The following is a 229,747-nucleotide window of genomic DNA, read 5'->3' as shown; positions in this document are numbered from 1 at the left end:
CAGCCCCCACACCACTAGAGGGATATCTTCAACCACCAACTTACCATCCTGAGACAAGGCCGAGTATAGCCCACAAAGATCTCCGCCACGGCACAACCCAAGGGGGGACACCAACCCAAACAGGAAGACCACGTCAGTGACTCAACCCACTCAAGTGACGCACCCCTCCTAGGGACGGCATGGAAGAGCACCAGTAAACCAGTGACTCAGCAGAGAATCCCAGTGGAGAGAGGGGAACCGGCCAGGCAGAGACAGCAAGGGAGGTTCGTTGCTCCAGTGCCTTTCCGTCCACCTTCACACTCCTGGGCCAGACTACACTCAATCATAGGACCTACTAAAGAGATGAGTCTTCAGTAAAGACTTAAAGGTTGAGACCGAGTCTGCATCTCTCACATGGGTAGGCAGACCATTCCATAAAAATGGAGCTCTATTGGAGAAAGCCCTGCCTTCAGCTGTTTGCTTAGAAATTCTAGGGACAATTAGGAGGCCTGCGTCTTGTGACCGTAGCGTACGTGTAGGTATGTACGGCAGGACCTAATCGGAAAGATAGGTAGGAGCAAGCCCATGTAATGCTTTGTAGGTTAGCAGTAAAACCTTGAAATCAGCCCTTGCCTTAACAGGAAGCCAGTGTAGGGAGGCATGCTCTTCAACTGATTGCTGCCCGCACCCTCCCGCCCGACTAGCATCACTACTCTGGACGGTTCTGATTTAGAATATGTGGACAACTACAAATACCTAGGTGTCTGGTTAGACTGTAAACTCTCCTTCCAGACTCACATTAAGCATCTCCAATCCAAAATTAAATCTAGAATCGGCTTCCTATTTCGCAACAAAGCCTCCTTCACTCATGCCGCCAAACATATCCTCGTAAAACTGACTATCCTACCGATCCTTGACTTCGGCGATGTCATTTACAAAATAGCCCCCAACACTCTACTCAGCAAACTGGATGTAGTCTATCACAGTGCCATCCGTTTTGTCACCAAAGCCCCATATACTACCCACCACTGCGACCTGTATGCTCTCGTTGGCTGGCCCTTGCTACATATATGTCGCCAAACCCACTGGTTCCAGGTTATCTATAAGTATTTGCTAGGTAAAGCCCTGCCTTAACTCAGCTCACTGGTCACCATAGCAACACCCACTCGTAGCACGCGCTCCAACAGGTATATTGCACTGGTTTTACCCAAAGCCAACACTTCCTTTGGCCGCCTTTCCTTCCAATTCTCTGCTGCCAATGACTGGAACGAATTGCAAAAATCTCTGAAGCTGGAGTCTTATATCTCCCTCCCTAAATTTAAGCATCAGCTGTCTGAGCAGCTTACCGATCACTGTACCTGTACACAGCCAATCTGTAAATAGCACACCCGACTACCTCATTCCCATATTATTACTTACCCTCTTGCACCCCAGTATCTCTAGTTGCACATTCTTTATCTGCACATTCATCACTCCAGTATTAATGCTAAATTGTAATTATTTTCACCTCTAGGGCCTATTTATTGCCTACCTCCCTACATTTGCACACACTGTACATAGATGTCTCTATTTTTCTTTTCTTTTGTTATTGACTGTATGTTTATTTAGGTGTAACTCTGTGTTGTTGTTTTTGTCGCACTGCTTTGCTTTATCTTGGCCAGGTCGCAGTTGTAAATGAGAACTTGTTCTCAACTGGCCTACCTGATTAAATAAAAGGTAATATATATATATATATAAAATGTAATATATTACAGGTTATGGACAGGTGCAGTCAGGTGGCAGAAGGGGTGGAATGCATGACAGGCAGAGTCTTCCAGGATGAAGCTTTGAAATCAGTAACTAACTACAGAGAAGAGGTATTCGGAGTGGACTCCTAGTCCGAGTCAGGAGGCGCACACACTACCCACCGCTTCCGAGTATATTTCTCGCTAATGTTCAGTCTGGATAATAAAGCTGATAAGCTCAGGGCGAGATCTTCTTCCAGAGAGACATCAGGTATTGTAACGTACTCATATGTCTCTCTCCAGATATATTGTCTGAGTCCGTACAGCCAGTTGGGTTCTCAGTTCATGGTGCAGACAGGAATAAAGATCTCTCCAGGAAGAAGAGAGTATGTTTCAGGATTAACTACTCATCCATATATTTATATGTACATATTCTTATTCATTCCTTTACACTTGTGTGTATAAGGTAGTTGTTGTGAAATTGTTCGATTACTTGTTAGATATTACTGCACGGTTGGAACATTTCGCTACACTCACATTAACATCTGCTAACCATGTGTATGTGACCAATAACATTTGATTTGATTCACTATTATTCTACAATGTAAAAAATTCTTTAAAAAATAAAGAAAAACCCTGGAATGAGTAAGTGTGTCCAATGTTTTCACTGGTACTGTAAGTATTCAGACCCTTTGCTATGAAAATTGAGCTCAGGTGCATCCTGTTTCCACTGATTATCCTAGAGTTGTTTCTACAACTTGATTGGTGTCCACCTGTGGTAAATTCAATTGATTGGACATGATTTGAAAAGGCGTCACCTGTCTATATAAGTTCCCACAGTTGAAAGTCTGTGTCAGAGCAAAAACCAAGCAATGAGGTTGAAGGGATTGTCTAGAGAGCTCCAAGATAAGATCGCGTCGAGGCACAGATCTGGGGGAAGGGTGCCGGAGTTAACAGTGCATTTCAGAGCAAAGACCAAGCCATGAGGTTGAGAGTGACTAAGTACAGAATAGATTCAGGTCAGTGACGCTGACGCCATTACTATAAAACCAGCTGTGTAATGTTACGTTGCTGAATGCTGGCTGACACGTATTTATATCATGTTGTCTAAAAAGACTGGTACTCTGGGAAGACAAGTATCATCCTTAATTTTGAGGTCGTAGAAAATACACAGACTTTTATGAGAACAGGCTTGTTGTTTTATTACTAGTAGCAGATGAAGCCCCCGAACTAACCTCCCATAAAGGTAGAATGCTGCAAGGGCCGGAGATACCGACAGCAAGTGCTAATGCAAACAACATGCCTGTTTTCATAAAAATAGCTAGCTACATAACTTGCAAATCGGGGTTAGTTATCTATAACTTTGTCTGAGTTTAAATTAATTGGCTAGCTAGCTAACGTCAGTTAGCAGGGATCTAGCTAGCCAGTTTGAGTTGAGACATTATCCACAGCAAGCTGGTGTTAGGATTTATTTTTATGCACTATAGCCCGCTACCATATTGTTTGAAGATGAATATTGTTTTGTTACACACACAAACAATGCAGATGTGTGTGTGTGTGTGTATGTGTGTAAAGACTGACCAACAGAGTGACAGGCCATAAAAGCTGTGGTCAATCTGGAGAGGGGAGGGGTGCATATCTCTAGGCCAACCAGGGCGGGTAGGGCACTGGACAATACCAAATAAGGAACTGTTTGAGTGTAGAATCGGGGGGAGACACAAGACGGATCTAATCTACGCAACGACCAGATGCGGACATCTGAGAGAAGGGGACCAGTCTGTGTACCGGCGATAGGCTGAGCAAAAGTTTAAACCACGCTCAGCCTCTAGTGTGATAGGCCAACAGACGCGTTGGAACTACGTCATCACGGTATAAGAACAGCTGTTTACGTACTTCCTGCCAGTTCCCTGTTTTACCCTGCACGGTGATACAGCGAACCCGTATATACGAAAATTGCATTTGCCATTTATTGTTTGCGTTAATTAAACATAATTAAAGAAAGTTAGCAGACCTTGCTTTTTATTTATCCTGATACCGGAGTTGTTACACGCAGCGCTCACACTGGCTAATGTTACATCTTATCAAACCAAATATTCCTCTATGACATTACATATTAGGGAGAGGCTATGTATTTAGCTAGTTACATCAGTGTCATAGCTAGCTTGCTACTCCCCACACACCAGTCATAGCCATCATGTTGTACGTTTGTTGTATGTAATTCATTCCTTGCCATCTTGCGCAATATTGTCGAATGCAGTAGAAGTTTGCACCAACTTTATGGAAGCCCATTTGCACTCCTATGCCAAGCAAGTGATCGTGCATTGCAGACTTGACAACATGTCCACAACACACGGCAGCTGGGGGTAGACCACATCTTCTTGTCTCTGGGCAATTGTACATCATTGGCAAAAGTGGGCATGTAAGTAATCCATATGTAACAGTATAACTTTAAACCGTCCCCTCGCCCCGACACGGGCGCGAACCAGGGACCTTCTGCACACATCAACAACGGTCGCCCACGAAGCATCGTTACCCATCGCGCCACAAAGGCCGTGGCCCTTGCAGAGCAAGGGGAAACACTACTTCTAGGTTTCAGAGCAAGTGACGTAACTGATTGAAACGCTATTAGCGCGTACCCGCTAACTAGCTAGCCATTTCACATCCATTACACTCACCCCCCTTTCAACCTCCTCCTTTTCCGCAGCAACCAGTGATCCGGGTCACGGCACCAATGTAGCAGTATAACTTTAGACCGTCCCCTCGCCCATACCCGGGCGCGAACCAGGGACCTTCTGCACACATCAACAACAGTCACCCACTAAGCGTCGTTACCCATCGCTCCACAAAACCTGAGCCCTTGCAGAGCAAGGAGAAACACTACTTCTAGGTTTCAGAGCAAGTGACGTAACTGATTGAAACGCTATTAGCGCGTACCCGCTAACTAGCTAGCCATTTCACATCCGTTACACATACTCGTCGTGATGCACTCAATTCCAAATTTCGTTTTGGACGAGACTGACTTTATGGCCAAAATTCTCCTATTTACACGAGTACATTTTGATACTAGTATTAATGTTTCTGACTCATATCAATGCCACACAGGCCATTTATAACCAATTCCCCTTTAACTGATTGAACAAACTTTGTTTAACTTATGTTTGTATATATTTTTTGTGGTGTGGTTTTCATATAAGCACTTTTGGACTTCCAACCTGACATGCACAGCGTTTTTACCTGTAGCCTTCTGTCTTTCACTTTTTTCTTTTGGTGCGAATAAAAATAAATAAAAATAAAAACCTTCAGTACACTATACTTTGCTTTACTCTACTGTATTGTACTTTTCTTTCCTGTACTGCAATGAACTGTACTCTACTGTGCTCTACTGTACTGCGCCGTCCAAACTTGTGAAACATAGATTTGGTCCGGTCGGGACAATTATAGACGTCTATGTTTGGGCCAAATCACCGCCGGTCCGTACCAGACCAAATCTGAACCAATTATTGACGTCTATGTTTGGACCAAATAACGGCCAGTTTGAACGGGACCAAATCGAAACCAAACAGACGTCTATGATTGTTTCAGATTTGGTGACGTTGAAATCAAAGCCGGTCCAAAAGACGTTGCCAACGGTAAAATGCAGTGGGATGTGTATTCTACCACACATGAGTTTTGATATCTGCCACACCCCCTTTGGATCAGTTGTTTTGTCAGAGGAGAAAAGCATGCACATATTTAAAAACGATGTGCTACTTATCGTTTTATCTAGAAAATATCTTGCACAACTAACTTAATATGTTTTTATCACTTTACACATGTATTTATTTTGGAATACACCCCGTCAACGTAATTTGCTTGATGACGTGCGAGTGGAGCTCCTCATTTCATATGACCGCATTTTCATTCATGTTCACTCTCCCTGCTGCCCCTCCTTGATTAACTTTGACATTTTTTTAAAGGAGGAGAGAGAGAAGACGGAGGAGAGAGGAGTTGAGCAAATTGAATTGATAAAAGGCCCAGTAGGAGAGACAAATAGACCATTCCTGTTCCCTTTGCTATGATAATGTTATTGCAGTCTGGTGTCTCTTAAGTTTCTTACGTTTATCTAGTCAACTTGTGCTACAATAGCAGGAACGTAATACATACAAAAAGTCATAAACCTTAAAAACAGAGAGATGTACTTGATTTAACCCAGACCCACACATTCCCCAAGATAGGGTTAGCCAACCCTGGTTTTGGACAGCTATAGTGTGTCAAAGCTTAGTAAGTTACATATCAGCATTAATTAACACACCTGATACAGCTTATCAAAGTCTTGATGAGAGGTTGATATGTTAAATAAGATGTGTTAGTGCTGGTCTAGAACAAAAGACTGCCCATTGCAAATCACCTCCCATTCACAGACAGATCCTTTAGTATCAGGAGAATATATACCAACTCTGACATAAATATAAAACTACATATTATACGCTATACAGTACATATTGTGAATAAATACCAGTGACATCAGTGTCAAGAGGTGAGGAACTGGTTTGGAGTGCTGCTAAAGACTGAACTCTGACCTACACGGGGACAATTTCATCTCTTATTCTGCGTTTAGAGAACGAATGAGAGAAAGAAGAGGAGTAGACTTTCACCCAGGGTTTGGTGTCGCATAGGGTCGGAGGGGATGTGTTGCTGATGGACTGTAGTTTGGTCCAGCTGTGTATGTGTCTAGCTGACAGACTTTAGAATGACCCAGGGTTTGGGCCTGCGGATCAATGGAGAAGATGTGGTTACAGAGCTCGTCCAATGGCGGCTCAGGGTCAGAGATCGCAAACTGGGCCGCACCCTCAATCACTTTCCTGATCTCTATATCTATCTCCTGATTGGAGGAAGAACGTGTATATGTGTACATTGATCATCTCCACAGAAGCCATGTTGTTGGATAGATGTGAGTAACTCAATTGCATACTTCTTGTGTCCTCATTCCTCTTCTCCTCAAAACCCATTGGAGGAGGTCAGAGGGGCGGAACCGTCCAGCTACACCCAGGTCAATATAGCAGAGATACTGTACACTTTTATTTTTACCTTTATTTAACTAGGAAAGTCAGTTAAGAACAAATTCTTATTTACAATGACGGCCGAAGAACAGTGGGATACCTGCCTTGTTCAGGTGCAGAACAACAGATTTTTACCTTGTCAGCTCGGGGATTCAATCTAGCAACCTTTTCGGTTACTGGCTCAACGCTCTAACCACTAGATCTGGCCCTGATTGGGCAAGAGGAGGATAGTTGACAATTATGATGATGACTTCATGACTTCACTGTAACCGTTAGAAAGGTAGAACAAGTCTCACCTGGTTGGCTGCTCCGTCTCCTTACAGCGTCACACACACCTGGCTGTTGCCCTGGTACTGACAGGGTAGGGCCACACTTGCCCCCAATGGAACATGTAGACACACACACAGTGAGAATGTGTGCGTGTGACCTGTTCAGAGTGTTACCTGAGCTCCCATAATGCTGTTTCCTCCATGAAAGTGTTGGAATAGAACCACCTTTATCCTTGGCCTCTACGACTTGAGAGAGAAAGTTTGTTGAATTTAGAGAAGTGGGTGGGTGGTCGGAATTGACAGATCTAGGATTAGCTTATCTTCCCTAAATCTTAACCTTAAAGCTTGAGTCCTTAATTGAAGCTATAGCAAAGCGTCACCCCACCTCTGTTTTGGTAAAAAGCTGAGGGATGGGCCTGGAGAAATGCAACCACTCTCAAATTCATGGAGCTATGGATTCAAGGACTGACCACCCATGATATCAAAAGTATAGTTAACTATATTTTGAAACTATACAGTGTTTGTTTCCAATTATTGTTTACAAACAATGGAGTAAACAAGATTATATTTTGGGTTCTGATTAAGACAGATAAGCTAATGAAGCATTTATAAGTTACATTCTTCAGGCCATATATTAATACTTTTACAGTCCAGAAATTGATAGTACCCATCCCAGATTGTTCCTTTAAAATCAGGGGTTCCCAAACTTTTTAATCCCACGACAACATTTAACAACCCCACCATGTATATGTAAAAAAAAGTTGCGTAATCAATCTGTATCTCGACCTGAAGACAGTATGGTTTGAAGTGACTGAAATGCATCAGAAAGGCATTGGGAGATTCAGAAGATAAATCAGGAAATAATGTTGTATGTTCTTCTGTGAAGATTGTTGATGTTATTTTCCCCAGTCTGAATTAGTGCATGGTCTTGTCCATTCGGTTCCAACGGCTTGTGGGCATACAGTAGTAGAGGGAAACAGTACATACAGTTGAAGTCGGAACTTTACATACACCTTAGCCAAATACATTTTAGCTCAGTTTCACAATTCCTGACATTTAATCCTAGTAAAAATTCCCAGTCTTAGGTCATTTAGGATCACCACTTTTATTTTAAGAACGTGAAATGTCAGAATAATAGTTGAGAGAATGATTTATTTCAGCATGTATTTCTTTCATCACATTCCCAGTGGGTCAGAAGTTTACATACACTCAATTACTATTTGGTAGCATTGCCTTAAAATTGTTTAACTTGGGTCAAATGTTTCGGGTAGCCTTCCATAAGCTTCCCACAATAAGTTGGGTGAATGTTGGCCAATTCCTCCTGACAGAGCTGGTGTAACTGAGTCAGGTTTGTAGGCCTCCTTGCTCACACACGCTTTTTCAGTTCTGCCCACACATTTTCTATGGGATTGAGGTCAGGGCTTTGTCATGGCCACTCCAATACCTTGACTTTGTTGTCCTTAAGCCATTTTGCCACAACTTTGGAAGTATGCTTGGGGTCATTGTCCATTTGGAAGACCCATTTGCGACCAAGCTTTAACTTCCTGACTGATGTCTTGAGATGTTGCTTCAATATATCCACATAATTTTCCTACCTCATGATGCCATCTATTTTGTGAAGTGCACATGTCCCTCCTGCAGCAAACTCCCCACAACATGATGCTGCCACCCCCGTTGCTTCACGGTTGGGATGGTGTTCTTCGGCTTGCAAGCCTCCCCCCTTTTTCCTCCAAAAATAACGATGGTCACTATGGCGAAACAGTTCTATTTTTGTTTCAACAGACCAGAGGACATTTTTCCAAAAAGTACCATCTTTGTCTTCATGTGCAGTTGCAAACCGTAGTCTGGCTTTTTATGGCGATTTTGGAGCAGTGACTTCTTCCTTGCTGAGCGGCCTTTCAGGTTATGTCGATATAGGACTCGTTTTACTGTAGATACTTTTGTACCTGTTTCCTCCAGCATCTTCACAAGATCCTTTGCTGCTGTTCTGGGATTGATTTGCACTTTTCCCACTAAAGTACGTTCATCTCTAGGAGACAGAACGCGTCTCCTTCCTGAGCGGTATGATGGCTGCATGGTCCCATGGTGTTTATACTTGTGTACTATTGTTTGTACAGATGAATGTGGTACCTTCAGGTGTTTGGAAATTGCTCCCAAGGATGAACCAGACTTGTGGAGGTCTACAATTTTTTTTATGAGGTCTTGGCTAATTTCTGTTGAAGGTAGGCCTTGAAATACATCCACAGGTACACCTCCAATTGACTCAAAAGATGTCAATTAGCCTATCAGAAGCTTCTAAAGCCATGACATAATTTTCTGGAATTTTCCAAGCTGTTTAAAGGCACAGTCAACTTAGTGTATGTCAACTTCTGACCCACTGGAATTGTGATACAGTGAATTATAAGTGAAATAATCTGTAAACAATTTTGGGAAAAATGACTTGTGTCAATGCACAAAGTAGATATCCTAACCGACTTGACAAAACTATAGTTTGTTAACAAGAAATTTGTGGAGTTGTTGAAAAATGAGTTTTAATGACTCCAACCTAAGTGTATGTAAACTTCCGACTTCAACTGTATGTCAATGCTCTTCTCAGAGTCAACCCGGAAGATATCCCAGTCCACGTGATCAAAACAATCTTGCAAAGAATTCGATTGGTCAGCAGAAGGGAGCCGTGATCTGATTTGTCGAAGGGAGGGCGGGGGAGGGCAATAGTCAAGAGTTCTCGATGAGCGAGTAGCATAGATGTGTTGATAAAACTTTGGTAGCGTTTTCCTCAGATTTGCATTATTAAAGTCTCCAGCTAGAGTAAATACGGGCTCAGGAGACGCATTTTCTATTTTTCGCATGTCCAGTGTAGTTCCTTGAGAGCCCTCATGGTGTCGGCTTGAGGGGGAATATACACGGCTGTGACAATGACCGAAGACAATTATCTTGGGTGGTAATGTGGTCAGCATTTGATAGCGACGTATTCCAGATCGGGAGAAGAAAAGGACTTGAGTTCCCGTACATTACCACAATCACACCATAAGTAGTTAATCATGAAACATCCCCTTTCTTTTTCTCGCAGTTATTTCTTCCTGTCCGCATGATGTACGGAGAACACTGCTGGCTGTATGGATGGGGACAGTATGTCCGGAGAGAGCCATGATTCTGTGAAACAGAGTATGTTACCGTCCCTGACGTCTCTCTGGAAGGAGATTCTCACCCTGAGCACTTCTACTTTATTGTAACGATGCAAGAAACGTTCTTAGCAAATAATGTAAGAAATAACACCCAAAAAATATAATACTGCAAAGTTGGCTAAGAGGAACATGGCAACCATGTCTATCGGCACTATCTGCATGTTCATGCTGTGTATGTTTGTAGCTATACGATTATGTCAACAATTGGATATGGTAAAGTGTCTTATTGAACACGTTGAGAAGTACCAAAGATATTGCTTATGTGGAAGAACTTACCAACATTGTTGAAATCTATTCTAACTGCAGCTTTCTTCTTCGTTGATAAAAAGACATGCACTTTAAAGAAACAGCCACGGACCAATGGCAAGCATTAATGGGTATAACTTGATATAACTAAATGCCTATATCAGAAAGTGCACTCTACAATTACACCCTAACAAGGATGGTTGCGAATCCACCAGATTGAGTGATAGATCCAAGATGGATGCAGGAGTGAAAACTGCACTGAGTTTTAACAAAGATTGTCTATTATATTGACAAGACAGTCAAGTGACCGCTCTAACAATGGAATTATATATCTTCAAAGATGGAAGGCAGTCGGGAGGTGAGATCAGGTGGGACAATTCTAGCCAATGAGAGGGTAGATATGTGTATGACCAACAGGCCATAGAGATAGATAGAGGACTCATTTTTGTATCTGTGCCATTACAGTGTCCGAAACAGCATGGGCAGCGCCATTGAGGCTTTATCCATTTTAAAGTAGTACATTTTCTTCTTCATTGGCTGATTGCTCACAGCTCATAGGAATCCCCACCCAGTTGACTACTTTAAAATGGTGGAAAACCTAAATTTCACTTCCATGCTAAAAATGGGTTATATCCATGATGAGTCCTCTCTCTATGACAACAGGCTCTAATATAAAGTCATTCTTTTTTAAAGTTGCCAAAATGCCATATGCGTCCACATATATCAATGCATTCATAACAACATTAATTAACATTACTAAACTTACACTGAACAAAAATATAAACTCAACATGCAAGAAGAATATTTTACTGAGTTACAGTTCATATAAGAAAATCAGTCAATTGAACTAAATTCATCAGGCCCTAATCTATGGATTTCACATGACTGGGAATACAGATATGCATCTGTTGGTCACAGATACCTTTAAAAAAGTAGGGGTGTGGATCATAAAACCAGTCCGTATCTGGTGTGACCATCATTTGTCTCATGCAGTGAGACACATCTCCTTCGCATTGAGTTGATCAGGCTGTTGATTGTGGCCTGTGGAATGTTGTCCCACTCCTCTTCAATGGCTGGGAGAAGTTGCTGGATATTGCCAGGAACTGGAACACGCTGTCGTACACATCGATCCAGAGCATGCCAAACATGCTCAATGGGTGGTGACATGTCTAAACAAATATGTGCACAACATTTGAGACAAATAAGCTTTTTGTGTTTATGGAACATTTCTGGGATATTTTATTTCAGCTCATGAAATCAACACTTTACATGTTGCGTTTATGTTTTTGCTGAGTGTATATTGATCAAATAAGCTATTACATTTTTTGTTGACCAAATTCAACACTCTCTCATTGACCTCCATGCAAAAACTCTTCACTTCGTGGGCAGATTTTGGGCGGAGTAAAACCTCTCGCCTAGCCTCTTCCTCTCTGGCTTTAACAACTTCAGTGGAATAACGAAAGGACAAAGAGGATACGATCTAGATTCTAGACAAACCTTCTTTATAACCAGAAGAATCGTTAAACAGTTGGAAGGGCGAAGCCAGAATTATGAATCTTCCGGTAATGACAAAGACAATTGTTTGTTGACCTGTGAATAATCATTGGCTAGCTATGTAGCAAGCTAACTAATGTAGCAAGCTAACTTAGCTAGCTATTAGCTAAAATAATGTCATCTGGCTGCTCTCCACGTTTTATGATATTCACGGATGATGCAGGATGTGATGACTTGATAGTACTTCTCGAGAACCCAAGGCGGTATATCCATCGTACAGCCGGTCCCATTACCGTTTAGTATTGAATGGGCTAACTTGATAACAGACAAGCTGTTGGTGTATCTGGTGATATGTGTCAGCTAATAATGGTAATGTCAGCAGCCAGGAAGTCGTCGAACTGTCTATGCTTGCTAGCTAATTTGTGACGATTAGCCTCCTGTAACTAGTGGTTAGGACTAGCTAGCTAACGTTAGCTCGTTAACACGTTCGTTCGTTAATGTTAGTTAGCTAACGTTAGCCAACGTTAATTAGCTACTAGCTAGACAGCGAGCTAGCTAGCTAGTAAACAACTGGAAGTTGAATCATTTGAGTAACTTTCATGAAGAAAAAAACATGTTTTAGGCTTAGTTAAAGATAAACACGTAAATTCTGGTCTTTATTTTGAAGGTTCGTTGCAAAAGTGATACATTTTGGTATTTTAGTAGTAAATCGAACTCTTTTTGGCCCTAGCGGTTCAACTCTTAACATTGACTCTAACAAGGGAGGGGTTCGATTGTTGGTGCGTTCAAGAAAACTGGGAACTCGGGAAAGAAAACGATGTAAAACAATGACGTCGGGGATCTTCAGGTCGGAAAGTCTGATCTTTTAGAAAGAGTCAGAGTTTCCGATTTGGAATTCGGAGTCGGATGACCGTAAAAAAAGAATTATTCTCAATTCGTGATCGTTTTCCCCCCCGAGTTCCCAGTTGTCTTGAACGCATCATCTGGAATCTCGTTTCGGTCTTTGAGTGTCAGAAAGATACTTAACATAACACTATCTGAGGCGTTAAATAAGCTTGTTGACCAACGCCGATTGGGTCTTTGCGTGTAAAAAAAGTTACGTCAAATAACACTTTGACACGTCAAATAACAGACAAGCTGTTGGTGTATCTGGTGATGTGCCAGCTAATAATGGTAATGTCAGCAGCCAGGAAGTCGTCGAACTGTCTATGTTCGCCTATTGAAATTGAACTTCAGTTCATTAAAATAAATAGATAGCCAACTACTTAACCCTGTTGCCCAAAGCTAACGTTATAAGCAGCCAGTTAGTGAAGCTAGCCACAATAAGGATTAGGCACAATAGTGGAATTTGCTGTTTGCCTTCAAAATAAAAGTACCCATTTGAAAGTGATGCTGAAGGTTACAATTGGTGTAATCATGCCATATTTAGACTAGATCATGTTTAACAAGGTTGTAATGTGAAGCAATGAAATGGGGTATCAGTCCACTTGGTGACACCCACAGAACACAACTGTGAAGAGTTTACGCCAATATTAGCTTTGTAGTTCTTATCGCGGGACTGTGAAATCACCTCCCCAGTCAGCCTATTGTGTGTATTGACATTCATTTTGCACTGTACATCTTTACCGCAAGATTGGGGATCAATGAAATTGGGTATCAGTCTACTCAATACCCAATATAGTTTTTCCCAACGTCCCCCTCAGAGTTATCAGACTCCAAAACACACACGCAGTATTGTTTTTCCTCACGAATAGTGTTCAATACACATAAGTTGACAATAAATGTGGCTCAATTCAGTTGTTTCAGAGTCCCGCAATAAGAGCTACGACGCTAATGTTCTCTGGGTGTCATTGAGTAGACTGATACCCCATGTCATTGATCCACAATCCATAGGTAGGGCTGTACAGTGAAATAAGTATGTCCCCAATGCAATTCTAAAGTCTAATACATCCAGTGTGATTTCAACAGATTTTTGTCAAATTGACAAATTATTGTCTTTTGTTGATTTTTATATAACATTCCAACCTCGTTTAGCATGATCTATTCAATTATGGTATAATTCTACTATTTGTATACATTTGCATCACTGTTAATGACACCTTTATTTTGAAGGCTAACCGCAAAGTCCACTATTATGCTAATCCTTTCTTTACGCGAGACAACTTTACCAGCATCATAGCATACGTATGGATGAATCGTTTTGACATATGAAATATGAGTGATAGTCTAATCATTGTGTAATAACTACGTAAAAATGTTTAATACGCGTTAAATTATTATGTGACGTACAGTCATATTCAGGTCCTGATTGGTCAGCAAGCTTATTTGTCATGTCAAATAATGTTATTTGAGTGTATCTTTTTTGACATGCGAAGACCCAAACGGCGTTCCATAGTTGGCCAATGACGACGTGAAAATAACACTATCTGACGCGTTAAATAAGCTTGTTGACCAATGAAGACCTGAATATGACTGTACGTCACATAATAATTTTATTACGTAGTTATTACACATTGATTACACTTTATTTCATGTCACAGAGACTAACGATACCTATGCTTCAAATCAAACTTTATTTGTCACATGCGCCGAATACAACAGGTGTAAACCTTACCCTGAAATGCTTACTTACAAACCCTTAACCAACAATGCAGTTCAAGAAATAGAGTTAAGAAAATATTTAGAAAATAAAGTCAAACATAAAAGAAACACAATAAAATAACAATAACTAGGCTATATACACGGGGTACAGGTACCGAGTCAATGTTCGGGGGTACAGGTTAGTCAAGGTAATTTGTACATGTAGGTATGTGTGAAGTGACTATGCATAGATCATAGACAGTGCATGGCTGCAGTGAAAAAACAAATGGGGGGGTGGTGGTGTCAATGTAAATAGTCCGGTTGGCCATTTCATTATTTGTTCAGCAGTCTTATGACTTGGGGGTAGAAGCTGTTAAAGAGCCTTTTGGTCCGCATGCCGTGCGGTAGCAGAGAGAACAGTCTATGACTTGGGGGACTGGAGTCTTTGACATATTTTGGGGCCTTCCTCTGACACCGCCTAGTATATAAGTCCTGGATGGCAGGAAGCTTGGCCCCAGTGATGTACTGGGTCATTCGCACTACCCTCTGTAGTGCCTTACGGTCAGATGCCGAGCAGTTGCCATACCAGACGGTGATGCAAAGGGTCAGGAGGCTCTCGATGGTGCAGCTGTAGAACTTTTTGAGGATCTGGGGACCCATGCCAAATCTTTTCAGTCTCCTGAGGTGGAAAAGGTTTTGTTGTGCCCTCTTCACAACTTTCTTGTTGTGTTTGGACCATGATAGTTCATTGGTGATGTGGACACCAAGGAACTTGAAGCTCTCTACTCGCTCCACTACAGCCCTGGTTCACTGTTCGGCCCGCCTTTTCCTGTAGTCCACAATCAGCTCCTTTGTCTTGCTCACATTGAGAGAGAGGTTGTTGTTGTTATGGCACTACACTGCGAGGTCTCTGACCTCCCTATAGGCTGTCTTTTTCGGTGATCAGGCCTACAATTGTTGTGTCGTCAGCAAACTTAATGATGTTGTTGGATTCGTGTTTGGTCACGCAGTCGTGGGTGAACAGGGAATACAGGGGGGGACTGAGCACGCACCCCTGAGGAGCCCCTGTGTTGAGGATCAGCGTGGCAGATGTGTTGTTGCCTACCCTTACCACCTGGGGGCGGTCCGTCAGGAAGTCCAGGATCCAGTTGCAGAGGGAGGTGTTTAGACCCAGGGTTCTTAGCCTAGTGATGAGCTTTGTGGGCACTATGGTGTTGAACGCTGAGCTGTAGTTAATGAACAGCATTCTGTTGGGGCGGTATGCGAATTGTAGTGGGTCTAGGGTTTCTGGGATAATGATGTTGATGCGCGCCCTGACCAGCCTTTCAAAACACTTCATGGCTACCCACGTGAGTGGTATGGGGCGGTAATCATTTAGGCAGGTTACTTTGGCTTCCTTGGGCACAGGGACTATGATGGTCTGCTTGAAACATGTAGTTATTACAGACTTGGTCAGGGAGAAGTTGAAAATGTCAGTGAAGACACTTGCCAGTTGGTCCGCTCGCATCGCTACGGAGAGCGTGATCACACAGTCGCCTGGAACAGCTGTTGCTCTCATGCATGCATGCATTTAGCTCGTCTGGTAGGCTCGCGTCACTGGGCAGCTCGCTGCTAGGTTTCCCGTGATAGTTTGCAAGCCTTGCCACATCCGACGTGCATCAGAGCCGGTGTAGTAGGATTCAATCTTAATCCTGTATGGATGCTTTGCCTGTTTGATGGTTTGTCTGAGGGCATAGCGGGATTTATTATAAGCGTCCGGATTAGTGTCCCACTCCTTGAAAGCGACAGTTCTAGCCTTTAGCTCGATGCGGATGTTGCCTGTAATCCATGGCTTCTGGTTGGGCTATGTACGTACGGTCACTGTGGGGACGACATCGTCGATGCACTTATTGATGAATCTGGTGATTGAGGTGGTATACTCCTCAATGCCATTGGATGAATCCCTGAACATATTCCAGTCTGTGCTAGCAAAAGTCCTGTAGCATCCGCGTCATCTGACCACTTCCGTATTGAGCGAGTCACTGGTACTTCCTGCTTTAGTTTTTACTTGTCAGCAGGAATTGGGAGGATAGAATTATGATCAGATATGCCAAATGGGGTGCGAGGGAGAGCTTTACTCCAGTATAAGGAGTAAAGGTGGTCTAGATTTTAATTTTTTACATTTATTTATTTATTCTCTCCCTCTGGTGGCATGTTTATAGGATTTGTTTGCCTGCATTTAAGTCCCCGGCCACTAGGAGCGCCACTTCTGGATGAGCATATTCTTGTTTGTTTACAGCTCGTTGAGTGGGGTCTTAGTGCCAGCATCGGTTTGTGGTGGTAAATAGATGACTACGAATAATCTAGATGAGAACTCTCTTGGTAGATAGTGTGATCTACAGCTTATCATGAGGTACTCTACCTCAGGCGAGCAATACCTCAAGACTTCTTTAATATCAGACATTGTGCACCAGCTGTTATTGACAAATAGGCACACACCCCTGCCCCTCGTCTTAACGGACGTAGCTTCTCTGGCCTACCGATGCACAGTAAACCCAGCCAGCTCTATATTATCCATGTCGTTGTTCAGCCATGACTCTGCGAAACATAATATATTTGTTTTTAATGTCCCGTTGGTAGGATAGTCTTAATCGTAGATCATCCATTTTATTTTCCATGGATTGCACGTTGGCCAATAGAATGGATGGTAGTGGAAGTTTACTCACTCACTTACGAATTCTCAGTAGGCAGCCCGACCTCCGACCCCTTTTATCTCTGTCTTTTCTTCAAGTAAATGTCGGGGATTTTGGGTTGTTCTCGAGAAAGCAGTATATCCTTCGCGTTGAACTCGTTCAAGAAAAAATCTTTGTCCAGTTCGAGGTGAGTAATCGCTGTTCTGATGTCCAAAAGCTCTTTTCGGTCATAAGAGACGGTAGCAGCAACCTTATGTACAAAACAAGTTACAAACAACGTGAAAAAACTAACAAAATAGCAGAGTTGGTTAGGAGCCTGTAAAACGGCAGCCATCCCCTCCGGTGGGGGGGGGTGACAAGGTCAAATCATGACAACCGTGATCTTCAGGTTGGAAAGTCGGAGCTTTAGAAAGAGGCCCGAGTTCCTAACTTGGAATTCTGAGTTGGATGATATTTCAAAACTATTTTTCCCAGTCGGAGCTAGTTTTCTTTTTTCAAGAGTGCACAGTTGTCTTGAAGTCGGAGATTTCCGAGTTTCCAGGTGTTTTGAACATGGAATTGGGCACATTCAAAGTTTTGTGCTTTTACGTAAAGACAAAAAACATGTCGGCTTTGAGGATTATAGCTAGCTATATCATCGTAACAAGAAATAGATGACTTTGGTGGTCATGTCAACTTGTTGTATTATTTCTCAGCTGCTATGATTGGTTGCGAAGTCCGCGAAAACAGTTGGCTTGTAGCTCAATGGTTGTGAATTCTAATCCCACATGTGGCAGATCTGCAGCACCCTTCAAAAGTTTAGACACACCTACTCATTCCAGGGTTTTTCATTATTTTTGTAGAATAATAGTGAAGACATCAAAACTATGAAATAACAATTAAGTAATAATGTTGTAAACAAATCAAAATATATTTGAGATTCTTCAAAGTAGCCACCCTTTGCCTTGATGATAGCTTTCAACACTCTTGGCATTCTCTCATGAGGTAGTCACCTGGAATGCATTTCATATAACAGGTGTGCTTTGTTAAAAGTTAATTTGTGGAATTTATTTTATATTCCCTATTATGGCAAGAACAGCTCAAACAAGCAAAAAGAAACGACAGTCCATCATTACTTTAAGACATGAAGGTCAGTCAATCTGGAAAATGTCAAGAACTTTGAACGTTTCTTCAAGTGCAGTCACAAAAACCATCAAGCGCTATGATGAAACTGGCTCAGACACATCTCAACATCAACTGTTCAGAGGAGACTGCGTGAATCAGGCGTTCATGGTCGATTGCTGCAAATAAACCACTACTAAAGGACACCAATAAGAAGAAGAGACTCACTTGGGCCAAGAAACACGAGCAATTGACATTAGACCGGTGAAAATCAGTCCTTTGGTCTGATGAGTACAAATTTGAGATTTTTGGTTCCAACCGCCGTGTCTTTGTGAGACGCAGAGTAGGTGAACGGATGTGTGGTTCCCACCGTGAAGCATGGAGGAGGAGGTGAGATGGTCAACAGGTCAATGACCCAAACACACTCCAGGCTGTGTAAGGGCTATTTGACCAAGAAGGAGAGTGATGGACTGCTGCATCAGGTGACCTGGTCTCCACAGTCACCCGACTTCAACCCAATTGAGATGGTTTGGGATGAGTTGGACTGCAGAATGAAGGAAAAGCAGCCAACAAGTGCTCAGCGTATGTGGGAACTCCTTCAAGACTGTTGGAAAAGCATTCCAGGTGAAGCTGGTTGAGGGAATGCCAAGAGTGTGGAAAGCTGTCATCAAGGCAAAGGGTGGCTACTTTGAAGAATTTGAAATATTAAATATTTTGATTTAACACTTTTTTTGGTTACCACATTTTTACATATGTGTTATTTCATAGTTTTGATGTCTTCACTATTATTTTACAATGTAGGAAATAGTCAAAATAAAATAACCCTTGAATGAGGAGGTTTGCCAAACATTTGACTGGTAACTATATTTTTTCCCAAATCCTTTTATTTAGAATATTTAATCTGTTGCCACACACTTCTAATTCTAAAAAGTGAAAGCATACCTGTGAGAGGGGTCGCTCTGCTAGTAGTAGTTTTTCACAATTATGTGGTACATTTTCACAACTCTTAGTACAAAACTCCAAACAGGTCACACTTGTAACGCAGTCAGTCTTTCATTCAAAACCTGTCATTGTGTATTCATTTGGATTGTAAAACATCTCTCACCACACAACCATCGATTCAAAATATACGTTTATTGTGAACCCATCCCCTAACCTTAACCCTTTAGCCTAACTCCTAACCCTAAACGCTAGCCTAACTAGTAAAATTTGTCACGATCAGCATAAACTAGGCCCGTAGCTAGACGACCAGATTGATTTTATTGTATTATTCGCCCAGCTGCTAATACTGGCTCCTGGCAAGCTAGCTACCTAGCTGGGCCTGGTGTGGAGTCTTTAACCAATGCAAGGTGAGTTCAGGTCAGACAGGTGGAGTCTCACAATATAAATTGGGATGCCAGTTGACATGTCATAATAAAGTCCTTACACTGAATCTGGAGAAATTCTCTCTTGTAGATCTTTTGATTAGATTTCCCCACAGACATTGAGAGCAGGGGTCAGAGTCTGAAGTGCACAATCACGCATAGCTGGAGAAAGTTTGAGGTGCCCTGCTGACTGTTTGGTCAGCAATTGATATGTTATTCATTCTTCAACTTGTGTGGGGCCCAGGGTACTCCCCAATAGAGCCCTACGAGAGCAGTGTGGGGTTCATAGCCAAGAACTACAGCATTTTTAACACTGATGTGGGAACTGAAATGTCGATCAAAATGCATTCATCCTGTCCACATAGGACCAATCGATAAAGATAACGGACGATAATACTTCCTCTTGTTTCTCTTCTCCAGGAGGTGAAGGCGTGAGTGGAGCCGGTCTCCCACGGACAGCCCAGCATGGACAGCTTCTTTAAGGCTGCTGTGTGCGACCTGGACAAGCTGCTGGATGATTTTGAGCTCAATACAGGTTAGACACGGGTTACTACTGTCTGAAAAAATGTATTCGGGTAGCATGTTTTTCATTTCTGTATGTTGAGGGAAGGTCGGAGGGGTGTAGTGTTAAGTGAAAATAAATATATATATATATATATATATTTTTTTTTTAAATGAAACGTGGTGTAATTTAGTTGACAACTTGTCGCTCACTTGTTCTGCTGAGATATTAACAACAGAACTGATTAACGGATACTTTTCCCTTCCCCACAAGATGAGCATGAGTGCAGATCAGTCTCCCTGTCGCCTCCCTCATATCCCGGCCACTCTCTGGGCGCCCAGGGTTTCCTTCCGGAACCCTCCAAAGTTCCAGTTCCGCACTCTCTCCCTGACCTCAACTCCCTGCACTACGGCTCTGCTTCCAGCTCCCCCGACCATCCTAGCCCCAGTCCTGTGGAGCGCGAGACCAAGGCCCGGCCCCTCACTGGGGTGGACCTGCTCTCCTCTGTAGACGGCCGGGGGTCAGCTAAGAGCTCTGCACCGCCCTGCCCAGACCGGGCCCTGAAGCCTGTGTGTGATCTGGTCAGTGACACAGGCTCAGCCCACCTCCTCCGGGCCAACAGCCACAACGCCTTCAGTAAGCTGGATGTGGCAGAGAGCCGGCTGGAGGAGGAGCTGCTGGTGGACTTCACCAGCCCCGTGGTGGCTTTGCCTAGGGAAGCCTCAGCAGGCCTGGGTCTGGGTCCCGGACACGGGAGTACTGAGGGGAGGGAGGCTCTTGGCGGGGGAGGGGAGGTGCTGCTGGGGCTGGACTCTGGTGGTTATGCTGCCTCTCTCAGTCTGCTCGATGTGATTTTGCCTGCTGCTGTGGAGAGAGACTGTGAGCCCACGAATCCCCCCTCGCTGAGAAACTCTGAGTCTGGAGAGACGGAGGGAGAGGAGGCAGGCATAGAGGTGGCACTAATCAACTGTCAACTGGAGAACTCACCTGACCACCAGGACCAGCCTGTAGTCCTGCCTGTTGCCATGGACACCAAGACAGAGGACACTCCCACGTGTGATATCGCCACAGATGTCAGGGATGAGGGCGAGGGGTCTTTGGAGCGCTCTGAGCTGGCTGAAGCAGAGAGTTCTGTGAGCTGCACTGGACAGGAACCTAACTCTGAGGACTGCAGTGACTGTGTGTCTGAGAGCCCCTCAGCCCTGTCCTGCCTGCCCATGGCCGTGTCCATGTGCAGGGCCCTGGTGGCCTCCAAGAACCCTGAGGAGGCCATGGGAGGAGGGTTAGAGGTGGCTGAGGCTGTCCCAACTGAGACCTTAGAGGCAGAGTCCCTGTCTGCCTCTGAGGTGCAGGAGGAAGTCAGTCTCCCAGAGAACCCTGGGACTGTGGAGGACTGTACCAGCCCTGATTCTGCCCCTGAGGACCTCTCTGTCCAGTCCCCTAATACAGAGATCCCAGAGATGACAACTATGCCTTTCCACCTGGCTGTCTCAGCTCCCCCTGTCTCCCAGGTCAGCTTCTCTCAAGTGGGGGTCCAGCCGGCCCCCATGTCTCCAGAGCGACCTGCGTCCCCTCCCTCAGAGCCCAGCCTAAGCCCGGTGGACCCCCCTGAGTTTGGCTTTGAGTACCTGCCGGAGAGTGACCAGGCTGGGCTGCTGGTGACGGATGAGGAGCTGGATGCTTTCCTCCGTGGGGAGGCTCAAGGTGAGGAGGACCAGGGAGTCCCTCACTGCGAGAGGCCCGGGGAGAACCTCCAGGACGAGGGCTTCTCCGAGCTCAATGGGGACCTGGAGGAGCGGCTGGTGGAGGAGGAGCTGCAGAGCTACAGCCGGAGCCGAGGGGAGGGGTTGGCCTACCCGGATAGCGACAGGACCTTGTCTGCATTTGCAGAGGGGAGTGTGAGCCTATCCCCCTCCATGCCCTCCCAGGACCCCAGTAGTCCCAGTAACCTCCCACCACCCTACTTTGGAGGGGCCCGACCCAAACAGCTGCACTGCCAAGCAACCAGGGCACCTCCAGCAGTAGGGGAGGACCAGGGGCCCAGTAGCCCCACAGACAGCACCGACGCTGGGGAGGAGGTGGACCAGAGCCCCTCTCCTCCCAGCCCCAATCTTGCTCAGGACCCCTCTAAACTGGGTGTGCCCTGCCCAGGGTACTCCCCAACAGAGCCCTACGAGAGCAGTGTGGGGTACAACGAGCTGTCGGAGCCCCCACCCTACCCTGGTGAGCCTGCTGAGGAGGGGTCTGGGTCCTCAGAGGGGAGGGAGGTGGAGGTGGAGGATGAGAATGGGCTGGGGTGCAAGCAACCCCCCTGGGTGCCAGATTCGGAGGCTCCCAACTGTATGAACTGCTGGCAGAAGTTCACGTTCACCAGGAGGAGGCACCACTGCCGGGCCTGTGGGAAGGTACGTAGCTAGATCGGTCCTTGAAGGGACTTTCTTTTACCCTCATTTCTAGGGTCATATTTTGCCCTATTGATAGCATTTTTGGTGTTTTGACTATATCTTTTTTTATATTAGGTGCAAGTAAATATAAATAACTTTTACCTTGCAACACATAATAAAGAGCTCTAACTAAACTTAAATGAGTGACAGTCACAAAGACCTTGAATATGAATGAAAACTGAAGAAATGCAATCATAAGTGGCAATAACTTGCCTGCGTAATTGCATGTTCTGGGGACATTACCTGACTGTTACCCACTCAAATCAAATCAAATCAAATTTTATTAGTCACATACACATGGTTAGCAGATGTTAATGCGAGTGTAGCGAAATGCTTGTGCTTCTAGTTCCGACAATGCAGTAATAACCAACAAGTAATCTAACCTAACAATTCCACAACTACTACCTTACACACACACACAAGTGTAAAGGGATAAAGAATATGTACATAAAGATATATGAATGAGTGGTGGTACAGAACGGCATGGCAGATGCAGTAGATGGTATAGAGTACGGTATATACATATGAGATGAGTACTGTAGGGTATGTAAACATAAAGTGGCATAGTTTAAAGTGGCTAGTGGTACATGTATTACATAAAGATGGCAAGATGCAGTAGATGATATAGAGTACAGTATATACATATGAGATGGGTAATGTAGGGTATGTAAACATTATATTAAGTGGCATTGTTTAAAGTGGCTAGTGGTACATTTTTACATAATTTCCATTCACTTAGTGAACTTCAATAAAGCAGCCTTGCTGTGGTTTGCAATGCAGCACATTTCTGTATTTACTTAATCAGAGGATTCAATTGTACATGTGGATTAAAATGTGGCGCTGTGACCTAGCTGTGTTTCGGCTCATCCCCCGACTCTCATTTGACTTCCACCGATCGTTCTCCTTGTAGAGAACACTCCTTGTGTTCATATCTCCCGTTTACAAAGCAACAGAGAGCCCCCGCTCACACACAGTACCAGCCAAAACTTTGGACACACCTGCTCATTCAAGGGTTTTTCTTCATTTTTTACTATTTTCTACATTGTAGAATAATAGCGAAGACGTCAAAACGATGAAATAACACAAATGTAATAATGTTGTAACCAAAAAAGTGTTAAACAAATATATTTTATAATATATATATATAATATATTTTATATTTGAGATTCTTCAAAGTAGCCAGCCTTTGCCTTGATGACAGCTTTGGACACTCTTGGCATTCTCTCAACCATTTTCCAACTGCCGTGTCTTGGTGAACGGATGATCTCCGCATGTGTGGTTCCCACCGTGAAGCATGGAGGAGGAGGTGTGATGGTGTGGGGGTGCTTTGCTGGTGACACTTGTCTGTGATTTATTTAGAATTCAAGGCACACTTAACCAGCATGGCTACCACAGCATTCTGCAGCGATATGCCATCCCATCTGGTTTACGCTTAGTGGGACTGTCATTTGTTTTTCAGCAGGACAATGACCCAACACACCTCCAGGCTGTGTTTGGGCTACTTGCCCAAGAAGGAGAGTGATGGAGTGCTGCATCAGATTACCTGGCCTCCACAATCACCCGACCTCAACCCAATTGAGATGGTTTGGGATGAGTTGGACTGCAGAGTGAAAGAAAAGCAGCCATCAAGTGCTGAGCATATGTGGGAACTCCTTCAAGACTGTTGGAAAAGCATTCCAGGAGAAGCTGGTTGAGAGAATGCCAAAAGTATGCAAAGCTGTCATCGAGTCAAAGGGTGGCTACTTTGAAGAATCTAAAATATATTTACATTTTTGGTTACTACATGATTCCATATGGGTTATTTCATAGTTTTGATGTCTTCTATTGTTCTACAATGTAGAAAATAGTAAAAATAAAGAAAAACCCTTGAATGAGTACGTGTCCAACCTTTTGACTGGTACTGTACGTCATACTTGATCACGTAGTATGGCATGATATAGCCTATATGCTATACCCTCCCCCGCTGCTATATATATAACAAGGGCTATGAGTCAGCGATTCAGGTTCCAGCTCCTCTATAGATCTCCAACTCTCTGAAGTATGAGCCCGGGGCTAAAGCCAGAGCTAAGACCTTAACAGCCCAGTGATTAAAGCAGCATTACACAAGAGTCTCAGGGGCTTTGACTCCATAGGCTTCTTACTGGAGCCCAACGGGATACAGAAGAGTAGTATAATGTACTTTACAACCTGCTTTGATTTCTGCACAATTAATTGCGGCACAATTTCCACTGTAATTTACTGCTTTTCTTTATGGGTCAGGCACTTAACATGGGATGAGTAACTTCATGTATAGTGCATTCGGGAAAGTATTCCCGACCCCTTGACTTTTTCCACATTTTGTTACGTTAGACTTAGTCTAAAATGGATTCAATAGTTTTTCCCCCTCATCAATCTACACACAATACCGCATAAGGACAAAGCAAAAACAGTAAAAAAAAATAAAAAAATACCTGAAATATCACATTTACGTAAGTATTCAGAGACCCTTTACTCAGTACTTTGTTGAAGCACCTTTGGCAGCGATTACAGTCTCGAGTCTTCTTGGGTATGACGCTACAAACTTATCACACCTGTATTTTGGGAGTTTCTCCCATTTGTTCTCTGCAGATCCTCTCCATCTCTCAGGTTGGATGAGAAGCGTCCCCGAAGAGCTATTTTTCAGGTCTTTCCAGAGATGTTCGATCGGATTTAATCCCGGGCTCTGGCTGGGCCACTCAAGGACATTTAAGGGAATTGTCCCGAGGCCACTCCTGAGTTGTCTTGGCTGTGTGCTTAGGGTCGGTGTCCTGAGGGGCGACGGTTTACCTTCCAAGTCTGAGGTCCTGAGCGCTCTGGAGCAGATTTTGCTCTCTTCATCTTTCCCTTGATCCTGACTAGTCTCCTAGTCCCTGCCACTGTGTGCCTTTTCTAGAGGAGTGGCTTCCTTCTGACCACTACCATAAATACCTGCCTGGTGGTGTGCTGCAGAGATTGTTGCCCTTTTGGAAGGTTCTCCCATCTCCACAGAGGAACTCTGGAGCTCTGTCAGTGACCATTGGGTTCTTGGTTACCTCCCTGACCAAGGCCCTTCTCTCCTGATTGCTCAGTTTTGCCAGGCGGTCAGGTATAGGAAGAGTCTTGTGGGTTCCAAACTTCTTCCATTTAAGAATGATGGAGGCCACTGTGTTCTTGGGGACCTTAAATGCTGCAGAAATGTTTTGGTACCCTTCCCCAGATTTGTGCCTCGAAACAATCCTGTCTCGGAGCTCTACGGACAATTCCTTCGACCTCATGGCTTGGTTTTTGCTCTAAAATGTACTGTCAACTCTGGGACCTTATATAGACAGGTATGTGCCTTTCCAAATCATGTCCAATCAATTGAATTTACCACAGGTGGACTCCAATCAAGTTGTAGAAACATTTCAAGGAGGGTCAATGAAAACAGGATGCACCCGAGTTCAATTTGAGTCTCATAGCAAAGGGTCTGAATACTTATGTAAATAAGGTGTTTATTTTGTATTTTTCATATCTTTTGAAAAAATTACCTGTTTTTGCTTTGTGATTATGTGGTATTGTGTGTAGATGAGGTCAAACAAAAAAAGTGTTTATTTATTTTAGAATAAGGCTGTAACGTAACCAAATGTGCAAAAAAGGAAGGGGTCTGAATAGTTTCCCGAATGCACTGTAGATTGTCAACGTATGGTGTAGAGTGCCGTGTTGCACTATAGTGTTTTCCTCTTGCCTGACGGTTGTCTTTTCACCTGTGGCACAGGTGTACTGTGCCATGTGCTGCAACAGGAAATGCAAGCTGAAGTACCTGGACAAGGAGGCCCGGGTGTGTGTCATCTGCTTCGAGACCATACACAGAAGTAAGATCCGGGGGGGTGGGTGTGTGTGTGTGTGTCAGGGTTTCCGATAAATACCATTTCTGTCCAAATTGTCCTGGAGAAAAATAATCCCATTGCAAAATAAGGCTTATTATACATTGATGGAAATATTGTACCAGTCGATGTGCTCCATTTTCAAAATATATGATTTTCCCCGTTTCCAGTGTGCCCGCCAAGAGGCGATTCTCTCTCTAAAACAGAGTAAGGACCGCTTCAAGATCGCGCCTTCTTGACATTAGAAAAGCCTGGCCTCTACGTACTCCCCTTCGAGCCAAATACCAATGACACGTGTTCTGGTCATCAAAATTCTAACAGTCAAATAAATACAATATCATATATGCTATCGGAAGAAGAAGAATTTAGTTGTGTTTACGAAGGTCTTACGTAACATTAAAATACGAGAAAACAATTTCGAAGAACATACTGTAGCTATATGTGGGGAAAAAAGAAGACTAAAACCACCACAGTTTAAGTGTTAAATCCATCTCAAAGATATACATAATAATTTCATTTTGGCAAGTCTTAAGAATCATTATGGAACCAAGTTGTATTGTGTTACTAGTCTTTGTTTAGTGGCCTGAGCAATGCTGCTGTGAGTGCTCAGGCATTGTGCGCATGAAAAAGCATGGTTATTCTTGTAGAACATTTTGAAATCGAGCTCACCTCTTGACATCAAATGTCTGTATAGGAGAATTTGAAAAAGTGATGGTTCTTTCCCTGCCTCTGTGTCAATTCCAAGCTGCACCCATCTCTTCATGTACAATTTATAATATTGTCACCCAGACTATTGTCAATTTAGTCTGGTCTTTAGGCTAACTATTCTGAACAAAAATATAAACGCAACATGCAATAATTCAAAAGATTTTACTAAGTTACAGTAATTGAAATAAATTTGTTAGGTACTAATCTATGGATTTCACATGACTGGGCGAGGGCGCAGCAATGGGTGGGCCTGGGAGGGCATAATCCCAACCATTTGGGAGACAACAAAAGGGCTTTATTACAGACATACTCCTCAGTTTCATCAGCTGTCCAAGTGGCTGGTCTCAGACGATCGCGCAGGGGAAGAAGGCGGATGTGGAGGTCCTGGGCTGGCGTGGTTACACGTGGTCTGCGATTGTGAGGCCGTTTGGACGTACTGCCAAATTCTCTAAAACATTGGAGCCGGCTTATGGTAGAGAAATTAACATTCAATTCTCTGGCAACAGCTCTGTTGGAAATTCCTGCAGTCAGCATTCCAATTGCACACTCCCTCAACTTGAGACATCTGCGGCGTTGTGTTATGTATGAAATTAGTTTCGATATAGTTTAGGTGTGGTTTCGATGGGCCATCAGCTGTGATGGCTGACTAGCAGTGAATGAGGGGCACAAGAAAAAGAAAAACCTGTTTGTGATATTAAGATTCTAATTTCTATGAGTGTTTTCTTCCAAGATATCATACACCCATGTCACAGACGTAAGAGTATGTGAGCTGCTATTCTACAAGACCACCATCAGATGTGTGTAGCTCAGCTGACTGCTCTGTATGGCTCTGAACCACCATTGTCTGGCTCCTCCCAGAAGAACATGAAAGAAGCCTTTGATGTCTGAAGAACACACTAGAGTATTCACAGCCTGGTGTCACTGTTAGGCTGAGGCCTACCAACTACCCAACTCAGCCCTGGGGCATATGGAACTCTTATGGTGAATGATGCAAGGAAAGTATCCCAGTTTATGTTCACTCTGAACTTTAAGGTCACTTAGAAGTAATGTCAGACAAGGTCTCTCAACTATTTAAACTTGGAGTGCTTACTGAACCGAAGTAATATGCATTTCAAGAACAACTTGAAATCGCTACGGAAAAAATGTCAGGTCTGCTGAGCGCAAATTTGAATGTTGTGAAAATTCTGTGCAACTTTCTGGTCGCGTTTACTGTGAACACTGAGGCTGTACCCGCTTTAAGTTAGTTTTAGTAGGCTACTGTGGCTATTTGATCTAGAGGTCGACCGATACCGATTTATTGGAGGACCAATTTAAAAAAAATAATAATAATAATAATAAAAAATACAAAAATAATTTAAAAAATACAAAATAGTAATAAAAAAATAAAAACATTGGTGTGTTTTTTTTTCTTCTTTTTTTGTAGTGATGACAATTACAACAATACTGAATGAACAATGACCACTTTTATTTTAACTTAATATAATACATCAATAAAATTAATTTAGCCTCAAGTAAATAATTAAACATGTTCAATTTGGTTTAAATAATGCAAAAACAAAGTGTTGGAAAAGAACGTAAAAGTGCAATATGTGCCATGTAAAAAAAGCTAACGTTTAAGTTCCTTGCTCAGAACATGAGAACATGTGAAAGCTGGTGGTTCCTTTTAACATGAGTCTTCAATATTCCCAGGTAAGAAGTTTAATGTTGTAGTTATTATTGGAATTATAGGACTATTTCTCTCTAATACCATTTGTATTTCATATACCTTTGACTATTGGATGTTCTTATAGGCACTATAGTATTGCCAGTGTAACAGTATAGCTTCCGTTTCTCTTCTCGCCCCTACCTGGGCTCGAACCAGGAACACATCGACAATAGCCACCCTTGAAGCATTGTTACCCATCGCTCCACAAAAGCCGCGGCCCTTGCAGAGCAAGGGGAACAACTACTTCAAGGTCTCAGAGCGAGTGACGTCACCAATTGAAACTCTGTTAGCGCGCACCCCGCTAACTAGCTAGCCATTTCACATCGGTTACACCAGCCTAATCTCAGGAGTTGATAGGCTTGAAGTCATAAACAGCTCAATGCTCGAAGCACAGCGAAGAGCTGCTGGCAAACGCACAAAAGTGCCGTGAATGAATGCTTACGAGCCTGCTGCTGCCTACCACCGCTCAGTCAGACTGCTATATCAAATCATAGACTTAATTATAACATAATAACACACAGAAATGGGAGCCTTAGGTCATTAATATGGTCAAATCCGGAAACTATCATTTCGAAAACAAAACGTTTATTCTTTCAGTGAAATACGGAACCGTTCCGTATTTTATCGAATGGGTGGCATCCCTAAGTCTAAATATTGCTGTTACATTGCACAACCTTCACTGTTATGTCATAATTATGTACAATTCTGGCAAATTAATTACGGTCTTTGTTAGGAATAAATGGTCTTCACACAGTTCGCAACGAGCCAGGCGGCCCAAACTGCTGCATATACCCTGACTGCTTGCACGGAACGCAAGAGAAGTGACACAATTTCCCTAGTTATAAGAAATTCATGTTAGCAGGCAACATTAACTAAATATGTAGGTTTAAAAATATATGCTTGTGTATTGATTTTAAAGAAAGGCATTGATGTTTATGGTTAGGTACACATTGGTGCAACGGCAGTGCTTTTTTCACAAATGCGCTTTTGTTAAACCATCACCCGGTTGGCGAAGTAGGCTGTGATTCGATGAGAAATGCAAAGAGTGTGCAAAGCTGTCATCAAGGCAAAGGGTGGATACTTCGAAGAATCTAAAATATATTCTGATGTGTTTAACACTTTTTTGGTTACTACATGATTCCATATATTATTTCATAGTTTTGATGTCTTCGCTATTATTCTACAATATAGAAAAAATAAAGAAAAACCCTGGAATGAGTAGGTGTCCTAAAACTTTTGACTGGCACTGTATATACTGAACAAGAATATAAATGTAACATGCAACAGTTTAAAAGATTTTAATGAATAACAGCTTATATAATAAAGTCAGTGAATTTAAAGAAATTCATTAGGCCCTACTCTATGGATTTGCATCTGTTGGTCACAGATACTGTACCTTTAAAAAAAAAAGAAGTTGGGTGTGGGGATCAGAAAACCAGTCAGTATCTGGTGTGACCACCCATTTGCCTCATGCAGCGTGACACAGCTCCTTCGCATAGAGTTGATCAGGCTGTTTACAGTGGCCTGTGGAATGTTGTCCCACTCCTCTTCAATGGCTCTGCGAATATGCTGGATATTGGCGGGAACTGGAACACCCTGTTGTACACGTCGATCCAGATAGTCATAAACATGCTCAATGGGTGACATGTCTGACATTTTCAGCTACAAGGAATCGTGGACAGATCCTTGCGACATGGGGCCGTGCATTATCATGCTGAAACATGAGGTGATGGCGGCAGATGAATGGCACGACAATGAGCCTCAGGATCTCATCACAGAATCTCTCTAGTTGTCCATAGCTTATGCCTGCCCATACTATATCTCCGCCGCCACCATGCAGCACGCTGTTAATAAATTTGACTTCAGTAAACTGCTCGCCTCCACGTTGTCATACACGTGGTCTGCTGTTGTGCGGCCGGTTGGACGTACTGCCAAATTCTCTAAAACTACGTTGGTAGAGAAATTGACATGAAATTATCTGCCAACACCTCTGGTGGACATTTCTGCAGTCAGCATGCCAATTGCACGCTCCCTCAACTTGAGACATTTGTGGCATTGTGTTTTAGCGTGGCCTTTTGTTGTCCCTGGCTCAAGGTGCATCTGTGTAATGATCATGTTTTTAATCAGATTCTTGATATGCCACACCTGTCAGGTGGAATGATTATCTTTAGCAAAGGAGAAATACTAACAGGGATGTAAACACATTTGTACACTCAATTTGATAGAAATAAGGTTTTTGTGCGTATGGAACATTTCTGGTATCTTTTATTTCAACTCATGAAACATGGGACCAACCCTTTTACATGTTGTGTTTATATCTTTGTTCAGTGTAGATCTACTGCAGCTCTGATTGGTTATTCTGCACCGGTCTGTGTAGAATATGGGCTGAGTCATGCATGTCAATGCAATAGAATCCTACTCCGCTCCGTTCTGCCTACAACAAAATCTTTGCGTAGTTAGTTTTGGATAACAAGTCTTGCGTAGGTCATTTTTGTTTGGGTACGTTGCCTTGAAAGTGGCTAATATTGCGTTGATTCGAAACGTTGATAGTGTTAACTAACAGGGAAAACCGTATGAAGCTGAGTGAAGCTCAGCTTAGAAGGAACATTGGTTGCTGTTCTCTAGGCTGCATCCCAATGGGCCCTGGTCAAAAGTAGTGCACTATAGAGAATGGAGTGCCATTTGGGACAGAGCCTTAGACTATCTAGAGCAGCACATGACCGATGAATAGCACTTTGTTAACTGGTAGTTGTGCTTGTTTGTGGCTTGGTCACAGTGTAGGCTAATGAGTAGCATAAGGTTGTCTGAAAATGTCACTAGTTGTCAAATCCTTGTTTCCTCAATTTCCTCTCAAAGCTCTCATTGGAGGAGAGAATCCAATGTCCCTCCCTCGGACTTCATCTAATTGACCTTCCAAGGACGGAGGAAGCAAGGACTTGACAACTAGTGAAGTTTTTAGACACAGTCTAAGGGAGATCTGTGAATTAGCCAATTTATCCTTGAGATCTATCTTATGTTAGAGTTGAGTGCCTGAAGTGCTTTCTTTCACAGCCTGCGTGAACGTGTCTCCTTTGTTTCAGTGTGTGTGTGTGTGTGGGACTGTGTAAAAGCGTGAGACCAGCTTGTGTAACTGTGTTTCACCGGTCTCTATGCGTGTGCTTTTCCCCATGCTCCTGTCATTTTTCACCAGGCACGTACACAGATGGGGGTCTACCTGTGCCCGAGCACCTGCCCCTTTGCCCTCCCAGTTGCCAACTGCACTTTTGGATGGTGATGCATCATTTGTATTTTTTTTGTATCCAGTTTTTGCCATTGTTGTTCTAAACCCACTGCCCCCAAGTCGTCATCAAGTTCGTCACCCCCCCCCCCCGACCTCTCGTGGGCCCGGGTGTGCCTTCCCTGTACAGAGATTGCGGGTGCCCGGGATTCAAACATGCATGGCTTGAAATGCGGCCACTGGTTGAGTGTCTGTAGCAAGCTACCTAGTTTAAATGTCAACAGTACAACGCTTGATTTACATCAATATGTAGTCTGGTTGGCTGATCGCCTACGCATAGCAGCACTTCATCATTTATTTCCTGATAGAATCATAGGGAAGGGTGCTGGAGGTGCTGCAGCACTCCCTGGTAAATTGAAATACATTTGCTGAAGTTATTGAACAGGCAGCAGTAATTCTGTAATTCAAAATAGCCTACTACAACATAAGTAGGCCTATAATTTAGCCACAGAGGATCAATAGCTTCTTTAAGAAGTTGCCTAGCTGTGGATTGTGTGCAGCCCAATAACAAGGCATAGCCGACAGTGGGGAACGTGCGGCAAATCTGTCAGTGAACAGCATGGAGACAAAACAGGCCTTTCGCAATATTTCAAATACAATCATGGTAACACAGGTCTGTGCAAAGCCCTTCTGCTCTCCTGAACAACGACTTTGGCCTTCCACTGAGCTGCACATAGAAACACAATGACTAGAACATCCATCCCCATTGAAAATAATGCTTTCTTATTTACCCGCCGATGGTGGTGTTGCTAGGAGGCCAGGGTATCCTGTCTCGCGTAGTGCCACTCTAGCCAACTAACCAGTGATTTCTGTTGCTTTACAATGTTATTGGTGAGTGGTGATAAATCAGGTGGAAGAGAGATGCGATTCTGTTCTATGTATTCAATTTCTATGGTTCTGCTTCCCTGGTCAGGTGAATGACTTTCTCCTCTCCAGAAACAGAGCCGAGGTTACAGTCAGGACAATATGACTGGTGCAAAGAAAGGGGCGGAGATAGAGGTATGTAGTTATGGCTGGAAGGAGTCAGGATGTTAGTGTGTGTCCTTGACTGTGTGTGTGTGGGACGGGAGCCACCTGACGCAGTGAGCATGTGATGCGTGCGCACACACACACACTGCACATTGACGCCCTCTCTGGCACGGGCACACATGTCCAGGGACAGGCTGGCGTGACTATTTTTGTCCCCTTGTCTGCTGTGTGTGTGTGAGAGAAAGAGAAAGAAAAGGGGCCATCCACTTTGATTGGGACTGAGGGCAGGAGCAGAGTGACGCGAGTGACGCGATGCTCCACCCCCCCCCCCACCCCCCCATTACTCTCCCCATCGCTCTCATCAGTACGGGGAGCAGTCTGTGAGGCACACCTCCCCTGCCTGCCTGGAGTCTGCAGCGAACAGCCCAGCTGGGAGAACAGAGCTAGCTTCAGTCAAGTTAGCATAGGCTAGCATCTACTGTAATATGGCTAATATACTTTGCTTCAGTTAGGCTAGTACAGCCCATTTTACATTCAGCCAACAAGGGCTAACGTCGGTAAGGCTAAGTAGGTTAGCGTGACCAAGGGGACCGACAGAGCTCCGAGTTTGGAGGAGTGAAAGCAAGGTAAGATGGGACGGCCTATGACTTTTTAAAAGAGAAGAACAAGAAGCCTGGCGCTTCTAGCTCACACTGGTTCATCTGTTATGATCTGATTCTGTGCTCATGTTGTTGTGGTGCGTAACGCGCACACACACACACTGGATTAATTTCAGTTTATTTCTCTGTTGATCTGTATGGGCTTGTTGAGTGCTCCTAGAGGACACAGACTGCTGTGCTTTTTATGCCATGTCATTGTCTCCTCTCAGAAAGATCGAGGTGAAACACTTAAACTCTCTCCTCAGTCTCTCTCTTCTGTTGTGCTATTGATCTGTTGTTGTGAGTAGTGCTCTTAACCCATGCTTATAGCCTTACTAGTGTCTGTGCTTGTGTGGCTTCATTCACATGTGTTTGTATATTCCTCTGTGTGTGTGCGTATGTGTCGTGCAGGTAGTCTGACGGACTGTGTTAGCTCGGGCCTGTCCAACCAGGCCAATAAAGATGATATGATGTTTAATCAATATAATGAAGGCCAGAGCCCAGTCGGCACTTCTCACACTCTCTCTCTCTCTCTCTCACACACACACACACACACACACACACACACACACACACACACACACACACACACACACACACACACACACACACACACACACACACACACACACACACACACACACACACACACGGCAGCTAGCGGACGAAGCACGGCATCGGGTGTCCAGTTAGGTTAGGAGTGTCAAACTCATTTTGCCCCTTGGGCCACATTTGGTCTCCAGTGATGTCCGCAGGGCTGCATTGGAAATGTGTTATATTTCAATGCTGTCAAAATGTTCAAAAGAGGGTCCTCTATCCATTGTTTTGGGAATTTTCGATACTCCCTGACTGTCTAGCTTTAAAGGGATACTTCTGGATTTTGGCAATGAGGCCCTTTTATCTACTTCCCCAGAGTCAGATGAAGTCGCAGGTACCATTTTTATGAGACTGTGTCCCGTAGGAAGGAAGTTAGAGGGTTTCGCAAAGCCAATGCTAACTAGGGCAATGACTGGAAGTATATGTGTATCTGCTAGCATGCCTGGCCTGATCTGAGTTAGGCCACCACTCACTTTCCTGGTATCAACTCCGCCACTCTCTCTCGCTCTCTCCATCCGTATCCCACTCTCATTCTCTCACTCTCTCTCGCTCTCCATCCATATCCCACTCTCATTCTCTCACTCTCTCTCGCTCTCTCCATCCATATCCCACTCTCATTCTCTCGCTCTCTCCATCCATATCCCACTGTCATTCTCTCGCTCTCTCCATCCATATCCCACTCATTCTCTCGCTCTCTCGCTCTCTCCATCCATATCCCACTGTCATTCTCTCACTCTCTCTCGCTCTCTCATCCATATCCCTCTCTCTCTCGCTCTCTCATCCATATCCCACTCTCACTCTCTCGCTCTCTCCATCCATATCCCACTCTCATTCTCTCACTCTCTCTCATCCATATCCCACTCTCACTATCACTCTCTCGCTCTCTCCATCCATATCCCACTCTCATTCTCTCACTCTCTCTCGCTTTCTCCATCCATATCCCACTCTCATTCTCTCACTCTCTCTCGCTCTCTCCATCCATATCCCACTCATTCTCTCACTCTCTCCATCCATATCCCTCTCTCACTCTCTCGCTCTCTCTCGCTCTCTCATCCATATCCCACTCTCATTCTCTCACTCTCTCCATCCATATCTCACTCTCTCTCGCTCTCTCCATCCATATCCCTCTCTCACTCTCTCCCTCTCTCCATCCATATCCCACTCTCACTCTCTCTCGCTCTCTCCATCCATATCCCTCTCTCACTCTCTCCCTCTCTCCATCCATATCCCACTCTCACTCTCTCTCCCTCTCTCCATCCATATCCCACTCTCACTCTCTCTCTCGCTCTCTCCATCCATATCCCACTGTCATTCTCTCACTCTCTCTCGCTCTCTCCATCCATATCCCACACTCATTCTCTCACTCTCTCCATCCATATCCCTCTCTCACTCTCTCGCTCTCTCTCGCTCTCTCATCCATATCCCACTCTCATTCTCTCACTCTCTCCATCCATATCCCACACTCACACTCTCTCGCTCTCTCATCCATATCCCACTCTCACTCTCTCACTCTCTTGTTTTCTCCCGCCACTTCCTTTCTCACTCTTGCCTGATTTACAATAACAGAGCCAAACTGAACCATATTGCGCTGACGGTTTTAGTTTCACATCGTCTTTTCCAGCACAGTTCCTGTAACTATGGTGGACGCAGAACCAGGGCAGTACGGCTTGGCTTGGTTTGTCTCAGTCGCGTGAGAAGAATCGCTCACATTTCTAAATGGGACGCAGGGCTTCCACTGTCCACATTAGATTGCCGTGTAGATATTGGAGTGTCTGTTAAACGCGAGGCTTGGCCAAGAGAGGTGGTGGAACAGTTGTTTTGATTACTTTTCACCGTTATGTTTACTTGGGCTATATACAATAAATGCTGTTGGGACATGGCAAACATTCTGTGAAATAATGTTTATTCGCTTACAGCACAGAACATGCATATGTCCTGTCCAGATGTGTGTACAGCTGTTGAGTGCAATGTCTCAGTGTGTGTGTAATATTCTATCATATTTACTATAGCCTATTGTTTGTGCCTATTGTTTGTGTTGAAACTGTACACGTGACCTTAAACTTCTGTTATTAGGCCTACGGTAACAAAATTGGCTCCAACCGTTGAGCTACATTATTTTTTGTTGTTTTTACATTATTATTAATATTTTAAATTCTCCCCAATTTCGTGGTATCCAATTGGTAGTTAGTCTTGTCCCATCGCTGCAACTCCCGAAACAACCCAGCCAAGCCACACTGCTTCTTGACACAATGCCCGCTTAACCCGGAAGCCAGCCGCGCCAATGTGTCGGAGGAAACACCGTGCACATGGCGACTGTGTCGGCGTGCATTGCGCCCTGGCCCGCCACAGGAGTCACTAGTGCGCGATGGGACAAGGACATCCCTGCCGGCCAAACCCTCCCCTAAACCGGACGACGCTGGGCTAATTGTGCGCCCGCCAAGTGCAGAGAGGGGGCTTCAGCAAATGTTCAAAATTCACCTTCTGCTACCATTTCTGTCAAGCCGTCCACGCATACAGTTTGACGTATAGGTTAGATAAATCCAACGTGTGCACCACACAGAACGCACTACAACTGCCTCTCCAACGCAACGCTGCAAGGCAAACGCAGCGTTCCATTGGAAAGGAATGTGCTTCTTGTGTACTAAAATGCAATGACGTTGTGGTTTCATTTATATTATGCTATGGCTATATTTGTATACAGTGTAGGCTAGCCTATGTGTTTTTACCAGTAATTTATTTTGTGAAAAGCCAGATTTTTTTTATTGTCCTACTGTATATTGGCTATTGATTTTATTTATTTATTTAATTATCATAACATTCCTATGAATAGCCTATGTTAACAAAGAAGGCCTAGAGTGTACAGTGCCTTCGCAAAGTATTCCTTACCCGTCATAACCAAAACGATTGGAGGCAGTAATTGCTGCGAACAGGTGCTTCAACAAAGTACTGAGTAAAGGGTCTGAATATTTATGTAAATGTGAAATATAGGTTAGCAAACATTTCTAAAAACCTGTTTTTGCTTTGTCATCGGGGTATTGTGTGTAGATTGATGAGGATAAAAACAATTAAATCCATTTTAGAATAAGGCTGTAACTGTCAGGACCCGGTGAGAGAAACAGTCACTAATAGTCGGCAGAACCCAGAAGATGAGGCAGACTCAGCAGTACTAGATATGGTGGTTTAATAAAAGGACAAGATCTTCAGGCAAAGAATATAAATCCACCACGTCCAAAAATAAAGCCAAGAGGCACAAAATGGATATCCTCCAAAATACAAAGAAACTCCACAAAGTGGTAAAAACAGCAGGGAAAAACAAACCTCAAAAGACTACTCAAAAATACACAAGCACTAAACCAGAGAACCTCTGGAAAATCCAATAAGAGAAATATATGTTCACAACAAGGCTGGGGCTGGGTGCTAACATACAAACACTGAGCAAAGAACTGAGGAACACACAGGGTTTAAATACTAACAAGGGAACGACACACAGGTGCAAACAATAATTAGAGCAAGGAAAAAACAAAAGGTACAAAAAAGGTGCAATGGGGACATCTAGTGACCAAAACCTGAACAGTCCTGGCCAAAACCTGACAGTAACGTAACAAAATGTGGAAAAAGTCAAGGGGTCTGAATACTTTCCGAAGGCTCTGAATACTTTCCGAAGGCACTGTACCCTAAGTGGTTTGTTCATTTGAACCGGTTCTATTTTTGCCTCAGTTTTTCAGGCTGTTTCAAACCCCAATGACACAACTACACATTTTAAAACGAGACCTTGTGAGATGACTTTATATTGCTTTAGAGTTATTATATTTTTATGAGAATGAATGTAATAAGTAAATATTAAATGTTATGTGAAATACACCTTCGAAAGGCACATGATTCTGTCCTATGGTTTTAAATGCTTTATTATGAACTGGGTGGTTCGAGCCCTGAATGCTGATTGGCTGAAAGCCATGGTATATTAGACCGTATACCACGGGTATGACAACATGTATTTTTACTGCTCTAATTAATTACTTTGGTAACCAGTTTTAAATAGCAATAAGGCACCTCGGGGGTTTGTGGTTTATTGCCAATATACCACGGCTAAGCGCTGTATCTAGGCACTCTAGGTTGTGATGTGCTTAAGAACAGCCCTTAGCCGTGGTATATTGGCCATATACCACACCCCCTCGGGCCTTAATGCTTAAAAATTACACTTTAAAGAAATACCGGGTTACCCGGGGAAAAAGGTGATTTTATTCTAAGAGTGGAACATTTGTAAAATACCCATGTTTGTATGCCAACTCTCCTCCTCACTCACTCACTCTTTACCCGCCTCACCTCTCCCTCTATCTCTCTCTCTCTCTCCTCCCCCTCTAGCCCAGGCGCTGGAGCGTATGATGAGTCCGACAGGTCCGAGCCCCAACCCCAACGTCCCGTCAGAGTACTGCAGCACAATCCCGCCCCTGCAGCAGGCCCGGGCTGCAGGCACCCTCAACTCCCCTCCGCCCACCGTCATGGTGCCCGTCTCCGTGCTCAAAACCCCCGGCAGCGACGGTACTGATGCACCCCTTGAACTAGTATCAAGGGTTGCTGTTGTATAATGGTGTTCCCAAAAGTGATCAACATCCTCTTGCTCTCCATTGGATAGCTTAGCCAGCTACAGTTTGGCTATAATGAAAGATTTAGATTTTTGTTATCATTTCCATTTTTACCAGATTTCCTGTTTTATTTTCCCTTGTTTCTCATTTGTATTCAGTGTTTCCCCTAGCATTTTGCCATGGCTTACGCTGTCTTATGCTGTCTGAGTGACTCCAACGTTATAACAAAATCAATGGGGGCCCCATGCCATGACATTTTGGGAATTTTAGATTCTCCCAGACTAAGTCTTTATTTTGGTGATTGTTAGTTCTCAAAGATCTTATTTAAAAAATATATAGCTCTGTTATCTTTTCGACATACTTTATATTTGGTTTCATTTAACGCTGACAACGTTTTACCATCCCTAAAATGATTTCCTCCCAAAAATCGTATCATATATATTTTTCTATCATAGTTTTGGGGAGTGGCTGCAATGACTTAGCAGCGGCGGCTAAATTAATATAGGGAAACACTGGTATAAATTTAGCACTCTAAACAACACTTTAAATAGGGAAATGGGGAAAATGACAGAAGTCCCTGTCCCTGTGTGGTGGATGTGTCAGGTTGTCCTCGTGAGCAGAAGCGTGTGTGGTTTGCAGATGGCATCTTGCCCAACGGAGAGGTGGCCGACACCACCAGGCTATCTGTGACTTGCAGGAGGAGTTCCCAGGAGTCCAGCCCTGTCGCACCAGACGCCCCTACGGTAAGAGGGACTCTATATATACACACACACACACACACACACACCCACGGTAAGAGGCACCTACTCTTTCAAGGGTTTTTCTTTCTTTTTTAATTTTTTTCTACATTGTAGAATAATAGTGAAGACATAGACTATGCAATAACACATAGGGAATCATGTAGTAACCAAAAAAGTGTTAAACAAATTAAAATATATTTTATATTTGAGATTCTTCAAAGTAGCCACCCTTTGCCTTGATGACAGCTTTGCACACCCTTGGCATCTCAACCAGCTTCACCTGGAATGATTTTCCAACAGGCTTGAAGGAGTTCATATATATGTGGAGCACTTGTTGGCTGCTTTTCCTTCACTCTGCGGTCCAACTTATCCCAAACCATCTCAATTGGGTTGAGTTCGGTCGATTGTGAAGGCCAGGTCATCTGATAGAGCACTCAATCACTCTCCTTGGTCAAATAGCCCTTACACAGCCTGGAGGTGTGTTGGGTCATTGTCCTGTTGAAAAACAAATGATAGTCCCACTAAGCGCAAACCAGATGGGAGGGCATATCGCTGCAGAATGCTGTGGTAGCTATGCTGGTTAAGTGTGCCTTGTATTCTAAATAAATCACAGACAGTGTCACCAGCAACACACCCCCACACCATCACACCTCCTCCTCCATGCTTCACGGTGGGAACCACACATGCGGAGATCATTCGTTCACCTACTCTGAGTCTCACAAAGAAACTGCGGTTGGAACCAAAAATCTCAAATGTGTACTTATCAGACCAAAGGACAGATTTCCACCCGGTCTAATGTTCATTGCTCGTGTTTCTTGACCCAAGCAAGTCTCTTCTTCTTATTGGTGTCCTTTAGTAGTGGTTTCTTTGGAGCAATTTGACCACGAAGGCCTGATTCACGCAGTTTCCTCTCAACAGTTGACGTTGAGATGTCTTTTACTTTAACTCTGTGACACATTTATTTGGGCTGCAATTTCTGAGGCTGGTAACTTTAATGAACTTATCCTCTGCAGCAGAGGTAACTCTGGGTCGTCCTTTCCTGTGGCGGTCCTCATGAGAGTCAGTTTCATCATAGTGCTTGATGGTTTTTGCGACTGCACTTGAAGAAACTAAAAAGTTCTTAACATTTTCTGGATTGACTTACCTTCATGTCTTAAAGTAATGATGGACTGTCGTTTCTCTTTGCTTATTTGAGCTGTTCATGCCATAATATGGACTTGGTCTTTTACCAAATAGGGCTATCTTCTGTATACCACCACTACCTTGTCACAACACAACTGATTGGCTCAAACGCATTAAGAAAGAAATTCCACAAATTAACTTTGAAATGCATTCCAGGTGACTACCTCATGAAGCTGGTTGTGAGAATGCCAAGAGTGTATAAAGCTGTCAAGGCAAAAGGTGGCTACTTTTTTTTGGTTACTACATGATACCATATGTGTTATTTCATAGATTTGATGTCTTCACTATTATTCTACAAAAATAATGAAAAACCCTGGAATGAGTAGGTGTGTCCAAACTTTTGACTGGTACTGTACACACACACACACACACATTGTAAATCCCTAGACGCACACGTTTATTTATTTTCTCTTTCATCCCTACCATTTCTCATCCCTCCGTCTCCTCCAGGCTGGCAGCAGAGTATCCCCTGGCTTTGCAGCGGTGTCTGAGAGTGGTATGTCGGCCCCTGAGTTCCCAGCAAAGGTGGAGGTTGTGCGGCCCCCAGTGTCGGGGCCCTGGGACTACAGCCTGCTGTGTGGGCTAGGGAGCTGCGTAGAGAGGAGCCCCAGTCTGCTGCCAGAGGATGACGAGGGCCTGCCACCTCTACTCATCACCACCGGAGAAGAGGAGGGGGGAGGAGATCTATTGGTGGAGGAGCGACCTGCCCCCTGCCAGATCCTGCTCCTATTGGAGGAGGGAGGCCCGCGACCTTTAACCTTTGTCCTCAACGCCAACCTGCTGGTCAATGTCAAACTAGTCAGCTGTAAGTAGAACACCCATCTCTAACCTCCTGTAAAGTGGCTTCCTCACCTCTCCCTTCCTTCGCCTGCACTGATCTGAAAAGATGGGACTGTTGAAAGCAATATGGTGGATTCCTACTGGGTACATTCCCTGTCCACTTTCTTCAGATCAGTTCAGATGATGGGAAGGTGAAAAAGAGAGGGTGTTACCTTCAAGTTTTGAAATCGAACTCAAACCTCCTTATTCCTAGTCCCAGTCCCAAACTAATGTGTTTCCTCACTGTGTGTTTCTCTACTCTCCTGTAGACTGCAGTAGGAAGTGCTGGTGTCTGGGCTCCAGTGGTCTACAGACAGTAGGGCAGAGGGAGGTAGTGTTCATCCTGGAGTGTCTGCCTGAGGAGAGATCTCTGCCCAAAGACCTGTTCACGCTGTACCTCTCCATCTACCAGGACGCACAGCGGGGTAGATGCGCACGCACACACACACACACACACATAGCCTGTACCTCTCCATCTACCAGGACGCACAGCGGGGTAGATGTGCACGCACGCACGCACGCACGCACGCACGCGCACGCACACACACACACACACACACACACACACACACACACACACACACACACACACACACACACACACACACAGCCTGTTCCTCTCCATCTACCAGGACTCACAGAGGTAGACGGAAACACACACACACAGACAGACCTGCACACATTTTGCATACCATTCACGCAATTTTAGGTCCATGTACGCTGGTACGAAAGACGACCCTGTGGTTTCTGACTCAGACGTCTGCAATTGGAGCTGAGACAATCTGAGGACTTGGCTGAGGAGAAGGATTCTCTAGCTCTCTGCTCCGGCCAGCCCTCAATTTGATTTTGATGTGATATGAAAGTAGAGGACTGTATGTTTCTAGAACTGTACCGCAATTGAGAATCGATTCACGTTTAGATGGAGTATTTGGCTGTTTTGGTTTCCAGAGCGAATGCACCTTTTTAACAGAACATGTAAGGTCCTTGGACTAGAAGGAGTAACGTTAGGCTCCATTAGTCCATTATTGGGTTACATTACCCCTACGTTTTATGTGAAAGTGTCATTGAAGCCACCAGCAATATCCTTTGGATCAAACATAAGACTTCTGTGTTAGCTACATTGTTTGTAATCATTTAAGACTCAAGGGGCTCTATTTTAACTAACCTAACGAAATGGTTAATCTAAGCGCAGGCGGTAGCACTATAGGTTCAGGGGTGTGTCAGAAATATTTTGGCTATTTTCACTATCACAATTATCGCCGCACTTGCTGACGTTGCCGCGAAAGCGCTGGGTTTTGATGAGTAAACAAGTTGCGGCTTGGCCCCTCATTGGTGTTGAGGCTTGGCCACCTCATTGGCCAATATTTCGCTCCATGGCAAAATAATATGGTTGCTACAAGTAGTGTATTTACAATATTTTATGTAGTGCCTTGGAATCAACTCCAATTCCAATGTTAGTCTGTTTTATAGTTTGGTTAAAGGGCTTACAGAAATGAAATGACATAATGTAGACCTATCCTTGCTAAATACGTTAACTTGAACCCATTTGCAGTCCACATTGTTCTAAGTAAATGCGTGGCTTCAATAGCATTCACACTGATATAGGGTCTAGGCCTACTGTCATTTGCATTATGGCTGAGCATGGATATTTTAAACATTGTCAATAAGCAATATTAAATTCAATATTGATAAGGCCTTAAAAGAGAACAAATTATTTGATTCAAATTCTACACAAAACGAAACAACTTGTTTTAAATAGGCTATGACACACTAACAGGCACCATCATTTCTCCACGTGGGCATGTAATATTAAAACCACGCAGACTATGGAGGGTTTTACACACATCCAAACTTTTTCACAGTAGCGGGACAAAATTCAATATAAAGAGAGGGAGAATGTCCACTCACCGTTCTACTGCTCCCAAATAGGCCTGTATTTTATTAACATAATAAACCATTTTACAGATCACATTCACACATCTCCAGAAGTTGCATTGCAAGCGCGCAACGGGCGTGGTCCCAATAATACCAGGAAGGGGAATCATTCTAATACATGTGGTTGTAATAAAATTCAAACGAAAAACAAGCAATCATTTTTTTATTTTTTTTGCGACAACAATAAATAAATGTGTTATGTAATATCATAAAATCACCAGGATAAGAAAGACAATCATTGCTGTTGAACCAGCCTTCGTTATAGTAGGCCTAAGGGAGGGCTTGGGTTTTGATGAAACGGAAAACAAATACAGGTTAAAGATCACTTCTAAATACGATGTTCACCGTATTCAACGTGGTTGTCATCGCTCGTTTCATGATGGGCATGGACACAGCCTACATCATGGACGTTGTTTTACGCAGGTCCAGAACGGGACCTGCATGGTTAAAATAATGTGGGCCTGCCTACAATGCATAGATAAAAAGGGAATGTCAGCTCGCTATTTTACTCCTCTCAAACTTGATATTTTAATAAAGCTTTGGTGATTTAAGATTTATTTCCAATTGGATTCAGGAGCCAAAACCTGTATCGACAGTCTTGACTACTTCGGGATTGCATTGGCAGACAAAAGAAAAAGCCTTCATTTAGAGGAGCTATGCTTGGTTTTTAATAAAATAAAACGCAATGGGAAGTTTTTTTTAATGTTTCTAAATACGACGTATACAGGCACCAAAAGCCCATTAGGCTACTCTTGTTCCATGCGCATATGGGCAGTGTGAGTCATGGCTGGATAAGGCTGCGTTCCGTTTGTCAAAATTCATGCCATAACTAACTGCGTTAGCGCTAAAACCAGCTTTTGGTTGGTCTTAAATATCCTTATCAGCGGTGCCTGAAATTTGATCTTGTTTTTAAGGACACGCCTAAAATATTTCCACCCCGCCCATCTGAGCGCAAGCGAGTTGATATAAGACGGATAAATTGCCGAACCTGGCGTTAAGGGCTGTAAAATGCCAGTGCGCTAGTTTTTACATGATTAAATTGCTAACTAACGTGCGTTTGACACTCTCACCGCCTTAACGCCAGCCAAAAATAGAGCCCTAGGTTTCAGGAAATCGCAGTTACCGGTTCCTCAAAAATACAAAATGCTCCAGCTTCCTGATGGTGGAAGTTGACTGACCCCTTTGGGTCCTCCCCCCCTACCCAACCTAAGGCCTACTCAACCATCTTATCAGAAAAGCCTAGGGGGAGCCCTGATTGTACATTTAAACACATTTTTTGTTATCTACTGAATAGCAACCAGTTAAGAACCCATAACAGTCTACCATTTCTACTGAGGCGGTCTTCTGCCAACATCATTATTAGGCTAAAAAAGGTGCATTTGCCTATGATTTGAGCAGTGGGTGTTGCACAGCGTGTCGTCATGGGGGCCGGGGGTGCTGCCACCGCGCTGAAGTGGTACTCTGCACACACTGACCTCTGTCTCTCCCCCTCCCTTAGGAAAGTGTGTGGAGGAGCTGGGCAACGTGGCGTTCACAGGTAGTTTCCTGGGTAGTAAGGAGCACGGCGGGGTGCTGTTCTTCTCCCCTACCTTTCAGGCCCTGGAGGGCCTCTGTCTGCCTCCACAGCCCTTCCTCTGTGGCCTGCTCATCCAGAGGCTGGAGGTGCCCTGGGCCAAGGTCTTCCCCCTTAGACTGCTGCTACGGCTGGGAGCAGAACACAGTGGTGAGAACCCAACAGTTACTAGCCTTGTCTAGGTTTAGTGGTAATAAATGCATGGTAAATCGTTTCAGAAGGCTTTACACTTTGACTGGTTTTCAAAGAGGGTAGGTAGCATAAAGATATGGATTTGCATCAATATCTGCATCAGAAGTCCCAATGCAAAATTACAACACTGTTCTATTTTTCGAGTTATTACATAAAACCAATTACAATGCCAATGTCATGCCGGAAAATGTTTTTTCAGTGTGTGACGTTATATGAATGACCCGGCAAGCCAACCTATTCCATATAATGTAAACTCCAACAGAAATAACTTAAAATGTAGAACTTCAAATGAAACCAAATCAATTTGCACTCGTGACTACTGGTTTCAATGTAATTTTTAGCCAATTTCCGAACAAATACTCAATGAATTTATTGTTACAAATCAGCTTGCACGTTTGCTAGCCAACTAGCCTGCTAACGTTAGCCCTACCAGCCGGCTAATGTTACGTTAGCACTGCATGAGTCAGCCAGTTGCTATCAACACCAAACTTACAGCTACATTAAAGTAAACCAAAGTTTTGGAAATACATAGTGCCATCTAACCAGGTATCAAATAATGTTACCGGTATATGCAGTTATCTAAAGTAGAGAGCGGAGACTTACTGATTGACGGCTGAGTTAGCTACCAAAGAAGAGCCAAGGAGAGAGGTGCTTCAGAGGGAGAGGCCGTTTCACTAGCCGAGGGAGAGCCAGTTAATCCAATTGTGATATAGTGAGGTAAATCCAAAGTAGATCAATTCCAGAGTCAATAATCCAGAGGCGGCGTTGGGCACAGGAGACGAGGGGAAGAGTCAACAATAAGATGGCGATCGGAGGAAGGCTCCAAGCAGATGGAAATGATCACAACAGGACAGTCAGTCAGCTACTGTAGCACCCTAGTACTAAGCCCAGGTTGAAAAACTCTGGTAGCCCACTTCACAGAGATCATGCGGCCCCCACGTGTGGGGAATCTACAATTAAGTTACTAAGCCTTTGACCACATTGTTACTTTGAGTAAAAACGTACACTTCCTACCCCTTTTAAATCAGTTTTTCTGATAGAGGTTTCAAACTTTTGAACTTGGCCAAGAACTAGATATGTGCTGTAGGCTATTGAGATCCTCTTACTTTGATTCTACTTTACAAACGTGGCCATAGTTTACAGTAATGACCCAATGAAATAATAATGAAATGATTGCAACAAGTGTTTAGACGGATGTCGAGCCTGGTTCTAGTGACCTTTGACCCTCTGTGGGTTGTGTTGCAGTGTACCCCAGTACGCTGGTCAGCGTCCGCTTCAGAGAGACTGTGTTCAGAGAGACCGGACACACCATCATGAACCTGCTGGCTGTAAGTACACACACACACAAGTTATTTTACTGTACATTTCAGAGTATCTTTTTTTCTTTTTGCAATTTGATCAATCAAAACGTTGAATATAATAATTCACATCAAACCGAAGCTAAGCAGTAAAAGTAGGTCTCCAGCCCTGATTTAAAGCAGAGTTGAGAGATATCTCCCTGATCCTCTGTGATGATCACAGAGCCAACATATGCTGTGCAGTGCTGCTGAGTTCAGCTGAGGGCCAGCCGACAGAGGACCGAGATGACACACACAGAACTAGATCAGGACTCCTGTGGGAGAGACACTGCAGTAGTTTGTTTTCCTACCAACTGTTCACTGCTGGGAGAGAGGAGCCTGTGAGGGCAGGTCTGACTGGGTTATCATACACTGTCTGTTACAGCTCTGAAACCTCTAAGATACTGTGTGTGTTAGTCTTTGCAAAAATGATTGTCTACGAGGCATGTCATATGTCTGAGCGAATGTAGTAGGTCACATGCTGTTAATGCCCTCAAGTAAGTTCTGTGTTGCGTTTTTGTTTCCAGGACCTGAGGAACTACCAGTACAGTCTGCCTGCCGTGGAGGGCCTGAGGATCCACATGGAGATGGGCCACAGCTACATAGACATTCCCAAGAGTAGCTTTACTGAGGTAAGACACAGCATTGCAGGACTTTTGAGTTTGTTGGTATGTGTCTATTTTGTTTCTATCTGGTTTGAAGGACAAGTTAAAGTGTCAACTGTATTGTCCCAGAGGGTACATCAAGTCATAGGGCTGACAGCCATCAATACAAATATGCTGTGCCTTCAGAAAGTATTCATACCCCTTGATTTATTCCACATTTTGACGTTACAGCCTGAATTCAAAATGGATTAAATGCATATATTTGTCTCACCCATCTACACACAATTCCTCATAATGACAAAATTAAAAGCTCTTTTTAGAAATGTTTGCGCATTTCTGGAAAATGAAAAACTGAAATATCACATTTACATAAGCATCTACACCCCTGAGTCAATACTTTGTAGAAGCACCTTTGGCAGCGATTATAGCTGCCAAGTCTCTAAGAGCTTTCCACACCTGGATTGTGCAACATTTGCCCATTTTTATTCTTTTCAAAATTCTTCAAGCGCTGTCAATTGGTTGTTGATCATTGCTAGACAACATTTTTCAGGTCTTGCCATAGATTTTCAAGTAGATTTAAGTCAAAACTGTAACTCGGCCACTCAGGAACACTCACAGTCTTCTTGGTAAGCAACTCCAGTGTAGATTTGGCCTTGTATTTTAGGTTATTGTCCTGCTGAAAGGTATAAGCATACCCATTACATGATGCAGCCACCACTATGTGTGAAAATATGGAGCGTGGTACTCAGTAATGTGTTTTATTGGATTTGCCCCCAACATAACACTTTGTACTCAGGACACATTTTTTACAGTACTACTTTAATACCTTGTTGCAAACAGGATGTTTGTTTTGGAATTGTTTTATTCTGTACAGGCTTCCTTTTCACTCTGTCAATTAGGTTAGTATTGTGGAGTAACTACAATGTTGTTGATACATCCTCAGTTTTCTTCTATCATAGCCATTCAACTCTGTAATTATTTTAAAGTCACCATTGGCCTCATGGTGAAATCCCTGAGTGGTTTCCTTCCTCTCCAGCAACTGAGTTGCCTGGATGCCTGTATCTTTGTAGTGACTGAGTGTATTGATACACCATCCAAAGTTTAATAGCTTCACCATGCTCAAAGGGATATTCAATGTCCGATTATTTTATTTTGACCAATCTGGCCAATCTACCAATCAAGCATTCTTTGCGAGGCATTTAAAACCCTCCCTGGTCTTTGTGGTTGAATGTGTGTTTAAAATGTACTGCTCGACTGAGGGACCTTACAGATAATTGTATGTGTGGGTTAGAGGTCGACCGATTATGATTTTTCAACGCCGATACCGATTATTGGAGGACCAAAAAAAGCCGATACCGATTAATCGGTCGATTTTTAAATTGTTTTTTTATTTGTAATAATGACAATTACACCAATACTGAATGAACACTTATTTTAACTTAATATAATACATCAATAAAATCAATTTAGCCTCAAATAAATAATGAAACAAAAAAGTGTTGGAGAAGAAAGTAAAAGTGCAATATGTGCCATGTAAGAAAGCTAACGTTTAAGTTCCTTGCTCAGAACATGAGAACATATGAAAGCTGGTGGTTCCTTTTAACATGAGTCTTCAATATTCCCAGGTAAGAAGTTTTAGGTTGTAGTTATTATTGGAATTATAGGACTATTTCTCTCTCTACGATTTGTATTTCATATACCTTTGACTATTGTATGTTCTTATAGGCACTTTAGTATTGCCAGTGTAACAGTATAGCTTCCGTCCCTCTCCTCGCTCCTACCTGGGCTCGAACCAGGAACACAACGACAACAGCCACCCTCGAAGCAGCGTTACCCATGCAGAGCAAGGGGCACAACTACTCCAAGTCTCAGAGCGAGTGACGTTTGAAACGCTATTAGCGCGCACCCCGCTAACTAGCTAGCCATTTCACATCGGTTACACCAGCCTAATCTCGGGAGTTGATAGGCTTGAAGTCATAAACAGCGCAATGTTTTAAGCATTGCGAAGAGCTGCTGGCAAACGCACAAAAGTGCTGTTTGAATGAATGCTTACGAGTCTGCTGCTGCCTACCACCGCTCAGTCAGACTGCTCTATCAAATCATAGACTCAATTATAACATAATAACACACAGAAATACGAGCCTTAGGTCATTAATATGGTCGAATCCGGAAACTATCATCTCGAAAACAAAACGTTTATTCTTTCAGTGAAATACGGAACCGTTACGTATTTTATCGAACGGGTGGCATCCATAAGTCTAAATATTCCTGTTACATTGCACAACCTTCAATGTTATGTCATAATTACGTAGAATTCTGGCAAATTAGTTCGCAACGAGCCAGGCGGCCCAAACTGTTGCATGTACCCTGACTCTGCGTGCAATGAACGCAAGAGAAGTGACACAATTTCACCTGGTTAATATTGCCTGCTAACCTGGATTTCTTTTAGCTAAATATGCAGGTTTAAAAATATATACTTGTGTATTGATTTTAAGAAAGACATTGATGTTTATGGTTAGGTACACGTTGGAGCAATAACAGTCCTGTTTCGCGAATGCGCACCGCATCGATTATATGCAACGCAGGACACGCTAGATAAACTAGTAATATCATCAACCATGTGTAGTTAACTAGTGATTGATTGATTGTTTTTTATAAGATAAGTTTAATGGAAGCTAGCGACTTACCTTGGCTTCTTACTGCATTCGCGTAACAGGCTCCTCGTGGAGTGCAATGTAATCAGGTGGTTAGAGCGTTGGACTAGTTAACCGTAAGGTTGCAAGATTGAATCCCCGAGCTGACAAGGTAAAAATCTGTCGTTCTGCCCCTGAACAAGGCAGTTAATCCACCGTTCCTAGGCCGTCATTGAAAATAAGAATGTGTTCTTAAAGATACACTTCTCCTTAATGCAACCGCTGTGTCAGATTTCAAATTTTTTTTTACAGCGAATGCACACCATGGAATAATCTGAGTACAGCGCTCAGACACCAAAACAAGCCATACAGATACCCGCCATGTTGTGGAGTCAACAGAAGTCAGAAATAGCATTATAAATATTCACTTACCTTTGATGATCTTCATCGGAATGCACCCCCAGGAATCCCAGTTCCACAATAAATGTTTGTTTTGTTCGATAAAGTCCATCATTTATGTCCAAATACCTCTTGTTTTTGTTCACGCGTTTAGTTCACACATCCAAAGGTGCAGGCTCTAGGTCCAGACAAAGTCAAAAAAGTTATATTACAGTTCGTAGAAACATGTCAAACGATGTATATAATCAATCTTTAGAATGTTTTTATCATAAATCTTCAATAATATTCCAACCGGACAATTCCTTTGTCTTTAGAAAGGAAAAGAAACAGAGCTAGCTCTTACGGGCGCACGCGTGATTTAGCTCATGGCATTCTGCCAGACACCTGATTGAAACAGCTCTTATTCTCTCCCCCTTCACAGTAGAAGCCTGAAACAACATTCTAAAGACTGTTGACATCTAGTGGAAGCCTTAGGAAGTGCAATCGGACCAAATTTATACTGTATATTGGATAGGCAAAGACTGGTTGGATTTGGATTTTTGCCTCAGGTTTTTGCCTGCCATATGAGTTCTGTTATACTCACAGACATCATTCAAACAGTTTTAGAAACTGGATAGAAAACACTCTGAAATCTACTAATTATATGCATATTCTAGCTTTTGGGCCTGAGTAGCAGGCAGTTTACTCTGGGCACGTTATTCATCCAAGCTAATCAATGCTGCCCCTCAGTCCGAAATAAGTTAACTGACTTAGTTAAATAGTTAAATAAAGGTGTAAAAAAAAAAAGGGCCAAATCGGTGTCCAAAAATACCGACTTCCGATTGTTATGAAAAGTTGAAATCGGCCCTAATTAATCGGCCATTCCGATTAATCGGTCGACCTCTAGTGTGGGTACAGAGAAGAGGTGTTGCACACAGTGCGAGTCCATGCAATTTATTATGTGACTTGTTACTCAAATTGTTACTCCTGAACTTATTTAGGCTTGCCATAACAAAGGGTTTGAATATTTATTGACTTTTCTAATTAATAATTTTAAAAATACATCGAAAAACATAATTCCACTTTGACATTAGTAGGCCAGTGACAAAAACATCTCAATGTAATCCACTTTAAATTCAGGCTGTAACAACAAAATGTACAAAAGGTAAATGGGTGTGAATACTTCCTGAAGGCCTATGATCGACGACAGCAGCAGCACAAGTAAAGCAAGCCAAAGTTTCCTAATAACTAAAGTGCTGTGTGCATTCTTAGTTCATCTCGTCAACAACATATCAACAATGTGCTGACGAAAACATCAACATCCCCTTAATCATCAACAACATATGACCATCGTCATCCTCAACGTCATCATCCCTAGCCTACCACCACCTCTTCCCTGTATTCAAAAAGGGCAATGGCCATTGGGGTGAAGGAGAGCTTGTACCTGTTAGTCTTAACAATTGGTTAATCTAAACCGGGAAACCTGGAACTCATGGTGTAGAGAGGGCACAGTGAGACAGGATGGGTTCTGCCTTCCTCACCGCTTGTCTGCTGGACTCCTGTGATCCTACCGCCCACTTTCACTATTCTAGTTAGTGTATTTTTAGCTTTTACACCAAGGTTGCAGTACCAGCAAATCAAAGAAAACGGTAAAACAGACTATGTACGACTTGTCTACCTGGACAAGTCAGGAAACTCTGCCAGTTTCCCGAGACCAAAAAGGCATTGTTGGCCCTTCTTTCACGACATGTCAGTGTTACTAAAAGTTCAATTTATTATCAGTCATTGTGCCAAGATACTTGTAGTTGTCTACAGTGTCTACCACCTGGCCCTTGACGATAGTGTTCTGAGGGGTAGGGGTTTGACGCCTGAAATCCATACACAACATATCTTTGGTTCTTGTCATATTCATTCGTAAGAATTCACTGTCACACCAAAATGAACAAAATCATTAACAACAGGATCGTGGGCACTTTCATCAGCATGCAGGAGACTGACTATTAGTCGTCCGCAAACTTCAGGACCAGTAGCATTAGCGCTAACTAGCATGGTTATGCTAAGGCTTGGCTATGCTAATATGCTAAGCCAGGTTGCTATATGCAATTTGCTTTGGATTATGAAATCACTACCTGAATTTAGGGGTGGGTGTATAAAACCCCACCAACTTCCCATTAGTAGGGGAAGAGTGCCTTCTGCAGGTGTTAGAAAGAGCTGGAGTTATTTGTGTTTCGATGCGAGTATAACTTTTTGTGTGTTTTCTAGATGCTGAAGGTGGTGAACGCATCTAACGAGCATGTGATCAGTGTGGGCGCTGGCTTCAGCTCGGAGGCTGATTCCCACCTGGTCTGTTTCCAGAACGACGAGGGCAACTACCAGAGCCAGGCCAACAGCCAGCCTGGCAAGACACGCACTGGTCAGTACTAAACCAGATTGCCCACTAGAGGTCAGAAGACTGTTCTTTGAAAACAAAGAACAAGGTGGTATTTTTTTACAATTTGTTTAGCCTTTATTTAACTAGGCAAGTCAGTTAAGAACAAATTCTTATTTACAATGACGGCCTAACCCGGCCAAACCCGGAATACGCTGGGCCAATTGTGCACTGCCCTATGGGACTCCCAATCACGGCCGGATGTGATACAGCCTGGATTCGATCCAGGGACTGTGGTGACGCCTCTTGCACTGAGATGCAGTGCATTAGACCGCTGCGACACTTGGGAGCCCGAATTCAAGAGGGACGCAAAATGTTTAGTTGTGGACAAGTTCAGGTAGTTCCTTCCTGTTTCAGTCCATTTTCTTCCTTTTGGTGTGTAATGAATACGACTCCGATAAGAAGCAGGTGTGTCATGACCTTAGATCCTATAAGTCACAGGCCAGTGACTCGAGCCAGTGCCTCCATGTAACCTGAGTAGAACTGAACAGTTTATATACCTGCTGTGTTACTCAGTCTGTGACCTTATTGTCTAGTGACGGGGGCCAGCTTCGTGGTATTCAACGGTGCTCTGAAGGCGTCGTCGGGCTTCATCGCCAAGTCGAGCATCGTGGAGGACGGCCTGATGGTGCAGATCCCCCCAGAGACCATGGAGGCCCTGCGCGCCGCCCTGAGGGTGCAGACGGACTTCCACATCCCCTGTGGCAAGGCCGACGGAGGGGAGCTCCGGGACAACATCACCGTGCGCTGGGTCGACTGGCGTGCTCCCGTCAACGCTGGGTAAGGGTAATACACACATGTGCGCACGTGCATTTACACACACACACTGGTGATCTTCTCCCTGGTGCATGATTGGTTAATTAGTTTGTGTCCTTACAGTGTGACCAGCGGTGTGGACGGGAAACCTCTGGAGGGGGTCCACAGTGTGAGGATGCAGCAAGACACCGAGTTTGAGTCGGACGGACGCACCATCAGGTGTACTGAGGTAGGAAACACACAGTTCATACGATACGCTACTTTTATTGTCCATATGCGTGGACATTCATTTGGGGTTAACAATGTATTACAATAACAGTTGACCTACATGTAAAGTCCAAGTTCTGTTCACCTTCTCGCACCATCACAACTCTCTGAAACGTTCATTCTCACTTACACTGGTCTGTCTGACTCTGCCTGTCCCTCCCTCCAGGTGTTCTACGTGTTGAAGAATCCAGACGTGATCCTGTCTGCGGTGCTGCCGTCCTGCTGTGTGTTCCAGAGGGAGATGGCTGTGGCCAGCTGTAGTGCTCTGACCCCTCACCTCTCTGTCCTGTCAGCCAGCGGCATCAACTCCCTCGCCCTCCGAGTCTCCACACAAACAGACATGGTAAATAACATACTATAAAGGGTCAAGCAATACACTATGAAAGGGACTGGGCTGGGTGTATTCCCCTTCTTCTTACCAGGTACTTGCGGACAAATGTGTTTATGAAAATATCTATAATTTTATTGCTGTATAAATAAAATATTGTACTAGTCAGTGTTACTGTTCCATCTCTGAAACAAAGTGTGACCTTATGCCCGTTGTACAGTACATTCCAGTCATACTATAACTCTGTCTGTGTTTGTGTGGGTCTCAGGTGGAGTACCAGGCGGGTTCGGGAGGCAGGCTCCTACCCCAGCGCTATATGAACGAGCTGGACAGCGCTCTGATCCCCGTCATCCACGGCGGCTTGGCCAGCGTGCCACAGACAGCCATGGACATGGAGTTTATTTTCTACATCACACACACCATTTAACACACACACACACACACACACACACACACACACACACACACACACACAGTTAGTCTCACACATGGAAACACACAAACTTTTAAACACACACAGTACGTGCAAATACAAAACACGCACATAAACACGCAAGTTCAGTTGCACACAGGCAAACCTTTAGACATACGCAGCCTGGATGTCTTTGCACAGAGAAAAACGCTAGAGCTCAGAGGACCATGGACAAGCTGGCAGGACCTGAGGACACAAACAGCCATTAAGACATGGCTTGTGACCGGGCTGAGAAGACATGCACAGCCAATCAGGCGTAGCTAACGACTGAACTAAAGACACATGCCGCCAATGGCAGGACATTCCCACATAATCTCCCACTGGAGGCCAGAGGTGTAGGCCTTTCTTCCTGGATGGACAGTGGGGAAACTGGAACACTGACGCGACTTTCTGTCTGAGAAACGTCACCAACGCTGCTTTAACACACAAGGCCAAACACTAAACAACAACCAAAAAAACAACCCAAACTATCCTGACACTGACTATTCTCACCTCTTCCTGTTCTGCCTTCTTGGCTCCTTGCTGGTATCTGTCTGTCAGCCAGTCAAGGAGCACCTTGATGAATGTTTCCAACAAACAAAGATGTATTCACTGTATATTTAGAATGACCACATGGTAAGAAATTATGAATTATAATGAAGTATGTTACTTGATTGACAGCTGTATACCACGCTTGAGAAGAGCAGCACGAGACTCTGTCGATGTGAAACGTTAATCGTCATTTGAGGATGTGAATGCTATTTTAGAATGAGGAAATGGCCTATGGGGCAATTCTGAAGTAGCCTCTCGTAAGCCTGCCATTCTAGAATGACGTTTCAAACTTCCTCTCTCTTCAACAGCGGAGTGTGGCAGACCAGACCAGTGGTATCTATGGATGTTATGTGGGAAGTTCCCTGACACAACTCACTGTCCCGTCTTGTCCAAATGTATAGAACGTATATGTCGCATATACAAATTATATTTAGATTTTTTTTAAGCTTAAAGTACTATTTTTGGAACAGTTCCTTAAATGGAATCAAAGTTCATATTTTTGATAGGATGTTGGCTAGCTGAGTCACTTTCGCAGGTGTAGTACCGATAAATTCAGAGGAGCACAGAGAAAAATATGTGAAGAGTTTCCTTTAGTCCCCTTGATGTCAACTGAAATGTAACATACCAGTGGGGTTAGTCCACCAAGTTGAACCAAATACTGCTGCAAAACATGAACATTTTGCAAAAATATAAATAAAAAGGCATTGATTCACTTTCCTCTTTGGAAAGATGAGACTCTCACGAACACGAGGGTGTTCTCCATTTTGCTCTACGTCCCCCACAAGCGTCTTGGGACTTGCCTGAAGTCGGTACAGACGAACTGCCAACTTCTGTCTGTAGCGTCCGAACAGTTTGGGACACACACTAATATGACCCCTATGTGTAAAGGTGAGACTCACGACCACGCACATGTCAGTTGTTTTCCTCTAGGATGCCCACAGGCCTCACAAGACTCGTCGGAAGGTACCCGGTACCGGTCCAAAAAATTGTATTCAGCCCCCTTGACTTTTTCCACATTTTGTTTGGTTACAGCCTTATTCTGAAATTGATTAAATAAAAATTGTTCCTCACCAATCTACACAACACCTCATAATGACAAAGCAAAAACAGGTTTTTAGAAATAAACAGATACCTTATTTACATTAGTATTCAGACCCTTTGCTATGAGGCTCGAAAATTGAGCTCAGGTGCATCCTGTTTCTATTGATCATCCTTGAGATGTTTCTACAACTTGATTGGAGTCCACCTGTGTTAGTCAATTGATTGGACATGATTTGGAAAGGCACACGTCTGTTTTTATAAGGTCCCACAGTTGACAGTGCATGTCAGAGCATAACCAAGCCATGAGGTGGAAGGAATTGTCCGTAGAGCTCCGGGACAGGATTGTGTTGAGGCACAGACCTGGGGCAGGGTGCCAAAACATTTCTGCAGCATTGAAGGTCCCCAAACACACAGTGGCTTCCATCATTCTTAAATGGAAGAAGTTTGGAACCACCAAGACTTTTCCTAGAACTGGCCGCCTCGCCAAACTGATCAATCGGGGGAGAAGGGCCTTTGTCAGGGAGGTGACCAAGAGCCCGATGGTCACTCTGACAGAGCTCTAGAGTTATCTGTGGAGATTGGAGAACCTTCCAGAAGGACAACCATCTCTGCAGCACTCCACCAATCAGGTCTTTGTGGTAGAGTGGCCAGACGGAAGCAACTCCTCAGTAAAAGGCACATGACAGCCTGCTTGGAGTTTGCCACCTAAAGACTCTCAGACCATGAGAAACAAGATTCTCTGGCCTGATGAAACCAAGACTGATCTCTTTGGCCTGAATGCCAAGGGTCACGTCTGGAGGAAACATGGCACCATCCCTACGGTGAAGCATGGTGGTGGCAGCATCATACTGTGGGGTTGTTTTTTAGCGGCAGGGACTGGGAGACTAGTTCGGACCAAGGGAAAGATGAACGGAGCAAATTACAGAAAGATTCTTGATGAAAACCTGCTCCAGTGTTCAGGACCTCAGACCGGGACGAAGGTTCACCTTCCAACAGGACAATGACCCTAAGCACACAGCCAAGACAACACAGGAGTGGCTTTGGGACAAGTCTCTGAATGTCCTTGAGTGGCCCAGCCAGAGCCCAGACTTGAACCCGATCTAACATCTCTGGAGAGACCTGAAAATAGCTGTGCAGCAACACTCCCCATCCAACTTGAGAGCTTGAGAGGATCTGCACACCTCCCCCACACACACACATTGCGTCACCTCAATGCTTCCATATATGGTAGTGTTATATGTTCTAGGTCTCATGTCCTGTCCAGCAGTAACAGGATGTGCTGCATAAATTACGGATTTAAAGGTGGCTGATGTATCCTCACTTGCACATTGCTTAGCTTACCTGATAGTTTCTGTCCTCTGTGATTCTACATTTTCTATTGTGAGGACTGTGCCCTGTCTTGTTAATGTCAGTCACTTACAGAATCTTATGTACAGTATTTAGGCTCCAGACCTGGGAGAAATGTGTAGTTCACCTAAGAGAAGGATTTCATAAGAAAACGTTGCCATTAACCACCAGGTTAAGGTAATGTTTAATCTTCTAGTGGTTAAGATTTGGGTTTGGGTTAGGTAATCTGATCTGTGGTTAAGGGTAACTGCTGCTGTGACTCATGTATGTGCTACAAGCTGACTGTGAATCGGGGACTAGTCAACATATTTTGATTTTATATTCAACAACTGAGGTCTTTAAGTTCTTGTTAGGAGCTCCAACTGTTATCTAAAGTAAATGCTCCATTTTATGTGAACATTCACATGAGAGATGGAGAGCGTGAGAGTAGTTTTCAAGAAATGTACATAATGATAGATTTTCTGTCATTTGTATCAGGAGTACATTTGTTTTCGTGGTAAATGTATTCTTCTCACTATTAGTGATTTAAGAGAACTTTCCAGTTAAAAAAATAATAATCCAATTCAGAAGTATATTTTTGCTTTAAAAAAAAAAAACGTTCAAATATATTGTTTTATGTAATTCACCCGTATTTATTCATTAACACCAGCTTTATTTGGTAAACCTGGTATCTGGGTCTCATTGAGCTCTTCAAACAATATTAATTTATAAATATTTCAACTTGACTAAATAAAATCATAGCTTTATGTAAATTGCTTTTGTATTTCTGATTTAGTTTTATTGACTGATGGACCACACCATGTAAAAAAACGATGTAATTAACAGCCAATTTTTTGGTTTTTTATTTGTGTCCCTGACAGTCTAACAAATCAGTCTGACAGTACATTCAAAGTATTTCAATTTGAAGGAAGTATGTTTTGAAGTGACTAAAATGCATCAGAAAGGTCATCAGGCAATAATTGTGCATGATCATCTGTGTAGAAAATATACTCATTGCTTTCTTTTTTCCCCAAGTTTGATTTGGTGCCTGGTCCTATCCTCTCTGTTCTAACAAGACTCTTGAGCAGGGAAACCGTTCAAAAGTTAGATCCACATTAGTAAGAAAACAGAAATCGCTCTGTCACGACCGCATTTAGCGGATATCGGAGGTTACTCACATAACAACGGTTCTATGAACCAAACGGCACATTTTTTTTTCTCAAGAGTTTCTCTTGCGACCCCATTTTCAAATCAGGCGACCCTTAGTTTAGAAAACGCTGACTTATGAGTTTATAATGTAAATGTAGTTGAAACATTTTTGTAATTTATTTTTAAATGTATTTGCCAAATCTGATTGGATCATAGATGAAGACTTTTGTTAGTTTGTGTAGGCCCTCCCTAGTGGCACTAGTGATAGAAAGTGAAATGTTATCCAGTGCACGGGTGCAGTACAGGCAGTAAGTAAACATTTCACGGTAATTGTATTCGCTGCATGTAACAAATAAAATTTGATTTGAGTAGTCTAGTGCTGGGTGCACATGAGAATTCTGCTGAAATCGAACGGACCTGTCATATTTTGTAGGACTTTTTATTTACTTTTGTTCCTTGCAATACTAGAAGATTAAACATTACCTTGCTCTTCTCATGACATAGCTTTCACATGGTCAGTCTATGATCCCTTATTGATGTCACTTGTTAAATCCACTTCAATCTGAAGGTGAAGAGGAGGAGACATGTTAAATAAGGATTTTTAAGCATTGGCGCAATTGAGACATGTGTATGTGGCCATTCAGAGGGTGAATGCGCAAGACAACAGATTGAAGTGCCGTTGAACAGAACTGCAACGCTGCTGGGTTTTTCATGCTCAACAGTTTCCTGTGTGTATCAAGAATGGTTCACCAGCCAAAGGACATCCAGTTAATTTGACACAACTGCGGGAAGCATTGAAGTCAACATGGGCCAGCATCCCTGTAGAATGCTTTCGAGTCCATGACCCGCCGAATTGGGGCTGTTATGAGGGCAAAAGGGGGTGCAACTCAATATTGGGAAGGTGTTCCTAATGTTTTGTACAATGTATAAATATTGAATATGCAATTACATTTCAATTGAATTTTAAAACTTAATGCAGTATTCATTAAATTCCGTTTCAAATCATGAAATACAAGTTACATTTATGAATTCAATGATTCAATTTGTGGAAGGAAAAAACATCGAATTCAATATCCTAAAACATTTTTTTAAATTACGGAATTCAAACTCAATTTCTTTTGGCACTGAAATCACTCCATAACACTAGGCGTTTAAGTTGAGTGCGTAGCCTACCTTGTCCATTGACTGTAGAATGTAAAAGAGCCAGTGTAGTCGCACACAGTTACACCACCAGAGAAATCATATCTCCATGAGGGACGGAAGAGACTTGACAGAACCTAAATCAGATACTAAAAGATCACCAGGTGTTCTAGGAGAGCAGGTCTACCTAATGTTTTATGCACTACGTTTCAATATATTAGATATTGCGTTCATTTTATGTGTAGGTCCATGTACATTTTGTTATTTTGATTTCCAAGTCAAAACGAAGAGTGGCAAACGGCTAGTTTTCATTTCTGAATTTGAAAATCAGAAATACACTTACATTTATTGTGTCAATTGGACATGGAATAACGGAAAACAAATAACATTTATAAAAACTAATTTTTGTTTTGTTCATACCTGAAAGTACACATAGCATATTCACCTGGTTTAGGGGGTGTGTTTACAGACTAGATTGGCAGCACAAAGAAGGGATTAGACTGCGAGTGTGACCGGAAGATAAAAATACTAATGTTAGCTAAGATGCAGAATTTATTATAAAGTTAGCATACCAATAGAACAAACTCAACAACTGAATAAAGTTGGCTTGCACTAGCTGACTAGCTAGCACTACCTGGTTACTGGCTGTAGTCATGCGAGCTAGTAGTAGCTCGTGGAAGTAAATTAGCCCCTCAACCTGCTCCAAGATGAAGCTGCCTGGCCAGAGCTACCTGCTGCAGAAAGGTCCGATTTCTACATTTCGCCCACTGTTGTTCTGGTGGACCCTCTACCCGGCACTTTAGGCACTGTGATGAGTTCTGTGCCCACTCACACAGGCCTGGTACCCCAGGAGGCTCTGGCATCAGGTGGAGAGTGTGGGCTCCTGGGTTATTTCTGAAAACATATATTCACAAGCATGTTGATCAGCACTATGCCCTATTAGAATAATGTCTATTAACATTTGTTTCACTGGTTGTAATACTTGAATCAACTAAAGATGCATAAATTCATGTTCTCCCACATATATTACTGCAATGCCCTAGTCAGTGGTCTCCCCTCACATCATCAACTGACTCCAACATGCACAAAAAGCTGATTCTCATCAACACCCACCTGTTACCCCATCATCCCTGTACTCCGCGACTTACACTGACTCGCCATGAAAGTGAGGATTGACATTTAAGTTCTGCTCCTCATGCACAAAGCTCTATAAAATTCAGCACCTGCCCACCTGTCAGAGCTCAGGGTATTTCTTCAATATTCTAAACATCCCGCTGTTAGATCAACAATGACTTCACACATTCTATCCACTAAAAGCTTTTCAACCATACTACCATACTAATGCGGATCTCGTACTATTCCTACTTCCACCCACCCCGCCAACCTTTCTAGACCAACCAGATTGTAGACCAACTACACTATAGACCTTAGAGACCAATTACATTATTGATCCAGACAAATGTTTCCTTTTCAAACTCCTCTGGGATTTGAACCTTGGTCTAAAAATAAAAGGACAAATATTTTCTCACACATCCTGAGCAGCAAAGAATTAGGGTCAATGTCTGTATTGAACTCCAAACTTGAGTCATTAAAGACTTGCTGGATTAAAACCTGACTGAAAGCTTTGTTCGTTCACTTAGTTAACTCACTAATACAACCATGTGGATTGTTGCAGTTAAGTATGACTTCACACGAACTTCAGAGGATCTGTATCATCTGGGATGTGACTTATAATGGTTCATTTGTACTTGTTTTGATGTTTGATATATTTGACGTTTTATGTTTGTTACATATTACTCATTCATACCACTTATTTAAAAGGCCAAGGAATTCTAAATCTGCTGGCCCAAGGTGCGAGCAAGAAGATAATTTCTGAAGAGCTACTGCCAGGATTTTTGGAAGCAGCAGACCTCTACCATCAGCACCTGGGAGCCTCAACCATTCCACGGGAAGTTTAACACCCTGTACTCAGACCTGGCAGCTTTGTTTGACACTACAGTCAATATGTTCCATTATAGGCCATATCAAGGTGCATTGTCACAGCTCAGTGATACACTAAATGGCCAAAAAATATGTGGACACCTGCTCGTCGAACATCTCATTCCAAAATCATGGGCATTAATATGAGGTTGGTCCCCCCCCCCCTTTGCTGCTATAACAGCCTCCACTCTTCTGGGAAGGCTTTCCACTAGATGTTGGAACATTGCTGCGGGGACTTGCTTCCATTCAGCCATGAGTATTTGTGAGCTAGGGCACTAATGTTGGGGCGATTAGGCTTGGCTCGCAGTCTTTGTTCCAATTCATCCCAAAGGTATTCGATGGGGTTGAGGTCAGGGCTCTGTGCAGGCCAGTCAAGTTCTTCCACACCGATCTTGACAAACCATTTGTATGGACCTCGCTTTGTGCACGGTGGCATTGTCCTGCTGAAACAGGAAAGGACCTTCCCCAAACTTTTGCCACATAATTGGAAGCACAGAATCGTCTAGAATGTAAATGTATGCTGTAGCGTTAAGATTTCCATTCACTGGAACTAAGGGGCCTAGCCCGAACCATGGAAAACAACCCCAGATCATTATTCCTCCACCACCAAACTTTACAGTTGTCACTGGGGACAGGTAGCGTTCTCCTGGCATCCGCCAAACCCAGATTTGTCCGTCGGACTGCCAAATGGTGAAGCGTGATTCATCACTCCAGAGAACGCGTTTCCACTGCTCAAGAGTCCAATGGCGGCGAGCTTTACATGACTCCAGCCAACGCTTGGCATTGCACATGGTAATCTTAGGATTGTGTGTGGCTGCTCAGACATGGAAATCCATTTCATGAAGCTCCCGACGAACAGTTCTTGTGCTGACGTTGCTTCCAGAGGAAGTTTTGGAACATGGATGCAAGTGTTGCAACCGAGGAAAGACGATTGTATGTGCTACTCGCTTCAGCACTTGGCAGTCCCGTTCTGTGAGCTTGTGTGGCCTACCACTTCGATGCTGAGCCGTTGTTGCTCCTAGACGTTTCTACTTCACAATAAGTAAGAGCACTTACCGGGACAGCTTTAGCAGGGAAAACCATACAACAGTATTGCCTGATGATCTTCTGAACTCCCAATACCTTCTAATACATTTCAGTCACATCAAACCAAACTGTCTTCAAAATGAAATACTGCCAAAAATACAGCCAGACGTGTTTCGGAGGAGGTATGGCTCTCAACCATTGCCTCTCCCGAGTCCATACGGGAGTTGCAGCGATGGGACAAGACTGTACCTATCAATTGGATATCACGAAATTGGGGAGAAAAGGGGGTAAAAAAAACGAAACAAAAATACTGTCAGACTGATTTGTAATAGACCTTCGTAGACCAAATTAAGAAAGTAAACATTGCCTGTTGATTACATAACTTTTTTTTACATGGTGTGGTCATAAAAAAAAATAGGGTTGCGGGCCAAAAAAGTTTTGGAATACTGCTACTGCATCAAATGGTTGTTTTATGCAACAGAATCGTTTTTTTAGAACACAATCTGTGTGTGTGGACTGAAAGTGGGCCTCTGAGAGATTTAACACTGACAGTAGATTTAAGATGGATTGGTGATAAAACAACATTCCGTTCCATGATTAGTGTCTGTGTGTCTGTCGGTAACAGGGAGAACCAATTTCCAGTTTCTTTAAAGAAAGAATTTAGTATTCTAGGCACCATGTATATTTGGCACCATGTAAATCTTGATGTCTCTTGCATGAGAGCAAAATGTGCCTTTGTATAAATTCTCTCATCTGTGATTTGTCATGAACATCCAGGAGGATGGCTCTCAATTAATCACCTACGGGGGGCTCGTTGACAAGCTCCATTACTGCAGTAATTAAATGATAAAGTTGACTTGTTTTGAAGAAATGTAAAGGTCTCTTCTTTTGATTACAATAATTCCACGACCAACTTCTGGGTTAGGGTGATCACATCTAAAAAGCCCAAATACGGGACAAGAGAACGATTTTGCGGGGCAGTGCACGTCATTTAAAACAATCTGGGCATGTTAATGGATCACGTTCTAAAGGCGACATAGTACTGCTGTATGAAGCCTTGGTAAAACACCTTAAATTGTGTAATAGCGTAATATATGGTGCAATCCTCTAGTGATCCAGCAGATGACAGTGAGTACCTCAGTTACCATGTGAGGTTAGTGTGTGATACGGCAGAAGATGAAGTAATGGCTCCCTGCGTGGAGAGCCACGTCCAGTGACATCATAAACAACCAGAAAGGATAAAACCAGTGCTTGACTTGGGATGAAAGAGGTGCAGGAGCTGTCTTTTTTCAAGTTGGTCCATGTTCACAGAAATTCCCAAATGACATTATGCTATAGAGACCTCTGGTTATTCACTGTGAAGGGTTCCTACACATTTTGACAGATGGAATTTCATGACTTTTAACCAAATGTCCATTACCAATAATTGGTGGCGTTTCTATGTAGCCTACATGAAAAGGTCAGCATACAGTAAATGTAGTATTGACACTAGAAGGCTGCTGGTCTCTGATTCCATGTAGGCCTACTATCTCCTGCCATTGCGCCCTTGATCAAGGCACATACACCCCTACAAAGTAGAATAACTACACTGTATAAAACACATGTGGTCAACCATCTGGTGAGATACTGGGTGTGCAGGCCCTGAAACACACTGAGTCTGCTTATCAACAATGCAACCACATACTTTTATGTCTTTATACATTTATTCACTCATTCAATGAATCAGGGATAAAATGGATCAGGTAGGTTACTTCAAAGCAAGGTAGCTAACTAAGACATGTTCATCTATAACCTTATGAGGCTAAAATAGCCATGTTTCAGGGGATATCTATGCACAGCATGGAAGTTATTTGTCAATTAGGACATTCCTCTAACATGTATGACCTCGTCGTCGGAATTAGGTGGCTAGCCTACTGTTTAGTAGAGGGAAATCGCCGCTTTCAAATGGTGGTGTCAGATGTATTTCTCAACGGTCAACGACATTAGTGCTAAATAACTAAATAGTTAACTAGCGAGAGAGCTTGTAGCATGGCAAGTTATGTTTTGAACTGGCTATATAGCTAGTCTATCATTATTTTATAGGCTTCCAGCTGCAGAAATGACCCTCTCTCCTCAGGCAACAGCCCACTCGCACTGGAACACAAGCAGATGACGCACAAGAGACGCGCTGAAGGGTACGCCTAATTCTGATCATGGCTGATATGTAGCTTTTTCAGTGATTGATAATATATTTAAAAAGGAAAACGCAATATTAAAATTCCATGACTTTTCCAGGATTTTCATGACTGTAACCCTCATGAGACAATTTGGACCAGCGCATCCTGCGTATACCGGCTGCAGCATTCTCAATCTGCGCATTCTCAAACTCTAACAGTCTATGGCGTAACCGGATTCACAGACTAGCAGCAAATAAACTTGAACATAGCGGAATCAGGATATGAATGCCCACTCTTCATTGCTATTCAATGCAGATCCTTCCTTCATTACACTTTGATCAACATATTTGCAGGGGTGTACACAGAAATTCGTTAGTGGATAGGCCTTCTGAGGAGTATTTCTTCAAGAATTATGTTTTTTTTATTTTTTTATCAATCTGATTGGGTGGCCCTGTGCCAACCCATGTCTACGCCCCTGCCTTTTGTGTTGAATCCGGGCTTGTGATATCCCACTTTGTTTTATAGAGGAGCCTGTATGCAGTTTTACCTGCCTCTCCACTAATTAGCCTACTATATTATATAGCTAGATATCACAAGATTATTCGTTTTTTCCTGTCATCACACTATACCCATTTAGAAACAGAGACAATGAATTGATAAAAGCATTATTGACAGTAAAATATTGGAGATCTTTATTTAAAAACGTTCAAAAAGAAAAATCACTCATTCATTTGCTTTATGGCAGCATTTCCCAGACCTGGTCCTGGGAAACCCAAGTCGTGCACGTTAAGTTTTTTTCCTTAGTATTACACAGCTGTTTGAAATAATCAAAGCTTGATGATGAGTCCTATGTGCATTTCTGTGCACACAACATCGAATTCATTCTAATGGATGCTGCATGTTCCTTGAATAGCGCAAAAGAGTTTTGGGGTACACTGCTTTTTGACTTCTAGCCTCCCAAGGATTAAAATATTTGAGGAACAGGAAAACATGCAGCTGGAGAGAGCCGTTCTCGGGCTGAAAAGCCTATCAGCCAAAATAATTTGAGAGATGCCATGGATCTAATTGATTTAATGGACATCTGGCTGAGATCTGACGGATGCGCCCTATGACAAGATGGAGAACAGTGCGAAATCGATGGCCCAACAAAACAACTGAGTTTGCAGAGGAGAGCGTGCGTAAGAGGGAAAGGTTTCATGACCAGGGAGCAGAGGACGAGCCAATTCAGGAAAGCAAAAGGCACTTAAAGTTGATGTATACTATTACATAATTCATGTTTTTATGGGGCAGTTTGAGAATCGATTTACCGACTTACCGAGAAATGGCACGAGTATTCTCTGTGCTCAACCCAAAGCGCCCTGGTGCAGAAAATAATATGATTGAGCTCGCATATTTCTACTCAGAAGACGCAGTCCTACCATTTCTCATTGCCAACGATAGGCACCGAGCACATCCAAATCTGACCATTCTCCATATAATCTACAAAACCATTCCCATCAGCAGTGCCAGTGCCGGGCGAAATTCCAGCCTCCTGAAGCTCATCAAGAGCTACTTGCGTGCATTCATGATTGATGCTAGACTATTCAAACTCACTTTGCTTTGTATTGAGCGGGACATGGACGTTGACAAAGTGGTTGGCAGGCTTGCCAACATGAAGGAGAAGAGGATAACGTTTTAAAACGGAACCTTGATTTGTACATACAGTTGAAGTCGGAAGTTTACATACAATAATGTTGGAATCATTAAAACTCGTTTTTCAACCACTCCACAAATTTCTTGTTAACAAACTATAGTTTTGGCAAGTCGGTGAGGACATCTACTTTGTGCATGACACAAGTAATTTTTCCAACAATTGTTTACAGACAGATTATTTCACGGTATCACAATTCCAATGGGTCAGAAGTTTACATACACTAAGTTGACTGTGCCTTTAAACAGCTTGGAAAAGTCCAGAAAATGACGTCATGGCTTTAGAAGCTTCTGATAGGCTAATTGACATAATTTTAATCAATTGGAGGTCTACTTGTGGATGTATTTCAAGGCCGACCTTCAAACTCAGTGCTCTTTGCTTGACATCATGGGAAAATCAAACTAAATCAGACCCAAAAAATTGTAGACCTCCACAAGTCTGGTTCATCCTTGGGAGCAATTTTCAAATGCCTGAAGGTACCACGTTCATCTGTACAAACAATAGTATGCAATTATAAACACTATGGGACCACGCAGCCGTCATACTGCTCAGGAAGGAGATGCTTTCTGTCTCCTAGAGATGAATGTACTTTGGTGCAAAAAGTGCAAATCAATTCCAGAACAACAGCAAAGGACCTTGTGAAGATGCTGGAAGAAACAGGTACACAAGTATCTATATCCACAGTAAAACGAGTCCTATATCGACATAACCTGAAAGGCCGCTCAGCAAGGAAGAAGCCACTGCTCAAAACCGCCATAGAAAAGCCAGACTACGGTTTGCAACTGCACATGGGAACAAAGATTGTACTTTTTGGATGAATGTCCTCTGGTCTGATGAAACAACAATAGAACTGTTTGGCCATTATGACCATCGTTATGTTTGGAGGAAAAAGGGGGAGGCTTGCAAGCCGAAGAACCTCATCCCAACCGTGAAGCACGTGGGTGGCAGCATCATGTTGTGGGGGGTGCTTTGCTGCAGAAGGGACTGGTGCACTTCACAAAATAGATGGCATCATGAGGAAATGGGTCTTCCAAATGGACAATGAGTCCAAGCATACTTCCAAAGTTGTGGCAAAATGGCTTAAGGACAACAAAGTCAAGGTATTGGAGTGGCCATCACAAAGCTCTGACCTCAATCCCATTGAAAATTTGTGGGCAGAACTGAAAAACCGTGTGCAAGCAAGGAGGCCTACAAACCTGACTCAGAAACACCAGCTCTGTCAGGAGGAATGGACCAAAATTCACCCCTTATTGTGGGAAGCTTGTGGAAGGCTACCCGAAACATTTGACCCAAGTTAAGCAATTCAAAGGCAATGCTACCAAATACTAATTGAGTGTATGTAAACGTCTGACCCACTGGGAATGTGATGAAAGAAATAAAAACTGAAATAAATCATTCTCTCTACTATCAATCAAATGTATTTATAAAGCCCTTCTTACATCAGCTGATGTCACAAAGTGCTGTACAGAAACACAGCCTAAAACCCCAAACAGCAAGCACTGCAGGTGTAGAAGCACAGTGGCTAGGAAAAACTCCCTAGAAAGGCCAGAACCAAGGAAGAAACCTAGATAGGAACCAGGCTATGAGTGCCGGCCTGTCCTCTTCTGGCTGTGCTGGGTGGAGATTATAACAGAACATGGCCCAAATGTTCATAGATGACCAGCAGGGTCAAATAATAATAATCACAGTGGTTGTCGAGGGTGCAACAGGTCAGCGCCTCAGGAGTAAATGTCAGTTAGCTTTTCATAGCCAATCATTTAGAGTATCTATACCGCTCCTGCTGTCTCTAGAGAGTTGAAAACAGCAGGTCTGGGACGAGGTAGCACGTCCGGTGAACAGGTCAGGGTTCCAAAGCTGCAGGCAAAACAGTTGAAACTGGAGCAGCAGCACGGCCAGGTGGACTGGGGACAGCAAGGAGTCATCAGGCCAGGTAGTCCTGAGGCATGGTCCTAGGGCTCAGGTCATCTGAGAGAGAGAAAGAAAGAAAGAAAGAGAGAAAAAGAGAGAGAGAATTAGAGAGCATACTTAAATTCACACAGGACACCGGATAAGACAGGAGAAATACTCCAGATATAACAGACTGACCCTATCCCCCCGACACATAAACTACTGCAGCATAAATACTGGAGGCTGAGACAGGAGGGGTCAGGAGACACTGTGGCCCCGTCCGACGATACCCCCGGACAGGGCCAAACAGGCAGGATATAACCCCACCCACTTTGCCAAAGCACAGCCCCCACACCACTAGAGGGATATCTTCAACCACCAACTTACCATCCTGAGACAAGGCCGAGTATAGCCCATGAAGATTTCCGCCACGGCACAACCCAAAGGGGGGCGCCAACCCGGACAGGAAGATCACGTCAGTGACTCAACCCACTCAAGTGACGCACCCCTCATAGGGACGGCATGAAAGAGCACCAGTAAGCCAGTGACTCAGCCCCTGTAATAGGGTTAGAGGCAGAGAATCCCAGTGGAGAGAGGGGAGCCGGCCAGGCAGAGACTATTATTCTGACATTTGAGATTCTTAAAATAAAGTGGCGATCCTAACTGACCTAAGACAGGGAATTTTTACTAGGATTAAATGTCAGGAATTGTGAAAAACTGAGTTTAAATGTATTTGGCTAAGGTGTATGTAAACTTTCGACTTCAACTGTACTTCCCAACCCTGGCTGTAATCTTTGACCTTTAAGCGGAAATACACATAAGGTGAAACAACACCACTGTTCGCCACAGCGCCTTTGTTATTGCTTTTGTTTTGTTGATGAAACGGAGGAGTGGAGCATCCGGCAGCATGTTAAAAAAAGATCTGCGGTACATTTTCTGGTGTCCTATCGGACGTGTGTAAAAGGTTGCGTCAATCAAATCTGGTATCAGGATAAAATGTGATTCAGAGTCACCGAATATACTTTAATTATATTTATTTAACACAAGGGATAAATGGTAAATGCAATTTTCGTATATACGGGTTCACTGTATCACCAAGCAAGGTAAAGCAGAGAACTGACTGAAATAGTACAGACATCTTCTTTTATAGTGTGACAGAGGTAGTTCCAACTTTAGAGTTGGCCTGTCAAAATAGAGGCTTAGCGTGGTTTAAACTTGCTAGCCTATCGGTGGTCCAAGCCTCACAGCACTCAGGATTCAGATGTCCGGAATGGTGTTTGTGAAGATTGAGCTGAGTTGTCGGTTTCTACACATTCCTCAGTTCCTGTTTTCTTGTTATTCAGCATTTTTCCTACACATTCCTCAGTTCCTGTTTTCTTGTTATTCAGCATTTTTCCTACACATTCCTCAACCTTGTGGTTTGCACAGTCGACACCCTAGATTAACAACAGCTTTTCTGCAGTCACTCTATGTTTTGTGATTAACATGTCCTATTTCTATAAGGCATATATTTTTGTTAAAAAGAGAACAAAACCATCCTTCACACGTGCAATGATGTCCAAGGGAAAACAACGGTGTTTGAAGTAACTTCTTTGTTTTTGTAATATCTCAAACGGTCGTGGCAGTTTCACCAAGTACGGATCCCGACCCAAAAAATTACATATTGTAACTTTAAGTCTGACCGAACACTCTAGAGCTACCCCTGACCCCTAACCCTGGATTGTGTGTTTTCCATATTGATTTGCCTACCAAGTGATGATTTCAAATCAGTGCAGATGAAGGAGAGGAGAAGAAGCCACTTTACAAACTCCCCCCTCCGTTCATCTCCATCTTCCTTCCTCCCTCCGTTTATCTCCCCAGCTTTTTCCCAATGTCTCCCCTCTCCCTCCCTTTCCTCCTCCCTCTCCTCTCTAGGTTTGCCAGTCATGGGGCAGTCATTTGCTTTTGGGGTGTTCATGCGGACCCAGGAAGGGGGCGTGCATCAGAAGGTGGGGGATATGCTGCAGGTGCTGCCTAGTGAACGCTACAACGCACACAAGGTCCCAGGCGACCGCTCCCTCACCTGCCCCGAGCCTGGAACCTGTGAGTACACGCACACACACATACACATACACACAGATACACGTTAAGATACATACACAGAAAGATACACACACACATGATTCACAGATACACACGTATATACAAACACACATACACACCAGCACATACAAATAACACATACTCTCATACATACAAAGATGCAACTGAACAAATACACAGGACTAATTCTGTATTGTGTCCTGTGTTTAGACGTGCTGCATTTTGACAACACCTACAGCTTACTGCAGTTTAAAAACATCAGCTATACTGTGGATGTTGTACTGCCAGACGGACATGTCCAGAGTCCTAGGAGTAACAGAGGGGATGGACGGCTGGAGTAACACACACACACGAATATGAGATCTGGATAGTGAAGATAGCAATGTACAGTATACAGTGCTGTTTAAACACCACTGTTCTCAGTTATGGGCATTGATATGACAAGTAACCCACAGTTCCTATTTTCTGTTGACACAAATAATCATTCGTATAAGCATTTCATACAAGAGTCAGAATTGATTTGAGTTAGGACTATATGACTTTGTTTTATTGGAGCCTATTGTGTGAATGTAATATCATTTATTTTCACCGAAAAGTACTTTCCAGTGTCTGTAGTGACTTCTGTGTATTTTAGGCTTCATTAGACCAATGTAAAAATACAAATTGTGCAAATAGGGATATAAAGGAATGATTATGAAGTGGGAGATAAATATCCTCGCTATCGTTTTGTGTTTTCACTGTTGATAACTCTCTTTAACTATTTAATTAACATTTTCATTGATGGCAGCTGATGAACAGGCTCGATATCTTCATAGGTTGTTTAAGCATGAATAAAGATTATTCTTACCCAATGTTAAGATGCACTTATTGTCAATGGATAAAAACAAATGGAAGATTTTTAATATAGCAGTAATTATAGAAAGGCTAGAAAGGTATTTATTCTCAAAATGCGAGTTGAGTCCTGAAAATCAGGAATTTCAGATGGTCCGAAATCTGAATTTTGTACATATACTAATTTTGTATTATCTCGACTTTTAAATGTTCCTGTATTATGTTATTTTTTAAAGAATAAATCATAATTTGAAAAGGCATTCAAGCATTCAAGCTCATCCTCGACTCCACCCAACAATTCCAGGAACGCTGCACAATCAGGGATATTCCGTTTTTGTTCACTAGATGGCGATGTGAGATAAAAACCACAGTCGTGGATTGGATTTCTACAGTATGACGAGATGAAGCGCTATTATTACGTAACTCTAGGTCACCGCAAAGTCAGAGGATTTAAAAAACAAATCACAGATCACATTTTTTTTAATCACATCTAGGCCTCCTTCAATATTAAACGGTGACATATTTAAAACTTATGCACACAAATGTAATGACCTAAAGCATTTAATAAGAGATTTGATTATTTCAATCATCACACTAGTCTATTAGCCTACATTTTTACATGATCTAGCCTATGTTAGGCTATATTAAAGACTGTTTAAAATACATATGGAGCAGAGATTGAAACACGTTTTGTTGTTGAAATATCAAAATTCAGTGCATTCAAGACAATTTGCAACTCAGGGAAAAAAATATCTCTGACTGGAAAAAAAGTTTTGAACAGTCATCCAACACGGAATTCCAAGTCGGAAACTCCGGCATCTTTCTAGAACTCGACTTTTAGAACTGAAGATCACTGACGTTATGATTTGACCTAGTGTTTTTCCGAGTTCCCAGTTTTCTTGAAAGCACCAAAAGTAACATCCAGTGACCTAGAGGCTTTGAGATATAATGCCACGTTCAAACCACTGCAAACTCAGAAAAACACGAGGTCAAATCATGATCTCAGAGATCTTTAGGTTGGAAAGTCAGAGCTCTGGAAAGAGGCCTGAGTTCCCGAGTTGGAATTTCGAGTAGGATGACCGTTCAAAACTATTTTTCCCCAGTTCCCAGTTGTTTTGAACGCAATGAAGTCGGACATTTCCAAGTTCCGAGTTCCCAGTTGTTTTGAATACGGCATAAACCCTTATTGCGCGGTCGGAAACATTGCCACTCCCCAAAAGAAGCAGTCTTCCATAGGAATGAGTGAAATTCTACAGTATTTCAATAAAAAACTTCAAGGACTAAATTACATATATTTAAGAATTTGTTTGTTGTAGTGGGGACAGTAAGAGCAAAAAATAATAATGAAACTTTAAAGACATTTATATATATATATATATATCATATTTTTATATATATACATCAAATATAACTTTATTTGCCACATGCGCCGAATACAACAAGTGTAAACTTTACCGTGAAATGCTTACTTACAAGCACTTAACCAACAGTGCAGTTCAAGAAGAAGAAAATATTTACCAAGCAGGCTAAAATAAAAAGTAATCAAAAAGTAGCACAATAAGAATAACAATAACGAGGCTATATACAGGGGGCACCGGTACCGAGTCATATTATATATATATATATGCTCGGGGATTCGATCTAGCAACCTTTCGGTCACTGGCCCAATGCTCTAACCACGAAAGGGGGCATTTGGAGGGGGCATGATTCAAATCAAATCAAATCCATTTTTATTTGTCACATACACATGGTTAGCAGATGTTAATCCGAGCGTAGCGAAATGCTTGTTCTTCTAGTTCTTCTAGTGCCGGTACCGGTGCCGGTACCGGTGCCGGTACCGGTATATATATATACATATATATATATATATATATATATATGTATGTGTGTGTGTATATAAACTTATTATGTTTATCTCACATAATATCATTTAAAAGTATGCATTAAAGTGTCTGTAATAGAATAAACGTGGCAAAAACAAATGTAGACATTAATTAATGCATTTCTATAGTTTCCTAAATGGTTTTTACAATGGTGGGGGAGTACCAAGATGGAGGCGTGGTGGCTTCAAAACAGCACCCCCTGTTAGCCATCTAGGGTATATATAAATTATTGGTTACATCACTGACAGCGACCGCAGCTGTCTCAGTGACACGAATGACCATCGACTATACATCTGCACCCCCACTTGGCACAGACGTCACAGCATTATCCAGATCTGCCTTCGGTTGGGCTGAGTTCAATCTGAAAACAACTTTTAGCTACTGTATTGTTGAAACATATTGAACTGAGACCAAAACTGTGTTTCCCACATTGACATTGATGACCTTTTACAAATTCAACCAAATAGTCACGTTGAGGCATTTAAGTTAACTAATTAAGTAAGCCTAAACTGAAATAACAATTAACAAACAATACGTTGATTCAGACCTTTTTTTATCAAGAGCCTCTGGTTTCTCAAGGGGCTTCCTTCCCTTTGCATCCCATCAGAGGAGGCTGGTGGGAGGAGCTCTAGGAGGTCATACTCATTGTAATGGCTGGAATAGAATGAACTGAACAATGTCAAACACATCCATCATATGGATGGTTGAAATGGCTTTGGGTGGCCCATCCTTCTGACCAACAGTTTCACCCACCTGCTTCCAGAGATTCCTGCTCCTTTATCCTTTACCCTGTCTCCTGAGGGTCCAGCTCAGGGGCACTACCACAGGCCCGCACCCATGGGCTTCCTCTCACATCATGCCTCACAGCCCCTGGCTCGGGCTTCTATTGATGATGGGGATCCTCCATCCCCCATCTCCCGTTAGTTCTCAAGGAGGCACAGAAAATCCGGACGTCCACGGCCACTCACCTTCCTCCAGCTGTCATCATTGGTAGCTCCATGGTGAGTCACATCTCGGTTCCTGGAGCAAAAACCCTGTCCTAGAGGAAGGATATCACAGGATATTTTCCGTCCGTCCTACATCAACAGCCAAGGGCTGCTGCTGTCGTAGTGCACGTGGGATCAAATGATATCAAAAGGGTAAATCAGTGCTAATGAAACAGGATTTTATTGAGCTGATCAACACTCTGAAAGGCTCTGAAACGCAGCTGATTATCTCTGGCCCCAAGGTTCAGCAGGCTCTTAGCACTTCACATCCGGCTTAAAGACTACTGCCACTCTGTTGGCATAACTTCTATTGACAATTTTGACACTTTTTGGAAACAAAAAATCCTATACAGAGATGATGGACTCCACCGAAACCATCTAGGAGCCTGGAGCCTCTCTTCACGTTTCAAGGCCGCTTTAAGATATTGACTCAGAGACAGACCTAGCCCAGCTCAGGTGTTACCCACAAAACCAAGATTCCTCAGTGTGAAAATGTTGCCAAAGTCCCGCTCAGGTAATCACATCCATAAATCAGCATTGTCATCAAACTGCAGGCAGGTAAACAGGTAAACCTCATTGACTCTTGTTTTAACCCACGTCCTCGCTCGAGACATAGGCCCGGTGTTTCAGTTCTAGACAATCCTTTACCAATTCAAAACAATCCTATGGTATTTTCTAATAAGGGCTTACCTACTGATCATAGCATGCTTGTATTAGAGACTCCACCTGACCTGAGAACTGCTGCTGCGGTTTTAGATTTGTTCATGTAAATTCCCGAAGTTTGATTTTTATTATGGATTTTATTCAAATTCGGACTCCTCAGACCAACGTGGACATTCTGGTCATTTCTGAAACTTGGTTGAATAATTCTGTGCTGGCCTGTGATGTGTCTCTGTGTGGTTATAATGTTTGCAGATTGTACAGGATTGGCAGAGGTAGGGGTATTGCCATATTTACAATTGAAATGTTTGCTACCTCTGTCCCTATGCAGTTTGATTGTCTCATTCTTAATGTGGGCCTTGGTCATAATAACCAGCTGACACTAGTAGGAGGAGTGTAACCGTAACTCCCTCGGCTCCCTCGTTTGCTCTTAACAATTTATCTGAATTTCTATGGTAAATCTGAACTATTAATTATGGGTAATTTTAATATTGATTGGAGGATGTCAGTGTCAAATACCCTGAAAGATATTTGCTCTGAGCTAAACCTGTCTCAGCTGATAACTGGATGCTACATGGAAATCTACTTTGATTGATCTTAGATAAATATGTTGCTAGTTGGGTTTTCCCGCTGGATTTGAGTGACCATTGCCCAATTGTCTGTGTCAGAGATGTGAAAATGCATTAACCTAAGCCTCGTGTCACCACTAAGAGGAACTTTAAAAACTTTAGTGAACAAGCTTTTTTAAATTATCTTTCTTTTATTGATCTTGAACTCAGCTATCCCTGAACCTGATTTAGCTTTAAGCTTTTTTGCAAATGTCTTCAATACTGTTGCATATACATGATCTCATATGTATATACTGTACTCGATACCATCTACTGCATCTTGCCTATGCCGTTCTGTACCGTCACTCATTCATATATCTTTATGTACATATTCTTTATCCCTTTACACTTGTGTGTATAAGGTAGTAGTTGTGGAATTGTTAGGTTAGGTTACTCTTTGGTTATTACTGCATTGTCGGAACTAGAAGAACAAGCATTTCGCTACGCTCGGATTAACATCTGCTAACCATGTGTATGTGACAAATAAAAATGGATTTGATTTGATTTGAATCATGCCCCCTCCAAATGCCCCCTTTCGTGGTTAGAGCATTGGGCCAGTGACCGAAAGGTTGCTAGATCGAATCCCCGAGCCGACAAGGTAAAAACATGTCGTTCTGCCCCTGAACAAGGCAGTAAATAAGAATTTGTTCTTAACTGACTTGAATCAAGCGAGTACTTCTGCATACAAATACATAGGTATTTGGATTGACAATGATTTATCGTTTAAAAAACATACAAATGAGCTTGTTAAGAAACTAAGATTTAAAGTGGGCTTTTTTCACAGGAACAGGTCTTGTCTCTCTGCTCTAGTCAGCAAGAAGCAGATTTTGCAGTCAACCTTTCTACCTGTTCTTGATTATGGTGATACTATTACGCATCATGATGCTTTTTTTGTTCACAAAGCCCTGCTCCACAAGCGTATGACTTACCTAACTTCACTATAAAGATTTAAAATGACAAGTTATCAAATCCGTTCACAGGTAGTTAACTCTGGAGACTCCTTGGTGGCCTTGAGTTTTTCTGCTCCATATATTTGGAATAATTTCAACAACAAAAAACAGTACACAGTACAGCCTTAGTGTCCCTGGTGCAGTTTAGAGAGTGGACAGAATCATTTTATAATGAAGAATGTGTTTGCTTTAGTTGATTGTGTTTTGTGTATATTTATGTTTGTCTGTGCAATTTGTGTCGTGCTGTATTTTACTTGTTTTATATTGTATTTAATTGTTTTGTTCTATGAAATTCTATGAGCAGGGCTCCCTTTAAAAAGAGACACTGGTGACTCCTTGCTAAAATAAAAATTAAAAAAAGGGGAACCACGTTTGACTCCGTTCCATTAATTCCATTCAAGCCATTACAATGAGCCCGTCCTCCTATGGCTCCTCTCATCAGCCTCCTCTGCATCATACATTAGGAGCGGGTACAGAGCCAGAGAGATGCTGGTGAGACGTACGGATGCAGTGTGCGGCACTTTATATAACAGCTTTGTCTCTGACTGAGTACGAACCGCTGGGCACCACAGTATTCACTTTGCTGCATTGCCTTGGGCCTTTATGGCAAAATGTGAGGATGCCAGTTAATTGTGGATAATATACCTCGGGCTGATATCAAGATGCAAGAGATGAATAATTGATTGTGTTCATTGATAGGCTTTATAATGTACACTTTTATGTGGCTATTAAGTCTATGGGCTATCAACACAATCATAATGGTGAGCCTACTAAATGACAGATAAACTACAGAATGCAATTAGCAAACACTCAAATTGCTCAACCTAAAGTGTGTGCAAGATACAGTAGGTTAGTTACATATACATAGAATGATTCATGACATTTCTATGGCTAGTTCTACATAGCATAACGCTTGCCTTAGTCTCCCATGCACGCGCACGACCATGCGACATGAGAAAAACTGCAGCGCGGTCCCTCGTGAACGTGCAGCTCAGAATATTGCCCGACAAGTAGCCCAATATCAAACCCAAACAGTAGCCTATAAAACAAATCCTGCATAGTAAAGTGTTCGGGGTGGTGTGTGTTTGTGTGTGGGGCTGTACTTGCCGTGTCCGATAGGCGGTGCTTTAGGGTTATTATGGTAGTAGAGGGGCGGGGCCGGAGGGACATGAGTAAGTGACGTCAGCTCCCAGTTCGCCAGCAACAGAGTGAAACAAACATGGCGACAGAATGGAGCGGGCAGCAAGGCTACGTTCTAACTCTAATCGTTTTCCTTTGGAGTGCAGTCGGGGGACGCACCGAAACAGCCACGTCGAGTGTCAGCAACAGCGGGACCCAGGTGCTCGGTATGCGGCTGGAGAGGAGCGACAAACCGGCTACGACCACTGACGACGGGGTCATACAGGTAACAGAGGAGAGCACAGTGCAGCTCCGGTTCTACGGTGTGCAGCTCAACTCGGGCACCTGGGCGCAGATCCGCTTCACGGAACGAGGGGATGGGAGCGATGGGGGGGGGGACAATAACATTATTGACGACACACCTAACAGGACTTGTGTTGATTTCACCAAAGACTTCAGCATCGCGACCTACATGAACACCAGTAGCCGGGGGACCACAGGGGTACTCAGCATAAACATTAAACCCCTTCGTAAGAGCGAGCCGCACAAGGAGTATGGGTTGTGCATCAAGAGTTTGGCCAATGGCAGGTGGGCTCTGCTCGGGGATAGCGACGGGAGACTCCGGGTGGTAGAGGGGGAGAAAACTCTCCTCCCCCTGTGGTTCCAGATCATCCTTATCTGTTGTCTGTTGGTGCTGTCTGGCATGTTCAGCGGGCTGAACCTGGGGCTCATGGCTCTGGACCCCATGGAGCTCCGTATAGTCCAGAGTTGTGGTTCAGAGAAGGAAAAGAAATATGCCCGCAAAATTGAGCCCATCCGCAGTAAGGGGAACTACCTTCTCTGCTCGCTGCTGCTTGGCAATGTCCTGGTCAACACCACACTCACCATCCTCCTGGACGACTTAATAGGCTCTGGGCTGGGCGCCGTGGTCGCCTCCACAGTGGGTATTGTGATTTTCGGCGAGATTGTCCCTCAGGCGCTGTGCTCTCGCCACGGGCTGGCGGTGGGCGCCAACACCATCCAGGTGACCAAGTTCTTCATGTTGCTCACCTTCCCCCTTTCCTTCCCCGTCAGCAAGCTCCTAGACGTGCTCCTAGGCCAGGAGATCGGCACTGTGTATAACCGCGAGAAGCTGGTGGAGATGCTCAGGGTGACGGAACCATACAACGACCTGGTCAAAGAGGAGCTCAACATGATCCAAGGAGCTCTGGAACTCCGGAGTAAGACGGTTGAGAGCGTGATGACTCCTCTGGCCCACTGTTTCATGATCCAGAACGACGCGGTCCTCGACTTCAACACCATGTCCGAGATCATGGAGAGCGGCTACACGCGTATCCCGGTGTTCGACGACGAGCGCTCCAACATCGTGGACATCCTGTACGTGAAGGACCTGGCGTTCGTGGACCCGGACGACTGCACCATGCTGAAGACCATCACTAAGTTCTACAACCACCCGGTCCACTTTGTGTTCCACGACACTCGACTGGACTCCATGCTGGAGGAGTTCAAGAAAGGTGTGTGTATCTGGAGGATGGTTGTGTATGTGTGTTTGTGCATGTGTCATACATCACCATGCTTACATACATGGTTGATGTATTTCAAATGCATTCACCTCTCCACATAATCAATAGGCTACACGGTACGCGCACACACACTTTGACACACACACACACACACACACTCAGCGATGTGCCTGCCATATGGTGTGGACACACACCCCATGGCTGTATTGACGTGGGTATCGACGAGTGGAATATCTCGACGCAGTTGTCACGGCAGGGAACAAATGTGATAGACACCACAATCTATGGGTCAGCAACTCTGACCCCGGAGAGCTACGTAGACATGGTGTGCAGATTTTAGTGCACGAATCACACATTTTTAGTGCACGAATCACACATTTTTAGTGCACGAATCACACATTTAGTTGAATCAGGTGTGTTCGTGCTGGGCTGGAATTAAAGCCTGTATAGGTGGCCTAGTTCTCCAGTTACCCCTCCCATAATTAGTTCTGAGGAAATCCATTTCAATTCAATCACTTTTTGACAGCATCCCTTTTAATTTAAACAAAACTTTCCATACATGTTTACCCATGCAAGAAGTAGTCAGAAAGTGACTTTTGGGACCTGAATGCCAAAACAATCAAGAGATACAAGTGCTCAAAGTTAACCCATTTTTTGCATACCCCACCATATCATAAGACATCCATGTGTTCATCACTGGAAAATATAAACGGTTGAGTTTGATATATTTTAAAAGCTTACGAACACGGTTGTCAAACTCATTTCTTCATATTCCCATATGATGTAGGTTAGACCCTACTTTACATCCGTCTGAAGTGTTTGTGTTGTTCCCGCCATCAGTTGAGACACAACATGCTCTTGAATACAGGGTGGAAGTAATTTTCATCATAGAAATAGAATTCATAGATTGTACCTATCCCTTTAGACCACTGCAATTTAGCTTGTTAACCATTGACATTGAATTACTGTCACAAAGATGGCTGCCGGTCCACGCGCCATTAAATGTCAACTTAAATGGTCATGACTATTCTATTACCTATATTTCTATGGTTTCTATAGTTTTCCTATGGAGGAGTGACAGTATAATTTAAAACAACAAGTCAACATTCTCTGATGTGTGGGTCTCCAACGATCTTTGCGGTATTTGAAAGTCGAAATTTCAATTCTATTCCCGTTTTAGTACATTTGTCAGCCAAAACATGACACCCTCCCTGTATTCAAGAGCATTTTGTGTCTCAACAGATGGCGGGCACAACACAACTCAGGTGATGTAGCAAAATTGGGTCTAAGCTACAACATATGCAAATATTTAAAAAGTCTGAGTTCATGCGTTTTCAGGTAATTGACATTAAAGGTATAAAAATATATATTTTTTAAATTAAGAAACCCATCTCTCAACCGTTTATCTTTTCCAGTGATGAAGACAAGGATGTGTCATGGTATGGAAAATTGCTTAACTTTGAGCACCTATCTATGGAATGTTTTGGCCTTGGTTCAAAAAGTCACTTTCTAAGCACTTTCACAATGGGCAAATATGTATGGAAGGTTTCATTCAAACCAAAAGGGGTGATGTCAAAAAAAATAGTCCATTCTGTTGTCGTTTAGCTCTTAAGAGTAGAAGGGCCACGCAGGAGAGAGCATTCATTGGGCAAGTGCTGCTATCATCACTCAGCCTTAGGTCTATACAGGGTCTAGGCTGTTGTTGAAACACAAAACGTTAAGAACATTTTCCTAATATTGAGTTGCAACCCCCCCCCACTTTTTCCCTCAGAACAGCCTCAATTCGTCGGGGCATGGACTATCAAGGTGTCGAAAGTGTTCAACAGGGTTGCTGGCCCATGTTGACTTCAATGCTTCCCACAGTTGTGTCAAGTTGGCTGGATGTCCTTTGGGTGGTGGACCATTCTTGATACACACGGGAAACTGTTGAGTGTGAAAAACCCAGCAGCGTTGCAGTTCTTGACACACTCAAACCTGTGCACCTGGCACCTACTACCATACCTCGTTCAAAGGCACTTAAATCTTGTCTTGTCCATTCACCCACTGAATGGCACACATACACAAATCAAGTCTCAATTGTCGCAAGGCTTTAATATCCTTTTTCAACTTGTCTCCTCCCCTTCATCTACACTGATTGAAGTGTATTTACTAAGTGACATCAATAAGGGATCATAGCATTCACCTGGTCAGTCTATGTCATGGAAAGAGCAGGTTTTCTTAATGATTTGTATAGTCAGTGTATATTAACACTTTACACTCTTGGGAATTGGCCTATATGGACAGGACTAAATTGAAATGTTTCTTACATATATTTACTGTACTTTGCCTCATTTCTTAATAACAAAATCTTATTTGTTGGTACTCTGGATACATTCAGTAACATGATAAGAATATTCCTGGTAAACGTGGGGTACAGTTGAAGTCGGAAGTTTACATACACCTTAGCTAAATACATTTAAACTCAGTTTTTCACAATTCCTGACATTTAATCCTAGTAACAATTCCCTGTCTTAGGTCAGTTAGGATCACCTCTTTATTTTAAGAATGTGAAATGTCAGAATAGTAGAGAGTGATTTATTTCACTTTCTTTCATCACATTCCCAGTGGGTCAGACGTTTACATACACTCAGTATTTGGTAGCATTGCCTTTAAATGGTTTATTTTGGGTCGAATGTTTCGGGTAGCCTTCCACAAGCTTCCCACAATAAGTTGGGTGAATTTTGGCCCATTCCTCCTGACAGAGCTGGTGTAGCTGAGTCAGGTTTGTAGGCCTCCTTGCTCGCACACGCTTTTTCAGTGCTGCCCACAGATTTTCTATTGGATTGAGGTCAGGGCTTTGTGATGGCCACTCCAATACCTTGACTTTGTTGTCCTTAAGCCATTTTGCCACAACTTTGGAAGTATGCTTGGGGTCATTTTCCATTTGGAAGACCCATTTGCGACCAAGCTTTAACTTCATTACTGATGTATTGTGATCTTGCTTCAATATATCCACATAATTTTCCTGCCTCGTGATGCCATCTATTTTGTGAAGTGCACCAGTCCCTCCTGCAGCAAAACACCCCCACAACATGATGCTGCCACCCCCGTGCTTCACGGTTGGGATGGTGTTCTTCGGCTTGCAAGCCTCCCCCTTTTTCCTCCAAACATAACGATGGTCATTATGGCCAAACGGTTCTATTTTGTTTCATCAGACCAGAGGACATTTCTCCAGAAAGTACGATCTTTGTCCCCATGTGCAGTTGCAAACTGTAGTCTGGCTTTTTTATGGCGGTTTTGGAGCAGTGGCTTCTTCCTTGCTGTGTGGCCTTTCAGGTTATGTCAATATAGGACTCGTTTTACTGTGGATATAGATACTTTTGTACCTGTTTCCTCCAGCATCTTCACAAGGTCATTCGCTGTTCTGGGATTGATTTGCACTTTTCACACTAAAGTACGTTCATCTCTAGGAGACAGAACGCGTCTCCTTCCTGAGCGGTATGACGGCTGCGTGGTCCCATGGAGTTTATACTTGCGTACTATTGTTTGTACAGATGAACGTGGTACCTTCAGGTGTTTGGAAATTGCTCCCAAGGATGAACCAGACTTGTGGAGGTCTACAATTTTTTTTCTGAGCTCTTGGCTGATTTCTTTTGAATTTCCCATGATGTCAAGCAAAGAGACTCTGAGTTTGAAGGTAGGCCTTGAAATACATCCACAGGTACACCTCCAGTTTGCTCAAATTATGTCAATCAGCCTATCAGAAGCTTCTAAAGCCATGACATCAATTTCTGGAATTTTCCAAGCTGTTTAAAGGCACAGTCAACTTAGTTGTTGTAACTTCTGACCCACTGGAATTGTGATACAGTGAATTATAAGTGAAATAATCTGTCTGTAAACAATTGTTGTAAAAATGACTTGTGTCATGCACAAAGTAGATGTCCTAACCGAGTTGCCAAAACTATAGTTTGTTAACAAGAAATTTGTGAAGTGGTTGAAAAATGAGTTTCATTGACTCCAACCTAAGTGTATGTAAACTTCCGACTTCAACTGTAGGTGCATCAAAAGACAAAACAACGACATGGGTTTGAGTGAGAGGACTAACTGCTGTCTCCCAAGTGGCCACACACCTCTCCAAAGTGGGCACCGTAGTAATTGCAATGCACTTTTATGACTCAAAGAAGAGTCTTGAACTATAAGGTGCTTTTTAGAACTCTCCTAGCTATGTCGTTAAGGAACTAGAGCAAGCAGACTTGTAGTTGTTTTGTTTGGAACACAGCCTCGCATCCCCCCGCCATCTCATCATTTCTGTTGTTTACGCAATCCAAAAAACGGCCTATCATAAATTGCATTCTGGGTCAGGTGGGCATCATTTGAAAGCTTGTGCAAATTTTCTTCTAAATAGACAAACAGACTCATTCTGTTCAGGACAGCCCTGGGTATGATGCCATGTCATCTTGTAACTGTATATCAAACGTTGCCCAATTAGCGGGAGGGATGGGGGCAGCTTCTTGTCACGTGCAGTGCTCAAGTTCAGAATGGTTGTCAGTCAAAACCCACAGCCTGAGCTGTGACACAATTTATTGCATGTTACTGTACAGCCTGTCCATTCCAATTTAGGCCCTTATTTGTGCCCAAATCTGCCATTTTTAACCCATATACGGGTACAAGTGTAAAGGGCTACTGATGTAACGTGTTATCAACATCAAGTCATTTGACATTGAACACTAGAACACTAAATGTTGTGTGGCTAACTAGTCCTATGCCTAGCCGGTTAGCTGACCTAAACAACAGTTTGTGTCATCATGAGTGGGTAAAGAAAGACAGTTGTCACCAGCGGTCATAAATGTTTGGGACAGAGTTATATATAGCCTAGGCCTTATGGCAAAGCGATTCTTAGTAAAGCATCGCTGCCGTTGTTATCCAGCAACACCAGAACGCACCACAGAGAGCAGAACATACTCACTGTACCTTAAAAAGTCTCTTCACTGTGCTTAGACCAGGGTTGTAGCCTACTTATCTGGAATCCAAACTGTTGTGTACTGCAAACTGAGCATATCAATGTGTATTTCAGGCAAGGGATGGACAGCTCTGGTCCTGGAGAGCCACTTTGTCTGCTGGTTGCAGTGTCTGCTGGTTTACATCCTCAAAGTTTAATCCGAGATTGATTTAGACTTGGGAAACCGGGTGTGTGTACTCTCTGGGCGATCAGAGAATTGAATGGATCAGTTGGGAACATGCGAGAAACAGAAACCAGCTGTACTGTCAGTCAGGCAATGTAGCGCTCCGCTATAAAGCAAGCTGCTGGTAACGAAGTGCCAAGACAGCGAAGTACCTCACCCTGGTGCTGTAAGGTTGGGGGTAAAGTATGGGTGAGGGTTAAGAGTAGAGTTAGTGGTTGAAGTAGCCTCGTTTTTGTTGTTAGACAGCATGGTGAGATAGTGGAGGGATATTGATAGTTACAGTCCCGATCCTGACATCACACAAACCGAGATCAAAGATGGCCCGACGCTGACCGAACCTAACAACCGTCACGGCTATATAATCACTGTGACCTCACTCTCCTGACCCAGTGGCGTCTCTACTCTTCTCTTTATTGGCTGGAAGGTGACAGCAGTATTTGAGATTTGAGCAGTGTTGTCAGTGGAATGGGCATTTGTTTTCTTAACTCTGTGATGTTTGTTTGTTAGGTTGACTTTGACAGCCAATCACTTCCCACTTTGTGTTCACCTCCCCGTTAACTGGAGACTGACAATACAATAGGCTGAATATTATACATTATGTGACAGAAATGGTGAAATGCACAGCACAGTGTGTTCCCAACTCTCTAACACTTTGAGAGGAGAAGGGGAATAGTAAACCAAGAGAGTGAGTGGATTACCCCTTCTGTCTTTTTATACCCATCCCCCTTTCTTGTTACGGACTTAGAGCTTAAATAGAGGAAAACTGGGGGAACTGCCAGAGGGAGATGAGATGACTTACTATACAGTGCACTTAACCCCGTTCCGCTAGCCTGACGCCCTCGCCAACAGCCAATAAAATTGCAGGGCGCCAAATACAAATCAACAGAAATCTCATAAATCCAATTTCTCAAACATACAAGTATTAGGCACCATTTTAAAGATAAGATTCTCGTTAATCCAGCCACAGTGTCTGATTTCAAAAATGCTTTACAGCGAAAGCTCCACAAACGATTGTGTTAGGTCACCACCAATTCACAGAAAACCCCAGACATTTTTCCCGCCAAAGAGAGGAGTCACAAAAAGCACAAATAGAGATAAAATTAATCACTAACCTTTTATGATCATCAGATGACACTCATAGGACTTCATGTTACACAATACATGTATGTTTTGTTCGGTAAAGTTCATATTTATATCCAAAAATCTTATTTTACTTTGGCATGTTAGATTCAGTAGTTCTAAAACATGCAATGATATTGCAGAGAGCCACATGAATTCACAGAAATACTCATAATAAATGTTGATGAAAATACAGCTATTATACATGAAACTTTAGATACACTTCTCCTTAATGCAACCGCTGTGTCAGATTTAAAATAAACTTTACGGAAAAAGCATAATCTGAGAACGGCGCTCAGAGCCCAAACCAGCCAGAGAAATATCCGCCATGTTGGGTAGTCAACATTATTCATAAATAGCATTATAAATATTCACTTACCTTTGAAGATCTTTATCAGAATGCACTCCCAGGAATCGCAGTTCCACAATAAATGCTTGTTTTGTTCGATAATGTCCATCATTTATGTCCATTTATGTCCAATAGCTTCTTTTGTTAGGGCGTTTGGTAAACAATCCAAAAGCGCGATCTGGTCCATTCGGACGAAACGTTCAAAAAGTTATATTACAGGTCGAAGAAACTTGTCAAACTAAGTATAGAATCAATCTTTAGGATGTTTTTATCATAAAAGTTCAATAATGTTCCAACCGGAGAATTCCATTGTCTGTAGAAAAGCACTGGAACGAGAGCTACCTCTCAAGTGAAAGCGCATGACTGAGAACGAGGCTGTAGGCAGACCCCTTAGTCAAACAGCTCCCATCCGGCCCCCCTTCACATGAGCAGCCTGAAACCACGTTCTAAAGACGGTTGACATCTAGTGGAAGCCTTAGGAAGTGAAAAATAACCCATATCCCACTGTGTATTCGATAGGGGTGAGTTCAAAAACGACAAACCTCAGATTTCCCACTTCCTGTTTGTATTTTTTCTCAGGTTTTTGCCTGCCATATGAGTTCTGTTATACTCGCAGACATCATTCAAACAGTTTTAGAAACTTCAGAGTGTTTTCTAACCAATACTACTAATAATATGCATATATTAGCATCTGGAACTGAGTAGGGGGCAGTTCACTCTGGGCACGCTATTCATCCAATAGTGAAAATGCTGCCCCCTATCCCAAACAAGTACCCCCAGGGACCAGGCACAGTCTCTCCTCTCAACCTTCAGAAATTCCCCCGACAGTACTGACTGACCGCAGGACTGACTGACTGCCCGCAGTACTGACTGACTGACTGACCGCAGTACTGACTGACTGGCTGACTGACTGACCGCAGTACTGATTGACCGCAGTACTGACTGACTGATTGACCGCAGTACTGACTGACTGACTGATCGCAGTACTGACTGACTGACTGACCGCAGTACTGACTGACTGACTGACCGCAGTATTGACTGACCGCAGTACTGACTGACCGCAGTACCGACTGACTGCAGTACTGACTGACTGACTGACTGCAGTACTGACTGACTGACTGACTGCAGTACTGACTGACTGACTGACTGCAGTACTGACTGACTGACTGACTGCAGTACTGACTGACTGACTGACTGCAGTACTGACTGACTGACTGACTGCAGTACTGACTGACTGACTGACTGCAGTACTGACTGACTGACTGACTGCAGTACTGACTGACTGACTGACTGCAGTACTGACTGACTGACTGACCGCAGGACTGACTGACTGACTGACCGCAGTACTGACTGACTGACTGACTGACTGACTGCAGTACTGACTGACTGACTGCAGTACTGACTGGCTGACTGCAGTACTGACTGACTGACTGCAGTGCTGACTGGCTGACTGCAGTGCTGACTGGCTGACTGCAGTGCTGACTGGCTGACTGCAGTGCTGACTGCAGTGCTGACTGGCTGACTGCAGTGCTGACTGCAGTGCTGACTGGCTGACTGCAGTGCTGACTGACTGACTGCAGTGCTGACTGACTGACTGCAGTGCTGACTGACTGACTGCAGTATTGACTGACTGGCCGCAGTACTGACTGACTGACTGACTGACTGACCGCCCGCAGTACTGACTGACTGACCGCCCGCAGTACTGACTGACTGACTGACTGCAGTACTGACTGGCTGACTGCAGTACTGACTGGCTGACTGCAGTGCTGACTGACTGACTGCAGTGCTGACTGACTGACTGCAGTGCTGACTGACTGACTGCAGTGCTGACTGACTGACTGTAGTATTGACTGACTGACTGACTGCAGTACTGACTGACTGACTGACTGACTGACAGTCAACATTTCTACCACAGGACTGACTCCAGTACTGACTGATCTTGGTCTTGTCACTGTCTCATTGGTATACACTTGGTCTGGTTGTGATCTAGGTCTTGTGGGTTTTAGTACTGACTGACTGACCGCAGTACTGACTGACTGCAGTACTGACTGACTGACTGCTTGATTGATCACAGAACTGACTGACAGACCACAGAACTGACTGACAGACCACAGAACTGACTGACAGACCACAGAACTGACTGACAGACCACAGAACTGACTGACAGACCACAGGACTGACTGACTGACAGCAGGACTGACTGACAGCAGGACTGACTGACTGACAGCAGGATTGACTGACTGACAGCAGGACTGACTGACTGACAGCAGGATTGACTGACTGACAGCAGGACTGACTGACTGACCGCAGCACTGACTGACTGACCGCAGGACTGACTGACTGACCGCAGGACTGACTGACTGACCGCAGGACTGACTGACTGACGGCAGGACTGACTGACTGACTGACCGCAGGACTGACTGACTGACTGACCGCAGGACTGACTGACTGACTGACCGCAGGACTGACTGACTGACTGACCGCAGGACTGACTGACTGACTGACCGCAGGACTGACTGACTGACTGACAGCAGGACTGACTGACTGACTGACAGCAGGACTGACTGACTGACAGCAGGACTGACTGACTGACTGACAGCAGGACTGACTGACTGACTGACAGCAGGACTGACTGACAGCAGGACTGACTGACTGACTGACAGCAGGACTGACTGACTGACTGACAGCAGGACTGACTGACTGACTGACAGCAGGACTGACTGACTGACTGACAGCAGGACTGACTGACTGACAGCAGTACTGACTGACTGACCGCAGCACTGACTGACTGACAGCAGCACTGACTGACTGACCGCAGCACTGACTGACTGACCGCAGGACTGACTGACTGTCCGCAGCACTGACTGACTGTCCGCAGCACTGACTGACTGTCCGCAGCACTGACTGACTGACAGCAGGACTGACAGACTGACAGCAGGACTGACCGACTGACCGCAGTACTGACCGACTGACCGCAGTACTGACCGACTGGCCGCAGTACTGACCGACTGGCCGCAGTACTGACCGACTGGCCGCAGTACTGACCGACTGGCCGCAGTACTGACCGACTGGCCGCAGTACTGACCGGCTGGCCGCAGTACTGACCGGCTGGCCGCAGTACTGACCGGCTGACCGCAGTACTGACTGACAGACCACAGGACTGACTCCAGTACTGACTGATCTTGGTCTTGTCACTGTCTCATTGGTATACACTTGGTCTGGTTGTGATCTAGGTCTTGTGGGTTTTAGTCTTGACTCTAACTCTGGTGTGTTACTCTTCTAGGTAAATCCCACCTGGCCATCGTTCAGAAGGTGAACAACGAGGGGGAGGGGGATCCCTTCTACGAGGTGCTGGGATTGGTCACCTTGGAGGACGTAATCGAGGAGATCATCAAATCAGAGATCCTGGATGAGTCCGACCTTTATAGTGAGTCAAACTACACGTCGACGATGGGTCAATCCAGAGTCCATTTACTTAAACTGTAGTGAACTGTGTGGAGTCTAATGAGTTAAATTGAGCATGGCCATTAGTAAACCCTACTCCTGGAGAACTACCCTCCTGCAGGATTTGGTTCCAATCCTATTCTAACACATCTGATTCTACTAATCAGCTTCTCCTCAGGACCATGATTAGGTCAATGAAGCGTGTAACTGCAGGGCTGTACTTGGTGGCATTTGGGCATGGTATTTGTTTTTATTTAAATGTGTTTTGGGTACATATTCCCATTCAAAATGAATTAAATAGTTAAATAAAGGTTAAAATAATGAATATGTGTAGGGCTAGAGCAAAAGTGTACCTATTCGCTTCCCAGGGGAGCTTTGGCCTCTCCTGCTAAAGATTTGTTTTTTATTGAAAATGTTTTACAATAGTAAATTCACTAGTGTCATGTGTACATGCTGTAACGTTTTTGACTTGAGGTAATTGTTTATAGGTGCCAGGTAGGTCGGCGTGCCAGATAAATTGTATGATTTTTCCTTTTTGTTTGTGAGGGAATGAGTCCCGTCTGGTCTGTCAAATCTATACCAATGCAAAGGACTGGAAAGTCAACTTTTCATTAACCATTAAAAACATTAGAAATAACTTAAAAACAATGAGGCTTCTAATTAGGCTTCTCCAAGCTCTGATGCTGCTGATGGTCATTAGTAGCCTACCAAACTTGCTAACTGCCTGGTACTCAGCACTCTATTGTCCCTCTAATCACTCTGACATTAATGCAAATGTAATCGAAAATCTAATCAAAGACTTCATGAGAGCCCATGAGCTCATGTTGCACAACATTTTTATCGGCTATGCAATTGCCTGAGAAAACAGAGTGATGGCCTCTATTAAAAAGAGGATCCCATCAGCTTTCTATAGGCTAGGCCTACTATATTTATTTCTAAACTTTTCTAATATTAAGCACATTGCTTATCTTTACTACAGGAGTGTAGTCTACCTGGCTGGCATGAAAATGAACCACAGGAAAGTGCATAGATGACATGTATTTTTCCCCCTGCCCCTGTTTTGAGACTGGTGCATGATAATGGTCCATTCTAAATCAAAACAAATTTCATACATATAATATTTAGTATGTGTAAAGACAAGATTAAATCAAGAATTGTCTGATGGGTGACAATATTAGCCTATCGCTTGTGAATTATGAACTCAGCAAAAAAAGAAACGTCCTCTCACTGTCAACTGCGTTTATTTTCAGCAAACTTAACGTGTGTAAATATGTGTATGAACATGACAAGATTCAACAACTGAGACATAAACTGAACAAGTTCCACAGACATGTGACTAACAGAAATGGAATAATGTGTCCCTAAACAAAGGGAGGGTCAAAAATAAAAAATAACTGGTGTGGCCACCAGCTGCATTAAGTACTGCTGTGCATCTCCTCCTCATGGACTGCACCAGATTTGCCAGTTCTTGCTGTGAGATGTTAGCCCACTCTTCCCCCAAGGCACCTGCAAGTTCCCGGACATTTCTGGGGGGAATGACCCTAGCCCTCACCCTCCGATCCAACAGGTCCCAGACGTGCTCAATGGGATTGAGATCTGGGCTCTTCGCTGGCCATGGCAGAACACTGACATTCCTGTCTTGCAGGAAATCACGCACAGAACGAGCAGTATGGCTGTTTGCATTGTCATGCTGGAGTGGCAATGTCATGCTGGAGGGTCATGTCAAGATGAGCCTGCAGGAAGGGTACCACATGAGGGAGGCGGATGTCTTCCCTGTGACAGACAGCGTTGAGATTGCCTGCAATGACAACAAGCTCAGTCCGATGATGCTGTGACACACCGCCCCAGACGGAACCTCCACCTTTAAATCGATCCCGCTCCAGAGTACAGGCCTCGGTGTAACGCTCATTTCTTCGACGATAAACGCAAATCCGACCATCACACCTGGTGAGACAAAAACGCGACTTGTCAGTGAAGAGCACTTTTTGCCAGTCCTGTCTTGTCCAGCGACGGTGGGTTTGTGCCCATAAGCGACGTTGTTGTCGGTGATGTTTAGTGAGGACCTGCCTAACAACAGGCCTACAAGCTCTCAGTCCAGCCTCTCTCAGCCTATTACGGACAGTCTGAGTACTGATGGAGGGGTTCCTTGTGTAACTCGGGCAGTTGTTGTTGCCATCCTGTACCTGTCTCGCAGGTTTGATGTTACACGGAACCCAAACCGGCTGCACGCGTGCGCTACCGTGCATAAATGTATTTTGCCCCCCCACACCAAACGTGATCACGATACGCAGGTTAAAATATTAAAACAAACTCTGAACCAATTACATTAATTTGGGGACAGGTCGAAAAGCATTAAACATGTATGGCAATTTAGCTAGCTAGCTTGCACTTGCTAGCTAATGTTAATTTGTCCTATTTAGCTAGCTTGCTGTTGCTAGATAATTTGTCCTGGGATATAAACATTGAGTTATTTTACCTGAAATGCACAAGGACCTCTACTCCGACAATTAATCCACACATAAAACGGCCAACCGAATCGTTTCTAGTCATCTCTCCTCCTTCCAGGCTTTTTCATCTTTGAACTTATATGGCGATCGCATCTAAACTTTCATTGTATTTCCACGACAACCGGCAACAAAGTTCGTCTTTCAATCACCCACGTGGGTATAACCAATGAGGAGATGGCACGTGGGTACCTGCTTCTATAAACCAATGAGGAGATGGGAGAGGCAGCGCTATCTGCGTCAGAAATAGGAATGAGTTCTATTTTAGTACTTGGCGTCGCAGACGCTCGCGAGCAGTGTGGGTGCAATAATTGAATAACATGGATTTCTAAATGTATTTTGCAACGCTCGCGCACGCGACGTGTCCGGTCTAGTCAGCATGTTAGGATGTGCCGATCCTGTGCAGGTGTTGTTACACGTGGTCTGCCACTGTGAGGACGATCAGCTGTCCGTCCTGTCTCCCTGTAGCACTGTCTTAGGCGTCTCACAGTAAGGACATTGCAATTTATTGCCCTGGCCACATCTGCAGTCCTCATGCTACAAGCATATCTAAGGCACGTTCACGCAGATGAGCAGGGACCCTGGTCGTCTTTCTTTTGGTGTTTTTCAGAGTCAGTAGAAAGGCCTCTATAGTGTCCCAAGTTTTCATAACTGTGACCTTAATTGCCTAAAGTGTCAGTGTCTTAACGACCGTTCCATAGGTGCATGTTCATTAATTGATTATGGTTCATTGAACAAGCATGGGAAACAGTGGTTCAACCATTTACTATTAAGATCTGTGAAGTTATTTGGATTTTTACTAATTATCTGTGAAAGACAGGGTCCTGAAAAAGGGACATTTTCTTTTTTTGCTGAGCTTATGTCATCACTTGTGAATGATGCCCAGCATAAGAAACAATACCTTTTTTTTGTGACTTGTTCGAATCATAGTCGCACACCTCATGTAGCCTAGCCCATAGGCCTATATGTTTTGATAAGGTTTTTATCACAACTAAAGTGGCCAAATAAATTCTTAAAATTAAGCACATTAATCTTCTTTACAAGGCATGTAGAGCCTAACTGGGCTACATAAGCAGCGTGTGAATTTCAAGTTTGGGGAAGATCATTTTCACCATAAAAATGCACATTTATAATAAGAACAATACATGAATAATCATATTTGCGGTCACTTTGATAATGGTGTTTTCCATCATTCTGCGCTAATAATGTGGAGAAATAACCTTCTAGTTTATCATATTTTAAGCTAAATGTTCTGATCTGTTGCGTCATCCTCATTGAGTAAAAAAGTTTTTTTTGATGCTAGTTGTTGTATTAATTTGGGATCTATTGCATCCCACAACTGTCCCAGACTGTTTGGAATATTTATTTCTCGCACAGAATAGAATAGGTCGGTTTTTGTACTATGGGGGATAGTAGATGGACATAGGCTAGTGCTTTTGCTGTTCGTCAGGCATACTCATCTTGTTGGCTGAGACAAAAAGTAAATGTGGACAGTTCTTCCAATAACTTCAATATGCACCCCGGAATTGGATAAGGACGCGCACAGTTGCCTCCCCAATGTTTCTGTCTTCACTTGTAGCCTGTGAAAAAGACCCGATCACGTGATGCAGAGCCATGTGAGTGAGAGGTGCTTCGGCGCATGCAGCACTCAGGGAGAAGGGAACAACGGCCACTGGTCGCAAAAGGCATGGGTTCTTTTAGGGTGCATTACGGCCACACAAAGGGGTTGCCGCCGGAAAATTAGAGGCGTTATTAAGTGCTTGTCAAATTGTGAATGAGAGACTGATGAAGTGTGTACAGCCCTCGCAATAAACAGCTCACGCGTTTCAAGTGACTTTGTTCAAATCATCATTGGAGTGGCATTATGGAGTCTTACAAAATATTAACAATCTAAACACATTGTCCAACGTTTGTAGAACATTAATACCTCTAAATTAAGCATATAGGAGTACCTATTACTTTAACAGCAGAATAGCCGCATGTGTGCACTCCCTCTTCGTTTGGAGAAAATATCCTTTCTATTTTATTCAGCTTTGTTCAATTGTATTGTTCATACTAAAATAATACCAATGGAATTCTAACCAAATCTTGTCTGCTAAATGAACTAGTGTAGCCCATAGTCATATGGCAGAGCCAGATCAGGTTCTAACTTAAGGATAACTAAGAGTATGCTATTCTGTTAATCTGAAATAGACTACATTTTCTTCATATCATGTTTCTTTAGACCTGTCTAAAATAAATAATGGATTTATTGTGAAGGTGTAGGCTACATTAAATGGATTTATTAGACTTTTTAAAATGTATATATTCCAAAGGTCTGCATCAGTGGCTTGTAGGTGTGTGGAAGCCAGGAGATGCTAAATGTGTTTGTTAATTAACGATCAATTACCGTGAGACCGACAGTTATTTGCTTGACAATCACCGGCTGACGAAATTTCGTGACCGCCACAGCCCTACTCAGGCCTAAAAATGTCCAGCCCGGTAAATGAGCAGAGTGAACCCAAATTGTGAACAATTGTCCGTTCACAAAGTGTACCGTAAACCCAGTCTCTACCGCCCCGTAGCACTCATGTCGGTAGCCATGAAGTGCTTTGAAAGGTTGGTCATGGCTCACATCCACACCATCATCCCGGAAACCCTAGACCCACTCCAATTCACATACCGCCCAACAGATCCACAGATCACGCAATCTCAATCACACTCCATACAGCCCTTTTCCACCTGAACAAAAGGAACACCTATGTCAGAATGCTGTTCATTAACTACAGCTCAGCGTTCAACACCATAGTATCCACAAAGCTCATCACTAAGCTAAGGACCCTGGGACTAAACACCTCCCTCTGCAACTGGATCTTGGACTTTCTGACGGGCCGCCCCCAGGTGGTAAGGGTAGGTAACAATACATCTGCCACGCTGATCCTCAACACTGGGGCCCCTCAGGGCTGCGTGCCAAGTCCCCTCCTGTACTCCCTGTTCACCCATGACTGCGTGGCCAAGCACAACTCAAACACCATCATTATGTTTGCTGACGACACAACGGTGGTAGGCCTGATCACCAACAACGACGAGACAGCCTATAGGGAGGAGGTCAGAGACCTGGCCGTGTGGTGCCAGGACAACAACGTCTCCCTCAACGTGAACAAGACAAAGGAGATGATCGTGGACTACAAGAAAAGGAGGGCCGAACACGCCCCCATTCACATCGACGGGGCTGTAGTGGAGCGGGTTGAGAGTTTCAAGTTCCTTGGTGTTCACATCACCAGAAAACTATCATGGTCCAAACACACCAAGAAAGTTGTGAAGTGTGCATGACAATGCCTTTTCCCCCTCAGGAGACTGAAAAGATTTGGCATGGGTCTCCAGATCCTCAAAAAGTTCTACAGCTGCACCATCGAGAGCATCCTGACCGGTTGTATCAGCGCCTGGTATGGCAACTGCTCAGCATCCAACCGTAAGGCGCTACAGAGGGTAGTGCGTACAGCCTGGTACATCACTGGGGCCAAGCTTCCTGCCATCCAGGACTTATATACTAGGTGGTGTCAGAGGAAGGCCCCAAAAATTGTTAGACTTCAGTCAACCAAGTCATAGACTGTTCTCTCTGCTACCACACGGCAAGCTGTGCCAAGTCTAGGTCCAAAAGGCTCCTTAACAGCTTCTACTCCCTAGCCATAAGACTGCTAAACAATTAATAAAATGGGCACCCAGACTATTTGCATTGACCCCCCCCTTTGTTTTTACACTACTGCTACTCGCTGTTTATTATCTATGCATAGTTATTTCACCCCTACCTACATGTACAAATTACCTCGACTAACCTGTACCCCCACACATTGACTCGGTACCGGTACTCCCTGTATATAGCCTAATTATTGTTATTTTATTGTTAATTTTTACTTCAGTTTATTTGGTAACTTTTTTTCTTAAAACTGAATTGTTGGTTAAGGGCTTGTACGCATTTCACGGTAAGGTCAACACCTGTTGTATTCGGGCACATGTGACATACGATTTGATTTGAATCGTACAATCAGAATCTCAAAAACTCTCTCGCCACACAACACTAAAGGTTATCAGAACTACCGGTAGTCTTCATAAACAACTGAACACATAAACAAACACGGTGTAAATGACAATAAAACGAATGAAATACCGGTTGGAGACAGTCGTGATCAGTCAATCGAATCCGCCAAGAACAGGAAGGCCACGGAGAACAACCAAAGATGGGTAGTCCAACGATCTACATTAGTAGATCTGAGCCGTGTTGTTATTGCGACACGATTACAATACAAACTTTTAAATACGTCAAACTTTTAAATACGTCAAACTTTTAAATACAGCAAACAAACCGAGTAAAGGAGCTTCAGAACTGAGGGTTGAACACTTCCTCATTCCCACCACTGTCAGCCATCTTTTGTGCAGCTGACGCTGGCTATTTAATAGGAAATGAAAAGGTAAGCGCCCCATTGGGAGGAGAAGCACTGAGACGGTTAAGACAAATTCAGGGCCGTCAGTGCTAAACATGTTAGTCGGTGCTAAACATGTTAGTCGGTGCTAAACATGTCAGTCAGTGCTAAACATGTCAGTCAGTGCTAAACATGTCAGTCAGTGCTAAACATGTCAGTCAGTGCTAAACATGTTAGTCGGTGCTAAACATGTCAGTCAGTGCTAAACATGTCAGTCAGTGCTAAACATGTCAGTCGGTGCTAAACATGTCAGTCGGTGCTAAACATGTCAGTCGGTGCTAAACATGTTAGTCGGTGCTAAACATGTCAGTCAGTGCTAAACATGTCAGTCAGTGCTAAACATGTCAGTCAGTGCTAAACATGTTAGTCAGTGCTAAACATGTCAGCCAGTGCTAAACATGTCAGTCAGTGCTAAACATGTCAGTCAGTGCTAAACATGTCAGTCAGTGCTAAACATGTCAGTCAGTGCTAAACATGTCAGTCAGTGCTAAACATGTCAGTCAGTGCTAAACATGTCAGTCAGTGCTAAACATGTTAGTCAGTGCTAAACATGTCAGTCAGTGCTAAACATGTTAGTCAGTGCTAAACATGTTAGTCAGTGCTAAACATGTTAGTCAGTGCTAAACATGTTAGTCAGTGCTAAACATGTCAGTCAGTGCTAAACATGTCAGTCAGTGCTAAACATGTTAGTCAGTGCTAAACATGTTAGTCAGTGCTAAACATGTCAGTCAGTGCTAAACATGTTAGTCAGTGCTAAACATGTTAGTCAGTGCTAAACATGTTAGTCAGTGCTAAACATGTCAGTCAGTGCTAAACATGTCAGTCAGTGCTAAACATGTCAGTCAGTGCTAAACATGTCAGTCAGTGCTAAACATGTCAGTCAGTGCTAAACATGTCAGTCAGTGCTAAACATGTCAGTCAGTGCTAAACATGTCAGTCAGTGCTAAACATGTCAGTCGGTGCTAAACATGTTAGTCGGTGCTAAACATGTCAGTCGGTGCTAAACATGTCAGTCGGTGCTAAACATGTCAGTCGGTGCTAAACATGTCAGTCGGTGCTAAACATGTCAGTCGGTGCTAAACATGTCAGTCGGTGCTAAACATGTCAGTCGGTGCTAAACATGTCAGTCGGTGCTAAACATGTCAGTCGGTGCTAAACATGTCAGTCGGTGCTAAACATGTCAGTCGGTGCTAAACATGTCAGTCGGTGCTAAACATGTCAGTCGGTGCTAAACATGTCAGTCGGTGCTAAACATGTCAGTCGGTGCTAAACATGTCAGTCGGTGCTAAACATGTCAGTCGGTGCTAAACATGTCAGTCGGTGCTAAACATGTCAGTCGGTGCTAAACATGTCAGTCGGTGCTAAACATGTCAGTCGGTGCTAAACATGTCAGTCGGTGCTAAACATGTCAGTCGGTGCTAAACATGTCAGTCGGTGCTAAACATGTCAGTCGGTGCTAAACATGTCAGTCGGTGCTAAACATGTCAGTCGGTGCTAAACATGTCAGTCGGTGCTAAACATGTCAGTCGGTGCTAAACATGTCAGTCGGTGCTAAACATGTCAGTCGGTGCTAAACATGTCAGTCGGTGCTAAACATGTCAGTCGGTGCTAAACATGTCAGTCGGTGCTAAACATGTCAGTCGGTGCTAAACATGTCAGTCGGTGCTAAACATGTCAGTCGGTGCTAAACATGTCAGTCGGTGCTAAACATGTCAGTCGGTGCTAAACATGTCAGTCGGTGCTAAACATGTCAGTCGGTGCTAAACATGTCAGTCGGTGCTAAACATGTCAGTCGGTGCTAAACATGTCAGTCGGTGCTAAACATGTCAGTCGGTGCTAAACATGTCAGTCGGTGCTAAACATGTCAGTCGGTGCTAAACATGTCAGTCGGTGCTAAACATGTCAGTCGGTGCTAAACATGTCAGTCGGTGCTAAACATGTCAGTCGGTGCTAAACATGTCAGTCGGTGCTAAACATGTCAGTCGGTGCTAAACATGTCAGTCGGTGCTAAACATGTCAGTCGGTGCTAAACATGTCAGTCGGTGCTAAACATGTCAGTCGGTGCTAAACATGTCAGTCGGTGCTAAACATGTCAGTCGGTGCTAAACATGTCAGTCGGTGCTAAACATGTCAGTCGGTGCTAAACATGTCAGTCGGTGCTAAACATGTCAGTCGGTGCTAAACATGTCAGTCGGTGCTAAACATGTCAGTCAGTGCTAAACATGTCAGTCAGTGCTAAACATGTCAGTCAGTGCTAAACATGTCAGTCAGTGCTAAACATGTCAGTCAGTGCTAAACATGTCAGTCAGTGCTAAACATGTCAGTCAGTGCTAAACATGTCAGTCAGTGCTAAACATGTCAGTCAGTGCTAAACATGTCAGTCAGTGCTAAACATGTCAGTCAGTGCTAAACATGTCAGTCAGTGCTAAACATGTCAGTCGGTGCTAAACATGTCAGTCGGTGCTAAACATGTCAGTCGGTGCTAAACATGTCAGTCGGTGCTAAACATGTCAGTCGGTGCTAAACATGTCAGTCGGTGCTAAACATGTCAGTCGGTGCTAAACATGTCAGTCGGTGCTAAACATGTCAGTCGGTGCTAAACATGTCAGTCGGTGCTAAACATGTCAGTCGGTGCTAAACATGTCAGTCGGTGCTAAACATGTCAGTCGGTGCTAAACATGTCAGTCGGTGCTAAACATGTCAGTCGGTGCTAAACATGTCAGTCGGTGCTAAACATGTCAGTCGGTGCTAAACATGTCAGTCGGTGCTAAACATGTCAGTCGGTGCTAAACATGTCAGTCGGTGCTAAACATGTCAGTCGGTGCTAAACATGTCAGTCGGTGCTAAACATGTCAGTCGGTGCTAAACATGTCAGTCGGTGCTAAACATGTCAGTCGGTGCTAAACATGTCAGTCGGTGCTAAACATGTCAGTCGGTGCTAAACATGTCAGTCGGTGCTAAACATGTCAGTCGGTGCTAAACATGTCAGTCGGTGCTAAACATGTCAGTCGGTGCTAAACATGTCAGTCGGTGCTAAACATGTCAGTCGGTGCTAAACATGTCAGTCGGTGCTAAACATGTCAGTCGGTGCTAAACATGTCAGTCAGTGCTAAACATGTCAGTCAGTGCTAAACATGTCAGTCAGTGCTAAACATGTCAGTCAGTGCTAAACATGTCAGTCAGTGCTAAACATGTCAGTCAGTGCTAAACATGTCACTTGCCGTTTTCCCTCTCCTCTCTCCAGCTGACAATAGGAACAGGAAGAAGGTGGACCCGAACAAGAGGACGCGTGACTTCTCTGCGTTTAAACACACGGAGAACGAGTGCAAGGTGAAGATCTCTCCCCAGTTGATGCTGGCTGCGCATCGCTTCCTGGCTACAGGTGAGTGGACTATCATAAGCACGTATGAGCCGTCCTAATGACTTATAATACATTTTATAGTAAAGGGTCTCTCTCAATCAATGAAAGTAGCTATTTGTATCAACAGAACAGCTGGTATTTAGTCTGGATGATAATGGGGTTAGACATAATTCTCATACACAAGTTTTATGATGCATTTTAACCGCATCTTAATGCATTATACACCCTTTAAGTGTAACCGATCTGTCTGAATTGAAGGCGCTGTCTGTAAGTCTGATTTCCGGGTGTGTCTCTCTCCCCATTCAACCCTCACCCCCTCTCTCCTTTCCAACAGAGGTGAGTCTGTTCAGTCCCTGTCAGGTCACTGAGAAGGTGTTACTGAGGATCCTGAGGCACCCTGATGTCATCCAGGAGATCAAATTCAATGACAGCGACAAGCGATCCGCTCTACACTACATCTACCAGAGAGGCAAACCTGTCGACTACTTCATACTCATACTGCAGGTACCCAGTACTCTATCTCTCTTGCTCTCTCTTGCTCTCTCTTGCTCTCTCTTGCTCTCTCTTGCTCTCTCTTGCTCTCTCTTGCTCTCTCTCGCTCTCTCTCGCTCTCTCTCGCTCTCTCTCGCTCTCTCACACACCTCTGCATAGAGGCAAACGTATATCGACTACTTCATACTCATACTGCAGGTACCCAGTTCTCTCTTGCTCTCTCTTGCTCTCTCTTGCTCTCTCTTGCTCTCTCTCGCTCTCTCACACACCTCTGCATAGAGGCAAACGTATATCGACTACTTCATACTCATACTGCAGGTACCCAGTTCTCTCTTGCTCTCTCTTGCTCTCTCTTGCTCTCTCTTGCTCTCTCTTGCTCTCTCTTGCTCTCTCTCTCTCGCTCTCTCTCTCACTCTCTCTCTCGCTCTCTCTCGCTCTCTCTCTCGCTCTCTCTCGCTCTCTCTCTCGCTCTCTCGCTCTCTCTCTCGCTCTCTCGCTCTCTCTCTCGCTCTTTCTCTCTCGCTCTTTCTCTCTCGCTCATTCTCTTTCGCTCTTTCTCTCTCGCTCTTTCTCTTTCGCTCTTTCTCTCTCGCTCTTTCTCTCTCGCTCTCTCTTGCTCTCTCTCGCTCTTTCTCTCTCGCTCTTTCTCTCTCGCTCTCTCACACACCTCTACATCTAGCATAGAGGTAAACGTATATCGACTACTTCGTACTCATACTGCAGGTAACCAGTACTCTATCTCTCTTGCTCTCTCTCGCTCGCTCTTGCTCTCTCTTGCTCTTGCTCTCTCTCTCTCACACACCTCTACATCTAGCATAGAGGCAAACGTATATCGACTACTTTGTACTCATACTGCAGGTACACTCACACGCGTGCAAAAGCACACACGCACTTAAACTGCAATACCACATTGTGGCATCTATCCTATTCTTGCAGGTTTTATTTATTTTATTTTTTATTTCTTTATTTAACAAGGCATGGTAGAGAGGTAGACTGCTCACTTACAGCTTTAAACACACGCAATCTGTCTGAAATCTGACTTGCCTACTACTTAATAAAACTGCATACTCTTGACTAATCGTACTACATACTATTTAGAACATACTGTTTAGTCAAATCGAATGCAGTAAGTAACAAATATCAACATACTACTCAGCCGTACTGAGAATTCATCATCTAATGCGGAATTGCATTGATTCCTGCCATTCGTTCATTCTGGTAAAGCTCGTCACCATATCTGATTATCAGCTGTTGTCAAACACACGGGTCTCAAGGCGATTCTCTTCCTCAGTAGTGTGCAGCAAATTCTACTAGATGACAAGCCAAAATGTATGAAATCCTTGCATTTGAAGCCTAAAACATTTTTTAAATTTCACGTACTCTAAAGTACGTTCTATTTTCGCATGCCCAAAATCTCTACTGTTTAGAACGCAAGTACGGGTATTCAGACACAGCCACAGACTTCTTGACTGTGAATTAGGCTCAACTGTGTGGTTCCTTTGGTGTGACTCGGCCTACTGGCTTTAGCTGTTGGAGTGTACAGCACAATGTACAGAGCCTCGTGAAAGTCTACACACCCCTTGTTGTACAGTGTTCAGATTTTTCTAAAAGGGATTCATTTGGATTTTTTTTTTGTACAGATCTACTCCACATAATTCAAAGTGAAAAAGTTAGAAAAAATTATGAATTAAAAATAAGATAAGAAGATGTCTTGATTGCATATGTCTTCACACCCCAGAGTTAATATTTGGTAGAAGCATCTTTAGCTGCCTTTTAACTCTTACAGCAACCTATGTCATTAGTTTTTGACAAAATTGCCCAAGCTCAGTCAGTTTTTTTAAGCAAATTTTAAGTGCTTACAGGTGTGTGTGTATGTGTGTGTCAAGTGACCTTGTGTGACGCTTAGCTGTGGTGCAGACCTGCCCTTCACTAATTGATCCCTTTATGTAAGGAGAAACCGAAAGAGGGAAGAGGAGGGGAGAGGGAGGATTGGAAAGGGGAGGAAAATACAGTTGAAGTCGGAAGTTTATATACACTTAGGTTATTAAAACTAGGTTTTCAACCACTCCACAAATTTCTTGTTAGCAAACTATAGTTTTGGCAAGTCGGTTAGGACATCTACTTTGTGCATGACACAAGTAATACATTTTTCCAACAATTGTTTACGGACAGATTATTTCACTTATTTCACGGTATCACAATTCCAGTGGGTCAGAAGTTTACATGCATTAAGTTGACTGTGCCTTTAACCAGCTTGGAAAATTCCAGAAAATTATGTCATGGCTTTAGAAGCTTCTGATAGGCTAATTGACATAATTTGAGTCAATTGAAGGTGTACCTGTGGATGTATTTCAAGGCCTACCTTCAAACTCAGTGCTCTTTGCTTGACATAATGGGAAAATCAAACTAAATCAGCCTCCAAAAATTGTAGACCTCCACAAGTCTGGTTCATCCTTGGGAGCAATTTTCAAATGCCTGAAGGTACCACGTTCATCTGTACAAACAATAGTACGCAAGTATAAACACCATGGGACCACGCAGCCGTCATACCGCTCAGGAAAGAGACGCTTTCTGTCTCCTAGAGATGAACGCACTTTGATGCGAAAAGTGCAAATCAATCCCAGAACAACAGCAAAGGACCTTGTGAAGATGCTGGAGGAAACAAGTACAAAAGTATCTATATCCACAGTAAAACGAGTCCTATATCGAGAGAACCTGAAAGGCCTCTCAGCAAGGAAGAAGCCACTGCTCTAAACCTCCATAAAAAATCCAGACTACTTGCAACTGCACATGGGGACAAAGATCATACTTTTTGGATAAATGTCCTCTGGTCTGATGAAACAAAAAAAATAACTGTTTGGCCATAATGATCATTGTTATGTTTGGAGGAAAAAGGGGGAGGCTTGTAAGCCAAAGAACACCATCCCAACCGTGAAGCACGGGGGTGGCAGCATCATGTTGTGGAAGTGTTTTGCTGCAGGAGGGACTGGTGCACTTCACAAAATAGATGGTATCATGAGGTAGGAAAATGATGTGGATATATTGAAGCAACATCTCCAGACATCAGTCAGGAAGTTAAAGCTTGGTCACAAATGGGTCTTCCAAATGGACAATGACCCCAAGCGTACTTCCAAAGTTATGGCAAAATGGCTTAAGGACAACAAAGTCAAGGTATTGGAATGGCCATCACAAAGCCCTGACCTCAATCCAATAGAATATTTGTGGGCAGCACTGAAAAAGTGTGTGCGATCAAGGAGGCCTACAAACCTGACTCAGTTACACCAGCTCTGTCAGGAGGAATGGGCCAAAATTCACCCAACTTATTGTGGGAAGCTTGTGGAAGGCTACCTGAAACATTTGACCCAAATTAAACAATTTAGAGGCAATGCTACCAAGTACTAATTGAGTGTATGTAAACTTCTGACCCACTGGGAATGTGATGAAAGAAATAAAAGCTGAAATAAATAATTATCTCTACTATTATTCTAACATTTCACATTCTTAAAATAAAGCGGTGATCCTAACTGACCTAATAACAGGGAATTTTTACTAGGATTAAATGTCAGGAATTGTGAACAACTGAGTTTAATGTATTTGGCTAAGGTGTATGTAAACCTCCGACCTCAACTGTAGAATGGTGAGTGAGTGACTCTTTAACATCATTCTCATTCAGACAAGAATCACATCCCTGTTTAAGTCAGCGCTATGCTGCATCAGGCACACACGCATCAGTCCACTCTGACTGCGGACCGTAAAAGCCTGCAGTGTTTAGACTAGTATGTTTGCCTAGCCCACAGACACACTGCCTCACAGAGCACATCATTAAATCATAGCCTGGAGTTCCGCTCCCTTAATGGCGCTCGGGCAAAGGTTAACCCTCCCCTCACACACACACACACACACTACCCCATGCTGATTCACTGCGGGGATTACCCAGATCACCCTGGGGAAGAGATCGGGGCGATGAGTCTTAAACGGCCCTGGGTAATCAGTCATTTCAGCACGGCTGTCAGTGTGTGTAATTGTGCAAGGTTTTAATCTCTTCTGAGAAAGGGCAAGGCACTACAAGTGTACATACCATAGCCTACCACAATACACACAGACGATACATCAACACAACACATAGACCAGGGGTATTCAGGTGCTATTAATTGTTTACAAAGCCCTCTCTCCGCTGACACTCAAATAGCTGCCGACGTTATTCGTGACCTTGTATCCCAGGCTGAGACAGAGTCACCTGAAGCAGTGAAGCTAATCACAGGGAACTTTAACCATCATATCAGCAATATGTTACACGTCCGACCTGAAATGAAGCCTGTCTGGACCTCCGTTATGGTAACATCCCAGGTGCGTATTTTTCCATGGCGCTACCCAGTCTTGGGGTTTCAGATCATAACGTGGTTCAGCTCATCCCAGCTAATGAAGCCCTCCAGGACTGTTTTGAGTCCACTGACTGGGCGGTCCTGGCGGACAGAACCAATGACCTGGAAGAGGCAGCGCATACCGTCTCGGAGGGCATCCGTTTCTGTGAGGATCTCGTTATTTCTAAAAAAAGAAAGTCAACATCTTCCCCAATAATAACCCGTGGGTAACTCAGGAATTAAAAGAGCTCCTCAACCAGAAAACCAGAAAGTGTTTAAATCAGTGCAAGGCAGCATACAAAGACAAATTAGAAAACCTTTTCAAGGACAGTAGGAAAGGCTGGCAAGGGCATCACAGGCTACAAACCAATGAGACATTGTGTGACCATCGAAATGACCTTGCTTTTGCAATTGATTTGAACAGTTTCTATTGTAGGTTTGACATGTGATTTTGCATCGCAGCAGAAAATGGCCTTGGACAGTATAGACAGCATACCAGTTGATATACACATCTCTCTGAATGACGTCAAGCAATACTTTCAACGTGTCAAGCAAACTAAAATGATATGGTCCAAAAAGCATCAGCAGCCAGGCAGTTCAGGCATGCGCAGACCAGCTCGCATTACCATTCCAGAAGCTGTTCCAGCTGTCACTGAACTGGGATAATTCCAGTCTTATGGAAAAAGTCTACTGATTTGTCCCAATACCTGAAAAGAACGAAAAGATCTGTACCTAATGAATTGTTTTGAAAAAGTAATTGAAAAACAAATTCTCTCTGGTCTCCCTTCCCAATTAGAACCAAATGAATTTGCCTACCGTGGGTGTTGATAATGGGTTACTGGTCAAGCTGAAGAATATCTACGAACATTTAGAAAAGGCAAATAGCCTAGTGAAATTGTGTTCATTGACTTCAGTAGTGCGTTTAACACCATCCAACCCCACCTACTGGTGGATAATCTGGTGAATTTGGGTGTCCGCTCTCTACTGATCAACTGGGTTAACATTTTCCTTGAATAGTTTCCTTGAAATCAACGTTAAGAAAACGAAAGAGATGGAAATGGATTTCAGAAGGAACAAAACTCCGCCACCTCCTACGAAGATCAATGGGGAATCAGCTGATTTAGAGTGACCACATATAAGTACCTGGGGATCCAAATAGACAAACTGAAATGCAAGGACTGTGCCTTTGCAAAGATCAAGAAATTGCAACCGATAATGTTTTTCGACGCAAACCGAACCGTTTTAATGTCGAACCGCCATATCTTCCAAATGTTCTGTAAATCTGTCCTCCAGAGTGTGCTGTCCTTTGGTCTGATATGCATGTTTGGAAACAAGACCAAGTCAAGCTTCAGCGCTTGATTAAGACAGCGGGAAGGATAATTGGTATAGATCAAGAATCAGTCATCAATCTGTACACAAACCTCCTAAAACTTGAAAGCATTTTACAGGACAGATCCCCTTCACTGAAAACTCAGCCACAGCAGCAGCCGGACAAGGGGAAAGAGGCTTCTTAAAAAGACAATCAAAACCGATAGATATGGGGACTTTTTATTCCAACAGCCATTACGTTATAATAGTCTGTCGATCCCTCGAGTATACAGCATATTGCACTTTCACTTTTAAATGTGTACCTATGGCACTTTCAAATAATTCTGTTGTGTGGTTTCTGTGTTTTCGTGTTTTATGTACCGTCTTTTTAAGCAGATGGGATAATAAAGTTGACCTGAATCTGAAGTATTTGAGAAGGTCCAGTCACACTCTTCCTCGGTGGCAAAGGTCCGGATGGATAATGTAATTTATCGGTGTAGTAACAAACCTCCACCTCGCATCCCATGCGACCCCAAACTGTTCTCAGCCAACAAGAGGGGTGTGAACATTTTGTAGTTTTAAAGCTTATTTCCTGCAATTTTTGACATTTAGCATGCGGCAGAGATTTGTTTTTGCTGTTTTAAAGCAATTTTTTTGCAATTCTACACATTCTTCCATGTCTTATGTGTGTTTATGATACCAGGGGACGAAGCCCGACCGTGTGTAAATAAAATAAAAAAATGTTCTGTGTGTTTTGTTGATGATACCCAAGGTGACACTGTGCAGATACAGGTACAGCAACATGAGCACAGTTGCTCTCGTTTCACCATTCAGGAAGGTGTGTGTGCACGGTTGTGTGTGTGTGTGTCATCTGTTGGGAGTCATTGGGATGTGTTTTGCCAGGGCACATTGACATTAGACCGTGTGTGTGTGTGTGTGTGTGAGACACTGGAACCTCAGCATGCACACCTGCACTGTGATATAATATTGATGAGACCGCCAGGGTTCTCTTTTACCTCAGTAGGTTGGCTCAGTCATAGAAACGTAGCAGATAGATCAGACAACATTAGCAGTAGAAATAGAATCAGAATAATCCTGGTCTGATGCTCAGGCTTAACTTGACGACTGCATAAATCGTGCGTTGATGTCAATGGAGTTAGGATTCGGGCCTTTGTGGATAGATCAGTGCTAACACAGGATACTTTAAAAAGTAGAATGTAGAAACATAGTAGATAGAAGAGACAACACCACTGAAGCAGTAGAAACGCTGCGTCTCTGTATGTTCACTTTGTCCGACTGAGATCTGTATGTCAATGTATATGAAATAAAGGTAAATACCTGCACACTGATGAATGCTCTTGCTGTTTTATTGTGCAAACTACTCCTCAGTGTGTGGGTATGTATCTTTATTTAATTGGTTTACTTTTTGTTCACAGCGCCTGCAAGTCAAAGTGTGTTATATTGCTTTGAAACTCTGTGTGTGTGTTCCTCAGGGGCGAGTGGAGGTGGAGGCTGGAAACGAGAACATGAAGTTTGAGACAGGACCCTTCTCCTACTATGGAGTCATGGCTCTTAGCTCACCATCACTGGGTGAGCACACACACACACGTAATGTATATGTGATCAGACCACAGACACAAGCAATGCACATCAACACTGGCGCAGAGATACACACACAGACTCTCTCTCTTTCGCCCCCTTTCTCTCTCATACACACATGCACAAACAATGTGACAACTCTCTGTGCACTTGCCCCTGTCTAAACTTGTTTCAGTCCGATAGTGTTTCTAGTCTTCAGCATTTCGGCCTTCCTGAAACACCAGCTTCGCTGACCAACGTCCAGAAGTGCTCAACTCAAACACCCACACACCAGAAGGGATAGGGGAAATGCTACAACTAGCACTGTGCACAGCTCACAAAGAAATGTGTGTTAGCAAAGCTCACAAGTAGGTGAGTGTGCGTAATCACTTAGGTTTCAGGAGATCCAACAGACAGAAATGTGATCCACAGCTGATTTAATAAACAGGTAGAAAGAAACGTACACCACTGTTACCTAGGGCTGTGGCGGTGACCGTATTACCGCCACACCAGCGGTCGAGAATCATGACGGCAGTCAAATTCCACGTGACCGTTCAGTCACGGTAGCTAGGCTTCTCCAAGCTATGATGCTGCTGATGGTTGTTAGTAGCCTGCCAAACTTGCTACCTGCCGTGGACTCAGCACTCTATTGTCCCTCTAATCACTCTGACATCAATGCAAATGTCATGGAAAATCTAATCAAGCACCGAGAGAGCCCATGAGCTCATGTTGCGCATCATTTCTACAGGCTATGCAATTAATTGCCTGAGAAAACAGAGTGATGGCCTTTATTAAAGGGTGGGAGGATCCCATCAGCTTTCTATAGGCTAGGCCAAATTTCTATAGGCTAGGCCACATATATTATTTAGTATATGTAAAGACCAGATTAAATCAAGAATAATCTGATGGGTGACACTATTAGCCGATCGATCGCATCCTACAACTGTCCCAGACTATGGAATATTTCTCACACAGAATAGAATAGGTCGATTTTTGTACTATGGGGGATAGTAGATGGATCAAATGCTAGTCAAATTGTGAATGAGAGACTGATGTAGTGTGTACAGCCTGCGCAAGAACCAAAGCAGAGCTCATGCCTTTCATGCTACTTTTTTCAGATCATCACTAGTGGCATCATGCAGCCTTACAATTTATTAAAAATCAAAACATATAGCCCAACGTTTGTTGAACAACAGAAGTTACATTAATAACTCTAAATTAAGGATATAGGTGTACCTATTTCTTTGTTAACCGCTCAATGCAGAATAACCGCATGTGCGCACTCCCTCAAATCGTTTGGAGAAAATATCCTTTTTATATTTCATTCGGCTTTGTTCAATTGTATTCTTCATACTATAAAATAATGCCACGTCTGCTAAAGGAACAAGTGTAGCCCACAGCTATTTAACATAGCCAGATCAGGACCTAACATAAGCAAAACTCAGTATGTTGTTCTGAAAAATACTACATTTTCTTCATATCATGTTCCTTTAGACCTGTCTAAAATAAATATGGAATTTATTGTGAAGGTGTAGGCTATATTACATGGATTTATTATAATTCTTTAAAATGTAGATGTTCCAAAGGTCTGCATCATGTGTGGAAGGCAAGAGATGCTAAATGTGTTTATGTTAATTAACGGTCAATTACTGTGAGACCGGCAGTTATTTGCTTGACAATCACCGGCTGATGCAATTTCGTGACCGCCACAGCCCTAGTGTCACCTATAAAGGACAAGGTGTGTGTGTGTGCGCGTGCGCCAATGATGGGGGTGTGTGCATATCTGAGAGAACTCAGTTGGCTGGAGGGTGATGATGCCACAGTGCTGGAGGAGAGAAATGTATTGCTGAGTCCAGATGCTTTAGAAACGCTGATGACACCTAGTGGTCAGATACCAGTATGACTAGCAGCCATAGCTGCTCTGAAATATATTATTTAACCAGGCAAGTCAGTTAAGAACAAATTCTTATTTACAATGACGGCCAAACCCGGACGACGCTGGGACAATTGTATGCCGCCCTATGGGACTCCCAATCACGGCCGGTTGTGATACAGCGTGTAATCAAACCAGGGTGTCTGTAGTGACTCCTCGAGCACTGAGATGCAGTGCCTTAGTCCGCTGCAGCACTCGGAAGCCTCTACATAATCAATGTAGAGATGGTGTAAGTCATAGAAATGGATGGAGATGAGCTTTCAATGTTGTCAGTAGTGTAGTACCTCTGTAGATGGTGCTACACATGCAGGCATGAGCAGAGTAGGTTCTGGTTGTCAAAAGCCTCTTAAATGTTAAATCATCTTTCTCTCTCTCTGTGATAGTCTTCTCTGTGCTTTGTGTGCGCAGCATCTATGTAACGTGTGTGTGCATGCGCTATATGATGTGTACTGTACTACTGCCTACATGTGTCAAACTGTGTCCAACTCATGTCAGCGTCTGATGTCACTCAGTTACGCCCTACCCATTGGGCAATCTGCCCCCTCCAATCCGACAGCAGGCCTTCGTTGACCTGTGAAAATGACGAGTCACCCGGGGCGAATCTGAAATTGCATCCTATCCCCTATGTAGTGCACTACTTTATGCCATAGCCTTATGTGGCTAATCCTGGCCAAAAGTAGTGCACTATAATAGGGAATGGAGTGCCATTTTGGACACAACCTCCGTGAATGGTTCACTAAATGATGTATTGAGGTGAAAATGTCAATGTGCTCTGTGAAGGAGAAGGTTTGTCTCTTCAGGGCATCCTACAGTGCTGTTAACCACTACAGTGCTGTTACTGCCTATCGATGATTAAACAAGAGCGTCTTTCTCTCTCCCCCCCTTCTCCCCCCCCCTTCGCTCAGCCGTAACTCCCCCTCTCTCCCCATCAGTGGCGTCCCCGCCTCCACGACGTCTCTCTTTAAAGAGATTCTCTCTGTTCTCTCGCTTCCCAGGTAAAGAACCAACCGCCCAGAGGGTAGGGGCAACATGAGGGAGGGAGGGGCCACTTTTTATGCCAAGATCACCTTTTTTGTTTCCCTCCCATCATCCTCTTCTTCAGAGCCCTGCTCCAGCAAGTACAACCTGACAGACAGCCTAGAGATCCACTAGAATATCAATACTTTACATTTAGGGTCAGTTACACCATGTGTTTGCCTTACCTGCTTTTCTTTGAAGTAGAATCAAATACGAAAACGTTCTACTCTTACCTCCCAAGATTTTATTCTTCTCTCATTCTGTCTTTGTTTTATTCCCTCTGGAAACCAAAGGGTGCAAAGCCTTAGTAATCTAATCAGGCCTTACTGTGAGTCAGCTTTCGAGAGCATTAGTTAGAGCAGGGTTTCCCATACTCGGTTCTGGGGCCCCCCCTGGATGCACGTTTTGGTTTATGCCCTAGCACTACACAGCTGATTCAAATAACCAACTCATCATCAAGCTGTGATTATTTGAATCAGCTTGGGAAACCCTGCTCTACCGCTCTCCTCCAGAACTCGATAGCCGACTCACAGTAGCCTGGTTAAACCAGACTGAACACTGCACTCGTTATTGTTTCACTTAATGTCACTGGTTTAACGACTCACAGGACCGCAGCGGTTAAACGTCGACTGCCGTTCGAGATGAGTCAGCTGCGCTAATCCTAGCTAATAGTGTATTGTTAGCATAATATTTGCGTATAATACTATTTAATGCGGATTTACGCTCCACTATACCCTCTGGTGGAGTAGGGTGGTATTGAATTAATAGGTTGGTGGACAAGCCGGTGCTCTGCAGTGGTCTCTCTCTCTTAGTGACTGAGTGATGTGGTGAGGTTCTACTTGCAGTTCTTACTCGGCCGATGACTGCCGATGATGGCAGCTGAGCCCTATGTGCTTTTGACGGATTGTATGCCACGTCAGGTCACATCAGTGGGTTTGTCCTCAGTCGACAGGACAGGGCAGAGCAGAGCAGAGCAGCCTGGGACAACGTCACTCAGTTGACAGGCCCTGTTCCAATAAGGTAAGGGTTCAGTTGAAGTTACATGCATATTATGCGTCTTTTCTTCCTTCCTTTCCTTCCTTCCTTGGTCTCTTCCTTGGAATACTCACTGATCTGGTTTCCTCAGTACTGCTTTTGCCAGTGACATGGAAGGAAGGATGGAGGGAAAGAAAGAAGGAAGGAAACATTATCGTCATATTGGAGCAGTGTCAGGGACTTGACATGGGTGATTCCAATTTCTTCAGACCTGTGGCAGAGCTGGACTACACAGTACCGACTGAGGAAGAGGAGGAATAGAGGAGGAAGGAAGAAACTTGCTGGATGGGGCTCTAGGTGGAGCCACTCTGCTCCACGGCACTACCTCTCATATCTGACCTCTAACCCCTACTAGTTGCCCTAACCACTGGTCCAGGGTCAGATGTTTCCTTATTACCGCATTGGTTACATTTTGGGTAATCTGATACTAGGTCTGTGGTTAAAGGCATCTTCTACTGTATCTTGTGCGATTTACCTGATCCTGTCACTAGCATAGAATTAGAGTTCTATGGTCACTACTCACTCACTTCACAGAAATCACCAAACTACCTCTGACCCACTCACTACTTCCTATACCATATAGTTCCCTAACCCCTTCCCCTAGGCACTAGAGCTGAAAAGGGCATATACGTATAGGCAATAGGATGACAGTTCAACCCAGCCTACCAAAAGACACGGTGATGCTATTACCATTTTGTCAATACCTATACAATGTTTTTAGATGTGTGCCTAGAAGGAACGAGCTAGGGGTCAAAATTGGAACAGGGCATGCATCACTCACTACACACTCCTTTTAACCCCAACTTACCCAACCACAAACACTCATACACAGTTACGACCCCCCCACCTCCCCCCATGCCAATCAGAGCCTCATTTGCATGCCTGGCGAGCCGATCTCTGAGCCACGGTGAACGCTCAGGAACACCAAAACGTCCACAGGTGACTTGGTTAAGCACAGAACCATCGTTGATTGGTTGCCATAATGCCATTTCTCCTGATCCTGGCTGTTGATTGGTCCCCAATCACCCCCTATCCTTGATGTGATATGGAGAAGCCTGGCACCTGATATAATCCCTCCCTCCCTCCCAGCATATAATCATAATTTAACCCCATCCTCCTCTGTAATCACCAATCATACTCAACCTTCATCTTTGGGTGTGCATATGTTTGTGTTGCTGTGTTGTGCATATATACCTGTTGCTCTCTGTGATGCTGTGTGTATACATTTGCATTGCTGCGTGTACAATGCCGTGAAAAACTATTTGCCCCCTTTCAAACATTCTAGATTTTAGCATATCTTTGACACGGATTGTTATCAGATCTTCAACCAAAACCTAATTTTAGGTAACGGGAACCTGAGTGAACAAATAACACAAAATGGTGATACTTATTTAATTTCTTTAATAAACAAACTTATGTGACACCCAATGCCGCTGTGTGACAAGTAATTGCACCTTCATACTCGTTGAACTGGTGGTGCCATCTTTATCTACAATGGCTGCAACCAAACGCTTCCTGTAGTTGCTGATCAGTCTCACGCCTACAGTACCAGTCAAAAGTGTGGACACGCATGCATTCCAGGTGTCGACCTCATGAAGCTAGTTGAGAGAATGCCAAGAGTGTGCAAAAGGTGGCTAGGTCTGGACTTTGACTGACTAGTTCATTCCAAAACAACAACAAAAATTGCTTTTCAGCCATTCTGATGCGGACTTGCTTGTGTGATTTCGATCATTGTCTTGCTGCACTTTCGCTTCAAATCATGGACCTAGTGCCTGACATTCTCCTTTTAGAGCTCTCTGTAAGACAGCAATTGCTTTTTCACACAGGGGCATTGGGTGTTGCATAACTTGGTTTATGAAATATAAGAAGAGTATCAAAATGTTATTTGTTCGCTTTTTCATGGCACTGTAGGTGTGACGGCACGTGTTGTGTGTTCACTAACCGCCAGTATCCATCTAGTGATCGAAACCATACTGTAGTGTTTTTCATTAACTTAATGTCTCTGTCGTTGCTGTCAGCCGTGCCAAATACTGTTTATATTGCTCTGGCTGCTCTCGCTACGATCATATCCTCCTACTGTCTCTATCCCATCAATAGACAATCTCACTCTCTTTTCATGTTGATTTCTCTAATTCACTGTTCTGTGTGCGCCTGAATGTGCATGTGTGTGTTTATGTACTGTGTGCGTGCTTGTGTGCATGCATGCAAATGTGGATGTGTGTGCCCGTGGGAATGTGCGTGTTTGTGTACTTCGTGTGTGTGGGTTATCCCCAGCTCACCCGCTCTCTCCCTCTCCGTATCTCAGAGTTCCGTTCTCCTACTCACGCGAGCGGTCTGAACCGCTCGGCATCGCTAAGCTGCACTGAGCGTGGCGCTTCCGGAGAATGCGGCTCAGTAACTGCTAGCAACACGCAGCTCACCGCCTGCCAGTACACACCAGACTTCTACGTACGGGCTCTCACTGACCTGCAATATGTCAAGGTAAATCAAATCAAATGTATTTATATAGCCCTTCTTACATCAGCTGATATCTCAAAGTGCTGTACAGAAACCCAGCCTAAAACACCAAACGGCAAGCAATGCAGGTGTAGAAGCACGGTGGCTAGGAAAAACTCCATAGAAAGGCCAAAACCTAGGAAGAAACCTAGAGGAACCAGGCTCTGAGGGGTGGCCAGTCCTCTTCTGGCTGTGCCGGGTGGAGATTATAACAGAACATGGCCAAGATGTTCAAATGTTCATAAATGACAAGCAGGGTCAAATAATAATAATCACAGTGGTTGTCGAGGGTGCAACAGGTCAGCGCCTCAGGGGGGCGCCAACCCGGACAGGAAGATCACGTCAGTGACTCAACCCACTCAAGTGACGCACCCCTTATAGGGACGGCATGGAAGAGCACCAGTAAGCCAGTGACTCAGCCCCTGTAATAGGGTTAGAGGCAGAGAATCCCAGTGGAGAGAGGGGAACCGGCCAGGCAGAGACAGCAAGAGTGTTGTTTTCGAATGACATCCCCAAGAGTTAAAATATATAGTGAAAACAATAGTGGTCCTAAAACGGAACCTTGAGGAACACCGAAATTTACAGTTGATTTGTCAGAGGATAAACCATTCACAGAGACAAACTGATATCTTTCCGACAGATAAGATCTAAACCAGGCCAGAACTTGTCCGTGTAGACCAATTTGGGGTTCCGATCTCTCCAAAAGAATGTGGTGATTGATGGTATCAAAAGCAGCACTAAGGTCTAGGAGCACGAGGACAGATGCAGAGCCTCGGTCTGACACCATTAAAAGGTAATTTACCACCTTCACAAGTGCAGTCTCAGTGCTATGTGGGGTCTAAAACCAGACTGAAGCATTTCGTATACATTGTTTGTCTTCAGGAAGGCAGTGAGTTGCTGCACAACAGCTTTTTATAAAAAAAAATTGAGAGGAATGGAAGATTCGATATAGGCCGATTTTTTTGTTTTTTATATTTTCTGGGTCAAGGTTTGGCTTTTTCAATAGAGGCTTTATTACTGCCACTTTTAGTGAGTTTGGTACACATCCGGTGGATAGAGAGCCGTTTATTATGTTCAACATAGGAGGGCCGAGCACAGGAAGCAGCTCTTTCAGTAGTTTAGTTGGAATAGGGTCCAGTATGCAGCTTGAAGGTTTAGAGGCCATGATTATTTTCATCATTGTGTCAAGAGATATAGTACTAAAACACTTGAGTGTGTCTCTTGATCCTAGGTACTGGCAGAGTTGTGCAGACTCAGGACAACTGAGCTTTGGAGGAATACGCAGATTTAAAGAGGAGTCTGTAATTTGCTTTCTAATGATCATGATCTTTTCCTCAAAGAAGTTCATGAATTTATTACTGCTGAAGTGAAAGCCATCCTCTCTTGGGGAATGCTGCTTTTTAGTTAGCTTCGCGACAGTATCAAAAATAAATTTCGGATTGTTCTTATTTTCTTCAATTAAGTTGGAAAAATAGGATGATCGAGCAGCAGTGAAGGCTCTTCGATACTGCACGGTACTGTCTTTCCAAGCTAGTCGGAAGACTTCCAGTTTGGTGTGGCGCCATTTCCGTTCCAATTTTCTGGAAGCTTGCTTCAGAGCTCGGGTATTTTCTGTATACCAGGGAGCTAGTTTCTCATGACAAATATTTTTAGGAGTGCAACTGCATCTATGGTATTGCGCAAGGTTAAATTGAGTTCCTCAGTTAAGCGGTTAACTGATTTTTGTCCTCTGACGTCCTTGGGTAGGCAGAGGGAGTCTGGAAGGGCATCAAGGAGTCTTTGGGTTGTCTGAGAATTTATAGCACGACTTTTGATGCTCCTTGGTTGGGGTCTGAGCAGATTATTTGTTGCGATTACAAACGTAATAAAATGGTGGTCCGATAGTCCAGGATTATGAGGAGAAACATTAAGATCCACAACATTTATTTCATGGGACAAAACTAGGTCCAGAGTATGACTGTGACAGTGACTCACAACACTCTCACCTTTAACCTCTAACCCCTGCCAGTGCCATGGAAATGGAAAAACTACAATGGGAAAAGGCCCTATTTCTACAGTTGTGCTGGTTAAAAAGTTACTTTTCAAATGCCTGTGCTGCAGAAATTGTAAGCCGTTAATGTGACAAACTCTCTCGCAGAGTGATGTCGCCAAATTTTGTTTACAATCATTTAAGACTAACCCATGTAATGAAACGGTGACCTGAAATATTTCAGAAATTAGCCCAGACATTACAGCCCACTATTCAGCTCTGCTGAGAAACGTTTTACCAGCCCAACTGATTGGCCAGCAGTGGTGTAGTGGAGGGTAAGCACACGTAAACGCTGTTTATGCAGCTTTTTTATTTTGCAGGAGCGTTTACCCACCTTTTGCGGGGAAAATGCATTCAAAGTATAGGAAGCGTTACATCTCTGAGGGCCAGTGCACCCTGGGTTGTCCCTGTGATGATGATTGGCTGTTCATTACCTCTTATACCATGACGCCATACTCTCTCAAAGCACGCTTTGCTGTCTCTCTCATATACTTGTTCTTCCTCTACTCTCTCTTCCTAACACTCTCTCTTTCCTCTCCTCAGATCACTCGTTCTCAGTACCAGAATGGTCTGCTGGCGTCGAGGCTGGACAGCACCCCCCAGTCCCCCGAGGGCAGCCACCCCCGTCTGGACAGCACCTCTGCTCTCCCGCTCCCCATCACCCCACCAGCCCCTCCCCGCACCCCCCTCCCCCTGGCCACCACACCTTTCAAGCGCCCGCTTGCTCTCCCCCAACCCACCCCCCCTCCCACCAACCGTACCCCCTTACCCCAAACCACCACCCCCACTCAAGTCAACCCCCGCTTGGCCCTGCCCCAATCCACCCCTCCTCCCACCAAAGGCACCCCTCTTCCTCAAACACCTCCTCCCCCCTCCTCGGGTGCACGCACCACTCACCCGCCTCCGCCCTCCACCTCCTCTCTCCCCCACCCACCTCTTCCATGCACCTCTCTCCCCCCCAAATCCCCCTCTTCCGCGAGGCCAGGGGGGGAGAACGGGCCGGGTGAGAAGACCTCTCTGCTCTCTGAGCAGCCGCAAAACTGCGTAAGCGGCACACGCAGGCCCAGCTACCCACAAACACACACACAACACCCTCACACACACCAACACCTGCACACACACGTGCACACCATCAGTCACGCACACACAGAGAGCACCATCTGACAACAGGGGGGGGGGGGGGGGGGGGGTTGGTTAAGAAAAAATGAATACACACACACGTTTTGTTGGCCGTGGACTGACTACCCCCTGGAGCACTGGAAGATTCTAAGGTGCATTGTGGGAATCCTCATGTCTCTGTCCTATCCGCCCACCTACCCCTCAAGATGGGGTGAAGAGCGAGAGAGACGGGGAACACTGGTGCTTCACACACTTGTGCAGAGGTCATTGTGTGTGATGTATCTCGTCTCTGTCATACGGTTGAGTGCGTGTGTATGCAATGTGTGTTTGCCAGTTTTAACGGTGGCTGCAGGCACAGTCTGGGATCAGCTTTGTTGGTGGGGAGGACGGGGGAGGAGGGTTGAGGAGGGGGAGATAGACCACCACGTATAGCATGTTTATAATATGTGTTGATTCTCTGCACTTCGGTTGTCGGTATAAATAAATATAGAAATATGACCTGTAGTGACAGCAAAATATGTTTTTTAAAGAGAAATGTAGCGATTATTTAGAGATTCATGCATTTTAGCTTAGTGTTCACTGTGAACTCTCACCTACACGCACCTGTGTTCTCTAAAACACTTCCTGAGACCACTCCCCTCCCACATGCTCTGTTTCCATGGAAATGACATTCAACACCCCCCCCCCCCCAACACAAATGGAACATTCTCAGGAGGGATTTCTAGAATCTTGGTTTATTTTTTATTTTATTTTTGGTGTCCTTTCTTTCTTCCAAATATGGCAATTTCCAAAAAACGTTAGTATTAGGGTTGTTGAGTTTGGAGCCTGTTGACACGGGCTCGACAGGAGGGACAGGAGGGTAGCGGTTTGCGCGTGTACCTCCTGAGCTGTCTCTCATTTCGGAAAGTTTATGCAACGAAACAGCCCTACAAGTGGTTGACCACCTGACCCTGTCAGGCCTAACAGGCTGAGGTGGAGGGCGGGGTTGCTGGAGGGGAGGAGTCGGCTGGCTAATTGACTGACAGGTGGGTTTGTTTACCGTGAACCCACCTCCTAACCAGAGATGTGAAGTATATTTATATGATTCATTATTTAAATATGAATATATTTATTTTGCATTACAGATTACTTTTGTATGTATTTTGAGATTTATTTGATGTCAATGTTTTATATTCTATAGATTGTTTTTCTTTTGTTGAAGAGTCTCTAAACTCCATGTACTGTGACAGATGACACTGACACTCCTGAACAGAGACTTTGCTACTGTACTGCAACCAACTCCCCCAGAACCTACAAACACACCTAACTGAACAGAGCTCAATTCAACTATGATACTAGCTCCTATTTCTTATTGTGTTATTGTATAATTTCACTATGATACTAGCGCAGCTTCCTATTTGTGAACATAGCTCAATTCAACTACAATACTAGCTCGTTTTCCTGTTTGTATAATTTCACATAATAAGCAGTGGACTAGCATTTGGGTGTCTGAGACGCTGTGGTTTAACATGATTGGTTGCTTTGGAGTGTTATTGTGTGACGTCACAATGGAATATGGAAGTCACTGTTGTCAGGGGCGATGTCACTATGGAGTTGAAATTCCACTTTGTGACACCACAATGGAGTTGAGTTCAGAGTTTGTGTGTGATGTCACAGTGGAGTTTAGAATTGAGAGTTTTACTGTGTGATGATACAATCAGTGAGGGGTAGTTGCCACTGCTAATGACATGACATGAAAAAAGGCACTCCACCACAATGTTCCCTTACCATTTACATTGTAGGTACTCCAAAAAGACATTCCAAAACAGGGGATCCACAATTGACCCTTCAGATTCAATCTGATGTAGGATTTATTGTGTGTGTATAAATGAAACTGTTACAAGCCCTGTGCCCTGCCGTGCTGTCTTAGAGATTACTACATGCGTTTCCCTCACCATGCATTCTCTGGATGGAGGGCGGACCAGACATATAATGCTGCTAGCATCTACCTATCTTGATCCCTAGAAATATATTATGAAGTGACAATGAAGTAACTCAAGCAACGGTCGACATGAAGACAAAAAAAAATGTACACATACAAATGTATTTCTAAGTAAATACTTACCGCTGGTAGGAAAATCACTTTAGAACAACGAGGTAGAACTGAGTATTTATTCCAAAGAATTTCTGTAAGATCTGTTCCACAGGGAAGAGTTCCTACCTGAATTTTAAGAGTATATCCCCTCCTTAGAATTGGAATAAATAGAACGGACACATGCCCCCTCAGTACAGGGTATTGAATGGGGTCGTCCGTTCTAGGATTTCTAAGTCTATGGTTGGTGCAGCCTTACACACTTCTACACACAAAAACCCTAGACCTGACTGCTGGTTCACATAGGTCACTTATAGCATTGGGCCTTACTGGTTCTGTTACACCACTGGTCTAGTTCCCAGTTAAGCCACTGGTTGGCTGCGATGCTCCTAGTCTGTACTCAGAATGGTCAGATTATGAAAGCGTTCGACTACTTAGAAATGTTGTATTTATTTGAAAAGTAATAATATTCTGTCATTTTTGTTCTGTGTTTTCTCATGTGAAACAGGCTTTCATTTTTGACAGACAGTCACGTCTGTCAACGGGTTACTGGGACGGAGGAAGAGATTTGTTATATATTTCCTGCTTGTACTATGTTACTGTGAATACTACTGTATATTGTGAAGAAATTGGCATTTGTCTACTATATTATCTGTGATGGGAGTGAGAGGGGGGGATGCCTATATGGAACACATGTATAAAGTAGCCTCTGTGAGAATACTTACTGGATATAAGAACTTTTATCTCCTTCGACTAAGACATTTTACTTGGAAGATATTGAATTAGCAATAAAAACATTGCTCTGTTTTGACATCAAAGAATATTTCTACCTTTCTCTCAAATTAATTTTTCCCCCATTTTGAAGTAGCATGTAGTAGCATTCTGACCAGGATGTATTGCAGCGCTGTGTTAATGTAGCTGTTAGCTTATGTTATGTCTGGCTAGACTGAACTACCTTGCCCTTCACTAGCACTCCTTTCCCTCATCTCCTTTCCTTTTCCACTCTTCTTTCCTCTCCTGTTCCTCCCTACTCTGCTACTTTCCTTGCCCTCTCCCCCAGCTTCTCTCCCCTCACACCCCCCACTTCTTCCCTTCTCCTCTCTGCCCTCCTCTCCTGCCGGTCATGTTATATTGAAATTCCTTGACTGCTGGTCTGAACAGTCTTATAAGCTCTTTTTAATGTCCAGATCCTTCTAGCTGGTGGGTGGTTCCTGGCGGGAGGGCAAGGCTTAACTGGCAGCCAGGCTCTGCTCTGCTGTGTGGTTAGCTCAGCCCCAGTGTGAATATTCGACCTAAACGTGGAGGGTTTAAGATTTTATGGTGCTGTATTCTCAGACCAGGGACAGCTTTTCCACTGTGTAGACAAAGGGGTGCCATACTAGCCTGGTCCCAGATCTGTTTGGGCTCTCAGCCAACTACTATATGACCATTGTCACGTCAATGACCATATAGGAGATGGCACAAACAGATCTGGGTTCAGGCTGGTGCCATACTGCTAGCCTGGGTGCTTGGGAACCAGAACCCTACAATGGAATAGAATGTTCTCCAAGAAGGATGTTTTTTTTGTGTGCATGGAATTAGAATGAGTTCAATGATAATAAACAATACAGGTTACTCAGACAGAGATGAGCACACTGGTCCAGTGTCAGCCCCATATGTAAAAACACAGTGAACAGTCTGACAGAGACTAGGGGTCTGGCCTCCAGGTACACACACTAATCTCTTTCTCTCTGCGAGAGTCTTCCACAAGAAGCTGGTCGGTGATGAAGTTCTAAATGTTATATTTATTAGTTAGGGTTTGGAGTGCTTGTTTTCAACAACTATTGACTTTCATGTTTAATGACTGATCAGCAGTAAGTTCTGTGGTAGAGACTCGGATGTTTTTCCTTTCTGTTATTTTCTTTTTTGGAGGGGGATGTTGATTGAAGAGTAAATGCCTGTAACTTCATCTTACCCCTGGGTTGTTTAACTTAAAGCAAAGTGTACATACTGTTTTATAATGACTTTGGAGGGAGCTGTGAAGGAGTCAACATGGGGTTAATAAAGTTAGAGTTATATTTCTCTACGTAAACTACTGTCTCCTGTGCCCTTTTTGTTTGGCTGTCTGTGTTCACTGTTTTTCTCACTTAGCTGAGTCAAATGTACAAAAACAGATGAAGGATTTCCCACAATTGCAATGTCAACAGTAGGTCACAAAGATTAGTGACTGTTGGCAAACAGTAGAGCTATGTGACAAAGTAGGCTAAGTAACAAAAGGTAAACAAAAATGCTCTGTGGTGCGTAACTTCACAACAGCACAAAGTCATCTGGTTCAGTTTGTTAGGTACAACGTGTGCAGTAGAAGTCTTCCACTGCATATCCATGCTGTGTTTTCATTTGGGTCGGTGACAGATGCTTCACAGGAATCCTTAATCAGTAACCATGTTTTAACTGACCCAGACTGTTTAGGATTCTCTTGTGAATGTATCCCAAAGTACATGGCTTTGTATCCGAGGGAGCTGTCTGTGCACAGAGTATGATGACTTTGTCCCAATTAGGTGCTGGTCTGCGTACATTTTGTGCGCCCTCCCCAGAATAGTTGAGGTTAGGATTTAGGGAGGGAGGGTAAACTGATCCTAGATCTGTGTTTTCATTGCGCAAAACAAAGCTGATAACAATATCAATCAAACGAAGGAAAACAAAAAATCGCCCGGCAAATTTTTATTTTATTTATTTATTTAACCTTTATTTAACCAGGTAGGCAAATTGAGAACACGTTCTCATTTACAATTGCGACCTGGCCAAGATAAAGCAAAGCAGTTTGACACATACAACAACACATAGTTACACATGGAGTAAAACAAACATATAGTCAATAATACAGTGAAAAAAAATAAGTCTATATACAATGTGAGCAAGTGAGGTGAGATAAGGGAGGTGAAGGCAAACAAAATATATGTATAAATAAATAAAAATATAAAAAGGCCATGGTGGCGAAGTGAATACAACACAGCAAGTAAAATAAAAAATAAAAACACTGGGATGGTTGGTTTGCAGTGGAAGAAAGCGCAAAGTAGAGACAGAAATAATGGGGTGCAAAGGAGCAAAATAAATAAATAAATAAATACAGTAGGTAAAGAGGTAGTTGTTTGGGCTAAATTATAGATGGGCTATGTACAGGTGCAGTAATCTATGAGCTGCTCTGACAGCTGGTGCTTAAAGCTAGTGAGGGAGATAAGTGTTTCCAGTTTCAGAGATTTTTGTAGTTCGTTCCAGTCATTGGCAGCAGAGAACTGGAAGGAGAGGCGTCCAAAGGAAGAATTGGTTTTGGGGGTGACTAGAGATATATACCTGCTGGAGCGCGTGCTACAGGTAGGTGCTGCTATGGTGACCAGCGAGCTGAGATAAGGGGGGACTTTACCTAGCAGGGTCTTGTAGATGACCTGGAACCAGTGGGTTTGGCGACGAGTATGAAGCGAGGGCCAGCCAACGAGAGTGTACAGGTCGCAGTGGTGGGTAGTATATGGGGCTTTGGTGACAAAACGGATGGCACTGTGATAGACTGCATCCAATTTATTGAGTAGGGTTTTGGAGGCTATTTTGTAAATGACATCACCGAAGTCGAGGATTGGTAGGATGGTCAGTTTTACAAGGGTATGTTTGGCAGCATGAGTAAAGGATGCTTTGTTGCGGAATAGGAAGCCAATTCTAGATTTGACTTTGGATTGGAGATGTTTGATGTGAGTCTGGAAGGAGAGTTTACAGTCTAACCAGACACCTAGGTATTTGTAGTTGTCCACATATTCTAAGTCAGAGCCGTCCAGAGTAGTGATGTTGGACAGGCGGGCAGGTGCAGGCAGCGATCGGTTGAAGAGCATGCATTTAGTTTTACTTGTATTTAAGAGCAATTGGAGGCCACGGAAGGAGAGTTGTATGGCATTGAAGCTCGCCTGGAGGGTTGTTAACACAGTGTCAAAAGAAGGGCCAGAAGTATACAGAATAGTGTCGTCTGCGTAGAGGTGGATCAGAGAATCACCAGCAGCAAGAGCGACATCATTGATGTATACAGAGAAGAGAGTCGGTCCAAGAATTGAACCCTGTGGCACCCCCATAGAGACTGCCAGAGGCCCGGACAACAGACCCTCCGATTTGACACACTGAACTCGATCAGAGAAGTAGTTGGTGAACCAGGCGAGGCAATCATTAGAGAAACCAAGGCTGTCGAGTCTGCCGATGAGGATGTGATGATTGACAGAGTCAAAAGCCTTGGCCAGGTCAATGAATACGGCTGCACAGTATTGTTTCCTATCGATGGCGGTTAAGATATCGTTTATGACCTTGAGCGTGGCTGAGGTGCACCCATGACCAGCTCTGAAACCAGATTGCATAGCGGAGAAGGTATGGTGGGATTCGAAATGGTCGGTAATCTGTTTGTTGACTTGGCTTTCGAAGACCTTAGAAAGGCAGGGTAGGATAGATATAGGTCTGTAGCTGTTAGGGTCAAGAGTGTCCCCCCCTTTGAAGAGGGGGATAACCGCAGCTGCTTTCCAATCTTTGGGAATCTCAGACGACACGAAAGAGAGGTTGAAGAGGCTAGTAATAGGGGTGGCAACAATTTCAGCAGATAGTTTTAGTTTAAATGGTTAGTTACATAGTCATCAGGCTGCCTAAGTAATCTCTATTATGCGTCAAGGAATATTGACGAAGCCCCTTTAAATTTGTCTTGTTTTCAAGACTCTCAAACAAAGATGGGCGTGGCGCGATACTCATTTTCCCTGCACCCATTGGATGTCATCAGCCATGGACTCTCATTGGTTCATTTCTGAGAAGGTGGGTTTAGTTTACGAGGAAAGTGCGTCCATTGTGGCTCTGAACGAGAGCAGCGGATGACACTAAACCAATGCACTTTCTCCCCAAAATGGCGTCAATAGGGAGCCAGTTTTTCTCTGAGCGCTGTGTGGCTCGTAGAGCCTCCGCGGGCGGGCAGCTGCGAGAGGCAGGCAGTCACATGATTCGCGCAGAGCCAAGCTGCCCAATTCCAATATGGTGGCCAGCTTGGCAGACCTACGGTTCTTGTTGATGATATTGTTGCTCTGCGGGAGGATCGGGGACGGCGCCTGCAGCCAGGAAGCCCCGCGCGTTCTGGGGTTGCGACTGGAGGACCCAGAAGGCCGGGTGTATATGAAGGAGAGGATAATCTCTGCGCCGCAAGGGGCCAGTTTCAAGCTCCGGCTGTTCGGCTCGGATCTGAATGGTACCTGGCCGTGGGTGGCGTTCGCTGGGGCTAGACTGGGGGAGGCCGGGGCGGTGGGGGATGCAGCCGACCCGTGTGGGCAGGAGACCCGCCGTGACACCTCCGCCTTCCAGGTCACCGGGGAGGTCACGGCAGACGAGGAGTACAGCGGGCTGATAGAGGTAAAGGTGCGGGACAAGAGCATTATGTCTCTCGCTGCAGGGGATGATGCCAACCCGACCTACCACCTGTGTGTGCTGAAGAGCGGGAGTTGGGTGTCAGTGGGACCGGACAGGCTGCGGATCAACAACGAAAATGGTCTCCCAGCGGACTACATCCCTCCGTGGGGTGTGGCGGTGCTGATTGTGCTGCTGATCCTGGTGTGTGGGGTGTTGAGGACCGTGAACCTCAGCCTGCTGTGGCTGGACCCTCTGGAGCTCTATGTCCTGCACAGCTGCGGCTCTGAGGAAGACAAACGGGCCGCCAAGCGCCTCGAGCCCATCCGGAGAAGGGGCAACTTCCTGGTGGGTCCCTAGTGTACACACACACACACACACACACACACACACACACACACACACACACACACACACACACACACACACACACAATTAAACACCAGGATTTGGGGGGTCTCCAACTTTCACCAGTCCTGTAGAGCCAGGGTTCTGGGTATGCATGCAGGCTTTTGTGCCATCCCAGCACTAACGAGCCTGTTTCAGACAATCAGCTCGTGTCTAGATTGGAACAAAAGCCTGCACACCCACCCAATAACTCTCCAGGACTGGAGACCCCTGCACTACCCTCAAGAATATTCAGATTGTATGACATCTTTCTGGCTCCACACTATCTAACTCCACATCTCTCCACTCTCGGTTCTAGGTGTGTTCCCTGCTTTTCCTGTGCGCTCTGGGCCATTCGGTTCTAGGTGTGCTGCTCTACCGGGCCCTGGGTTCCATAGCACCCGCCGTCTTCACCAGCGGGTTCCTCATCTTCCTGGTGTCAGAGCTGGTTCCACATATAGTGTGTTCTGGCTACGGCTTCCAGCTGGCCCCAGGCCTCACCTGGCTGGCACAGGTCTGTATGGAGACGTTTTTAAAAAGCCAGGGTTGTGTTCATTAGGCACCAACCAGAAGGAAACGGACGGGGAGGGACGACCTTTTTGTTTTCCATTTGAAGACCTTTTCTGTTGCATGCCCCAATGCAGTGGTTCTCCTACCTTTCCTTGGGGACCCCTACCCGTTACATGTGTTTTATCAGTTCCAGACTTAGCACGCCCGATTCAACTTGTCAACTCAACCGAGCCTTTGGTCGTGTTCCTCCGCTCAGACGTGGCTGACGCGTGCCGGATCTCACAACTCCTGGATAGGTATTTTACGCATCAGCTAACCACATCATGTGTTATAGCGATCTAGTGCCCGACGGCACAGTCAGTGACGTGACACTCAACCGTTGGTTCATGCGTGCAATGTCTGAGCAGGGGAACGCGTCTCTTGACTAGGTGACCGAGGTGAGCTACTTCAGGGCTACAACAAAATTGCGAAAGGTCCGGGGATCCCTGAGGAGAGGTGTGAGAACCACTGCCCTAATGAACACAACCTACGTTTCCTTTATCTTCCGGTGGGACGGCTGTCTTCTAGGACCCTTTATCATACTTTCCCTTAATACAATATAATTGAACAGGCTCCTCCTTTCTCTAACTACCAGGTGTGTATGGTGCTGACGTGCCCACTGTCGTGCCCACTGGGCCTGGTGCTGGATCTGGCGCTGAGACGTGACATCAGCACCTGCGGCGTGAGGGAGAGGGCCATGGAGATGATACGGACCAATGTCAACGACCCCTACAGGTACCTGACACACACACACACACATACAGATGACCGTGTATGTGTGTTGCGTTCATGGGTGGCACACACTGCTCTCTGAATGGGGTGGCCAACGGGCGCAGGCTTTTGTTCCAGCCTAGCATTAACCTGATCAGGTTGGTGAGTGCTGGGCTGTAACAAAAGCTTTTACTCTCCTAGCTCTCTAGCACTGTAGTTATCCTTCCTCTGCCTAGGGTTTTTGAGCGTTTGTGAAGTTCTTTTGAAGGCGCTATATATGATATACATGTAATCCATCCATTGTCATCGTTGTTGTGATTCCATTGCAGTGAATTTGTGAAGGAGGAGTTTAGCCGTGGTGCACTGCGCAGTAAGACAGTGGAGGACATCCTGACTCCGCTCAAGGACTGTTTCATGCTGTCTTCCACCGCTGTGCTGGACTTCTCCACCATGTCAGAGATCATGCAGAGTGGATACACGCGTGTCCCAATCTACGAAGAGGAGAGGTGGGGAGATCTGACACACACTTTAAGGGCCACACCCCAATGACTGGTTCTATGAATGGACAAAGCTATCGATCACGTGACACCATTCATTCTTATGTGAAGACTCAAGAGCGCATTGAAGCCAAATGAAGTCGGTTAAGATGGAGTCTCATGGAGACATAATATGCACAGTTTATACCTTCTGTGTGCAATTTAAAAATAATCGGTTCAAGGTCTTACATCTGGTCTATCATGGGCAATAATTGGTGCCATTGGTAAAAAATATGTATTTCCACAGATTGACCACGAAGATCGCCATTTTTCCATTCACTCTAATGGGGAATCCCGTTTACTGCTTAAACGCGGGCGGCCTTGAACTTCCGTGTTTTCAATGGGGGGCGGGGGGGGAGCAGTCATTCATCCCTGACGCACACACGCATGCATACACACATTAACAGGTATCGAATGTCATTTACCCAGGTCCAACATCGTGGAGATACTGTACGTGAAGGACCTGGCTCTGGTCGACCCTGATGACTGTACTCCCATGACAACTATCACCAAGTTCTACAACCACCCTCTGCACTTTGTCTTCAACGACACCAAACTGGACGCCATGCTGGAGGAGTTCAAGAAAGGTGAGACTGTGCATGCTTGCGTGCACTCGCACGTGTGGTGATAGTTTTACAAAGATGGCCAATAAAGTCAAGTCATTTCTTTAATGTCACCTACGTAGGCCTGCCTTGTGGACAGCCAAAGTTGTGATCCGCTTATGAATTCACCTTTGATGGGCCCAGCTCTCCTGACCTTTTACCCCTCTCTCCAGGAAACTCAGCCCTGGCCATCGTTCAAAAGGTGAACAACGAGGGGGAGGGAGACCCCTTTTATGAAGTTCTGGGATTGGTCACCTTGGAGGACGTCATCGAGGAGATCATCAAATCAGAGATCCTAGATGAGTCTGACGGATACAGTAAGACAAATAGATTTTGTGTGTGAGAATTAAGAGAATGTAAGAGTGTGTGTATGGGAATGAATGAGATACAGAGAGCGTATGGGTTACTGGGTAAGAGGACAGCATTTTGTATTTAGTATGATTGCTAGAATTTTCTTCTGTCTTCCTACAATTTATATCCCTCCTCTCCTGCCCTCTCTGTCCTCCTGTTCTAACCCCTCTCCCTTCCTCCTGTCCCCTAACCCCTCCACCTTGTCTCTCTGTAGTCGACATGAAGGTGAAGCGTCCTCTGGCCCCTCTGGAGATTTCCCTGGAGCCTCGCAGCGTCCACGAAGAATTCTCTCTGTTCAAACTTCCCGAGGGCGAACCCAAGATCCGCACCTCACCCCAGCTACTGCTGGCCACACACCGCTTCCTGTCCAGAGGTGAGGGTGGGAGTACGTGTGTGTCCATGCGTTAGAAAGACTCCTTTAAAATGAGTAAATGAAACGCACAGAGACACCCACACTTCTCATGTATCCAGCCTGTTATGACCCTAACCTTCCCACTCAGTCAGTGGTTTACCAGGACAGTGACAGCTTAACGCCCAGTGGCGCAACTTTCACTGGGGACGGGTTTAGTCCCCATCAGTTTAGTCCTACTCGGTTTTATCATTGGAATGTGATACAAAACAAGGCAACGGTGTGCTTTTGGACCATGCGGACACCTCCAAACGGTCGGGTAGGCTGTTTGGAGTGTTGATCCGACCGGATAAAAAAATTATTAAATAATGTCCTCCCACTTCTAAAACCAAAGTTGCGCCCCTGTTAATACCACTAGTAATGATTATATCACTGAAATAGAAGTCAATGAAAGCACAAGCTAAATACTCACAGTGGAAAATATGCAGGAATGGATATTCAACAGGCATTGTTAGTCTGTGTGTGTTGTAGGATGTAGACTTTGGATGTGGGTCTCTGCTTTGACATTTCCGTCCTCCAGCTGCTTGACATGGAGCCGTCTTAAGCCCATAATGTTTCGGACTTAAAACAGAACAGAATGTAGAACACAATAGAATAGACTAGCTAGTTACATAGCTTGTCTTTTCTAATTACAATTGAGTGTACTTTTGATCAGTGATGAAACCATAGGCCAGGGATCGCCAAACCCGCTCCTGGATAGTTGCGAGGTGTACAGGCTTTTGCTCCAGCCCTACACAAATGTATTGGATAACGAAAGCAACACAGACCTGTGTATTTGGCAACACGCTTGTGCAAAGCAATGACAATGTGTGTTTCTTGGAAAGGTCCTAAGAAGATGCTGTTCCTGTGTGTGTGTGTGTGTGTGTGTGTGTGTGTCCTCCTGTATCTGTGTGTCTCCTTACAGAGGTAGAACACTTCAGTCCAGCCCGTGTGTCAGAGAAGGTGTTGTTCCACCTGCTGCGTCACCCCAGTGTCAACCAGGAAGTCCACTTTGACCCCTCCAACCGCCTGAGCCCAGACCACTACCTTTACACACGCAACCACCCCGTAGACTACTTCATACTGCTACTACAGGTCTGTGTATGCGTGTGTTACTACAGATGTGTTTTATGTGTTGGCACATGCATGTGTTTTACTTGAACTGACTCGCTGTAGGGCCGTGTGGAGGTGGAGATCGGTAAAGAGGGCTTGAAGTTTGAGAACGGAGCATTCACATACTACGGTGTGTCTGCACTCAGAGCGCCAACCTCAGGTAAGCCACAGGACTGCAGGACACACAAATACCTCACTACCATTACCTGGGTCGAGCTCATTATTTTTATTTAATCTTTATTCGTACAGGTTTTTCTCATTGAGATAAAATCTATTTTTGAAGCGAGACCTGGTTCAACAGCAGCAGGGGGAACAAAGTTTCAGAAAAAAAACTACTTGCATACACGAACACAACATTGAACAAAACTATAGACACGCGTACAGTACAACAATTACATATTATGTAAAGAAACAGCTGGCCTGAAGACAATTACACTCTTCTATGATATTTAAATTGACCAAGCGTGTTTAAATTCCACCAACGTGACTAGATCATCACATTTTAAAATGTTCAGGAGAGAATTCCAGGACCACGGTGCTAAGTAACTAACACTATTTCTACCATGACCTGTTCTAATTTTTGGTACTGTTAGAAGCAAATCAGAATGGGACCGTCATTGTTATTTATTTACTGACCTGACTAAAAAAGAACAGAGATAAAATGGCATTTTACCCAATATGGCCTTATGAATCAGTGTATACCAGTGTTTAAGCCTACGCAAGGTCAATGACGACCAGCCAAAGGCGCTGTAGAGATCACAATGATGTGTTAGACGTTTTTGATTGGTAATGAACCTTCCTGGCCTCCAGAGAAAAAACAATCCTTGTACACTTAAATATTTGTACACTTTAACTTGCTCTATAGCATGTCCATCCAATGTAGCAATGACATGATTAGTAGCATGGCTGGCATTTGAAAATACCATGCATTTTGTTTTACCCAAAATCATAACCAGCTTCAAATCATACAGATTCTGTTGTATGGCGTTAAATGCTCTTTGGTCATTTTCAAAAGCTAAAGATGAACTGCTACAACTTGAATAAAGAAGAGTATCGTCGGCATAAAAATGAACATCCGCTGTTTCAATATGATCCCCAATGTTGTTGACATATAAAATTAACAACAGTGGGCCCAAAATAGAACCTTGTGGAACAACTCAGATTTACAACCATCCACCATTACACATTGTGTACGATGTGATTGGTTTATAAACTACCTATCTAGAGCATGACCAGTAATTCCACATCTTAACTTTTGCACCAACACAGCATGGTCCACGGTGTCAAATGCCTTCCACAAATCAATAAAGACAGACACACACTGTAACTTCTTGTCAAGAGCACAGTGGATGTCATGTAAAACCTTCAATGTTGCTGAAACAGTGCTGTGGCCAGACCTAAAATCTGATTGCTTTCTATTTAAGATGTCGTTTTCATGGAGGTAAGGCTTCCGCTGCCTACTAACTAAGGACTCCAGTACCTTAGAAAGTACAGACACGTTCGATATGGGTCGATAGTTGTCTAGTAGCGAAGGATCTCCACCTTACAGGCGAGGCAGTACAAAAGCAGATTTCAGTAACTTCAGGATTTCCTTAACATCAAGCGTGAGGTTAAAAATACGTGTTAAAGGGGGAGCAATGATGTCTGCGGCTAGGTGTAGGAGGCGGGGGTCTAGTTCATCAGGGCTAGGCGATATCTTTCTATTAATTTCTTTCAGGGCTTTACGTACTTCTGAAACAGAGATGGATGAGAAGGAAAACCTGGCGAAGGGGTGTCGGGTAAATTCAAAGGGGGCTCATTTAGACCTGTATCCTTTTCAAATGAACTGCCTGCATCTAGAAAATTTTGATTTTAAGGCTTTCAGAATAGAGGTTCTCTCAGTTACAATCTGTGTCTACCAACAATTGTTTGGGAAGCTGTGTATCTTTTATGCACTCCAAACCTTTCACTACTTGCAAAAAATTGAGGGATTATTTAAATTATCCGATGTAGCTTTAAGGTAGTGGTCTGCTTTCAGTTTTCGGGTCATAGCCACACCCAGATTTCAAAGACGTTTAAAAGCCATCCAATGATCCGCCGAACCAGACCCTCTTGCTTTAGCCCACATAGCATTTCGTTCCCTTATGATTTAAGTTCATCAGTAAACCAAGGCTTCTCTCTGCCCTTAATTCTGATTTTATTTTTAAATGGGCACCCCTATTGCATACATCCTGGAATGCGTTGTGGAAGTAAGAAAAGGCTAATTCGACATCGGGGATTAATTCTATTCTATTCCATTCAATGCTAAATACATCATGTAAAAAATAAAAACTTGAATATCAAACTGCTTCCAGTTTCTTATCGTAACGACACGTGGAGATCGCTTAGGAATTGTACCATCTTTTACACAGGCAATAAATAGCACAGTGATCACTAATGTAATTTGCAAAAATACCAGAAGCATGAAAACGATGAGGAGTATTGGTTAAGATGAAATCAATGAAAGAGGATTTCAGAGGATACTTTATATTCAACCTAGTTAGTGTTGACAATCTGATTGAGATTGTAGGTATTGCATATCATTTTGATTTTGTATTTATTAGGGATCCCCATTAGCTGCTGCCAAGGCAGTAGCTACTCTTCATGGGATCCAAACATATTAAAGCACTTACATTACATATAAAACAGTACATCATATAACATTATTACACTACTACATATCTACAATACAAAATGTTTAATACCTCCATACAACAATATCACAATATCACATTTCATATCCCAGATTACAGTAAGTTTATGCAGTACATTTCTTATCAACGAATTCACGTGTTCAATTAACTCAGAAAATAAAAACTTCAAAAATGTAATTTGTGTGCCCCTCTAACCTGTGAAAAAGCCACTAAAACCAAATTAAATAGGCCACTCACAATAAATCAGACAAAGCATTAAAAACACTAACACACATTCATAATGTAAGGTAAAAACAAACAATTTGCCAGGACTTTAATGTGGGAGCTCCTGTAACATACATACTGTAGTGGACTTCCTTCAGTCCTGGAAGAAAAAAATCCTACCCAAAACACATCAGATAATAGTGTTCCATTAAGTGGAATAGACACCTATGTTAAACAATCAGAGAGCCCCTTTCCGGTAATCTTATCATTTTAACCTGTTGAATTAATTTAGTAAAAATGTAAAACCTCTAGGACCTACAGTTGGTGCTGTCAGCAGCTCAATATTAAAACATTCACTTGAAATACTTGACACTGTTCCACGTAATGGAAACAAATGATCGTTTAAAATGACATTACCTTCCTGCTCCAATTCACTGCTGTTACCCAAACTATAAAACCGAGCAACAATAATCAGAAACGGTCAAAGAACATTTCTCATACTTCTGCTCCAAATGTCCCAATGCTCCCCTTACAGCCCGCTCGCTTTCAACCGCAGCGAATCTATTTTTCAATCGCACGGCTCAATAATTTAACCTAGTACTGAAACCTCAGCTTCTTCAAATTACAAAAAATATGGCATTATTAGTGCTCTCCAAAAAAAACACTAATAACATATACCACTCACATCCTGTCAACACTCATTAAGTTAACATCAATCCTTTGTCACTGTCAGTCATCGTAAGGTTTATCAAATAAAATAAACCTAAACACGATTATTCTCTCCTTACTAGAAGGCAGTGTTTACGTTGTGGTCTATCCCAACAATACTAATCTATATTTGTAATACCAACCTCTCCTTCACACTTATTAAACGTCTATGATTTTTAAGATTAACCTGTAATGCGCCAAATGCATAAAATACATCAGCCAATTCTTAAGGAAAAGACACATTTCGATGGGCACATCTTCGATCCATTGCTGTTGTAGCCTTGTTTTATCACGATCACTGCTCTATCGCAATTGCGCACAGGGAAATAAATTAGCAGGCAATGAGTTGAATCGACATTCATTGATTTGGAAACGGATCTGACGAGTTTAATAAAAACGGATTCGCTTTTCTCGTGCGACATAATGAAATTCCTTTATTACATCACCTTGGCATCGTAATGAAAACCTCATTTGTATCAACATTTTTTTTTTTTATTAGTCTTTCCATCAAATTAAAACGTCTAAAATCAAAAGTCTACATTCCATGTTAAATGCCCCTAACTCTTACTGCTGAAAAAATATATATGTTCAAGTTGTATGGGGTATTTTATTTAAATGTATTACCAGGACGGAGTAAATCCCATAAGCGTGTATGGTTTCATTGGTTAGGGTACAGAATCCATGTATAACATAGGAAATCTTAGGTACTCACGTTAACCATTCCATGTGCGTTTTTAACAACTCCATCGCCATAATCCCAGCTGAACCCAAGAACTTTAGTTTCCTGGACGCTGCCCGGCCGGTCATGGGAATAATGCTCCACACGTATCATCAACGGTTCTCTAGACTTCCATAAATTATACACTTGCCGCTACTGTTCTAAAATAGCATTCCGTGCTCAATACCACCCCGTGATATTCTAGGATGGGCAGTGATGGACGGAACCCCAAGATAATGCTACATATCGAAACTTATTATCCAAATTATAAATCTGCTTATTATACACATTTCTATATCTCATTATCCAAACTTCAAATGAACACTTATTTCCACACTCTCACAACTCTCATATCACACTCACGAACACAGGACACACAGGGGAATGAGACAGACGAGGAAAAACCGGGTAGCGCTGTTTATAGATTTCAAACCCTGTCTATATGAACAGGGAAACCCATACCATTATCAAAATATTGCCTAATTAGTGGTCCCAAAACGGGGTGTTGTAACTACACTAGGGTATTGCCTACTGTGGAATAGATTCTCTTATGTCTATCCAAATCTACCTACAGAGTACCCACTAACAATGTAACACGGTCCCAAAAATCCAATCCAAGTACCAGGAATATCAAAAAACTCACAATAACATCTAACAATAGTAAGGGCATAGCTGTTTACCTCATTTATCAAAACCTTCCATGTTATAATTTGAACTTCACCAAGCCAGATGACCTCGTAAGGCGTCACCTGCGCTCTAGTCCCTCGTTCAATGAGCTTCACCAAGGCGAGTTCTCTCGCAAGTCCACTCGCGCTCTAGTTCCTCGCTCTACACATTACCCTCACCAGTCCTACAGTGATCAACCCAGTACCATGGATCTGGACTTTTGGTTTCCCTGCAACTGGCTAATTTAACAATCATGTCCAAGGATAATTCACTTAAGGACACTCTTATCAGCTCAACTCAGTCCTGCTAGTTACCTCAGCTGTGACCCTCTTAAGGAAGACCTCGCTCTGAGCATACCCTCAACAGGGGCTTCTTATTTTGATATTTTTCATATTTTATATTTTCATCACTTATTGATAGATTGTCTAAGCCTACCTCTCTCAGTACTATTTTTCGGTATCTGGCGTCCACCCGCGTCCACTTCCTCTCAGATCTTAGGCGGGTCCAGCTGCTCTTAGGCGGGTCCAGCTGCTCTATCATAAGTGCGGTTTCCCTGAGATCCCAATATCGCAACCCCTGTGCACAGTTTACACAGATCTTCAGAAGCAGTCAACAGGTGAAGTTGCAGATCTTCTCCTCGTTGCCAGAAATGTAGTGAAAATGAATGTATACTGAGAGAGATTTTGTCATTTCTTCAAACAGTCATCTTTATTTAACATCGTATTTAATTATTGCAATAATGAAGCTGGTCGACCACACATTCCGTAGTGTGTGTTGCCGACAGCTTAACTTTTTATTGAAAAAAAAACAGATCTTATCAAGGAGACCCAAAAATGCTTAGACATGGCTGGTTAACCAATCCTGGTTCGGATCACCCATCAAGACAAACTCAGAGTTGACATGCTGTGATAACAATTCAAAAATACTATCCAGAGAGCCAGCAGTAGCAGATGGAGGTCTATAACAACAAGATACAACAGTATTTAAAGATGAGTCGAGGTTTAGGTCCATGGACAAATATTCAAATTGCTTAGTTTTAATAACAGAAGTCAGAACGACCGCTGAGAACTTGTCTTTTACGTACACAGAAACACCACCACCCTTAGATTTACCATCTGCATGAAAAACATTTATGCCAATATTTATGTCTGTAAATATATATTTTCAGAAAGCATAAATACGTCAGGGACGGCAGTTTTATTCCATATATTCACAAAATCAAGCTTCGGCAGAATACCTCTTACATTCATACGCGGAGACTTCAGGCCACTCTGACTGCTTAATTCGGCAGGGGTACAAATGTCAGGACCTGGGTTAGACTGCACATTTCCAGACAGTAGAAGCAGCAAGATGATGGCAAGTCTAGCTCGGGGGTTACAACATTTGGATTTACAGACAGCACTTGAACGACAATCCACATTCTTTAACGTCACATATTTCATTAGGGGTCTCGACGGAATAAAAAAATCATAAACGTTTCACAATGGAAAACAATAATGAGTGGGTTTTTTTTCCGTTTCATGCCTAATGAACACAGCCCTCTGATGTATCACACCACAACATTCGCTAGCTAGTGCTTTTATCTTGAGTTCCAGGCTACCAGTGTCATTTTCATGTTGTATTCTGTTGTTTTTGTTATTTGATTACATAATGCAAAGTTAGTGTCATCATTTGATGCTGTATTTCAATGTGGTGGCACAGTTTGACAGGGAAGCAGAACATGAGCTGACACGGGTGTTGTGTCCCTTGAGATTCCTGTGAACTTCAGTGCAACACCGTCGTTAGTGTGCGTGCGCGCGTGCACGTTTGTTTTATGCACTTGTATGTGTGTCCAGTGCACCAGTCTCCAGTGTCGACCCAGCGTCATTCTCCCAGGGATCCGTTTGAGTTGGGAGATGCCACCAGCTCGTCCAGCTACTGTCCTGACTACACCGTCCGTGCCCTCACTGACCTGCAGCTCATACGGGTGAGGGTGTGTCTGTGTTAGAATCTGTGTGTGAGTGTCGTGTGTGTGTGTGTGTGTGTGTGTGTATGTGTGTGTGTCAGACTCACAGTGCCCTCCCTCTGCCAGGTGACTCGCATGCAGTACCTGAATGCTCTGATGGCGTCACGTGTTGGCCAGAGCCCAGACCCTTCTGAAATCAAGATCCTTCCCAACAGTCAGACCAAGCTGCTCAACGAGAGGAACATCACCACGCAAGGTAGGTCACATACACATACAATTGAAGTCGGAAGTTTACATACACCTTAGCCAAATACATTTAAACTCAGTTTTTCACAATTCCTGACATTTAATCCTAGTACAAATTCCCTGTTTTAGGTCAGTTATGATCACCACTTTTTATTTTAAGAATGTGAAATGTCAGAATAATAGTAGAGAGAATAATTTATTTCAGCTTTTTATTTCTTTCATCACATTCCCAGTGGGTCAGAAGTTTACATACACTCAATTAGTATTTGGTAGCATTGCCTTTTAAATTGTTTCATTTGGGTCAAACGTTTTGGGTAGCCTTCCACAAGCTTCCCACAATAAGTTGGGGGAATTTTGGCCCATTAATCCTGACAGAGCTGGTGTAACTGAGTCAGGTTTGTAGGCCTCCTTGCTCGCACACACTTTTTCAGTTCTGCCCACACATTTCTATAGGATTGAGGTCAGGCCTTTTTAATGGCCACTCCAATACCTTGACTTTGTTGTCCTTGAGCCATTTTGCCACAACTTTGGAAGTATGCTTGGGGTCATTGTCCATTTGGAAGACCCATTTTGCGGCCAAGCTTTAACTTCCTGACTGATGTCTTGAGATGTTGCTTCAATATATCCACAAAATTTTCTTGCCATCTATTTTGTGAAGTGCACCAGTCCCTCCTGCAGCAAAGCACCCCCAAAACATGATGCTGCCACCCCTGTGCTTCACGGTTGGGATGGTGTTCTTCGGCTTGCATGCATCCCCCTTTTTCCTCCAAACATAACGATGGTCATTATGGCCAAACAGTTCTATTTTTGTTTCATCAGACCAGAGGACATTTCTCCAAAAAGTACAATCTTTGTCCCCATATGCAGTTGCAAACCATAGTCTGGCTTTTTTATGGCGGTTTTGGAGCAGTGGCTTCTTCCTTGCTGAGCGGCCTTTCAGGTTATGTCGATATACGACTCGTTTTACTGTGGATATAGATACTTTTGTAACTGTTTCCTCCAGCATCTTCACAAAGTCCTTTGCTGTTGTTCTGGGATTGATTTGCACTTTTCGCACAAAAGTACGTTCATCTCTAGGAGACAGAACGCGTCTCCTTCCAGAGCGGTATGACGGCTGCGTGGTCCCATGGTGTTTATACTTGCGTACTAATGTTTGTACCGATGAACGTGGTACCTTCAGGCATTTGGAATTTGCTTCCAAGGATGAGCCAGATTTGTGGAGGTCTACAATAATTTTTCTGAGGTCTTGTCTGATTTCTTTTGATTTTCTCATGATGTCAAGCAAAGAGGCACTGAAATACATCCACAGGTATACCTCCAACTGACTCAAATGATATCCATTTAGAAGCTTCTAAAGCCATGACATAATTTTCTGGAATTTTCCAAGCTGTTTAAAGGCACAGTCAACTTAGTTGTTGTAAACTTCTGACCGACTGGAAGTGACACAGTGAATTATAAGTGAAATAATCTATCTGTAAACAATTGTTGGAAAAATGACTTGTGTCATGCACAAAGTAGATGTCCTAACTGAGTTGCCAAAACTATAGTTTGTTAACAAGAAATTTGTGGAGTGGTTGAAAAACGAGTTTTAATGACTCTAACCTAAGTGTATGTAAACTTCCGACTTCAACTGTACATAGGCACATACTGTACACCACACACACACACCTTCCCAGACCCCCATATACTAACACCATGGGCTAGAACGATGACATAATTGAAGTATGATAATATTTGTTGTTACGTATCTCATGTATAACCTTTACTGTGTACTCTCTTTGGGTGAACTAAGACTTCTTTCTTTCTTCTCTTCCTTTTCTCCCATGTCCTCTGGCCACTCCCCTGTCCTGTCCTCTGGCCACTCCCCTGTCCTGTCCTCTGGCCACTCCCCTGTCCTGTCCTCTGGCCACTCCCCTGTCCTGTCCTCTGGCCACTCCCCTGTCCTCTGGCCACTCCCCTGTCCTTTCCTCTGGCCACTCCAGAGTTCCCTGTAAACTTTTCTTTCTTTGACAACATTGACAACTACTGTTAGTGTTTTCTGTGTGCATGAGGTAAGAGTCATGAGCTGTGTTCGAATACTCATACTAACCATACTATTTGAGACGGAAATTGAGTATGTGGTATGCTTGTAGGTCATAGTATGGATATAGTTAGCATGCCAAAAGTTCCTGGATGTCGTACTAAATTTGCCAAAATACGAAGGATACAAGCAGTAGACACTATTTCTGTGCTTTTAGGGCCCATAATGCAATTCTTCAGAAAATGGGCGTGGCTTCACGTTTTCAGATTTGAAGAAAATGGCGGAGAGTGGTTACAAATTCATTGCTTTATTTATGACGAATGTTATAATGTAATAAACAAATTACTTTTCAAATAAGTTACGTTACACGTTATGTTGGCTGACAATTTGCTATCCTGACAAACCGCGTAGAATTACAGCAGTATGTACCGGTATGTTAGCTAGTTACCTAACGTTAGTTGGCTAATACATCAAACTTGCCAGGCAGTATAACTATATGCTAACTAACTGCCCAATGTTTATTGACTTGATTATTCATGTCATTCTTAGCTAAGTGTGTTCTCAATGGACATTGTTAATTCAGGCTATCGACTCAGATTTCAGAGTGTGCCAGAGTGCAAAATAATTGGTGAATTTACGAACGCTCCAACACCTGTTGAATTTGGGCGGTGTCAGTAAATGTTGCCAAAAAAAAGAGTAATTAAATTGTTGCCAGCAGCGCAGTTAGTCACCAATGATCTGGATAACATGAAAACAGCCTAACCAGCTCTGCTAGGGCGAGTAAAATGGGCAGAGTGAGGTGTTCTCTCATTTGTGTCTGGAAGTAGCTAGCCAACATTTGCCAGTTAGCTTGGGTGCTTGACTGCCGTTGTAAGGTCAGAACGCTCGGATCAACCCTACTCCTCGGCCAGAGCGTACTCTGAACTCTCCGAGAGCGAAACGCTCTGAATTTCGAACTGACAATCTGACAATGCTCTGAATTTACGAACTGAGTGCTCTCTGGCACTCCAGATTGAATTTACAAACACACCCGGAATCATAAAATGTCTAGCTATTCATTTGTTATGCTAACAAGCTAGCAGAGGTTGCATAGCAACAGCATCAACTTTCGGTAGACAGGCGAAGCGCTGGGTATGCTCAACTGAAATGATACCGTTCATTTACAGTACACTAAAATTAACTAATAATCTATAGTATATCTGTATACATCTGGCCCTTCTTTAAGGATGTAGTATACAGAATGTTAGTATAGGTATTCGAACACAGCTATGGTCTTCTCAGTAGCATGATATCAATAGTGCTCATACATACATGCATACATACATACATACATACATACATACATACATACATACATACATACATACATACATACATACTGAAAAGTTACCAAGGCATTGAGAGAGAGAATAAAACAGTCTAGTCATTTTCTTTGCAGTCAGTCACAAACCACCTGAGTCATTACGGGCTTTATTCAGACTTGAGATCCACACACTACACTTGAATGTTCACAGAAGTCTCCCATTGACATCAATTAATGGTTTATGGGAAAGTTAAGCGTGCCCGATTTTCAAGTCTGAATACGGCCTTAAGGAAGGTTTGTCTCTTTGGCAGATCTTTCTCAGACACTAGAATAACGCTTGCTGAGTGGAACCTTCTCAGATGGAAGTGGTTCTTTAGAATTAGACTTTTTCCTCTCAATACTTAGTGCCCTTTTATTTGTATCACACAGATAGTGAGATATAATCATGAGATTACAAGCCTTGGTTTCTCAAACTGACTGCATCGCCTGGTTCACCAACTACTTCTCAGATGGAGTTCAGTGTGTCAAATCGGAGGGCCTGTTGTCCGGACCTCTGGCAGTCTTTATGGGGGTGCCACAGGGTTCAATTCTCAGGCCTGCTCTTTTCTCTGTATATATCAATGATGTCGCTTTTGCTGCGGGTGATTCCTTGATCCACCTCTATGCAGACGACACCATTCTGTATACATCTGGCCCTTCTTTGGACACTGTTAACAAACCTCCAAACGAGCTTCAATGCCATACAACACTCCTTCCGTGGCCTCCAACTGCTCTTAAATGCTAGTAAAACTAAATGCACTGCCCCCACCCGCCCGCCCGACTAGCATCACTACTCTGGACGGTTCTGACTTAGAGTATGTGGACAACTACAAATACCTAGGTGTCTGGCTAGACTGTAAACTCTCCTTCCAGACTCATATTAAGCATCTCCAATCCAAAATGAAATCTAGAATTGGCTTCCTATTTCACAACACAGCCTCCTTCACTCACGCTGCCAAACATACCCTCGTAAAACTGACTTTCCCACCCGATTCTCGACTTCGGGGATGTCATTTACAAAATAGCCTCCAACACTCTACTCAGCAAACTGGATGCAGTCTATCACAGTGCCATACGTTTTGTCACCAAAGCCCCATATACCACCTACCACTGCGACCTGTACGCTCTCGTCGGCTGGCCCGCGCTACATATTCATCGCCAAACCCACTGGCTCCAGGTCATCTATAAGTCTTTGCTCGGTAAAGCTCCACCATATCTCAGCTCACTGGTCACCATAGCAACACCGACCCGTAGCACGCGCTCCAGCAGGTATATCTCACTGGTCATCCCCCAAAGCCAATTCCTCCTTTGGCCGCCTTTCCTTCCAGTTCTCTGCTGCCAATGACTGGAACGAATTTCAAACATTGCTGAAGTTGGAGACTTATCTCCCTCACTAACTTTAAGCATCAGCTATCTGAGCAGCTCACAGATCGCTGCAGCTGTACACAGCCTATCTGTAAATAGCCCATCCAACTACCTACCTCATCCCCATATTGTTTTTATTTACTTTTTTTTGCTCTTTTGTACACCAGTATTTCTACTTGCGCATCATCATCTGCACATCTATCACTCCAGTGTTAATTTGCTAAATTGTAATTACTTCACTACTATGACCTATTTATTGCCTTACCTCCTTACTCCATTTGCACACACTGTATATAGAGTTTTCTATTGTGTTGTTGACTGTACGTTTGTTTATGTGTAACTCTGTTGTTTTTTTGTCGCGCTGCTTTGCTTTATCTTGGCCAGGTCGCAGTTGTAAATGAGAACTTGTTCTCAACTGGCCTACCTGGTTAAATAAAGGTGAAATAAAATAAAACAAAAACAATCAGGTCCGGGTGAATGAGGGCGCTTGGAAAGCCCATTTGTTTCCTCATACTCTCTCTTGTCCCATATTTCTGTCCTTTTCTGCCTGTCCTTTTCTGCCTGCCCTATCTCATCCCTCTCTACTGGGTATGTATGTCGCTATTTTCCCACTCTTCTCCTTCATCTGCTGTGTATACAGTACACCCACAGGTGGTAAAGACTAAATGCATTGTGACTTCATAGTGGGCTGGATTGTGATTTGTTTCACCGGTGCCATTGTGGAAGTCATAACGTGTGGCATTGTGATGTCATTGTGTGATGTCATCTCCCCACTCACACCCTCCTCCTCTCTCTCATTGGCTGGGTTCTACAGGTGGCAGTAAATCCCAGGAGAGTTCCACAGAAGAGGAGGCTCATGGGTAATGCAGTTTTCTCCCTCAGAACTACGTGTGTTACTCAGACGACCAACCGACAGTCACATGAGGCTGTTTTTAGGAGTAGACTTAATGTGTTTATCAGTGAATCACTTATCTCTGAAATGCAGTGATTGAACCTGGCTAGTGTGAGCGTGTGTGGCGCTGTTGCACTATCCTCATTCGTACTTCTCATTCATTATATGTTTCGCATTGAATCAGCCATGGCAATTGTGCGTGTGTATGCATACCTGTGTGTGCCTCTCCTCCCTGTTGTAAATTCAGCCTCCTTTCCTAAACGTTACATTGCCTGTTCCTTCATTTATTATCAGTGTGCCAAAGCGACTCACCTTAACCTCCTGTGGGTGTACGTGTGTGCGTGGATTGTCAAAAATCCGTCCATCCAAGCATTAGACAGAGGGTGGTTAAAAAAAACAAAAAAACAGTTGATTTGCACAAAAGTGTGGTGATTTGCTTTAGTAGTTCAATTATACGTCCATTTTCTTTTCTTTTATACACTCCTACATTTCAGATGCATACATATTTGTATGTAGAGCCAAATATTGCTTGTTTTTGTTGTTTATACCATTCAATGCAGTGCTTATTGATGCCTAATGAAGGCCTGTATTTTTTTCTTTAGTTAAAGTGATAGATCGCCCAACATTTAATAAATATCTATTTGAACATTTTTGTATTTTAACGTTTTCGGTGAACTATCCCTTTAAGAGAGCTGATTCGATGCCCATTCCTTTGCGCAGTCAGACGTTTAGCTTTAGGTCTGAGCTGTGATGAGAGAGGCAGATTACCCTGACCCAATCTGCTTTCATGCATTCCTTTTGTGTGGCCAACAAGATTCATGAAGTTGCCGTAGTGTGTGTGTTTGTGTCATATCTAAAGCACCTTGTTGATTTTCTCATCCTTGATAGCCCAGTAGGTTGACTTCCATTAACATTCCACATCACTTCTGTGTCCAGGTGTGGGAGTGTGTGTCTGCTGTTTGGCTGGCCGTGCGACTGACCATGTGTGTAACTCTCTTAGCGCTTGTCCGTCAGTATTTAGTCTTACAGACTCCTTCAGGAAACTCAATTTCCCATGTTGCAGCGAACACGTCTGTTACCCACTGTAGAGACTGGAAACCTAGAGAACGGCCGGGTCCAGAATCAACCCCTTGGGCCTTCCACTAATGCCTTCCCCTGGCCCATAGCCTTCTACCCTTTTCTTGTAGGCCCTAGTTAGTGAATTAATGTTGGTTGATCTAAGAAAAGGTGCTGGCTCCACCTAGCCTTTGTCAGGCCTAGGGGACCTTTCACCATGACGTGTCCACCTATCTGATTAACTCCAATCTGCAAATATCAAAGAGAGAGGGGGTCTTTGGAGTGGATCAGAGTGCACAGTGCAGACCATAGCAAAATGTTTTGCAATGGAATATTAAAAACAAGCATTTCTTATTGGACAGGTTCGGGTAGTCCAACCCTGTTTCAGTCGTGTTCTTCTGTTTGGTGACTAATGAACATGACAGTGTTTCCCAGCGGCCATGTTAGGGGTCGGCCATCTTGTTTGCCTCAGTACTTCCCCACCCTTATGCGGGACGGTCTCGTTTTTGTTTATCTACTTTAACACTAAAATAAAAAATCATCAGCAATCTACACACAATGACAAATCAACCTTTTTTTTTGTGCTAATTTATTCAGATCAAAAAACAGTACCTATTTTACATAACTATTCAGACCCTTTGCTATGAGACTCGAAATTGAGCTCAGGTGCATCCTGTTTCCATTCATCATCCTTGAGCTGTTTCTACAACTTCATTGGAGTCCACCTGTGGTAAATTCAATTGATTGGACATGATTTGGAAAGGCACACACCTGTCTATATAAGGTCCCAGAGTTGACAGTGCATGTCAGAGCAAAAACCATGCCATGAGGTCGAAGGAATTGTCCGTAGAGCTTCAAGACAGGATTGTGTCGAGGCACAGTTCTGAGGCAGGGTACCAACACATTTCTGCAGCATTGGCGGTCCCCAAGAACACCGTGAACTCCATTCTTAAATGGAAGAAGTTTGGAACCACCAAGACTCTTCCTAGAGCTGGCCGTCCGTCCAAATTGAGCAGGAGAGAAGGGCCATGGTCAGGGAGGTGACCAAGAACCTGCTGGTCACTCTGACAGCGCTAAAGATTTCCTCTGTGGAGATGGGAGAACCTTCCAGAATGATAACCATCTTTGCAGCACTCCACCAATCAGGCCTTTATGGTAGAGTGGCCAGACGGAAGCCACTCCTCAGTGGCAGGGACTGGGAGACTAGTCAGGATCGATGTAAGATGACCAGAGCAAAGTACAGAGAGCTCCTTGATGAAAACCTGCTCCAGAGTGCTCAGGACCTCACACTGGGGGTGAAGGTTCACCTTCCAACAGGACAATGGCCCTAAGCACACGGCCAAGACAATGCAGGAGTGGCTTCGGGACAGGTCTCAACGTCCTTGAATGACCCAGCCAGAACCCGGATTTGAACCCCATCAAACATCTCTGGGGAGACCTGAAAATAGCTGTGCAGCAATGCTCCCCATCCAACCTGACAGAACTTGAGAGGATCTGCAGAGAAGAAGTGGTCCCGTGTGGCTCAGTTGGTAGAGCATGGCGCTTGCAACGCCAGGGTTGTGGGTTCAATTCCCATGGGGGGACCAGGGTTCAATTCCCACGGGGGGACCAGGATGAATATGTATGAACTTACCAATTTGTAAGTCGCTCTGGATAAGAGCGTCTGCTAAATGACTTAAATGTAAATGTAAGAATGGGAGAAACTCCCAAAATACAAGCTTGTAGTGTCATACCCAAGAAGACTCGATGTAATCACTGCCAAAGGTGCTTCAACAAAGTACTGAGTAAAGGGTCTGAATACTTATGGATTTTTATTTTTTATTTTTAATAAATTAGCAAAAATGTCTAATCAGTCTTTGCTTTGTCATTATGGAGTATTGTGTGTAGATTGAGGGGGGGGGGGACTATTTAATACATTTTAGAATAAGGCTGTAACAACGTGGAAAAAGTCAAGGGGTCTGAATACTTTCCTAAGGCACTGTAATTACGTACATATGCTAATTAAGTGATTCACCGTTTGATTCAAAGTTGAGCTGTTTTAACAATATTATTTTGTTGTATCAAGTCCATTCATATTGTATCAAAGACTGAATGTATATTGTAAAAAAGGTCATCATTACTTGTGCTACTTATACTGATCTGGATAATTATTTTGTTTGTTGATGATGTAGAGAACTGTATATTATATACATACTTATAGAAAGAATATGAATCAAGGATGTAGATTTTAAGCTTGTAGTTTTAATCTCAGTTTTCAGGTACATATGTATAATACTGTTACCATGACGATAAAGGCCAGACCAGGTCTACCTTCTCTCCAGGTTTTGATTGTATAGATTCTTTCACAATTTTTCTCTGGAATGCTGAGTTGTGGCTGCAGGGAACATTGCATTGAAATCTTTCAATATCTGCTGTTTCTTAGTAATAAACCCAGACCTGGTATACATCTGTCTTTCAATTTATTTTGGTATTTTTTTTACCCTGATTTCAGAAGAGGCTGGTGGGAGGAGCTATAGGAGGATGGGCTCATTGTAAATGCTGGAAGAGAATCAATGGAACCGAGTCAAATGTGTGATTTCCATATGTTTGATAATGTCCTCCTCTCACCAGCCTCCTTTACCTGATTTGTTTCTTAGTTAGAAAGCAGCTTTACTCCCTCATTTCGGGTTTAGGTGGCGAGAAGTGTGGGGGGGGGTAGGAGTGTCTGGAGAGCAGTGTTCATGATGAGGAGAGAAGGAAAAATGACAACAGAAGAGAGGAAAGAGGATCAGAGTAAAGGAGAGTCTGAAATTATTTGTATTTATTTACCTCTGGTGGCTTTTTTTTCAATCATTTGCATGTCTTTGTGAGTGACGTGTCAAGGGCTGAGTCTGCACCTCTTTTCTCCCCTCTTCTCACACTCCTGCTGCTCTGTAGGATCAATGAAGAGCAAGCCAATGGAGTAGATATTGGTGGGCCCAGGATAGAGCTTCCCAGGTCCTGCATGGAGATGATTTTTATTTATTCCCTGCAGCTCAGTGCGGGAGATGGGCTGGGGGGCCTGATGACCAGTCAGTACCGGTAGTGCTTGGGGCTGGGGCGCAGAGAACAAAACCAGGTGCAGTTTCCATTCACTGGTGTTTGTGCCTTGAAAAATCAAAGTAGAGGGCTAGTACATATATCCAAACCATCCAAAACAATCAATGAACGTCATCAAATATCATTAACCGAGACTACAGTAGGCTATATAATGTTGCAAACGATTGAGCTGAGCCTGTTGGATTTATGTTCTACCTGTTCTACCGGGGTGGCAGGTAGCCTAGTGGTTAGAGCGTTGGGCCAGTAACCGAAAGGTATCCCTGAGCTGACAAGGTCAAAATCTATTGTTCTGACTGCCTGAACAAGGCAGTTAACCCACTGTTCCCCGGTGGGCCATCATTGTAAATCAGAATTTGTTCTTAACTGACTTGCCTCGTTTAAATAAAAATAAATAAATACAATTAATTGCATCTGCCTGGTGTCCCAGGTCTAAATCAGTCCATGATTAGAGGGAAATAAAATAAAAACAATACAACCATACTTTGAGGTCCAGAGTTGAGTTTGAGGGTTATAGATAGTGTGCAGCCACTGATGTTAGATCAGCTAACCCTCCGTCAATCCTAACCTTAATTATGTCTCTGGACTCTATGGTGCGTTTATTATTATTATTCTGAGAGCGGTCTTTGGTATGGTAACCTACATCTGGTTGACACTAGAGGAAGCCAAAAGCATGCCGCACCTGCGAGAGCAGTTGGTGAGGTAACATCTGGCCACACACAGGCTGCGTTTACATAGGCGGCACAATTCTGATCATTTTTTCCCACTAATTGGTCTTTTGAACAATCACAGATGTTTTCATATCAGATTAGTGCAAAAAAAAGATGCAGACTTAGACACACATCATAGACTAATTAAAGACATATACAGTGCTGTGAAAGTGTTTGCCCCCTTTTCTGATTTTCTCTATTTTTGCATACATTTTGACTAAATGTCAATAGATCTTCAACCAAAACCCAATATTAGTGCAAGGGAACCTGAGTGAACAAATAACACATCTGATACTTATTTCATTTGATTTAATTAACAAACTTGTGCAACACCCAATGCCCCTGTGTGAAAAACACCCAATTGCCCCCTTACATTTGTTAACTGGTTGTGCCACCTTTAGCTGCAAAGACTGTCTGCAACCAAGCGCTTTCTGTAGTTGTTGATCAGTCTCGCATCGCTGTGGAGGAATGTTGGCCCACTCTTCCATGCAGAACTGAGACATTTGTGGGGTTTTGGAGTAGGAACTGCTCGTTTCAGGTCCTGCCACAACATCTCAATTGGATTTTGCGCTTTCGCTTCAGATCATGAACGGATGGCCTTACATTCTCCTGTAGAATTCTCTGATACAGAGCAGAATTTATGTCTCCTTCAATGATGGCAAGTCGTCCAGGTCCTGAGGCAGCAAAACATCCCCAAACCATCACACTACTACCACCATGCTTGACCGTTGGCATGAGGAGTGGCTTCCGTCTGGCCACTCTATCATAAAGGCCTGTTTGGTTGAGTGCTGCGGAGATGGTTGTCCTTCTGGAAGGTTTTCCCATCTCCACAAAGGAACTCTGTCAGAGTGACCATCAGGTTCTTGGTCACCTCTCTGACCAAGGCCCTTCTCCGCCAACTGCTCAGATTGGCCAGGTGACCAGATCTGGTAGAGTCTTGGTGGTTCCAAACTTCATCCATTTAAGAATGATGGAGGCCACTGTGTTCTTGGGGACCTTCAATGCTGCAGAAATGTTTTGGTACCCTTCCCCAGATCTGCGCATTGACACAATCCTGTCTCTGAGCTCTAGGAACATTTCCTTCAACCTCATGGCTTGGTTTTTGGTCTGACATACACTGTCAACTGTGGTACCTTATATAGACAGGTGTGTGCATTTCCAAATCATCTGCAGTCAGTTTAATTTACCACAGGTGTACTCCAATCAAGGATGAACAATGAAAACAGGATGCACCTGATCTCAATTTCGAGTTGCATAGCAAAGGGTCTGACTACTTATGTAAATAAGGTATTCATGTTTTTTTCTGTTTTATGAATTTGCAAAACATATAAACCTGTTTTCACTTTGTTATTATGGGGTATTGTGTGTAGTTTGCTGAGGATTTGTATTTATTTAATCCATTTTAGAATAAGGCTGTAATGTATCAAAGTCTGGAAAAAACAAGGGGTCTGAATACTTTCCAAAGGCACTGTGTGTAGCCTAAGAAACAAGGTTCATGAAATCGTTAACGTCTTAGTAACAGATAACACTCATATACTGATTATCTCTAAAATGCACTGAGGTAATACCTTTTCATAATACAGTGGTAGCAATACATGGTTTCAACATCTTCAGAAGAGACAGGAATGCCAATGGTGGAGGTGTTGCCGTTCATGTTCAGTCATATTCCTGTCAAGCTTAGAGAGGATCTCATGTCAAATACTTCTGAAGTAATATGGCTACAGGTTCACCTGCCTCACCTAAAGACCATTTTTGTGGGAAGCTGCTATAGACCACCAAGTGCTAACAGTCAGTATCTGGATAATATGTGTGAAATGCTTGATAATGTATGTGATCTCAACAGAGAAGTATATTTTCTGGAAGACTTAAATATTGACTGACTTTTATCAAGCTGCCCACTCAAGAAAAGCTCAAAACTGTAACCAGTGCCTGCAACCTGGTTCAGCTTATCAGTCGACCTGCCAGGGTATTTACAAACAGCACAGGAATGCAATCATCCACATGTATTGATTAAATGTTTATAAATGCTGCAGAAGTCTGCTCAAAAGAAGTATCAAAATCCATCGGATGTAGTGATCATAATATAGCAGCCATATCTAGGAAAACCAAAGTTTCAAAAGCTTTGCCTCGTATATTGTGTAAGAGGTCATACAATAACTTTTGTAGTGATTCTTTGTGGAAGATGTAAAGAATATTTTCTGGTCTGTGAGGAGTAGCAACCAGACGCTGCACTTGACACATTTATGAAATTGCTCACTCCAGTTGCTAATAAGCACGCACCCATTAAGGAAATGGCTGTAAAAACGGTTAAATCCCCTTGGATTGATGAGGAATTTAAAAAATGTATGGTTGAGAGGGATGAGGCAAAAGGAATGGCAAATAAGTCTGGCTGCACAGCCGATTGGCAAACGTACTGTAAATTTAGAAATCATATGACTAAACTGAACAAAAAGAAGAAGCAAATTTCAATTATATAAAGAATGATAATGACAAGCTTTAGAGCACCTTAAGTGACATTTTTGGCAAAAAGGCAAACTCAGCTCCATCATTCATTGAATCAGATGGCTCATTCATCACAAAACCCACTGATTTTGGCAACTGCTTTTAATGATTTTTTCATTGGCAAGATTAGCAAACTTAGGCATGACATGCCAACAACAAATTCTAAACCTACACATCCATGCATAACTGACCAAATTATTGAAGGACAAGACTAACATTGTCATTTTTGAATTCCGTAAAGTGAGTGTGTCAGAGGTGAAAAAAGGATTGTCTGTCAACAATGACTCAATGACTTAATCAACAATGGCTTAACCAGATTGGAACAGATTTTGCCATTGGAACAGATTTTGCCATTGAAATCTGTGCGTAAAATAATTTTTTTAATGAGGCCACACATTATCACATCTACTCTTACAACATACAGTGTCTTAAAGTATTTACACCTCTTTACTTTTTCCACATTGTGTTGTGTTACAGCCTGAATTTAATATTGATTAAATTGAGATTTTGTGTCACTGATCTACACACAATACCCCATAATGTCAAAGTGGAATTTTGTTTGTAGAACATTCTCGCAATTAATAGAAAATGTAAAGCTGAAATGTCTTGAGCAATAAGTATTCAACCTTTTGTTATGGCAAGCCTAAATACGTTCAGGAGTACAAATGTGCTTAACAAATCACAAAATAAGTTACATGGACTCATTCTGTGTTCAATAATAGTGGTTAACATGATTTTTAAAAGTTTTTAACAACTACCCCATCTCTATGCCCCACACATACAGATAATTGTAAGGTCCCTCAATCGAGTAGTGAATTTCGGATCCGAAAACGACCGAGCAGCAGCTGGGGACCATGTGAACAGAACCTTGGGAGAGGTGAGAGCTGAGAGGGGGGACTACAGCCAGGGTGCTGTAGTCCCGAATGAAGCAGCGGTAGAAATGTGCAAATGCCAGAAAACGTTGCAGCTGCACTCTGGTTGTGGGTTGAGGCTAATCAACCACTGCTCTCACCTTGTCAGGATCCATCTGAATGTTCCCCGCTGCGATGACGCATACCAGAAAGGAGATAGTGGAACGATGGAATTCACACTTCTCAGCTTTGACAAACAACTGGTTCTCCAGGAGGAGCTGTAGGACTTCTCGGACGTGGAGGACATGCTCCTGAACCGAACGGGAAAAGACAAGGATGTCATCGAGGTAAATTAACACGAATCGGTTCAACATGTCACGGAGCACATCATTGACCAGAGCCTGAAACACTGCAGGAGCATTGGTCAATCCGAATGGCATCACCAGATACTTGTAGTGCCCACTAACGGTGTTAAAGGCTGTTTTCCATTAATCTCCTTCCCGTATCCGAACCAGATGGTAGGCGTTCCAAAGGTCCAACTTCGAAAATACAGTCGCCCCCTTGGAGAGGCTTGAACACCGAGGAGAGGAGTGTTAGCAGGTAACGGTTCTTTACTGTGATGTCATTGAGGCCCCGGTAGTCGATACAGTGGGGTTGTGTGGAGATCCCCAGCTCCGACTCCAGGGCAGTGTCCATAAAACTCTCATCGGCCCCAGAGTCCAGGAGCACCCGGAGAGATTTAGACCGGTCATCCAGGATAGCATGGGAGAGGAGTACAAGTAAAGGGAGATGGGAGACTCCCTGTATTGCCCACCAGTGTACTCGTACCTACTGATGGGCCTGTGATTTTTATTGGGCAGGTGGATATGTAATGTCCCAAAGTATAACAATAGTCACTTTAACAATAACAGTTCCTCAGGGGATAATCTAGCCTTGCCCAGTTGCGTGGGTGCTGGAGGAGACGAGTCGACAGTCCTCGATTCCCGAGGGAACTCATAACTCCAGTTCTTTGGGGAGTGTAGGCGTCGGGGACTTCCAGGATTCTTCAGAGATGAGGGAAAAACCGAGGACAAACGAGGGAACAGACTTCCTCTCCCTCCTGCGTTCCCGTAGCTGCCCATCAATCCTTATGGTCAGGGCCATGAGCGAGTCGAGGTCCATGGGTAGCTCACGGGCTGCGAGATAGTCTTTAATCCTCTCCAATAATCCATGAAGGAAGGTGTCAAATAGGGACTCCAGATTCCAGGCACTCTCGGCGGCCAATGTGCGAAAGTCTACCACGTAGTCAGCCACACTACGGGAATCCTGACGCAGTTGCAGTAGCTTCCGAGCCACCTCTCTCCCGGATATCGGAGAATTGAACACCTTCCTTACCACCGCCACAAATGCCTCCAGATTGTGGCACACAGTGGTTTGTTGGTCCCACACCTCCGTAGCCCAGGCGAGTGCCCTCCCAGACATCAGCGTTATAAGATACGCTATCTTCGAGCAATCCGAAGGAAACGAAGAGGGCTGCAGCTCAAAGATGAGGGAACACTGGGAGAGAAACACCTGACATGTTTCAGAATCCCCAGTGTAGCGCTCCGGAGGAGGTAAGTGGAGTTCTCGGAGAGCCAAGTTAGGAAGGGGAGAAGCACCACTAGTAGCGGGGTTACAGAGAGTCTGGGCGGGTACTGTTGTGGCTTGCTGCCTGTTAGGTAGCTCTCAGAATTGCTCCAGTAAGGTGTGTAAGGTTTGGTCATGGCGTTCTGCCACGGTGTGGAATCCTTTCATACGGTTCTGTAGCAACTCCTCGTGTCTTCTAATGGTGGCTCCTTGTGAGGAGACAGTGTTGCAGAGCTGGTCCGAGTCTGCTGGGTCAATCATGGCCAGTTCGTACTACCACGACTCAGGATATGACCCAGATGCAGACACAGGAGGCGGATAGCACAGTTCTCATAATATTTATTATACAAGCAGACAGGGCAGGTTGAGGGCAGGCAGAGATCAGTAATCCAGGGCAGTGTCAATGAGGTACAGAACAGCAGGCAGGCTCAGGGCAGGCAGAATGGTCAGAACCGGTAAGCCTAGAAAGACTTGAAAAATGTGAAAACAGGTTGGTAAGACTTGATGGGACAAGACGAACATCAACAGACAAACAGAAAACACTGGTATAAATACACAAGGGGATAATGGGGACAAATGGGAGACACCTGGTGGGGGGTGGAGACAAGCACAAGACAGGTGAAACAGATCAGGGTGTGACAACAGGCAAAATCCTAAAGGAAAACATGGTTCAGACTTCTTTCCAACAGACACTGGGAGACTTACTAACCTTTCAGCATGACAATAACTTAAAACACAAGTCCAAATCTACACTGGCATTGCTTACCAAGACAACATTGAATGTTCCTGTGTGGCTTAATTACAGTTTTGACTTAAATTGGCTTGAAAATCTATGGCAATACTTGAAAATGGCTGTCTAGTAATGATCAACAACCAACTTGACAGAGCTTGAAGAATAAAAAAATTATAATGGGCAAATATTGTACAATTCAGCTTCCAAATCTCTTAGAGACTTACCCAAAAAGACTCACGGCTGTAATCGCTGTGTTTCTGACATGTATCGTCTCAGGGGGTTGAATACCTATCTAATCAAGATATATTGGTGTTTTATTTTTCCAATTGTTTTTATAAATGTTAGAATTTTTCTTCCACTTTGACGTTACAGATCGTTGACCAAAAATTACAATGAAATCCATTTTAATCTCACTTTGTAACACAACACAATGTGGAAAAAGTCAAGGGGTGTGAATACTTATGTCATGGGAAACACTGTATGTCATGGAAATCAATCTGAAAACCATGATTGATCTTTCGTGCAGATTGAGCACCCCCTTATCTGAAAAAAGAAGTTACAACATTGCTGGACAACAGGAAGTAGAGATTGAAAAACCTGGAGTGTGACATAACTTCACTGCCTGTTCAGCAAGTATGTGACCGACTGCCTCGATTCGGTCTTACACAGCAAAATGTAAAATTGTGTTTTTTACATTGTATGAAAGTATAGACTCAAATATATAACATGTTCTATCATACACTGCAGTTGAAGAACAATGGAAAAGTAACCCGTGAAACTGAAAACGAAAACCACCTCATTTAACCATGGCAAGGCGACTGGTAATATGGCAGAATATAAACAGTGTAGTTATTCACTCCGCAAGGCGGCAATCAAGAAGCTAAACGTCAGTATAGAGATAAAGTGGAGTCTCAATTCAACGGCTCAGTTGCGAGACGTATGTGACAGGGACTACAGACAATCATGGACTACAAAAGGAAAATCAGCCACGTCGCCGAGACCAACGCCTTGCTTCCGGACAGGCTAAACACTTTCTTCGCACACTTTGAGGATAACACAGTGCCACCGACATGGCCTGCTACCAAGGACTGTGGACTCTCCTTCTCTGTGGCCGACGTGAGTGAAACATTTAAACGTGTTAACCCTCGCAAGGCTGCCGGCCCAGACGGCATCCCTAGCCACGTCCTCAGAGCATGCGCAGATCAGCTGGCTGGTGTGTTTACAGACATATTCAATCACTCCCTATCACAGTCTGCTGTCCCCACAAGCTTCAAGATGGCCACCATTGGGCCTCCCGGGTGGCGCAGTGGTCTAGGGCACTGCATCGCAGTGCTAACTGCGCCACCAGAGTCTCTGGGTTCGCGCCCAGGCTCTGTCGCAGCCGGCCGCGACCGGGAGGTCCGTGGGGCGACGCACAATTGGCATAGCGTCGTCCGGGGTAGGGAGGGTTTGGCCGGTAGGGATATCCTTGTCTCATCGCGCTCCAGCGACTCCTGTGGCGGGCCGGGCGCAGTGCGCGCCAACCAAGGGGGCCAGGTACACGGTGTTTCCTCCGACACATTGGTGCGGCTGGCTTCCGGGTTGGAGGCGCGCTGTGTTAAGAAGCAGTACGGCTGGTTGGGTTGTGCTTCGGAGGACGCATGGCTTTCGACCTTCGTCTCTCCCGAGCCCGTACGGGAGTTGTAGCGATGAGACAAGGTAGTAATTACTAGCGATTGGATACCACGGAGAAAATGGGATAAAATTTAAAAAAAAAAAAAAGATGGCCACCATTGTTCCTGTAGCCAAGAAGGCAAAGGTAATTGAACTTAATGGCTATTGCCACGTAGCACTCACCTCTGTCATCATGAAGTGCATTGAGAGACTAGTCAAGGATCATATCACCTCTACCTTACCTTCCACCTTAGACCCACTCCAATTAGCTTACCCGCCAAATAGATCCCTAGATGATGCAATCGCCATCACTCTGCACACTGCCCTATCCCATCTGGACAAGAGGAATACCTATGTAAGAATGCTGTTTATTGACTATAGCTCAGCATTCAACACCATAGTACCCTCCAAGCTCATCATTAAGCTTGAGGCCCTGGGTCTGAACCCCGCCCTGTGCAACTTGGTCCTGGACTTCCTGATGGGCCGCCCACAGGTGGTGAAGGTAGGAAACAACACCTGCACTCCGCTGATCCTTAACACAAGGGTGCGTGCTCAGACTTCAGGAAACAGCAGAGGGTACAGCCCCCCTATCTACATCGACGGGACCGCAGTAGAGGAGGTGGAAAGCTTCAAGTTCCTTGGCGTACACATCACTGATAAACTGAAATGGACCACCTGTACAGACAGTGTGGTGAAGAAGCCGCAACAGAGCCAAACTCAGGAGGCTAAATAAATTGGGCTTGTCACCTAAAACCCTCACAAACCTTTACAGATGCACAATTGAGCGCATCCTGTCGGGCTGTATCACCGCCTGGTATAGCAACTGCACCGCCCGCAACCGCAAGGCTCTCCAGAGGGTGGTGCGGTCTGCCCAACGCAACACCGGGGGCAAACTACCCACTCTCCAGGACACCTACAGCACCAGATGTCACAGGAAGTCCAAAAAGATCATCAAGGACATCAACCACCCGAGCCACTGCCTGTTCACCCCGCTATCATCCAGAAGCGAGGTCAGTACAGGTGCATCAAAGCTGGGACAGAGAGACTGAAAAACAGCTTCTATCTCAAGCCCATCAGACTGTTAAACAACCATCACTAGCACATTAGAGGCTGCTGCCTATTGGTATAGACGAGAAATCACTTGCCACTTTAAGGAATGGAACACTAGCAACTTTAATCATGTTTACATATCTGGAATTACTCATCTCATGTATATACTGCTTTCTATACTATTCTACTGTATCTCATTCACTTAATAATGTTTACATATCTTGCATTACTCATCTCATATGTACAGTGGGGAGAACAAGTATTTGATACACTGCCGATTTTGCAGGTTTTCCTACTTACAAAGCATGTAGAGGTCTTTAATTTTTATCATAGATACACTTCAACTGTGAGAGACGGAATCTTAATTACTTAAAAATCATACAATGTGATTTTCTGGATTTTTGTTTTAGATTCCATCTCTCACAGTTGAAGTGTACCCGTGATTAAAATTACAGACCTCTACATGCTTTGTAAGTAGGAAAAGCTGCAAAATCGGCAGTGTATCAAATACTTGTTCTCCCCACTGTATATCCTGTTTTCTATATTATTCTACTGTATCTTAGTCCGTTCCGCTCTGACATCGCTTGTCCATATGTATATAGTCTTAATTCATTCCTACTTAGATTTGTGTGTTTTGGGTATATGTTGTGTAATTTGTTAGATATTACTTGTTAGATATTACTGCACTGTCGGAGCTAGAAGCACAAGCATTTCGCTACAAATCAACAGTTGTAGACCTTACAGTGAAATGCTTACAAACCATTAACCATCAATGCAGTTTTAAGGAAAATACCTAAAAAAAAAAGGTAAGAGATAAGCATACAAATAATTAAAGAGCAGCAGTAAATAACAAAGAGCGGGGCTATATACAGGTGGTACCGGTAAATAGTCAATGTGTGGGGGCACCGATATCGAGGTAATGTGTACATGTAGGAAGAGTTATTAAAGTGACTATGCATAGATAATAACAGAGAGTAGCAGCAGCGTAGAAGAGGGGTGGGGGGCAATGCAAACAGTCTGGGTAGCCATTTGATTAGCTGTTCAGGAGTCTTATGGCTTGGGGGTAGAAGCTGTTTAGAAGCCTCTTGGACCTAGACTTGGCGCTCCGGTACCGCTTGCCATGCGGTAGCACCCTATGACAAGGGTGGCTGGAGTCTTTGACCATTTTTATGGCCTTCCTCTGACACCGCCTGGTATAGAGGTCCTGGATGGCAGGAAGCTTGGCCCGGTGATGTACTGAGCCGTACGCAGTACCCTCTTTAGTGCCTTGCGGTCGGAGGCCGAGCAGTTGCCATACCAGGCAGTGATGCAACCCGTCAGTATGCTCTCGATGGTGCAGCTGTAAAACCTTTTGAGGATCTGAGGACCCATGCCAAATCTTTTCAGTCTCCTGAGGGGAAATAGGTTTTGTTGTGCCCTCACACAACTGTCTTGGTGTGCATGGACCATGTTAGTTTGTAGGTGATGTTGACGCCAAGGAACTTGAAGCTCTCAACCTGCTCCACTACAACCCCGTCAATGAGAATTAGGGCGTGCTAGGTCCTCCTTTTCCTGTAGTCCACAATCATCTCCTTTGTCTTGATCACGTTGAGGGAGAGGTTGTTGTCCTGGCACCACACGGTCATGTCTCTGACCTCCTCCCTATAGGCTGTCTCATCGTTTTTTAGTGGCCAGGCCTACCACTGTTGTGTCATCGGCAAACTTAATGATGGTGTTGGAGTCGTGCCTGGCCGTGCCGTCATGAGTGAACAGGGAGTACAGGAGGGGACTGAGCACGCACCCCTGAGGGGCCCCCGTGTTGAGGAACAGTGTGGCGGATGTGTTGTTACCTACCCTTACCACCTGCGCGCGGCCCATCAGGAAGTCCAGGATCCAGTTGCAGAGGGAGGTGTTTAGTCCCAGGGTCCTTAGCTTAGTGATGAGCTTTGAGGGCACTATGGTGTTGAACGCTGAGCTGTAGTCAATGAATAGCATTCTCACATAGGTGTTACTTTTGTCCAGGTGTGAAAGGGCAGTGTGAAGTGCAATAGAGATTGCAACATCTGTGGATCTGTTGGTGCGGTATGCAAATGTATTTATTTATTCCACAGTTGTTGTGATACAGCCTGAATTTAAAATGGATTAAATACACGCATCTACACACAATTTTCCCATAATGACAAAGTGAAAACATGAAAACACTAATTTACGTGCTGTAAGTATTTACATCCCTGAGTCAATACTTTGTTTAAACACCTTTGGCACCGATTACAGCTGTGAGTCTTTCTGGGTAATTCTCTAAGAGCTTTCCACACCTGGATTGTGCAACATTTGCCGATTTTATTATTTTCAAAATTCTTCAAGCTCTGTCAAATTGGTTGTTGATCATTGCTAGACAACCATTTCCAGGTCTTGCCATAGATTTAGTATATTTAAGTCAAAACCGTAGCTTGGACACTCACTGTCTTCTTGGTGAGCAACTCCAGTGTAGATTTATGTTATTGTCCTGCTGAAAGGTGAATTCATCTCCCAGTGTCTGGTGGAAAGCAGACTGAACCAGGTTATCTTCTAGGATTTTGCCTGTGCTTATCTCCCTTCTGTTTATTTTTTATCATTAAAAACTCCTTAACGATTGCAACCATACCCCTAACATGATGCTGCCACCGCTATGCATGAAAATATGGAAAGTGGCTCTCAGTAATGTGTTCTATTGTAGATGCTCCAAACATAACACTTTGTATTCAGGATAGAAGGGGAATTGCTTTGCCACATGTTTTGCAGTGTTACTTAGTGCCTTGTTGCAAACAAGATGCGTGTTTTGGAATATTGTTACTCTGTACAGGCTTTCTTCTTGTCAATTAGGTTAGTATTGTCGATCAATGTTGTTGATCCCTCTTCAGTTTTCTCCTATCACGGTGTGTGAATAATTTCTGAAGGCACTGTATGTGTCATGTGATGGAACTGAGAGTCACGATCAAGTGCCTAACTTCCCCTTAGAGCATGGGACATTTTGTTGCCCCCGATTTTAGTTGGGCCTACATTTCGTGTAGGCCCAACTGCAATCATGGTTTCGAGACTTGAGACAATGCAACTGATACTCCATCTACACTGTAGAGTACACTTTCAGTGTAATTCTCACTTCTGTAAATGATCTCTGTTTTTCACTTTTTAGTTTCAAAACAAGAGGCTGTTCTCCATAAGTTCAATACTTTTCAGGGAAAGAGCAGACCGTATTGTTGAAGATCCAATGAACAACACGTGTCTCTGGTGACAAAAAGGAAAGTCCCACGTTGGTTTGGCCTCAATACAGGAATAAGAGGGAGGTGTGGGGGAGTGTAATGTCATAGTGGCCTGCATGTACACACACACTGTGCACTATTCTTTTCCTGTCAGTGGAATTCCCTGGGTGGTAAGAGTACGCACACCTCTACCACAGAGGTGATGAAACACACATGTTACACAACCAGCCTTACTTTCCCCTTACCTCTGGTCTGATAGAACACACTGTAACCATACTTTTTACCATTACTGGCTAATCTAGGACCTATGGCAACAGCACAACATTGTTCATGTGGGAATGTGGGAGGCAACCTGTCTTCCTAGGGAGACTAGTTACTGGCTAATTGTCATTGTTACAAAACCACTGTTGTGAGCCCATAGGGAATAAAGTGCAGGGTACTACCATTTTCCCAAATCCTCTTCCTCGATGGCAAAATGACCGGCAACTGAATCAGCATACCATTGTCAGAATGATTTAGGGTTGTCACTAGTTGCCACAGTCATAAACCCCTCCTATTTGTGATTTTAACCCTAACCTTAACCACACTGATAACCATATGCTTAACCCTAACCTTAAATTAAGACCAAAAAGCAAATTTTTGTTTTCATACAATTTTATGAGATTTTGACTTTGTGTTTGTGCTATTGAACCAACATCCACGTAGCGGTTTGTGTCGAGGGTGGAACTGCATTAGAGCTGTCAAATCTACAAGCGTCTCCTGGCATTACACCTGAAGCGGACATTGCCATTGGAGTCGCATTAACAGAAATCCCAAGTTCAAACACTGGAATGTGAGATGTAATCTACACCTCGATTAGGATAATAGATATCCTAATTTCGTTGAATGATTTTTCAATTTCAGCAAAGTTATTGTGGGGCGTGGCTTCATGACAATGACTGCAAGAGCAGCTGCTCACCGATTTGAGGGCAGTTCCACCTCTGCCAAAACATCTGCTATGTGGGTGTCTGCTAACGCTTGATCTGATTGAATCTAGGCCTTAGTTTTGTCTTGTAAATCATTCCAATGTGAGTCACAAAAATAATCCACTACAATAATTTGTTATGATCAATAGTGGGTAGCCTATTTCTAAATGAAGGACTTTCTAAAAGCTACAGTTGAAGTCGGAAGTTTACATACACCTTAGCCAAATACATTTAAACTCAGTTTTTCACAATTCCTGACATTTAAACCTAGTAAACATTCCCTGTCTTAGGTCAGTTAGGATCACGACTTTATTTTTAGAATGTGAAATATCAGAATAATAGTAGTAGAATAATAATATAATTTTTTATTTCAGCTTTTATTTCTTTCATCACATTCCCAGTTGGTCAGAAGTTTACATACACTCAATAAGTATTTGGTAGCATTGCCTTTAAATTGTTTCACTTGGGTCAAACGTTTCGGGTAGCCTTCCACAAGCTTCCCACAATAAGTTGGGTGAATTTTGGCCCATTCCTCCTGACAGAGCTGGTGTAACCGAGTCAGGTTTGTAGGCCTCCTTGCTCACACACACTTTTTCAGTTCTGCCCACACATTTCTATAGGATTGAGGTCAGGCCTTTGTGATGGCCACTCCAATACCTTAACTTTGTTGTTCTTAAGCCATTTTGCCACAACTTTGGAGATATGCTTGGGGTCATTGTCCATTTGGAAGACCCATTTTGCGGCCAAGCTTTAACTTCCTGACTGATGTCTTGAGATGTTGCTTCAATATATCCAGATAATTTTCCTGCCTCATGATGCCATCTATTTTGTGAAGTGCACCAGTCCCTCCTGCAGCAAAGCACCCCCACAACATGATGCTGCCACCCCGTGCTTCACGGTTGGGATGGTGTTCTTCGGCTTTCAAGCCTCCCCCTTTTTCCTCCAAACATAATGATGGTCATTATGGCCAAACAGTTCTATTTTTGTTTCATCAGACCAGAGGACATTTCTCCAAAAAGTACCATCTTTGTCCCCATGTGCAGTTGCAAACCGTAGTCTGGCTTTTTTATGGCGGTTTTGGAGCAGTGGCTTCTTCCTTGCTGAGCGGCCTTTCAGGTTATGTCGATATAGGACTCATTTTACTGTGGATATAGATACTTTTGTACCTGTTTCCTCCAGCATCTTCACAAGGTCCTTTGCTGTTGTTCTGGGATTGATGTGCATTTTTTGCACCAAAGTATGTTCATCTCTAGGAGACAGAACACGTCTCCTTCCAGAGCGGTATGACGGCTGCGTGGTCCCATGGTGTTTATACTAGCGTACTATTGTTTGTACAGATGAACGTGGTACCTTCAGGCATTTGGAAATTGCTCCCAAGGATGAACCAGATTTGTGGAGGTCTACAATTTTTTTTTCTGAGGTCTTGGCTGATTTCTTTTGTTTTTCCCATGATGTCAAGCAAAGAGGCACAGAGTTTGAAGGTAGGCCTTGATGTACATCCACAGGTACACCTCCAATTGACTCAAATTATGTCCATTAGCCTATCAGAAGCTTTTAAAGCCATGAGATAATTTTCTGGAATTTTCCAAGCTGTTTAAAGGCACTGTAAACTTTTGACCCACTGGAATTGTGATACAGTGAATTATAAGTGAAATAATCTGTCTGTAAGCAATTGTTGTAAAAATAACTTGTGTCATGCACAAAGTAGATGTCCTAACCGACTTGCCAAAACTATAGTTTGTTAACAAGACATTTGTGGAGTGGTTGAAAAACGAGTTTTAATGACTCCAACCTAAGTGTATGTAAACTTCCGACTTCAACTGTACATAGATTTTTCTATTGTGTTATTGACTGTATGTTTGTTCATGTGTATCTCTGTGTTGTTGTTGTTGTCACACTGCTTTGCTTTATCTTGGCCAGGTCGCAGTTGTAAATGATTACTTGTTCTCAACTGGCCTAGGTAGCCTAGTGGTTAAACGCATGGGGCCAGTAACCAAAAGGTCACTGGTTCAAATCTCCTAGCTGACCTAAGTGTATGTAAACTTCCAACTTCAACTGTACTTGCATGCATGTGTGTTTTTTTGTTGTTGTCCAGGGCGCTGTAACCCTGTTCCTGGACATCTACCCTCTTGTAGGTTTTGATCCAACCTCAGTTCTAACTGACCTGATTTCAATTTATCAACCAGATAATTATTAGAATTAGGTGTGCCAGATTAGGGTTTCAGCGGAAATTTACAGGGAGGTACAGCAACAGGGTTGGAAAGTTCTGATCTAGGCCAAACTGCAATAGTATGGTTTCTAAACCACAAGATTGAGAATCCTTCTACGTTGTTCGTAGATGTGTGTTGATGTTGTAGTTAGTTTTCCTTTTCTCACCACAATCTTCTGTGTAATGTATTTACTCGCCCCGAGCTCCCCAAACCGTCCCCCAACATCCTGCCAACGATAACCCATACAGCGACATTAGCGAGAAGCACGCACACATGTGCACGCACACACACACACACACACACACACACACACACACACACACACACGTACTCTTTCTCTCAGTATTGCATCAGAAAGTAGCTGAACAGGTTGGATTTGGGTATTTACCCTTTTTCTTTTGCCATCTGATTTTCACACCTCACCTTCCTCTTCACATCTCTACTATGCATTTTAACCTCAAGTTTTCCCCATCATTGTAAAAGCCCTACTTGTTTTGTTGCTTTGACAAATAATCCAGTTGATAAGAACCAAATATGCTTGAGATCGTTCCACTTTATTGTACAAGTGTCGAACTTGGTACAATATTACAAAATACCTTAAGGAACATTTGAAAGATTACAGGCAGTCTGGGAAGTATGTCAGTCAAACAGGATTTCATTTGGATTTCCTGTTAGAAGACAATGGGATAAAATCATTACTGACATAAAATGGAACAATTATTTCACCTATCCGCTGGACTAAAAGTGATTTCTGAAGATTATAATATTTTCTGATTAGCTATAAATTTATGTCTGTCCCTCATTTTAAGGTCAACCCTGCCATGTGACTGAACTCACATTTTAATATGGTGAAACTATTCCTTTGTAAATCCATTTTTTTTCTCAAAAGAAACAATGAACATCTACAGTGCCTTCAGAAAGTACTCACACCTGTCACGCCCTGACCTTAGACCTCAGTCCGGGGCCCGAAACGAGGGTCCCCAGTCCGGGGCCCGCAACGAGGGTCCCCAGTCCGGGGTCGGCGGCGAGGGTCCCCGCACCAGAGGTGCCACCAAAGTGGGGTGAGCCAGTGGTGGAGCAGGGTCTGCGTCCCGCACCTGATCCACCGCCGCGGATAGATGCCCACCCAGACCCTCGCCTATAGGTTTAGGTTTTGCGGCCGGAGTCCGCACCTTTGGGGGGGGGGGGGGGGGGAGGGTACTGTCACGCCCTGACCTTAGAGATCCTTTTTATGTCTCTATTTTGGTTTGGTCTGGGTGTGAGTTGGGGTGGGCCTTCTATATTTTGTGTTTCTATGATCTTCTATTTCTATGTTTTGGCCGGGTATGGTTCTCAATCAGGGACAGCTGTCTATCGTTGTCTCTGATTGGGAACCATACTTAGGTAGCCTTTTTTCCCACCTGTCTTTGTGGGAAGTTGACTTTTGTTTAGGGCACATAGCCTGTAGCTTCACGGTTTGGTTTTGTAGTGTTTGTTGTTTTGTTCGGCGTAATTTTTATCAAATAAAGAGAAAATGTACGCTTACCACGCTGCACCTTGGTCCTCTTCTGTTAACGGCCGTGACAGAACTTCCCACCACCAAAGGACCAAGCAGCGTGGTAAGAAGGAGGACTGGACATGGGAGGACCTTTTAAATGGCAAGGGATCCTGGACGTGGGAGGAGATCCTGGCCGGGAATCATCGCCTGCCCTGGGAGCAGGTAGAAGCAGAGAGGAAGGCGAAGGCAGCAGCTAAAGTGGAGCGGTAACGTTATGAGGGAACACGGCTGGCAAGGAAGCCCGAGAGGCAGCCCCCCCAAAATATTTGGGGGGGGGGGACACACGGGGAGTGTGGCAGAGTCAGGTTGGAGACCTGAGCCAACTCCCCGTGCTTACCGTGGCAGGCGTTGTACTGGTCAGGCACCGTGTTATGCGGTGGAGCGCACGGTGTCTCCAGTGCGCGTGCATAGCCTGGTGCGCTACATTCCAGCTCCCTGCATCTGCCGGGCTAGGGTGAGCATCCAGCCAGGAAGGGTTGTGCCAGCCCTGCTCTCCAGACCCCCAGTGCGTCTCCTCGGCCCAGGGTATCCTGCGCCGGCTCTGCGCACTGTGTCTCCAGTGAGTCTGCACAGCCCAGTGCGTTCTGTGCCTGCGCCCCGCACGTGACGGGCCAAAGTCACCATCCGGCCAGGACGGGTTGTGCAGGCTCCTAGCTCGAGAACCCTAGTGCGCCTCCACGGCCCAGTGTATCCGGTGACCTCTGCCTAGGACAGGGCCTCCTGTATGTCTCTCCAGCCTGGTGAGTCCTGTGCCTGCGCCCAGAACTAACTCTTCCGTATGTCTCCCAAGCCTGGTGAGCCCTGTGGCAGCTCAACGTACCAGACTGCCCATACGTCTCCTCGCTCTACTGATGATCCATGGCAAGAAGCCTCCAGTGATGGTCCATGGTAAGACGCCTCCAATGATGATCCATGGCAAGAAGCCTCCAGTGATGATCCATGGCACGAAGCCTCCAGTGATGATCCATGGCACGAAGCCTCCAGTGATGATCCATGGCACGAAGCCTCCAGTGATGATGCATGCCACAAAGCCTCCAGTGATGATCCATGGCAAGAAGCCTCCAGTGATGATCCATGGCACGAAGCCTCCAGTGATGATCCAGGGCAAGAAGCCTCCAGTGATGATCCATGGCAAGAAGCCTCCAGTGATGATCCATGGCAAGAAGCCTCCAGTGGTGAGACATGGCACGAAGCCTCCAGCGAAGGCCTCCAGTCCGGAGCCTCCAGCAACGAAGGTCTCCAGTCCGGAGCCTCCAGCAACGAAGGTCTCCAGTCCGGAGCCTCCAGCAACGACGGTGCCTAGTCCGGAGCCTCCAGCAACGACGGTGCCCAGTCCGGAGCCTCCAGCAACGACGGTGCTCAGTCCGGAGCCTCCAGCAACGACGGTGCTCAGTCCGGAGCCTCCAGCAACGACGGTGCCCAGTCCGGAGCCTCCAGCAACGACGGTGCTCAGTCCGGAGCCTCCAGCAACGACGGTGCTCAGTCCGGAGCCTCCAGCAACGACGGTGCTCAGTCCGGAGCCTCCAGCAACGACGGTGCTCAGTCCGGAGCCTCCAGCAACGAAGGTCTCCAGTCCGGAGCCTCCAGCAACGACGGTGCTCAGTCCGGAGCCTCCAGCAACGAAGGTCTCCAGTCCGGAGCCTCCAGCAACGACGGTGCTCAGTCCGGAGCCTCCAGCAACGACGGTGCCCAGTCCGGAGCCTCCAGCAACGACGGTGCTCAGTCCGGAGCCTCCAGCAACGACGGTGCTCAGTCCGGAGCCTCCAGCAACGACGGTGCTCAGTCCGGGGCCCGCAACGAGGGTGCTCAGTACGGGGCCCGCAACGAGGGTGCTCAGTACGGGGCCCGCAACGATGGTCCCCAGTCCGGGGTCGGCGGCGAGGGTCCCCGCACCAGAGGTGCCACCAAAGTGGGGTGAGCCAGCGGTGGAGCGGGGTCTGCGTCCCGCACCTGATCCGCCGCCGCGGATAGATGCCCACCCAGACCCTCGCCTATAAGTTTAGGTTTTGCGGCCGGAGTCCGCACCTTTGGGGGGGGGGGGGGGGTTACTGCCACGCCCTGACCTTAGAGATCCTTTTTATGTCTCTATTTTGGTTTGGTCAGGGTGTGAGTTGGGGTGGGCATTCTATGTTTTGTGTTTCTATAATTTTCTATTTCTATGTTTTGGCCGGGTATGGTTCTCAATCAGGGACAGCTGTCTATCGTTGTCTCTGATTGGGAACCATACTTAGGTAGCCTTTTTTCCCACCTATCTTTGTGGGAAGTTGACTTTTGTTTAGGGCACATAGCCTGTAGCTTCACGGTTTGTTTCTGTAGTGTTTGTTGTTTGGTTCGGCGTCATTTTTATCAAATAAAGACAAAATGTACGCTTAGCACGCTGCACCTTGGTCCTCTTCTGTTAACGGCCGTGACAACACCCTTTGACTTTTCCCACATTTTGTTGTTTACAACCTGAATTTAGTATTGATTTAAATTGCAATGATTTGGTCACTGGCCCATCCAAATTACCCCATAATGTCAAAGTGGAAATTGGTTTTTCGAAATCTTTACTAATTAATCAAAAATGGAAAACTGAAATGTCTTGGGTCAATAAGTATGCAACCTCTTTGTTATCGCCAGTACTGGAGTAAAAATTCTTTAAATTACTACTTAAGTAGTTTTATTGGGTATCTGTACTTTACTTTACTATTTTTGACAACTTTTACTTCACTACATTTCTAGAGAAAATAATGTACTTTTTACTCCATACATTTACCCTGACACCCAAAAGTACATTTTGAATGCTTAGCTGACAGGAAAATGATCCAATTCATTCACTTATCAAGAGAACACGTGGTCATCCCTACTGCCTCTGATCTGGCGAACTCACTAAACACAAATGCATAATTTATAAAGGATGTTGGAGTGTGCTCCTGGCTATCAGTAAATTAAAAAACAAGAAAATGGTGCCATCGGCTTTGCTTGAAATTATGTATACTTTTACTTTTGATACTTAAGTATATTTAGAACCAAATACGTTTAGACTTTTACTCAAGTAGTATTTTACTGGGTGACTTTTACTTTTACTTGAGTAATTTTCTATTAAGGTATCTATACTTTTACTCAAGTATCACAATTGGATACTTTTTCCGCTACTGGTTATGGCAAGCCTAAATAAGTTCAGGTGTAACTGATAATGTGTGTACCCCACACATTATCTGTAAGGTCCCTCAGTCGAGCAGTAAATTTCAAACACAGATTTAACTATATAGACCAGGGAGGCTTTCCAACGCTTCGCAAAGAAGGGCACCTACGGGTACACGGGTCAAAATTATAAAGCAGACATTGAACATGCATTTGAGCATGGTGAAGGTATTAATAACACTTTGGATGGTGGATCAATACACCCAGTCACTACTAAGGTGTTCTTCCTGACTCAGTTGCCGGAGAGGAAGGAAATCAATCAGGGATTTCACCATTAGGCCAATGGTGACATTAAAACAGTTACAGAGTTTAATGGCTGTGATAGGAGAAAACGTAGGATGGATCAACAACACTGTAGTTGCTCCACAATGCTAACCTAATTGACAGTGTGAAAAGAAGGAAGCCTGTACAGATTGAAAATATTGCATCCTGTTTGCAACAAGGCATTAAAGTAGAATACATGATCAAAGTGCTCCAGCTTTTACTATCATTATTTATATAATTTATATTTGTTTCATAGTGTATTTTCTAAATCTTTTTATTCTGTTTAGTCACATGATTTCTCAATTTGCAGTACGTTTTCCAGTTGGTTGTGCAGCAAGACTCATTTGCCAATAATCATGCAATTATTCAATTGCTCATCAATCCATGGGGATTTAACAGTTTTTACAGTCATTTTTCTTAATGGGTGCATGCTTATTAGTAACTCGAATAAGCAATTTCATAAATATGTCAAGTGCAGCGTCTGGTTGCTCCTCATTACACACCAGCAAATATTCTTTACATCATCAACATAGGAATCACTACAAAACGTTTTGTGTGACCTCTAATTGTAACAGCTGTCTAGCTCGTTCTCCTCCTCAGACGAGGAGGAGCATGGATCGGACCAAGATGCGGAGTAGTAAGTATTCATGTTTTAATAGGAAAACAACAAACACTACAAAATACAACAACCAACAAACGTGACTAACCTGAAACAGTCCTGTGTGGCCCAAACACTGACACAGGAACAAACACCCACAAAACACAAGTGAAACCCAGGCTGCCTTAGTATGACTCTCAATCAGGGACAACGATTCACAGCTGTCTCTGATTGAGAATCATACCAGGCCGAACACAAAATCCCAACATAGAAAAACAAACCTAGACCAACCCACCCAACTCACGCCCTGACCAACTAAAACAAACACATGACAAAGGAAAACAGGTCAGGAACGTGACAGAACCCCCCCCTTAAGGTGCGAACTCCGGGCGCACCAGCACAAAGTCTAGGGGAGGGTCTGGGTGGGCGTCTGTCCACGGTGGCGGCTCTGGCGCTGGTCGTGGTCCCCACCCCACCATAGTCAACCCCCGCTTCCGTGGCCTCCTCCCAATCTTCACCCTCCATGTCAATTCCACTATTCCAAAGGGCAGTAACAGACTGAGGGGTAGCAGCTGACTGAGGGGTAGCACCTGACTGAGGGGCAGCACCAGGATAAGGGGCAGCACCAGGATAAGGGGCAGCACCAGGATAAGGGGCAGCTCCGGACTGAGGGACGGATCCTGGCTGGCGGAAGGCTCTGGCGGATCCTGGCTGGCGGAAGGCTCTGGCGGATCCTGGCTGGCGGAAGGCTCTGGCGGATCCTGGCTGGCGGAAGGCTCTGGCGGATCCTGGCTGGCGGAAGGCTCTGGCGGATCCTGGCTGGCGGAAGGCTCTGGCGGATCCTGGCTGGCTGGCTCCTGGCTGGACGGCTCTGGCTGGTCCTGGCTGGACGGCTCTGGCTGGTCCTGGCTGGACGGCTCTGGCTGGTCCTGGCTGGCGGAAGGCTCTGGCTGATCCTGTCTGGCGGAAGGCTCTGGCTGATCCTGTCTGGCGGAAGGCTCTGGCTGATCCTGTCTGGCGGAAGGCTCTGGCTGATCCTGTCTGGCGGAAGGCTCTGGCTGATCCGGTCTGGCGGAAGGCTTTGGCTGCTCCGGTCTGGCGGAAGGCTCTAGCGGCTCCTGTCTGGCGGAAGGCTCTAGCGGCTCCTGTCTGGCAGACGGCTCTATAGGCTCATGGCAGACGGGCGGCTTTGCAGGCTCATGGCAGACGGGCGGCTTTGAAGGCTCAATACAGACGGGCAGTTCATTCGGCGCTTGGCAGACGGACAGTTCAGACAGCGTTGGGCAGACGGGCAGCGCTGGCAGACAGTTCAGACCACGCTGGGCAGGCAGACAGTTCAGGCAGCGCTGAGCAGGCAAGCAGCGCAGGCGGCGTTGGGCAGACGGCCGACTCTGACCTGCTGAGGCGCACAGTAGGCCTGGTGCGTGGTGCCGGAACTGGAGGCACTGGGCTGGAGACACGCACCACAGGGAGAGTGCGTGGACGAGGAACAGGGCTCTGGGAACCCACTGGAAGCCTGGTGCGTGGTGTTGGCACTGATGGTACTGGGCTGGGGTGGGAAGGTGGCGCCGGATATACCGGACCGTGAAGGAGGACACGCGCTCTTGTGCACCGAGCCTCCCCAACCCTACCAGGTTGAATGGTCCCCGTAGCCCTGCCAGTGCGGCGAGGTGGAATAGCCCGCACTGGGCTATGCAGGCGAACCGGGGACACCTCCTGTAAGGCTGGTGCCATGTACGCCGGCCCGAGGAGACGTACTGGAGGCCAGATACGTTGGGCCAGCTTCATGACATCCGGCTCGATGCCCAACCTAGCCCTCCCAGTGCGGCAAGGTGGAATAGCCCGCACTGGGCTAAGCACGCGTACTGGGGACACCGTGCGCTCCATCGCATAACACGGTGTCTGACCAGTACGACGCCCTCTCACTCCACGGTTAGCCTGGGAAGTGGGCGCAGGTCTCCTACCTGCCCTCGGCCCACTACCTCTTAGCCCCCCCCAAGAAATGTTTGGGTGAGCCTCTCAGGCTTCCAGCCGCTCTGCCTTGCTTTCGCCTCGTAGTACCTCCTCTCCGCTTTCGCTGCCTCCAGCTCCGCTTTGGGGCGGCGACACTCCACTGGCTCTGCCCAGGGTCCTTTACCGTCTAGGATTTCCTCCCAAGTCCATTCCTCTTTTCCCCATTGCTGTTGTATTTGCCTTCCTTCTCCACTCCGCTTGATCCTGTTTTGGTGGGTGTTTCTGTAACAGCTGTCTAGCTCGTTCTCCTCCTCAGACGAGGAGGAGCATGGATCGGACCAAGATGCGGAGTAGTAAGTATTCATGTTTTAATAGGAAAACAACAAACACTACAAAATACAACAACCAACAAACGTGACTAACCTGAAACAGTCCTGTGTGGCCCAAACACTGACACAGGAACAAACACCCACAAAACACAAGTGAAACCCAGGCTGCCTTAGTATGACTCTCAATCAGGGACAACGATTCACAGCTGTCTCTGATTGAGAATCATACCAGGCCGAACACAAAATCCCAACATAGAAAAACAAACCTAGACCAACCCACCCAACTCACGCCCTGACCAACTAAAACAAACACATGACAAAGGAAAACAGGTCAGGAACGTGACACTAATGCACTAGATTAGGCCTAGTTTTTGGAACTTTGGTTTTCCTAGATATGACTACTATATTGTGATCACTGCATACTGCGGATACGGAAACTGCTTTAAAGCAGATTTCTGCAGCATTAGTAAAGATGTTATCAATACATGTTGATGATTTAATTCCTGTGCTGTTGGTAAATACCCTGGTAGGTTGACTGATAACCTGAACCAGGTTGCAGGCACTGGTTACAGTTGGAAGCTTTTTCTTGAGTGGGCAGCTTGATGAAAGCCAGTCAATATTGAAATCTCCCAGAAAATATACCTCTGTTGATATCACATACATTATCAAGCATTTCACACATATATCCAGATACTGACTGTTAGACTTTGGTGGTCTATAGAAGCTTCCCACAAGAATGGTCTTTAGGTGAGGCAAATGAACCTGTAGCCATATTACTTTGACAGTTTTGACATGAGATCCTCTCTAAGCTTTACAGGAATGTGGTTCTGAATATAGACCGCAACACCGCCTCCGTTGGCATTTCTGTCTTTTCTGTAGATGTTATAACCATGTATTGCTGCCACTGTATCATCAAAGGTATTATTTAAGTGAGTTTCGGAGATAGTCAGAATATGAATGTCATCTGTTACTAGCAAGTTATTGATTTCATGAACCTTGTTTCTTAGGCCACATACACTAGATGACCAAAAGTACAGTACCAGTCAAAAGTTTGGATACACCTACTCATTCCAGGGTTTTTATTTCTTTTTACTATTTTCTACATTGTGGAACAATAGTGAAGACATCAAAACTATGAAATAATACATATGGAATCATGTAGTAACCAAAAAAGTGTTAAACAAATCAAAATATATTTTATATTGAGATTCTTCACAGTAGCCACCCTATGCCTTGATGACAGTGTCACGATCTTCTTTGGGAGAAAGAGAGGAGAACCAAAACGCAGCGTGATGTGAATCCATTCTTCTATTTATTAAACGAAGAACACTTAAACAAACTATACAAACTAAACAAAATAACAAACGACCGTGACGCTAATGAAACCGAGTGCAGACATGCAACATCAACTAACATAGACAATCACCCACCACCCACAATGACAAAACAGGCTACCTAAATATGGTTCCCAATCAGAGACAATGACTAACACCTGCCTCTGATTGAGAACCATATCAGGCCAAACGAGAAACCCAACATAGAAACACAAAACATAGAATACCCACCCAACTCACGTCCTGACCAACTAAAACAAAGAACTAACACAAGAACTAGGGTCAGAATGTGACAGACAGCTTTGCACACTCTTGACATTCTCTCAATCAGCTTCATGAGGTAGTCACCAGGAATGCATTTCAATTAACAGGTATGCCTTGTTAAATGTTCATTTGTGGAATTTCTTTCCTTAATGCGTTTGAGCCAGTCAGTTGTGTTGTGACAAAGTAGGGGTGGTATACAGAAGATATCCCTATTTGGTAAAAGACAAAAAGTCCATATTATGGTAAGAACAGCTCAAATAAGCAAAGAGAAACGACAGTCCATCATTACTTTAAGACATGAATGTCAGTCAATCTGGAACACTTCAAGAACTTGTGTGGACACCTGCTCGTCAAACATCTCATTCCAAAATGATTAAAATGGAGTTGGTCCCCTTTGCTGATATAACAGCCTCCACTCTCCTGGGAAGGCTTTTCACCTGATGTTGGAACATTGCTGAGGGGATTTGCTTCCATTCAGCCACAAGAGCATTAGTGAGGTTGGGCACTGTTGGAGGCATGCGTGGCCACGCAATCATGGGTGAACATGGAGTACAGGAGGGGGCTGAGCACGCACCCTTGTAGGGCACCTGTGTTGAGAATCAGCGAAGTGAAGGTGCTGTTTATTACCGTCACCACCTGGGGGCGGCCAGTCAGGAAGTCCAGGACCCAGTTGCACTGGGCAGGGTTCAGACCCTGGGCATCACCGGGGGCGCACTGCCTGCCCTCCAGGACACCTAAAGCACCCCATGTAACAGGAAGGCCGAAAAGATCATCAAGGACATCAACCACTCGAGCAACGGCCTGTTCACCCTGCTACCATCCAGAAGGCGAGGTCAGTACAGGTGCATCAAAGCTGGGACTGAGAGACAGAAGATGTTTTTCAATCTCAAGGCCATCAGACTGTTTAATAGCCATCACTATCCGGCTACCACCCGGTTACTCATCCCTGCACCTTAGAGGCTACTGCCCTATAGACATAGACATGGAATCATTAATCACTTTAATAATGGAACACTAGTCACTTTAATGATGTTTACATACATTTTTACTCATTTCATATGTATATACTGTATACTGTCTATATTCTACTGTATTTTTGTCAATGCCACTCTGACATCGTTTGTCCTAATATTTATATATTTATTACCTCCATTCTTTTACTTTAGGTTTGTGTGTATTGTGGTGTATTATTAGATATTACTGCACTGTTGGAGCTAGGAACACAAGCATTTCGCTACACCCGCAATAACATCTGCTAAATTTGTGTATGTGACCAATAACATTTTATTTGATTGATGTAGTACTGTGCGCCTCACATAGTCTGTTCTGGACTTTGGGATTGTGAAGAGTCCTCTGGTGGCATGTCTTGTATTGTATGCATGGGTGTCTGAGCTGTGTGCTCGAAGTTTAAACAGACAGCTTAAAGAATTCAAAATGCAATGAGTACTTTTGGGCGTCATGATTTTCTTCAGGAATGTAGTGAATTAAAAGTAAAAGTTCTTAAAAATATCAAAAGTAAAGTAAAATACAGATACACCAAAAAATAACTTAAGTTATTACTTTAAAGTACTTTTACTTGAGTACACCACCACTTTACACCACCACCACTCCCAAGTGGCGCAGCGATTTAAGGCACTGCATCTCAGTACTAGAGGCATCACTACAGACACATTGGTTCGAATCCAGGCTGTATCACAACTGGCCGCGATTGGGAGTCCCATAGGGCGATCATCTCCAAGTGGTGGATGGAGGTTGCGATGAACCTGCTGGCAGGGCTGACCCCCAGTCGTGGTTGTACTGGCCCTGCTGTCCCCCAGCTGTAGTTGTACTGGCCCTGCTGTCCCCCAGCTGTGGTTGTACTGGCCCTGCTGTCCCCCAGCTGTGGTTGTACTGGCCCTGCTGTCCCCCAGCTGTAGTTGTACTGGCCCTGCTGTCCCCCAGCTGTAGTTTTACTGGCCCTGCTGTCCCCCAGCTGTAGTTGTACTGGCCCTGCTGTCCCCCAGCTGTAGTTGTACTGGCCCTGCTGTCCCCCAGCTGTAGTTGTACTGGCCCTGCTGTCCCCCTGCTGTAGTTGTACTGGCCCTGCTGTCCCCCAGCCGTGGTTGTACTGGCCCTGCTGTCCCCCAGCTGTAGTTGTACTGGCCCTGCTGTCCCCCAGCTGTAGTTGTACTGGCCCTGCTGTCCCCCAGCTGTAGTTGTACTGGCCCTGCTGTCCCCCAGCTGTAGTTGTACTGGCCCTGCTGTTCCCCAGCTGTAGTTGTACTGGCCCTGCTGTCCCCCAGCTGTAGTTGTACTGGCCCTGCTGTCCCCCAGCCGTGGTTGTACTGGCCCTGCTGTCCCCCAGCTGTAGTTGTACTGGCCCTGCTGTCCCCCAGCTGTGGTTGTACTGGCCCTGCTGACCCCCAGCCGTGGTTGTACTGGCCCTGCTGTCCCCCAGCTGTAGTTGTACTGGCCCTGCTGTCCCCCAGCTGTAGTTGTACTGGCCCTGCTGTTCCCCAGCTGTAGTTGTACTGGCCCTGCTGTCCCCCAGCTGTAGTTGTACTGGCCCTGCTGTCCCCCAGCCGTGGTTGTACTGGCCCTGCTGTCCCCCAGCTGTAGTTGTACTGGCCCTGCTGTCCCCCTGCTGTAGTTGTACTGGCCCTGCTGTCCCCCAGCTGTAGTTGTACTGGCCCTGCTGTCCCCCTGCTGTAGTTGTACTGGCCCTGCTGTCCCCCAGCCGTGGTTATACTGGCCCTGCTGTCCCCCAGCCATCCTAGAATCTCACACTGAAATAAGGTGGTGTTTTTTGTCTTACAGTAACATTATAGTATGCTATTTTATACTATGCTATTATTTTTGGTTCTGTTATCATTATGTGACAACCATTCATCAGAGTAGCCTGTTCTCTGAGCAGTTGAACAAGTAGAGCAGAGACTGTGCGTGAAGTAGAGAATCCTGCACATGTGCAGAAGCTTCTGACTTTTAGCTGTCAGGAAGAGAGTTCCAGAGAATTCGGATCTGTAGCCACTCTATGTTACATGCAGGTGTGTGAGGTGGCTGTGCCATGGCTCTATGCCCATATATGGAGTTCCTGTTAGGAGGCCACATTCTTATATGAATTTCTGTGCATATATGATGCTCCTGCCATAGGGTCCTATTCCAAAGAAAGGACTGAGCCCATATATCAAGTTCCTTTCCCAAGGCCGCATTCCAATATGGAACGTTTTGCCCATATGGAAGTTCCTGCTGTGGATTAGCTGTGTCGTCTGACACTTAAAGTTCTCCTCCTGAAACCGTTATCAACTTTTAGTAAATGTGTATGCTCTAGTTATGGCTGGTGACCACAGTGAACACAGGAGGGGAGGGGAGGTATAATGCCTATCATGTGCTCTCCTCAGCTTTGTAGGTTACAAATATACACGCTGTATTAAAGGTATTCAAATGTACCAGTACTGCTCTCTCAAAATGATTAGCTGCATGATAAAATATAACCCACAAACTGAATCCATGTGGGCTAGAGTATAATGACAAAATATAAAATAATCATATTGTGCTATTAGTAGGCCTGTGCAGGTTAGAAAGTACAAATGAGCACAAAAATTTAAGAGGAATTTAAATGCAGTGCAATAATGCTCTTATACGCAATGCATAGGCTATTTTTGGACTTCAACCACTTTTGAACTGTGCTGTGTAGGAAATAAAACCTATAATTACAGTATAGGTCTAATGACAATGATCTAATAATATTATTATTATATTAATTAAGCTGTGATCTTTATCAACTAAAGAAAGACTTATAAGGCAATAGCCGCGGGAAGTATACTGAACAAAAATATAAACGCAACATGCAACAATTTCAAAGAGTTTACTGAGTTTACAGTTCATATGAGGAAATCCAGTCAATTGAAGTAAATTAATTAGGTCCTAATCTATGGATTTCACATGACTGGAATACAGATATGCATCTGTTGGTCATAATGTTCCCTCTAATTCTTTTCATCACTGAGCAAATTTCAGGTCTGCTGAGAGCTAACTTGAACGTTGTGAAAATTCTGTGCAACTTCCGGCGTGCATTTACTGTGAACACTGAGGCTGTACCCGCTTTAAGTTAGTTTTAACAGTGGTCAAGTAGGCTACTGTGGCTATTTGATCATAATGTAGGCCTACCAGAGTGGACTACAATCAATAACTATGGAGAAAATGTATCCCAAAACATGTTAACATGGAAATAGCTGTTCTATCATTCAACATACAGCAGCAGCCAATGTGTGGTGTTCAAAAAAGGCCTTACATTCCATAAGAATTTGTTTTACACCACTGTCACTGTCAAACGCTCCCTAAAACACTTCAGCGATCGGGCCTTTCTAATCGACCTGGCCCGGGTATCCTGGAAGGATATTGACCTCATCCCATCAGTAGAGGATGCTTGGTTGCTCTTCAAAAGTTATTTCCTCACCATCTTAAATAAGCATGCCCCGTTCAAAAAATGTAGAACTAAGAACAGATATAGCCCTTGATTCACCCCAGACTTGACTGCCCTTGACCAGCACAAAAACGTCCTGTGGCTTTCTGCATTAGCATCGAATAGCCCCCATGATATGGGGGGCATTTTTCTACGGCTGGCCATGCTTTCCACCTGGCTACCCCTACCCCGGCCAACAGCTCTGCAGCAACTTTCCCAAGCTGCCCCCGCATCTCCTTCACCCAAATCCAGATAGCTGATGTTCTGAAAGAGCTGCAAAATCTGGATCCCTACAAATCAGCCTGGCTCGACAATCTGGACCCTCTCTTTCTAAAATTATCTGCCAAAATTGTTGCAACCCCTATTACTAGCCTATTCAACCTCTCTTTCGTATCGTCTGAGATCTCCAAAGATTGGAACGCTGCCGCGGTCATCCCCCTCTTCAAAGGGGGAGACACTCTAGACCCAAACTGTTATAGACCTATATCCATCCTGCCCTGCCTTTCTATAATCTTCAAAAGCCACGTTAATAAACAGATCACCGACCATTTCTAATCCCACCGTACCTTCTCCACTATGCAATCTGGTTTCCGAGCTGGTCATGGGTGCACCTCAGCCACGCTCAAGGTCCCAAAGAATATCATAACCGCCATTGATAAAAGACAGTACTGTGCAGCCGTCTTCATCAGCCTGGCCAAGACTTTCGACTCTGTCAATCACTGCATTCTTATCGGCAGACTCGACAGCCTTGTCATCTCAAATGACTGCCTCGCCTGGTTCACCAACGACTTCTCAGATAGAGTTCAGTGTGTCAAATTGGAGAGCCTGTTGTCCGGACCTCTGGCAGTCTCTATGGGGGTTCCACAGGGTTCAATTCTCGGGCCGACTCTTTTCTCTGTATATATCATTGATGTCGCTCTTGCTGCTGGTGATTCCTTGATCCACCTCTACGCAGACAACATCATTCTGTATACATCTGGCCCTTCTTTGGACACTGTGCTAACAAACCTCCAATCGAGCTTCAACGCCATACAACGCTCCTTCCATGGCCTCCAACTGCTTTTAAATGATAGTAAAACTAAGTGCATGCTCTTCAACCGATTGCTGCCCTCACCCGCCCGCCCAACTAGCATCACTACTCTGGACTGTTCTGACCTAGAATATGTGGACAACTACAAATACCTAGGTGTCTGGTTAGACTGTAAACTCTCCTTCCAGACTCACATCAAGCATCTCCAATCCAAAATTACATCTAGAATCGGCTTTCTATTTCGCAACCAAAGCCTCCTTCACTCATGCTGCCAAACATACCCTTGTAAAACTGACTATCCTACCCATCCTTGACTTCAGCGATGTCATTTACAAAATAGCAAACTGGATGTAGTCTATCACAGTGCCATCCGTTTTGTCACCAAAGCCCCATATACTACCCACCACTGCAACCTGTATGCTCTCGTTGGCTGGCCCTCACTACATATTCGTCGCCAAACCCAGTGGCTCCAGGTCATCTATAAGTCTTTGCTAGGTAAGCCCCACCTTATCTGAGCTCACTGGTCACCATAGCAACACGCACCCGTAGCACGCTCCAGCAGGTATATTTCACTGATCATCCCCAAAGCCAACACTTCCTTTGGCCGCCTTTCCTTCCAGTTCTCTGCTGCCAATGACTGGAACGAAATGCAAAAATCACTGAAGCTGGTGTCTTATATCTCCCTCCCTCTGTAATTATTTCACCTCCTATTTATTGCCTATTTGCCTATTTATTGCCTACCTCCCTACTCTTCTACATTTGCACACACTGTACAGTTGAAGTCGGAAGTTTACATACACCTTAGCCAAATACATTTAAACTAAATTTTTCACAATTGCTGACATTTAATCCTTGTAAAAATGTCCTGTCTTAGGTCAGTTGGGATCACCACTTTATTTCAAGAACGTGAAATGTCAGAATAATAGTAGAGAATGATTATTTCAGTTTTTATTTCTTTCATCACATTCCGAGTGGGTCAGAAGTTGACACACACTCAATTAGTATTTGGTAGCATTGCCTTCAAATTGTTTCACTTGGGTCAAACTTTTCGGGTAGCCTTCCACAAGCTTCCCACAATAAGTTGGGTGAATTTTGGCCCATTCCTCCTGACAGAGCTGGTGTAACTGAGTCAGGTTTGTAGGCCTTCTTGCTCGCACACGCTTTTTCAGTTCTGCATACACATTTTCTATAGGATTGAGGTCAGGGCTTTGTGATGGCCACCTCAATACCTTGACTTTGTTGTCCTTAAGCCATTTCACCACAACTTTGGAAGTATGCTTGGGGTCATTGTCCATTTGGAAGACCCATTTTGCGACCAAGCTTTAACTTCCTGACTGATGTCTTGATATGTACGATCTTTGTCCCCACGTGCAGCTGCAAACCGTAGTCTGGCGTTTTTATGGCGGTTTTGGAGCAGTGGCTTTCTCCTTGCTGAGCGGCCTTTCAGGTTATGTCGTTTTACTGTGGATATAGATACTTTTATACCTGTTTCCTCCAGCATCTTCACATGGTCCTTTGCTGTTGTTTTGGGGTTAATTAGCACTTTTCGCACCAAAGTACATTCATCTCACAGAGACAGAATGCGCCTCCTTCCTGAGCGGTATGACAGCTGCGTGTTCCCATGGTGTTTATACTTGCTTACTGTTGTTTGTACAGATGAACGTGGTACCTTCAGGCATTTGGAAATTGCTCCCAAGGATGAACCAGACTTGTGGAGGTCTACAATTTTTTTTCTGAGGTCTTGGCTGATTTCTTTTGATTTTCCCATGATGTCAAGCAAAGAGGAACTGAGTTTGAAGGTAGGCCTTGAAATACATCCACAGGTACACCTCCAATTGACTCATATGATGTCAATTAGCCTATCAGAAGCTTCTAAAGCCATGAGATCATTTTCTGGAATTTTCCAAGCTGTTTAAAGGCACAGTCAACTTAGTGTATGTAAACTTCTGACCCACTGGAATTGTGACACAGTGAATTATATGTGAAATAATCTCTGTAAACAATTGTTGGAAAAATGACTTGTGTCATGCACAAAGTAGATGTCCTAACCGACTTGCCAAAACTATAGTTTGTTAACAAGAAATTTGTGGAGTGGTTGAAAAACGGGTTTTAATGACTCCAACCTAAGTGTATGTAAACTTCCGACTTCAACTGTACATATATTTTTCTATTGTGTTATTGACTGTATGTTTGGTCATGTGTAACTCTGTGTTGTTTTTGTCACACTACTTTGCTTTATCTTGGGCAGGTCGCAGTTGTAAATGATTACTTGTTCTCAACTGGCCTAGGTAGCCTAGCGGTTAAATGCATGGGGCCAGTAACCAAAAGGTCACTGGTTCAAATCTCCTAGTTGACGAGGTGAAAAATATGTTGATGTGCCCTTAAGCAAGGCACTTAACCCTAATTGCTCTGGATAAGAACATTTGCTAAATGACTAAAATGTAAATGTCAATCTCTAGCCTAATAAACTGCATGGTTTCCCAAGTCGTAGTGGGAGGACCACACACCATACCATCACGCGACTCCAAGATTACTTAGTTGGTTATTATATCAATATTTGAGCATAAAGGCGTTTCCACCGCCATTTCTCGCATAATGAATTTTACTCACACAAAAAGATCTGACTGCATTTATTTATTTTTATAGAGTATGATTTTACTCACATAAAAACTGTAGATGGAAACGTGTAAGTGACAATTATTTGTACAATTCAATGGATGTTTTGTGCACAAAGGTGATGACTAAAGTGTTTTCTTAGGGTATTTCAAATCTGATATCTTTATGTGGCAATCTGTGGAATTTGTCTTTCTGGGCCGAAAGTCAGTTAAAATGCAGTACGGAAGTAAGACTGTACGAAAAGTCGAAATCATGCTTCGAGACCGGAACCCTGGCAGCTTGGATGAAACTCTGGAAAGTGCGTTTACTTTTTCGACCACGTTCAGCGGAAGTGCGGGGGTTTCGTCTGTTCTAGACACAGGTAGTCTATGGCCGTGTTCGAGAGGATCAACCCCGCAATGTATCATGGGTGAAATTTTGAATGACTGACTGATCTACAAATTAGAACGAGGCTTTATTTATCATTCAAGGTGATTTTTAGATCAGTCATTCGGCAGTCGCTTGCGGTCGTTATGATGCTCTCGTAAACAGTCGATTTAAAGCGTGCGTCTTGGCACGTTATACACCAGTTTCACACTTCAAGTCCGACAGACAACTCTTCCAGCATATATACTCTCTCTAAAGGTGAGCTATTTAGAAAAACGTACTTAACTTTTTAAAATACATTTTTGAAATATACAATACAATTCATTTCAAGTATTTTACGGTCATCTCAAATGACAGTGATTTTTGTTCGCATTTTCTCTCAGAATCATGGACTTCGATTTAGCTGACGCTCTGCCGAGGTAGGTTGTCTAACTTGATTTCTGAGGAATACTGTATCAATTGCCGTTCTTACACTATGTTTTTTGTTTGAATTTATTTATTACCCTTCCGGTAAATATATATAGCCTACAGTCAAATATCCTAATTGAAGATGACACGAATAAATCATTACCTTAAAAGGGAAATTTGAGATTGCTACATGTTTGGACTTTTAAATGAATGATATATAGCCATTGATTCTTGCAGAATATAACTGCCTCGTGAGATTCGTTCAACTGTCTTAAAACCTCTTCAGAACCCAGAATATAGCTTGTTTTACTCCATTGTTTGTAAAAAATTTAATTGTAAACAAAGACTGTATAGCCTCAACGCATGGTTCAATATATAATTTTGATATCATGTCAGTCCTTGCATCCATAGCCCTGTCTATGAATTTGATGGTGGTTACAGTTCTCCAGCCACATTCCTCAGCTGTGTTATTGCTTGAACGGCAGATTGCCTATTTCCAATTTGCTGGTGTATATGCAGTTTTCACAAACCTAGTTTGTCTAGTTATTTAAAAAAAAAAAAGTTTTTAGAAATGGTTAGACCCACCTCCTATACAAAAATTAGCTTGTTTATCTGAGTTTGAATAGGAAGATGGTATTTTAGGCTAACATCTTAAGTTTTCTCTCTACAGCTCATATTCGAGTATGGAGTTTGATACCGAATACCGCCCGCCTGATGCGAAGGTAAGACATTTTGTTAACCTTGCATCAAAAAGAATGGCAAGCGCCACAAGGATTAGGATACACCAGTTGTAGACTTTAGACGGAGCATCACAAACGTAGGTTGAGTGTGTTTTTACTAGAGGTCGACCGATTATGATTTTTCAATGTCGATACCGATTATTGGAGGACAAAAAAAGCCAATACCGATTAATCGGCCGATTTATATTTTAAAAAAAATATATGTTTTAATATATATATATATCATACACACACATTTTTGTAATAATGACAATTGCAACAATACTGAATGAACAATGAACACTTTTATTTTAACTTAATATAATACATAAATACACACACACGCACACAGCTCTGAAGTGACAATGATACTGAAGAGTCTGCTTAGGAGACAAATACTCTCAACTGTTTGAATAAAAATAGAGTTTAAGTTACCTGTGATAAATGTTGAAAACAAAAACTTTCATTTCTATATGCAGGAAATCCTATTTTAATAATGGGCATGGTAAGAATTGACAACCAAAGTGCGAGTCATAATTCCCATGACACCTTCTAGCAAAATCTGAAAAGCGGTTCCTTCATTTATTCCATAGGATATTTTTAGATTCACTTAAAATAAGGTCTGTGTTTCGTGTAGGCTTACATCACCGTGCCAATTTTATAACTGTGTAGATATCCATAGGACAAGGTAACTCTGATCAATATAAGCTTAGAGAAAAAAAATTGTAGAGTGGATTTATGAAAATATGTTGACAAACGTTACCTTATCCTAGTGAGATTTACACGGGTATCAAAACGTCGAGGCGGTTTAAGCCTGCACGAAACACAGACCTTATTTGAAGTAGATCAAGACATTCTCTATGGAAGACATGGCCGGTAAAATAACGAAGGAACCCCTTTCAAATTCAGCCGCAAGTTATTACAGGAATTATAACGCGTCGACTATTTCTCTCTAAACCATATACCTTTGACTAATCCGGAAACTATCACCTCGAAAACAAAACGTTTATTCCGTTCCGTATTTTATCTAAAGGGTGGCATCCATGAGTCTAAATATTCCTGTTACATTGCACAACCTTCAATGTTGTCATAATTACGTAAAATTCTGGCAAATTAGTTCGCAAAGAGCCAGGCGGCCCAAACTGTTGCATATACCCTGACTCTGCGTGCAATGAACGCAAGAGAAATGACACAATTTCACCTGGTTAATATTGCCTGCTAACCTGGATTTCTTTTAGCTAAATATGCAGGTTTAAAAATATATACTTGTGTATTGATTTTAAGAAAGGCATTGATGTTTATGGTTAAGTACACATTGGAGCAATGACAGTCATTCATTGATTGTTTTTTTTATAAGATAAGTTTAATGCTAGCTAGCAACTTACCTTAGCTTACTGCATTCGCTAACAGGCAGGCTCCTCGTGGAGTGCAATGTAATCAGGTGTTAGAGCATTGGACTAGTTAACTGTAAGGTTGCAAGATTGGATCCCCCGAGCTGACAAGGTTAAAAATCTGTCGTTCTGCTCCTGAACGAGGCAGAACGTTCCTAGGCCGTCATTGAAAATAAGAATGTGTTCTTAACTGACTTGCCTAGTTAAATAAAGATTAAATAAAGGTGTAAAGAAAAAAAAAAGGGCAAATCGGCGCCCAAAAATACAGACTTCCGATTGTTATGAAAACTTGAAATCGGCCCAGATTAATCGGCCATTCCGATTAATCAGTCGACCTCTAGTTTTTACATAAGGAGGACCAATAAGGTACTCTTTGATATTAAATTGCCTTAAGTGGTGGCATGTTCAACAGAAGAAAAAAAATCGTAGTGATTTTTTTTCCTTCTACATGGACTCTCATTTCTGATGTATGTGTGTAGAGTGGACCAGAGACGGAGCGCTGTGGGCTGCACGCGCCCCTGAACCTCGACTTGGAGGTTATCCTACAGCATCGGGGAGGCATGAGACAGGTGGCTCACCTGGTGATTGCGCTGCATCGAATGAAAAACCCCTTCCGGAAGTCCGACTCCACACACACTCCTCTGGACGTGGAGTGCACCGACGAGCAGTTTTGCAGCATCATCATGGATAACCTGCTGGAAGGTACCTAGGCTGCCGTGCCGTTTCATGTCAATTCTGGAACTAAACTGAAATTCAATTTCCACATTTTCCTCATATGAATGAAATTTACCCCTAACCCTGGACTCTATACTCTTTGATTATACTGTACTGCTTTTCAGTTATTTTAGGCCCAGTTCCCTAAACAATTAATTTGATTGACGGTCCTTGTCCTGTGTCTCCTGTTTTCCCCCTCCACTGCCCCCTCCCTCCTCCTCTGTGTAGAGTGTGTGATGGTCCCGATCCAGGAGCCAAGGGGAGCGGTGACCAAAAAAGAAAGGGGGACCTTCGAGCAGATTGGCAGCCCCGAGCAGTATAGCCTGTGTGACCATCACCAGAAGAGCCTGGTGTACTGCCACAGAACCATGGAGCTGAAGGCCGTCACAATCCAGGGAGGCAAACGGAGAGGTAGGCTAACTGCCAAACAACACCGCAAGCACATTGCAAGCTTTGTTTTTAGGCAGCCTTTACCAAAATCGGCAACATCATAGATGAATGTTAAAAAATTACAAAAATAGTGAAGATGCCATTTAACTCTTTCTCTCTCATTCTCAGCGAGGTTCAACCTCTCCAAGTATAGTAATGCTAGCACCACCACCAATCAGGCCCTGCCAGTTGTCTTAGGGATAGACCAATGGAACCTCTCCTGCTCCAAGCAGGCAGACAGCGCAACTCCTGTCCTACAGTTGGAGGTCGGTCTCTCACTAACTCACTCACTTAGTCACATGCAGGTACTCACTCACATGTATCACTCAAACCCACACCTCACCGCATCATCCTAATCCTTTTCTCCTCCCCCCTCCCCCTCTTTCTCTCTCTTTCTTTCTCTTTCTCAGCGCTGTGAGGACCAGTTAACAACCATCGGGGCTCAGGAAAAAACAGTTCGCTTCCTCTTCTACAAGAATACCACTGGCTTCTCAATGACCACCTTCGAGTCGGCAATGTACCCCGGCTGGTTCATCAGCACCTCACTGGAGCCAAGCCAGCCCATAGAAATGTGTCAGAAACAGGACGCCAGAAAGCTCATGACCTTCATGGTCAAAAACTAAACACACACAATCTGTCCCCATAGTGTATGTACCACGTACAACCAGAGAGAGAGTGCAGGGTGAATCTGAGAAGATAGACCGACTGATATTGTAGAGGAGTTGAATTGATAGAGCTCTGCTTTTCTCAAACTCAAACAGCGTTACATTGTGTGGTAACTAGCTCCTTCCTTAAACCACCACCAATGTTTATTGAAAGTGGTTTGGTTGTAGTGAGGGTGCTTGACCAGCAGATGGTGCTGTGTGTTTATTCTCTCTTCTGCAGTATTGTGTTTTACCTCAGAAGCGATCTTTTGGTGTTTGTTTCATTAGTCGTTGTTGATACCGGCAGTATTTCTGTATTTTGAAAGTTATAAACTTTATTGCTGACATAAATGTTTTGGGGACTATATCAACAATAGACCAATGAAACTAATACCAAAATATCATTATTTGGTGGCGTTTTTTCTTTGACTCTTTAAGGGAAGGCCCAGTTAGAACTGATTGCTCTGTAGGATAGTAACAGGATCAAGAAGACATTGCTTTCGCTTCGCAATGTTTTAGCCACAAATGTAAATGTTCAAAGTGTTACATAAAAATAAAGTAAATTCATATTGAATTCTTTATCTTATGGCTACAGTGCCAAGTATAACATGCATACATTACAGTAGAGTAGAAAAGAGTAGAATCGTTAATAGTTTTTCTAAGCAGTTCTCATTTGTTATTTTTTTTCTACTTTCTGTACTGTCTTGGATACAAGTAATTTTTGAAAATGTCTCTGTTTGTACTCTGACTGAATTATCTGCTTTATATCAGTGAGGAGGAGATTTAATTTTTTTGTATTTCCTAATAGAAAGTGAATCATTACCTTTCATTGTCTAACATTGCAGATGTCATTTTTACTTGGAAGTATTTATTGACATTGAAATTGTGCCTTTTAGTGCTATTTATTTATTTCTATAAGAATGCCAGTCAATCATCACTTTTCTAATATTACCATAAACTTCGTTTTTTATCTCATAATCTAACATTGTACATAAACAGCTAACATCAACTGATGTGTAACACACAATGTTCTTTGTCTTTTAGCGCAAATATTGTTTTTCAATTCTTCAAAATGTACAGTGCCATTCAAAAGTTTGGATTTGATTTGTTTAACACTTGTTGGTTAATACATGATTCCGTGTGTTATTTCATAGTGTTGATGTCTTCACTATTATTCTACATTGTAGAAATAAAGAAAAACCCTGGAATTAGTAGGTGGGTCCAAACTTTCGACTGGTGCTGTATATGTTTTAACATTTCAATGGTTCTATGATGTATTTTACTGTATGTTGGAAATAAAGTTAATCTATTCAATGCATTTGAAAGTTGTTGTGGAGATGTGAGAGCAGAACAGACAATAACATGAGGATGGACGGTCTACCTGAAACTCACAACACCTACCTAAGGTAGGGGAGAGTGGGGTAAGGTGAGAATGTTTGTTGCAATCAGCATCACTCTGTCAAGGGAAATATAGTATTCTTTCTGATAAAGATATCTACATACAGTGCATTTGGAAAATATTCAGACCCCTTGACTTTGTCCACGTTTTTTTACGTTACCGCCTTATTCTAAAATTGGTTCAATAATTTTTCCCCCTCGTCAATCTACACACAATACCCCATAATGACAAAGCGAAAACAAATAAAAAACTGAAATTACATAAGTATTCAGACCCTTTGCTATGAGACTCGAAATTGAGCTCAGGTGCATCCTGTTTCCATTGATCATCCTTGAGATGCTCCTACAACTTGATTGGAGTCCACCTGTGGTAAATTCAATTGATTGGACATGATTTGGAAAGGCACACACCTGTCTATTTAAGGTCCCAGAGTTGACAGTGCATGTCAGAGCAAAACCCAAGCCGTGAGGTCGAAGGAAATGTCCGTAGAGCGCCGAGACAGGATTGTGTCGAGGCACAGATCTGGGGAAGGGTACCAAAAAATGTCTGCAGCATTGAAGGTCCCCAGTGGCCTCCAACATTCTTAAATGGATGAAGTTTGGAACCACCAAGACTCTTTACTAGATCTGGCCGCCCGGCCAGACTGAGCAATTGGGGGAGAAGGGCCTTGGTCAGGGAGGTGAACAAGAAACCACTGGTTACTCTGACAGAGCTCCAGAATTCCTCTGTGGAGATGGGAGAACCTTCCAGAATGATAACCATCTCTGCAGCACTCCACCAATTAGGCCTTTATGGTAGAGTGGCCAGACGGAAGCCACTCCTCAGTAAAAGGCACATGACAGTCCACTTGGAGTTTGTCTAAAGGCACCTAAAGGAGTTTCAGACCCTGAGAAACAAGATTAGTTGCCCAGCCAGAGCCTCGACATGAACCCAATCTAACATCTCTGGAGAGACCTGAAGATAGATGTGCAGCGACGCTCCCCATCCAACCTGACAGAGCTTGAGAGGATCTGCAGAGAGAGATGGGAGAAACTCCCCAAATACAAGTGTGCCAAGCTTGTAGTGTCATACCCAAGAAGACGTGAGGCTGTAATCGCTGCCAAAGATGCTTCAACAAAGTACTGAGTAAAGGGTCTGAATACTTATGTAAATGTGATATATTTTTTTATATATTTGTTTTAATACATTTGCAAACATGTCTAAACCTGTTTTTGCTTTGTCATTATGATGTATTGTGTGTAAATTGATGAGGGGGAAAAACAAATCTATTTTAGAATAAGGCTGTAATGTAACAAAATGTGGAAAAAGTCAAGGTATCTGAATACTTTCCAAATGCACTGAATATTTCAGGATGTTGTGTATCCCTGGAAATAATCAGAATTTTTGGAAATATTACAGTTTTTAATACATAGCTTGTCTAAAAAAAGTAGTATATTGGATAAGTTGAGCCACGGGACAGGGTAAGTTAAGTGGCCTACAAATGTATGTACTGAATGAAAATTGACCACTACCTTTTCAAAACAACGTCTTTCTTTATTTCCCAAATACAATTAAACACAATCGCTATTTTGTCTTTTTAATCACTTTAAGCATCTTTTGACACCTAACAAACACTTTGTACTTAAACACTTTTAACATGTACCAGGCCCTGCGATAAGCCTTGCATTACACCTGGGAAGAAAGCACTTCAATTTGCTCAACTTGTCATTGGCTCAACTTACCCCATGGCCGTAGGCAAATATTTTGACTACAAGGATGCACTTTCATGCTAGGTTTAGGACCTCATATTGAAGCTTATAGAGACCCCAACTGATGTATAGAACAATCTTTAAATTATCTACTTTGGTTTAGATAAAAGCATCGGGAAACCTCTAACACATTCATTTGACTTGGTGAAAATCAGTTTTCTGGACCTAAATTGCTTAACACTTTTTCCGATGTGGTTTCTTCCTTCACATACTCCACGAAATGATGACCTCTTCCTAAATATTTGGTCAAATTATTCGTTTTGTGTATGGTTTCCTAGAAACAAGTATGGCTCAACTTACCCCACTCTCCCCTAGTGAGTTCTGAGTTGGTAATACTGCCAATAGATATTCAATCAGAAATATGCTAAGACAGACACATACAGTGGGGAGAACAAGTATTTGATACACTGCCGATTTTGCAGGTTTTCCTACTTACAAAGCATGTAGAGGTCTGTAATTTTTATCATAGGTACACTTCAACTGTGAGAGACGGAATCTAAAACAAAAATCCAGAAAATCACATTGTATGATTTTTAAGTAATTCATTTGCATTTTATTGCATGACATAAGTATTTGATCACCTACCAACCAGTAAGAATTCCGGCTCTCACAGACCTGTTAGTTTTTCTTTAAGAAGCCCTCCTGTTCTCCACTCATTACCTGTATTAACTGCACCTGTTTGAACTCGTTACCTGTATAAAAGACACCTGTCCACACACTCAATCAAACAGACTCCAACCTCTCCACAATGGCCAAGACCAGAGAGCTGTGTAAGGACATCAGGGATAAAATTGTAGACCTGCACAAGGCTGGGATGGGCTACAGGACAATAGGCAAGCAGCTTGGTGAGAAGGCAACAACTGTTGGCGCAATTATTAGAAAATAGAAGAAAATAGAAGAAGTTCAAGATGATGGTCAATCACCCTCGGTCTGGGGCTCCATGCAAGATCTCACCTCGTGGGGCATCAATGATCATGAGGAAGGTGAGGGATCAGCCCAGAACTACACGGCAGGACCTGGTCAATGACCTGAAGAGAGCTGGGACCACAGTCTCAAAGAAAACCATTAGTAACACACTACGCCGTCATGGATTAAAATCCTGCAGCGCACACAAGGTCCCCCTGCTCAAGCAGGCGCATGTCCAGGCCCGTCTGAAGTTTGCCAATGACCATCTGGATGATCCAGAGGAGGAATGGGAGAAGGTCATGTGGTCTGATGATTCAAAAATAGAGCTTTTTGGTCTAAACTCCACTCGCCGTGTTTGGAGGAAGAAGAAGGATGAGTACAACCCCAAGAACACCATCCCAACCGTGAAGCTTGGAGGTGGAAACATCATTCTTTGGGGATGCTTTTCTGCAAAGGGGACAGGACGACTGCACCGTATTGAGGGGAGGATGGATGGGGCCATGTATTGCGAGATCTTAGCCAACAACCTCCTTCCCTCAGTAAGAGCATTGATGATGGGTCGTGGCTGGGTCTTCCAGCATGACAACGACCCGAAACACACAGCCAGGGCAACTAAGGAGTGGCTCCGTAAGAAGTATCTCAAGGTCCTGGAGTGGCCTAGCCAGTCTCCAGACCTGAACCCAATAGAAAATCTTTGGAGGGAGCTGAAAGTCCGTATTGCCCAGCGACAGCCCCGAAACCTGAAGGATCTGGAGAAGGTCTGTATGGAGGAGTGGGCCAAAATCCCTGCTGCAGTGTGTGCAAACCTGGTCAAGAACTACAGGAAACGTATGATCTCTGTAATTGCAAACAAAGGATTCTGTACCAAATATTAAGTTCTGCTTTTCTGATGTATCAAATACTTATGTCATGCAATAAAATGCTAATTAATTACTTAAAAATCATACAATGTGATTTTGGGGATTTTTGTTTTAGATTCCGTCTCTCACAGTTGAAGTGTACCTATGATAAAAATTACAGACCTCTACATGCTTTGTAAGTAGGAAAATCGGCAAAATCGGCAGTGTATCAAATACTTGTTCTCCCCACTGTATATGAAACCTGGGCAAAAATACAGCATATTTACATACAGTCGTGGCCAAAAGTTTTGAGAATGACACAAATATTTAATTTCCACAAAGTCTGCTGCCTCAGTTTGTATGATGGCAATTTGCATATACTCCAGAATGTTATGAAGAGTGATCAGATGAATTGCAATTAATTGCAAAGTCCTTCTTTGCCATGCAAATTAACTGAATCCCCCAAAAAACATTTCCACTGCATTTCATCCCTGCCACAAAAGGACCAGCTGACATCATGTCAGTGATTCTCTCGTTAACACAGGTGTGAGTGTTGACGAGGACAAGGCTGGAGATCACTTTGTCATGCTGATTGAGTCTTCTAAAGTTGATTCAGCTGCGGGATCGGGGCACCACCAGTACAGATCTTGCTCAGGAATGGCAGCAGGCAGGTGTGAGTGCATCTGCACGCACAGTGAGGCGAAGACTTTTGGAGGATGGCCTGGTGTCTGGAAGGGCAGCAAAGAATCCACTTCTCTCAAGGAAAAACATCAGGGACAGACTGATATTCTGCAAATGGTTCAGGGATTGGACTGCTGAGGACTAGGGTAAAGTCATTTTCTCTTGTTTGGAAAAAAGCTTGTCCGGAGAAGACAAGGTGAGCGCTACCATCAGTCCTGTGTCATGCCAACAGTAAAGCATCCTGAGACCATTCTTGTGTGGTGTTGCTTCTCAGCCAAGGGAGTGGGCTCACTCACAATTCTGCCTAAGAACACAGCCATGGATAAAGAATGGTACCAACACATCCTCCGAGAGCAACTTCTCCCAACCATCCAGGAACAGTTTGGAGACGAACAATGCCTTTTCCAGCATGATGGAGCACCTTGCCATAAGGCAAAAGTGATAACTAAGTGGCTCGGGGAACAAAACATCGATATTTTGGGTCCATAGCCAGGAAAATCCACAGACCTTAATCCCATTGAGAACTTGTGGTCAATCCTCAAGAGGCTGGTGGACGAACAAAAACCCACAAATTCTGACAAACTCCAAGCATTGATTATGCAAGAATGTGCTGCCATCAGTCAGGATGTGGCCCAGAAGTTAATTGACAGCATGCCAGGGTGGATTGCAGAGGTCTTGACAAAGAAGAGTCAACACTGCAAATATTGACTCTTTGCATCAACGTCATGTAATGTCAATAAAAGCCTTTGACACTTATGAAATGCTTGTAATTATACTTCAGTATTCCATAGTAACATCTGACAAAAATATCTGAAGACACTGAGGCAGCAGACTTTGTGAAAATTTATATTTGTGTCAAAAACTTTTGGCCACGACTGTATATTTAAGTGGCTTCACATGGGAGGGGCTCCCTTAAAATATGCTTCAGCAGCCAGTTCACCGCTTCGTTCAGTACGAGCCCACCGAAGAAGGAGATCTATGAAAGAGGAATGGAAAAAGGATTAGGTGTGATAGTTTGCATGGGGATATCTCTGTAGGCCATGCGATTGGTTCCCGCCATGTGTGGCGATGTTGGATGCTGTGTTGTAGCTGTACATAATGTATGTGGAATAGTAGAGAGAGGCAGGTTGTGAGGCGGTGTGCGGTTTTGGCTCTAGGAAGTAAAAATAGGACAGATTCATATCAGGGGTGGAGAGGGGATGCTAGAATGCAGACTGGGACTTTTTACACTCTCAGGTCTGCATACCCCAAAAATCTGCTGTGTTACCACTAGACCAGGGGTAAGTGACCCTGTTCCTGGAGTCCCAACGAGGCAACACACTGAGAAACATAGTTAATTTGTCATTTTGGTGATTGCCTAAATTCAACACACCTGGTCTTCCATGTCAGTTAAATCAAAAACATGAAATACCTGCGGCATTCCAGGACCAGGGTTGAGAGAGAGAGAGAGAGAGAGAGAGAGAGAGAGAGAGAGAGAGAGAGAGAGAGAGAGAGAGAGAGAGAGAGAGAGAGAGAGAGAGATGCTGTGTTACTATTAGACACTGAACACACAGAGAGAGAGAGAAAGATGCTGTGTTACAATTAGACACTGAACACAGAGAGAGCGAGAGATGCAGTGCTACCATTAGACACTGAACATGACACTGGACACCGCTTCTCACCTGATGATACTCTCATCTGATGATGTATGGGTGAATATGTTAGCACGAATACACACAAAAAAAGCAAACACAAATTTGACCAACTGGGGGCATTTTGTGAGTACCCACAAGGTCAAATCCTATTTCTAGGAGGTTTAGGGTTAAGGTTAGAATTACGTTAAGGTTAGGGTTGGAGCTAGGGTTAGTTTTAGGGTTAGGAGCTAGAGTTAGGGTTAAGGTTAGGTTTTTGGTCTAAGGTTAGTGTTAAGGGTTAGGGTTAAGGTTAGGGTTAGGGTTAGGGAAAAAATGATTTTGAATGGGACTGAATTGTGTGTCCCCACAAAGTTAGCTGTACAAGACTATGTGAAGGCTGTGTGTGTGTGTGTGTGTGTGTGTTTGGGTGCGTGCATGTGCGTCTGTGCGTGGGCGTGTATGCCTCTGCCATGCAGATTCCGGTTACATGGCAAAACAAGCTAAATATAGCCCAGCAGCCCGGCATCACAGCAGGATCACCACTTCCTCTTGCAAGCATAGGATCCCGCCGTCATGCTACTCCCTCCCTCTCTCTCTCTCCTCCTGTCCATCATGGTACTCCCTCACTCCCACCTTTTCCCTCTCTCACGCATACCCTCTCTCTTGCTTTCATTTGTCATGCAACTCTTTCCTTCTCTCGCTCTCTCTCCCTCGCTCCCTCATTCCCCCCCCCCTTAGGCCCCCCTGTTTGTGCGCATGCTCAGAGGGTTTCCTTTCTGGGTCGCTAGAGAAGCAGAGCTGGTTGCCCGTAGCAGCAGTAGAATGATCAAGTACAGTATAATCGGTACAGTTGGTAAATGGACAAGTACAGTGCCTTGCAAAAGTATTCATCCCTCTTGGCGTGTTTCCTATTTTGTTGCATTACAACCTGTAATTTAAATAGATTTTTATTTGGATTACATGTAATGGACATACACAAAATATTCCAAATCTGTGAAGTGAAATGAAAAACAAAAATTGTTTAACTGAAAAGTGGTGCGTTCATATGTATTCACCCCCTTTGCTATGAAGCTCCTAAATAAGATCTGGTGCAACCAATTACCTTCAGAAGTCACATAATTAGTTGAGTAAAGTCCACCTGTGTGCAATCTAAGTTTCACATGATCTGTCACATGATCGCAATATAGTGGGGAGAACAAGTATTTGAAACACTGCCGATTTTGCAGGTTTTCCTACTTACAAAGCATGTAGAGGTCTGTCATTTTTATCATAGGTACACTTCAACTGTGAGAGACAGAATCTAAAACAAAAATCCAGAAAATCACATTGTATGATTTTTAAGTAATTAATTTGCATTTTATTGCATGACATAAGTATTTGATACATCAGAAAAGCAGAATTTAATATTTGGTACAGAAACCTTTGTTTGCAATTACAGAGATCATACGTTTCCTGTAGTTCTTGACCAGGTTTGCACACACTGCAGCAGGGATTTTGGCCCACTCCTCCATACAGACCTTCTCCAGATCCTTCAGGTTTCGGGGCTGTCGCTGGGCAATACGGACTTTCAGCTCCCTCCAAAGATTTTCTATTGGGTTCAGGTCTGGAGACTGGCTAGGCCACTCCAGGACCTTGAGATGCTTCTTACGGAGCCACTCCTTAGTTGCCCTGGCTGTGTGTTTCGGGTCGTTGTCATGCTGGAAGACCCAGCCACGACCTATCTTCAATGCTCTTACTGAGGGAAGGAGGTTGTTGGCCAAGATCTCGCGATGCATGGCCCCATCCATCCTCCCCTCAATACGGTGCAGTCATCCTGTCCCCTTTGCAGAAAAGCATCCCCAAGAATGATGTTTCCACCTCCAAGCTTCACGGTTAGGATGGTGTTCTTGGGGTTGTACTAATCCTTCTTCTTCCTCCAAACACGGCGAGTGGAGTTTAGACCAAAAAGCTCTATTTTTGTCTCATCAGACCACATGACCTTCTCCAATTCCTCCTCTGGATCAGGGGGACCTTGCGTGCGCTGCAGGATTTTAATCCATGACGGCGTAGTGTGTTACTAATGGTTTTCTTTGAGACTGTGGTCCCAGCTCTCTTCAGGTCATTGACCAGGTCCTGCCGTGTAGTACTGGGCTGATCCCTCACCTTCCTCATGATCATTGATGCCCCACGAGGTGAGATCTTGCATGGAGCCCCAGACCGAGGGTGATTGACCGTCATCTTGAACTTCTTCCATTTTCTAATAATTGCGCCAACAGTTGTTGCCTTCTCACCAAGCTGCTTACCTATTGTCCTGTAGCCCATCCCAGCCTTGTGCAGGTCTACAATTTTATCCCTGATGTCCTTACACAGCTCTCTGGTCTTGGCCATTGTGGAGAGGTTGGAGTCTGTTTGATTGAGTGGGTGGACAGGTGTCTTTTATACAGGTAACGAGTTCAAACAGGTGCAGTTAATACAGGTAATGAGTGGAGAACAGGAGGGCTTCTTAAGGAAAAACTAACAGGTCTGTGAGAGCCGGAATTCTTACTGGTTGGTAGGTGATCAAATACTTATGTCATGCAATAAAATGCAAATGAATTACTTAAAAATCATACAATGTGATTTTCTGGATTTTTGTTTTAAATTCCGTCTCTCACAGTTGAAGTGTACCTATGATAAAAATTACAGACCTCTACATGCTTTGTAAGTAGGAAAACCTGCAAAATCGGCAGTGTATCAAATACTTGTTCTCCCCACTGTAAGTATTTGATCAGCATCATGCTGTGGGGATGTTTTTCATCGGCAGGGACTGGGAAACTGGTCAGATTTGAAGGAATGATGGATGGCGCTAAATACAGGGAAATTCTTTTGGGAAACCTTCAGTCCCTGCCGTTTCAGTCTTCCAGAGATTTGAGACTGGGACGGAGGTTCACCTTCCAGCAGGACAATGACCCTAAGTATACTGCTAAAGCAACACTGAAGTGGTTTAAGGGGAAACATTTAAAGGACTTGGAATGGCCTAGTCAAAGCCCAGACCTCAATCCAATTGAGAATCTGTGGTATGACTTAAATATTGCTGTACACCAGCGGAACCCATCCAACTTGAAGGAGCTGGAGCAGTTTTGCCTTGAAGAATGGGCAAAAATCCCAGTGGCTAGATGTGCCAAGCTTATAGAGGCATACTCCAAGAGACTTGCAGCTGTAATTGCTACAAAATGTGGGGTTGAATAGTTATCCATGCTCAAGTTTTCAGTTTTTTTTGTCTTATTTCTTGTTTGTTTCACAATAAAAAATATTTTTTATCTTTCAAGTTGTAGGCATGTTGCTTAAATCAAATGATACAAATCCCCATAAAATCAATTTTAGTTCCAGGTTGTAAGGCAACAAAATAGGAAAAATGGCAAGGAGGGTGAATACTTTCGCAAGCCACTGTAGCTTCAGCATATGTTGTATTGTTCTCCCTCGCTCTCTGTTTGCTTGTGCGTCTGTCTCTCTTTTGTTGCAAATAGACTGCTATATTCTGTTGCTGACACACACACACACACATTTGTTTAACAATCTTTGTGGGGACTAAACAATTGATTCCCATTCCAAATCCTATTTTCCCTAACCCCTAACCCTTAACTGTAAACCTAACCCATAATCCCTAACCCTAATTTTAACCGTAACCCTACACTAACCCCTAAACCTAAACTAGCCTTTTTTTTTACTTGTGGTGACCGGAGAAATGTCCCCACTTGTCGGAATTTTCCTCTTTTTGCTATCCTTGTGAGGACATCTAGCAAAACCAAAACACACACACACACACACACACACACACACACACACACTGTTTTTATCACTTCACTGACTCTAACATTACACGTACAGTACAACATTTCTGGCGAGACATGGTCCTCCTCCTGTTTTTTAACCAGCTCATGTTTAAATGAATACAATATGTAAAAACATCACTGCAGATACAACTCACCACTATAACTGTGGCACTGCTCTAGCCATTTAGTTTGCCTCACTGTTGTGCTGTCTGTCTGTCTCAGTATCTTCTCTGCTGTCACATTGTGCTTATTATCGTTATCTGTTTGTCTGCCTGTCTACTTAAGCCTTATACTTTATAAAAGCCAAGCTAATGACTTAGACGATATTACAAATGAGTGCCTGTCATATGGGTTCCCCTGAATCAACACTATAAGCGTTAGTGTATATTACAGGGCTCTAAACCAGTGGCAATTTTAGCACGGACATCTTGGTGGGGCAAAAAAATAAATAAATGTAGATGCATGCCAGCAAAGCCACAACACAACACTAAACAATACATTAATTGCACTGTAACTGTGACAAACAGTACCCCCAACAGCAGCCCAAACACCTTACCACTGCTACACCTGGCTATCATTTGAGCCTTATCAAGCAGCGAAGCAGTTCATTCAGCCTCATTTGCTGCCTTTAAAAAAAAACATAGCTGATATAGTTGGCTTGCTTAAACAAATGTGGTTTCCACTGACAATTGAGATGTACAAAATATGGCATAAGGGGACAACACGCGGATAAGATGCAATCCGTAATTTCGATTAAGATATTGATGAGCGAGCTAGGACGTACGTTGTCAATATAACTATTTGTTCAGCACTTTTGAAATGTACAGCGTCAGAATTCAGAACATGGGACATTCTTACAGTATTCTCTCTGTACACCAAGTCAGAACTGTGGGATAAATAAAGGGGGCATATAAACAGACAATCAAACCTCTTACAATATTTGATGACATTTCTCTAAAACAGGCTATAGGCTACATGTGCACCACCAAGTCAGAACAGTAGGCTAAGGTATGAGGGATAAAGGAACCAAATTATTAGGGTGAGGTAGATGAGCTACTACACTACTAGCTTACTACACAACATACACTTAGTATTACTTTCTTAGCTACAATATACATATCTCCCTGGCATATTACATAATTTATGCAGCAGCATACAATACATTTTTTGACTCACCTTGTTGTGCTGTGTTCACTTGAACAGGAAGGTGGCGTGGGGGTCCTTCGTGGGCAAATTTTGTCATCAAACTTCGTCATCAAAGTCTGTCATTCTCTGGGAACTCAGAAAACAAAAAACAAGTTCGAATCATAACGTCAGTGATCTTCAGGTCGGAGCTCTAGAAAGAGGCCCGCGTTCCCAACTTGGAATTCCTAGTTAGATGACCGTTCAAAACTTATTTTCCCAGTCGGAGCTCGTTTATTTCAAAGTTCCCAGTTGTCTTGAACTTACTGAAGTCTGATATTTCCCAGTTCCGAGTTTACAATTGTTTCCAACTCGGCAGAAGTCATTCTGGATAGACAGCTTGGCCAATGTTGAATGTTTATCATTTTAAACTTGGAAAAGAGACCTTTAAACCCAGACTTGGACCACACACCCACTCCACTGAGTAGCAGGCTAGTGATTGCTTTGCAATGCTTGTAGTTAATCACGGATTCCTTCCAAACACTCATTGCTGAATATGCGATTTCCAACTTGTTGTGTAATCTATCATTTTTCTTCATAATTTCTCTTCATATGACAAAGATTGAAAAGGATTTGCAAGTAGATTGTTGACTTGATTCATGATGATGACTGCTAGCTTGCTAGCTAAGATTTTGATAGTATGATGTTGACATTATCATTCCAATCAAAACTACAGTAGATATAACGTGATTTGACGTAATTTTATCTGTGGCCAATGACCTTGAGCCTTCTTGAATGGGCACTTCTAATGTAACTCCCCAAGGGGCTTGAATTTTCGAGCTCTCCCAGTAGATTTTGCGGTGATGTAGTGTCCCCATGAGTGACACAACACTGAGACAATCACGGCACAACTAGAAAACATTACCAAACCCTACACTCGGTATTTTTCCCTGCCCCCCCCCACCACCACCACCACCACCACATAAAGCACTGAGCTAGGCTGAAACACCTGCATTTTGGAGCTTACTCAAGAAAACAAAAAAAACGGCTTTATTAACCCAATGATTTGTTTGTTTTTTACATTGTTTGCAAACTGATATGTGACATATTAATGCCAAATAACATGCAAAACTGGTGGGGCTCAAAACAAGTCGCCCTATATGACGGGTCACCAGTGCTCCAGACGAACATTTTCCCCTGGTGTCACTTATGCGACTGTATTACAGCTACACCAGCAGTCACGAGTCATGATCAAATTCCACTTGACCATTTAGCTTCTCCAAAACGCCGTTCTGATGCTGCTGATGGTCATTAGTAGCCTACAAAACCTGCTAGCTGCCAGTCACTAATGGCCTGGTACTCACCGCTCTATTGTTCATCTAATCAAGATGGCGCCGAAAGAGAGGGCTGCCTTGCTTCTAGTTCTTAGGAAACTTTGCAGTATTTTATTTTTTTATGTATTATTTCTTACATTGTTAGCCCAGAAAATGTTATGTTTTATTACATACAGCCGGGAAGAACTATTGGATATCAGAGTGGCGGTAACTCACCAGCACTACAATGCATTTCGACCAGGAATACGACTTTCCCGAAGCAGATCCATTGTTCTCACCACCTAGGGCAATTGAACTGATTCCAGAGGCCGACCCAAAACAACGCCGGCGAAAAAGGGGCTCTCGGAGTAGTCTTCTGTTCCGACTTAGGAGGCAGAAACTCAAACAGGAAGTACCCGAGCTAAGGACTATTCAACGCTGGTCTGACCAATCGGATCCCACGCTTCAAGATTGTTTTGATCACGCGGACTGGGATATGATCCGGGTAGCTTCCGAGAATAATATTGATGAATATAACAAAACGGTAACTGATTTTATCAGGAAGTGTATAGGAGATGTTGTGACTATTAAAACCTTCCCTAACCAGAAACCGTGGATAGATTGCAGCATTCGCGCAAAACTGAAAGCGCGAACCACCGCATTTAAACTTGGCAAGGTAACTGGGAATATGGCAGAATACAAACAGAGTATTCTCTCCGCAAGGCAATCAAACAGGAAAAACATCAGTATAGAGACAAAGTGGAGTCACAATTCAAGGGCTCAGACACAAGATGTATGTGGCAGGGTCTACAGACAATCACGGACTACAAAAGAAAAACCTTTCTTCGCCCGCTTTGAGGACAACACAGTGCCGCCGACGCGGCCCGCTACCAAGCACTGTGGGCTCTCCTTCTCCGTGGCAAACGTGAGTAAGACATTTAAACGTGTTAACCCTTGCAAGGCTGCCGGCCCAGACGGCACACATAACCTCCATTCGATATTTGAGTGCAGGCTACAGATTACGTTTTATTTTGTGGGCCATTTTAAATAAAAAATTATGCCACATATACAGTGGGGAGAACAAGTATTTGATACACTGCCGATTTTGCAGGTTTTCCTACTTACAAAGCATGTAGAGGTCTGTAATATTTATCATAGGTACACTTCAACTGTGAGACACGGAATCTAAAACAAAAATCCAGAAAATCACATTGTATGATTTTTAAGTAATTAATTTGCATTTTATTGCATGACATAAGTATTTGATACATCAGAAAAGCAGAACTTAATATTTGGTACAGAAACCTTTGTTTGCAATTACAGAGATCATACGTTTCCTGGAGTTCTTGACCAGGTTTGCACACACTGCAGCAGGGATTTTGTCCCACTCCTCCATACAGACCTTCTCCAGATCCTTCAGGTTTCGGGGCTGTCGCTGGGCAATACGGACTTTCAGCGCCCTCCAAAGATTTTCTATTGGGTTCAGGTCTGGAGACCGGCTAGGCCCCTCCAGAACCTTGAGATGCTTCTTACGGAGCCACTCCTTAGTTTCCCTGGCTGTGTGTTTCGGGTCGTTGTCATGCTGGAAGACCCAGCCACGACCCATCTTCAATGCTCTTACTGAGGGAAGGAGGTTGTTGGCCAAGATCTCGCAATACATGGCCCCATCCATCCTCCCCTCAATACGGTGCAGTCGTCCTGTCCCCTTTGCAGAAAAGCATCCCCAAAGAATGATGTTTCCACCTCCATGCTTCACAGTTGGGATCGTGTTCTTGGGGTTGTACTCATCCTTCTTCTTCCTCCAAACACGTCGAGTGGAGTTTAGACCAAAAAGCTCAATTTTTGTCTCATCAGACCACATGACCTTCTCCCATTCTTCCTCTGGATCATCCAGATGGTCATTGGCAAACTTCAGACGGGCCTGGACATGCCCTGGCTTGAGCAGGGGGACCTTGCGTGCGCTGCAGGATTTTAATCCATGACGGCGTAGTGTGTTACTAATGGTTTTCTTTGAGACTGTGGTCCCAGCTCTCTTCAGGTCATTGACCAGGTCCTGCCGTGTAGTTCTGGGCTGATCCCTCACCTTCCTCATGATCATTGATGCCCCACGAGGTGAGATCTTGCATGGAGCCCCAGACCGAGGATGATTGACCGTCATCTTGAACTTCTTCCATTTTCTAATAATTGTGCCAACAGTTGTTGCCTTCTCATCAAGCTGCTTGCCTATTGTCCTGTAGCCCATCCCAGCCTTGTACAGGTCTACAATTTATCCCTGATGTCCTTACACAGCTCTCTGGTCTTGGCCATTGTGGAGAGGTTGGAGTCTGTTTGATTGAGTGTGTGGACAGGTGTCTTTTATACAGGTAACGAGTTCAAACAGGTGCAGTTAATACAGGTAATGAGTGGAGAACAGGAGGGCTTCTTAAAGAAAAACTAACAGGTCTGTGAGAGCCGGAATTCTTACTGGTTGGAAGGTGATCAAATACTTATGTCTTGCAATAAAATGCAAATTAATTACTTAAAAATCAATCTCTCTCTCTCTCTCTCTCTCTCTCTCTCTCTCTCTCTCTCTGCATGCTGGGAGTGTTTGGTGCATGCTGGGAATTGAATGATTGATTGAGTGAGTGCGTGTGTTGTGTAGAGTAAGATTTTCAGAACTTTCCTTCGGTTTTTTCTTTCTTGGTGGCATTCTTTGGTTTCTTCTGTGCATGATTAAGATTATTATATTTTTTTTTTTTGTTGTGTGGTAGAATTAAGTATTTAGGTTTTTTCGTATCGAAATTACCTTGATTTTGGCGGGGATGGCTTCCAGAATTGGAATGCCGTCCCTGTCACTTCGGCACGGCTTTAGGTGTGTCACTGAAGCTACTGTCACGGTGGAGGAGTTTCTGGTCGCCGTAGGAGAGAAGGTAGGATACGATAATGTTGCGTATGCGTCACGGATGAATAAAGCGGTGGTGGTATTTCTTAAGGAAGAGCGCCTTGTTGATCGTATGGTTGAGCAGGGCGTACTTCTTAAGGGAATGTTTATTCAAGTTACCCCGCTTTTTTCTCCGTCAACAAGGGTAACGATTTCAAATGTACCACCGTTTATTCCAAATGAGCTATTGGAGCGCGAGTTATTGCGCTTTGGGAAGTTTGCAAGCTCAATTAAGGTTGTTCCGTTGGGTTGCAAACACCCGGCGTTGAAACAGGTTATGTCGTTTCGGCGACAGGTGTTTATGTTTTTGGACTCACCGGAGCAGACTTTAGAGATATCGTTTAAAGTCAAGTATGACAATAGAATGTATATGGCGTATGCTAGTACGGGTAGTCAACGGTGTTTTGAGTGTGGGGATGTTGGCCATAAGCGACATGCTTGCCCGAAAAGGGAGAAGGCAGAGGGAGGGGCGCAGGTGGTCATCGTAACGCCTGGGCCCACTGATGTAGGGAGAGGTGGGCTGACAGTGGTTGAGCAGCCACAAGCACCTGTTGCCGAGGAACAAGTTATCCGTGTTGAAGAGCCAGTTCCTCAGACTGGTGAGGAGGTGCCCAGTACGAGTACTGGGGCACAGGAGGGGGTTCATATGGAGTTAATCTCAAAGGTAGTGGAGGAGATGCCCACTACGAGTAATGGAGTACAGGAGGGGGTTCATGTGGAGCTAATCTCACAGGTAGTGGAGGAGATGCCCACTACGAGTAATGGAGTACAGGAGGGGGTTCATGTGGAGCTAGACTCCAAGGGAGTGGAGGAGATGCCCACTACGAGTAATGGAGTACAGGAGGGGTTTCATGTGGAGTTAGGCTCCCAGGTAGTAGAGGAAATGCCCACTACGAGTAATGGGGTACAGGAGGGGGTTCATGTGGAGCTGGGCTCTCATGTAGTGGAGGAGATGCCCACCACGGGTAATGGGGTTCAGGTGGGGCTAGTCTCCCAGGTAGTGGAGGAGATGCCTGGTACGAGTGATGGGGTGCAAGTGGGGAGTGTTGAAAGGGATGTGGTAGAGGGGAGTCAGTGGTCTGTGGCCTCAGCTGAGGAGGATCAGGAGAAGGATATGGATATCTCTTCTGATATGACAGCAGCTGGTGAGGACTCAATTTATGATCTAGAGGAGGTAAATGGGTTTCTGGATCAGACTTTTGGGAAATCTGTAAAATTGGCAGAATATTTTGATGTTGATAAGTTTGTGAGGTCAGCTGTGATGTTACAGAAGACGGTGGGGTTAGACCAGTTGAGTGAGAAGAAGCGGTTTCGCTTGAGGAAATTTGTTACTGCTGTTACAGCAGCAAAAGGTGGTGGGAAACGTGGTCAGGTTAATAAGAAAAGATTTAAATAATGATGATGATCATGCTTCATAGGGTGTCTTTTTTTTCTCTTTGGTTTCTCTGTGGTTTATTCTGCTTTTCTTTTCTCTTTTCTACATGGAGGTACTAAGGGTAGGTTCTCTCAATATTAATGGGGGAAGGGACAGAAATAAGAGGGCTTGGGTTTTAGAAGAAATAAAACAGAAAAGGCTTAATGTAGTTTTCCTACAGGAGACACATAGTGATGAGGCTAATGAGGTTGACTGGGGTATGTGGTGGGAGGGGCAGCATATACTCAGTCATGGTACTAATTTCAGTGCTGGGGTGGCCATCTTGTTTTCCTCAGGTTTAGGGGTGACTGTGATATCTACAACAGAGATTGTCAAGGGTCGGGTTTTATTGGTCAAGGTGGATGTTATGGGGTTTTTGTTTCTTTTTTTGAATGTTTATGCTCCTAATGAGGGTACCGAGCGTCTTGTTGTGTTTGATAAAATAAAAGAAACCTTAAGACAGTGTGACCAAGAGGGGTGTATGGTTGTAGGGGGGGACTGGAACTGTACTGTGGATTTTACTGTTGATCGCAACGCTGAAGAACCTCACCTGCGGTCAGCCACTTTCCTGTCTGGCTTACTAACTGAGTTAGAGCTTTGTGATGTGTGGAGAGTAAAGAATGCAAAAGTTAGGCAATACACATGGTTGAAAGTGAATGAAGGTCGTGTCAGTGCAGCAAGGTTAGATAGGTTGTACGTATCTGATCAATACTGTAGTAGGGTTGGAAGGTGTGCCATTACTCCTGTGGGTTTCTCTGATCATCACATTATAACTGTTGATATTCACTTGTCCTGTCCACGAAGGTCATCACCTTACTGGTATTTTAATGTTAAATTGTTACATGATGTCAAGTTTTGTGAAAGGTTTTTGTTGTTTTGGGAAAAATGGAGGGTTACAAAAGGGAATTTTGAGTCCTTGAGACAATGGTGGGATGTTGGGAAGGCCCAAATACGAGTATTTTGTCAACAGTATACTGCTTTGTCTCAAATTGAAGTTAAAGAGACTATCAATGCCCTTGAACAGGACATCAAATCAATTGAATTGAAGCTGCTCACTCAGAATGACCCTGGACTAGTCATGAACTTACAGGACAAGAGACATGAACTGAGGTCGTTTCTGCATGAAAGAGTGAAAGGTGCCTTGATTAGGTCTCGTTTCGCTTCCCTCAAGGATATGGATGCTCCTAGTGCCTTTTTTTTTAACCTTGGACAGTCGACATTACAACGCAAACAGATGGTCTGCCTTCGTCTCCCTGGTGGGAAGGTGACCACGGATGACAGTGAAATGCGTCAACATGCCGTGGATTTCTACTCTGCCCTCTATAAGGCGGAGGATTGTGACTCTCTGTGTACTGAACAGTTGTTACATGGTCTTCCTAAATTGGGACCTGAACAGAGAGTCGCATTGGACTCTGACATTACACTGCAAGAGCTGTCCACAGCAGTTATGCAGCTCTCAACAGGCCGAGCCCCTGGCATTGATGGTTTACCATCTGAGTTCTATAAGCACTTTTGGGGGTCTATTGGGGAGGATTTTTATGAAGTGGTGTGTGAATCTTTTCATGAGGGTTCTCTTCCTGTATCCTGTCAACGTGCGGTGCTTTCACTGTTGCCAAAAAAGGGGGATTTGGCTCTCATAAAAAATTGGAGACCTGTTGCTTTGCTGTGTGCAGAATATAAAATAGTTTCAAAATGTCTCTCAAACAGGTTGAAAGAGTATCTGGGATTGTTGGTCCACAAGGACCAGTCCTACTGTGTACCTGATCGCTCAATTGTTGACAACTTGTTTCTGATAAGAGATGTTCTAGACATTTGTAAACTGTCTGATGTAAATGTGGGTTTACTTTCTTTGGATCAGGAGAAGGCTTTTGACCGCGTGGACCACCAGTATTTGTTCAAAACGATGAAAGCCTTTGGGTTTGGGGATGTTTTTTTGTCTTGGATGAATTTACTGTATGCTGGGGCCTCGTGTATGGTGAAGGTGGGGGGTGGTTTGAGTTGCCCCATCCCTGTCCAAAGGGGTATCAGGCAGGGATGCCCAATTTCAGGGCAGTTATATAGTCTGGCGATTGAACCAATGCTTTGTTTTTTAAGAGCGAAGCTTACTGGTTTCTCTGTGCCAGGTGTAATGAAGGGTCCCACGATAGCACTGTCTGCGTATGCAGATGATGTGACAGTTTTTATTACAGGGGCTGAGGATGTTAAGGTTCTCTCAGACGCTTTAATGGTGTATGAGGGTGCCTCCTCAGCTAGAGTCAATTGGGGAAAGAGTGAAGCGCTGTGGGCAGGTCAGCTTCAGATAGGGTCCGCTCCACGGTTACCAGGGGGGCTTCAGTGGGGCAGAGATGGGATGAAGACATTGGGTGTTTTTCTAGGCTCTGATGTCTTTCAGAAAAATAACTGGGAGGGTGTAGTGGAGAAAGTGTGTGCCAGACTGTCAAGATGGAAATGGGTGCTACCCCAGTTGTCTTATAGGGGAAGGGTACTGGTAATTAATAATCTTGCTGCCTCTACCCTGTGGCACAGACTAATGATTTTGCAGCCACCAAAGGGTCTGATACAAGAGCTTCAGAGGACCCTTGTCAATTTCTTCTGGTCTGGACAACACTGGATCAAAGCTGCAGCTTTGTACCTGCCACTGCACGAGGGGGGGCAAGGCCTGGTGGACATTTCCTCTAGGATCATGGCTTTCCGGCTTCAAGCAGCCCAGAGACTGTTGTACAGTGACGGTTCTAGCTGGGTCGACACAGCCTACGCACTGATGAGGAGAGCAGGCTGTTTGGGCTTAGACAAGCACCTTTTCCTCTTAAAGCTGGAGGGGGGTGAGTTGAATGGCCTGACTCCATTCTATGAGTCTGTTATGCAGGCTTGGAGGATTCTGGTCAAGTCCCGTAAGGCCGGCACGCTACCAGGGATGTGGCTTTTTGAAGAGCCTCTTTTTTATAACACTGCCATCCAGTCCAGTGCTCTGGGTTCAGCCAGCCTGCGTTCATGCCTGTTAGGTGTCGGGTGCACCAAGCTGGGTCATCTGATGCAGAGCAGGAGCAGATCGTTGGAGGAGCTGGGAGAAAGAGCGGGGATCCGATCATCTCGCCTACTGAGGAAGGTCGTCGCTGAGGTCTGTGACTCCTTGCCAGTGCTTCATCGTCAGTATGTGACTGACATTTCCAATTCTGATCGGTGGAAGGAGGGTCTGGATTATGTGTTCCCTGCACTGATTGTTAGTGCTGCGGTGGGGGCATTTGACGAGGACGTGGGGATGCTGCTTTCCTTCGATACCCCGGAGCTGGGGGATTTCAAGGAGGTGGGAAAGAAGGCCATGTACAGAATATGTGTAAAGGTGTCCCATGCCTCTTCCCTGGAAGGGGTAAAATCGACGAGGTGGGCGGGTGTGCTTGGTCCAGGTGCTTCCCCAAAAGGCTGTTGGCGATCATTATACAAACTGCCGATTGATAAGAGGACAGCTGACCTCCAATGGAGGATCATACATGGAGCTATAGCCACCAACATGCATCTGGTACACCTGGACCCTACTGTTGGGGAGGGGTGTCCATTCTGTGCAGAGTCTGAAACTCTGGCGCACCTGTTTTTACTGTGTCCCAGGTTGGTCGGGATGATTGACCTGATCACTGACTGGTTCTCAACGTTGGGAGAGGTTTTCTCTTCCCAACTGTATATATTTGGGCCAAAGTACAGGTTCAGTCAAAAGGGTGTCGTTGTGTTGCTTAATTTTGTGTTAGGGGCAGCAAAATTAGCGATATGGAAGACCCGAAAGAACAGTATTCGGGGACAAGGGTCTGTGGATGTGGTGGGAATGCTGGAGGGAATGGTGGCAGCGAGACTAAGGGTTGAGTTTGCCTATTATAAACTTGTCAACAATATTGATCTGTTTTTGAGTATATGGGGTATTCAGAGGCTGTTGTGTTTAGTTACTGTGGAGGAGGAGTTGGAGTTGTGTTTCTAATTGATGTGTAACTGTGGTTTTGTATGAGTATTTATTGTGTGGTGGGCTCCCAGACCCAATAAAGATTATTTCAAACTCAAAAAACTCTCTCTCTCTCTCTCTCTCTCTCTCTCTCTCTCTCTCTCTCTCTCTCTCTCTCTCTCTCTCTCTCTCTCTCTCTCTCTCTCTCTCTCTCTCTCTCTCTCTCTCTCTCTCTCTCTCTCTCTCTCTCTCTCTCTCTCTCTCTCTCTCTCTCTCTCTCTCTCTCTCTCTCTCTCTCTCTCTCTCTCTCTCTCTCTCTCTTTCTCTTTCTCTTTCTCTTTCTCTTTCTCAATTCAATTTACATTTTAAGGGGCTTTATTGGCATGGGAAATATATGTTTACATTGTCAGAGCAAGTGAAATAGATAATAAACAAAAGTAAAATACGCAATTAAAAAATAACAGTAAACATTACACTCACAAAAGTTCCAAAAGAATAAAGACATTTCAAATGTCCTTATACAGTGTTATAAGGATGTGCAAATAGTTGTAAATAAATAAACAGAAATATAGGTTGTATTTACAATGGTGTTTGTTCTTCACTGGTTGCCCTTTTTTTTTTTTTTTTTTTTTTTTTACAATTTAACAATCAGCAATAATGCCCCGTTATTCCTTCCACCTACACAAAACACCATGCTACATGGGGGCACATCGTGCAAAACGCTTCCCCCAACACATGAACACCCCCCTCCCTCCCCTCTACCGGTATTAGCTTCAATGAATAACAACAAAAAAGAAACAAAACGACCTTCACATTCAATGCTAGAAAATAAATTATTCAATACAAAAATAAATAATAACATTAATAATACATTAATGAAGAAAGTGATAATGAGGCCGCTAAAGTGACCACTCTAGAAACTCCTGAAAGTCCCCCCAGACATCAGTAAATTCAAAGGGTTTATTAAGTAAATTGTACATTATTCTTTCAGATGGAATATAGGAAACTAGTTATTTTAGCCACATCTGCTTGCTTGGCGGAGTGTAACTCTTCTATATAATAGCTGTGCATTTATTGGCTGCAATGACTGCCAATTTAATGAATCTGGTTTTGCTACCAATATTAACTGGTAGAACAGAGTCATCTCCAAGAAGAATAAGGGAAGGATCTAGTGGTACCGTCATATTAGTGACCTGTGATAAAAGATCTGAATAATGTCTTTCCAATAATTGCTTAGTTCAGGGCAGGACAAAAACATATGCATAAGTGTGCACCCCCTTTTACACCTTGGGAAAAAATGTTGAATATTTAGAATTGATCTTATACAGTCTTTCTGGTGTAAAGTAGACTCAATGTAAAATATTGAATCGCATCAACTTGTGCCTTGTGTTAAATAAAATACGCTGAGCATCTAAAAAGAGCTTTCCCCATTTCTCATCCTCAAAAATTAGAGGTCGTCATGCCACTTCATGCAAGCCTTCAGAGCTTCATCGTTCCCCAACAGAGCTTGAAGACTAAAGTACATGTAAGAAAGGAAACCTTTTACCCCTTTCCTGTCCAGCCACAGTTGATCAGTTATAGGTTTACTCATGGGCTGAATCCTACCTCCCTACTGAGTGGCAATATAATGCCTAACCTGTAGGTACTTGAAAAAATGAGTTTGAGGTAACTGAAAATGAGATGCCAGTTGTTGAAAGGATAGTGGTAGCATGAGACGGAGTCTACAACCCACACAAGTGGCTCAGGTAGTGCAGCTCATCCAGGATGGCACATTTGTGGCCTGCTGGAGGTCATTTTGCAGGGCTCTGGCAGTGCTCCTCCTTGCACAAAGGCGGAGGTAGCGGTCCTGCTGCTGGGTTGTTGCCCTCCTACGGCCTCCTCCACGTCTCCTGATGTACTGGCCTGTCTCCTGGTAGCGCCTCCATGCTCTGGACACTACGCTGACAGACACAGCAAACCTTCTTGCCACAGCTCGCATTGATGTGCCATCCTGGATGAGCTGCACTACCTGAGCCACTTGTGTGGGTTGTAGACTCCGTCTCATGCTACCACTAGAGTGAAAGCACCGCCAGCATTCAAAAGTGACCAAAACATCAGCCAGGAAGCATAGGAACTGAGAAGTGGTCTGTGGTCACCACCTGCAGAATCACTCCTTTATTGGGGGTGTCTTGCTAATTGCCTATAATTTCCACCTTTTGTCTATTCCATTTGCACAACAGCATGTGAAATTTATTGTCAATCAGTGTTGCTTCCTAAGTGGACAGTTTGATTTCACAGAAGTGTGATTGACTTGGAGTTACATTGTGTTGTTTAAGTGTTCCCTTTATTTTTCTGAGCAGTGTATATTATTTCCCCCCTCAGATATGCAAGGAGAGCCTCCCATAACATTAGGGGGGAGGCAGTTGTTATTGGTGCTAAGAAATATGTCGACAAGAGTGTTCAGAAATGTTACAAATGTGGAATTACTTAGTAAGTATGTGCCAAACCTCCATCTTATTGAGGGTGGTTGTGTTTTACTGACTGGTACTGAAGCCAGCAGGGCAGAATGATCTGATATACATCTTGGTAAATACTTATACCCAGTAGTTAAACTTAAAGAAAGAAATAAGTCAATTCAAGAGTAACTGTCATGGACAGGGGAGTAAAATGAGTATTCTTTAACCTTTTGGTTGTGAAATCTCCATACGTCTACAAGTCCAAAATCTTTCATTTCTGCTTTTTCTGTCTTCCAACTTCTTGTATTTTTGGTCCACGTCCTCGCGGACGTCTAGGATGGCAGCCTGGTGGTCAGCATTGTCTTTTTCTAACTTTGTCACTCGTCCCTTTGTGACTTTCTGGTCTTCGTGGAGTTTATCGACCAGCACATCACTTTTGCTGAGGCGTTCAGAAATTGTCTCTTGGATTTTTGTTATACCCTTGTCCATCTCCATTCTGAACCATGCTGGTGCTTCTTCCGAGCTAGCATCTGCCAAGGCCGAAGAAGGGATGTCAGAGGGGGGCATTTTTCCATGCCTCGTCTTTGACATACTGGGCATCTTTTGTTTTGACGATACAATAGATGTTTTAACTACCAACTCAGTATTAACGAATATGTAAAATGTGTGACCACAAGATTTGTGACCACAAGAAAAGGTCAACCAGACTTCCGGTTGATGTCTTGTTAAAGCTTCGCCATTGCCGGAAGTCTGGTTGCCCTTTTCTTGTGGTCACAAATCTTGCTGCTGTGATTGCACACTGTGATATTTCACCCAATAGATATGGGATTGGATTTGTTTTCAAATTCTTTGTGTTTCTGCGTAATCTGAGGGAAATATGTGTCTCTAATATGATCATACATTTGGCAGGAAGTTAGGAAGCGCAGCTCAGTTTCCACCTCATTTTCTTGAGAGCCAAGTCTACCTTCGGCAGCCTTTCTCAATAGCAAGGCTATGCTCACTGAGTCTGTAGTCAAATATTTCCTTTATTTTGGGTCAGTCACAGTGGTCAAGTATTCTGCGACTGTGTACTCTCTGTTTAGGGCCAAATAGCATTCTAGTTTGCACAGTTTTTTTGGTAAATTCTTTCCAATGTGTCAAGTAATTATCTTTTTGTTTTGTTTTTTGTTTTCTAGTGTTGCTGTCCTGGGGCTCTGTGGGGTTTGTTTGTGTTTGTGAACAGAGCCCCAGGACCAGCTTGCTCAGGGGGCTTTTCTCCAGGTTCTTTTCTCTGTGGGTGATGGCTTTGTTATGGAAGGTTTGGGAATCGCTTCCTTTTAGGTGGTTGTAGAATTTAACGTCTCTTTTCTGGATTAAAAAAATTAGAGGGTATCGACCTAATTCGGATGATAATTCTGCAGAATTCTGCATGCAGAGTCTCAATTTGGTGTTTGTCCCATTTTGTGAATTATGCATGCATTGTACACAGAGGATATTTTTTAAGAATTCTGCTTGCAGAGTCTTAATTTGGTGTTTGTCCCATTTCGTGAATTCTTGGTTGGAGGACCACATACCTCACAACCATAAAGGGAATGGGTTCTATAACTGATTCAAGTATTTTTAGCCAAATCCTAATTGGTATGTCGAATTTTATGTTCCTTTTGATGGCATGGAAGACTCTCCTTGCCTTGTCTCTCAGATCGTTCTAGGGCAACAGTCTAGATGGAATTTGTATTCGTGGTTCTGGCAACTGGTCCTTTTTTGGAAAACAATTATTTTTGTCTTACTAAGATTTACTGTCAGGGCCCAGGTCTGACAGAATCTGTTCAGAAGATCTAAGTGATGCTGTAGGCCCTCCTTGGTTGGGGACAGAAGCACCAGATCAACAGCAAACAGTAGATATTTTACTTCAGATTCTAGTAGGGTGAGGCCGGGTGCTGCAGTCTGTTCTAGTGCCCTTGCCAATTTGTTGATATATATGTTGAAGAGGGTGGGGCATAAGCTGCATCCCTGTCTCACCCACTGGCCCTGTGGAAAGAAATGTGTGTTTTCTGCCTATTTTAACCGCACACTTGTTGTTTGTGTACAGGGATTTCATAATGTTGTATGTTTTCCACCCAACACTACTTTCCATCAATTTGTACAGCAGGCCCTCATGCCAAATTGAGTCAATTTTCTTTTAGATAACTCTTCGTGTTGTTGTTTGTTTAGAGTTTTCCAATTTTCCCAGAAGTGGTCAGATGCTATGGATTCTTCAATTACATTGAGCTGATTTCTGTTGTGCTGTTCCTTCTTTTTTCCGTGGTGTATATTTCTGTATTGTTTTAGTTATTCACCATAGTGAAGGCTCAGGTTTTCTGGGTCTCTATGTTTTTGTTTGGATAGGTTTCCAAATGTCCTTAGGTTTTTGCCTTCTTCATCAAACCATTTGTCATGGTTGTTAATTTTCTTAGGTTGTCTGCTTGACATTTTCAGATTTGATGGGGAAGCTGAGAGTTCAAATATACTGTTTAGGTTTTCTACTGCCAAGTCCACACCTTCACTATTACAGTGAAACATTTGGTCCAGGAAATTGTCTAGAAGGTATTGAATTTGTTGTTGCCTAATTGTTTTCCTAACACTACTTTCCTTCCATCTTTAGAATTTCTTAATATTATTCAGTTCCTTTGGCTTTGATGCCTCATGACTGAGCATAGCTCTGTTCAAGTAGAGTGGGATTTTGCTGTGATCTGATAAGGGTGTCAGTGGACTGACTGTGAACGCTCTAAGAGACTCTGGGTTGAGGTCAGTGATAAAGTCGTCTACAGTACTACTGCCAAGAGATGAGCTATAGGTGTACCTACCGTAGGAGTCCCCTCGAAGCCTACCATTGACTATGTTCATACCCAGCGTTCGACAGAGCTGCAGGAGTTGTGACCTGTTTTTGTTGGTTATGTTGTTGTAGTGTCTAGGGGGCATGTGGGGGCCCTCCATTTTGTGGGCAGTCTGCACATAGCCTGTCTTTTCTTGAGAGCCAGGTCTGTCTACGGCGGCCTCTCTCAATAGCAAGGCTATGCTCACTGAGTCTGTACATAGTCAAAGCTGTTTAAGGCCAAATAGCATTCTAGTTTGCTCTGATGTCTTGTTAATTCTTTCCAATGTGTCAAGTATCTATCTCAAATCATATCAACTCAATATTTGTCACATGCGCCGAATACAACAGGTGTAGGTAGACCTTACCGTGAAATGCTTACTTACAAGCCCAATAGTGCAATTCAAGAAAGAGTTAAGAAAATGTTTACCAAATAAACGAAAGTAAAAAATAATAAAAAGTATCACAAAAATAACAATAACGAGGCTATATACAGGGGGTACCGGTACCGAGTCAATGTGTACATGTAGGTAGGGGTGAAGTGACTATAGATAATAGACAGCGAGTAGCAGCATTGTAAAAAACAAATGGGGGGGTGGTTGTCAATGTAAATAGTCCAGTGGTCATTTAATTAATTGTTCAGCAGTCTTATGGCTTGGGGGTAGAAGCTGTTAAGGAGCCTTTTGGTCCTAGTGCGGTAGCAGAAAGAACAGTCTATGACTTGGGTGACTGGAGTCTGACCATTTTTTGGCGCTTTCCTCTGACACTGCCTAGTATACAAGTCCTGGATGGCAGGAAGCTTGGCCCCAGTGATGTACTGGGCCGTACGCACTACCCTCTGTAGCGCCTTACGGTCAGATGCCGAGCAGTTGCCGTACCAGGCGGGGATGCAACCGGTCAGGAGGCTCTCGATGGTGCAGCTGTAAAACTTTTTGAGGATCTGGGGACCCCTGACAAATCTTTTCAGTCTCCTGAGAGGGGAAAGGTGTTGTCGTGCCCTCTTCACGACTGTCTTGGTGTGTTTGGACCATGATAGTTCGTTGGTGATGTGGACACCAAGGAACTTGAAACTCTCTACCCGCTCCACTACAGCCCTGTCGATGTTAATGGGAGCCTGTTCGGCCTATCTTTTTGTTTTCTCATGATTTTGTTGGGTTTAATTGTGTTGCTGTCCTGGGGCTCTCTGTAGGTGATGGCTTTATTGGTTGGTTGTAGAATTTAACATCTCTTTTCTGGATAATTAGCAGGTATTGACCTAATTCTGCTCTGCATACATTATTTGGTGTTTGACGTTGTACACCAAGGATATTTTTGCAGAATTCTGCATGCAGACTCTTAATTTGGTGTTTGTCCCATTTTGTGAATTCTTGGTTGGTGAGTGGACCCCAGACCTCACAACCATAAAGGGCAATGGGTGCTATAACTGATTCAAGTATTTTTAGCCAGATCCTAATTGGTATGTCAAATTTGATTTCCTTTTGATGGCGTAGAAGGCCCTTCTTGCCTTGTCTCTCAGATCGTACACAGCTTTGTGGAAGTTACCTTTGGCACTGATGTTTAGGGCGAGGTATGTATAGTTTGTGTTCTCTCTCTCTTACACACACACACACTTATCCCGTGCAACAGCTCAGACACAAGAGGTATGTGGCAGGGTCTACAGTCTATCACGGATTACAAAAAGAAAACCAGCCCCGTCGCGGACCAGGATGTCTTGCTCCCAGACAGGCTAAATAACTTTTTTGCCCGCTTTGAGGACAATACAGTGCCACTGACACGGCCCGCTACCAAAACCTGCGGGCTCTCCTTCACTGCAGCCGAGGTGAGTAAAACATTTAAACGTGTTAACCCTCGCAAGGCTGCAGGCCCAGACGGCATTCCCAGCCGCGTCCTCAGAGCATGCGCAGACCAGCTGGCTGGTGTGTTTACGGACATATTCAATCAATCCTTATCCCAGTCTGCTGTTCCCACATGCTTCAAGAGGGCCACCATTGTTCCTGTTCCCAAGAAAGCTAAGGTAACTGAGCTAAACGACTACCGCCCCGTAGCACTCACTTCCGTCATCATGAAGTGCTTTGAGAGACTAGTCAAGGACCATATCACCTCCACCCTACCGGACACCCTAGACCCACTCCAATTTGCTTACCGACCCAATAGGTCCACAGACGACGCAATCGCAACCACACTGCACACTGCCCTAACCCATCTGGACAAGAGGAATACCTATGTGAGAATGCTGTTCATCGACTACAGCTCAGCATTTAACACCATAGTACCCTCCAAACTCGTCATCAAGCTCGAGACCCTGGGTCTCGACCCCGCCCTGTGCAACTGGGTCCTGGACTTCCTGACGGGCCGCCCCCAGGTGGTGAGGGTAGGTAACAACATCTCCACCCCGCTGATCCTCAACACTGGGGCCCCACAAGGGTGCGTTCTGAGCCCTCTCCTGTACTCCCTGTTCACCCACGACTGCGTGGCCATGCACGCCTCCAACTCAATCATCAAGTTTGCGGATGACACTACAGTGGTAGGCTTGATTACCAACAACGACGAGACGGCCTACAGGGAGGAGGTGAGGGCCCTCGGAGTGTGGTGTCAGGAAAATAACCTCACACTCAACGTCAACAAAACAAAGGAGATGATTGTGGACTTCAGGAAACAGCAGAGGGAGCACCCCCCTATCCACATCGACGGGTCAGTAGTGGAGAAGGTGGAAAGTTTTAAGTTCCTCGGTGTACACATCACGGACAAACTGAATTGGTCCACCCACACAGACAGCGTTGTGAAGAAGGCGCAGCAGCGCCTCTTCAACCTCAGGAGGCTGAAGAAATTCGGCTTGTCACCAAAAGCACTCACAAACTTCTACAGATGCACAATCGAGAGCATCCTGTCGGGCTGTATCACCGCCTGGTACGGCAACTGCTCCGCCCACAACCGTAAGGCTCTCTGCAGAACGCATCACCGGGGGCAAACTACCTGCCCTCCAGGACACCTACACCACCCGATGTCACAGGAAGGCCATAAAGATCATCAAGGACAACAACCACCCAAGCCACTGCCTGTTCACCCCGCTATCATCCAGAAGGCGAGGTCAGTACAGGTGCATCAAAGCAGGGACCGAGAGACTGAAAAACAGCTTCTATCTCAAGGCCATCAGACTGTTAAACAGCCACCACTAACATTTAGCGGCCGCTGCCAACATACTGACTCAACTCCAGCCACTTTAAAAATGGGAATTGATGGAAATTATGTAAAAATGTACCACTAGCCACTTTAAACAATGCCACTTAATATAATGTTTACATACCCTACATTACCCATCTCATATGTATATGTATATACTGTACTCTATATCATCTACTGCATCTTGCCATCTTTATGTAATACATGTACCACTAGCCACTTTAAACTATGCCACTTTATGTTTACATACCCTACAGTACTCATCTCATATGTATATACCGTACTCTATACCATCTACTGCATCTTGCCTATGCCGTTCTGTACCATCACTCATTCATATATCTTTATGTACATATTCTTTATCCCTTTACACTTGTGTGTATAAGGTAGTAGTTGTGGAATTGTTAGGTTAGATTACTTGTTGTTATTACTGCATTGTCGGAACTAGAAGCACAAGCATTTCGCTACACTCGCATTAACATCTGCTAACCATGTGTATGTGACTAATAAAATTTGATTTGATTTGATTTGCTTGAAGAAGAGAAGGTGTGTGTGACGTTGGGGGGGAAGGGAGGTTTAGGTCAAGGCTGTCTGTGAGGAACAGAGGGGGTCAGTCAGGACAGAAATTGTAGTAGGACAGTAGGATGACGTTGCCCCTAGACAGTGATCTAAGGTCAGTGTTACGGTCCCCCATAATTATTATGTTCAGGATTTGTGGAGGGTAAGCTGATCCTAGATCTGTGCCCAGGGGACAACTTATAATGCAAAACTGCCCATAGATTTATTTCTAAGGGCAAATCCTCCTCTCAGTTTAGAGAGACGGAAGTCAAATTTGTCACAGGGGGAATCTGATTAGTGGAGAGCCCAGCAGCCCATTGGTCCTTTCTTCTATGTGTGAGAGCTCCTTCCTGTCGATCTGTCCACACACTGACACATGGTATATGGAGCTAACCCTCCACTCTTCTCTCCTTCTTCCTCCTTCTCACTCTCTCCCTCTCATCCCCCTCCTCACCCTCTACCCCACCCTCCTCCGTTTGCTAATAAGGGCATGTGTGTGTGGGGAACGGGGTAGGGGGGACTAGGAGCAATTTGGACATAAAACTGACCTCATAAGTGTCAATGGGGGAACTTTATCCTGGTCCGTATCATAGCTTACACAGCCTAAAGGAGTAACGGAGATACTGACCCATACTGCACAGCAGGCAGGTAGTAGTAGTAGTAGAACACGTTATCATCCTCAACGGGGAAAGTGTTTTTCCAGAATCATCCACAACCCCCCCCCCCTCTCTCTCACACACACACACCAGAATCGTGTGAGTAATGACAAACTCAGTGAGCCAGTTAACTTCCCTGCTCTGCTTCACAGAAACAGTTTGACAGAGGACAGGAGAAGAGAGAGGAAGAGGAGGGGAGAAAAGGGTGGAAGAGAGGAGGGGAGGTGTCCCGACAGCTATGTGCGTGCTGTGTCACTCTTTCAGTTGATCCACAGGCCAAACGCTGCCTTCTCTGATTAGGCTCTATCTATCCAGCCTGCCTGGGAAAAAACACACTTACTACCAACACGACACACCATCAACTCCCTCAGTGACTCACCAACTGCTACACAACCAACACACACCCCACAATACAATACACCAGAGCACTAACAGCCGGTAGAGCAGGCAGGCCTTGCAGTTGACCATGTTGAACTTCTCTCCTCGAACCATCACATCTGCTTAGACCAGACAGAAAGGTTAATATAAATAACCGGTCTAGTAGGATGATCTGGGGTGAGGTATACAGCGCTGTGTGTGTGTGTGTGTGTGTGTGTGTGTGTGTGTGTGTGTGTGTGTGTGTGTGTGTGTGTGTGTGTGTGTGTGTGTGTGTGTGTGTGTGTGTGGTTGTGTGTGTGTGTGTGTGTGTGTGTGTGTGTGTGTGTGTGTGTGTGTGTGTGTGTGTGTGTGTGTGTGTGTGTGTGTGTGTGTGTGTGTGTGTGTGTGTGTGTGTGTGTGTGTGTGTGTGTGTGTGCACACACTCTGAGACACTGAGCATCTGTTCCGGTCCTGTTCAGCCAGGCTCCTTGTCTCTGGATGTTTGTCTGTAATTGGGATTGTGTGAGCAGGCTTTGACACAATCAAACCCTTGTGAGAACGTGTGTTAGAGAATGTGAGGGAGTGTGTGTGTGTGTGTGGTTATGTATGTATCATGCACGTGTGTGTCAAGGCACTCAGGATCTAATGGCACAGCTGATTCCTAGGCAGGACGGGAGGAATGTTTGTCTGTCCAGGCCTCCCACATTAAAATAGCACACGTTGCCCTGTCAGCACACACACACACACACACAGACGTGCACAGATGCTCCAACAGCTGCTCTCACTCCAGATTTACAAACAGAGAAAGAGAGAGAGATAGAGAAGGGTAAGAAGCAGTGTGAGGAAGAAGGAAGAAAAAGAAGCAGTGCATGTGTGAGAGAGAGAGAGTAAAGAGATGTACAAAGAGGGCGCGAGACATGATAGGCCCAGAGAACAGAGGAAGAGACCAATGCAGTGGAGGGGGAGTCAGGTTACCCCTACTATAGTCTTCCTCCTGCTTCACATGACAGAGCTCACCCTCCTCTCCTTAGCCGACATGGCACATACTTTCACCACGCCACATGTTGTAGGTAGAAGTCACCCCTAACCTCAGATATTGGGTCAGATATTCTTTCCCCCCCCCCCCCCAGAATGGTAAAGGTTGGTATTTTGGTATTTTATTACAATCCCCATTAGCTGTTTGCGAAAGCAGCAGCTACTCTTCCTGGGGTCCACACAAAATATGACATAATACAGGACATTAGTAGACAAGGACAGCTCAAGGACAGAACTACATGCGTTTAAAAACGGCATGCAAAGCTTACTTATCAATACATACACACAAACTATCTATGTCAAATAGGGGAGAGGCGTTGTGCTGTGAGTTGTTGCTTTATCTGTTTTTTTAAAAACCAGGTTTGCTGGGCATTTGAGCAATATGAGATGGAAGGGAATAGCTCTATATAATGCTACACTCTGATCCAAGACCTGTGGTTAAGGACTACTCAAGCATGTAATCCCTCGTTTAATTGGGTCTGATGGAGGCATACTGGTTCAAGATACATAGATTATACAAATCTACAGATACTTTGCTGTTGATAATGATCCTAGCATCAGTGCAGACCTATCTCAAACACACATTTATTTAGATATGCATTATAATTCCTATTGCTACATGTACCTTGTGTTGTGTTGAGGTGAATGTTTAGGCTGGAGATGTGAGTCTGTTTTCCTTAGAGCTCTTAGCGACTGATGAAAAGAAGAGGGTATTGATATGGTACAACAGCAGAGCACATGTCTACGACAGCTGCTGTGCCACTACTGTGATTCTGCTGGGGAGAAGACTGGAGACCACATCTTCACTAAATTGGCTGTGAGACTAATACATAACATTGTGTTTGGTATCTCAAAGTGCAACAACAAAAAGTGGCAAAGAATCCACACGCACATTCTTAGCATCGTAAAGCAATTGGATTACTAGGTAAGTTAAATGCCTAACTCAATTGAGCCATGAATGTCAGGCAGTACTTTTTTATTTGTTTTGATTTAACTTTTATTTAACTAGGCAAGTCAGTTCAGAACAAATTCTTATTTACAATGACGGTCTACCCCGGCCAAACCATAACCCGGACAACGCTGGGCCAATTGTGCGCCGCCCTATGGGACTCCAAATCACGGCCGAATGTGATACAGCCTGGATACGAACCAGGGACTGTAGTGACGCCTCTTGCACTGAGATGCAGTGCCTTAGACCGCTGCGCCAATCGGGAGCCCGAGTTTGCTTTTCCATGTACTTACAGTACACTATTTAGTAGTCTTTTCCAATTACAAAAATAAAACCTAATTGCCTTGATGACAACAGGCAACATTATTAATGGCACAAGTTAAACTGAAGGCAACTTCAAGCTTGGAGTTTAGAATGTGTCATATGAAGGCTCCTACACGTCTATCCAACTAGTCCACAGCCAACAAACTACCAGTGATGCGTTGGGCAGTCCCCCCCCCATCTCAGACCAATTGCCCTTGGCTGATTCCACATGTTAAATCGGGAACAACTATGATAAACAGAGACCAACTGGGACTACACACTGTGCCAATTATTTCAACTGGCTGTAGTTCGATAGATGTGTAGGAGCCTAATAACTAATACTTAAAGGAACACTTGAGAGGACGAAGTGTCTGCCCGTTTCAACCTGAGAAGAGTAAGTGAAAATGGAGAACTATGTAACGCCCTTTCAGCAGCTACTGGTTGTGTTGGAGTGGGGAGGAGGGAAGAGGGGAGAGAAAGAGAGAGTCTTCTAAAGTATACAATCACAATATCTGTTGCATTAATATTTTTTTTTTTATCACAGAAGTGTTATTTATTTCACTCTCTGGGAGAAAACCAACAAATGAAAGTGAGAATAAACAAAGAAAAAAACACGGACAATTCGGTCGCATCCCAGCTATTGTTTCATAAGCCTGCGTTATACTTCTATAATTCATATACTTTTCCTTTTCTTTAAGGTATTTTGAGGTAAGGTAAAAAATATTGTATGCTAGTTTTTTTTTTTTTAAATCATCTCACTTATAAGCATCATTTTCTTTCAATATAGTTATCTTTCTAAATAAAAAGGAAACCATTTATCCAGTTGTTACTGTCCAGAGGCGTAGTGAGGTGATGTGGCAGTGCTGATGCCTGGGCTCTGAGACAGAGTGTTGATGCCTGGGCTCTGAGACAGAGTGTTGATGCCTGGGCTCTGAGACAGAGTGTTGATGCCTGGGCTCTGAGACAGAGTGCTGATGCCTGGGCTCTGAGACAGTGTGCTGATGCCTGGGCTCTGAGACAGAGTGCTGATGCCTGGGCTCTGAGACAGAGTGTTGATGCCTGGGCTCTGAGACAGAGTGTTGATGCCTGGGCTCTGAGACAGAGTGTTGATGCCTGGGCTCTGAGACAGAGTGTTGATGCCTGGGCTCTGAGACAGAGTGTTGATGCCTGGGCTCTGAGACAGAGTGTTGATGCCTGGGCTCTGAGACAGAGTGTTGATGCCTGGGCTCTGAGACAGAGTGTTGATGCCTGGGCTCTGAGACAGAGTGTTGATGCCTGGGCTCTGAGACAGAGTGTTGATGCCTGGGCTCTGAGACAGAGTGCTGATGCCTGGGCTCTGAGACAGAGTGTTGATGCCTGGGCTCTGAGACAGAGTGTTGATGCCTGGGCTCTGAGACAGAGTGTTGATGCCTGGGCTCTGAGACAGAGTGCTGATGCCTGGGCTCTGAGACAGAGTGTTGATGCCTGGGCTCTGAGACAGAGTGTTGATGCCTGGGCTCTGAGACAGAGTGCTGATGCCTGGGCTCTGAGACAGAGTGTTGATGCCTGGGCTCTGAGACAGAGTGTTGATGCCTGGGCTCTGAGACAGAGTGTTGATGCCTGGGCTCTGAGACAGAGTGTTGATGCCTGGGCTCTGAGACAGAGTGCTGGTACCTTATCATTGATGCCCTACACACTCTTGGCTGGCTTGTAACAGTAGTAGTAGCAGCTCCTCTGGATTTCACCCAGTGATCAATTCCAATGGCCATATCAGAAGGCTCCGGTGGTGTGTGGGTAAAGGCGTCCGCATGCTTCCCATCCAAAACAGGTTGCGCATATATTATGACGAAATTGATGTTTTTGTTCGTTTTGGCCTATGGCAAGGGTTTTTCAGCTGTTCGTGCACACTATGTCATTCATTTAGATGTTTTTACATCTAAGACATTTGGTGCAGTATTTCTCAAAAAAAAATGTTCCCCCATTAAAACGATTAAGTCTCTCGTTGAATGAAAACAATCACTTCATTGAAAAATCCCTACTGTTGTCCAATCTGTCAAAAGGGGCTACCGACTTTCTCCGGCTTGCATTCGAGAGAAGAAATGTGCACAAACAGCCCGAAAAAACCCTTGCAGAAGACCAAACGTACAAAAAATGTCAACATTTTGGCATAATATATGCACTATCTGTTCTGAACTGGGAAGCAGGCTCCTGTGGGACAGTAGGAAGAGACTGTCCTTTCTTGTTGCCGATTGGTTAACAGGCCTGCCACTCTCTTGATACCAGGCCACATTGTTGTGGGAGGTGACATACTGCTCTGCTCCCATCTGACAAGATAAAAGAAGTTACTTTCAAATAAAATAAGTCCCATGAAACAGACCTTGTAAATATTGCCAGGCATTTATATGTAAAAACAACAAAAGCATTCACTCATCCGCCATGTTGAGGCCTACAGTATTTGTTTGGAGGGTGACATGACACTGTGAGCTAACTACGTTAGCACAAGTGTACAATTTAGTCTCAGAGGCCTTCAGATAAGCCTGCAGATACAGTTCTTCTCTCCGTAACGTTTCTCATCATAATTGTCTGTTAAAGGCCCTGCTATGGCACAGCCAATGTTATATAGCTTCCCCCCCGACCCCCCCATCAATTAACACACCAAATATAAACCTCCAGAAAGATGACAGTTGTAGACTTTCCTTTCTACCACTTTCACTAACTTGTAAAGGTAACACACACTGCCACATAGGAGAGAGCTAGAACAGGGATACAATGGATGCTGGTTCTCTCCTTACAAGGAGCAATGGAAATAATAGCTGCATTAATGGATTCAACTCCTTACTCTTAAATATATATCTATATTTTAAAGGAAACATTATAAAGATTTCATTGGCTTCTTATATTGTTATGAAAACCAAGTTGCTGGTTTTGGGGATATTTCTTTCTTTTTTTACAAAACATAATTTCATTTATTTTTTTAACCCATGAGAAAGTTCTCATTTAGACACTCTTTGCCCCATAACTTTCATTAAACTCCAGGTTTTAATAATACATCAATAATGGTTCCCATTTCAAACGTACTTTTTACGCCACGATATTTTTTTTGTATTAAAGTTCGATTCGTCATGCACTTAAATCTGTAATTTCTGCCACATATAATATTGCAAATCTCACTGTGTGAACTGAACTCTATCAGCTGTTTCAACTAATCAGTCATCATCCACCTCCTCTCCCTCCGACTCCTCTTTCCTCTCGTACATTTTATCCCGCTGTCGCTCCTGGATCTCTTTCATTTCCTCGGCGTACCGGCTGAAAGCACCTCCGAACTTTCCCCATGCTTTGAACGGGATGGTGATTGAGTTCCTGTAGCTCGGTTTGACCTCGCTCACTCGCAGGAACACGCCGTATTTGTTTGACCCGACGTCGAAAAAGAACCGTTTAGAGTCCACCATGATGGATGTGCCCTCAGGAAGCTCCCCATTGCCCCCAACCGCCGTTCCACGGGCCAATTCCTCGTCGTCTCCACCATAATCATCTATAAGCTTTGCAAGGGCGTCTCTAAACTCTATTAAGCCTTGGGCCGGAAGGGCTATGGTCTGGCCGGCCTGCATGCCTCCTCCCGGCCCACCTACTCCGAACCCGGGCCCTCGGTTGACGGTCTGTCGGATCCGCAAGAACCTCCCCCGCTGGTTCTCCTTCAGATCGAGGTAGTATTTACGGTTCTCCCGGACCAAGAACTCGCTCTTCAGGGCTCGCCTGGGCCCACCGTCCTCTCCGACAGAGGACTGTGCGATCTGCTCCGGGCTGCTAGGCCCCAGTTGGGCGTAGTGCTCTATGAAATCTCCCAGGTAATCGCGAAACTCCGCCGCAACTGACATGGACAGGGTCAGGCGACTTTTGGAGCCCCCGGCCCCCACCTCGGCAATTTTGATGAACCTGCCCTTGTTGTTCTGCTTGACATCCAGGTAGAAGCGCTTGTTCTGGATGTCCAGCCGCTTGGACGCCAGCTCCTGTGTCTCCTGCTCTCTCTGGAAGGGCTGGTACCCGCTTCCACCTCCCCCTCCGCCGCTGCTGCCACCACCGCGCTCGCTCCCACTGTCACCATCCGCCATCTTCAGCACCGCCAGCCAGCTTCTCCCTCTTGTGAGTATCTCATTCTCCGCGTGCACACCCCCTTCATGGTGACCACCAAAACCCTCCCCGAGCGCTCCCACATTGGCCTTGGGTCTGCCAATCACGCCAGGTTCAGCGAGTTTGTTTTCTCATTGGTTGTTTTCCGCTGCCTATCACGCCTACGTCTTAACATTCCTACATGTCATTGGTTTAGATGTAGGTTCTGTTGACGTAATATCGTGGACAACATCACCGTCCAATCAACGGGCCACAATATTGTTACAAATTTTTTACTATGGAGTGCCAATAAATTGTAGCGGATCCTTTTCTCTGCAGTTGCTATGTCATTTAAGGCAAACTGGGCAAGCGTTAAATTCTAGACTGGGAAATACTACATACATAAAAGCAGTAATAAAAGCAACTCCTTATGTCATAACTGTTACAGTTATACTGTACGGTGACAGTAATTTTACAATGTCACAAAAGAGCACTCATTTACACTGAGATGAATACATTTAACCTTGCACCTTTTCACGAACGTAATTTCTCAAGTAGGCTACTATGGTTCTAAAATACTTAGCCATGTGACTCCTAATATTTTCCCTGTCACCCAGATATGCATGTGAATATTTGATGTTGCTATTAATTCCACCACAGTGGTGCCCATCACACCAATCATCCCATCAATCAGTCAGACAGTGTTGTAGCGAATTCAGAGGGGTTCTGATTCAGCGGCAAGCACCTTACCAAAGATCGCTACACTATAAACCCCTCCTTCACTATCGCACTTCTGACACCAGTGCAGCGAATTCAGTGATGGATTGTTTGAGACGCGAACCCAGGGCCCAGTTTTAAAAAATACATTTAATCCAGTTTTTTCCCCCTGTGTTGTGTTAAAATCTGTTCCCCCTTCAGATGTTGTCTGCCTCGTCTTTTATGCAGTTTAAGAATCATAGGGGTGCTCAAACCACATGGATATTTAATTTCCTACTGAGGTGCCCTGATTTGTTATGCCCACCAATCCAGTTCCAACCCATTTCAAATCCCAGCTCACCAAAGCTGCACCGACAGCAGGGGGAGATTCGTTCCACCACTGAGGAGTCCTGACTGGAATGGGCTTCTCTCACAAGGAAGAGAGCAGATCCAGGTGCTTTCCAAGGAGGGCATTATGGAGGTGGCAGGTATCCTCGTGGTTAGAGCATTGGACTAGTAACTGAAAGGTTGCAAGATTGAATCCCTGAGCTGACAAGGTAAAAATCTGTCGTACTTCCCCTGAACAAGGCAGTTAACCCGCTGTTCCTAGGCCGTCATTGAAAATAAGAATTTGTTCTTAACTGACTTGCCTAGTTAAATAAAGGTTAAAAAAAATGTGCTACAGAAAGTTCAGATAGAGGAATCTGCTTCTCTTTGGGTATATAGTGTAGCAATCTTTGGTAAAGTGATTGCCTCTGAATCAGAGACCCATGTTCAAGTGATTCATGATTCTTCAACTAGATAATATTAGAGTAGACCATTTTTCTAACGTTGCATCCTCCTGAATATGCCCCAGGTGAAAGGAGAGCAGCCGACAGAGTGCCTAGCCTGCTCACCTATCACACAGGTTGCAAACATCAAGGTCCAGGGCTTTCAATCTACTGGCAGATTACCTGGGTCAAATAGATATCAAATACTGTAAAGTAGACTAGTTGATGGGCACTAAATTTACTAGCTTGGAGTTTGCACTTTTGGGACTTTTGTCATATTTCTATTGTTTCTATTGTGTCAGCCAAACTAAATTACAGTGCTCAAGTATTTAACCTGGGTTTGGCAGCATCAAAGGTGAACAAGTGAGAGGGGAATAGAGTGACATAGGATTCAGGGAGGTCAGATTTATTGGTAGTGTGGTGGCTGAAGGGAGTTTTCTTCATACAATGTAACGCTATGAGCATCTGGAAAAGCACAATATAAATCCCATCATTATTCATTTAAAAACCTAAGTACAAATGTGGCATACTCATTCTGAATATCACTGGAAAAGAAGACTAAACAATGTAAGACATTATCTCTCACAATTCATATAAACTCATTTATATGGATTATGTAGTTTAAACTTGTCCATGCAAAATACTTTTTGTTATTTCATCTTAATTTACATGTAATTCTACACTACTGTAGGCCTACCAGACTGACTAACTTCAATGGGGTAGGGACCACTGAGCTACACTACATGACCAAAAGTATGTGGGCACCTGCTCATCGAACATCTCATTCCAAAATCATGGGCATTAATATGGAGTTGGTCCCCCCTTTGCTGCTATAACAGCCTCCACTCGTCTGGGAAGGCTTTCCACTAGTTGTTGGAACATTGCTGTGGGGACTTGCTTCCATTCAGCCACAAGGGCATTAGTGAGGTTGGGCACTGATGTTGGGCAATTAGGCGTTCCAATTCATCCCAAAGGTGTTCGATGGGGTTGAGGTCAGGGCTCTGTGCAGGCCAGTCAAGTTCATCCACATCGATCTCGAAAAAAACATTTCTGTATGGATCTCGCTTTGTGCACGGGGGCATTGTCATGCTGAAACAGGAAAGAGCCTTCCCCAAACTGTTGCCACAAAGTTGAAGCACATAATTGTCTAGAATGTCATTGTATGCTGAAGCATTAAGATTTCCCTTCCTGGAACTAAGGGGCCTAGCCCGAACTGTGAAAAGCAGCCCCAGACCATTATTCCTCCTCCACCAAACTTTACAGTTGGCACTGTTCGGGCAGGTAGCATTCTCCTGGCATCCGCCAAACCCAGATTCGTCCGTCGGACTGCCAGATGGTGAAGTGAGATTCATCACTCCAGAGAACTCGTTTCCACTGCTCCAGGGTCCAATGGCAGCGAGCTTTACACCACTCCAGCTGACTCTTGGCATTGTGCATGGTGATCTTAGCCTTGTGTGCAGTTTGGAACTCAGTTGTGAGTGTTGCAACCAAGGATAGAAGATTTTTACTAGCTATGCGCTTCAGCACTCGGTGGTCCCACTTCGCAGATGAGCCGCTGTTGCTCCTAGACGATTCCACTTCACAATAACAGCACTTACAGTTGACCAGGGCAGCTCTAGTGTAACGGATGTGAAATGGCTAGCTAGTTAGCGGTGGTGCGCGCCAATAGCCTTTCAATTGGTGACGTCACTTGCTCTGAGACCTTGAAGTAGTGGTTCCCCTTGCTCTGCAAGGACCGTGGCTTTTGTGGAGCGATGGGTAACGATGCTTCGTGGGTGACTGTTGTTGATGTGTGCAGAGGGTCTCCGGTTCGCGCCCGGGGCGGGGCGAGGGGACAGACTAAAGTTAAACTGTTACACTAGCAGGGCAGAAATTTGACAAACTCACTTGTTGGAAAGGTGACATGCCAAGACGGTACCATTGAATGGCTGTGTGCTCGAATCTATACACCTGTCAGCAACGGGTTTGGCTGAAATAGCCAAATCCACTAATTTGAAGGGGTGTCCACATACTTTTGTATATATAGTGTATATTATTATATTAAGAACAGTAGGGACGCCCTAAGCATCACGAATAGCACGGACTGCAGTAGTGCTATTTCTCTGGCATTTATACTATCACAAAGCGTCCAATCCAGTTGCAGAGATGAGTATACACTGTACAAACACTATTGCAATTGGTTGAAGAGACTGTTCGAACCAATAAACAGAGACTCTATTGGTTGGCTCTGAAAGCTCTCCTCATTCATTTGCTTGCCTTTTTTGTTCTTCATCGGGTTTATTGTTTTTCTCGGTTTGGAAATACAACAGGGAAAACTCAACGGCGACATGGTAACGAGTTTAAAAATATATATTTTATGTACGTTGTCTGTATTATAGGACAGCTGATCGTAAATGTCATTACATTTTAGCACTGATATGCTAAACTGGCTAGTAAGAGTAACTAGAATTCACGATTGCAAGCTTGATGCGTGCGAAATAGGACGTCGACGAACATTCGAAAACTAACGAAAGAGTGCCATCTAGCTACATTTACGCCACCTGGCTTACAACCGACTTGCTTCTCATGCTTTTTCAAACATATGTATCTAATATACGTTAAGTCCCGTCTCTTTCTGATGTAATATTCCAAGATTTTCGCAAAGTTTGGATTGTTTATTGAAGTACCTAGCTACGGTAACTAACGTTAGTTACCTTCTCCTTGCCTTAGCACTGTTAGCTAACTACAGTAACGTTAGCACTACCTGCTGTGGTAGCAAGCTACAAATGTACCAATATATATTTCAGTTTTAGCGTGATACCTAAACCATTCTTCCGTCGTATTTGTATTGTAGTTAGCTATAGAAAGGCATATTTAGGCTTTTTTTTGTTTTCAAAATTGTAGTGAATTGTCTTAGCGAGAACTCAAATGACAGTGCCAGTTACATAGCTAACGTTATGAATCGGAAATGGTCCTTTATCTTTCAGTTGGTGGAGAGAAGTGTGTGTGTGATGAATCGGATTACTGTAATGACCAGTTGCATGTGCCTTCGGTTTGCTTGAAGTTACATTTACATTTTAGCTAGTCATTTGGCAGACGCTCTTATACAGAGCGACTTACTGGAACAATTATTAAGTGCCTTGCTCAAGAGGATTCGAACCAGAGACCTTCTGGTTACTGGCCCAATGCTCTTAACCACTAGGCTACAAAAATAAATTGGAGATTTTTAGTGTATTAATCATTTTTCTTTTGTGCACCTACACCATCTTGTTCAGCTTGGCCACAGTTATAAATCGCGTTGAGAAGAAAAAAAGTCAAAGAAAACACATTTAATCACATTCATGCATCAGCCATTTCACTGAATCTCGTTGTCACTTTCCAGGCAGGAGGAAAAGCTGGAAAGGACAGTGGCAAAGCCAAGGCGAAGTCTGTGTCTCGCTCCCAAAGGGCTGGACTCCAGGCATGTACCTACATCTCTTTTCCCCAGGTTTTCTCTGTTGTATCAGTCACAAGTGAATCCTGCAACACAGATAAATGGGCAACTTCTACCTAGAGCATTTCTGACTGTGTGTGTTGTAGTTCCCGGTAGGTCGTATCCACAGACACCTGAAGACCCGGACCACCAGCCACGGCAGAGTGGGAGCCACCGCAGCAGTATACAGCGCCGCCATCTTGGAGTACCTCACGGCTGAGGTGAGATGTTTTTATTTAACCATATATATATATCTTTTTTTTTAAGGAGGCTCATTGAGGGCTCTGATGGAGGTCAATCAAGCAGGTTTTTACTCCAACTCTACCCTAATGGGCAAAGACTGAGACTAATGTTGTGTCACTCTCAGGTGTTGGAGTTGGCAGGGAATGCCTCCAAGGATCTGAAGGTGAAGCGTATCACTCCGCGTCACTTACAGTTGGCCATCCGCGGAGATGAGGAATTGGACTCACTCATCAAGGCCACCATCGCTGGAGGAGGTGAGTTTTAACCTCTTGGATTGGATTCATGTATTGGTCTTCCAGGAACTCAGTGTTTTACATTACATGGGGGCAAACACCTCTTCGCCTACCAATGTGTAGCAATAGCATCACACATTCATAATGTCCCTTTCTCTCCCTCCTGCAGGTGTAATTCCTCACATCCACAAGTCTCTGATTGGAAAGAAGGGCCAGCAGAAGACTGCATAGAGGAAGTGACCTCACACCACCAGGAATTTTATTTTATTTATTTAACTAGGCAAGTCAGGAAGGAAAAGGGGAGCCATATTGATTTTGTTTTGCGTATTTGTTTGAGTAATTTTGTAACCGTAGTTGTAGTCTTTCGAGGGAGATGTGTAGTCTGAGGTATGTGTTGGTTTGTACTGTTTTAAAGGTGGAAGGTGGGGTGTTTAGTGAAGTTTAGATGTTTTTTTTCTGACAAGAAACTTGTACATAGACCAACAAATGCTGAAGTTCTTGTCATGTTCTGAAAAAATTTGCGTTGATTGGATTTTGCTCCAAAAGTGTTTTATACTTACAAAGTTTAAAACTCTTTTAAACAACCTGTGTCTGTTATTTTAGTCATCATATGATTTCTTATTTAGCTTTGACCTGGCTTAACTTCAGAGATACAGTAGTTCTGAGATTATTTAATTGTATTCGGTGGAGACAGAAGGTTGTGACTTTGTTGGGGGGGGGGAAATTGGACAGATTTTTATTTAACTAGGCAAGCCAGTTAAGAACAAACTCTTATTTACAATGATAGCCAAACCCGGACAACGCTGGGCCAATTGTGCACCGCCCTATGGGACTCCCAATCACAGCTGGATGTGATACAGCCTGGATTCAAACCAGTGACCGTAGGGATTTTTTTGCACTGAGATGCAGTGCCTTAGACTGCTGCGCCACTCAGGAGCCCAATGAAATAGATTTGGGTGTATCGTTTGTTTTGAAAAATTATTACATTTTCACAACAAATTCATGTGTGGACTATCTTTCTCTCTTTTATGGATTGTGTGCATTAGCTGCGTACTGACTCATCCACACAGTATAGCAGGTTCTTTGTTGGGCACTAGGTGGCCAATTGTAAACTGGTTGGAGCTATTGAGGTGTTTGAAATTATTCTACAACAAAAACGGTCAATTTTCAGGCAATGGGATTATGTTTTTTATTTTATTTTCACACAATACTTACAAATATATAAATCAAGTGGATGAACTGATTTATAATGCAATTGAAAACAAACGTTCATTTTATCCACACTTTTATACAGCTGCCACATGCCTTAAAACCGATACAATAAAACTATTAACAATTTTATACTTAAATAGAATTTACAGCATGACAAAAGGAGAGCAGAAACACATTCATTATTGCTCTCTACCCTGAGTGGAGAAATTCACAATTTCACCACTGATTTAACCAGCTTTTTCTGTAGTCAATACATTACATGAGAAGTGGAAGCAAGTGAAAATGTATTGGGATGCGTCTGTTCGCTAGTCTAAAGTAGTTGCCTTAAAACAACTTTAGACTATTGAGATATCATCCAAAAGTTTTAATACTGGTGAGTGTAAGGCTGGTAGGACACAGTAGTGGGCATCACCAGGCCTGGGAGGCTGGAGTACTGGTAGAAAGAGTCCAGGGGGAGGCTGGGTAGGGCTGGACTGGCTGTGGATGAGCTGTAGTGTGGGTGGAGGTATGGGGTGGCAGCGCCCCCCTCTGCTTCTGCGTGGTAGGGGCCAGGGTGGTAGACATGTAGCTCGGGGTAGTGCAGCAGGTGAGAGGCTACTTTAGCCTGGCACGCTTGGGCAAGAGCGTCCTGGACCATCCTCTTCATCCTCATACGCCTGTTCTGGAACCAGTTACGGATCTGAGGAGAAACAGACAGGCGTTTAAGACAGCGATCAAATAAACCTTTGATAACCATTGCAATAGAGTCCCTATATGTATTTGTGTCTCTGCATTGCCTACCTGTTTGTCTGAGAGGTTGAGTTTCTTGCAGAGCTCGACCTTGTCCCGAGTTCCTAGGTAAGCGTTCCTCTTGAAGGCCCTCTCCAGACTGTTGATCTGCTCCGCTGTGTAGGCTGTACGTGGCCGCCTCCCCGTAGGGGGAGAAGATGAGCCATCCAGGGGGGTGGTTGGGGTGAGGGAGCGCCCGCCCTCACTCTCGTACCCTGACGTTTCCCCCTCTGTTCCACTAATGAAGTCAGTCTCAGCCACTACTGAAGAAAGAGGGAGAAGAGAATTCAAATCGATCCATATGCTATATCATAGTGGTTTCCAAAACTTTTGTGTTCTCTGAACCTTTCAAACACAACCATGTCTCCAGACATCAACTCAGTCTGAAGTGAGTCCTAACTATAGCGCTTTCAGCACTATAAGAGCAAAATCAGATGTAGCTATTTCTAAAGAATTCTGTTAATTCAGTCAACACATAGCTCAAAACACACCCAGAAACAACAGACACACTATTTCAATGAATGTATGGTTCCCATGTAAACTCAGATCCTGAGTTGATTTGAGGGAGAGTGAACCTACCTTGGTGCTTGTGGTGGAGGGGGCTACTCTTAGCTGTCTCAGAGCCTTCCAGGCTGGGATTGCTGTGTAGGATGAGCCCGTGTCCTCTCCTCACCTG

At 44.0% G+C, this 229,747-nt stretch overlaps 8 protein-coding genes across 13 annotated transcripts in view; 6 read left to right on the top strand and 2 right to left on the bottom strand.

Moving 5' to 3' along the window:
* Positions 1-11,839: 11,839 nt before the first annotated feature.
* On the top strand, positions 11,840-58,252 carry LOC139551720 (zinc finger FYVE domain-containing protein 16-like). Of its 2 annotated transcripts, none has more exons than XM_071362995.1 (16): positions 11,840-12,004; positions 20,074-20,188; positions 20,429-22,560; positions 26,351-26,447; positions 38,716-38,892; positions 39,576-39,679; positions 41,309-41,663; positions 41,947-42,102; positions 45,111-45,335; positions 46,623-46,705; positions 47,242-47,346; positions 52,593-52,743; positions 53,295-53,538; positions 53,638-53,743; positions 53,948-54,124; positions 54,378-58,252. In XM_071362995.1, exons 2-16 carry the CDS (start codon positions 20,119-20,121, stop codon positions 54,534-54,536), a joined length of 4,341 nt encoding a protein of 1,446 aa, XP_071219096.1. In that variant the 5' UTR covers positions 11,840-12,004; positions 20,074-20,118; the 3' UTR covers positions 54,537-58,252. The 2 variants fall into 2 exon arrangements, with proteins under 2 accessions (XP_071219096.1, XP_071219095.1); XM_071362994.1 differs by having other exon boundaries at positions 39,540-39,679.
* On the top strand, positions 57,542-71,680 carry LOC139551742 (SEC14-like protein 2). Of its 3 annotated transcripts, none has more exons than XM_071363051.1 (3): positions 57,542-57,677; positions 70,368-70,589; positions 70,800-71,680. In XM_071363051.1, exons 2-3 carry the CDS (start codon positions 70,433-70,435, stop codon positions 70,928-70,930), a joined length of 288 nt encoding a protein of 95 aa, XP_071219152.1. In that variant the 5' UTR covers positions 57,542-57,677; positions 70,368-70,432; the 3' UTR covers positions 70,931-71,680. The 3 variants fall into 3 exon arrangements, with proteins under 3 accessions (XP_071219152.1, XP_071219153.1, XP_071219151.1); XM_071363052.1 differs by having other exon boundaries at positions 57,552-57,677; positions 70,422-70,589; XM_071363050.1 differs by lacking the exon at positions 57,542-57,677 and adding an exon at positions 58,384-58,936.
* Positions 71,681-77,484: 5,804 nt separating this feature from the next.
* On the top strand, positions 77,485-121,058 carry LOC139551724 (metal transporter CNNM4-like). 2 transcript variants are annotated; one of them, XM_071363007.1, is made up of 8 exons: positions 77,485-79,140; positions 89,063-89,206; positions 99,432-99,569; positions 99,883-100,052; positions 107,203-107,299; positions 110,126-110,215; positions 113,578-113,753; positions 116,341-121,058. In XM_071363007.1, exons 1-8 carry the CDS (start codon positions 77,727-77,729, stop codon positions 116,959-116,961), a joined length of 2,850 nt encoding a protein of 949 aa, XP_071219108.1. In that variant the 5' UTR covers positions 77,485-77,726; the 3' UTR covers positions 116,962-121,058. The 2 variants fall into 2 exon arrangements, with proteins under 2 accessions (XP_071219108.1, XP_071219109.1); XM_071363008.1 differs by lacking the exon at positions 110,126-110,215 and having other exon boundaries at positions 77,488-79,140.
* Positions 121,059-123,951: 2,893 nt separating this feature from the next.
* On the top strand, positions 123,952-145,290 carry LOC139551728 (metal transporter CNNM3-like). 2 transcript variants are annotated; one of them, XM_071363025.1, is made up of 13 exons: positions 123,952-124,723; positions 125,082-125,276; positions 125,907-126,046; positions 126,352-126,528; positions 126,988-127,145; positions 127,334-127,477; positions 127,726-127,884; positions 128,825-128,994; positions 129,076-129,172; positions 135,816-135,946; positions 136,052-136,181; positions 138,154-138,222; positions 141,713-145,290. In XM_071363025.1, the coding sequence occupies exons 1-12, from the start codon at positions 124,010-124,012 to the stop codon at positions 138,201-138,203; spliced, it is 2,265 nt and encodes a 754-aa protein (XP_071219126.1). In that variant the 5' UTR covers positions 123,952-124,009; the 3' UTR covers positions 138,204-138,222; positions 141,713-145,290. The 2 variants fall into 2 exon arrangements, with proteins under 2 accessions (XP_071219126.1, XP_071219125.1); XM_071363024.1 differs by lacking the exon at positions 138,154-138,222 and having other exon boundaries at positions 123,954-124,723.
* A 33,972-nt stretch (positions 145,291-179,262) lies between these two features.
* On the top strand, positions 179,263-184,956 carry LOC139551735 (interleukin-1 beta-like). Its single transcript, XM_071363043.1, has 7 exons — positions 179,263-179,591; positions 179,717-179,752; positions 180,412-180,463; positions 182,331-182,553; positions 182,794-182,976; positions 183,124-183,260; positions 183,405-184,956. The coding sequence occupies exons 2-7, from the start codon at positions 179,721-179,723 to the stop codon at positions 183,615-183,617; spliced, it is 840 nt and encodes a 279-aa protein (XP_071219144.1). The 5' UTR covers positions 179,263-179,591; positions 179,717-179,720; the 3' UTR covers positions 183,618-184,956.
* A 33,171-nt stretch (positions 184,957-218,127) lies between these two features.
* On the bottom strand, positions 218,128-221,748 carry LOC139551734 (transcriptional regulator protein Pur-beta-like). Its single transcript, XM_071363041.1, has 2 exons — positions 220,847-221,748; positions 218,128-219,915 (listed from the first exon to the last, which is right to left on the bottom strand). The coding sequence occupies exons 1-2, from the start codon at positions 221,698-221,700 to the stop codon at positions 219,771-219,773; spliced, it is 999 nt and encodes a 332-aa protein (XP_071219142.1). The 5' UTR covers positions 221,701-221,748; the 3' UTR covers positions 218,128-219,770.
* A 3,474-nt stretch (positions 221,749-225,222) lies between these two features.
* On the top strand, positions 225,223-227,675 carry LOC139551739 (histone H2A.V-like). The gene is made up of 5 exons (XM_071363048.1): positions 225,223-225,494; positions 226,526-226,603; positions 226,723-226,836; positions 226,983-227,112; positions 227,261-227,675. The coding sequence occupies exons 1-5, from the start codon at positions 225,492-225,494 to the stop codon at positions 227,320-227,322; spliced, it is 387 nt and encodes a 128-aa protein (XP_071219149.1). The 5' UTR covers positions 225,223-225,491; the 3' UTR covers positions 227,323-227,675.
* Positions 227,676-228,667: 992 nt separating this feature from the next.
* The window catches only part of LOC139551683 (homeobox protein vex1-like), a 1,275-nt gene continuing 195 nt past the window's right edge, over positions 228,668-229,747 (bottom strand). The window contains exons 1-3 of the mRNA XM_071362958.1: positions 229,651-229,747; positions 229,084-229,334; positions 228,668-228,982 (exon numbers count right to left, since the gene is read on the bottom strand). The exon at positions 229,651-229,747 is cut by the window's right edge and continues 195 nt beyond it. Coding sequence (XP_071219059.1) covers positions 228,668-228,982; positions 229,084-229,334; positions 229,651-229,747 — 663 coding nt within the window. The remainder of the gene's footprint in view (positions 228,983-229,083; positions 229,335-229,650) is intronic.

Source organism: Salvelinus alpinus, chromosome 24 (assembly GCF_045679555.1).
Source record: "Salvelinus alpinus chromosome 24, SLU_Salpinus.1, whole genome shotgun sequence".
In the NCBI taxonomy this organism is placed as follows: domain Eukaryota; kingdom Metazoa; phylum Chordata; class Actinopteri; order Salmoniformes; family Salmonidae; genus Salvelinus; species Salvelinus alpinus.
The sequence above is the reverse complement of the archived record's forward strand: the minus strand, read 5'-3'. Positions and strand labels throughout refer to the sequence as shown.

Coding starts and splice junctions, on each gene's coding strand:
- LOC139551724 (XM_071363007.1), top strand. CDS start 77,727: ATGGCGACAGAATGGAGCGGGCAGCAAGGCTACGTTCTAACTCTAATC. Junction 79,141..89,062: donor GCTGGAGGAGTTCAAGAAAG/GTGTGTGTATCT, acceptor TTACTCTTCTAG/GTAAATCCCACCTGGCCATC. Junction 100,053..107,202: donor ACTTCATACTCATACTGCAG/GTACCCAGTACT, acceptor TGTGTTCCTCAG/GGGCGAGTGGAGGTGGAGGC.
- LOC139551742 (XM_071363051.1), top strand. CDS start 70,433: ATGGGGCAGTCATTTGCTTTTGGGGTGTTCATGCGGACCCAGGAAGGG. Junction 70,590..70,799: donor CTGCCCCGAGCCTGGAACCT/GTGAGTACACGC, acceptor TCCTGTGTTTAG/ACGTGCTGCATTTTGACAAC.
- LOC139551720 (XM_071362994.1), top strand. CDS start 20,119: ATGGACAGCTTCTTTAAGGCTGCTGTGTGCGACCTGGACAAGCTGCTG. Junction 46,706..47,241: donor CCATCATGAACCTGCTGGCT/GTAAGTACACAC, acceptor TTTTGTTTCCAG/GACCTGAGGAACTACCAGTA. Junction 47,347..52,592: donor CCAAGAGTAGCTTTACTGAG/GTAAGACACAGC, acceptor TGTGTTTTCTAG/ATGCTGAAGGTGGTGAACGC.
- LOC139551735 (XM_071363043.1), top strand. CDS start 179,721: ATGGACTTCGATTTAGCTGACGCTCTGCCGAG. Junction 179,753..180,411: donor TTAGCTGACGCTCTGCCGAG/GTAGGTTGTCTA, acceptor TTCTCTCTACAG/CTCATATTCGAGTATGGAGT. Junction 182,554..182,793: donor CATGGATAACCTGCTGGAAG/GTACCTAGGCTG, acceptor TCCTCTGTGTAG/AGTGTGTGATGGTCCCGATC.
- LOC139551728 (XM_071363025.1), top strand. CDS start 124,010: ATGGTGGCCAGCTTGGCAGACCTACGGTTCTTGTTGATGATATTGTTG. Junction 125,277..125,906: donor GCCTCACCTGGCTGGCACAG/GTCTGTATGGAG, acceptor TCTAACTACCAG/GTGTGTATGGTGCTGACGTG. Junction 128,995..129,075: donor ACTTCATACTGCTACTACAG/GTCTGTGTATGC, acceptor GACTCGCTGTAG/GGCCGTGTGGAGGTGGAGAT.
- LOC139551734 (XM_071363041.1), bottom strand. CDS start 221,700: ATGGCGGATGGTGACAGTGGGAGCGAGCGCGGTGGTGGCAGCAGCGGC. Junction 219,916..220,846: donor GAGCGACAGCGGGATAAAAT/GTACGAGAGGAA, acceptor TTATCTTGTCAG/ATGGGAGCAGAGCAGTATGT.
- LOC139551739 (XM_071363048.1), top strand. Junction 226,604..226,722: donor CCCAAAGGGCTGGACTCCAG/GCATGTACCTAC, acceptor TGTGTGTTGTAG/TTCCCGGTAGGTCGTATCCA. Junction 227,113..227,260: donor GGCCACCATCGCTGGAGGAG/GTGAGTTTTAAC, acceptor TCCCTCCTGCAG/GTGTAATTCCTCACATCCAC.